Here is a 243,793-nt window from a genome sequence, read left to right as displayed (position 1 = left end):
GACCACCACTGAAAATGAAGCTGAAGAAGAAAAAAAGGAAGCCGATGATGATGAAGAAGAATTCTCGGCTAGTAATTTTGTTTTGGGAGTATCCTACCATTCAGCCAACAGAAGAAGATGAACTCTCAGGTAGTTGTGTTCCTTGTAGACTGTCTCCCAGAGAGCATTTCCCGACAGAAATGTGTTTGTTTTAAAGCAAACCACTTTCCCCCCTAACTTTAACCAAGTGGTTCCTTCCAGGTAGAAAGCCCTTGAAAGAAACCTCTCCAAACTGCTAGTTGTGTTAGTAGTGTTGCCGACACAAAAAGAAAGGTAAGACCAGGGTAAAACCTGCTGACTCACTTCTCAACTTCTCATCATAAACACATGCATTTACTCTGAAGTACACACTTACTCTAGCATGCATTTTATAATGTTTTTGTATTTCTAGATTACATTTCACACTGTGAATTAATGATTTGTCTTGCTGTGAAAATCCTCTGTCGGCCTACTACATGATGTATTTCCCTCCAGAATATGTGAATATTTATGGAGCATCAACTGTCTTGTAAACAAATTTATGTTTACATTTATTGTCACTCACCAAAATGTACTGTGTGCATCCCCAAGGCCTAACAAACATGAATGCATTTCCCTCCTCTTAAAACAGAGTCCATCCGAATCTAATGTTTACTATCTTGCAGTCGTCTTCCTCCCCGCCTTTTATTAGCACACTGCAGCATATCTTGGTGCTCATGAGATAAACAGAATGGGAACAATCTGACAAGTCACAGCAGGAAGAGCACAGATGTAAACAATTAAAAAATAATGTAGAGTTGTTGAGAAGCAGATGAGTGTGTGCCAGTTGGAAATGATAGAGGAAGAGACATAGCTCACAATACTAGCATCCCACCAAGGGGCAGCGACCAGGGCTGAAAAATGAAGCCAGAAACTGTAGTTTATCCAATGGCCACTTGAGTAAAGCTAATTTCTCCATTTATGACAACTGTGGGGGGGCACTGAAAGAATGAGGTTGTGGGTACAAACGGCCGGAATGAGTTTCCACTGTGGGGTGGCTGGGCTCAGCCTTAGAGATAGGGTGAGGAGCTCTGACATCTGGAGGGAGCTCGGAGTAGAGCCGCTGCTCCTTCACGTCGAAAGGGGTCAGTTGAGGTGGTTCGGGCATCTGATCAGGATGCCTCCTGGGTGCCTCCTGTTAGAGGTGTTCCAGGCACGTCCCACTGGTAGGAGGCCCCGGGGCAGATCCAGAACACGCTGGAAGGATTACATATCTCGTCTGGCCTGGGAACACCTTGGGGTCCCCCAGGAGGAGCTTGAAAGCGTTGCTGGGGAGAGGGACGTCTGGTGTGTTTTGCTTGGCCTGCTGCCTCCATGACCTGGCCCTGATTAAGTGGATGAAAATGGATAGATGGATGGACCCTGAAGTAAGTCCCTCAGCTTAAGAGAAATAAAGTCTTAAGTGTCACTTAAGGAGAAAACTTGCGTGTTTAGTGCAACTGGCTCCAGGCTTCAAAACGGGAGTCCACAAACCAATGGGTGACCTCATGGTGGCTGTATCCATAATTTCTATACAGTCTATGCACCCCACCCACACCAGGTAGTTCTAGACATCACCTTTAAAACATATTTTCTGGTGGAAGATGTCATATTGTAATACTGGATCTGGACATTAGAGACCACCACATGTAGAAATAGCATATTATTTGTGTCTGGCTATAGAGAAAAACAAACTGACAAAATATTGCTCACTGATGCAGAGTTTCGGCTGTGGCACAAAAAAGGCATTCATTCCTTCAAAGATCTTTTTATTGACAGTATATTCTCAGCAGTAGCAGTATATATAGCAGTATATTTCAGCAGTCACACACTAAATTTGCCATACCATGTGTTCTTTTTTTCAGATAGTTACAGGTATGTAACTTTGTCAAGCAAATCACTGCATCCTTCCTTAATTTACCCATCAGTTTGTCAATTGAATCAATATTTCTGTCAAATCCACTGTTCAAAGGAGGCACCTCTGTTATTTATGATTCATTTTCGTGTTCACATTGTACTGCTTCCCTTTATTATTTAAAAGTAGCCTGGGCAAATGATTCGGTGGTTGCTATTTCGAAAGAGTCATGGATAGAAGCCCAAAAACTGGTACATTCTTCCTCAGTTTGTGCTAGACATATATGCAAAATATTGCATAGATTTCACTTATCAAAAAATAAGCTCTGTAAAATGAATCCAAATATCAGTCCAGTGTGTGACCGTTGTGGACAATCATCAGCTTCACCAACCCATATGTTCTAGCACTGTCCAAGAATCACAACGTATTGGCTAAATATTTTTCAGTCACTATCAGACATCCTTGGTAGACCTGTGGATCCTGATCCACTGACTGCACTCTTTGGTATTAAAGGTTCTGATCTTGTGTCAACCAGCTCCCACCATAATATGATATTATTTGTCACCCTTCTAGTGTGTCGATTGATATTATGAAATTGGAAGCAAACACTGGCTCCCACCCATTCTGCCCTCGTGAAGGATGTGATGAGGGTGTGAAAACAAATTCTACCAGATCTGGCAACCCTTTATAGACCACTTTAAGAAAGATGCATTAAGTTCATCCCCTATCTAGCTGAGTGTAAATGACACAAAACATGATCAATCTGACATTCTTTGTGCAGCCACGTCTACCTGCAGCAGCATGTCTTGATCATTGGGTGGCGCTGTGGCATCACCACATGGCTGGTCACAGCAGTAAATCAAGTGTTGTGTGGCTGTGTTTTCACTCAGTGCTGGGAAGTGGCAGTGCTCTCACAACAGGCATGCCTTCCTCATGCTGCACACACAAGGAGAAAAAAGCAACAAAAATATATAATTAACAGGAACGCTCCAGTGTTGACACACACTTCTCCAGCAGCTTGGAACGATTCCTGATGACACTTCATGGATCCTGCTGATATTTGAGCAACCCACGGGGACTTAAGCCATCTTCTGTGACCTGAAACAATCCATAATAACCTCTGACCCGCTGACCTTCTCAGTTGTCATGTTGCTCCTGGAGTTCGGCTGGGGAGTGGACGCTCTGCTGAACTTGTCACTCTCTTGGAGGACAAAAGAAAAGGACGATTGTCTTTGTTAAGCCCTGAGGTGAACTGCCACAGTGCATCTCAGTTTAGCTATGCGTCATCACAAGATAATTGCAAGAAGCAGAAGCTAACTGTGACGCAAAACCACTGACATTTTATAATATAAAAGTTTGTGTGAATTAAAGAACCTGGAAAATTAGTAGACGGGTGTATGGGCTTAATTATACTTTGTGTGCTCTCTGTGGCATGCAGAGCATTTAAGGTGAATCTCACATCAGCTTCAGGTTTGCCCCCCTCTCTGGTTAAAGCACCACTGTGTGATCAGGCTTCTGTTTGACACGGTATTACAGTGATTTGGGCATTTGATAGACATCATGCTGTCTTCATTCCCCCATTTACCGCAACATAAGTGGTATTTAGTTATGCGCCAGGAGCTGATGGAAAAATGATATGATTTTGAAACTGTGTTCAACAACATGTCAAGATTAAAGGAACACTTGACCTACAAAGTGATCATTTGTACATCAGTTACTCACTCTGCGTTATGCTGAGTCCATAAATAAAACTTTGCTTTGCTGATGGACAAAGAATCTAAACACTGAGAAAATTTTTTGATGAATTGGAATAAAAGAGGGGCTGTGTTTAACAACAGCAAAACTATCGACCTCATCAGTCATTAACTAGGCGACTTTGCCACCCTTTACTTCGGTAGCAGAAACAATCTGACATTAAAGTGTTTTATGTGACTCATTTAGAGTGGTTTGATCATCTTACAACTAAATAGCAAAAAACACTCTATACTAATAAATTGCATACCAATGTCACATATAGCCTAGTGATACCTACACGTAATTTAAGTCTCAGCTGATGGTGTACTTTTGGATAGTATTTTCAATATTTCTGCACTTTACATTTTAGATCACAGAATGTCGTTTACATCATGTGTCATCACCATCCCAAGTACCGTTTTCATCTCGTGATATGAAGCAGCCTACTTCATTCATGGTTCTGATGTTGTCACTCGTAATTAACACCCCTTTTTCACATGAATGCGCTTATGGCTGGATAGGAAAACCCAGTTTTGACTGAAGTAATTGATGACCAGCTTTGTAGTACCAGTTATCCAAATGGACAATGTTAGGGTTAGTCAAACCAGATAACGACAAGATGTCCTGGGTAAGTTGAACTGGCTTCGTAGTACAGGCCTCTGGTCTCATCTATCCAGTCGTATGCTCAGCACTTCCCAAACACATGCATTTTTGCTAAAACCTTAATATTTAAAACATTTCTGCAAATGAGTAGCGCACCTGGGCGTGCATTTGAACTCTGCTCGTGCAGAATTCAGCAGTTTGAGCAAAGTACAAACTCACATTCTTGCCCAGGTGCACTACTCGTCCATTTGAGACTTTTGATTTTAGCAAAAATGCATGTTTGGAAAGCATTGAGCATACGACTGGATAAATGAGACAGGGATAAACTGCACAAGTTTTGTGAAAGTGTGTAAACACATTTTTGATTTAGTTTTGCTGTTGTGAAATGCAGCCACCCATTCTCAATTTTTGGATTCTTCGCTCAGTGACAACCATAGGGACTGAAAAATGAAGCCAACACAGAATTACCAAAAATTGCAGTTCTTTGAATGGCCACTTGAGGCTGGCTCCAGAAGTGAATCAGTCCCCATAGACCCCTGTGTTAAAATGCCCAACTTGAAAACAGAAATAACATGTTTACCGCCCATTTACCTTTTATGCAGGTTTAAAGTTGAGCATAATTAAGGATGGGCCCAATAGTGCCCTCTTCTTCTCAGTCAGATTCACCCCTCACTCCTTCACAGTTACCTACCTCTCGCCCAAATACGGTCATCCCTGGCTCCAAAAAACCAAGACTCTGATGGCCGAAATGCCAAGCTTGAGGCTTCAAAGTGGGAAACCACAGACCGATGGCTGACATCATGGTAGCTCCATACATTATTTTTTACAGTCTATTGAGAAAAACAACATTTCCTTCAAGAATTCAACATTACAACCACTTTATGTCACATGTTCTGGGCATGTCCGAAACTATTTAATTCCTGGGCTTTATTATTTCAAGCGTTTTCAGCAGTGTTTGGACGGCTGGGTGCCCCATCTATGTCCATGACAGTATTTGGAGTAACTCCTCTAGATGTTAACTTAAGTAGAGCCCAAGCGGACATTGTTTCTTCTTGCTCCCTTCTGGCCAGAAGGCTCATCCTGTGTACATGGAAGGACTCTTCACCTCCAACATATGGACATTGGATTAAGGATGTTATGTATACAATTATAAAAGGATCAACTGCATGTTTCTTTGGCACCTGGCAACATTTTTTTTTTAACTTTTGTGGCAAAGAAGCTGAAAAATTTTAATGAAACATGGTATACTCCCCCACTCATGTCACACAAATTAATTAATTTGTTTGCATTTTTATTTTTTTCTCTTCTTCTCTTTTGGATTTCCTTTGACTTGTCTGGCTTTCTCTATTTTTCTTGTGTTGATGGGTGGGTGAGGTTATCTTTTTGCTCTTATTGGTTCTGTGTTTGTTTATTAATGTCTGTATATCTGCACTGAATTGCCAGTAAAACTACCTTGTTTAAAAAAAAGAATTCAAAGTACCTACGTTTAATGATAATTGAGATTGATTTAAAGCAGAGCTTATTATGAGTCTCCAGCAGTGTTAACTATTTCATACTAAAGTTCATACCAATTGTATTTGGTATATCATATATCATATACTGTATACTGGGCAGCATGGTGGTGCAGTGGTTAGCATTGTCGCCTCATAGCAATCCAGGGTGGGGGAACACTTATGTGCAGAGTTTGCATGTTCTCCCTGTGTTAGCGCTGGTTTCCTCTGGGTACTCCAGCTTTCTCCTACAGTCCAAAGACATGCAGGTTAATTGGTGACTCTAAATTGTCCGTAGGTGTGAATGTGAGTGTGAATGGTTGTCTGTCTCTATGTGTCAGCCCTGTGATAGTCTGGTGACCTGTCCAGGGTGTACCCCACCTCTTGCCTAGTGTCAGCTGGGATAGGCTCCAGCACCCTCTGCGACCCCTAACAGGATAAGCGGTTACAAAATATGGATGGATGAATGAATGAATCTACTATATACGGTTATAGCTTACTGTTTTTACTGTATACAAGAAATCTGTACCACCATTTTCTACTAACAGGAAATGATTAAACAAGTGTGCTAATAGTCATCAGTCGACCTGTGAGTTGGGATGCCATTAGCAACCTCATGAAAAGAAACCAAAAGATTTCATACTTCTTCTTTATCCAAGGTATATCCTTGTGGCTGTATCACCAACAACCAAGATTTAGTTTGATTCTTTCCAGCTTTGAGCAGGGCTTCCATTTCCTCTGTGAAATGCATTGTGGTAGAACAAAATCAAGCTATTTTTGTATCAGTAGTGACATGTGGCATACAAGGTTTGGCTCTTTGCAGTGTGAACATATCTGCTTTGTATATTCGTATGTAGTGTGGAACTCTTTGACAACAGTTGAACTACATCTCCCAGCAGAGCGGTGAGACAGTGGGGATGTCCTCGGAAGAAGTGGAGGAAGTTTTGAGGTAAGGCTTGGAATGCTCTGCTTGCCACTGCAATCCTACAGTGGGAACAATGCATGAAACATGACATGGATAAGCCAGATTGATGCGGTTGTTATTTTGTAGTAATCCTAAAGGATGATGTTTTCATCAGGAGAGATCTGTATGGGATCTTTTATTGTATGTGGATTAAAAGGCATTCCGTAAAGAACATGTTCCCAGCGCTTTGTATTTCTCATACATTTCTTATTTCCAAAAAAACCCAAAAACGAGCACTTGATGAAGATGCTGTCACTGTGAACGATTTTAACTTTTTAGGAATGAGAGTACTGGGAGACTCTGACCCAATGGTCCTTTAAATCTGGTTTCTCATTCCACCTGTCTTGTGCCCCGGGTAAGCTCTGTCTTCACACCATCTACACACACGTACACACACACATATGCATATTCGACAGGTCATCCATCAAGCCCTCAATGAGCTGAGGATCTGGGGAGTGTGGTCTAAATGAGAAATCATTGACTGGGAAACTGTGTGGTAATGGGGTCTGCTTCTGATTGGATAAGGAGATTGAACCAAGAACGGAAAGATGACTGAGCCACCTGCACTTATGTGGTGGAGGTGCAGACTAAAAATGAGAGGGCAAAATGAGAGGCATAGTCAGACACGGGGAAAAGCGTAGAGAAGGAGTAATACAGTACAGTAAGAGAGATGGGATTGGAGCTCTTAATTGCTTTTCTCACTTGTGCTCATTTCTTCTAACCGCACAACACAAAACACTGATTAACAATTAGTGATGGTCAACAAGTCAATGCTGAGTGATAGCGTGTTTTGATGGTGTGCATTACGGTGGTAATTACCAATATGACACACATTCTGAGTGCAGAACAAGGTTTTGACATTTAGCATTTGACATGGGCTTTGTTGCATTGCTATTCGTGCATGGATGTGTGCGTGCCCTGTCATCGAGCCTGCAACAGGCCGATAATGCGCCGGGCATCACCTGGCAGTAATGTTTATTGATCCTATGATGCATGCTGGGAGGAAAGATAGCTTTCAAAGGTCAATGTTAATATCAGAAGGTCAATGTGCTAACTCGGCGCTATTGTTTGTTTGCGATGTGTGCGTGACTGCATATGTTGTGTAGATGCATGCCTGTGTTAAATGAGGTCATTATCTAAATAACACATGTCCAAGTGCATTGTTGTCCCACAGCCAAGTATCATTTTACACTGTTAGCCCTCCAAGCATAAAGCTTTGAGCACCACTGTTATGACATTTATCGACGGCTTGTGCATCTTTTTATGAATCCTTTTGTTCTTTGCTGTCAACAGAGACACCATCACACCCTGAAACAATGAGGCAATGTGTATGTAATGTGTAGCCAACCTGGTGGTGAATGCACTGTACACATAAAAGCATTTGCGTGTGTCAACATGTGCATTTGACATGTGAATGTTGTGTGATAGAAACCGATGTACATCTTTTTGATTAGAATTTAGTGAGCTTCTGGTGCAGGAGAAAATCACAAAATGGAAAACTAAATATGAAATACAAAATCACAACAGCAAATTCTAAAAACAAAAATGCAATCACAAACTCCAACACTTTGCTGGCAGAGCAATTAATAAGAAAGGACTATGCAAAAATTGCAAAGCAAAACAAACAGAACTTTAATTAAATTGAATCTGTCTCATACAGTGAATTAATGAATTAATTAGACTTAAGAAGAGGTTTTGAGTTGAGGGGCTCCGACTGCAGAACAACCTCTGCTGTTACTAATCTGTGTCCCTGTACTCACAACAGTTATGACGTATTTGGCATTCAGCGACTAATTAAAAATATGAGCATATAAAGTGGCGGTTCATCCAAATAATTTTTTAATGAAAACTGCTCACATGGAGGTCTGTGGATTGTTTTATTGAAATGCTTGTTGCTGTCTAAATTTTTAAGTATAATTTTTCGTTGCTGTGAGCACCACAAACAAAATTCCATTCCACCCATTTCACCATCAACCCAATCACCAGCGTGATGTTGGTACATTGTGTGTTTGTACATTACATTTCTACAATGATGTGGTTAATGTGTGGTTAGGTTTAGGCACATCAATCATTTGGCTATGGTTAGGAATAGAAAAGATCATGTTTTGGCATATAATACCCAGATTTGGTGGCACAATCACAGCTTGAAATGCTGCTGATCCATCCATCCATCCATCCATCCATCCATCTTCAACCTTTTATCTGAAGTCAGGTTGCAGGGGCAGCAGGCCAAGCAAAGCACCCCAGACATCCCTCTCCCCAGCAACACTTTCCAGCTCCTCCTGGGGTACCCAGAGGCGTTTCCAGGCCAGATGAGATATGTAATCCTTCTAGCGTGTTCTGGGTCTGCCCTGGGGCCTCCTACCAGTGGGACATGCCTGGAACTCCTCCAACAGGAGGCACCCAGGAGGCATCCTGATCAGATGCCCGAACCACCTCAACTGACCTATTTCGAGGCGAAGGAGCAGCGGCTCTACTCCGAGCTCCCTCCACATGTCCGAGCTCCTTACCCTATCTCTGAGGCTGAGCCCAGCCACCCTTCTGAAGAAACTAATTTCGGCCACTTGTATCCACAACCTCATTCTTTCGGTCACTACCCAGAGACAAGTAAATGGAAAGCCTTGCCTTCCGGCTCAGCTCTTTCTTCATCATGACGGCCTGGCGCAGACCCTGCGCCAAACTGCCGATCCATCTCACGCTCCATTCTTGTGAACAAAACCCCAAGATACTTAAACTCCCTCGCTTGGGGCAGTAACTCATTCCCAGAGTTATGCCCCAATGCTGCTGATGTCTTGCTAAAAAAAACGCCTGATTTTTGGGGCACAGTATCTGCTGGAAATGCGGTAGATGTCTTCCTAAACAACAACTGGTTTTGCTGCTGGTCTGGAACAGCGGTCTCCAGCTTGGCTATCTTGCCTAGGTCTTATGCCATCCACCATCCCCTCCACCTCCAGATGACAAAGTCAGCTCATATACATGGAATCAGAGCTATGTCACTTTAGAAGCGTTTATATAAATACCTAGGTCTGCAATGTAAAACATACGCAATAAACACAAAAGACAACTTCTATACACATTGTTTCCTGGGTAATAACCACTAAGCTGCATATTTCAATGTGTGTTGGTCATCTTCATTGTTAAACAGGGTCAGTGATTACATTTGTGATGACTCCTTTTTGATCTTTTTTAATAATGTTATAACTCGATTATGTAACCATTATGTTAAGAAAAATATGTTATTAGTTCACTAACAAAAGGTAAAATGCTTTACAACAAAGAGAATATGAATGTATTAAAACAGTCTTTCCCAAAGTTATGGTTGGTGGATGTAGTGTTGTCTGCGTTTCGTTGATATGAAGAGGCCCAGACCGTGGATATCTTAGGAGGCCATCTCTGTTTATTCCTAACAACTCTGACAGCAGGAGGTCAAAATAAAATCCTCCATCAAATATGACCATATAAACTGGAGCCCCTCTCCCACGAAGAACAACAGCAAAAGGACCATGTTACATTCAATTCAGTACAATAAAACAGATGTAACATACCTGACAGTGAAAGGTAAAAGCAAAATCCTCCATCAAATAAGACCGTAAAACTTGAGCCCCTACACAAATTAAGTGACAAGGATTATGTTAGCATAAAGTGAACTTAAAAACATAGCTTGACAGCGCTAAAACACAGAAATGACTACGAGAGCATGTTGCTTACCCCTCCCATGGAGTGCAACAGCAAAAGGGGAGAGGAAAGGTGGGGTACCTCCAAAGGTGGACGCAGGGGTGCAGAAACTGAGTATCAAATGTTCCACATACTAACTATGGAGGCCTAAGTGTCAGGTAATAACAACAAACAAATTTTGTGTCATTATAATTCTAAATATTACAAATGTACATTCGACTTTGTTACGAATATTACTGCTGTGTAACTGACCCTGTTACATGTGGACCCATTTTTTAATGAGTCACCAATTGGCAATAATGTATGCCATGATATGTGAATTCATTCAGCTCAGATACTGTGTGCACATTTTTAATGAGCACATAAAAACTTGAGTGGAAACATAAAAAAATGGAAGGAATATGAAAAATATTGCAAAAAAAGTTTGTATGCTAAGATGGAAACGTTGTAAAACAATTTTGTTTTTTTACTCATTTTTGGTCTTAATTTTGGACTGATATTGAATGTTAATATCTCATTGATACTGTGTGATTCTGAAGTGATGTATTTTTAATGTTGTTGTGTGAGTGGACGCTAGGAAGACTAGCGACCTCTTTGTGGAAGCTAATGGGGCTCTGAATAAGGAAGAGTGCAATGGGAATAGATTCAGCGAATAAGTCTACAGTCATGACATCATTGCATTGACCACTGCAAGCTCTCTTCATCATCTCTGGATGACTTTAGCACATAGCTGTAACGTTAGCTGTCCAGTGTGCTCTCTATTATTATCCATCCATTGTGCAATACATTTCTTAGAGCAATATGTTTCTGCACGTGTGCAATATTAAATTTTCATTCTCCTGTATTTATATACCAGTGCTATTTGCACTTTAATGTAGTTTACTGAGCTACTGAGGATGTCTGAATGTCATGTATGTTCCTTTGGCCTGGTGCTCTTCTTCTGCAGTGGTACACTATCACCTGACTGGCGAATTAGCGCCACCCACTGCGCCACTGGAAATGCACTGCAGAGGCCTATGAAGTGTTGTAACATTAGTGTTTAAAAATGGACAAATTGGACAACAACTCCAAACCACGCACTCTCAGCAATGGGGAAGGAGTAAAGATTTTTTCCTGTGTGAAGAGACTTTGAGGAGACAGTGTTTTGACGGCGGAAAAGTGAGTCAGTCATGTGTTTGTTTGTGTAGCTAGCTAAAGCTAACAGCTAACAGTAACGTTACCTGTCAGTGTTAGCTAGCTAGCTCACGAGCTTGTTCGTGATGTGATTTTGGCAGCAAACAGCATTTAGTAAACACTGTTTTGACGGTGGAAACGTTACTAATGTGTGTGTTAGGTTTGTGTTAATTAAGTGTGTAAGCTATTTGTGTCAGTATCCATGTTGGACAAGTTTGCGTGTCTGCGCATGCGTGTGTGACTAATGGTGACAGTAAAGAGTGGTGGTTTTAATGAGAATATCCTCTTTGTTATATACCAGGTGTTCAAAGAGAACTTTTCACACACATTTACATTATATTTCATATTGTAAATTAATTGTTTGTTCTGGTCTTAATCAGTAGTTTATCAATGTAGATGTTACAGCAATTCATGATGTATTTTTGTAAGTTTTGGCCCAGGGAGACACCAAATTACTCCTGTGAGTTTCAAGATAAAATAGTTTGTGAACCTCCCAGTTTAATCCTTTGAAACCTGAGTAAATTGGCATGGTTTCTTTTGGAAAATATGGGAAGAAGGCAATGAGCATTGAAACAAGAAATATCCCCCCAAAAATTGCAAGAAATTAGTAAAAAGAGAAAATTAAAAACAAGAAAATCAGTAAAAAATAAAATAAATATATAAAAAGAGTAAAATAAAATAAAAAAAAAACAAGCAAATGACCTGGAAAAATGCTTTAAAATATAATAAATATATGCCATAATTTAAAATATGTAATAATGAGTATACAGATATAATATTTCCCTCACTCTTTTTTTATTGCCTTCGTTTTTAAAATGATTTTCTAAATATATACTAATTTTTTCGCAGTTTGTGGGACATTTCTTATCAAGTTGCTCTTTGCCTTTGCTCAGAGTTCAAAGGTTTAAACACTTTTAAAAAATGTCTGAAAGCAACATAAGGCCAGTAATTTACTTGCTGCAAACAACACGAATGTGACCGCATCAGGGCTGCTGTGCGTGATCTAGGGCTGCCACGATTAGTCGACTAATCGATGACTAATCGACTATTAAAATAATTGGTGACTATTTTAGTAGTCGAATAATTGGTTTGAGTCATTTTTCATAGAAAAGTATTATAAAAGTACCCCACAATACTCTTCTTGCAGCTTTTTCCATTCAGATATTGGCAGCTTTACACACTCTCCCGTGACAGTGAACTAAAACCCTTTGGCGTGAGTACGAAACAAGACATTAGATGACGTAATTTTGGGGTTTGGGCGAGACGGACCGACATTTTTCAACATTTTAACACATTTTTCGATGAAATGATTAGTCGACTAATCGAAGCAATGATCGACAGATTAGTCGACAATGAAAATAATCGTTAGTGGCAGCCCTAGTGTGATCTGCGTTCGTTTGATGTGTTGGCCTCACATCTCAACGCGAGGTACCATGACCATGCGCAAGATGCTATATTGACATGACTGCTTGAGACACTCGTGTGAATTAACATGATGACTGTGAGATCAGACCAGACTGAGCTGCTGTCGGAGCAATGGCGGAAACTTTTGAAGAGAGGCTGACAGACCCGGTGTGGAACTACCTGTGTCTCTATGATGTTTCCATGCCAGTCATAGTAACATAGTTCTTCATCCGCATCAAGCATATCAAGGGCATCCATATTTGTTTACAACACCTGGCATGCACTACCCGATTTCCGGGTTATATTTCTGTTGTCTGTCCCAAGTGGAGACCGTCAGTATTGCGCATTTTGGCTGCGTAGTGCTGCAGCAAGTATATACACAGACACGGCGCATTGTGTAGGCGTACGTTCGATCGAGCGGCAAGTCTCTTCCAGCCCTAAGAAAAGGCATGTCGCTCCAGGTTTCAAAAGATGAATTAACTGTTTATGTCTACGTGTGGAGCGGGTCCTCGTCTATGGTGATTGCCATGTTGCACTGCTGTGTTTCTACAGTAGCCCAGAGTGGACAAACCAAACAGTGGCTCTAGATAGGGCCTTTTGTATTTTCACATTGGTATAGTTATCAGCCCTTCTGCGACAAGAGCATTGGAAAACTTTTATTTTTTTAAATGTGAAACTCCCCTTTTCAGTGTTTATACAGGTTTAAATCACGTGGACTGGTTGTTGTGGAGAGACAGAGACCTCTGCGGATAATTCGGCTCCTGATAAAAACGTCCTCGGAGAGAGAAGGTGAGCACACATTAGCAGGTGCTGGGCTGGCGGCCCATCTCTGACATGCTGAAGAGCGTCAGGGAGACACTGGTTTGTAATTTGTGATGTTATACGGCTTCGTTTAGTGTTTTTACCATTTCAGATCACCGGGTCTGTTTGTTTGGAGAGGAGGAGACCCCTGTGGATAATTTGCCTCATGGTAAAAACCTCCTGAACATTTGGATCGGAAATAAGGTAGCACACATTAGCAGGTGCTGGGCTAGCGACCCGTCTGTGATGATCCGAGCAGTGTCAGAAAAACACTGATTTGTAAGGTGAAAGTGTTTATTCAGTGTTTTTACTGGTTTAAATCACCGGGTCTATTTGTTTTGGAGATGAAGAGATGTTGTGGATAAAAACCTCCTGAACAATGAACACTGCCGGAATCCTAACTGAGAGTTCACTCTTGGCACAAGTTTAAGCTTTCTGCAATAAATCTAAATCTTACACGCCGCTCATTTAGCATAATAATAATAATAATAATAATAATAATAATGATGATGATAATTTTCTTTATTGTCACACCCATCCCAACATCCTCTGGTACCACTTAGTTAAATCAGTCATGTGAATAAACATTTAAGTCCACCAGTGGGTTCATCCGTCAGTGGGCACTCTCATCCGCTGTGTTCAAGTCAGACTGAAGTGCTGCTCTCTTTGTATTCAAATGCAGCACTGGAGTTTCATTTGCTGGGTTCTGCAGAGGTCAGCCTATGACAGGGGATCAGTGTATGGCAGACAGAGGGCAGATTGATTTGACCTCCGTTTCTCTCTCCCCCTCCACCGCCAGATGTTTATCCCATTTAGCGTGACGGTCTCGGGGATGTGGGCCGTTGTGTGTGCGTTCTGTCCATACGTGGCTCCACAAAGCGATGGCCCTGGCTGAGGCAGACTGAGGTTGATAGATTGTACTGAACTATCTGTCACAGGCCAGGGGAGGGGAGAAAAAGACAGGTCGGAGGAGACGGAGGGATGCATTTTGATGGTGTCCCCGCGAAACAAACAACTCATCGGGGAATGAGTGGGATCGGCTGTCACTGGGAGCTGACATAAAGTGATGAGCTGTCAGGCTAGTTTTGTTTTTCCTCATTAACAAGTCCACCTCCTAACTGTCGCTTTCTGTAGCCAGAAAACTACTTTATGAGCCTCTCCAGTCGGCTGGCCCATGATAACGTGTTCAGGGATACAAAAAACAATTTACCATGTGTCAAATGTTGTTGTTGTCAAGGCACCTCTTCTGAAGGAGGTGGAAAATGGTTGGCACTTAAATTGAAAGGTGCGCCTCACCGAAGGGGGCTGAGGCCACACGTTTAATAGGAAGCTTTCTTAAATGCTACAAGTGAATAAGTGAATGAATGACAACCCCATTAACCTCTTCTGTGATTAGAGATCCCTAATCACAAGAAAATGAATGCGTCCTAATCACCATGGCCATCAAGAGAAATAATCAGTGAATTATTATAGGCTCCGTGCATGATTTTGGATGATTTGCGTGATTTTGTGTTTTGTGTTTTTTTATCCCCACACTGTTTTTGAACTGGTGGCACCTTTTGGAGAGATGGATTGGGTGCTTGCTGCCAGAACATTGTCTGCAACAGAAAACCCTATGGCAGCTGACAGAGCCGAGTGACTGAGGAGGGGGATGCACCAATCTATTATCCATCATTCTGCGTCTGAGTCAGCCGCACATGCACATTTGAGTGTGAGCACATGCACGCACGCACACATGAGAGTAAATACAAGTAGGAACATAGCTTGAACTCACAGTCAATCTCTGTCTCGCACACACACACACACACACACACACGTGCACACACTTGACGAAGAGCAAGCTATAATGATGCTCTTACTCATTCAGTGCCGAGCAGAATCTCCTCATTGTGTTGTTGTGATTAATGGTAACTAAAGAGCTTGAATCTTGAATAGGATGAACATGAGCTAACGACTTATTAATCAAACTGCAATACTTAAAGCAAATAATGCTTCAGCTGCATCTCCGCTTGGAGAAATGAAGTGTAATCCCCCCTCTCTCTTTCTCGCCGTCGCACACAAATACATAAACATTTATTAAATCTATTCTGTGTGTTCGTGCTGAATGTTTGGAATCTGTGTTTTTCTGTCTGCTTTGCGTAGGTTTGTGTACCTGTGACTGTGTCAGAGAAGTGCAATGAATGCCTCAGAAGTGTCTGTGTGCTGATAGCAGGGGACAGATACCATCAGTCTTGGCATCATTGGCAGATTAATGAGAGTGCTGTATTTAGCTCCTGCCCTGTCTCCCTGCCTGACCTACTGTCAGAGAGTTGCTCTACTCTTGAAACACACCTTATTTCTTATATGAGTTTTCACCACAAGCAAAACACTAACCTTCAGACTTTCTACAGATGGCTGATTGAATGAGACTGGCTAGTAGGTAGTGAGGATTTGTCACAGCTGTATCTACATTTTTAGTTCACAGAGGAAAATTGTCTTTGGAGTTGTACTTTGCAGTGTAAACACAGCACAGGCAGAGACGCTGGCCTTTGCCTTCGCAGCCTCTAAAAAATACATTCCGAGGCAAAACTTAACCAACCTCACACATCCCCCACAACGAACCTATTTTCCATCGCCTCTCTTGAGCCGTGACCCAGAAAGTACGACTGTGGCTGGGACTCACTAGTGAGTCCTGACCCTCTATTTGGGGAACGCTGGTCCAGAGCACATCTGTATTCAGCCCTGGCTCTGTACTCATATTGTCAATGGCCAGCGCCCGGACTCCTGAAGATGGATGAAGCTAAAGCCCAGCCTAATAACCAGTCCATCCCCCCAGGGTGGGTGTAGCACTGCGCTCCTCTGTCACCTGGGTCCCTGCACTGTCTCCATATTGACTCAGGCATTTCATTTTCATGCATTCATATTCATCACCAGACAAATCTCCCCAGCTTCTGTGCTCTCTGGGAAACATCTTTCTTTTTCCTGTGTGTCTGGTTCTGCCTTTCTCATTCTGCACCATTATAATCACCCAGTTTTTTAAGGTGTGTATGCCCCTGTCACCAACTCTCTCCTGCACTCATGTATCACGTATCTAAATAATGAGTGTGCATCTGAGTTAATATTGCTGTCTCCATAAAAAGCACCACACCTCTTCGTCATAGAAGGTCTCGTGTACTCTCTGTTCTTAATGTTGTTTTGTATTTCCTGCCGGGCTCAACTGAAAAACTGAACAATTGTAATTTTTTTTCTGTTTTCCCCCAGCAGCCAAACAGGAATCAGGAAACAGGAGACAGAGAGGAGAAATGTAAAGGTCATGGCACATTGGTCATGGAGAGGTAGATAGCGGGTGGATGCTTACAGGTCAAAAGCGCAATAATTTAAGGGTCAGCTCGCAGAATGCAGAGGATGGAAAAACATTTAATCAAACACAAGTCAGAGAAAACCCCACCTGGAGTGGCTGCCTTTTTATTGTGTCTTGAATCTGGTCTTGAATGGAGAAACGGAGGAAAAGATAATAGAACTGGGATGCTGCACTTGCAGGCTTAACCACAGAGAAAAAATCAGGCCACAGAGAGAATGAGAGGCTCTTACAATGTTTTTGGGCTCAGTATTGGTATTGGGCTGAGGCTCTTGAGCTGAAGTAGGCAAGTGCTTGTGCGGCTTTGTGCGGATCATTATCTGAGTGCTGTGTGGGAAGCGACTGCACGCACATTTGTGTTATTGTATGCGTGCGTTTGTCTGTGTGTGCTTTGTATGGGAGGATGTGCTACAGCAGCAGCACCATTGTTCCTGCCTCCCCTTGTACTCTTCCTTCCTTCCTTCCTTCCCCCCCTCAGGGTGTGGACAGCAAACAGGGACAGATTGCTGTGTGCTGCTCCTGTATTTGGAGATGACCTGTGGAGTCATAGGTGATGATGACTGGCCGGGTGAAAAATAAGGCCAGGTGGCTATCGTAGGCCTGCGTGGCAGCCAGCACCGGGGGCCATGCTGTGCAGTGCCATGTCGCACTATAGCGCCACTCCTCGCCACACCATTAAAAATGACAAATGCTCTCATCAAGCTGCTTTTCCCAAGTTAGCAACCACTGCCTGATGCTCCTGAAGCACTGTGGCTGCCCCAGTTCATCTGCTGGCCTTTGCCACAGCTGGAACAGCCATTTATTAAGTGTGAGTCACTTTTCATTTACAGTGTGTTTGATTTTTGTCATTGGAAAGGTTAGGAGTTAAATTGCAAAGGGGCACAAAAGATGGATGCAGTGTAAACAGTTCGGGCGTGTTGGAGAATAAAAGATGCACATAGTTAAGACTAAAGTGTGGCCCTCTTTTAAAGGTCCAGTGTGTGAGGAGGATTTAGTGGCATCTAGCGACGAAGGAACAGATTGCAACCAGCTGAAACTTCTCCCAGTTAGATTTCCTTCAGAGTTTATTGTTCAGCAGGTTTTAAGCTGGAGCCGAATTATCTACAGAGGTCTCTTCCTCTCCAAAACAAACACACTCTGTGATTTAAAGCAGTTAAAACACTGAATAAAGCTGTTTCATGTTACAAATCTGTGTTTCTGTGACGCCGTGCGGCTCTCGCAGATGGGCTGCTAGCCTTGCACCTGTTAATGTGTGCTCACCCTGTTTTTTCGGATAATTTAAGATCCAGACATGCAGGAGTTTTTTTTTTTTTTTTACTGGAAGCTGAATTACCTTCAGAGGTCTATTCCTTTCCAAATCAAACAGACCCACTCAATAAATCAGTTTTACATCATGAAGAATGAGTTTTTCAGACATTATATCCCCCTAAATCACACACACTGGACCTTTAAGTTCCTCTAATTGTGCTATAAATACAGGCTTTCATTTTATAGGCTACATAATATTTGGAAAACCCTACTGTTCAACCGTCGGTTGAGTCCATAAAAAGTAAAGCAGGTAAAAAGTATCTGGGCCAGTATGCTGTGAAGGGACAGCACTGAAGTATTAGGCCATCCAGTGGCCCCGGGTAAAACCAGGCCTACTCAGGCTGTAGATTAAAGACTCCATCCCAATTTCTGAGCTCCAGGGACTTGGGGGATGTATCTAGCCCAAGACAGGTGTATGGTTCTGGGCTACAGGGTGGCAACTGCCCCCTTCCACGGCTGAGGCAGACCTCGGTCCTCCGCGTCCCTGCGGGGGAAAAGCACATTGTGTGTACCATCTGTTGCAGCACACGCGCACACAAAAAGGGGTGACGGGGGTGCAAGGGGAGGGAGCTGATGTGCAGTGCCTGGTTAATATCATTAGGAGGTGCAGTTGGATTTGCTTAAGCTGTTAAAGAACATTGCAAATGAGGTTTGCATAATGGGAGAATGAGGGTGCCAGACCACGTACGAGGCTATTTTAGATATTTTTAATAAAATTGTGTGGTGGTCACTTAGGTGGCAGGTTGGAGTGGTGGAGCTGGTAAACAAGCTACCAGTGTAGTAATGAAAATAGAGTAAAATAAGCTCTACTGGCTTTTGGAGACTTAATTTAGCAAGCGATCCTTGTGATTTTTATAAATTAAAATGCTGAAGTCCGAAGTCAGGGTGATATTAATTGCAACACACACTTTCAACTAGGGGAAAGTAAGCAGCAGGCCATATGGGAGCCTGATAAATTGTCCAGCTGCAGTATTATTCTGAACCAGAGGTTGACAGACTGGTGAACTAGTACACAGCCGTTTAGATCGCCTCCCATGGGGGTAGGCTTGGCTGTGTGTGTGTGTGTGTGTGTGTGTGTGTGTGTGTGTGTGTGTGTGGATGTTTGGGCTTGCAATGGCTGCAGTCACCCGACTGGTGGCGCTATTTCCCTTCAGTGAAGCGGACGCCGCTTCAAATAGGTCAAGGAAAAGTTTTGTGTTTTGACAATGCGAGGTGGGCGGAGCGGCGGGCCGGTGATTGGTTCGCGAGTTTCAGCTCCCAGCCGATGATTGGCCCCGGTGCTCTAATGGGGCTGTGTGAGCAGCAATGTCGGGTCTCCCCTACCTCCTCCTCCTCACCCCCCCTGCTCCTCGCACCCCTCAGCCCCTACACTCCGCTCTTCCCCGGCGCTGATTGTCACACATTGTTTACTACGGCTTGAAATGTGACTCACAACACAGGCTATCTGCTGGAGTACCGCTCTGACAACTGAGGGATTCTTTTTGACGCGCACCGTGCGTCTTGGTTTTTTTGGGGGGCGCACAGGCTGTGGAGACTACCCTTCTGCCATGACAGTGGATTTGTTTGCGCTTTTATGCGTGCTGGTCATCACATCCTCTGCGATGGAAGGTAAATAATGAGATCGGGATCATACTTGTTGTAGATGTGGAAATGCTTCTCTCCAAGGCGCACAGTGTTTGGGGATGCTCGCAACGCTTTGCTGTTGGGCAGCGCTGCGCCTCTGGCATACAGGGATGTCATACACGTGGATCGCAGCAGATTGCCGTGGTTATCCCTTTTATTTCGGAGCGGCGGTGCCTCCCGCTCCGCTGCTTGTCACTGGCGTTTCTTGTCCATGTGAGAAACGAGACTTTGAATGTGTTAAATGGCACACGGTAGTTTATCAGGCGCTGTCCATGCGCTCAAATCAGTTTCTCTCACTGTTTCTTGTTCAGTTCAGTACTGAAGGCAGCTCTTCTATAATTGCGTTATTTTAGATTCTCATTATCCCATGAGCAATTAGTTTCTCTCAGTGGGAGACAACGGCTATGTTGTAAGTGTCAAAGCTCCAAGGATTCCTGTCATGTTTTTTCATTAAATTGTACATATATGAAACACTATTACCACAAACCCTTGAGCATCACTCTGAGGCATTTCCAATTGCTGAGACAAACTCTGTTAGATTATTACGGATTGCACTGATTGGAAGTCTCCCTGTAACCTGGATTTTACGCACTTGTAAATTTCTGTGTTTTACTTTTGGAAATCAGCCACTCTATTAAAACAAGAGAGCACTCAGCAGCCTCTCCCCTTCTCTCACACGTCCCTGTATTTTCTCCCTTCATCCATCTCCATTCCCTTCTCCCTTTCTCTCTCTTTGTCTTTTTGCATCTCCTTCTATTTCCTCATTTCGCTCTCACGCACACTCATCTGGACAAGCGGCACTGCCACTAGTAGCTAATATCGCCTCAGTTAAACATGTTTTTCATTTCCGCTGTGGGACCCTGGGGACCCAACGCTGGGCCGTAGCCTCAAACGTTGGCTGATGGATGGATATCCCGGCAGCATCATGGATATATAGTTTCTTCCCTCATTTTGCCGTACAGTAGCTCACCCTCGCCAGTAAAACATACTCTGGAGCACAGCAGCTTCCCGTGGCTGTCTCTACCCCCCCTCCCAGTAGCATAAATAAGTAAATTAGAAGCACAAATAAAATGAGTTTTCCTACATGCAGCTTCTCTCTTTAATCATTTACAACTCTGCTCCTTGGACTGCTCCCAGCTCCCACCGTGCTCTGTAATTCGGCAGCGGCTTTCTTATTTGTTCTCATCAGATTTCAACACAGCAATGGATACGAAGCCCAGGCCCAAATTGCTACCTCTGCAAGGATGGATATTTCGAGGGTTCAAATGTTTACCCAGTGTGAAATGACAGCAGAAATGTCAATTCAGAGAGATGAACGGAGGAGCGAGAGGGGAGGAGGAGGAGTGATATTTCCCTGTGAGGAAAGGGGTGTGGGATTTCTCCTCTAAAAGATGGGATGAGAAAGAAACAGATGGGCAGGGAGATGGCCCCTGAGTTACCTCGGTAACAAGGATGAAAGTGATTTCCTTGTTTGGGTCGCTAATTGAAAGGAGGTTGTCCCGTGGGCAGGTTAAAATCTTCACTGATGTGAACTCCAATCTGTTGCTCTTTCATTTTGTGTGTGTTTGGGTGTGTGTGAGAGAGAGAGCGGAGCCATTGACCACATTATCCCTGCCTCTCCTGTCACCCTTAATCTGATTACGAGTAGGAATCAGACGATAATCACACAGTGTCAGAGATCTGTGTATGCATGTGTGTGTGTGTGTGTGTGTGTGTAACTTAAGAGTACAGAGCTGTCCTGGCCATATGGACGCACACTTGTGTTGAATTGAATGAATTATTTGACCTCCCGACACATGCATACACTCTCAGTAAACACCCCACGCATCATTGATGAATTGATGAACTGATGAACTGCGGGGTGAATGGATGGATAGATGGGAGGCAGCTGAGCATTATAGAGAAATAGATGGAGAGTCAAAGCTTGCAGCCATGAGTGTCCTACAGAGTAAAGGTGTGTGTTTGTGTCTCTGAAAGTTCAAGTGCAAAGTTGATGATAGAACTTTGAATTTATTGGATTTAAACTCTTAGCGCACACACACACACACACACTCACACACAAGTACTCAATCCCACACACATGAAGGCACGACATCTGCAAAGAGAAATGCATTCACCGACAAGTTATTGAAGGGGCAGTCAGAGCTAAAGCAAAGGGCTAACAGAGAGCAGAGGGAAGACAGGGATTTGCATGCCATTAGAAAAAGAAGCGTGTGCAGTGTTGTTTCACCCTCATTTGTCTTCTCTCTCCATTTCTCCCATCATCTTGTCTCTGCCTACTTTTTTCTACACCTCCCTTTCCCCCCTCATTTCTCTATCCCACTCTGTCTTCCATAATTCTCTTCGCTAATCTCCCCATCCCTCTCTTGTCTCCCCTCTCCCCCTCTTCTGCTCACTCTCTCTGTGGTGTGCGTACGCTTCTTGCCAACAGCAGCAGTAATTCTCCCCTACTTACAGAGCCATTGCTTATTTCTGTTTGCCCTTAAACCAATTAGACTTAGATAAGCCCGCTCATTTAACGGCCTGGAACTGGGTGGTGGAGGTAAGCGCGAACGGAGGCAAGGGGGATGAAACGGAAAGATAGACAGGGACCGTGGGAGATAAAGAAAAAGATGAGAGAGGCAGATGGAGGGAGGTCAGCGAGTTTCACGAAAGATACATTACGCATGTTTTACAAATGAGTCGCCTGCAATCGAACAAAGCTGTGGAAGTAAGGGAGCATCGCGCTGTCTCAGTTATCTGACAGAGATAAGTGCGCCATGCTACCCTGGGGTAAAACAGCAGCAGCATTCAGTATGATAAGAGAACATTAGTAATGTGCTGTTAACCAGTCCTTAAGGATGCTGCGTTAAGTACCTGTACTATGGTGATGTCTCATCCTCAGGGGCCAAGTGGATGGAACGGAGGATACTGTAGCTTCCTGCATAAACATTATTAATGATAGCTTAAGCATCAGATAACAGTTATGGAGGTCAGAACCACACACTGTTGATATACATTAATCAGGAGTGTTAGAGAGGCATATTGATCAGAAAGGTCAGAGGACAGAGTGTTTAAGAGCAAGCGACTGCCCTGCTGAAGTGTCCTTGAGCAAGACACTGACTCAGCTCCAAGGGCGCTGTCTTCCAGTTGACCTTCTGCTCTGACCCCACCGCGGTGAGAAGTGTGAGTCAGCCTGCCAGGATTCATAAAGGATCACATAACTGTTATTCTGTTGGTGACTTATTTTTCTAATCAGAGCAGCTGGAAGCTGGACTTTTATTAAAACTAACTTTGACTGTAGATGCCGCCTTGTAAAGCTAAGACACGGCTCTGCCAGTCCGCCGCCTTGCTGCGTATTTTGTGGTTTGGCGAGGCTCAAGAGGCATTTGCATGAGACAACTGTCAGTTCGTGTAGAGTGCACGGTGGATGATTGACAGTATCATGCTTTATTCAGACAAACCCATTTGTGCCCACAGCTGAAATTTTGAATTTCCCTTGGTGAACGTGTTCTCTGGGCTCGCCTTAGCACAAAGCCAGAGAAATTTTCAAAATCTTGCAGGCTGTTAAAGCTACAGTTGGCAACTTTTGTGAAGAAAACTTTGTGTCATATTTAGTGAAACTGTCACTGTATTCTGAAAGTAGTACATGAGACAGTCTGTCCAAAAAATCATGCCCCTCCTCCTCTTCCTGTTGCTTCTAATGGCATTCGCTTGAATCCACTACGGCGCACCAAAAACAACCAGTAAGAGTTGAGGATCATATCAACCACTGTTTGTGTTTGGGCAAACTGTCAAACCAGGCTGCGCTGATCAAATGTGAATCAAGAGTCTGTTACTACATTGCCTATCTCTCACTTTAAATGTTTTCAGCAACATATTTTAGTGTACTGTTTAGCTGTAAAATGAGAACCTTTGTGACCCAGCCATCGTGTTGTAAATAGTCTACCAAAGCAACAAGCACTGCCCACTTGCCTGACCAACTTTCCCACTTTACAACTAAACAGTACACTAAAACATGCTAATAAAAATTGGAGGAGAGAAATAGGCATGGCAGTAACAAAATCTTGATTCATATAAAATCAGCGCTGCCTAGTTTGACAGTTTAACCACAGTTGACAAGCAGCGATTGACATGAGTGACAGCTGCTTCAGAGACTTCTCGGCACTGACTACAGTAGGGCCATTAGAAGCACCACAAGGCAAAAACAGTGGTCCCATGTGCCTGAAGACTACACATAGTATAATAAGAAAATACCTGTATCTCTGAAACTACAAGAAGCATGATCAAGCATCTGGTATCTGTGAACTCATAAGTTGAATGTCAAAGATATGCACACATATGCAGTGTAAAATATGAAAGCTGTTTAAAGAGGATCTATTATGCTCATTTTCAGGTTCATATGTCTGTGTAAGGTTTCTACTAGAACATGTTTACGTGCTTTGATGCTCAAAAACACTTTATTTTCCACACACTGTCTGAGCTGGAACAACTGTATTCACCCTCTGTCTGAAACGCTGCGTTTTAGCGCCTGTGTCATTATGCCCCTGTCATGAAAAAGCCCAGTCTGCTCTGATTGGTCAGCATTTCTGGGTCTTCCAGGTCTTCTGGGTTTTCCATATCTAGGCGACTCTGTTCCGTCATTGCAGCCGAGGAATGACTGTTACAAGGAATAGTTACCAATAAAAGCTTTTAAACACGACAGGAATATGATCCAAAATCAGTACAGGCAACTAAGATTACATATTTACCTGATGTTGGCATGACACACTGTAGGCTACTCTTAACACTTGCCGTAGCCTATAAAGAAATCAGTACACTATGATGTCACACTGTTGCCAGAGTAGAAAAGATGGTTGAAAATGGAATGTTAAAAAGGTAGGTAATATAAGGTTTTTGCTAACGAGGATAACTTCTGCATATGTTTTCCTCGTTATTTGAAACTCTGGCCACATTTGATATCAACATTGTTTATTGTAAGACTCCTTATAACACACAAAATTCAGAAAAACATAATAGGTCCCCTTTTATTAAACACAGTGTTCACATTTTTCTTCACTTTTCAAAAATCCTGACCTTGACTGTTGATAAAAATGTGATTTTTCTTTTCATTGGAACTAAAAATTGCAATGTTGTATTGGTAGATTCTTGTCTAAAGTATGTGCGTACCAGATTTCAAGAATTTAGACAAATCTGAACAAATGTGGCATTTTCCTGATCATAGTAAATACAGTCTTTGGGCACAAATGGGTTAAGACGAAGCCTTCATGCACCTGATTGGATAAATGGGCCACTTGCTGGGCCGTTATTGGTCATCACTTTGCATTTTAGAAAAGCAAGCACATTTCCTCCAAAATATCCACCAAAAAAGCCAAAAAATAGACCAGCAGTTTCTAAATCCTTCTTCTGTTTCTATCCTTTACACCTGGTTAATGTTTGGCAGTTTTTCTGAGAGGTAATCACTCCCATCATCATCTAAACACACCGCAGGTTCTCAGGTTGGTTGGACATGTATCTGGTCAGGCTGAGGTGAGGTAACCCTAACCCAAGGTAATTCACAGGCTCAAATTTAGTAGTGAAAACTGAGCTCGTAGTGATATAGACCTGCTTTGTGAGGCTAGTGTAGTATTGAGTTAAAAATACTGAATGATGTGAGTTGTGCGTGCGTGTGAGCTCTCCAGCTGTGCAGAGGAGACAGCCTGTGAAAAGACTCCTGTTGAGTCTCTAATGGATGTGAATGCAAGATTGCTCCTTTCCCGGCTCTCTTATTTCAAATGGTTAGAAAGGAGAAGAATGAAAATATAAGCGCGACATAGGCCCACTGGTTGAGGTGGTCGGATTGAAAAGACGTGGAGGATTGGATTTTGTGTGTGTGTGTGTGTGTGTGTGTGTGTGTGCTCACATGAGTGTACAAGTGTATTTTGGCCACGGGCACTACTGCTGACCTGGGACCACCTGAAGTAGAATTCAATTTTCCACTCGTTTTGTACCGTGGTGTGTGTATTGTACGTTAAGGTGCCTGTGTCGTCAGTAGAGTGCTAAAGCCATTATGGCTGGCAGGGGCAGCAGACATGGCCTCATCCCATAATGGAGGCTTTATTTTGTCCACAGTGAAAAGACTACTCGGTGTTAAGGTGCGCTTATGCGGCCTAGTCAGCTATGACGACCCCCAGTGAAAACCTCTGCCTGCAGCTCATGTACCTGCAGTGCTGTAAATGTGTTGTACTGCCTTTTATGTGAAAGTATTGTGCTTGTATGCAGGCAATGTGCGAAGAATCTGTGGTCTGTGGAGATTCTTTTTTCCAATATGGTTTTTCACATATTGCAGTGCACTGTATTGTGTGTATTTTCTTGGATAATATGATCACTGGCTCCTCAATCTCTCTCTTCCGCACAAACACATACACACATAACAGAGTCCCCCTCACGGCTCACCTTACCCCAGAGACATCTGAGCCTTGGGAAGGCCAGATGGTGGATGCAGGTTGGGGGCTGGTATGCATGTGCGCATTTTTTGTGTACGTCTCAGTGTGAGAACGAGCGGTATCAAGGGAGAGCTGGGAGAGAGGGGAGGAGAACAGCATCCACTGCACGGTATCTGCGTATTTGCGTGTCCTGTTCCGTTCCAGCCTCGGGTCTTGTTTTCTTTCTCTCGCCGAGCGGATATTTCATGTTCTTCGCTGCGTTGCCCTCCTGTGTCTTCCGCGCATTCCTGTGTCCAGAGATTTGCCGAGGAGATGCTATCGGTGGTGTTAGGTTCCGCCTGTCTTGCTTGGTGCTCGGCCCTTATCAGAGCAGGTGGCTGACCGTGGGACGATGGCTGAGGCCTTATCAGTCCGATCTCGGGGATAAGCAGACCCACTGCATCAGCAACATACGAAACACATTAGAACACTAGGAGTGAAAGCAGTGACGCTCGTGACACAGTTCAACCTCAAACTGTGTGAGTCATCTGTTTCCTGGTGAAGCCAGTTCTCTCAAATGGCAAACGCGCAACATGGACACAGACGCACACACGCCCACGTACATACTCACCAAGGCTCGATGTGCACAAGATAGAGATAACCCTCCAAACCACACCTAGTGGAAAATGGCAATAGTTGCAATTGATTGGGCGCAGTGACCCGGCCTCCCCACCACTCAAGGATAGTGGTGTGAAAAATGTGCTTTTTCCTCATTCTTTTTTCCGTCTCTCAGGGTTTTTTTTCTCCCCCTCCATTATCACCTGTCCTAGAGATTGGGTGACAGTTGTTCAGTCAGCAGGAAAGGGGAGCCTCTTCGATATTTGTTGAGTTGAGAGGCGAGAAGAGGGAGCATTGATTATCGAGTCTTATTTCCCAGTGTTCACGCTGCCTGGCTCCTGGGGCCTCTATGCTTACAGCCCCGTATCTTAGCCCCTGTCCACCCCAGCCCTCCCTAAATGAGCTCCGGCCAGTCCACATCTACAAAGGCCTGTTGTTGACTTGACTTCCTGGCCATTTCTCCTTCTTCTTCTTGTTCTTTTTTTTCAATGAATTTTAATTAAATGTCAGAGTGGTTGCAAGCTACACCCCCCTCTCTCCCACCTCCTCTCTTGAACCCTCCTGCCTGAGAGTAATTGGTTGTTTCTCCCTCCTCCCTCCCCTCCCTCACCTGCCTCCTTCCCCCACTTTTTTTTTAGTTGAAAACACATTTATGAAGCATTATAGGGTTTACTACAAGGCAGGGAAAAAAAGTGAAATATGAGTCTGTCTGTCTGAAGACGTAATAGACGCAGCATTGGCAGGAACAGGAAGAGGGTTAAGAGACTGTTGGGGTTGCAGGCTCGTAGGAACAAAGAGCTTCATTTATGATTGTTCTAATGAGATCTGTTTTTGAGTCAGGCCCAGAATGATTTAATTTGACTTTTAAGCCCTACGGCTCAGGCTTAAGGGCTGCAAGCAGGAAGGCTGCGGGGCGAAGGCTGACTGCGGAGTGCGAGGAGGCGGAGGCAGGTAGAGAGGTGCAACGTTTTTGTGACTGACTTTCAATATGTGGGAAAGTTTCAAAGTCTACAATCTACTGACAAGATTATCAATTTAGCTCACTGCACAGCTCTCTGCATATCACTGTGTTTATACTACAAATCCCTTGCTTCTCAAGTCTAAATGTCCAATATATGAAGTTGCTACTGTACAGGGGGGAAAAACTTTGTGATACTTTATGCATTTTAAGTGAATCAGCAGCCCAGAGGATGCTGCGTCTCCAGCGCTCAGAGGAATTAAAGCCAGAACGTTAATAGGGCTGAAATTACGGATGGTGGTGGAAGCTGCTCCACTTCTGATTAAATAAAAGCCGACTCCTCCACAGGCTGTTTCTCATAGGGACTGACAGGCGCACACACACACACGCACACAAGCACAGACGTGAATGTGCGAGAGCCCCAACACACACACACACACACACACACACACACAGACAGACACACACACACACACACACACACACACAGCTTTGATGTGTGGAAAGGAAATGAGTAGAGACGGAGAGCTAAGGGCTTGGGCCTGGGGCCTGTCCCATTATTAATGAGTAAGTGCCAGTGCCTCTCCCAGGTTCAGGACATGTGGACATATTTCACCATTCGCCTGCCCTTCTCCTCACCATAAATGTAATCTCTTATTAAGCATTGGCTTCTTGGCAAGAGAGGGGCAGATAGAGAGAAATTGCGCATGAATATTTGTGTCTCGCTGCGTGTCTGGGTTAGCATGAGAAATGAAAATTGCGTGGTGGAGAGAAATGAAGTGCCGGGGCAGTGCAAACCGGAATGCCAGCTTCTGAGAGGGACACTGATGGGCCAATAAGTAGCAGTTGTGGGAGGGCAGTCTTCACCCTGCGTAACACTGAACGGCTCTGCCAGGCAAATTTCTGCCTGTCCTGGGCTGTCCACTTCTCTAGCTCGATAAGAAGAGAGCTTTTTGGAGGTAATTAACTATTGATTTGAAGCATAGAGGGTAATGGGAGATGAGTGGACGGCATCTCGATCCACCACCAGTCGCCTGGCTGGCGAGAGTACAACTAGAAAACTGACGGGGGTGAAAGAGGTATTTCCCTAAAAGAGCCGAGGTCAAAGGTGGTTTGTTTGGCTTTCAAGTTCTGTTCCGTGTATTTAAGCAAAGAGAGTATATCAGAGGAGAAGCAGTTGAGCCTGGGAATGTCTATGTAAGACTGAGTATCAGAGTTTGTTATCGCTGAATATATTTTCCGAGTTTGCATATATTCATGACAAACATATCCCAGCCCATGTTGCCCTGTTGACCTCGCCTACTCTTCATGAATAGTTATGACATTAAGGGTCAAGGAGAGGCATTTCAGTGTAATGCAACCTGAGGTCACATCACAACCAAACGTCCTTAGGTGATAAATCTCGTCCAGTATGATCATGCATTGAGGGGAGAGTTGCTTTTCACTTTTACTCTTTCATTCAGGTGTTTTTACCTGTGATATTTACAGGCAAACAACCCTCATGTGTGTGCCATCACAAATCGCTCAAAGTTTTTGGAATTAAACCAAAAGTGGATGCTGTCCAATGTTACGAATGAAGCACATGTAAGTCTTAGTTAGTTAGTATTTAAGCAAACAACTGCTTTTACGTAAATTGCATACCTAGGATATGATCAGAAAATGTATAAAACATAATGATACTGTTAAAACATAGCAGATGTGCCAGTTGGCATATTTGTGCCTTTCCTTACTGACAAATATACTGATAACACCTACACACAGTTACACAGAATTAATTGATGGAAGTTGTGAATATACTATACAGCTCTTCTTTGTGTTCAGTCAGATGTCATTTGTTATATTCTTGATCAGAGTGCATGCATTTTTGGAGGCCTATCTGTGTAGTTGATGATGTTAATTCAACTAAAGAAGAGACTTTATGATCAATAAAATTAGCTAGGGAAAAAAAATGGATATCGTTATCAGTCAAATGAATTGCTACATATCGGCATTTCGGGTATCGGCAAAAAATCCAATATTTTTATCCAATATTGTGCATCCCTAAAAACAACATACAATTTAGATTTAAACAATAACCCTGGATCCTAATTTTTACTTAGTTGGTACAAAACTGGATTTGAGGCTGCTGTTCCCTGCATAGTGGATGAATCCTGTTGATATTTCTCAGGGATGTTTACTACTGCCGTTGCCACATGCCGACATGATGCCATCATGATGACATTAACCTAGCAAGAGAAAACATGAGTGTTAACAACTGTAACATTCAAGACGACTCCCCCATACTTTTAGCAGATGCACAATTAAGTCTAAACTCCTACACGGAGGCTGTGTAGTGTTCCTTCCTCTGTGTCCTTCTGCAGCTATATGTGCTGCTCTTTTTGTTAGAGGCGAGCTAGAGGACAAGGATTAGGACTCATTTGTGCAGGAGAACAGAGGCAAAAGACGGACAAAGAGACAGAGGGGGAGAGAAGGATAGGCCCGTATCTGCCTAAGATCTTATTTGTGCTAATGAGGAGGCTGGTGGTTCTGGCTGCTAACCCTTAAGCGCATCCAGCCCTTTCGAGTGTGTATATCTGCGTGCATCTTTGTGAGGAGCATTGAATGTCTGTTGGAAGTGTGATTTGCCTTTTATATAAATATATATATAAAAAAATCTCAGCTATAATGAATGATGTGGAGAAGATTGTTTGGCGCAGCGAACGCAGCGAGTCAGGCTTGTGTGTGTGTTTGCTGTTAGTGTGAGCTTGTTTGTTGAGGTTGCTGCTAAATCTACAAAGGGTGTCTTGATTCAACTAGTTAGCATAGCCATCTCATTCATACACTCCAAACCCAAACCTGATCTGTAATGGGGCTCACTGAACAGTATAAAATTCATGCACCTCTTCAATTGTTCCCTCCCTCCTCATCCCTTATTCCTATGAAGTCTTCCCCCTCCCTGCTTTCTCCCAAGGCTGGGCGTTTAAAGCGGCATGCCTTTGATGTGAGCTTCACACACTGTTAGACACCCACTCATCAGATTGACACTGATGTCTGGGCGGAGTCAGCCCATTTCGGAGAGCCTGGGAAATGAACTGCTGGAATATACTGTACACACATATGGCATGCGCTCAGGTAGTTTTTTCAATAAAGTAAAGTGGAATGCGGACGTGAATGAACAGATGTGCTCATTCAGATGCACAAATTTTCCACCATGGCCATGCTGCTGCACTCAGCTGATGATATGCCAAGATGACAAACGTTCCCCCTAAGCCGTGCTGAACGTAATTGTACAGCGGTTTCTCCTGGCTGTGTTTTACAACTGTCTTGTATCAGTTTTGGGGGAAATTCAGACAATTTCAAAAGATGCACCCTGGACGTGTATGTGATGAGGGATTATTAATGCATTATGCTGGCTTCTTTTATCATAAATTCTCTATCTAAATGCACACAAGCACAGCCTTGGATTTCTTCTACAGGCTTAGCAAATGATAAATGATTTCTAAAGGCCTGTCTTGACAGGAAGTCAGCGATGTGTGCGCGTGTACTGTTTGTGATATTGTACTCAGTTATCAGTAATTATCACATAGATTATACGTGTGTCTGATTCTATTGTGTAAGAATCTCTTGCCTTAGACTGTCTTTTCTGAACTTGTGTCCCACTCTGTGAGTTTATGTGTAAAGTTCGAGAATTACTTGACGTAACAGCTGCTTTAACCGAGGGGTGGGCCGCTATGAAAATTTTCAGACCAGATCAGGCCTGTATACCGAATTTTACCACTCACTTGTAAACAAATCACATAGGCCTACCCCTCAGCCTAGTTTGCACTTTTAAACATACTTCTAAAAATACATATTTTACAATGTGATATATACTGGAAATTACATAGCCAGCTCCCTGATGATTTCATTGGTTTCAAAACATCTTGCCAAAGGACTGCCTCGTCCATCACTGCACTTTCAAAGCAAACTACAGGAATAAATAGAAACAGGGCGCTGACAAAAAGCTCAAAATGGACCACCACATCGCTGCAGCCCCATGACAATATTGTATCGTGGATCCCCTGGTGATTCCCACCCCTACCTTTTACTAATGTAATACAAGTTTGATTTAGCACCATGACACTGTTGGCAGGCATTACTGGTGTGCTTTTTAATTTGCCAGAACTTGTCATGATGACAAATGCTGGTTCAGCTGGTTTGCATGAAATCGAACCAGATGAAGCTCGAATACCAGACATAACTGGCAAAACCAGATATCGACCCAAATCTACATTAAAAAACATACTTTTGATAAAAGTGTTTGGCTGGCCACTCCCACATCAACGCCGTCTCCGACTATGATGTCAGTGATGAGCCCAAGCGAGGTGTGGCTGAAGTGTGTAATTTAATGACCATTTCCATTTCTGCTCACTCCAGCAAGTCATTACGTTTTCAGGTTTTCAGGTTGCTGCTGCCTCTCCAGTGCAGATTGTGAACACATTAAGAGGCACATGAGGCTGTTTCCTGGGTCTGCTTTCAGTCACTTCACTTTACAACAGATTATCTTGACCCCTTCAGTCTAACTCACAATGCTGTGCAAGACTTATTGATTTAATCATTAAATGATATTTATAATGGCATGGTAAATCCCAATATTTGTGGTTTTACATAAAAAAAGTTCGTTGAGGTCTAGGTTATCTGTTTTTTTGCCTGAAAGTACAATATGCTTCCAAATGCTCATTTCATTATTAATATACCTAAGTTTAAATGAGGCACATTGCTGAGTTCCTCCCAACCGTTTCAATTGGATATCATGTTCCAACCTGTGCTAATGTCAATACTGACTGTGTAATACCGATCACAAAGCGGTTATCCTGACAAAAGCAGCAGGGCCAAGCAGAGTCATGCAGGGATTTGTTGTTGTGTGACAGTCTCCCTGGCTTTTGTTCTCCATGCCAAGGCTTTAGTCTTTCCTTCCTCTGACAACACCTAACAGGTTAGGGCGATGAAGGAGCGATGTCTCTGTGTTTGTGTGTTTTTAAAGGCTGTGCGTGAGTGTGTTAGGCCGCTGTAATTTGCAAAGCTCACGCTTGTATTTATTTGAAGGTCTTACTTTTTTTTCTTTGTTTTTGAAAGCCGATGAAATGTTTTAGTCTCTGTGTGTTTTGAGCATGCGTGTACATGTGTGCGTGTATTGATACTTTCCACTTTCTTTCATAGTATGTGTGAAGCACTGTGTGAGTGTAATAGTTGATGATTCTCCTTTTTGTAAGAGAATAAAGGGTTTCCATTAAAATCTTAACAGCCCACCTGGTGCCAGCAGTGTTTATCCTACTTTCAAGGTTTGAAAAAGTAAGAGTTTAAAATGTCTAAACGTGTGCTATTACTCCTGGAACAATCCCAAATCCACCGTCCATTTTCGTATTAGTGAGGGCTATACGTGGACGTACCTAACTCCAAGGTGAAACAGAGAGAGACATATGTTTAATGCTTTCTTCATGTGATGGTTATAACTTCTGACAAGGTCACTGTGTGAGTCCGTTGAGTGTGTCTGTGTGTGCCTGTGTTCAAGCATGTATAAAAAAGAAAATCACTCAAGCTTGCTCTAAAAGGGCTTTCAGACACCTGGCAATGATTGGCTGAAAGAGGACACCTTCTATCTGCTATTATTGACAGTTGAAAATGTCGAGAAAGCGCAGAGAGTGACTTGCGTTTCCGCACATGTTTTCAATCAATTGAGGCACAGGTAATGCTTTGAAAATCTACTTCCTTTGATAAACATCATGCGGCGGCTTCTAAAAGAGAAAGCATGATGGATGGTCACAGTGCTTCTGAAAAAGCGGAAAAGACAAAAAAGCAAGCAAGCCTCATTCTCTCGTGCTCTGACTCTCTGTCTGTCTGTTGCCTTGGCTCTGAAGATTGATTGTGAATCGTCCAGGACGTATGAGCGTTGCGATCATATCATGGATCACAGCATGGGGAAGGAATGACAGATGTCGTAAGCGTCCTCTGTTTATTTTAGAGGCGAGTGTGTGTCTGATGGATTGGTTGCGTTTATTGGATACAAGGATGATTTGTCATCTCTTATGTGTCTCTTTGTGGTTTTGTAAACATTTAACAAAGCAAACAGAAGGTTTGTTCCATGTAGAGCAATGCCCCAAAGTTCCCACAAAAGGAACTGAAAGTGTATCACTGCAAGGACATTTATAGTTTGAGGGACAGAATAGAATCGGATTTTCAGATGTAAGATGTAAAATTTGTGTCTGCTTCCACCACCTCCCCGAGCACAGATCATTTTAATAGAGCAATTACCAAAATTTGGTTGTATTACATGAATATTCTTTCCAGAGTTAATATAAGTCAAAGAAATGGGGCACCTCACTGGGGTGATGGGTGGTAAGGGGGCGATTGAGGAGGGGTTAAGTGTGTTTCAGTCAAGGTCGTTTTGAGTGGCATATGTATCCTATTTGGGAGCCCCCGAAACTACTGAGCAGTGTAGACATGAAGCAGTGTTGACAGGCCTGCTATGCTGTGATTGCTACAGTCACACTAGAGATTAGTTACAGGACCATACACACATCCACACACACTGGGTCCTCTGTGCGTGCCGGACAGTTGATAGAGTCATTAATATGGACAACCATTTCTACACTAACAGCCCCTGATTGCTTTGCCTTTCACATCGTGGTGACATCAGCACATTGCTAATTGACAGATAATTGCCAATAATCACGAGATGGATCAGTGAGAGTGCAATTAAAGGGGTTTGCTGCAGCGTGCCAGTTCCTTTAAGAAATCTGGTCTGATCAGTTTGCCCCCGTTTAGTAGAGCAGTGTTAATCAAATAGGGTTTTGCGAGAGGAATTTCAGAGGCTGCCGCCAATGTTAATGTTGGAAGTACAATACAATTGTAGTCATGCATTTTTGTTCCAGAATTGCCGCTGCCTTATGGAAATGTTTAGGACATTCCCTTTGCGATGTGTAGTACAATGTTTGCTGCTGCCTTTGTGGGAGATAACAGCCAGGCGCTTGAAATGGGATCCTGTCTGTTGGGAGAAGATGGAGGAAATCACTGGGAGGTGGAATGCACTTGACTCGCTGGTTTGGGTCAGCGAAGGAAGTGCCGGTGTGCGTGTGTGTGTGTGTGTGTGTGTGGATGCAGGCATGTCTGTGTGTTGTCCAAAACTGTGTTTGCTCAGTGATAGAAAAACTGAAATGTGATATGAATATCCTCTCCATTCTTCCATGAAAGTACCTGAAAATACCCCTGAAAGGGCCCCATTTAGGCTCGCTCCCAGACAATACAGTACAATGCCCCTGATGACAGGCTAACTGGGGGAGGAAATAGCCCTGCTAGGGCCAACATAATAGCGGAATATTCTGGAAGTCACAGGAGGGATTTATGGAAGCAAATAGTCTTTTTCTAACATTCACTGGAGCGGTGTGTGTGGCGTGTTTTGTGTGTCTGTGTGGGTTGTGTGTGTGTCTGACACGCTGACCCTCTTTGCTGTATGTGCACCACATTCTGTGTTGTGCGAGATGTGTGAATTGGAGCCTTGCCTGGCCCGTCAATCAGATGAAGAGATCATTAGAGGTGTCACACTCAAATTTCTCATCTTTCTAATCGGCTGTCATACCAACAACACCAGCTTCTACATGTGCCTGCGCCCAGCTGCCAAATACGAGTTCATGAGCTGATACTGAATACAGAAAGGAATCGACACTTTATATATTTTGCCTTTGAATTGCACACAGGTGTCTTACCGATCATAGTGAGCACTACTTGATTGTCCTCTCCCCTCCCATGATCCTCCAGTGGGCAGGAGATGACTCCATCCTGGGGTCCATATGGACCCCATGTTGGAGGCACGCTGCTTCCTAACAGTGGGGGAATGTCAATTAGCACTACATTTGCTGACGATGGCATGGAACCAGAGACCTGTCACCTCTTCTTCACAGCTCTTTCTTTGAAGACATGCGTGTGTATGTGTGTGCATGTTCTCCTGCGTGTGCGGTCTGTGTGCATGCATGTGTGTTAGCATGCATGGAGGGAGAGAGAATCATATCACGGCACCTGCTTCACAGCAGGGGGTGGGACACTCCCTCCCCGAGACGAGGTGTGTGTGTGTAAGGGGGATGGGTGTAGTGATGGCATATTGTGTGTGATCAGCGGCAGAGCAGCATCTAAATGCATGCGGTTACTTGTAATCAATGTTACCGCAGTTCCCTTTGGGTATGCTAATGTATTCTAAAATGCTAATGTATTTCAGTGCCAAACCCCTAAGTTGTATCATATGAGTGAATGAGCGATCGTGCACACAGTGGCGATGAGATGGAAATCTGCTTGAGGAATGTCACACAGTATCTTGGGAAAACGAATTCTTGCACACAGCTACAGAGAAATTGTATCGCACGTCTGCTGGCATAAGGATTCCTTAGGTGGCAGCCAGTGCATCATGTTTGTTAGGACTATTTGATCAGTTTAAAGGTCTCTTTGATCTCTGTGGTGCAGGACTGATGTTACACAAAATGGTCGGCAGCCCATTGAGGCGGACCGGGAATCTGTGTCTCTGATAGGATGGCCTCCCCTGGTGACTGGCAATTGCAAGTCCTGGCTTTGAAATCCCTCTTGATCACAGAACACCTGGATGTGATCATTTGTAAGAACAGCAGAGAAAAATGCAGTCTCTCTGTCCCTAACTGGGATTTTATGTCTGAGTGTTTGTGCATTTGCTTGATTTCATGTACAGTGAAGGGATACAAATGGTGTGTGTGTGTGTGTGTGTGTGTGTGTGTGTGTGTGTCTGTGTGTGTGTGTGGCCCTGTGTTTATGTTTGGCCACAGGACTTGTTTCCTTTGAGTGACCTTGCTTAGAAAGACACACCATTGCTAAGATTTGAATGTTGGCAGTGTCCCTGACCAAAGGTCTCTGTACACTGTGTAATGAATGATATTTTATAATCATGACACAAACGTGGTGAGATTCAGAACACTCATTCCTACCTCAATGGCTGATTTAGGGTGCTTTCACACATGCCCTGCTCGGTGGGGTTCAGTCAAACTCAAGTTCATTTACCCCCAAAGTGTGGTTCGTTTGGGCAGGTGTGAACACAGCAATCTCATTTGTGTGTTCACCCAAACAACTGGACTGAGACCTTCTTGAAGAGGTGATCTCAGTCTGGTTAAAAACAAACTCTGGTGCGGTTTGTTTGTGGTGAGAACGTGTTCCGACCTCGATCTGAACCAACTACAGTTGCATTATGCATTGTTTGGGTTGAACATGAGCATGTTACAGTCCTGGAGGATTATTAATGTGCACCTCCTCCTGTACTGCCTTAATATGCACATTCAGCACATCTAATGCATCAAAACATTGTTTTCTAGTTGGAGCCGCGCCTCGTTTTCAAACTGTATGGTTTGACTAAAACGAACAATGACAGCAATATAGTCCACGATGAGCAGCGCTAAAATCAACCTGCGTAGTTGTCCCTCCACTGTGACATTAGAAAGTGTCACATTTATCTTGCAAGTGTACTCTTCTTCAACGTTTTGTTTACTTCCTGGATTTTTCCTCCATGGAAACTCTGACCAATCAAGAGCAGCTTTCTCGCACAAGGCGTTTGATCTGGTTCGCTTGTAAATGCTGCCGTGAGAACACGAACCAATTCTAGGCAATTATGAAATACTGGAACAAAATCAGTCCCTGATTCGGACTATAGCAAGCGAACTCTAGGTCTGAAAGCACCCTAAGAACGGGTGTCTGCAGGTCCTTAAAATGTCCTACAATGGCTTAAATTCAATTTCAAGCAAAATACTAGGCTATAAAAGTAATTATTTAGTCTTAAATTTTAATTTGTGAGATCTTAATTGCCGCAAACATTTCATCTAAATTAATTTATCCATCTTTTAATTTCTTTTTGTCAAAATGAGTCAAGCTTTTCTTCTTTTTACTTTGTGCTTGCACTTATCTGTCCGCAAGTGTAGATTAACCTAACATCAAACCTACCCATGCATGGGACTATTATACCTACCTGTAGTACTTGTAAAAAAAAGATGATCTGTCCAAAAGTCAGTCTTAAATTTGGTTTAAGAAGTGTCCTTAAAAGGCCTTTAATAGCATTTAATTTGTGTCTGATGTCTGTGGACACCCTGTTAGAGTGTTGAAGACTGGCAGCCAAAAAGCCAAAGTTCAGATAGTCTCATTACTGTAGGACCAAAATCTCACAATTTGACTGCTGCTGCCAAATGAAATTAAATGGCCACTTTTTTCTGTTCACATTGTGTGATGAATGCTTAATGATGAATGCTACAATCTGACATGCCTCAAAAATAATCGAAATTAATGTTGTGCTGTGACTTAGTGGCCAAAGGGGTTTAAAATGCTGACCGTGACCTGCGTAGTCCTTTTCCGGCCGGGGACCATGTGTTGTACATAGTTTCCTATCTCTCTCTCTCTCTCCCCTCATCTATTTACTGTGGACTCTCAAATCAAAGCTTAAAAATATGGATTTTCTTTTTTCTCACCACAGTAAAAAAGCAACATATCACTACAGTTTGGTGGTTAACCACCACTCCCTCTTCCTGTCCTTGCAGTTTTCGTATTCAAACAACTGGTAAAATCCAGTAACTGCTATTACTAACAGCAGAATGTTGGGTGTTCATCACACTGGGTGTATTTGCAACTTAAGTAGCTGGTGACATGAAGCTACAAATTGAGGCCTGACACCAGTCGCTGCAGATGGGCGTGACGTGCTACAAACCAAAGTTAAGCTGACCGCAACTCTTTTAAACGCTCCAATGACATGGCGAAGCGTCAACGACATGTTTTACTTTCTAGCTGTGTTACTGTGTTATGTAGCGAAGTCAGCCGAAGCTGTGTTAGCTGTCTTTGTACTGCGTTTCACACAGATGCAATGGGGCGGGGAATTGTGATGTTAAAATGGAGCTCAAGCTAGAAACACACCGGCGCCACTGCAGCGTGTCGTATCACGTGAAGCGCGTCAAGTGCTGCCCCTAGCATAGACTGGACGCATCTCACTGCAACTCATCAACAGGCAACCACACAAAATTATTACTGCTTTTACTGAAAGATCTGTACCCCTTCCACCTCTGTGTTCGCTTAAAATCATGTGCGGACAGCCGATAATTAGAGGCAGTCTCCAGAGCTGTGACTCGCCAGGCAATATCTTTTTGGCCTTTGTCTTTATAATGACAGTCGTTTAGCTCGGGGTATTTCTTGACGTCAACTACGAGTCTCGTCGTCCAGTCACACACTAGACAGCAAGAGCTTCAGAGTCCACTTTATACGTCCATGGTGAGGAGAGGAGTCAAGCTGCCACTGGAGCAGAGAAGACGAGCTGCTACAGGAGCTGGTATGAACAGTGCAAACAGAGAGTGAGTGGGGGGAAAATGCATTTAATTCTGGGGGTTGCAAGGCTGGAAATAGGACAGTGGTGTAAAGTGTTGGGGGGCTGCTTGACGTGTGTCTAGCCACTGCTGGTGTGAGGGTTTTACATTGAAAATAATGGAGGATTTTTTTGATGCGTGGCGTTCGCAGCCGGTGTATTCTGGCCTTCAGACATGGATCAAAAGCGTAGATATTTTTTTCACAAATAGGCTACAAACTTTAGATGACATTCGAGGTGCTTGGTTGCAAGTAGCAGACGCACACACAAGCCCATGACGATGTGACATTGTTAACCAAGTACTTGAGCAACGCTTCGATGCCAGTAATGTAGCTGGTCACTTCCTGTAAACACAGCATAAGAGATTGTGGTGTTTATGACATCTTAAGTAGTATCTGCTATCCTATGTTCAACACATAGTTCTGAGTCTGCTCACTTGACGGAGCAACTCAAGTCTCTGTGTTTGCTGATTGTGGCATGTGACTGTAGGAACTCTCTTGTCTTTTTTTTCCGATGATGCTTTCATTAAATGCCCAGGCACTCACTGATGTGATTAACACTCTGGATTGGTGGGGTTCCTGTTAAGCAGTTTTATGATGTGGAGTTGTTAAATAGCGGTAATCAATAATTCTTCCTCTCCGTCTGTCTCTGTCTCCCTGCCTCCGCTCGTTAGAGCGCCAGGTTGTGTAACATGTTGGTTGGCTTTGTACTCGCGGATGATGACTTCTGACAGTTTCCCACATTTCTGGAATTAGTTTTTGTGCTGCGAGTGTGCATGAGCACGCTTTGTGTGTTTTTGGATAAAATGTGCCCACTTGTGTGTTTGTGCGCGTCTGTGAGCACGCATGCTAATGGCAGCTGACAGGGCCCACGCTTCTTAAATTAGCCTTGCTGTCTGGCCCCTGGGGAACGCATGGATGTTCAGATACAGCAGACGCTTTAATGCTACAATCCCTACTTTCCTTCCCTATAGTATCCGACTGTCCTGGTCCCTGCTCCTATGCCTCCGAGTCAGAGCGAACGTATCCCACGAACGATAACGACAAAAGGGAATCTGGAACTGGGCCCGGCGCCAGTTTCAGTGTTTATCATGGAAATGCTTTTTCCCTTTCAGCCTTTGAAGACGGCTTGCAAATAGAAATGTGATGAAAAATGTTTTGCCTTTCTTTCATATTTGCAGATTTCCTCGAAGCGCGCGTGCTGTTGCTTTAAGATATTGAGTTTCTTTATGGTATTGAGTTGCGTTGATCCTACAAAATATTTACATTCGGCGGCGTCACTGTCAGCACTCCAGTAATTTATTCACAGTATAAAATAGTGGAGGGGTTATTGTTAGCGCTGTATGATCTGCAGAGTCACAAAGGGTTGTCAGGGACATCCCATCACTAATGAAGTTCTACAGGTTAGCGATTTTTAATATGAGTCAGATGATTTTGGAGATGTGGGTACGATCACTATCTGTGTGGTAATCTGAAGGTGATCAATGTGGCACTAGAGTGTATTGTGTGCCTCTGTGTGTGTGTGCGACTGGATAGATGAAGGAATGAAAGGGTTCCCATGTGACTTGGGCTTTATTAAAGAGAAGTTAATGAGTTCCCCTGTCTGCCTCTCTCATTTTTCCTCCCCTCCCCATTTATTCTGAGCTCCATCTTTTCTCCTTCCTCTCTGTCTAATATCCCTCGCGCTCAGGCTGCTGCTCAAACTATATTCATGTTCTCAAACACGGCTGCCTCGCCCTTGTAAGTAAATTACAAAACTGAGCCAGTGCAGCGTTGGGAGTGAAAATATCAAACTATTTGGTTACATCCCAATCTCGGTTGCCCTTTCTCTCCCATTCTTCCCCTGTCTGTCGGTCTCCCCTTTCCCTGTGTGCCAAAATAATCTCGCCTTTATCGCTGTCTGCTAGTTGGATTTTCATGCTAATTCAAGCAGATCCATCTGACTAATGCTGATCACAGATGTTCTGCACTGTCCCCAGTGCTGTCGTGTGTATGTGCATGTTAGTTCATTGCTGTTTCTCATATCACAGTGTTTGATTCTTTTGATGTTCAAAGATCCTCCAACAACAAAGTTGCTTTTGATAACGAGATCTCTCTAAATCAAATGGCTGGTTGCGGTGGCGATATCACTGATGCTAATCATTTTCTACAGTGACTCGGTCTCCGGTGTTTACCTTGAGGCTCGCTACAAAGCGCCCTCGCAGTCTCTCATGTTTCACCGAGCTGCGCTGTATCCTGTTGACTTCAGCTGCTCAGCCAACCTACGCTCTATCTTCAGGAGCAGGAGTTGGACAGTGGAGGAAGATGTGCGTCTGCAGGCGGTGAAACGTTGAAGATGACGGGTGGCACTTTGTAAAACTTGTTAACTTGGGGAGAAGGAAAACCCTGTGGTCAGAGGAAGAGATAAACAGAAAGAGGAAGCGAAAGAGAACAAGGCAGAACAGGACGTAGACAAAGGGGGAACCATGTTCTTCTTTCGCTCTCTCCTGAGGCACAGAGTGCAGCTAGTGACCTGACACGCTAGCGAAATAGTGCTCCAGTGGTGTAGCATCAATCTGCTTGTCCTACTGCAGAGGCAGGATGAGAACAGCGGCATGAACACACACCGCTTTGTCATTGCACACTTTGTGCAGTTGCTCCTCTGTCATGGTCACTGGAGAAATTACACACAGCAAGCAGACATGGCAGGCACATGCACAGACACGCAATCGCACAGAAAAGGGACCAGTGCTCTGCTTCCCTCTCAAAAACAACTGTGACATCCGAACAGCAGGTATGGTTTGGAGGGGAAAAAAGGGATTTTCTCTGTGTCTCACCCTGTTTCTCTTGTTTTCCTCCCCATATCCTGCTACATTTATTTGGGCTGCACATGAATGGACGCAGATCTATGCTCATGTTTTTGAACCACAATGAGATTTTTAACCCAGTATATTCCGTGTCATCTGATTCCATTCCAGTCTTTGTACTGAAGGCTTTCCCTCTCACTCCCGCTGACTGTAGCCATCTGGGCTTTTGATCCAGTGGAAATACTCTGACAGGCCTATTTGAGGGGCCGGAGGAAGAGAGATGACATTGTATTGCAGCAAATCCATAGGAGGGACGTGTGGGGGGCACTAGCAGAAGTCGGGGGGGAGCCTGTCTTAAAAAAGGCAGGGGGGATACTGAAGCCGTCTGGAAGATCTATGGCGTGTGATGTGAGTGACGTGGAATGCCATTTGTTGGATCCTCATTGGACAGGGTGAGCTGACACATCTGTGGCAGGGAGCCAAATCAACTCTGATTTACGCCAGCCCACCATCTAGAAAGGGGGCCGGCCCAGTCACCCAGCCGTTACAGAAGATGTATTGTGAGGGCAGACACAATATCAAAAAACAATCACTCACAGGGACACACACACACACAAACACATAATAAAAGATGTATGATGAGCAGGTTAAAGTATCTCTAGTCACAAGTTATGGCCGCTCGTGTTTGACATATATAAATTTCCCTCACACACAGACGCAGACATCAGCTGCCTCCGCCAGCAGATATTTTGTTAAGAGGAAGCCATTATTGCAAATAAAACAAGCTAGTTGGCCGGCCGCCCGTCTGGGCCGGTTCTGACTGCATGTTAAACATTTAGCAAACCCTGAACACGTTCTCCTGCTGTTAGCCATCGCACCGCTGTGGTTCCAGGCTCATACAGAAATGCAGCAGAGAATGAAATAGTGAGAGACGGGGGGGGGGGGGGGGGTTAAGTAATTGAGAAGAGAGATCCAGGACATTTTGATATAAAATAGAGGGGTACGAAATAAGTGGTGGCAGAAGTTAAGATTGATAGGAGAAACGAACTGGTCACCCATGGAGAAATTGAGGGCAGTGATTTAGCAGAGACGAGATGAGGCAATGTCATTCTCATTGAATAGCTATTATAAAGGTAGCAGGGTAGACGTGGGACTGGTAGTGTGAGGGAGTCTTTCAGCACATCGTGATAAACCTCTTCTTTCAGAGTGTATAAATAAAGGATTTTCTGAGACACAGTTGGGTTTGGTTATTTTCTAAAGCTGCATCAACCTGTTCATTATGTTCAAGCAGAGAAGTAGTGGTGAATCACAGCGCAAGATGAAACTTGAAGCAAAGAGTCTTTGAATGTAGCTCTGAAACGGATTGATTTATGTTACCATAGAAAGAAGTTAAAAAACCTCTTTAAAGTCGACTCGCAAGTTGAGAAAGTGACGCTCATTTGCCTGAAACATTCGGAATGTATTCATCTGTTTGCCAGATGATGCCGGTGTCACACTTTATACATTTACCATACTTGTGAGCGTTCAGCAAAAGCCGCAGCAGTGCACCTTCAACTAGCACCTCACTAATCTCCCTGCTCATTTAGGAAGCTCTTAAAACTTGCACACAGGCACATGCGGCCCAATGCAAACATCCTAATTAGCGATGAGGTTGACAGAAAGGAGGGCTGCTTGGCCAGGGCCATCTGGTTGGGCCTTGCTGTCTGATCTATAGGTCTCTGGTTTGCCAAGCCCACATGTTTTACATTGTGTCTCAGCAAAGTACACGGAGTGCAAGTCAAGTTAGGACCTGGCGCTTTCGACAAAATAAATGTTATCCATAAACCTATGTCGGAATATTTATGTTTGGGCAGTTTTTCATTCACGTATATTCACACCTAATTTTCTTTTTTTTTCTGTTTCATTCATTCCCTTTATATCTTTCGCTCCCTTTCACACACACAGGAAAATTAATTAGGGTTGGCACAGCAGCAGCAGCAGCAGCAGCAGCCTCGTTCTAATAAATCTCTCCATTATCTAAAGTGATTGGTGGACACAGCAGCTCATTTCCTGTCTCGGAGTTGAGACCCGAGGACAGGTGGACATTAACCCCATGTTTTTCTGTCTTGCCAAGACTTCAGCTGAGTTGGTGTGTGTGTGCTGAGAGAGGTCACAATAGGAGAATGAATTCCATAAAAATCTGATTTTTTTTCTCATATTTTTAACGTGATGTCTTTTTTAATTAAATTTCTCAGTGACTAGCCTGTTTCAATTAACTGAAGTCATTTGACACTTCTGATTCAATTCCTGTCCTCCTCTGCAACTCTGATCAGGGTTTAGCAATATACTGGATGCCAGAGTGACTCTTTTGTGCACACGACTGTGCATCAGCATCAGCATTCACCTGTCAGCTGCCATTTTGTCAAGAGAGTACCTGCCTGAGAAAAAGCTCCAGCTCTAGGTCTCATTATAGTGTCTGTCGCTGCATGCAGATGCTGCACCCTACCAGCTGGCCTGCGCCCCATAGTGAATGGACAATTGTTAAATGGAGTTGATAGCGTGATGTGTTGGTGGCCCAGAAATGAGCTCAAGTTTTGAGTCATAACAGTGCTGTCGCCAAAAGTTTCTGTGTGCACGGGAAATTTAGAGCAGAACTGTTTCCTCTTCCTGTTCCACGATGACATCACAAGTGTCTGGGGAGCCATTGGAGCACCTGTGTCCCATCTCCATGACAACTGTGCTCGAGGACTTCGGGTGATGGAACACATAGATGGGGCAAGCCTGTACAACTGGGCTTACACATGCACACACTTCATTAGAAAAAAAAAAGAGAGATTTTGAGGCCAAATAAATCACACAACATGGAGTCTGGGGTGAGAGCCCCTGATGAGATATAGAGCCTACAGAAATAGGCCATCACAGACCCCATTCCTCCTAGCCAGCACCAGAGTTAATGGCTTTCAGATCTCTGGGTGCCTCTCTGACTCTTTCTGTGTTAGCAGGTTTGTCTTTGTTATCTCACAGCTGTTATCTCTGCTCCACCAATTCCATCTTCTCCACCGGCCGGACATTGTAAACGGCTGCTGGGCGCTGTGTCCTAATGAATGCTTTGCTATGTTGTAGACTATTTGTTAACAATAAACCAAGGGACCATTTATAGCCCTCATTCGTTTCAGGATTACAGCATTTATTTTGAAATGGGAGGAAGAGCTGGAATCGAAGAGGGAAGGAGAGAAGGATGGAGCAAGGAAGGGAAAGTCAGGACAGGAGTGGAGACAGAAGTAGGGAAGGGAGGGGGGGTGAGTTTTACAGTTATACTGGCAGAGAGTCAAGTGAGCTCAGTGAGGCAGAATAATATGGGCCGAGTGTGGCAGGCTGAAATGTGCCTTTCCAAGTGTGTGTGTGTGTGTGTGTGTTTGCTTTTGACTGGTGCACAACCCATGATTCTCTATGCAGAAGGCTTTGCTTGAATTTGCTCCAAATGAGTGGCTCAACAACTTTGTGTCAGTTTTTATCTAACAGACAGTCCAGGCTAACACACGGAGCCACTAACTGGCCCGGGACTCACAATATGACTCAATCCACCGTGGCAGTCTGGTAGAAGTGGTGTTTTTGAATACAGACAGCACGACTCCAGAACATACTCGTGCTCTGAATACTCCGACTCCGAAGTGCTTTTGAGGTTGTGGACTGCAACTCTAAAAGGGAATCCTTGAAGGAAAGTAATAAGTAGCCCGCATTGAATAAACTGATTAAGTCAAGCATGGTTCACCACATAAAGCATGTGGCTTTGTCAAGGTCACAGACACAGGTTGTAATGTGAATAAACACACACTTAAACACAGCCCCTATTAATTCACATCTGAATATGGGGTTGCCAGGGGCAACACAGACCCTACAGCATCCTCGTGCTCACTGTTTGCCAAGCAGCCAAATATCCAGCACCATTAACCTCATCATTGCAACATAATCAGCCGCGGATGAAGCCGCCACTAAATCGAGGCAGCCTTCGAGGCACAATTAGAAATGTTAATTAAATGTTGCTTCGTCTTGCATTGGCTTGACACATAATGCAAAACCATCATTTGGGGCTGTGCAGTATGAGCCCTCACTCTACTCAGTCATTGAGGATCCGTAGCACATACTATAGATCACGGACAGGCAGCCATCTAAGACTGCACCAGATGATTTCACTGAGCTGTGTAATTAGCAGAAATAACCAAGTGCGGTCTGTGGTTGGAATGGAAACATGCATACTCTCGCTCTCTATGACATGGTAGCCTATTCCTGCTGTGGTTGCTCTTTCCACAAATGTGCTGGCGTTTGTTCTGCGCTGGTGACCGTATTGCTCTTTACACCTAAATATGTTGTGCTTTTATTAGATATTTTTATTCTGGCTGTTTTTAGGAGAGATGGAGCTTTGTTTATCCATTTTTATTGCTGTGTGGCTAACACACTGAAGACTGAATGGCCTTTGTGTGTGTGGACATGTGCTCTTGTGTTTGTTTGTGTCAGGGTCTGTCGATTTAAGTGCCTTAAGAGCACCCATCGTTCACTGGACCACTGAAAGCTTTGAGGTCTCAAAATGTTAGGTGGCTATTCCGGAGTGTTAATACGCCTACTAATGGCTGGTGGAAATAGCACCCACTCCAACCCCAGAATAAATGCGTGTTTGTGTGCATCTGCGGTTGATCAGGCATGTGATGGTGACCTGAGAGAGATGGGTTACCGTCCTCTTATGCAGTGCTTGCCTCCGCGAGTGGTCTGAAAATGAGTCCGTATCTCAAACCATCTGCAATGAGAAGGAATGCAGGGGCATCAGCCCTAAATGGATCGGACAGATTGGACCGTCTAATACCATTTTATTAGATGCTGCCAGTCTTTGCCCATCATCTGTGAAAGACTGCTTGCTTTGCTGTTTCAGTCCCACAAAGGCTCAGCTCGAGTTAGAGTGCAGCTTGAGTGTATCTGTGTGTGTGCGTGTGTCTGCGGTGCTGGTCTGGTTTAGCTATGCCCACAGAGGATGGAAGCCCAAGAATGACAGGGGAAAGTGAAAAGGATTAAAAGCTAACTCCATTTAGACTGTGCCTAAGACAGACAGGTCTGCTCTAAACAGGTGTGTTTATCCTTCTCCAAAGTTGCTAAAAAGACTCAGCTGTGGTGGAGTGTGTGTGCATGTGTATGTATGACAGAGAAAAGAGAGAAAGAAGGAGGAAAAGACAAAGGATATCTGTGTATACAGTGTGTGTGTGTGTGTGTGTGTGTTAAGCATCTCTCCAGAAGAAGCTAATTTAAACAGGATTAGAGAAAGTAGTGATGGACTGTTCACAGTAAATTATACTGTGTTGTAAAGCACTGTGCCACCCACGCGCATCCCACACCTACATGGAAGTCCCATAGCTTACACACGCATATACACACAGGCACATTCACGCAGACAACTGCTGAAGAGAGTGTGGGTTGGAGAGGGGGGATATATAGCTAGAGTGCGAGAGGTTTGTGTGCTGTACGAATAGTTTCCCAGCTCTAATCCGCCCATTCCTGTTGGCATGAAAGACGAGGATTAACAGACGAAAGGTGAACATGGAGAAAAGGCAGGGCCGGGGAAGAACACAGGGAAGGGGAGATAGTATTCCGGAACCTCGGCAGGATTCTTCCCCGGCTGCCGTGGTGAATGCAGATGAGCAGTCTTTTGTATGAAGTTAAATCCTCTTATTGATCAGCAGATTAGGTGCTGTCCTCTTACCTTCTTTAACTTCCAAAACTTTAAAGACAGTGTCTCTCAGCAGTCTGCTCTGAAGCCAGACGGCTCAAGAAATGGTCAAAATACTGCCATAAAATAGAATAGAAATTTCAATCAAGGTATTCAGTCGGAGTATTTAGAGACATATGCTATGTAAACAGGCTACCTAAACTCAAACCCTTTCGAGACAGACATCGCTACAGAGTCCCTTCTTTACGCTGCCTTTGCCTTTTTACACAGAACCAGACAACAGCAGCATCATGCTGCTCCAGTTTGTGATTTTAGACAGGATTCCGGCATCTCGGAAGCAAAAGAGATGATGGGCATGACGTGAAACAACAATAGCGTTGACCTCCAGTGTAACATAAAACATATGCGTCAGCAGCACTGTCTAAACAGTAGCAGTGGCATAACATAGCAATAACTATCATTTATCGTCCCTGTTTCATGGTGGTTGATCTCATCCTCTGATCGGAGGGTAATGCCCAGTTCAGTCCAAAGATTCACGATGAAATAACTTAAAACATAACCTGGAAATCCAGATGCCCCGCTCCTAGCAAATTCGAATTTGCACTGCACAGGAATGTGGCCCTGACGAGCAGAGCCCGCTGAATCGCAATCGGACCAATCAGATCAGTCTACTGACAGAGGCGGGCTCTGGGTGTGCGTAACATGATGACAACAGCACTGCGCCGTAGGAGTCGAAAGTAAACAGCCAAGATGGCAGCTGCCGAAGGACCGTGTCCATTCAATTTAGCTTTGGAAGAAACGCTATGCCAACTACACTTAGAGGAACAGAAGACTGCCCTAGAAGCCTTCGCTTCCAGGAAGGACGTTTTTGCCGTTTTGCCGAAGGGATACGGCAAAAGCATAATCTATCAGTTAGCCCTACTGTTTGGCAAACAAATGGGGTTTAGTGCAGTGAATACGTCACCTTGTTTTTTGCTCTGATTGGCCATCATGCTATCCAATTGCGTGCCGCGGCATTTAATATGCCTCAGTTAGTGCCGCCCCTTGGGTAGGAAGGGTGTATCGTGAGGGCCAGACTCAAAATCTTTCTAGATTTGAGTCTGGATTTCCAGGCTATTTAAAACAGGCAACTACTTGCAATGTGGCGTTCTGCAGCGTTCTAAAAACCTGCTGGTTCACACCAATGCAACTAGATGAGACGGTGTATCAACTCTCTGTACTTCTGTTCTGATTTGCAGCTTTTCAGGCTTATTTTGTGGCTGAATATAACTTGTAGCTTCTTGAAATCTGAATGAGGATAGTGATCGTGAGATACTGACTACAGCTGCATTTGCAGTAGTGATGAAACGGTGAAAAACAATCAAAACAAGCATCAGATGAACTGTTTTCATCTTCAATACGCCAATTAATCAGTCAATAAGTGTGTGTGTGTTGGGGGGGGGGGCATAAGCACATACCCACCGTTGTAACTTTTCTCTGCAACGTTCTGAAAAGGTTTCATCTTGTTGTGAATCTTTGGTCTGAACTGGGCTTAAGTAGTCCTGGACGCTGGACCTCATTGTCTCTCCAGTGTGCGGACATTTTTGTTCTCTGAGTAAGCTTCTGACTGTCGCTAGCTGCCTTTTAAATCTTATGGCAGTAAGTGCCAGCTTAAAGGTGAGACAACTCTGTTCCCTCCATTCTGCGATTGTACTTTTTATAGAGAACAGCAAGGCCAAATAGCAGCACGACATTCCTGCCTTGAACAGGCAGTGTAAAAGAGACTAATGTGTTTTGAAAGCTTAATTTTAACAGATAAGGGCCGGGGGCTTTATTTGCTGAGTTACCTGTACTGTACAACACAGTCTCCAGTTGCTACCTGTTCCTGATTTTCTTTCACTGAGCGTTACACAAACATAATGAGCCTCATAAGTAAAATTGCCCTCCTGTCTGTAATGTAGCACTACACAAGCTGCTCACATCTAGGGATGTATCCTGCAATGAGAATTTCTACTTAACGCCCACGGGAGAGGATCTCCCTCACTGCGAGATAAAAGCAAGGCTTTGCATCATTAGAGGATGATACTATCAAGGTAATTATAACATCAGCTGGTGTTGTTTGTAAGCTTATAGCATCTGTGTGTTGCTGCTCTATCTATCTGTCCATCTATCCATCTATCCATCTATCTCTGTCTGGTATTATTTTTGGACCTCCATTCATGCACTTAACAAGAATGCTAAGTAGGACAACAACTCTTCTGACAACCTAAAAATGGGGTGACAGACTAAAAAGATTTAGCAAGTCTATAAATGATAGATGCTTTAAACCAGGAATAAATGCCTGCTGTACAAAAGATATAATAATATTTGTAGTATATTACACTTCCTTCACTTTTCCCTCTTTTCTTTGCTGCTCGCTTTTGAAAAGACGACATCAAAATAGCGGCATAAAATGGTGCTGTCACTGCCAGCTATTTTTGGAACGCCAGCTACTCCTCCATGACAAACATATGCATAACTTAAGGCTTTTAAAGAACCACTTCCCTCAGTCACACTCGCATCCGGATTCATTCAAAACTGTCTGCCGTGGCATTGTTTTGATAGAAGGCCTTCCCATCTCAGCAGGTGTGTTGAAAAAGTCACCCTGAAGACTGGGCAGAGATTTGCATCACCGCATGAAAGACTGCGAGCTAGTTATCTGAGCAGCTATTGTGGGGGGAAATAGAGGGGCGGGTGCTTTTTTTTTTTTTTTGTTTTTTTTTGCCTGCTTTGTGTCCAAGGCCTCATCTGTCTGTTGGTAGACTGAGGTATAGCAGACACAAAAATAACACAAAAGAAAAATGTGTTAACAAAGGAGTGAGAGGGACCACCATCTGGTACACTGTGGAAACATAAGAGACAACACTGGTTTTTGGAACGCCTTTTAACAGCTTGTTAATTATTAATCGGAATATTAAGTGGCCTCTTGTAAGTGCCTATACATGCAGTGCTGATTTTAGCTTTATATATCAGACCTGTGCTTGAAGTTTAAAGGTCCACTGTGGAGGATTTAGTGGGATATATTGGCAGAGATGGACTATAATATAATGAGTATGTTTACTTTAGTGTATTATCACCTGAAATTAATAATTGGTGTGTTTTCATGAACTCAGAATGAATCATTTATGATGCTGATAGGTTTCCGGATAAGTCCCCGGGACCCACAGGTGGTCATTTTAGTGGGTTCCAGGGAAATGTAGTCAGTCTCCATAATGCCATATGGACTGTGAATGTATCTTTATACACAGTCTATACAAGAACTTTATACAAATTAGGGCTACAGTGATCAATTATTTTAGCAACCAAGTATTCTGCCGAGTAATCCATCAATTAATCAAGTAATCAGATATGAAATAATTTAGATAAATACATACAGGTCTCTTAGATGAACAACTAATTGGTTTCATTTTTATTGCTTTATTTGCATACAGTAATTAGGCTCCAACTGCTGCTTATACCACCTGATATTTAGATATTTTTTGGGTATTTTATGCATTGCTGTGAGAGGAGTACTGTAAATGTGTGTTCTTGTGTGTGTGTTTGATGATCACAATAAGCTCAGGCATTCATAAATGGCAGCATTTCATGTTCTGCGGTTATGTCACTAAGTTAGCAAAGTTTTACTGAGAAAAATAAACAGAAAAACCCCATCCTTGTGACAGCCCAGCCAGCCACTACACTGATATATGTTCTTAAGAGGGAAGTTTGGTTTTCAAACAGCTTTGTGTCACCGCAGCGTGGGCGGTTTGTGCAGATGAATGGTTTCCCTTCGTGCTGCCCGGAGCTCTCCGCTCACCCTCTTGTGGGGGTCCCCAGGTTTCCTGTCATCCGGCAAACTTTAGTTGGCAGATGAGTGGGGAGGTCCAGACACTGGCAGCCCAGCAATGCTAATGTTAATATCACCTTCTGTCGGGTCCGTCCATGGACTGGATGCTTTCTGTGGAGTTGCTGAAGTGTTAAGCTAGTTTGGTTTCACAGTAGACGCACTGTACAAAGTTCTCATTTTGTTTAAGGCTGAAATGATTTCAAACTTTAGACACAGTCTGTCATCTTCCCTGGCTTGCCTCCTCTCTTTACCCCTTGTTTTTTCTTTCTCTTCTTCATTTTGCAATCTGTGCTATCAAATCACCTCTTCTATTTTGAGCATTTCAAGGTGTCTTTCTCACATTATGTGTCCAAAGCATAATTGCTAACCACTAATAGGCCTAATTGTTTCTTTGAAACAGTACGCTGCATGTAATTATTTGGATTGAACCAAGCGTTGATTTAAATAATCTTGAGGAATTGTTTCAGCTGTAATACAAATGTCACATCTTCAGTTGAGTAGCCTATAGACAATACTAAAATCATCTACCCCAGTAGAGAGTCCGGGATGAGAGCAGACGGGTAGGCAGGTGTTAAATCTGTGTGGAGCAGCAGACTAGAAACACAGACACATCACCGCCAGTATGATAATACCATCCAAAACACAAGGTTCACTCTAAGTGGATTGTGAGACATGAGAAATACTTTTAAAATAAGTAAAGTCACACAACACCAATGCATGTCAGGGATGCAGGACTTGGCGACAACACAGCATTTATATCTACATAGGGAGTGGATCCTTGTCCACGGAATCCGTCATGTTGCATTGCCATATTTCTACAGTAGCCCAGAACAGACAAACCAAACACTAGCTTTAGATAGGGCCATTCACATTTTCGTGTTGGCCATCGTAGTTAACAGCCACTCTACGGTGAGTGGCATTGGGAAAAATGCTAATTTTCAACTTGAAACCGCTTTATTCAGTGTTCATTTGCTTTGTAGAGGAAAAGACCTCTGCAGATAATGTGGCTCCTGGAAATCTGAATCTTAAGTTATCAGATATAAAGGGAGAGCACACATTAGCAGGTGCTGGGCTAGCAGCTGCCTCCGATGTGCCGAATAGTGTGGGAGAAACACTGATTTGTAATGTGAAATTGCTTTATTTAGGGTTTGTACCGGTTTAAATCCCTGAGTCCATTTGCTTCAAAGAGGAAGAGACCTTTGTGGATAATTCGACTCTTGGTAAAAACCTCCTGAACAATGAACACTGACTGAATCCTAACCAGGAGAAGTTTCAGCTGTTTGCAATCTGCAAATTTCCTTGCGAGATGCCACTAGATCCCCCTAAATCTTATGCACTGCTCCTTTTAAAAAAATGCCACACTATAGCTGCACCCTCATCATCCCACATCCTTGTGAAGGTGCGCTTGTGTTTGAGAATGAGAGCGTGTTTGTGTGTGTGTGTTCTTACACGCATGAGTGTCTAAATGGTTTCCTTTCCACAACAAAACAAAGTTAATTGCTTCAATTACTGATATTATTTGCAAATTACCCGCCATTGGTTGTCTGTGACTCTTAATTTGGAGTCCTATGACTTCATATCTCAACTCTGCGCTCTATTTTGTTGTTGTTGTAAATGGTTATGTTAATAGGGTTTAATCTCACTGTCCTTAGGAATACTGATAGCGTTTGCTTTTGTCTCCTCCGTCCTCCCTTTGCCCTGAATGTATTTAATTGTACTGAATTTGACATTTGGATGTTTGGATATTTGCTACCCTCGCTTTGTCTTTCCCGTCCCTGTCACTTAACCAAACAAACCAAAAGATGGATGCTTCGCAGCTGCACCTTGTGGCTGAGCTGTTGTCCCTGCAGAGGCGGGGGGAAAAAAAAAACAGGAAAGAAAATACAGAAACTTGTGGATTTGAGTTGTCATTGTCTTGGCCAAGCTGTATATGCTGCATATATTCTGCTGTAACAGAGAAAAGGTATGGAGCTTAGCACATTTGGACTATATTGCTGGAACTGTTTTCTGGTATGCCATCTTCGTAGGTATGTGGGCTGATTATTGAGTCAGTCTTGCGTGTGTTTGTTTGCCTGTTGGGTCATCTTTGCTGTGATGTAGGTGTGATGTCTGACAGGTTATTTTTAAGCCCGCTCAGGAGTTCGGATAGCAGGGCCAGGAATAAAGGAAAAAGCAACTACAACAAGATGTGTTTGCTTTTTATTGTTCTAAAGCCTAACAGGACAGATGGGGGACATGATTTTTACACATATTTTGGCTTTAAACACCCCTCATTTCTAAATGGTATGTTTTAGGTAAGTACTGTTTATTATGTAGAGAGACACCAGGTACTTTTACTGCAGGCTAGCATTTAGAAGGTGGAGAATACACCATATCATCTCGCTAATCACCTGTAATGAGCAGATGCAAGGCAGATGTGCATTGCTGCTGGCACAGGTGCTTGCACAGTAAAGGTGTCCAAGGTTTGTGTTGGAATCCCTGATAGCCTCGGTGCGATCTACCATCCTTCTGCTTGCCAGTCTGCTCCGTCCTTTGGACTGAGGAGGGTAAGTATGTTGCTGTGTGGCTGCGAGGGGCAAAAAGAGAAGATAAACAGTTGGAGGAAAAAGAGAGCACAGTGCAGCCGGAAGAGCTTAATTACTAAGGCATAAGCATTCGTGAGCCTGTCCTCAGTGTCTTTTCTGAACCGAGCTTGACTCTCAGTACTGGCTTTAGGCCACCATGTGAGAGGTTTTCAGTGCAACAGCCGAGTTGCGTCGCTGGATTTGGAACCATCACAGGTGGACTCCCCAGAAGCTCTGCTGCTGGGCTGGGAGCGAGGCCGCGGGGGATCTACAGAAAGGAGACATATGGTAGCTTATGATTAAAAGTGGAAAGTTTCATGCAAGTCCGTGCATGAGTGTGTAACTGTGTGTGTGTGTGTGTGCTCATGCATATGCACTGACTACAGTTATGGGTGTATTACTTATAACTTATCCAGCCGTGGAAAAGCCAAAACCTGTGCAGAAATACAAACTTGTTTTAAGGGCTGGGGAAGAAATTACAATATCAGTTAAAGTGATACCAATACCAACAGAGTACTTGATTTGATATCTTTTTTTTCTTCAACATTCAATACCCGTCATGTGAATGGAAGCATTCAATTAACTACCATAAATTTGTCTAATACATTTTGATGGCATCTTGGCATGCTAAACTTTCAGCTCCTTCAGATACTTGGCACTCAGCTTCACTGCTTCAAAGACGGAATGTGTTGCAGACAATCCCAAGTTGCATTAAACCAAAAATTACTTGCGGTTATTGGCTGTGAGCAAACACATACACATAGTCTTCTTATTTTAGATCTATGCACAACAAAAATGGAATGCAGGTATCGTTTGGAGAAGTGTGGATACTTGGTGCTGGGTAATGTCAGTTCATACGTTGTAGGTATCAAGTACCAGCTTCCAGCCCGACAGTACTGGTCTGTCAGTTTCAGTGACAAAAGCAAATTCATTTACCTACAGCTGTGGAGTAGACTCAGAGCATCATTATATGGTATATAAATTTTAGAAAACATGCTGCTTATAGTGTTAGATGGAAGTCAAAGCATCATTGCAGTGCATGGGTTACAGTTTATACAGGTTTTTCATCACAATTAAGAGGTGTATTACTCAGTGGCGACCCGCTGGCACGCTCATTTTTTTGAGCTAGTGCAAAGGTAGTGGTGTCTTGTGAAACCAGACTACCTGAGGTGGTATCAACAGCTTAGCTTGTTGGAAAGGACGCAAAATTATGCTCCAAAGTTAGGCTGAATCAGTAACAACTGGCATGGCCATTGTCAAAAGGGTCCCTTAAACTCACCTCAGGATAAAGTATATCACTTAATGATTCTTGAATCTCCGTATTGCTGTAGTTGTCGATTTGAAGTATATAAGCAAATCGACAACTACAGCAATACGGAGATTCAAGAATCATCATCAAGATTTGAAGTGGCCCCATCTGGCTTCTCCTTTTTAAAATGTCCAGGGGCTCCACTTGTATTACTGCATGTGAACCTATCATGAAATATCTACAACTGTCCTCTTGTGTGCTCGCCAATATTTCTCATTTTCTTATAAGTAATTCAGCCAAGTGGCAAACTTGTTTTCCTTGCTAGCAGTCTCTAGTGGCTTCCCACTTGTTCGTAAAACATGTTACATAACAGATAAAAACATTCTCCGTGACTCTTAGTTTGCTGTTTCTCTTCTACTCCCTCATTTTTTTCTGTAAATTGTGCACATTGAAGCTTTGGCCTCTTCTTCATGCTTTAAGCCCTGGGAGCTACAGTGAGCTTTTTGAGCCAATTGCTGCAGAGATCAATTCATGCCACTTCTTTCTAGAGGGCTCCCTGGCTGCCTATATTGTGTACAGTGTGCCACTGACAGCCACTGGTTAATCTGCATGGTGCAAAGTTGATATCAAGGGGGCAGTGAGGCAGATGAGCGTAATTATGCCTTATAAGTGGCAGTACTATGATTGTTGACAGTGAAGTCGTTTCATCACACAAATGGGCAATAATGCAGAATGCCTGTCGACACAGCAGGGCAACAATCAAGTTGCTCAGTGTGACATTTTATTTAGGTGTAGAGTAATTCCAACAAAAACTGGATCAGTACCTCAATCCACTCTTCAGAAAACCCATTACACATAAGCGCAGAGAGGCAGTCTTTCTGTTTTATGTTGTACTTCATTGGCGTAGCTTTTTCAGCTGATGAGTTTACTGGTTTTACATGTCACCTTTGACAAGGCCACCAACCAGTGATGAATTAAATCCTTTCATCTATGTCTTGGCACTCACATTTACCACAGTTTCACACATCTTTCCTTCAGATATGCAGTGACAAAATGGGAAATCTTTCATTGTCAGAATCTCAAGAGCTTTTCCTCTACAGTTACATATTTACAGTCCACACAGCTGCTCACAGCAAAACTGGAAAATACATCATATGTGGCTGTGTAAGACTAAGAGCAATGTTGTGACGTTTTTATTGGAAAGACTATGAAAGATGCCGTAACTCAAGAAGCATAATAAACATAATGTGCTTTGACTTTCCCATATTCTCTGTAATGTGGAGCAAGCCTGAGGTCTTGCTTAGACGTGGTCCAGGATTTTATACGATCCTGTCCACTGGCTTTGACAGATCAATCTGAACATTTAATGTGCTTTTTGACTGCATGGCTGGGTTTTACATGCACATACAATACTCCCCCACACACGATTGCACATATCTGCTCATACCCACACGTTGGCCTGTCCGAAAAACTAAAAATATACTCTGAACTAAACCCTTTTGTGCTGCTTTACAAACCAGACTTTAGACAGTGTGTCTCATGTCTATCTAGTCCGTGGCTAAGAAGTGTGTGGGTACTGTGGCCCCGCCGTGAACCAGCAGTGTGCAGCTCTTAGCCCTGCCAGGCGTGTGTCTCCGCCTGGGCTTTGAGTTATAGCTGCCGGGGTCTGAGACCCATTCATCAGCGCTTCATTAAAACCCAAATCGCTTTTTCAGTCACAGCCTTCCCTCTGCCAGCCCGACAAGTCCCACATCCTGCCTGCTCAATTTCTGGGCCGGGCCTGTTGTTAAGAGCAGTTCGGTTCCATGACTTTGCAGCCCCTGCCTGCTCTCAGTTGAGAATAAGGTGCTGTAAAGAGTACATTACCCACCTGGGAACCTCATTGGCAGGAATGGCTTTTCACTTGGTAAGCAGCAGAGCAGGGGAAGACTCACCTGGGTGACATGGGGGGGGCGGAGAACAAGCGAGACACGGGGCTGTTGAAAGGAACTCTCCAATGGCCTTTTCCTGTTCCGCTTTTGTTTGGTGCTATCTTGCCGTTCTGTGTTATTCAAGCCACACAATGAGGTACAAAGCTGCCGGTGGCTGCTCCTGCTCCGTCCCTCCACCCCTTCATCCTCCTCCTCTTCCTCCTCCTCTCTCCAGCGTATTATAAGTCATTTAAACCGGGTTTTGGCAGAGTGGAGCAGAGGCAGGTGGAACTGGAATGTTCACAGGCCCCTGACTATTCTTCGCTTGCAGGAAATTTGTTGTCCATTGTGTCATTGCTGCGGCAGCTTGGTTAAAAGGCCAATATCTTATCAAAATTGCAGCAAAGCCGTTCGGCAGCTCTATCATGCTGTCTCTTTGTCACATATTTTCACCCTCTCATTGTCTATCACTTCCTCTCTCTACCCTGTGAAGTCTGTTCTAGTCTATTAGGTTGAAAGACGTGTTTGAAAGTCCAAGGCATTTATTTCTCCATTACTGCAACACAACACTTGACTTAAGTGAATGCTGTAAGTAAGAATGTAGACCAGTCAGTGAGTGTTGTAAGTGTATTCCATTGATAATGGTGAAAGGCATTTAGTATTGATTTTTTAAAGCAAAACAGATACTTCACAGCTGATTCATTTTTTATGGTTTTACTCACTGCATAGTTCTGCTGCTGCACATGTGGGTCAATCCATCAGCTGAACCACAGATTCTAACTAAAACCTGTGTGAAAACCAAGTGGCAACCTCCAGGGCTAAAGAACAAAGTCAATGTGGAAGTGCTAGAAACTGCTGCTCCTGGAATGGCCACTTGCTGGCTCAGGTCAATCCCCATTGACCCCGTGTTAAAATGCCTAACTTTATAGCAGAAATGAGCATGTTTACAGCCTGGAACGAAAATGGTTTTAGTTTCTGTAGCTAATTTTCCCCTTCATGACAACTGTACGGGGTTTATTTTTATATAACTCACCTATTAGATGTTATTAGGGCTTAAAGTTACACGTATTGAAGGGCATGACTGCTTTGAGTGACAGGTGGGAGCTGACCCTGCATAAATTGCTAACACGGTGTAACCCCAGATTCACAGTATAGACGTAGTATGGATGAGATGAAAGTTAATTGTAACATACTGGTCGCCAAAGACCCGTTTTTGGACTAGAAGAGCCTTTAAGGACTTGGATGTTCAGGTTTTCGGTACGTACGCCTCATGTTACATTTTGTTTTAATGGTTTTTAGCTTCTTTAAGCCAGTTACTAGCAAAAATTAGCATTAGCATAATCACAAAGCTGTAAATGGACCATGCTAACCAAGCTAGCAGCTAGCATTCCGGTTAGCACCACCCACATGTCCAAATATGTCACTTCTGGTTCCACAAATCCAAGATGGCGACAGGCAAAATGCCAAATTGGAGGCTTTAAAATGGCAGTCCACGAACCAATGGATGATGTCACAGTGGCTAAATCTGTTATTTTATACAGTCTATGGTTAAAATCTTTGGTTACACATGCATATCTGTTTGTGTGTAAAGAATAAAATGGGTCAATAGAAGCTAAACTCAGTGTTGATACTTGAGGTTTTAACAAGTTTGAAGCACTTGCTCCTGTTTTAACTGTGCAGCTCAACTGCCAGTGGCTGTATTTTCTCCAGAACATGCTCATTACGTTTACTATGACATGTGACCTTTTCCTAAATGTAACACAGACCACAGGGGGGATAGGGAAAACAGGATTGCGCAGTGTGCACCAGATAGAAATTGGAGAGAAATGGCAAGAAAGTGCCAGTGTTGTTTTCCTTTCTTTGGCTTTGGGATTTATCAGCAGCCAAAATACGCACTTGCTCAAGCCCAGAGAAAACACTTTAACCCCCACCACAACGCATGTATACACGTGTGCACAGCGACGCACACACCTGCACTCCTCCACCCTTTCCCCACATCCTGAGGGGAGAGGTCAGGTTAAGTGCTGTGTGGGGCAGTAGGCCTGCTTTTCCTCTCGGCTGGCACTCTGCCCATGTCAACAGTCCCTCTCTTCAAAAGCTACTAATGCCGGGCCCAGTGCTGACAGTGTTCTGACAATGAGTTACTATCTGCCAGCCATGGCCCCTGTCCCACTGCCGGTCCCACTGAAAAACAGATCTGTGGCGAGAGCAAAGGTTAATCTAGCAGTGAGGCTCCGCTGGCGACTGCCTTCACGGCCATGTGTGACTGAGAATAGGCTGAGAGGAATTAACACTGCTGCCTCAGGGAGTGTTGACAGAGGCATGTGTGTGTGTGTCTCCGTGTCTCGTCTGCGCTTCTGTGTATGCCCGTTGATGACGGGAAGTGAGGAAGGGGCAGATGACGAGGTTTGAGGAGGAGGTTTTGTGTTCACAATCCATTATCTTCAGGGAGGAATCACGCTGGATAAAGGTTGCTTCATGCCATTTCAAAGATGTAAGACAAATACCAGCAGACCGTGTAAACATTGCAGTGAGAGTATGCGTGCTGTCTCCCCTTTGTCCGCTGTATCAATCGCTCTGTCGTCCTGTCTCACTCTATTGTTTTTTTTAACCTACCTCCATTTTTTTTTTTAACATCCCTCTTGCCTGCCATTGCGGCATGAAGAAAAGCACAATGCATCCAAATGGCGCCTGTAGCCTGCCAGTTACTTAAGAATCCCCCTGTTATGTGTTTGTATATAGTTATGTCTACATTTGACTGAGTCTGCGAAGGTCAACTTGGTTCATGGCCTCCTGAGGTGAGAGCATTTAAACGGGTCTCTCTACCACCGTGCCAGCTGTCTGTTTCTAGTCCAAACAGCTCTGTTGCCTAAACCCCTATTGCCACATCATGGCCCCCTGCCTTTTGGCATCACTCTAACTGTTAAAAGCTTACCATTAACTCCCATGAGTATTACTCGTACCTTAACCGGCAGGGTTTTTCTTTTCCCTAAATGGTCTTGAAAGTGAGAGTTGACATTTTCTTTCACTTCCATCATCGCAGGTGTCAAACGGAGCATGTTGTTGTGAAGCGATAGTTATATTGAGGCAAATAATAAATCAAATTCCTCACCTCGGATTTTCCAGATTAGCATATTTGTAGTAGCAATAAGCCATGCATCAGCAGTTGGGGATCTTCTCAAGGATTTGTGGCTTATAAATCACACAGAAGAAATACCCATTTTTGTGGATTTGTCCAGATTATCTTTGTGCAGATAAAGTGGAAATTGAGGGATAAATAAGAAAAGAAAAAAAGAAAGAAAGCATCAAGGCGTGCTGGCTCTGGCTCATCACAGTCAATTAGCTATGTGAGGCATCTCCTGGAGATATTTCACTTCGGATAAAGCCTCTTCTGTCATTAACCTGTGTGTGTGTGCATAGAAGTGCATGTCTCTGTGTGGTATTTTTTTGTGTGTGCGGGTGTGTGTCTGTGGGTATGTGTGTGTGTGTGTGTGTGGGTTGCCTGTGTACACACTGACAAAATACCTTCATATAGCCCTCCTTATGAGACAGGGCGGACTGGAGTGCTTGTTTTCCCACTCGCAGTGGGTGTGCATTTCTTTATCTCCTTTGCCTGTCGTGTTGACTGATGGGTAATATGCTAAATGGGGCCTGTGTTTACCTCACCTGTGGCACCGGCGGGCCTCCGTGTGTGCTGGGCTGTGACAGGGAGCACTAATAATGCTTTAACTGCTCTGTCAAACTTCAATCACATTGACACAAGCTCTGGTGTTGTGCACTGTCCTGTTGGCAGAGGGGCTGTCACTGGACAGATGTAAGTGAATTCTGTCCTGGTAGTTACATGGCAAATGTTGACTACGCGCTAGAGGTCAGGTAAATGGGCTGTGCAGTAGCAGCACAAATGCAGACTGTGGCGGATCTTCCTATAGGTGAGACAGGAGGCCTCCCAGAGCCCCACCCAACCCTTTTTTGTGTTTTTCTTTGTTAAAAAAAAAAAAAAAAAAAAAAAAAGAACATAAGGGGAAAATGATCCAAAGATCGATGGAATTTGCAAATCCATTTTTCATTGTTTATTTATTTTGTTAGCTTAATCCTTGATACTTGGGAGTTCAAGTATCTTGGCGTCTTGTTCACGAGTGAGGGTAGAACGGAGCGTGAGATGGATCGGCGGTTTGGTGCAGCTTCTGCAGTGATGTGGGCGCAATGCCGGACTGTCGCGGTGAAGAGGGAGCTGAGCCAGAAGGTGAAGCTTTCAGTTTACTGGTCCCTTTGTATGTATTTAAGTATTCTTTATGGGGTTAAGTTCAAATTTGCTTTTGCAATGAGAATTCAAAAAAAGCTCTTTTATGTTGTTGACCATCATTTCGTGCTGAAATTAATATTGGTTCAGGCTCTGTTTATATCTATCATTTTGGCATTGGTATCAGAATAAACACAAATGATACCCAACTTTGATAATTACAATAAAATCTTTGAGGAAGGGAGGGCTTTTCCTGGGTACTTGGTGTGGCGCCGAATGCAAATGTGCATTTGAGTGCTGATGTTTATTTATATTCATGTGTCTTTGTATGCAAATACTCAATATGTGTTTGCATGTGTGCGTGTGTGTGTAGCTTTTCCCCCCAGTTTTTATGTGTGTATCTATTGCAGGGTTAGTGGAGCAGTGAGGCCTTGCAGTGAGTCTCTCTACAGGAGTTTGTGATTTACGAGCCGGGTGTGAGCACTTCTCCCATCCTCCTGCATAACGTCCCCATTAGAGACAGCAGACACTGTGGCTCTGTTCATCATTTAGCCCCAGCCACCAGCACACCTGGGGAGACCGAGAGAGAGGGAGAGGGACAAAGACCGAGAGAGGGAAAGGGGGGGAATAAAGAAAGAGGAGATAGTGCAGTGCATTATCTCGCTATCAATTATCGCCCTATGCCTTTACAGAGACCATGACCAACTGCATCTGTGTACAGCAGAGCAGAAAAATAAAAAAAAAGGAAGGATGGGGATGCAGAAGGCAGGGGAAGAGTGTTGTGACTCATAGACTCATACTCTACCACAGTCAGCCACAGCCACCACGGCAGTAGCCATAGGTCTTGCCAAAGATAGAGTTGCCCACCTCCTCCTACATCTCCTCTGGCTCCTCTCACTGTTTTTTTTTTTTTGTGTGTTTTTTTTCTTCGTCTACCTGTGTTCTGTACCTGTGTTTGTTTTGGTCTGTCAGCCTCATTATGCGGAGCGAGGCGTCAGGGGACACACAGGCTAATAACACCCCTGGGGAGGAGAAAAGAGAAGTAGTAGTGTGTGTGAAAACTCTCTGGGAGTCATTCCAACACCTATCTACATTAATAACCGCACGACCGCAGATAACAAACACTTCATGAAACGGTAGTCATATTTGCTCGGCATACACTTAAGGCTGAGCCGAATCATTTTATGAAATGTACTGTGTACTGGCAAACATTTGGAAAATTGCCTTTTATAATAGTGGGTGAAATCTTCTTGCCACCGTTGTACACAGTGTTTTGTGCTTTATCTTATTTATACAACTGCTGTATGTGCCGAGCTTATGACTAAAGGTACACTGTGTTTTGTTTTTCAATCGCTCACGAGTATTATGGCATACACGTACTGTAGATATGCGGAGTTAGTTCCCTCCCTAACAACATCTCTAAAACCAGTCTGATATCGCCTTGACGCATTAGGGCTGTTGCTTTTTATTTCAAACTCCAGATACCGTGGGAAAAGAAAATATGATTCGATCTGCAGTGATGTGTTCAAGTTCAGAATTCACTGTGTGAAAACAAAACATGCCATGCCCTAAACTTCAATAAGGGGAATTTAAAATGCACTGTCACTCTGATCTGTTGCATGCTTTGTTGCATAAAGTAGACTATTGTTGTTCTCTTTAGTCACTCAATATAGAGCAAACTAACAAGCAGTAATGAACAGATAGTTACGGCACAAAGCCATCGAATAAGTGATATGTCAGCATCATCACTCAGACTGATTTGGGTCTAAGGGTGCTTGTCTCTTTAAGTGTTTTCAAAAATAGATTGAAGGAGTTGGAGGAAGGTGAATCAAGTTGTAGATGCTTTTGACTGAGCGTTTTGCCTCCGTGATGCAGGATATGATGACTTGATTTTTGGTATACTTGTGCTGTGAATCTGAAATTTTATTGACTGTAACTGTTATAGGTTTTATGTCTGAAATTTAGTTTTAGATGCCCCTGCCTGTCTTGGCCTGGACACTCTTGTAAAGGGGATTTTAAGGGTGTTTTCACATATAGTCCTTTTTAAACAAACCAAACTCAGTCTTCTTAAAGTGCTCCAAAAAGTGGACCGACAGAAAAGTAATTAAATTCTTTTTGTGTTCACATTGTCAGTTCATTTGAAAGAGGACTCAGTTCTCTTTCTGATCAACTTCAGCTCTGATGGGGCCTCAGTCCTCTTTCTGTTCAGCCTATATAATATATAGACATGGTATTCTTTCCACATCTGGTGATGTGCAGTATCTTCCATGGAACAAACTACTCCTTGTCCTGCAAGCATCACAGGCTAACTTGGTGGTGTCTGTTTTTTCAAGTGTCATAGTGCAATAGCATGTGATCTAGAGGGCTAAATAAGTGCCAAGAGCAAAGTGAACCTGAAGCGCCTTTTGTTCACAGTGCACAGGTTAAGTGAACTGCACTGGGGACTGTGAACCCAAGAACTGTTACATATGCACAAAAAATGTCAGTTTAAAGGGCTGACAAGGACCAAGTGTGAAAACACCCTTAATCTAAATGAAGCTTTTCCTCATTAAATAAGTTTGATTTAAAAAAGTTAGGATTCGACACCATGGGACAATCCTGGAAAAATCGTCAAGACTACTGCCTTTTGTGGGGCAGTGAAGGCACCACTAATGAACGGAACAGCATTTAGTCTACAGCAGATTAAGCCAACACAACAACACAACACGCTACACAACTTTCAGAGTCATCAGATCATTGTACTGTTCATGCTACACAACTTGCTGTCTTGTAATCATGAGTCTGAAGTCATTTTGCTTTTCATGCTACATGACTGACCGGTGACAGAGGGTCACACACTATCTAAGATTTCTTTACAAGGAGGAATCCCAGATATTTATGTCGTGATGTGCAGGTTGCACAAAGGTGGAAGGGGTGTTTTCAAGAAAATGTCAAAGTCAGAAAGTGACAAAGTAGTGTTCTCAATATGTAATTAGTCTACTAATTACAAAAACATCACATGCAATAGTCCACCTTCCACCTTCTTTCATTTTCTGTATTCATCTCAGACACACACATACAAGCGCCACTTGTCTCTGTCCTCAACTTGTGTTTTATGCTGTCATTGGCTGTAGCTCATCAACAAAGTCCCTGACAGATCAAGATATTTAACATGCTAGATATCTGGAAAGTGCCTGTGATGCATCAATGAGTCCCTCGGCTTGCGTCTTTGAACAGTTCACACATAGCGTGTAAGCGCTGTTTTGCGGATGTCGAGTCAATGCCTGTTGTATGGTCAGCGAACTCCAAAACTGTCAGGAGGCGAAAAATCAAGGCTAAAGTCGTGTACTGTAGTGTGAACTGGGCATTAGCATTATAAGTTAGATCTCATTCTTTCACCCAAAAATGACAGCCCGGACGTATCATTTCTTAATTTAAATAACTTTCTTTGCAAAGTAGTGATCTTTGCCATCGAGTAAGAAGCTTAAGTCTGCTTGCTCAAAAGAATTATGAGCCACTCATTTGTATGGATATCAGTGGAAGGTTTTAGTGCCTACTGCTTCAAGGCATTTCCAACCTATTCAAGATCTGCTTAGGAAATAACTGAATCGTTGTCATTGTTGGCATAACAGTTGTCAGATTTATGTAAAATGTGTATGTGTGTGTGTGTGTGTAAGAGAGGAAATAATAGTCAAAGTTATTACTATTTGCAAAAGAATCAAGAACTATCTCTAATTCTTTGTATTCATACAAATATGAACCAAATCTGGTGGTGCGCTTAACACAGATCTTGTGCCAAAGAATTGTTGAACCCCCACGGGCTTAGTGTTAATTTTTTCGGGGATGAGACAGAGCCTTTCTGCTCTACTTAACATTTGTAATGAAACCTCCCGAGGCTCTTTTTCTATCTGTCTCTGGCTTGCCTCTTCCAACACAATGCAGGTCGATGGCAGAGATGACTGGAACACCTGCAGTCATCATGGCTCCTCTGGATCAGTATACTGCCACTTGTGTATCCAGCTTTATTCCACGTTTCACTGCCCGATTTACATGAGGACTCAGAGTGATGTCAGGGAGATGGAAATTCACAGGAAGGATGGAGTATATAGTACTAGTTCACTGCACCAGTTTGACAGCACTGCCTTTTTCTCAGCTAGAGGAAAGCTTTGCAAATATATAACCTCCATTGATCAAATATTATCCTTATCTGCAGATTGAGGTGTCCTGTCAACAGTTTTACAGATGTCTCTTTTATAATGGTGGTCTATAGCAGTGGTTCCCAACTGGTCCAGATTTCACCTTGGTCATTAATTCAAGGTCCACACAGTTTAGTATGTTCAGCGTCATACTTGTGTTTGGCCATGTTGTCGAGCTAGTTTGCTGTCTCTGTCGAGTTGCCATCCGTCATTCACTCCACAGCAGGAAACGGCACTTCAGAATAAAAGATCTGTGCCGGAAATTCACTGTACTTAAAAATTAAGTGCAGCATTCCTCGGAGCAATTAGCACAACAAGCTGGTTGGTTGGTTGGTGTGCAAGTTAGTCCCGCTGTGGCGAGAACAAATTTAACGTTAAAGCTGGAACTGAGGGTTCTTAGTCGAGAGTTGTGTTTAAGAGTTTTGTTAGCGTCTCTCCACTGTTTTAGAGTATGTGAATGAAAACACATATAACATGCTAACGTTCATTCCACGCCATCACCCAGCCATGCAGATCCACGTCCCTTCTAATGCATGTTTATGTTTTTTAATTCAATTTCATAACAGTAAAAGATGCTTTTCAGTTTTACAGGTATTTGTGAGCCTTTTGGGAAAGTGTTTTTCTGGTTTTCATGCAGTGTAATGCACAAGTGTTTAAAAGGTCCTTATTTCTATAATGAAAATAATTGACCAGAGTTGCCAGTGGGCAAAATGCTACCTCAGTCTTTGACACTTCTACTACCATATATTCAAAACAAACAAATATCAATCAACGTATCCTTGCATTTTTTCCCCCTGTTGTACCAAACTCACACCGACCATGGCTCCTAAACAGGAGTGTGAACTGTGACTGTGCCTTTACTTTCTACCACCCCAACTGTCTAAATGCTTTAGCACACAGATGTATAGTAAATTCCAACCTTGCCCTCCCAGCAGCTTGGAACAAATGCTAACTTTCTCCTACACACACAACACACCCAAAGGTGCACTTATTCCCTCCAACAACAACACAGTGTTGCCATTTCATCTAAAATACAGTAGGTCCTGATGGGGTGCTGTTCTCTCCAAACACCTGCAAACCACTTGTGTCTCCCATCAGAGCTATTTACAATACCAACACATACTCACACCCACACAGGACAGACACCTGCATCTATTCTAACCCAGTGACATACAACTGGAGAAATAATTTAACAGCTTGGAGCAGCTTTTACAGCTGCGTAAGCTGCTTCTATTTACACGTGCATATGTGGATGCGTGAATGTGTGTGTCTCCGAGTGTGCAAAGTGAGCAGCAAGCGAGTGTTTGCTGCCACCACTTCTTGCGCGTGAAGTAAAAGGAACAGCTTGAAGTGGGTCGGTGGCACTACATATTTAACGAGGCGTCTCGGCTCTTTAGCTGCACCGTTGTAGAGCAGCGAGCAGAGTGTCGCACTTTGACTCCTGGAGCACACCTCACATCGCACCAGCAAACAGCCTCATCTGGCGGGGCTGCCGAGTACAGCGATGGCTGGGAGCTCTCTGTTTTTTTTCTGGCTGGCAGAACTTTAACTGAGAGGGTAACCACAGGCTGTCTTACTGCATCCAGGAGCTCACCCTCTGATCCACTCATGTTGTCCCTGTTACGTCAGCGATCAACACAGGGATCGGGGGATCTGAAATGGCAGGTTTAAAAAAAAGAGAAACGTCGGTGGTGGTGGTGGATGGAGCCTAAAAGATGACAGCTAGTACTGGCACAGCTACTGTTGAGAGAGCAGAGAGGGCCGGAGGGATGGCTGATGTTTGCGCTCCCCACTAGTGTCACTGGACAGCTGTGACATTTGGGGCTGCGTTGTGGGCCAAAGCTCAAGCACCCGGGCATCCTGGATGCCAAATCAGATGAGGTCAGATACAGTGTGTGTATGTACTTGTGTTTGTGTGTGTGTGTGTGGGTGGGCGGCTCAAGATCAAAATTACCCACACCCTCCCTGTGGCAAAACAGACTGACTGTAATGTGTGTGAAATGACATTTGCTCTCCCACAAGAGTTCAGTGTTTCACTGAGCTATGGCTTTGCATTCAGAGTAGCTCCGAGGAAGAATAGTGAGGAGCGAGTGAAAGAGAGATAAAGAGAATCAACGACTGATTAGAAAAAGGAAACAAAGCAAACTGGTGGGCAGGTTGATGGTGGAAATAAAAACAGCAGCATCAAATGGAGGGACATCAAACACAGATTCCTCCCGGAAACTAAAAGAATCAGCCTTTTCCTCTTTTTACGGTCTCCATTCCCCGACTCTGAAGAAGCACTGAAAAGCATAGAGAGGCCATGTACTGTTTTCCACTGCAGGATGAGAGACCTGCAGACAAATATACTCAAAAAGGTCTGTCTCACTCTTACTCCCCAGAGGTAAAAATTATCTCTCTTTCCTTCCTTCTCTCTTGTTATAGATTCTCATTGGAGAGTCTCACCCGCCTCTGTCAGCCTCATGCTATAAGGTCAAGATCCTCTGCTGAAAGTTTTTCTTTTAGCCTCAGGACTATTTTCTATCTCTTATTCCCCCACTGCTGAATGCAGTCTCCAGCAAAGCCCCGGAGGAAAAGCAAAGCCCATCTCCAAAAATATATAGACTTCCCCAGGCATGTGAGCATATGCTGCAAGAAGGTGGATTTAGTGTTTGCTTTTAATGGAAAGCATTGTGTTTGCTCGGAGGCTTTGGAGAGGCCACTGGCATTTTTATGGAGATGGATAGCGAGGGATGAAGGGGGGAATGAGAGGTGATCTCAAACTGAGAATGTCTGCTGGTCGCCAGTAGTTTAGCCAGACTCCTGGGATGTATCTGCGTATGTATGTGTGTTGCTGGTGGAGCAGTGTGTGCGTGTGTGGTGGAGCTGCACTAACGAGATCCCAGAAGAACACCTCATTCGCGGTTAAAGGAGTGAGATCACACCGCGCGTTTCCTCTCATTCACACCGGCTTAGCCAGCACTGTCCCTGTGGTGAGGAGCACACGGCTGGGGAATACCAAACTGAGGCATCAATTACCTGGATCTCACTACATCGGTCAAGGGAGAACAGCAGCTAAATTGAATAACACTTTCCCAGTCGCATGTTGGCATATGTGCTTTCGCACACAAGTCCCGGCTCACACACACACACACACACAGGCGCGCTCACACTCACGCAAAACAATCAGCGATCCATCCCAGTGGCACCCTCTCTCGACAGGGTACACTAACCACCGCTCACCGCTGAGACTGCCTCTCAGTGAGAAATAGAAGTGCGTCATATGATTGACTCAGTCATACTTCCATATGACTGTTAAATCGTCTTATATGCACAGTCAATTCAGGCTTAGTGCCTTTCCCGAGCCCCATGGGCGCGGGTGATAATTTGACTTTTATTGAAATTCAGCTCCAGTGGGTTCAAGGTGGTTGAAGGTTGTTCTTTTACTGCCACAGATGAGATGGAGGGAGAGCACGGCGTCAAACCCTCAAGGCTCTGTCTCTCGCCGACTCTCCTGTGCTCGCTTGTCTTGTTCGCTCTCTGCCAATGGGGGAATTATTCAGGGCGCGCGAGTCAATTTTGTGGTGCATCCAAACATGGTTAACAACAGCATTTAATGAGATTGGATATAGCTAGCTGGTGTTTGCCTCCACCCCTTGAACACAGCCTTCTTTATTACTTTGCAGGGGTACATTGTCCTCATTCTCGGGGAGAAAAGTAGCAGTGACAGAGGTTAATAAGAGTGAAGTTATTCTTTTGGGTCCTAAAGGGCACGCTGTATTCATGTTTTATTTTTAGAGGAAGTTTGTAACTTTGCTCTGATAAATCCCACCCAAGGTTTTGAGACGGACTCTGAGAGTGTCCTACTGGAGGTGACGGGAGGTGCAGCTCGGCTCTGCTGTGTTTAAAGGGATAGATCAGATCTTTAGAAGCGGGGTTGTATGAGTTACTCATCCATAGTCAGTCTATTACATTGTGGAGCATAGAAATGTTACTGCTGTGGAGGACTCAGCAACAAACACACACTTTAGCCATGTAATAAAAGGCCCAACTAAGGAAATCAATATCAGTTCAGTGTATGCTATATTTAGAATATTTCCCTGCTTTACCTTGCTGCCAGACGGCCATTCCCAGTGGGGAAATTAAGCTGTTATATCACTCTCTTAAGAGCCAGACTCCATTGAAAAAAACAGTGATTTAACATCACTGAACACAGGAGCTGCCGGAGCTCAATCAGTTAGTTTGTTGGTGTTATTGTGGGACTTTGGTGTTTAATTAATATGGGTGGGTTCAGATCCACCAAAGTTGCTAAATAACTCCCATGTTCAGTGATATTAAATCACAGTTTTTCTCAATAGAGGCTGGTGGCTTTGATGAGAGCATACACAACCGGTCTGGCCTGACACTTCGGTTTGCTATAAACACTGTGTTGTGTTTATAGATGATAAGTAAAGACAAGAGGACGACTTCTGCCTTGCTGACCAGGGGGATTTATTCTCTCTCCTGTGCAAAACACATTAAAATCAGCACAGCAGCTTCTCATGACCAGCATTCGGCAAACACACTGCTCCTCACAGGGTCCAGAAAACGAGCGAGAGCTGTTATACCATATTCTCCTTCAGATTGTGTAGTTACAGTAACAACATGCAAGTTAAGAGATATCTTCCACCCCATCAATGGCAATTCTTGAAAAATATTTAATCAGAACAAACAAAAAAACAAAATACAGGGGGCTTACATACCTGTGCAACACATGGTAGAGTCAGTACACTTAACTTGAGATCAGTTACATAGCATGCTACATAAAAGTGCACTGATTTAAAAAAACCCCCACATAAATACACACTGAAATAAATGTGCCAGCTACAAGCAGCATGTGTGACCAGTACCATGTAAATTTTGCACCTCTGTTTAGTGGTTTTATTGCACTTTAACACTTTACAGGCAGGGACACGCGTAACCCTTACCTCTCCTCACAAGGTTCAGAAACGACTGAGGAGGATAGCACGAATCTACAGGAAATGATGTCACTGAAAGGTCGGAGGTCACACGACAAAAATTGAATTTACAAAAATAAAGGTATGAACACAAGTACGAAAGATGGATTTGGTGAAATATAAACCTATTATAATTAAACAGCAGTTACAAATAGATGGGGAACTGAAGGCATTAACAACCTCCCCATTGAAAGGGGTTGTCTGACGGAAAGGTAAAGAGGACTTCAACTTTTATAAATTATTTTAGGTGGGACTTTTATTATTCCTGCCTCCCATCCACAGCAGCTGCTTCTCCAGACTTAAGGTGTGCCAACAGACATCTACTGTATGTAATACACTTACTATTGATAACTATGGATACAACCCCACTTCAGATAATCCAAACTACCCCTTTAATAGGTGTTGGAAGTAGGGCTGCCACGATTAGTCGACTAATCGATGACTAATCGACTATCAAAATAATTGGTGACTATTTTAGTAGTCGACTAATCGGTTTGAGTCATTTTTCATAGAAAAGTACTATAAAAGTACCCAAAAATACTCCTATTACAGCTTCTTATGTTCAAATATTGGCAGCTTCACACACTCTCCCATGACGGTGAACTAAAACCCTTTGGCATGAGTACAAAACAAGACATTACATGACATAATTTTGGGGTTTGGGAGAGACAGACCGACATGTTTCAACATTTTAACACATTTTTCAATAAAACGATTAGTCGACTAATCGAAGAAATAATCGGCAGGTTAGTCGACAATGAAAATAATCGTTAGCTGCAGCCCTAGTTGGAAGCATGCATATATCGTGTCTATCTGTGCATGCACATGTCAGACTTTTATCCCTTTATGCATCTCCTTTTGCCGCTGTTAGCGTGATGTTCCTGTACGTGTTAAGGCGAGACAGCTTTCTGTGTGCCTGTGTTTTACTGTTCATAAATATTTCAAGTGCCACACAAGAACAGAGCATGTCTTTGTACATTCAGGCAGCAGGACAGAAATGAGGTCAGCTGGTTTCCAAGAAATGATGTGACTGTTGTGTTCAGCTAAGGTTAGATCCATTTCTGGATAAGATAACGCAGGGCGCTGCCACATGATGCCCTCGCCGTCACAGTGTTTCTCCGATTACTCCTTCCATATCTCCTTCGATATCTCCCTTCATAAGAACCGCAGCCTTCTTCCTTTCCCTCTATCTCACTCCCTTCTTTCTGCCCACTTTCTCTTTTTCTTTATCTCTGCATCTCTCTCTGTTTTTCCCTGCCCTCCATACTGGCTCCACATATTACTGGATGGTTATCTCAGTTCAAGTGTGTGACAGAAAAGGACAGCCAGTTCTATCTATTTCTTTGCCCTCCTAACCCCCAGTCGTTATAAAATGCAACCAGGCGAGTCACACTGAGATGCCATCAGAGACACTGTGCACATATTTGACATTGACTTTATTGATTCTTTTATTTCTCTCTATTTTTGTGCTTAGTTTTGTGATTCTTTCGCCCTCACACTCCCAACAACGTGCACACACACACACACACACACACACACGCACAGACGCTCTGTGCTAATGACAATCCTTACTGTCTTAATTAGAGTGAAGGACTGCAGCGGGAGGTAATTGAGTGACATGATTTCGTTCACTCAGCACTATTTCCTGGTCTGCTTGAAAAACAAAGATGCTTTAACTCACCCCTCGTAGCCTGTTAGCTATAGCTTATGCTGCTAAATGTCAGCCGCGCACAATCCCAGTGCGACCTGGACACGGTTCTTCTCCGTCAGTGCACTTGTGTCTCCAGCCAGCAGAAGTGATGATAGGCTAACTTCTAACTTTCATATGTGGAGTGTAGAAATGTCAAAGCTATAGTGGATAGACTTTCAATGTAGAGCTATTCTCCTTATGGGAAAAGGTTAAATTACATTGCCCCCTTTTTTTCCTCCACACTAGCTCTCCAACATAAACACAGAGTTTAGCACTCATTCTCTTATACTCCATTTTGGAGGCAGGGGAGGGTTTTTTTGGCGCAGTTGTGCTGTAAAGTGATACTCCTCGGGCCCTCATGGTTCACATCAGCCACTCTGCACTTTTAATTTGGGGCATTGATCGAGGAATTCTTTTAGTCGTGTCATTAAAGTGATCAAATTTCAGCTTTTAATGTTTTTATTGGAATGAAAGGGGAGCGGGGAGGAGCAGGGGTTGCAAAGAGAATAAATGACAGTGGGTGGGTGTGGCTGAGTGATTGGGAAGCCAGCCAAAGTCTTGTTCCACAGCCAGTGAACCATTGGGGAGTAGTCTCCCTCTCCCTGAATGCTGTTTTGTAAGGTGAGGAGCCTGATAAGAGTTGTAATTACCTCATTTTACTGCAGCAAATTGCCAGGTTTCTTAAAAGCAGACAGGCTGGCTGAGGTAATATCAGCAGTAATGAGTATTGTGATGGTAGTGGGAGGCTAGCGCTGCTTCCATCTGGATTATTGCTTGGTCACTGCTGCTGGTCTGCTGTTACAGCAAACTGCAGATCCCGGGCTCATTACTGTGAGGTATAAATGGTTTAATATTGAGTTTCTCAGCATTACGTGTTTTGCAGCCCAATAAGCATGTATGTAAGCATTAACCTTGCACAGTAATAGAATACATACGCATATGTGAAATATACTTTTTTTCCTGTTCACATTTTTCCATTTAAGAGGACATTTTATTGTATCTAAAAGAGATATGTGCTGTGCTCTGTCAAAATTAGTTGGTTGCTGTAACGGCTCATTTCTAGATAAACTGGATTTTTTTTTGGTCATTTTGGGGTTTAGTTTGATTTTAAATAAAGGTTGTTGCCAAACTTAAATGATAAATACAATTTTGAAGCTTGTAAAGGCAAGATGACGACCTAGCAGTAAACACAAGTGCACTCTGGTTCTACTCAGTGCTCTTCTCTCTGTGCCTCCCTAAAACTTCTGAGGTTAATTGTGTCAAGGCAGGGTCTGGGATGCGAGTTTGCATTTCCTAGGATAGCGAAGGTATCACCGGCCCTCCTCTGCCTTAAGGCCTTTGCACACTGAGTCCGACACTTTCGTTTGCCATTAAAATTTTTGGAACTGGTTTGATTTTATGCATTTTTCGCATCCATCAGAGCATTCAAAGATGTTTGACCAAGACCGTAAAAAAAATGTGGCGGTGGGACACGACAGAGGAACGGGGCACACATTATCATTCCATAACACAGGTAGCTAACGTTCAACCGGTCAGCCATATAGGTAACTCCAGTGAGGAGAGGCAATGGTAAGGTAATGTGTCTTTTAATTTTGTCATGTATTGCGAATTTTCACAACGAATAGACCAATAAAGGCATCGGAATTGGTGTGTAAGGTTTCTGTGCTTAACAATTTTGTTTTTTCAGGTAACGGATTAAAAAACGGACTCAGTGTGCAAAGGCCTTTACTCTGGTTCTGATTGGCTCACCCTGACGTTCTTACCCTCATCTTGACCAGTCTTTCTCGTCTTTCCTGAACCTGACCAATCCAATCAAAGAAGGCAACAGGTACTAGCCAGTCAGAAGGAGAGTAGGGTGCATCGTGCCTTCGCTATCCTAGGAAATGCAAATTTGCATCCAGGACAGTTGGTTTTCATCTGATTTCAAATAAACAAAGTCTTGGCTTTCAGAGTATTATTATGAAAACCTTTTGAAACCCACAGGGTCGCCACTGGCAACCCACTTGGGCTGGCTCTAGGTAGCTTGGCATCGCGCATCAAAATATGAAAATTTAAGATTAAACTTCTGTCACTATGGACATGCTACACATCGTTAGCTTGGTTAGGTTCTCTCCACTGTTCAGTTCATTGTAGGCAAATCATTAATACCAAAGTTGAGATTTACCGACATGATAAACAAGAGAGAAAGAGTGGTTAAATCCCTACCTTTAAAACGATCATAAGTACAAATACGTTTCCAGTTCTTGATTATTTATATTCCTTTATTCCCTATCAAAGGAAAGGTTTTTAATAAAGATTGAATCCTAGTTTGCTAACTTCGTTCGTCAAACGAGCCGCAGTTCTACTGAAATAAACAATTTTCTCATCTTCCTTTTTTTCGTTACTTTACTGTCTCCGAAAAGAAACTGACCCCAACTGCAACGCAATGTATTTTGCACTCTAGGACAGCCTCAGTACAACCCTCCCAGTTCAGAAAGCCAATGGGCTTTGTCATGTATCTTTGTGGCCACCATACTGCAAACTTTAAAGGCCTTTTTCTCAAAGTCATAGCTCAGTGCCAGTCATTATGTAATGTAATGTAATTTGCTTAATATTTTGAGTACAACGACAATACTGGTATCATTAGAAAGCTAAGAATCTCCACAACAGTGTATACAATTCAAAATGTTTCAGGGTCAATGTGGCTTAAAATCATAGAGCAGAACACACTAAGAGAAATTTAAGGTTAATATTTAAGGACTGTGATAAACGTTATCTCGGGGACGTGGGGGGACGGCAACAGAAAATGCTAGCTGTTGATTGGTCCCTGTGAGAATCTATTACATGACGGTCTACTAAAGTGACTGCAGAATTCCCAAAGTGGTGTCATCACTGCCAGACTCACTCCAAAAAACCCACATGAGATGGGGGGAGGATCATATTTCTGCTGTGTGCGTCAGGAGCAGAAAGAAAAAAAAAAAACCACCCGAGACATTTGAAATGGCATATCCTTTGTCAGAATGCTGAACACTGTGTTTCACCAGATTATGTTGATATAATTTAACCTTTTCATGGAAATGTTAATATCCACACTGTTTGGCCTGAAATTGATACAGATGTTATGAAATATTTTGGAGCTTTGCTCAGTTTACATTCATCTACGTCTAGCATAAACTCCATAGCCCCTCCATTATGTGGTTTAGCTATTACCCACGTTTGCTCTTTACTGCCTTCTTATGAGGTGTGGAAGAGGACGAGGATTCATTTGAAGTCTTTTGCGCTAGAAGAAATTAGGTTGTTTGTTTCAATTGACCCATAGAATGGGACTAATTCTTGGTTAGCCTCTTCCTATTTGTCTCTGGTAATGGTTTGAATATAAAAGAGCATTGGTCTCCTCTCTTTTACATCCAGTCAGCTAGAAAATTACTCGCCATTTGCAAGCATTAGAAGAACAGATAGGAAGTACATATTTCTGCAGCTGAGTGTGCTTGGTGTGTGTGCATGTTAAGGCCTTTAAGGTTTTTGGTAATAAGCACAGGTCAACAGGTCACAACAGAGAGCCCTGTATAAAGACTGGAGATCGTCAGCTCTGTCGTGCCTCCCAGACCGATGCTTTTAAGGTGTATATGGTGTGTGTGTGTGTGTGTGTGTGTGTGCTTTTTGGGTGTGTCCCTTCTTCTTCTTATCCTACACAGAGCTCACGCAGGAAGAGAAATCAAACCCCCCTGTAGTCTGTCATTAACAGGAGGCAGAGAGAAAGAAAAATAAGGTGAAGGAATGGAAGTGAGAAGGCAAAAAAAAAAGAGATGAGGAAGTGGAGAAGATGAAAGACAGTGGTAAATGGAGAGTGAAGAAATGCGGGGAGAAGAGGAGGAGAAAGGATGCACTGGGATTAAGGGGTAGAGGGGAGAGAGGATGAGGGAGAAGAGGGAGAAGAGGGACGAATGCGTGGGAGAGGAAAGAGGGAGGAGAAGAAGGTGGAGGTAAAGGGAGAGCAGAGAGGGGTGGGCGGTGGGGTTATGATGAATTAAAGATGACACTCTCCGGCAGCCTGGTTTCTAAAGATCACTCTGTCTGCTAATGTAATGTTAATGAATGCAAATGATGTGCCTAACCTCTCTCCCCCTGACCAGGAGAGGGAAAGGAAGAGAGAGAAGGAGGGCAAAAGAAAAAGGGAGAGGTGTGAAGTGCGGAGGGGGGGTTGGTATAAATGTGCTGTATCTGTCTCAGGCCTGTAGCTGGATGAGTGACTGACCACGAAGATATGATTAGATGTGTGAGTCTGTTGTCACCAGCCTCTGGCTGTGCATTGACTGCGTACCTGTCTGTGTTTGCCAACCCCGCTTCGGGCAGAGGGTTGTTGTGTTTTCCTGCTTCCCTTCCACAGCAACTCTATTACAAACCGGTAATAGTGAGGAAAGAGAGTGTGGCTGCCCACCGCACGCCGCAAGGTTGAATCTTAAGCTTTATGCGACGTGGCAGCCCAGATGTGTAAGGCCAAGAGAATGTCACCTTGCTGTGATGATGGGATAATTTCATCAGGTCCTGAAGATAGCGCATGTATATTCATTCTCCTATCTTGTGAGGCATTCTTCCTAACATCTGCTGCTGATCTCACTTTGGCTTCTGTAAGTCCCCACCTCTCATCTCTCTTGGCTCTCCCTCTTGTCCCCGACACTGACCTGGTCTTTTTCATGCCAGAAAATTTTATTTTCACTCCACCAGCGCGAGTGTCTGCGAGCCCAGAACGCTGTTAATACATTTGTGTCTGTGTGCGATATGTGATTTGTGAGCCTGTTCATTTATTCTGTCTGTGGCTCACCGATGCGGGACTTGTGTGTCCCATCACTCCCCGCTAATGTCTCAGAGGATGGCAGATTATTTTCTGTTCAATTTTCAAATCAGCCACATTGTCATTGCTGTCTTCGGGGAGACATAGAAGTAACATATTTCTTTTGATGTATTTCTGTTGACTGTTCTGTATCTTCTATTTAAAGCGAAAGCCCTTCAGAATGAGTGACACAGCTTTAGTGTGGCGCAGATTAGAAAAGTCTCACATCTGTGTTCGCAAGGATTGTCTTCCCTGTCGAACACGGTGACTCAATCAAAGATATCACCTCTTTCATATTTCTTGTAGCCCGGAGCGGTGCTGTGCCGTAAACCCAGTCACAGTTTTCAAATCAGCTCAGTGCTCTCGACCATGTTGGACTTGAGCTGGTCCTACCTTCCAGTCCAATAAACAGTCTTTTTTGTGTGTGATTTCCCAGGGCGCCGTCAGTGAATGGTGTCTGTTTGTGTGACAAACTTCCACACGATTTGTTCAGAAAACACTTCACTCCGTCAAAAATGTTCCCTTTTTATTCATAAATCCCCCGAGTGGACGGCTGATTAGTTTGGGAGACGCAGCAGCCTTTACTCTTGTTTGTTTGTCACTTTGTTTTCAGCCCCGTATTAAGATGCCAGGCTCAGCGGGCTGCCATGGGGCTTCATCATTGTTAAGTGCTCATTTCAATCCCGCTGATTTCTCCTCTTTGGTTTTTCATCTCTGTCTTTCCCTCTGTCTGTCTATTCCCTTCGATATCTCCCACTCTTTGTCCTCCCATCTTGATTCCATTTCAGAGAAAAGATAAACCCCTCTTAAATATTGTCGTTCAAGGCCCTCGGATCTTATTTCAGTTTGTTGCCACAATAACAAAGAGAAGGCCCTCTCAGCCCAGCATCCAGCATCTGGACATGATTGTCTCATTGAATTACAAAGTGTACCAGCATCCTTGAACAGGAGGACATAGTGAGGGGGGTGAGGTTAAAGGATAGATGAATGGAAAAGATGTGTGATGGGGTGGGAAGGGGAATCCATGGAGAATTGTCTGCCATATATTGACTAAGGAGCCGGGAGCTTCAGAGAGGCGCTGCAGCACATGTTCTATCGACCAGCAGCCATACAATCATACAGATGTGGCTGCAAAGGGGGGAATTACACAGACATGTTGCAAACTATAGAATTAAAGTCGTACATAAAGGCTCAAAGAGGGTGTAGAGATTGTCCGATCCATTCCTGCCGCTCTTTTTTCTCTGAATTCTCTTACTATAGATGCTCTTTTGCCCAAGTGCGAGCAATATGCAATCACGCGTGTCTATGTGATGTATCATGCGACTGCTTGCTGACGTGTAATTGTGTGAAGAGGGCTGCCTTATCGATCTGTAGCGCAAGGCCCCATCAATGTTTAATGCAGTCTCTCTCGCTCTTTCATTTCTCTCCCTCCCTCTCTCTATCCCTCTCGCTGTATCTGTGGAAACAGCCTACCATTTGGTATTGATCTACCACTTGCTGCTAATGAGAAGGAGCTGTGCTTTCTGGCATTGGAAGCTGTAGGCCCTCGGTTGAGCCTCGGTTTTGGCTCGGCTTGCAACTTCTGGGTTTTGACGAGTGCGCTGGCAGTGTATCAGCTTGAGTGAGCCTTACATAGTGAGCCAACCCGTATCCGTTGTATGTTTTAGAGTAACTAATATTCTGTGATGTACTCACAATACACTCCCCGGCCTCACAGCTCTTTGAATCCATTCACGGCAAGCTACCCTGACACCTACAAGCTATTGTTTTCCACTAGATTTATGACGTAGTCTACATTAAGCTCTCTATGTTAATAATTTTTCCCACAGATTGAACTGCTAGTGAACCTGGCTGTGTTTAATTTATTGGAGCTCGCAGGTGGAGCTGACATAGCAGAATATGAATGCAGGAGAAAACACTCTGGGCTACCCTCCAAACATGAGGGACTCCAGCGCTGTTGTCTTCCAAATGACTTGGTAAAAACTGAGAGAGAAAGAGAGCAAGGTGGTGTGCGGTCAGATGTAAATGTGATCAGATTCAGGGAGCCATGGAGAGGGAGGACTAATTGTTTTTACGAGGGTTTTATGGTGTAAGCTGAGGAGTAACCCAGCGTTAAACTACTGGAACCCACATACAGCAAGGAGGGATGAATCAGAGGAAATAAGTGTCTCAGCTGCATTAAATGCAAATTTACAGTTACAGCAATACTTGTATAAAAATAAATATTTGATCCCAAAATGTGGACGTATTAATTTATATCTTTACCTGAAACATGTTCCTATATAAAATGGACCAGCGGCCATTTTGACAAAGGGCTACTCCACCCACTAGACGACCATTTGTGAATCAGTAATTTTACCTTACTATTTGGGATCAATAGGACCAAATAAGTAAAAGCACTGTCAACGATAATAAAGTCCCAATGTTGTGAGGCGAGTACTTCTTAATTAACAGCTTGTTACTGTCGCTAAAATTGGTCGAATCTGTCTCCATATCAAACTACAAACATTCTTAATCATAAATAAACCGGTTTCAACCATAAAATCTGATCAGGTTTTGGACCTTGTCCATTTTTGTGTCAGGACTGGCTGCAGACTGACTTGGCAGAAATGGCTGCCATCTTGTTTTTACATTGATTAATGTAATTGGCTCTTACTACCACTAGATGGCACAAGAAATGTCCATGAACGAGGACAAGTGTAAGTTAAGAAGATTGAAGTTCAAGGTCAAGTAGACCCAAATTGTGATGCCCTAATGTGAGAACACAGGATCTCAGGAGGTTAAAACTGAGCTGGAAGTGAAACTTATCAATGCTCTCTTTAAAGCCAGACTCCAAAAATATGTTGGTTTTTTTTGTGTGAAAATGCAAGTATTTGAAAAGTACTGAGCTTATGACTGGATAAATGAGACTTTAATTGTACTGCAAGACCAAATATGGAGTTTGGACTGGTACCCAAAGGTGCCAGTTCACCTTCAGGGCACTGCCGAGGTGCCCCTGAGCAAGGCACCAAACCCCCAACTGCTCGGGGCACTTGTCCTAGGCAGCCCCCTCACTCTGACTTTAAATGGAGTCATGTCTGTGCATGTGTGTGTGTTTGGGCCTGTGTGTATATGACAACAGAGTGAAAGAAATGAATTTCCCTTCGGTGATTGATAAAGCATATCCTCCTCTTCGTAAGCGGATGTTTGATATAGATTTGCTGTTGTTTAATAAAGTTCCCAATCAATCAGTAAATCAACATGTTCGCTCCTTTCAGTGGAGGCATGTGAGAAATCCATGTTATCGAATTCACGGCATCACTAATGATTTACAAATGGTCATTTTTTGTATGAAGTATATCCTTTAAAAAATACATTTTATTTATATATATATATATATATATATGAATAAAATGTATTTTTACAATAGCAAAAGAAACCTTAGATCATAGGATGATTTATAATTTCAGCAATAAACCAAAATGTGCCTCTTGTAATTTTGAAAGAGCAGGCTTTTCTAATTAATGTGGGTTGCTCGTTTTAAAATGAAACTCTCGAAATCCACTTATGATTAAATGGATGAATGGTCCACATAACAGCTCATTTAAAACTCACATACACGTACACAAGGGACATTTTTCCAAATCCCCAGTGCCAGTGGACAGGTGTGTGAGCTATGGCATGACGGGCTGTGTGAGCCCCACCCCGTTGCTAATAACCAATTAGCATAGTCCATTTACTCATCTGCTACTCAGATATTCTGCTAATGGCAGACATTAGGTCACATGACACGGCTCATCCACCCCTCCCATGGGCCTTTGACCTTTTTTTTTTGTCTCTTACACTCGCCATCTTGCGCCTCCTTACCCCCCCTCCCTTCCTTTTAAAAGGAAATGGAAAATGGCCTACCAAGTGCCTGTGTGATTTGACTAAAGCTTCTGTGATTTCCCCTGAGAAAGCGTTGGCAGTCCCCACAACGCTGGCTGGCGCTGAGGGCTGTTTCATGCTCCTATCTCCCCAGCTGACAGCAAGTTGTACAGGCAGGCAAGCAGGCTGGAGCTGGCTGGCTGGCTGTGGAAACTAGACAAGACAAGGCTGATCTTAGGGAAATTGAAATACTCTGATGGAAGCCGGGTGTGAACAAGGCTGTCACTGTAGGTGTACACAGAAAATTGCTCTCTGAGTTGGCTGGTGAATGTAAGTGTGTGTGTGCGTGTGTGCAGCATGTGTGTTCATGTGTGTGGCTTAATGCGTATCTCTGTGAGTGCTTGTGTGTGCGGCTGAATTACCTAGGCTAATTGGTTTCATGTCTGAGGACAGTTTCTCCCAGTAAGGGGAGATTGAGAATGAAAGGCCTCTTTCCTTCCTACCGGGGGCTTGTCACTCATCCTCTGTGTACTTGTTTTTTTTTTTTTTTTTTAACCAAGACCACTTGAACTGCAGATGACGGGCTTCGAGTGCTCCATCATTTGGAATGATTTCTAAATCACTGCAAGTTCAGTGAGATTCCAAATAAGCAACAGCTGCGGGTGTGCGCTTCCTGTGGAGGAGTAGGTGAAGGGAGGGTGCTGAGGGCTGGAACCTGTTCCTGCACGAGGATGAGCGTCTGCTGGTTATGTCCCTGCATTTAGTCAGAGCAAGATTTCTCCCTTATCGACAACACGTGTGGGTGTCGCTAGCCAACCGTTTGCTGTGATAGTGGAAGATGTCCAAGCCAAAGACACAGCTACCGCAGTTCCTCTGAAAATCCCCACATGCCCGGCTTATCTACTACAGATCACCACCCAGACATACCATTCACTCCCTCTGCAGCCAATTTTTTATCTGTTTGGCCACAACAAACACAATGGAGGGCATGTTGTGGCAGGGGATATCAAAAAAAGTGAAATATGCCCTGGTTCACCCACAACAAGATGGAAGGTTTAGTCTGGAGAATAAACTGTCTGTTACTGGGGAAATTATGAATCTATCATTACACTGCTAAGGCCAACATGTCACCCAGCTCATCACTCTATAAATCTGTGTGTGTGTGTGTGTGTGTGTGTGTGTGTGTGTGTGTGTGTGTGTGTGAGAGAGAGAGAGATAGAGAAGCAGGAGAGACCAGTGGTTCCTGATAACTGCCATACACTCTTAGAAGTAAGGGTTTCAGTGTGTTCTTCCTGTTCCTCCTGAAGACCTGACATTCTACCCAGAACCACTTGCTTCTTAGGAGCGCATTTCTTGAAGAAAAGGTTAGGCCTTTACTAAGAAAAGGTTCTCAGTAAAGGCCAAAACACACTAGTGGCAACCGCAACACCAAAAAATACACCCCAGATATTTTCAATGTGCAACCCTACACCAGTGGTGGCTAAACGCGCGGCACTTAACACCACTCTCCTATTTCCAGCGTTGCCGCCCCCAAAATGAAGTGCTTGTACATACCAGCTCCTGTAGCAGTTTTTTCCCTCATCACCACTGATCTATAGACAACTCTGTAGCTGTTGCTGTGTCTCGTGTGTGACGAAGAATAAATGAGAGACTCATTGTCGAGGTCGAGAAATATCCCAAGCTAAACGGCCCACAATCCCATTATTATAAAGATACATTCAAATGTGGAAGAAGTACAGATATTTCAGTAAGAGTAGTATTAACTTTATGTTGTCATCTGTTGATGAGCTACAGCACTTTTTTAGCTTAAGACTAAATGTTCCATTGAGAACCATTTTCATCCAAAGAAGTCTTTTTGGAAGTCAGAGTTCCTCTTCTTAAATGTAGATGTATCTCAGATCCCCTTAATCAGTCAATTTTACTTGTGTTCTGCCATCACACAATATCACACAGGCTACCAAAATTATTATTATAATGATCTGACAGGTACTTAGTACTTGGCATTTTGTATTTGATTCTCATTTGGAACCAAATTTTGGTTCCTAACCCTACTGCACCAGTGAAATAGTAAATCTGCACCCCCAAAAACATATTTGTTAACCTTGAGTTTTGTGGGTTACGCTGGACCACATCAGCCCTTTTGGAGGCTCATGACACCCAAGGCTACTGGACATAGTCCCTCATCCCCTACGATAAGAACTAAAACCATGATTGGTTTGGAGAGAGATCTATGGTTAATGTAGTCAATTACTATTCTTAGGGCTGTCCTGGTGAATTTGCGTTTCCTAGGATAGCAACGACATGACCCACCTTATTCTCCCTAAGACTGGCTAGCACTCATTGCCTTCGTTAGTTGGATTGGTTAGGTCTAGGCAAGAGGTGCGCGATTGGCTAGGGTAAGGATGTCAGGGTAAGCCAGAGTAAGGCACAGTAGTGTGGGCTATGTGGAAATTTGCACCCCCTTTGGTGCATTGTAGACGGCCATAGAGCCGCCTGGACTGGTTTTTGTTAGCTCCCTACAAGGTGAAAAGTTCCTGAATAGAACACCAGACAAAGGTTCTGGGTAGGTATAACCCCTTATTTTTGGGCTCTAGATGAACCACTTGAAAGTGTTCTCGGTGGAATCTTTCTAAAAGTTTCTCAGAGGAACTAAAAGGGTTCTCCTCTGAGGACAAGCCAAAGAATGCTGTATCTTAGGTTAGCACCTTTATTTCTAAGAGTGCACTCTCTTCTTTCCCGGATTTATATCATGTTTCCAGATTTCCGTGCGCCAACAAGGAAGATATTAATCAAAACAGGTCTGACAAACTTCTTGGGTGAGCTGCCAGACTTATTTGTCTATGATGTGTCACTGAGGATTAGCAAGAGGTAATCGTTGTCTTATATTTCATAGATATGGGACCAGATAAGACACCTTGTGTAATACAAGTCCAAAGTGAGATAGATGAATTTAGATCTCCCTTGAACTGTTCCCATATGGCAGATTTTCCTTTCTGTGGTTCTAACTTTTTATTGTCTCATTTTTGTTTGCAACCAGTGCACCATAGTTGTCTAAGGTACAGCTTGAGATTTTGTGCAAATGCTCAGAAAATCACAGAGAAACACAAGACAATCTTTGCCCTTCTCATTAAAGCTTTCACAGAGACTGCATGCTTTGGGAATTTATGTATTTTCATAACCGTGGGGTTGAGAAGAACTGACAAAGAGTACTGCCAAACTAGTTTTCAGGGAATGTCACTCCCCGCTCGTGGTAAACAAACTGCAATGGCCTCGCCATGGAGGGCTCCCTCCGTATTTGTGAAGCGGCTTTCTTTGGGTAAACAATGTGACAAAGTTCAGCATTCGCATACGGCCACATGAAAACCCATGCAGTGTCTCTCGTGTACAAACAGACAAGTACAAAAATATCCACTCGTTTTTGCACAAATGACTGCATGCACGCGCCCGCTCACAAACAAAGGCAGGATGCACATACAGTGCTGTAGTTTCATGCTCGCACAGACAGAACACAATACAAAGCTCAGCATTTAACAGCGTGACGGAGGCTCTAAGACATTCCTTCCAGCAAAGTGCCAAAGCTTTGTTTCCGTGTCTCTTGTCTTAACAGAAGTCTAGCAGAGATGGATGAAACGCTGTGAAGGATTCATCTCCTCTCTGTTCATCGATGATAGTGTCAAGTGATCACTGGGGCTTGAATGCAGTTCAGCTCTGTGGAATGATACTCAAAATAGCTTTTCTGAGGCTAACCGCTCTCTTTCTCTCCCTCTACCTCTTTTTCTTTCCCTGCTGCAGAGACCGTAATGGACACTCGGGTGGCCACAGCTGAACTGGGCTGGACAGCGTATCCTAATTCCGGGGTGAGTCGGTCATTGCCAACACAGGCTGAGCAAAAAGTTTCAGAAGTTTATGTTCAAACTCTCTCTTTTGGGAGGAAGATATGTAACATAATGCACATACAAATCTACAGCCAGACAGACAAATAGGCAGGAAGGCAGGCAGGATGGGAGTATAGACTTAAGTAGTGCCCAATGTAGCTCCTATTATGGGTATTATTTTCTCTCTGTCCCAGCTCATAATGACTTAATGACATAATGGGTCCACGTAAGCCCCAGAACACAGTACCTAAGTCCCTGTAAATGGAGGCTGGGGGGATACCATAGACATAATGATACTGTAATGATACATTTATGCAGGGAAGTGGAGGTATTAGGATGAAACGGGGGAGGAGGAGCTAAGAGGATGGAAACGCTCAGGGCTTTCTCAGATTTTAAGGGGAACTATTTTCAACTTTCAGGTAGTTTCATGCACATGAAAGGAGTGAAAATGGAAAGAAAGTGCCAAGTCATCAGAATGGGAACAGTGCTCCTTTTTTTCTTTCTTTTTTTTTGTTGAAAGAATCACAGTATCAGAAGTATGATTGCCCTATTACGCTAATGGACTTAAAGAGAATTTTAAGGTCTTGTTCTCTGTGCTGTAATTTAATAATTCAATGAAAAGCTCCATAGACCAACACTGATAGCATGAATCTTGCAGGAGCCATCCAGGACAGACAATGACTGTTTCCCGCATTTTCTGGGTCTTTGGGTCTTTATGAGGCATTTTACACACGTGTAAAGGGAGCTTTTATTGCTCTTGAGCAGAGCTTTGGCTCTGTTTAAACACTGGAGAGTGTGGCAGTTCAGGTTTTTTTTTTATTTTTTAATCTCCCCGAAGGAGCACTAACTAAAACAACCTGGACCCTGCAATAACCTAGAGTATTCATTTGATGCTTCTACCTATACGCCTGTGTGTGCATGTGCACAATCATCTTAATAGGATCTCACAGCTAAGACCTTGATAATGTCTACTGCTGCATCACTCTTGTGAATAACTTTATTCCTTAATAAGTTGGACCAGTGTTTTGACCCAGTAAAATAATGTATCTGTCATGCCACTCTTTTACTTTAACAAATGAAGTTTTCTGGAATCAGTGAGAGAGCATTTGCTGAAACTGTCACTATGTCTGGAAAGTAGTACGTAAGACAGATACTTTGTGAAAACAATCATGTTCCTCAGCCGCCTCAGAGTGCTTCTAATGGCATGTGCAAGAATCCACAGCGCCTAAATGAAAATAACCAACCTGAGCCGAGGAGTTTCTAACGCAGCTGTCAATCACGTCAGTCACTGCTTGTGAACTGCAGTCAAACTAGGCAGCGCTGATCGAATATGAATCAAGATTCTGTTTCTGCATTCCCTCGTTCTCGCTTCAGATGTTTCAGAAACATATTTTAGTGTACTGTTTAGCTGTAAAATGAAAACAGATTGGTTGCTTTCCTTTAGCTGCAGTCTGATTCTAGTGAATGCCATTAGAAGCACTCTAAAGAGGAAGAGTAACATGATTTGTTTTCCAGACCATCTGTCTCATGTACTACTCTCAGTACTGTTACCAACTGTAGCTTTAAATGCTTTCTTTTAAACTGTATTCAATTCAGTTTTATTCAGAAAGCCCAATTATCACAAATCACAATTTGCCTCAGAGGTCTTCACAGCATTTTACATCCCCATGTCCTTGGACCCTCACAGTGGATAAGGAAAAACTCCCAAAAACAACCTTTACCGAGGAAAAAAATGGTAGAAACCTCAGGAAAAGCAACTGAGGAGGGATCCCTCTGCCAGGATGGACAGACGTGCAATAGCTATGATAACATTAATTTTCGTAGGTAGAAGTAGCTTGTGAGCGGATACTCTACTCACCAGAGGAAAACTTAAAATAAGCAGCTGATTACTTTGCAGATCAGTCAATGTGGGTAAAATAAATGGTTGGATATTTATACATTTTGATTTCAAATTTGTTGGTGAAGATGCAGAAGGTCAGTGGTCAGTTTGCCTCATTTCTTTACCCTGTTTTAGAGTAACACACTTTTCTGCACAGCTTCAGTCATTTCACCAAATGTGCAGAGTTTTTCTTTAGAGATGAGGCATGTTGGTCCTCCACCCGGTGCTGTTCACCCTCAACGCTGCGAAACACAAACAATGTCTTTTTCATTTTAAAGGATCAGATGTGTCAACACTTAACACACTTGCATAATATGCAGTGGAATAATCATGAATTTTCAGCCTCACACTGTCACATCTTCCTCTCTGTGAGGAGGAAATATCCAGTAAGACCCACTGAGTAGAGACATCTACAGTGCTATTTCCATCCAAGCCTGCTCAGTTCAGCAAGCCTCCAGGCACACAGAGCCTCCTGTCTGTGTTGAGCATAGTTTTTTAAGCTACTCCTGGTGTAAAGGTTCAGGCAGGAAGAGACCTGCTGTAGGGTGAATACACTCATACTGCTCACTGGAGAATCTCACCACGCTACACGGCTGCCTTGACCTCGCTGGTAGTGCGTGAGTGATGCGGCGTGATTGTGTGGAAATGCGCGCACACACACACACACACACACACACACACACACACACACACACACACACGCCTTCGCACGTGCACATAAATAAACACTAAATTCAGCAGGTTTTTGATGGATTTCTGCTGTGTGAGAGCGAAAAATATAAATGTCAAACCTGGTCAATATCGCATCATTTTCAAATGCACAGCACTCATCTCTCTGGTGCTCAAGTTTGTTTGTGTACCATGCAGTTGATTTGGAAAGCGAGTGTTTAATAAATAATCAGATATATTTGACTTGTGTATTCTACCTGAGTGTACCCGATCTCATATAATGGATGATAGTGTCAGCTACAGGTCATAGCTGAAGGTAAATCTGACAACCATGTCTGCCTGTAGGGGGTGTGACCTGTGGTGTCAGTGTAAAGATACAGAATGTACAGTGTACTTGTTTGACTACACACACTTAGTTTAACAGTAATGTATATTTGTTTGTATAGCCGGTGGCTAAGTGGTCAATTTGCTTCTCTCTGTGAACCTGATAACTGCCTCTCTAACACAACACAACAAGAGAGAACACACACACACACATACACACACACTGTGTCCCTGTGCTATTCGATACATCTCATTAATTTCCTTTAGTAACTTCTCCTTCAGGAGTTCATAAGAAGTGTGTACGTGTGTGTGAGTGTGTGTTTGTGTTGCGCTGACCTGAAGGGTTAATTTTGAAGGATTGCAGAAGCAGTGCCATTAGTTCCAGTGGTGTAAACACGAGGACATATCAGGGTTGGCCATGTGAATGTATAATAAAGTGCCAGTATGCGAATGCACACTCACGCTGTATGTTAGCATCTGCTCGAGAGGACGAGAGCTCAGAAGGAAATCAGATTTGTACACCAAACAACATTACAATATTCCTTCATAATGTGCATTCTCGTTGCAGCTTGTTTCATTTCAGTTGGATATATTCAATCTTTCCCTCTGTGGACTTTCCCCTCCACCGTCCTTTTTCTTTTTTCTGTTTCTGCCTCACCTCCATGCTTATGAGTCAGTCCTCTCTTTCTCTCGCACTCCCCGTCTTCCTCTCAGGCACACACTTACACTATGACAAATAAAATATGGAGTCTCAAAAAGGCAAATGCCCCGCGGCCTTGCCATATGAGGAGCAGACATGTAACACAATGACACACACACACACACACACACACACACACCAACCCAATCGCCAGAGTAAATATTGACATTGTACATGTCTGCAAAACATGGATATGTGATATTTGTACATTAATATATAGCAAATATGTTGAAACTTTATGTTTCTTTACATTTCAGCAACACTTTTATAAATGTACGATTATGTTAAGGCACAAAAACCACATGGTTAGGGTTAGGGTCGTACACATGTCGCATCTTTAACCTCCTGGAAAACAAGAGGTCGAGTGCTGAGTGACTCATATGCCTTCTCTGTGCCATCATTTAAGAGCATGGTGACAGGTTGCGTCTGAGGTTACTAAGCAACCTTAACAAGCGCCATATCATAGCCTGTTTACCTGAAATCCTGAGTGCAGAGCTGATCTTCTTCCAGGCACTGTTTGGAGGCCTACTGTCCATGGGACACATGTAAAGCTCTGGTAGTCCTGCACTTAATGATTATTTCTCCTCCATTTTTACCACAGACTGATATTTACGGAAGAAGGAAAAGATATCTGCTGGCTGTAATTGGTTGGTGCTTGTCACATGATATGTGGTGCATACTAGTACGTTCCAAAAGTTGAACTCTGCTTATCTCAGGGCGCGGCTGTCGAAAAACAGTCGCTCGGGAAAGGGTGTACACTGCTCTGGTGTTGCTCTGGCGTTTGAACGCGCCTGCCTTCCATCTACATTGAGAGCATTGAATGAATTTGAGGGCTCTGAGAATGCGACATGTGTACAGTCCCTTAGGAGAAGATCATGTTTTGGCTTAAAACACCCAGTTTTGGTGCCAAAATCTCCCAAAACCACCAGTGTTGTTGTTGTTGGTCTCGAACAGTGGTCTGCAGTTTGGCAGCTGTCTGTCGTGCCAAGGTGTCACGCCATCCACCGTCCCCTCCACCTCTAGATGACAAAGTCAGCTCATATACAGTACATGTAATCACAGCTGTGTCACTGAAGAAACGTTGATATGACACACATGAAATGTACAAATGTAACATATCTGGAGTGTGCAGAGATATTCAGTGCTTTTCGTCTGGTGACTGGGCTGCGCGCGCACACACACACACACACACACACACACACACACTGGCCTCACCAATGTAGATTTACATGTGATGTTTACATGTGGTATCCAAGCATGGTATCCAATCACAACCCTCCCCCATTCCACTAACCCCAAATAACAGCCTGAATGTTGTCAATAAGATGCTTCTCCGTCTCCTTAATAGTACATTAAAAGATGAGGCAGATGAGCTTTAAGTCAGGTTCAGTATTAAAAGAGAGGGGGAGAGATGCCTGTGTAAAAGGCCGGCTCAGAATGCCGAGATACTTCGTCAGATTATACACTGACAGAGAGCACCGAGAACAAGAAACAAACACAAAATCTTCAGTTTAAGTGGCAGCTCTGGAAGGGTTAGTACAAATTGAATAGCATATCTTTTCATTAGTAAGGCAGGACATGATGTCCCTCTGCAGGTTAAGTGATTTTTAAAGAAAATCCATCAGCACATGTGCATGAAAAGGACCCTCAAAAAAGAACAGTCCCACAGTGAGGGAAAAAGATCTGTACTGAACCAAAATGACGAAAACCAGGGTCGGGCTTTAAGTAAAACTGAAAGCACTTAGGATGTTCTACCGTTACGTAATTTATATTAGAGTAAGTTTCAGAGCTTTTGTTGTGGACATAAATGTGTTGATTTCCTGCTTGATGTCAGCACACACTGTGCAGAGAGCGAGATAAGGAAGGTGAGAAGTTGGGGTGTTTTATTGCAAACATTTAAGTAGGGAGTTTTACGAGTTAAGGAAAGTAAAGTGATGCAGAGAAAATGAAGAACAGCAGAAGAGCGAGAGCTGTGTGTCCGTTAGGTGTTTTTTAAAGAGCAGAATGGTGCAAGAGATGCTAAGAACAAGTCTCATAAGAAATGCTTAGGGATGCTGTGAGGCTCGTAACGTTAACTAGCCTGTAGCACTGTGCTGTACCACGGGGAAATGCATAGGTATAAAAACCATAAACACACAGTCTTCTCAGGAAGAGTCAGTGTTTGGCCCATATGCTACTATATATTCTTCTTTATGTGTTTGTTGCAGCGAGCCTCTCTCCAACCTTTGCTATTAAAAGTAGTGAGGATGATGTATGGTGGTGATCAAAACAGTAATATTTAAAAAATGATCTTCGAATTATTCAGATTAAAGCTGAGTGAGAGAAAATAGTTCATTCGGTAGGGGGCAGACGGGATAAGAGGAGTGCAGAGAGAGGAAGAGATGAAGGAGCTGAAAGTGAGGGATGAGGGGAGCTAGGAGGAGAAATATACAAGCGATGGTGGAGGAACCGAAAAGGGTTGCAGGATCAGGGAAGGGGGCAGGGATTAGGAGAAACTGGAGCGAGAGAAGGTAAGAGATCAACTGTGTGTGAACGCCCCCCTTTTCCAAAAAGCAGCCCTGTAGAACATTCAGCTGTGGCTGTGCGTGTGGAGGAGAGCTTGGGTCAACTCATGTGACTCTGGGAGGTCACAGACAGAGTTCAGACTTTAAGGTGAGAGCCTTGGAGGGGTGGGGTGTTGGGGGGGGTTACGGGGTCAGCGGGGTGGCGGTGGCTGCGCTGACAGAGGCTGTGGGTGCTGTCAAGCGTGCAGAAACAGAGCAGGTTGGTGCGGTTGCACGGAGCCCGGGGAGGAGAGGGATAAAGAGTGGGCCAAGTGAGCAGAAGGAGGGAGGGGTGTGGAGGATAAACGCCGGAGGACACAACGGACAGGAAAAGGCTTGGGGAGTGAGACGGAAGCGGAAAGATAAGGAAGAGATTTGGGAGAAATCCCCCTGTCCTTTGGTTGTAGCAGGTGCATAAGGACGGATGGAGACAGGAATGGATCTCACCCTGGCATATTTGTATTTACACTCCCTTGTTTTTCCACATGTGGGCTTGTGTGTGCGCAGGCATACTTTCAAGTGCCTGAGTGTGCTGTTGCATAGCTGCACCTGCGTGTGTGATTGTGCACAAGAGCAGGTGCAGCTGGAGAGGTGTTTTTTTGGGGAGGGCGTGCCTGGACTGGGCTTAAGCAAAGCTCCTGTGGGTCTTAACTGGACAGGTGTCAGCATACACTCAGCGATTCCTAAAGAGCACAGATAGATCCATAACAGCCATCTCACCATCTGCTGACCAGACTCAATACACCTCAATTATTCATAGCCTGACAGACAGACGGACAGGCAGTGGCTCGACGGGCATCAGGGAGCACAGGAGGGAAAAGTGAAGTGAGAAAAGTTAAAAATAAGAGCGTAAGATAGGCAGGAAGGAGAAAGAGCTTGATTGAATGTGGATAATAAGAGTCAGAGAGAGATGGCAAGGAAAAAAAGGATGAGTGAGAAGGAGTGGGGGGAGAGGGAGAGGGGTGGAGGTGAACTCTGAACCTGCAGAGCCCGAGCTGAAATGGAATGAGAGGAGAAAAACGACAGTGAGTCATGCTGGCCGAGCTTCAGCAGCCAGATGAGAAGAGTGCCTCCATTACATGCACAACACAGACACATACACAAACTGATGGAAAATGCGCACATTACCCAGACATGAGCACATGCACAAATGCACACCATAACACACATATAACTCCTTATAAACTCTTCAGGAATGAGTTACGCTTAAAACAAAATTGAATGCCCGTGCACACTCGTGCAAAGTCGCACACATTCGCAGGCAGCTGACATTGTCATATCAGTGGGATACCTGCTTCATTTTACCTCCATGGTTATTGAGTGTGATTTAGGCGTGTAGCCAGATAGCTGAATTCTGCTCCGAGCTCAGACGCAGACGTCTCTGCTCAGCATGAAGACCGGAATAGTAAGACAACGAATCGCTTAGATCACAATGCATCCGTGGCTTCCTGTCTGTGTGTGGTTCTGCGTTTCGGGCGAATGGTGTGTCTGTTTGTAATTGTGTTAGTTTCTTTCTGCTTTCTGTAGAGCCACTCCCATGTCACATTTTAGCTCTAAACATTTGCTTTTTGCAGGCAAGATTTCATTTGCATTCCAAATAATTTGCAAGGGAGACAAGGCCAAGACAGCAGCATTTACATGTTGCTACAGACAGAGCAGGACATTACAGTATGTCTGCAGCACAAACAGAATATAGTAACATGCCAAATCAGACTGGATTGAAATTGTCTGCCACTTTTTCCAGACTATTTCTTCATTTGTTTTTTTTACCTTTTTCTTTTCCATTTTTTATTTGCCTTTGAAATGAAATAACATACGACTACCTCAATTATTGATTTCCTTCCCGTGGATTTCCCCGCCACATTTCACATGTAAGAATTCTCTTGGATGTATTACGAGCCAAGGACATTTTTTTTTCGTCAAAGAATAAATAAAAGAACAAAGTGGAAGAACTAGGGCAAAAAAAAAGAAAGGAGAAATGAGTCTATCCTTAATTTGGTATGAATTTGGAGGAGTGCGAAGGAGTGGCTGGAGGCTGACTTATATGTGTGGGAGTGATTGTGTTTCCACCTGCAGTACCTGCTATTTCAGCAGTCCTGCAGAGCTGGCAGAAATAGCAGTAAATCCTCCCATTCTTCTCCTCCATCTTTTTACCCACACTGACTGTTTCAGTGTCTTTTCTTCCCCCCTGCTTTTCTTTACTCCAGCTTGTCTGTCTCAAAGACGCCTTTTTTGCTCTATCTTTACCTACCCCCCCCCCCACCCCCACCCTCGCTCCCCTCTCCATGTCTTTGTGTCAGGAGGATAGGGCTGTCAGGTGTCATGCTTTGCAGGATTTTTATACACACACATATATGCACACATCGACAGGCAGGGGCCCCTTTGCACCCAAAAGCCTTGATACCTTGCCATTCTCCTGTCCCCTGCTGACACGCTCTTTGTGGTTCGCCCCTAAATGGCCTCGCCTTGGGCCATAGGGGGTCATGGGTCCCGCAGAGCGACAGCTTTCACTCTTTCACTCCCCTTCTGCATTTCTCTCACTCCCCTTCACCCCTTGTTATAACGTTCCATTTTCTGTTCATCATTTTTATACCTCTCGTCCACTCTGAATTATTCAGACTCTCACTCTTTACATTCTGCCCGCTCCATCTGCGAGTTTCTCTCTCCCCTGCCCTTCTTCCACTTTTTAAAAATTTCATTTTCTTCTCTTTACATATCTGCTCGTGTGTCAGGGCACATCTCCAATTTCAATAAATACACACACAGTCATGGTGAATCATTTAGTCGTCTTCCTTATCGTCCTCCACAATGGATCCATAAGGTTGCAGAGGCTGTCAGATTTCAACACAACACACAGCTTTAGCCTTTTACGCAGGGTGACTCAAGGTAATGTTGCTACTGGAAACTGAGAGCCCTGCCGAGGCCCTGTCAGCCGCGTGCTTTCACTGAAGCTACCTGAGTGGGTGTTAACCAGGTGCATCGTGAGATAAAGTCTTCAGGAAATAGTTCTCTGTTTAAACACAATTACATTAACCTCATTTTGGTCCTATAAATACCTCGCTGAGTTAATGATGCTTTCAGAAACTTTCACTGATTTATTTTTAGACTTACTCATTCAGTACTTGTATAGAATAACATCATATCAGAAAAGACCTGAAATTCTTTAATCAGTTTTATACTTACTCCATACAGACCCATACAAATTACCACTGTCCCCTTTTCAGCAGTCAAAATGAATAATTGGAGACTACTGGCATTTATAATTACCGCTACATTTGAAAATGTCCGTGCTGATGCCACAATATATGTAATGAAATTTCAGTGCAAGTCTTGTTGCCAGTGTTGTACTTAGGACCACCAAAACTGAGACCAAGTCATGACCAAGACCAGACCAGTGCGAGTCCCACACTGCAGGACACACCATAGAAACTCCACACATTGATCTGAAAGACTCACATTCCCTTGAAAACAGCTACAGAAAACAAATAAAGAATCGTTGGTAACACTTTACTTGAAGGTATCTACGTAAGAGTGACATGACACTGTCATAACTATGACATGTCATGTCAAGGTCATGAACTTGTCATAAACATTTATGACTGCTGTCATTAAGTGTCATTTGGTTTTTGTAATGACAAGTTGACACCGTTTGGGTTGAGGTGCATTTCTTGTTAATGTCAAGCTGTTATGACAAAGACAACTTCTGGTAGTGTCATCCTGGTTAACGTCAAGTTGTCATAATAAGGACATCCCAAACAAATTTAATGTCAACTTGTCATGACAAAGACAACTTCTGGTAATGTCACTTTGATTAATGTCAACATGTCATAATCAAGACAACCCAAACAATGTCAACTTGTCATTACAAAAACTGAATGACACTTAATGACAGCAGTCATAAATGTTTATGACATGTTCATAATGTTTATGACAAGTTCATGACAGTGTCATGTCATAGTTATGACAGTGTCATGTCACCCTTATGTAGATATTTTCAAGTAAAGTGTTACTGAATCGTCTTTATTCATCTCTTTGACTGCCAGACTGCATATGTATAACTGTATCATGAGAAATGTTTGATGAACTAATCAAAAGGCATTGCAGAGGTGAATTCTCTGCATGGGAATTTCCTTTGTTTTCTATCAGCAAACAAATACAAACAGTAAGGAGTTGAAATCAACCTTCCCATCTTTATTCAGCTCTCTTTTTTTGCACAGCTAGTTTAGTTACATCCCCGCAGCTGGGGTCTTGACCAGTCTTGAAATAAAATCCTGTTTGTCTGAGACCGAGACATGACTGAGTAGAAATGCGGTCGAGACGAGACGGCGACCTTTTAAAAGTAGTCTTGAGTTTTACAACTCTATTTGTAGCCATAATTCAAGTGGTCGTTTTCATTGCCACAAGGTTTAATGGTTAGGTTTGTTCAAATGTTAAGGCTCTTCTCAAGTTTGTAAACAGTGATGACAGACGTAAGTCAAGCTATACGAGAGCATTTACCACCAAAGATTGTGCATGCTACCCAAAGAAACTGACAAATGGTGACCAACTTCCAGATTCATGTTCTATTAGTGAGTGGGTAGAGGACATTAGCAAGTGGCCCAATATTCAGTGACCAGACATATACACATATTTGGTGGAGAAACCTAGTCACCGTATTTGGGCGAGAGGCTGGAGCTGTGGGGGAGTGTGGCGTGGACCTGACTCAGTAGCCGAGTATACAACCAGAAGACATTCTGTCACTTAAAGGGGCCTGCTCTTAATTATGCGTAAATTGAATCCTTAATAAACTGTAAATGGGTGAGTTATATAAAAATTCACCCTCTTACAGTTGTCATGAAGGGAGAAATTAGCTATAGAGACCAAAACTGTTTTTTGCATCAGGCTGTAATATGTTCATTTCTGCTGTAAAGTTGGCCATTTAACATGACAGGCTTCTTGAGTGAGCCTCAAGTAGCCTGCTAGCAGACTTTTCCTCTACTCATATGAAGCCAGGGACAACAGCAAAAGGTAACGTTACAAAATTCATCTCCATTACAACTCACAAGGTTCACTGAAAAAAACAACTGTCTTCTACTGAACATGTTTCCTATACAAATACAGCATGCTAACGTTATTAGCACAAGCTTGTGGAATTTTACATTGTATAAATTAGCCTAGCGACGAGCGGAGATTTCCTCTGCTCATATGAAGCCAGGATAATTCACACAGAAGACTGAAAATTTTATTTTGTGGAGGCTTTATTGTCTTCACTATTTATTGTTTCTTATCTGTGACATTAAAGTAAATAAAGGTTTTGTTTCCACTGAGATAAATGGTGGACGGGAGGTCTGCGTCACCGCAATACGTAGTTATATTTCTGGGGAGGTCCACGTCAGGCTACGGGGTAGGGTATGGCGTAGGCTCTACATTGATACAGAAATATAAATCCTGCTGTGTCTGTGGTTGCTCATAGTAACTTAACATAAATGGTTGGCGTGGATATGTATGTTATTAAATAAAGTAAAACTGAAGGCTTTTACGAAGACACCTACGTGTTCTGTTCTTGTTTTGAACAGCTGCCATCACTACGAGCGACCATGACACGTTCCTCTCAGTCGCCAGTTAACAGGATCACTTGTCAAACTTAAACACCTCTTACTCTGAAACTGTTGTTGGAATTCTGAAGGATGTGATTTCACTGTTGGAATATCGATTCTGAGAACCGAGCAGGCAACAACCACACATTTAGAGGCCGATAATGGTTTTAAATTTAATGTTTACAGCTTGCTAACTCGTCTAGATCGCTGGGGCAAAACAGCACGGGGTCATCCCTATGTTTCCCTTGTTCTATGTTCCCCACTTAACCCTGCAAAAAAGCTTCTATGTTCCCTGCTTACACAAAAAGGGTTCTATGTTTCTCGCTTGGTTGAGCGGGAAACATAGAAGCCTGGAAACATAGATACACTCCCAACAGCACCTCTGTTGCCCACATGGGCATGCATATATGTGATGACTTTAACTGTAAATCGGCTATTGAACAGAAGTTATCCAATATGCATTTCTTTTTCTTTAAAGCATCAGCTACTGCTAATTCACTTGTTTGTTTTCCCACATACTGCATCCACCAACCTTATAAAAGCTCCGCTGCCCACCAGTCTCTGTGAATTATGTTTCTGTTAATAATCAGATCTTAATGTTTAAAATCTTCTGTAGGAATGATGAGGCTAAATTGCCTGCGGTTACCATTTAAATTTCACTATTCTTGGGTGAAGAAAAAGAACATTTGTGTTCATTTTCAAACCTGCTGTCTGCAGTGTAAACAATAACTCCTACAATATCTAGGAGGGTTGTGTTTACTAGCAGCTCAATCTAAAAACATCTTCAGCCCAGCAGATCGGCTGCCGCTTCAAAGCAACCAGCACGTAATTGAAAATGCGAGTGTTAATAATGATATTACAAAAGTTGGATGGAGGAGTGGGAGAGCGAGGCGCCTGGGTGGATTGTTCACTTGAATGGCGCAGCGTGATGCCACATTATGTGCATCTCTTTCAGGATCTAAGAAAAAAGGCATATCAAAGACATCTGGGAGCATGCAATGAGACCAAATTGCAAATAATGTGTCAACACAGCATATTTCTCACATGGTATAAACACGTATTCAGATAAAGTTCGGTATCTGTAGCAACAAAACAAAAAGCCTTGTATAGTTTTTGTTTATACAAAAACATGAAGTTACTTTCCTAACACCTCAGCTCAATAAACGTATTGATCGGGGCATGGGTGTGGCCGGGGAGCAGATCCTCAATGTGTCTTGTTCTGACGCAGACAGACAGAGTTCTATTTGGGCTCAGTCAAACTGTGTGACTGTAATTATAGAGTGGCTAGGATCTGGCAGGACTGGGAGTGTTTCAGACATCACCATTTCCTCCCCATCCATCACATTCAGCCAGGCGGAACTAGGCCACAGATGCCCCGCAAAATAATCATTCCCATGCAACTGGCCTGACAGCAGCCCTCATTCAATAACACAGCTGATCAGAAATGATAATAGCAATCATGCCACTGCATATTTTAGAAAGGCTGTAGTCTGATTGTGTGTGTGTGAGGTGGAGGATGAGGCGTAGCTTTCAGAATATGTGAATTTGCCACGAGCATATGTCTCAAAAGCTTGTCAGGGGATATGAGGAAATGTAGCTGCAGTTATTGTTACCAAAGCAAACCAACTGTTGCTTTATATGACATGTCCATTCTTTTGACTTCAAGGAGCAGACCCAAAAGGTTGAAATGCAAATATCCTCATTAAGTCTGAGGGATTCGAAACAGCCTTTGGAAAAAGAAAAAGCTATCTGGCTTGTGATTACCGTCGGCGGTGAGCTTTGCAAAAATGAGAAGAGCATCTTTCAGCAGGGGCATAAAGAGTTCAATCCCTATCTCAGCTTTTCATGTCCAGCTATAATCCACTGTCCTTCTGAGACCTTGGCCTTTACAAATATGTCAGTGTGGATTTCACCTGCATGTGGGCGCTTCTCTTTTTTTTTCTTCTCTCTTTTTATCAAAAGCCAGCTCTTTAAATGCTGATTTATTCATGCCTAATTACTAAAAAAATGGATTCTATGAAGGTATATTTTCCCTGCCTCAGTACAATGTTGTGTTGTCATGAATAACAAATAGGCTCATTATTGAAATGTCCATCCTCAGCCTGTAGTATGAAAAGCAATCTCCTGCTTGCCTCCACCCACATGTTTTAGTCCTGCAGTGATAGATGAACAGACAACTCTTGGGTAGAAAGTGCTCACAAATGTGCCAGCCATTTCTCTTGGGGTTACAGACGTAAAGCCAACACCCTGTATACTGTAACACTGTACAAACACAATCTATTCCCAGAATCCTTTGGGAATCACATCAAAAAAACCCAACGCAACCTCTTCTACTGACTCTCCCTTTGAAGGAGACGCTTTCAGTTGAGAGCTTTAACTGAAAAGGGCACAAAAAATTCAGTTGTAAACTGCACCAGAAGAGCGTAGTCGGGGACAATGTGGAGGGGAACGAGGTGGCGGTGGAGCGGTTACATTTGCTGTTGACTGTTTAATACACCTTTTGCCTTGGGTCCTGCTGTAAAAAGCCCATCGTCAGACTGAGTAATGGGAGTTTTGACGGCCGTTCAAGAAACAGTTGCCAGACGCTCATCTGCTATTTGCAGTGGCATTTTGTAGACCGTTCTAGGCGGAGGAGCTTTAAATGTGGAAATGCTCTGAGCTGCTCATCATCCATCTGTGTTCAGTATGTCTGAGTGTGTAGCTGTATTAACTGGTGCTGATGGATTTGAAAAGCAGTGAGTGAGTGGGACTCCGCCGAGAATCACACAGCAGACTGGAGGTTAAAGATCAGCCCAATAGATGCTTCTCTATTCACATCTCCGTCTCGTGTGAATTGACTGCTGTTGAATTATGAGCTTAAAGTAGTCAAGACCCCTCTTTATGGACGTGTAGTTAAGCCCGAGCCACAAGCGGACCTGTTGCTGCCAAGTGTTTTGGCAGGTTTGTATGATTGAGGGTAGAGTTACAGTACATCATGACACAAGTCCTATTGCTCATACTTTATTCCTGAATTTCATTTTGTGGCAACCATTGGCCTCCTTCCACCAAATAGTCCTGGGAGCCTCGGGACCTAAACTCAGGAAGTAAATCAGGACATAATGATCGTTTTTGTGCACTCTTGTTCACTTTTCCATACCATCTTAAAAACCCTGAAGATTAGGTCAAGCTACAGCTTCTCTGGAGACACTTTATTTTCACATGACAACACAACAACACAGACTCACTGTCGTTCTATGTTATTTACTGCTGTGCAACTCTTGAAATGGATACTGGAAAGGAGACCTGCAGAGGTGGAGGGAGAGACTGAAAATGTCATAAAGGCTTAACACTTGTCTTCCAAATAGGGATGATCTGCTCAGTGCTGTCTGGTTATTTTTTATTATTAGTGTGTAACAACATTAAAACATTGACATTACTAGCATGGTGGCATCCATTGTTGATTACTGTGTGAACGACTGCTGTAAAAAGGTTGTAGCAGCTTTGACTTTGAGGCTTATGTTTGACCAAATAGCAATAGTCAACTTTGTAAAATTTGCCTTGATAGGGCTTTCCCATTAGAAATACACCCCCAAAACCCAGTCGCCAGAATAAATGTTGGCATGGTACATTTCTGTGAACCACGGATATTTAACATTTAAACGTTAAGAAGTGGTTATGTTGAAACTTTACAACCACTTTAGCATGTGTTTATGTTTAGATACAAAAACCACTTGGTTCATGTTTCGGCTTAAAGTACCTGGTTTGGTGGCACAATTGCGAAACGCTGCAGTGTATCTCTAAAAACACCAGGTTTGATTTGTTGGTCTCGAAAGGTGGTCTGCTGCTTGGCAGCCATCTCAGCTAGTTGTCATCCCATCCACCATCCAATCCTCGTCCCAATGACAAAGCCCCATTTCCACCAAACACTTTCAGTATGGCACCTTTGGAACCAAAGTAACCCTTCAGACATGGTACCTAGACCCTAGCGCTTCCACTGCAAACAGTACTCTTAAATGTGGGTGGGGTTGTTGTTACTCACTGCTCTGTCCAGCACTCACTGTATTTCCTCATCACCATTGACACAGATGGAAGTCTGCACCTCGTTTATTACCCACAAAATTGAGTTACATGCGATGTTTTCAGGACAAAATGAAACAGGATGCAGCGACGGTATGGAACGATTCCATTGGTACCATCCACAACTTTTCACAGTGGAAACAGACAAAAAAACATACCGAACTGAACTGAACTGTCTTGTACTGCTCGGTGGAAACGGGGCTTAAGATCTAGGTTTCATAAGAGATAAGATAAGATAAGATACACCTTTATTGACCCCATAATTGAGAAATTCCAGTGTTACAGCAGTCAAGGAAAAAGAGTCAGATGAGCATGTAGGATTCCTAAACTCCTAAAAAGGTTCCTGTGGTCCTAAAAGGTTAGTATGGTGGAAACAGGCTTTTGTACTATTCTCAGACCAGACCTGTTCTTGTAGCGTTTGTTATATCAGAATCCAGCTTAAGTGGATTCTTGCAGCATGTGTGCAGTAGCTTCTGTCCTGTCCCCACCATACCTGCTTTAAATGAGTCCAGTCCGTCTCTCCTGTCATTGTCCACAGGTGTTATATCCATGTTCTGATACAGTGGGTTACCCTCAGCTCTGTGATTGGGGCTCAGCTTGTCCCCAGCTCACTGTTGGGTGCTGTGGTCCTCTAGAGCAAGACTGTGGCCATCTGAGTTGCTCAGTGTTATTTTAGCCTTTGAAGGTAATGGCAGGAGATCAATGTGATGAATGGCCTTTATGAGGGCAGAGTATTGATGGCTTGATGAGGCTGTAGGAAGGGGAACATCAGCCTGAATATATTACCCCCCCCCCTCCTTGATTCCTTTCCACTCTTGTATTTTTCTTTTATCCATCACTCTGTCTCTTTTTTTCCTCCGCCCTCTCTTCTCCAGCTCAGCTAGCTGTGACTGGTCATTAACACAAACATTAAGCGCTCTGTGAATCCATAGCTCCTCCATCTCCTCGCTACTGCCCATAAAACAGAGCAGCCATAATGACACACACAATGGCCACACTTGACAATCAGGGGTAGGGGAAGAGTGTCTCCTATATTACTGGCAAAAGCAAAGCTATTAGAGTGGAGCCAATGGGTACATTTGGTTGGTGTAAAAATGACTGTTGTGTGAAGAGGCTCTCAATATTTGTCTGGGGTTTCATCAGCAAGAAAGTTTGTGTTCAGTAAGATTGGTCATGATAAAACGTATATATGGTGATGCAGAAAAGTCTACAGTAAAACTAATTGGGAGAGAGCTAGCTTAATAGAGGCACGCAAAAGACTCTCCAAAGTGATGTTGGTTGGTCTAAAGTTTCTATCCACTGTATTTGTTTTGACTAGGGATATCAACTGTTAATGTTCAATCGGTTAACTGCCAAGAATGTATTCGACCCAGTCACACATGTCGGTGTATAGGTCAGGCTCTGTGTCGACGTAGAGCCTATGCCATAGCCTGACAAACACCTCCCCAGAAATGTGTGGTGACACAGACCTCCTGTATATTTTTGTAAGCTGGAAACATTTCCCTCAGTGGAAACAAAGCTTTTATTTATTTTAATTTCATAGATAAGAAACAATAAATTGTGAAGACAGAAAATAGCATTTCAAGTCTTGTGTGACATTTATCCTGGCTTCATATGAGTACAGGAAATATCTACTAGTTGCTAGGCTAATTTATACAATGTAAAATGCCATAGGCTTGTGCTAATAACGTTAGCATGTTGTATTGGTTTTGAAAACGTGTTTAGTAGAAGACAGTTGTTTTGTCATAGAACCTTGTGAGTTGTAATGGAGCCGAATTTTGTGAAGTTACCTTTGTTAAATGTTGCTGTTGTCCCTGGCTTCATATGAGTAGAGAAGAAGTTCGCTAGCTGCTAGGCTAATTTATACAATGTAAAATGCCATAGGCTTGTGCCAATAACATTAGCATGTTGTATTTGTGGGGAAAATGTGTCCAGATACAGACAAGTGTTTGTCTGTGAATGCTGTGAGTTATAGTGAAGCTGATTTGTGTACTTGTGTTTGAAATTGTCGCCATGTTGAATGTGTGTTCAATGTGTGTTTTGAATCAACCAAACTTTACAGCACTTCACAGAAACCCCACTGGTGACTTGTGTTTTGGAGGTGTAACTGCAAAGTGACAAAGACAGCACCGCGCAAGTATAAATGTTCACAACAGCGTAGGCCATGTGCGTAGTCTACAGCGTAGGCTCTGAACAGAGCTGACGCACAAGTATAAATCCTGCCTAAGTTAACTGCACTGCCCACCACCTGGAGTTAGTGGGAGTTACCTAGTGGCGCCAGTCGGTAAGTGGCTCAATTTTGAGACCCAAACCATCTTTAGCATTTTTAAGTATGTTAGCATGACTAGCAGTGTCAGTAGGGCTAGTGGTGCTAACATTGTTAACAATGCTAAAGGGGTTTGTGGCTCAAAATGAAGTCGCGTACTCACCGAGAAGACCAGAGGGTGGGCAGAATGTTTCCACAGCACGGTTGGCTTTACCAGTGAGATTGCCGAATTAGCAGCCTAGCTAGTTAGCGCCCACCTGACCTGCGTGGTGCACAGTGCTAAGCGGCCAATGCTATCTAACCACTGGAGACTAATGGGCATTGGCAATACGTTTCTGCATGTTAACACAGCCAGCCAGCTGTCTGTCAACAAAGCCAAAATAAAATAAAATAAAATAAAAGGCCAGACATTTACAACATTTTTACCACCTTTAAATGGGTAGTACTTTGAAATGTGGTGCTAAAGCTCACAGAGTCAGTGAAGCACCAGACTAAAGTAAAAAGCCTCTTGTTTTTCACTTCATTTTGTGTAGTTTCTTAAAAACAAACTGGTTAATTAGGGGTTAGTGGGTGTCTGGCTGTCAAAAGCAAAATTAACCAAAATTGGCATCGCTATTTTTGACACAACTTCAGTTTTCCCAAGACGTAATCCACATCCTCTACTGCTATGTACTTTCTTACCTTACTGCAACAAAGAGAGCATTATCTCTTATCACCTGAACCTATGGAAGAACTTCAGCACGGAAAACATGTGGTGGGAGTAGCACAAAGGAGGATTTAGGAACATGGAGATAATCACTCACTCTCCCACACCTTGTTCACCTTCAGTCAGTATGAATGATACATGCCTCGAACATACATCTGCGCTTATGTCCATTATTCATGGACTAAATATACACAGCACAGGACTAACAGTGTTATTTTACACACAAATCCTTGAAGAGGAAATGGATGCAAAGACCAGGGAATTCCATTATCAGTAAGGTGACAGGCGATGATGGCGCCTCTTCTCTCCCTTCTCTGGCAAGGTCAGAGCGATGTCATTGAGTAGTGCAGGAGATAGATTTGATTTAAATGATGTAAAAGGTCTGTGGGCGAGCAAAGGAATAGAAATAGGAAACCGAGGCAGAGTGCTAATATGACTGCAGGGATTGTTGCTACTCATGTTGGTAGTGCCCTTGCTTCTTAAATGCATGTTGTCGGAACAGGACAAACGACAAAGATGCTAAAGAAATGATACCAGTGTTAATACTCAGAGTAATCAAATGTCTTGGACCTACAGAAGCAGAAATGTGGCACATAGCCTCAAGCTCTTCAGCTGCAAAACAACAGCCAGCAAATCAATATGTGGTCGGTAAACCATCAAATTATAAACAGCAAGATGTCTGAGTGCACACACACAAACACGCAGTCGTAAACAGCAGATGAATACAAAGCGCTGAAAGGATGCGAGGAAAGTGTGCCGCAAAGTTTGATTTCTGCCAAACAACTGATGCACCTGTAATAGTTTTCTTTGTCTCTGACACAATGGTGACACCGAATATCTACCAGGGAGGAAATAAAAAAGATTGTAGTTCATTATTATATGAGCCAATGAATTTCTGGACAGATTTCAGACGGGCATTATCGGAGACGCCTCGGGCCTCTCTCTGGCGTGAAAGATGGTGGTCATTTGGCTAGACGAGGGGCGGTGAGGACCCCCTCCTAGACTGGAGCAGACGGGTGCAGAGGAGCCTAGGGCTGGCTGTATTAATGAACAGGCAGTGCTGAAAGGGACAGGTTCCTGTAATGCTGATGAATGGTCATTACAGAGCAGAGACGAGAGAGGAGAGCAGAAGGGGAGGAGAGGAGAGGGGGAGAAGAGTACAGAGAAGTGGGCACTGAGGGAGCAGCGGTGAAAAAAGGCTTTAATTTGCACCTCAGATTTCTGTAAACTCGTTTATCATGTCAGTAGTGTCACTAGTCTCCACGTGTCTTCTCCCCCCTTCCTCTCCTCGCCCCATCTGACCCAAACCCTCTTGTTTTTCTTCACATACTACCATGTATTCCTCAGGCCCAATAGTTTTATCATCTTCGGTGTTTTTGTATAGACGACCCAAATACTACGTCACTCTATGATCTCATCGAGCAAGATTTCCGAATCCATCATTTGACCGGTTGTTTGGGGCTATGTGTGGAGAGCGTATGTGTTCACCTCTCCATTAGGCCTGATTGAGCAGCTGGGGTTTTAAAGGTCAGAAGAAGGAGGAAGCACCAGGAGATATAAGCTCACAAGAAACATGAACTGACTGGAGGCCCACTTACTCCACTATAGACCTCATTAACTCATCCTTGCCTACAGCTGTTTGGATCATGTGGTGGTGGTGGAGGGGGGGATTTGGAGAAATAAATCTGTGAGCCAAGCTTTTTGCTTCAAATAGGAGTAAAAAGAATGGTTTTATTACAGACAGGGGAAGTGATCTGAGGAGAAAATTTTCAAAACTGTTTCAAATCACTCTCTCTGCTCCTTCAAGTCAGCGTGGCTTTTATGTGACTGTCGTAACGCATGCAGCCTTTGTGTTTTCTCTCTGTGCTCTACTGCCGCATGCCGTATACACATCATAAAAATAGCTTTGCAAATTAAAATATCACATCGAGAATATAAGTAGACTGTCTGTCTTCACCAGTTTGAGCTTGACCAGCTTTTGCACAGCTGGACAGTTACTCGAGAACGCTCGTCTGAAAGCTTCCAGGCAAGCGTCTTTTTATTTCGATAATTTCTCTTCCCGATTCGCAGTGATTCCAGCCAAATGTTAATGGCACATTTTCATCATGATTTTGTGCACTGAGTTAATACCCCAAGGGGCTTCTGATGCTCATCCAACACACTTTCTGGGTCACACCTGCAAGAAATGGCCCGCAGTGTGTTTCAGTTCAGTCCTCAGGCAAATGTCTTTCCATCAGAGTGGCTCTTGGCTGTTGTGTGCTGTAGTAGCCCCCGTCTGTCTAATTGCAATTCAATAGTGCATAATCTTGAATTTGTTACACACCATGTTTTATAATGCATCAACTCTGTGCCTAGCCACGCTCGGCATAGATGGCAAATAGCAGCGCATCCAAAGTAATTACGGGGGTTTGTGCTTATACAGTGGCAGTACACATACTACAGCAGTTGAGTGTATTTAGAGAACAAGACAGCAAAGTGGTGGTTTTGCTGCTGCTGCCACACTTAAAGAATTGTTTATAATTCAGAAAAAGAAGGACATTTGTGTACTCTCAATGGGTGAATAAGCCCCACAGCTCGACAGGCTGATTCCTTTTTGTTAATCCAGGAAGAAGACTCAAATGTCGTGCCTTAGGGAGATTACTGATATGTGTACAAACTCTCAGTGGCTCAGCCAATATTAGCATTCTCTGCCAAAAAACAGAAAGCACCACAGCCTTATCACCAATGATTACTAATCAACCATGTGTACTCTTCTCTCTTCTTCTCTTTCTCTAGTGGGAGGAGGTGAGTGGCTATGATGAGAACCTCAACACAATCAGGACCTACCAGGTGTGTAACGTCTTCGAGCCCAGTCAAAACAACTGGCTCCTCACCACCTTCATCGATCGGCGCGGAGCACAGCGCATCTACGTGGAGATCCGATTCACCGTGCGTGACTGCAGCTCCATCCCCAACGTCCCCGGCTCGTGCAAGGAGACGTTTAATCTCTATTACTATGAAACTGATGCTGTCATTGCCACCAAAGGCACTGCCTTCTGGATGGAGGCCCCTTACCTCAAAGTGGACACCATTGCTGCAGACGAAAGCTTCTCGCAGGTGGACTTTGGCGGACGCCTCATGAAGGTCAACACAGAAGTGCGGAGCTTCGGGCCGCTGTCTAAAAATGGCTTCTACCTGGCGTTCCAGGACTATGGTGCCTGCATGTCTCTGCTGTCAGTCAGGGTCTTTTATAAGAAGTGCCCGAGTGTGGTGCAGAACTTTGCGATCTTTCCAGAGACCATGACAGGGGCTGAGAGCACCTCCCTGGTCATCGCCAGAGGAATCTGCATTCCCAACTCAGAGGAAGTAGATGTCCCTATAAAGCTGTACTGCAACGGAGATGGAGAATGGATGGTTCCTATCGGTAGCTGCACGTGTAAGGCTGGCTTTGAACCTGACAATGGCAACGTATGCCGAGGTAAGTAATAAGGAGCCAGACACATTGTCATAAACATCCTAGATTTGACAGGGCTGTGTCTGCTAGTTGCAAGCGCCCTACTTAGAAAATTTATGCTTTTCATCATTCACTCTTTAAAAATGATGGGCTACTCATAATAGAACAAATCACTCCATTGAAGACAGGTGACATGAATTTGTGCTATTTTAGGCTTCCATATAACAAGGCGTCAGCGTACCTTGGATCACAGGGTTTCCCGCATCATTGGCACAGCTGAATTGATTGTGTTTCATGCGTTTTGCTGAGCATGATGTGCCGTACTTCATCCTTGATCACATCCACCTCCAGCGTACTAGAAAGGCACATTAGCATTGATTCTTAATCTGTAGCGAATGCCAGCCTTCTGTGCAGCCTTCTTTACAGATGGCGAGAGGTTTGATTCTGCCTCAGTATGATGTGCGGAAGGCTGAGTTCTGAGGAATAGATAATAGCGTGCACATAAAGACGAGGTTAATCTGGGTTTTTGGTTCAAGCTGTCACTTTCTCCCGCTTTCTGTCTGTCCTCTAATGCACCTTTACGCTCCGCACCCTGTTATACTCACACACACACACACACACACACACACACACACACACACATACAAAGAGAAAATTTGCTCAAGGTGTCTGATGATAATATGAGTGGCTTGGGGCTCTCAGTGTGGCGCAGTATTGGTTGGCCTGCCTCTGGAGGTTAGCTGGAGAGTGTGTGGAGCCCAGATAAGATTGATTGACGCACATCTGCTCTGATCAATAAACAGATATGAGAGTGCCACATATCTACAAAGCACACTGTGTGTGACTGTGTTAACTGTATCCTTCTCGCATTGCTCTGCGTCCTACGCAAAACACAACCACACACTAGCATACACACCCAAACACACACACACATGCACACACACAGTCCTTGGCTAGGGTGGAATGACTTTCAAATGAAAATGACAAGGTAGAAGTTGGTTTCTTTTAGTTAGCTCATTACTAGAAGTTCTCTTTTCATATCTAACTTCGCCGTCTCGTTTTATATCAACTGTGTTTTACATTTTTCACAGGTCATTTCATTTTACATGACTTTGTGTAATGACTATCAGCTTTTGTTTCAGTGCAAGGTACATTTGATTTACATTTTTAAAAGCAACTTCGTATTCTAGAAAGTATTTCATTACATTATGTGCAAACTAATAATTTAGAGAAAGCAGACTTCATTCTTGCCTGCTGTGAATCTTTATTTCAGTTTATTTCTCAAGCGAACATGAGTAGTGTGGTATTCTCCACAATCGCAGCATCATTATGTCTAAAAGAAAGTTCTAAATTGATGAAAAAGAAAATCAGATGAATATTTGAAGTAGTTTTGAGCTCAGTATGATCCTATAATGAGACAAATATGATGTCTGTTATGCTTTATATTCACAATTGAAAAGAGTTACTTCTGATGTTTTTTAATATGTAAGCAACCATCTGTCCAACATGGCTGCAGTTTACTCTATGTATTTAGGATTTCCATTTTTTCTGGCTTATTTTACCAAATTTATAATATAAGTCTGTGACTTGCTGTTGTTTATACATAAGGTAACTTATAGATATTTGACACAGCACATTTAAGCAGTGCTTTATGTCAGGTACAATCTGTTTCACTTTGAACAGGGCCGACCCTGGAATCTTAGGGGCCCAGAGGACGATTTGGTTTGGTGGTGACTCTTCATTGTAATGTGTTGCCCCAGATGTGGCACTGAACCAGCTTTTGTGTTGCAAATATTAATATAAGCACACATAATGTACAAATAAGCATTTAAAGACTAATGTGGGACCTATTAGCAGCAACACTATCTTTAAATAGACGACAGTAAATACAGTCTTTTTTTCTCTAACCCTGTGAAGGATCCTATTAAACCAACCCTCCAGATTTGTTTGCTGCAGGACTGGTTTTGGTTCTTGTCTTGTTCATTATCTTTGTTTAACTTATCATATCTAATACAACAGCTAAATGTGATTTATTTTTAACACAGAATCTGGGAATGCGTATTTTGTAGGTGACAGTAAATTACCTAATTAGCCTACCTAATTTATCCATGTCTTCCATCTCTGAGCTTAGTGTTTTGTCACTTTTTGGCAAAAAAAAAAAGCACAAAATGTTGTTGAGAAAGATTATTTTTTTTATTTTTTATTACTAAACCTTTTTAAGGGGGCTCCCATATCACTGAATGGATAGGGCTGGCTCTGACTTGGATGAATTTCTGTTTTCATCATAATTAAATGTACTTTTATGTAATGTAACAACTCTCAATTGTTCCTATGAACAATCTTTCATGATGATAGATTTTGTGGACTGACTATGTGTGGCTCCCTTTTGACTAGCTTTAATTTGTGGCTATATCTCACCTAGTCATTAGTGTATGTGAGATGTATTGTTTGAAGGTAAAATGTGTAAGGCAAAGTTCAGAACAAGAATTTTACAGCAAATTAGCCAAATAACCTTGCCTGTCCTCTAACGCAAACAAGCCTTGAGGCTTTAATGGATGAATATTTTTAGTCCCCGCAATCTTACTTGATGCTTATCCACGTCTTTTTTCGTCCATCTTTTCTCCACAGAATTTCCTTTTTCTCTCCATTATTTACCTCAACCCTACAAACACTCACAGCACAGTAATTGGAGCCTAAGGTATCCCCAAGTGTTGGTAGGAAGCTTGTTGTAGCTTGTGTTGGTGGGGGGCATTGGCACTGCTGTAAACACCGCAAACACACACGGGCACATACACATACACAGTCCCCCGGTAGGCACTGCACTACAAAGGCTCTTTGAACAGAGGAGGAGACGTATATTTCCACTAATTCCCACAATCCCCCTGACTTCCTTCTCTAAGCACCCACAGCAAGTAGACTTCCTGCTGCGTTAAGTTTGACATGCCTCTCTCTGATGGAAATGTAGCATTACAGGAGGTATGAAAAACAGCCTGTAGAGGGAGGGGGTTGTTTGGGTGTAGCAGAAGTAGTAGAGAGTAAAGTACCTGTAAATGTTGTGTAGGTTGACCTTAAGTCTCAGGACGCACACTCAAGGGAGAAAAAAGAGTTAGACAGACGAAGAGAAAGAGATGATGTTGCCGTTTCTATCTCTCATAACTAGCTTACTCTCTGGAGACTCATATGGAATCTGTTCCCCTCTCATCTCCTCCAAGAGGCCCCTCCAATAAGAGCAATCTCAACCTTTTATTTTCCACGTAGTCTCCTTTCATGGGCTTGTAATCCATTATTTAAACAGGGAAATCTAACCTTAAAGTGCTTGTGGAAGCTGAGTACTATGGGCAACCAATCAATTGGGGGTTGGTGCAATAACATGGCCTCAGCATTGGGCCTGAAGTAATTGCCCATTAGAGATGAAGTAACAGGAACAGGAACAAAAAGACTATGAGAGCATGCTGAAATAATTTCCCTCATTGAAAGCAACACGAGAAGGAAAGGTATTGGGGAGGGACTGTGTGGAGCTTTAAAGCACACAAAACATGAAAAGAGATTGTCTGTTCATAAAACATGCTCAACAATATGATATTGTTATACAGATATATAAAAAGGAAAATTAACTGTAGGCACAAATAATCGCCTACTCTACACCTGCTTTCTTGAATATGTGAAAACTGTTCATTCAGTGCATTTGATAATGGTTAGTGTGAGGCTGTAAACATTATACATTTACATTAATGTAAATGCTCAAATGCTCAGAAAAGCACACTATTTTCCTCACACTGTCTGTGCCGTAACGACTGTATTGACTCTTTGTCCGAGAATCCTCCACTGTAGTGCCTGTCTCTTAAGCCCCTCTTCCAAAAAAAGCCTATTCTACTCAGACTGGTCAGCATTTTTGCATCTTCCTTATCTTGGCATCTCTGCACTGTCTTTGCAGCTGGAGAGTGACTGTAACGGAGTATAGTGGCACTTTCTATGGTTAAAAAATACACAACTGGACAAATTTGGGGAGCTACTAACAACATCAGCATCCAAGATTACATGTTTCCCTGACATTAGCATTAAGCTACATGTAGCAGTGTGCTTTCAACTGTGGAATGACTGTGAAAGAGTAACATATAGCTGCACTTTCTACCATCAAAAATGACCAACAGACACTTCTAAACCAAAATCTTCACAACTGGACATGTTCCAGCAGGAATATGATCCGGTATTGGGGAAAATAAAGGCAACCAAGATTCCATGTTTCCTTGATGTTAGCATATAGCTACATGTAGCAGTGTACTTGCAGCCGGGGCATGACTGTAATGGACTATAGCAGCACTTTCTACTGTGGAAAATCACCAATAAAAGCTTCTAAACAAAAATCTTTAGGACCAGACATGTACACAGTGTCATCTGAAATCAGGAAGAACTTAATAACATTAGCATTTAGCTACATGTAGCAGTGTGCTTGCAATCAGGAAATTACTGTAATGGAGTATAGCAGCACTTTCTGCTGTGCAAAATCACCTATAAAAGCTACTAAACAGAAATCTCCACAACCAGACATGTTCCAGCAGGAATATAATCAGAAATTGGGATGAACTTTACAACATTGGCAGTCAAGATTACATATTTCCTTGGCATTAGCATGTAGCTACATGTAGCAGTGTGCTTGCAGCCAGAGAATGAACGTAACGGAGTATATCAGCACTTTCTACTTAGGGAAATCACCAATAAAAGCTTCTTAACCAAAATCTTTAAAACCACATAGGTACACAATATAATCTGAAATCAGGAAGGACAATGCTTTCAGTGTGTAGCTACACGAAGCATTGTACTTGCAGCCATGGAATGACTGTAACAGAGTATAGCGTCACTCTCTACCATGTAAAATCACCAATAAAAGTTCCTAAACCAAAGTTTTCACAAATGGACATGTTTCAGCAGGAGTATAATTTGAAATCAGGGAGAATTTAACAGTATCGGCAATCAAGAATACATGTGGCCCTGGCATTAGCATGTTGCTACATGTAGCAGAGTAGGCTACGTAATGTAAACACTTACAGTAGTGTGCCTGGAGCAGATGACCATAAAAAGAAATCCGTCACGAGCTGATGTCAGCTTGTATCAAAAAAACTATTCAGACCGATCTGAAGCCTGAAGTTTTTACATACGTGTACCTCTTATTTTAAACTTACCATGTTTAGAAAGAGCACTGTAACATCATATATATGACAGGAAATAAGGAAAAGCATAATAGGTCCCCTTTAAGAGATAAATTAACCTTTTTTACTTGTTTAAATATGTAAGTCATTTATTATGACAGAGAAAATTACCCTAAATTACCCTACCCTGTGTGTTCTTGTGTGTGCATATTCAAATGTGTTTGTTTGTGTGTTGTGTCAGTGTGTGTCAGTGTGTGTGCCTCCCCGTACCTGATTGCGCTTTCTCTAATCTATATGTTTTAATTAGTGACAGGTAGCGTGGTGTGTGTGTGTGCGGCCTGCTGTCAGTTGGGCAGAGAGACCATGTCGAGTTGTTGTGCTCTGTAACGATGATGCCAGCATGCCATCCTCATTACCAGCTCCCCAGCTCCCACACAAGCCATTTGGGTATCCCCCCCCCCCCCACACACACACACACTCTCTTCCTCTCCCACTTTCTCCCTTTTTCCCTCTCTCTCCCCCTTGGCTATGTAAGCAATCTGCTAAATATTTTATCACCTCCCTGTTAAATCGAGCGGAGACACTCCAAATAGCACCCCACTACCTCCACCAAGGCAAAGCTTGTCTTGTGTGTGTGTCCCGCTCAACTCGAGTGTCTAAGAAAGACTGATTTGATGGTTTTACTGAACCCTCTCATGGCTGTTGTCTTGGTCTCCTGCTGAGTGATTAATAGAATTACCTTGATTAAGTTTGCTTCACATCCATCTCTGTGTTATAAAAAAAAAACTGATATTATCATTGATCATTTTAATATTCCTTGTATTCCCATATATGAAGTGATTAAAACTCCCTGGTAAACTAATTATTCTGACGTTCCAACTCTTAAAAGTGAATGATGTGGCATGAATTGCTCCGCAGTAAACAGGGCTAAATGCCATACTATGAAGAGCAATTCAAAACTTTGGACTGCCTGTTCTTCATTTTGCTGTTAACACTTTTTCCCTTTGGGGAACCAAATTTTCTATGAGCTGATAAATGCCTGCCTGGAGTCTATAAAGCTGGCAGTCTTATTTTACGAGGCCCTCTACTATATTTTGTCTTCTTTTGTAATTGGTTAACCATGCTTACAGCTTATTGCTTTTCTTTTTTTAACCTCAGTGGGCCATTCCTATGTAAAACACATGGCTGCTCAGGGTCTCCTCAGCCGCATGGACTTGGAGACTGGGATGGGGAGAGGATAATAAAAGCATTTGATTGGAGAGAGCATTGTTTTAGTTATTGATTCTTTGCAAAGATATGAATTGATATGAAATAGGATTATGAGAAACATAACGACTAATATTATTATCCATAATATTCTCTGGTTACTTATTCATGGAATCTAATGCACTATCCATGATGATGTATTTATTTAGCCGGGTATTTACAGTACATAATTCCTCGCCAGAACGGCCCTATAGTCCTGATATGAATCTTCGCATATTTTCTCTCACCGTTAGGCTTCAGCAGGCTTTTGACACGCTGGCACATTAATATTACAAATATTCAAATAACTTTATTTAACATTCTGCAGGCTGACAGTGGCAGCGGGAGATTCACAGCCCATTGAGCAAGTGCGCTTCCCTGGGCTAAGTGCCGATTCATCATGGCTGCCTTACTCCTGTCTAATGGCTGCCATCATGGGGCGCGAGCACACACGCGCACTGACACACACACATACACACTTCTTGGGCATATACGCTCTGAAAAGTATTAGTTCTTCCATGTGTGCATTTTTAAAATGTAGTGTTCCAGGCACATTTTTCACATTATTAACCCCAGCCTCAAACCTTATAAACCCCAATATACTGCATACCCTCATGGAGTTCATTGTCATGGACACCTACCTCCTGGCTTATTGAAGCTTATTTATCGAGATAAAAGAATTTAAAGGTTCTGTATGTAACTTTTAGAAAATCCTTGTTATTAGTTACAGCTTAAGGGCCGTGAAGCGACCTACAGTCAGCATCCTCAGAAGCTGCGAGTGAGCACCAGCATCACCCACAACAGTGACCAACAAGAGACCGACTGTGATCGACCGGCATCATGTTGAAGGAATGATGGAAAATAAGTAACAATCATATTTTAAATAGCGTCACCATCTGTATGTTCCTATATCATTTGGACCATTGGTTTCAGGGTGCTAACTAGCTCGTCGTTTGCAAATGACATCATCAGCTGATGTTACAATGCAACCAGTGGCAGATCCATGCCTAGCTTTACGTTGGCTGCCCAGCTAGCCGTAACTTAGCTACGCTGCATGGAGCTGGTGTTGGTTGCTTCTTAGCTTTCCAAGCCAGCCCCGGGAAAGTATTATGCTAAGTCTTCTAGCTAGCAATTTGTCGCATTCGAAAGCAAGTAAGCGTGACCAAGCGTTAGCCAGCTGAAACCACACAGTTTATTTCACATGCCAGTTGTTTCCTCTGGGATTTTTTCAGCACCAGGGAACACCGAATTTATTTTACGGGGGACTGAATTTGAGGAATTTACCGGTTATCAGACCACAAATGAGACAAGAATTAGCTACTGCATCCCACTGTCAGCCAAGAGATTACTATTCCTGCAGGAACACAGATGGCAGCTCTGGAGACGGACTTCAGTTAGAAGCTGTAACAGCTCAAATTCAGCCAGCACAAACCTCAGCAGTAAATGAAGGTCTGTCTGTGGGCTGCTGCTGCAAAATGCATTCACCAGAAACGCAGCACATGTGCACTCTGTGTTTTGGGTGCCGGTCGTTCGTTGACATCAGCAGACTCTGTTATTTAGCTAATGCTAGATACTGTTGCACGCTGTTAGCGCTGTAGCAGAGCTGAAGAGAGATGCAACACTCTGTTGGGAGAAGTTTGCCTTGAGGACTTTCTGATAGAAATGGATTCATCACATGCTTTGGAGTTTTCCAGAAAATCCATCCTGAGTCCTTGACATAGAAGTCAGTCCACTGTTGTAGAAAACTGAGAAAGTCAGGGAAGGTCTTAAGAGACATTACAATGTGGTCATCCGCTGGCAATAAAAATTGATTACTACATGTAAAAAGTTGCCTGTAAGTGAAATAAAATAAAAGTTTCTTTAAATCGTACCAGAAACACACACAACTACTGACTTTATTCAAAGCTTTAAAGTTTGGCTTTGCAGGCTATTTACTGTAAATGCTTGGTTTTAAAGTTTTCCACCCCACTGAAGCTTTGATTACTTCTTTATATATCCTATCTGTGTGTAAAGGATCTGGCAGACATGACCCACAGAGGCCCGGTAAGCTATTAGAGCCAATTCCAGCCCATTTGGCCTTGTCCACTTCCGTTCCACAGAGTTTACTTCATTTGCAGAGAAGCATCCATGTGTACTACCAGGGCACACACACACACACACACACACACACACCCACACACACAACTGTCTACTAAGTCACCTTGAAGCACAATTAAGTAAGCGTCTGACTCTTCCTGTTCCTATTAGTTGTACGGCAGTGAGGACCACTGTGATGAAGACAAAAATGGAGTAGTGGGAGGAAGAGATGGAGAAAAGCTGTAAGAAAGGGCAGAGAGTGAAAGACTTCTTGTTTCCATGGCTCTCAATAGGCTGAATAGGGCGATGGCAGAGAGCAGTGGTGAAAGAGTGTGACCCGAACAAAGACTCTTTGAATTTAAGGCCCAAATAGAATGTTTGTAATGACCCCAAACACAGATGCGCTGCTCTCACTGCAACGGCAGAGTCAGTCTCTAATAATGCGAGGGGAATCCAGAGATTTTGTTCACACATAATGGAAATACCCACCGCACACAGAGTCTGTTCTTATCCCCCATGGAGGGACACATACTCCAACTCCTATTATTTTTCAGTCTCTCTGTCTGCCTTTCACTCGCTGCTTCTGTTTTTTTGTCTGGATCTCTAACCTTCAGTCCCTCGCAGACCATGTATGTGGTCACTGGGCAAGCATTTCATTGTCAGCTCTCACTTGGTCTTTCTCTTTGCTGCTGCACAGGAACTTTTTCAAGAGGGCTCCACTTCGACCCGACATCTCTTCCAATCTTCCTCGCCAAATCCTTTGCAGTTCTCTTCCGCTACTTCAGTCTCAGTCGTGTTTTCAGTCTCCATATGTCTACTCCTCTTCTCTCTCACTGATGGACACTGGCTGCTGAGGCCAGTAATGGACACAGGGACACAGGGAGACAAAGGACCCCTAACATTCAGCAGATGGCTGGGGCTCTGCTTAATTTGTGCCGTGTCACCCTCACTGGCAAAACACAAAAGCCCAGAGTTACATGGGGCTCCACTTCACCCCCTCACCCCAACCATGACCCCCATCAATCAAATCACCTTCTGCTTTTAAGTTATGATTGCACCTTTAAGAAAACAACAAAGACATCATCAATAACGCTTTAGAAAAGTGTCACTTTCTGTCGCTGTGTTGTCCTCACAGGGGACCAAAAGTTAAATGTCAAGAGAAACGTCAATTTGGACAGCACATAGAAAACTGTCTTCACTCTCCTTGTGCTTTTCTGCCCCCACAACTCACCTCCTCTTTTTTCTCTCTTCTCTGGAGTATGCTCCGGCAGGCAGTAATGAGGAGATGTGGTGAGCCTCTCCACAGAGTCGTCTCTCCCCCCCCCCCCCCCCCCCCCACCCACACACACACCCAGTCGAGAGAGTACAAACACCCATTGCCCCTCATTTGTTGATTCTCCCTCTGCCTCATCACCGTCCATCAATATTCACTGTTCGGCTAATAACGCAGCCAGGCCTGTTTGGTTTGACGGCAGAAGGACACATTTCACTTCTAGGAAATTGTCTCATCCCTTCCTGGGGGTTATCAGCAGCAGCATGATAGATGTGGATTAGTCAAGGTTATGTTGTGGAACTTGTGGACTGATGATCTAATTAGGACTGAGCTGCAATTACAGTATGACCAATATACTTCTGTTTGACCAAGAAAAAAGTGGTGGCCAAATATTCTATTACTGGCGTAGATTAAAGGGTCAGTTCACCCAACTTATGAAGACATATTTCCTAGCTTACCTCTAGTGGTATCTAGCCATGCAGAATTGGAAGGTTTTTTTTTTTGTTTTTTTTTGTTTTTTTTATTTAACCAGTTTTGAAATATGTGTTTGTGGAATTTTATGGCTCTTCCAGTGCTTCATGGAGTTGTTTTCTTGGGTAGAAAGTAGTTAACATAAAAACTATTGATAGCAAAGTTAAGAGCGATGGGCAAGATGGTTCCTGTCATTTTAGGTAGATCTTATCACACTTATTTTTCAAATTCATCAGTTAGGACTTGGTGTTACAATCCCTGGAGTTTCAGCACGCTTGGTGCCAGAGCATAGGTGTTTTTTGGCCGTGACCATCTGGCAGAGCCACGCGTCAACACATCATCAGTTGTGCACCTTAACACCATCGGGTGTTTTGGCTTTTATCACAAGACATCTTCTGTTGAGGGAGGCCCACCACCGGCTGGTCAGGCTTTGGTGTGTGTTAATTAGGTATTTGATGCTATAAAAAGGTCGTTTGACGTCATGATTGACAGTCTTGCGTGCCAATCGGTGTGTCAAGTGTATGGGCGAGAACTCAATGCTGCGGAGACTGCTACTGCACAGACTGGCTGCAATAGAGATCACCAGAGCAAGATGGCATTGGCTGTATCCGCAATATTTTGGCTTGATTTTTGTACAGAAGGAGTAAGTGGGGACGCGTTCTCCATCTTTAGGTACTGTCTATGTGTACGCCCCACAAACAAAACACAAACCAAAATTACATTTTGATCATGTTGATCTGTTCTGTGCGACATCTATTGCACGTCTGTCCGTCCTGGAAGAGGGATCCCTCCTCAGTTGCTCTTCCTGAGGTTCCTACTGTTCTTCCCCCGTTAAAGGTTCTTTTGGGGAGTTTTTCCTTATCTGCTGTGAGGGTCCTAAGGACAGAGGGATGTCGTATGCTGTAAAGCCCTGTGAGGCAAATTGTGATTTGTGATATTGGGCTTTATAAATAAAATTGATTGACTGATTGATTGATTGATTGACATTTGTCTCCATGTATTGTGGTGGCAGCACACACTTCAGACTGATTTCTTAAAACTAGAGATGTACCGATACCACTTTTTTCCTTCCCGATACCGATTCTGATCCCTGAACCTTAGGTATCTGCCGATACCGAGTACCGATCCCATACCAGCATGTGAAATAAAAATGGATGGGATGTGAATTGTTGTATGTCTCAACTCCTAAAACTCTATGTAAAATATTAGGAAATACATACATTATAGTAGAATGAATGCCATAAAACTTTTTTTTATTATTATTATCCAGTGTTGACACAGATCAAGACACAGGTCAAAGTTAAGGTTAAAAGACATTTTAAAGGCTACACTAGAATGCTTTTTAAACTCCGCTCCATTTCCATTTTGCTTGCCTGTAGCGTGCGTATGTGTACTGACGTGAGGCATTACGTGGTATCGGATTGGTCATAGGCTGTACTCGCCGATACCGATACGGATACCTCATTTTAGGCAGTATCGGAGGCATTTCTGATACTGGTATCGGTACAACTCTACTTAAAACCCAGTCAAATAAAATCAAAACTATTTGTTTGTAATGTTAGTAAAGGGACCTTTTAGTGTTAACAGTACAAAATTCAACTCCCAAAGAGTGTGATTTTGTTGTCTTATAGGCTGTTTCCTGGAGTCTCGCAAGTAACAAACATGTGCTTTTAATGGTAGGCTGCACAGTTCCTGTAGATGGGCTGATTGAACCTGCTCAACACAGAGTCAGAACGGTGAGACTGGGTTTTGCAACAAGCCAATCCTGTAAGCCAAAAGTGCATTTCCCACATGCTTTGTGTTGATTCTGTCAATCCGCATGAGAGCTTGAAATCAATTCGAAGCTCAAAATCTCTGGACTTTGGGTCAAAGCATGCTCTCTTTTGTGGGAGGCCTGCACGCAAATGCACAAATCCCCCCCCCTCCCCACACACACACACACACACACAAACACACTTTTCCATCACCCCAAGCTGAACTTTGCGTGTCCAATTTCACAACCTAATCATGTTTGCCATAATTGGCGCACACTTGAAGCAAACAGCATTACAGTTCCACTTTAAGTGCTCCCTAAGTATCCCTGATTAAACATACGTGAAGAATTATGTCTGTGTAATCTGTTATGACACCATGCATTATCCTAAACCAACTGGGCTCCCTATAACTGGGCAGGTCGTATCAAACATGACCTCAAAACCTTCACAATATGCAATTATACAGCAATTAGACAACTCCCATAATCCACATCTCACTATGTCATTGTGCACATTTAATTGAATGTTTTCGTTGACAGTAAACACAGCCTGTGCTTTCCGGGGTCAGGGCATGTGGTTCTGCAGAAACTAGAGGAAACGTCTCCTTTCAGACTGATAGACAGATAGAGCCTATGAAGCTCAATCTGGCAGACCCATCTCTGTGACAAATTATTGATCTTGGCTTTGTTGTCACTCCTCATGCCAGGGACCCCCTGCTATGGCTGTCTTCCGATAACGCCCACTGGAGAAGACATTGCGTGAATATTGAATTTTTGAAAGGGAGATAGGCAAGAGGAGGAGTGTGGGTCTTTCTATGTGTGTGTGTGTGTGTGTGTGTTGGGGTGGAAGTGTGAAAAAAAGGCAAAAGAAAAAAAAACGAGAAAGAGAGCGACTTGGTAATCCTCTCTTTGAGCACTTTGTGCTTTGTGCTCCATTTGTTTACTGAGTTCCCACACTGGCTGGGGGGCTGCAGCTTTTCTCCCAGACTGGAATTAGCATAGCCAGGCTTGTAGTCAGATCTGTGTGGCTCTTCATACGCATGTGCGTCACTGTTTGTTTCTACGTGTGTTCGTGCATGTGTGTGTGTGTGTGTGCAGTTTAGATGAGGTGAGAGCTTAGCACATCCTCCTCGGCTGGGGCACCCCGACTTTAATGAAATCTTCAAAGTGAGTGTGGTTTTATAGAGTCTAATCAAGCCTGCTAACCTCTCAGACTGTCTCTTTTTTGGCTGCGTTTTGCAATGAAAACCCATCATGCTTTCACTGTGTGCTGAGTGGGAACACAGTCTGTGTCAACAGGTTGACTGCTGCCTACGTGCTGCAGTGGACGGTATCTCTTGTTAGGAGGTTGGATTGATTGCATCTATTGTGCTTTCATTTTACAGAACTTCAGTAGGACATAATGTGATAGTGCTAAACCCCAAAAATGGACAATGAGGCTTATAACTATGATACATGTCAAAAAAAATGACACTGTTATTTTGTACATCTCTCTCAATCTGCATTTTGAGCAATCCTTGCATTCCAGTCCTCACTAATTAAATCAGCAGAGCAAAACAGACTCGTCTCAATTCATGTTTTGTGCTCAAAGAGGAAACCTTTGCATGTTGTATGCTCAAGCAACACATGAAATCTGATGACTGGTGGATTTTGCTACCTAAGTGTGTTAAAGCTGATTGCCTTTATCTTTGGTTTGCTATTTCTTCGTGTTCTCCACTGCATTAGAGAAGACGTACTGTGGCAGTTTCAGTATGAGATGCAAGTCCCACCAGGGAAGCTAAGCAATATACTGTTGTGGATGAGGGCAGAAGTAAAACATATTTTAGCCGTCTAACAAAAGTCCCACCTATGAAAACTGTATCAGTTTAAGTGTACTCTATATGTACTATAGAGTATTTCAACCACTGTCCCTTACCACAGATGGCCCTTTCCAATGGGGAAGTCATTAATGGCAACAGTTCCCAATCTATGCTCCTGTCAAAGCCGCCAGAGTCCACTCACAAAAACAGTAACACCCTGAACACAGACCGCCTGTGTCCAGCATTATAAAATTATTGTTTTGCCTCACTGGAGTCTGGCTTTGAAGAGAATGTTGTAATGGCTTCATTTCCCTGTTGTATCTCGCCATCTGACAGCAAGTAAAGCTCTGACAATATTCTAAATATAGCTTACACTTATGGTGCTTTCACACCTGCCCTGTTTGGTTCGGTTCAATGGAAGTCAAGTTGGTTTGCCCCCTAAGCGTGGTTTGTCTGGGCACCGCAGTCGCACTTGGGTGCACACCAAAACAACCGTACCGAGACCTTCTTGAAGAGGTGGTCCGGTTACAAACGAACTCTGGTGCGGTTTGTTTGTGGTGAGAATGTGTTCCGACCTGGATCTGAACCAACTGCAGTCACATGACACATTGTTTGGGTTGAACATGAGCATGTTACAGTCCTGGAGGATTATTAATGTGCACCTCCTCCTGTACTGCCTTAATATGCACATTCAGCACATCCAATGCATCAAAACATTGTTTTCTAGTTGGAGCCGCGCCTCATTTTCAAACTGTATGGTTTGACTAAAATGAACAATGACAGCAATATAGTCCACGATGAGCAGCGCTAAAATCAACCTGCGTAGTTGTCCCTCCATTGTGACATTAGAAAGTGTCACATTTATCTTGCAAGTGTACTCTTCTTCAACGTTTTGTTTACTTCCTGGATTTTTCCCACATGGAAATTCTGACCAATCAAGGGCAGCTTTCTCGCGCAAGGCATTTGATCTGGTCCGCTTGTAAATGCTGCCGTGAGAACATGAACCAACTCTAGGCAATTATTTTTTTAGGTGGCTAAAACATGTTTTGTTGCTGACCCCTCTGCAGCAGTATGTGGCATAGCTTCTGTGTTGGTACTAAGTGGGGGCATGCTGGCTGATATCTACTGTCTGTAGTACAATGTTTTAAAAATCTTTTAATTTAAAAAATCTGAACTATCCCTTTAGAATTTCAGTGTTCCCACACATGGACTAGAACTGACAATAGAAATGAGGCTACTCTGTGGCCATGCAATCAATACATATGGATTGGGTATATACTTGTGCCATCACTGGTGCAGTCTCTTCTGTATTCAGTCGTGTCTCTCTCGTTCTTTAAAAGCAATTGATTCTGTGCACAGTGGAGATATGTAATCTGCCTCGCTTTCAATCTGTGCTCAGCTCCTGGGCTTGGATTATATGGCTGCTTTTAAAAACAGGATGTTTTATTCCTTGTGGTCGTACATTTTAATAATCCTCAACTAATTCAAGGGCCAACAACTTAGTTACCCACCACAAGGCTCATGTTTAATTGCTGAATAATACAGAAGATATTTTCAAGAAATAATGACCTTATTGTTTGAGAGATAATTAATTGATGCCGTGAGAAATACCTTTATAACTTAACCCTCTAACATTGTTTTATGATGCCTGTGCACAGTGCTTACAAATACAAAAAGATGTTATCTAAGTGCTGGGCCAGCGTTACTGTAGTGCTAGGCCAGACTGCACAGTGGTATGCTTCTCAAAGAGAATGATATCTGATTAGTCCAAGTCCGAATAGAGGCAGAAGCTGACAAACAAATGGATTTGCTGTGTCTAGAATGTTCTCTGGGGGAACTGGATGGGCTGAGATACAGAGACGCTGCCTTTGTGTTGGAGCCAGCGCAAAGCATAATAAGACCCTTTGGGGAATGAACCAAACACAGAGTGATAGGGACACAAAGGCACACATGCTCGTACACTCAGTCAATTTCACAATCTCACTGCCTCCTCTCTTCCTCACCCCACCTATCTTTCTCACTTTCCTATAAACTGACCTTTATATTACTGGCTACCGGGGTTGGCCTATCATTATGTGTTTTGGCTTTGCAGGTCTGGTGAATTTCTTGACTCCAGCTAAGTTTATTGTGTAAGCCAAGTGTCATGTCAGACTCCCACGTACAGGCCTCACAGCAGCCTTTTTTATAAGGGTATTACTGTGTGTGTGCATGCATGTATGCGTGTGTGCGCGCAGGCATGACTTTGTGTGCTTCACGCGCATCACGGCATGAATGGGCCAGCAAATCCCATTCCCTCCCTCTCTTGTTTTCCCTCTCTATCTCATCTTTACTGCCTCTTTAATTCCCTCTCTACCACTGTCCTCCTTCTCTTGTGTTCTGCTAGCAGAGCAGTCTTAGAGGGAGTGCCACAATAGGGGTATTAACCAAATGTATATTAAGCTTGCCTGACTCGCGCAGTCAATGTGATGCTTTTACACCCGTAATGCCGTGTGAATAGGGCTGCTGCTCCCCAAGAAACGCCTCTGTGAGCCCTCGGAGTGAGGGGCCCTTTTACCAGCTCTCGTGACCCTGGTCCGCGTGGCCTGTGCCGGGCCCCATCTCAGAGCACACAGTTCTTCATTTTCATAAGCGCCTAATCTGGATTGGAAGCCTCTCCTTTGTGGAAATGATTTGAGAGGGGGACTTCGGCCAGACAAAAGGGCTCCTCTTTTCTGAGGCTGCTGGGGCCTCCTTAGCCCCGTTCCTCCCTTCCCATTCTTCCATAAAGGACCCCTAGCAGGAGCAGCTAATTGTTGTATGGCGAGGGAGAGTGATGGGGTGTGGAGCGGATGTCCTGCCTAACACTGCCCCCAGTGGAATACGAATGTGACGAAGAGGAAGATGAACGAGAGACAGATATAGGAGAAGAGGAGAAAAGCTACCTTGTAAATAAAAAAAGAAAGATTTATACACCCCTCGCAGGTTATTTATCATTTCATCCAGGTCAGAAGAGATCCTGTGATGCTGGCTGATAGTAAAGTAAGGTTTGATACCTTCAGGTTACAGCGCATAAGACTTTGGAGCTGAAATGTGTAACAAACTCAGAGTGAAGCTTTGAAGTGTAATGCTGTTGCCCTGGGCTACTTAGCTCCAGGGTCAAATGAGATTACACCCTTGATCTGTGTTAGTGCCTTCTGATCTGCAGGATTGCAGTGTTGAGGCATGCGTGTGTCTGCATGTGTGTGTGTGTGTGTGTGTGTGTGTGTGTGTGTGTGTGTGTTTGTGTTTGCAGGCATATAAGCATGTGCCTGCATATCTGTGTTCAAGAAAGACTTTGCACATATAGATTGATTTACATATCTGTGGCATGTGTGTCTTGTTCAAAAGTGCTGTGAGCCCTTACGATGTGTCTTGCGTGCTAGTGTGTGTGTGTGTGTGTGTGTGTGACACCCATATGTTGGCATGCTTCTCCTCGTAGAAAGGGGTTGTTAACTAATTAGTGTTGTTGGCCTGATCTTAGTGCTTTGTTGGTGTGTCTCTCCGTCTGCAAAGCCTATTCTCTCTCTGCCTCCGTTTCTCTCTCCCTGCTCACTGCTCCGGAACACCTTAATCCAGTGTGAAAGCAATTGGCTCTCTCAGATCTAATCAATAGAGGGCCAGGGCAGCGAGCCAGAGGGAACATCTCTGGCCCCTGCTCAGCTACAATCAATTTAGAACCATCGATTCAGTGATTGAAATACAAAGAGCAGACGCGCTGGACCGTACAGGTGCTTTAGTGTTTGGGTGTGCCAACATGTTATATATCTACCCAAGTGAGGGTTTCTCTGTATTAATGTGTGTTTGTGTGTACTGCTTGTGTGGGTGTGTGTGTGCGTGCGTGAGTGAGTGTGTGTGTGTGTGCAAATTTTTTCATGTGTGTGTATATGGATAGTATGATTTATTTTTGAGCCATCTGTAGTAAAGTGGGAGTGGCATTTAATCTAGCACCTCTGAGATGGAGCCAAGAAAAAAAAAATCACTCCTAATCCAATATGTCCTGCCCAGGGAAGGTGGGTTTTCAAAGGTGTGTGTGTGTGTGTGTGTGTGTGTTTTAAGTTGACTTGTACATTTGTGTGCACCCAAGGGTTTCCTCCTCACTCGTGTCAGGCCAGTGGTCTACACCCCATGTCTTAATGCATTTTTGGATGCTCATGCATGCAGAGTTTGGACGGGCCCCTGCATGACATTTGCATGCAAAATCTGACAAGAGTGCGTGCATGACTGTTGACATGTGAGAACACACATGACATCTACAGAGATGGATCTGAATTGTCTTTGCTGTGCTCTGCATGGGTATGGGTGTATTCATGCATATACGATGTCATTGCATATCATATTTGACCTTGTTTATGCAGTTATGCTCTGCCATGTGTATACATCTGTGAGTGTATTCGTTCGTGAAAATGATTGCTGTGGATTTACAGCGACGGGGTGTGGTGGGTGTTGTATGTCACTGTGCGTATTGAGTTTGATCAAAGTATCAGTTGTGCTGAATATGAATGCCCAAGACAATAAATGTTTCTTGGTCATCTCTGCATCAATGAATGAAGCACTTGACATTTGTCTTGAAACTGCTGTCTTTATAGGCAGTGTGATCTCATTCCTACACATCATATTGGGCAGAAGCCCTAACTTCATTATAATGATGCTCAGGGAACATAATCCATGTCAACAACTCATGTGACCATTGACTCATGTGACAAAATACCATAATGTTGAGTTTTAGTTTCACAAACAACCGGAACCCCGGTCTCCTGGGTCAAAGTCCTGTGCTTGTTGGACCTGTTCACTTCCCCTTCCACTGCCCTAAGCAGACTTTCTGGCTCTTTATACTACATCCATTACTCTGACCATCTTTTAGTGATGTTGAAACTTGGTGCATCTCATCCATCCATCCATCCATCCATCCATTTTCATCCGCTTATCTGGGGCTGGGTCGCAGGGGCAGCAGGCTAAGCGAAGCACCCCAGCAACACCTTCCAGCCCCTTCTGGAGGACCCCAAGGCGTTCCTAGGCCAGATTAGATATGTAGTCCCTCCAGCGTGTTCTGGGTCTGCCCTGGGGCCTCCTATCAGTGGGACGTGCCCAGAACACCTCTAATGAGAGGTGCCCAGGAGGCATCCTGATCAGATGCCCTAACCACCTCAACTGACCCCTTTTGATGCAAAGGAGCAGCGGCTCTACTCCAAGCTCCCTCCGGATGTCCGAGCTCCTCACCCTGGCTCTAATGCTGAGCCCAGCCATCCCATGGAGCAAACTCATTTTGCATGTATCCATGGCTTCATTCTTTCGGTCACTACCCAGAGCTCATGACCATAGGTCAGGATTTGGACATAGATGGACTAGTATATGGAAAGCTTCACCTTCCAACTCAGCTCTCTCTTCATCACGATTGTCTGGCGCAGCGCCCGCCTCACTGCAGAAGCCACACCAAACCGCTGATCCATCTCACACTCCATTCTACTCTCACTCATGAGCAAGACCTTGAGATACTTGAACTCCCTGACTTGAAGCAGTTACTCTTTCCCAACCCGGAGGGGGCAATCCACCGGTTTCCAGCATCTTGTACAGATGCTAAAGGGTGGATTATGTGTCCATATCTGATGCTGAGGGCCACTGACCAAGCAGAGTTTTTTGACAGCCTGGGGGTGAGACCAGGCGATTATAGCAGTTGCACAACATGTGTGTGTATTTGATGTGCAGTTCTACTTGTGTGGCAAGGAATGGCAGTGCCACCTGAGCATAAAAACACACTCACTCCCAGCTTGTCCTTGTTTTGTTTTCCTTAACGTGCGTGGCAATCGTAGAAGCATTCTGACTGTGGCCAGTAAAGCTATGAATTTGAAAAGGCATGTGTGTGGGCTGCTGAGATTGATTGAATGATTTATTGGGAACACTTGAAGTCAAACCACTCTCCTTTTATGCACACACCCACTTTCTTTCTGTCTTTTACACACACACATACACACAAACATATGCTTTGCTACTGTACCTTGTTAGACCCTACCTTCATGTTAATGGCTTTCTGCCATTTATACAGTTAATCCAGTTTCCCAGTTGGTCGTGTTGTGTTTTCCCCTTAATTCTCTGCTGGACAAGGTGTTGATGTCTTTCACAAAGTCCACAATGTCACAAAGACCTAATGAGCATGTGTCGCACACACTTTTAAGTAAGCCGCACGTATACCAGTCTTTACTATACACTTCACTACACACTATCTTTCTTTTGTCGCTTCTGTCAGTTCTGTTCATGCCCTCGGGGCAGAGCTGCAGTCCCTTCGCTGGCAGACCTGCCAGTTTTCTGGAAGTTTCAACTGGCCTTCATCTTGGCAAAATGAACCCCTGAAATGAATGCACAACAGCTAGACATTACAGCTTACCAGACTGTATTGACAGCAGCTCTGCCACTATTTAGATATGTGAAATTTACCTTGTAATATAATCAAATTTAAGGAGTACTTCACCCACAAAACAACTATTTGTATATTAATTACTCACCCTCTCTTGTGTTGAGTTCGGGAAGAAAACTTTTCTCGCATGCCTTGACGGTGAACGAAGAATCCAAAAACAGCAAACATGTTTGATGAAATAAAGGGGGACCATGATTTCAATTCCAATGAATTCAATGTAACATGGTGTGAATGACTCGCATACAAATGATAATTTTGTCGGTAAAGTTTTGCTTTAATACTCTACTACTGCTCTAATACTTTTCTTTTTAGTCTTCAATGATGGATAGTCTAGATGGATTTATATGATCATACATTTTTGTAAGTTATAGGGCTATAATGATCACAAAACCTCAAGAGCACCCCGTCCGCCCGCTGTCTATCATTCACTTTACAATCAAATGAATGACTTCTGGTCTCCATCAATCCAATAATACATGGCGATGTTTGTAAGGAGGTCCCACATGGCCACACCCCGTTAAAGCACACACACAAGAACACATATGTTTGCCAGTTACATAGCTCGGGGCGTATTGACTAAGGCTGCCTGTTAAAGGTCATTGCTGTCCAGATTGGGACAGGTGGGGTGGGGGCTGTAGTTCACCGTCACACACACAAACACAACGTTTGTGTATGATAGTGCGTGTGTGTGTTTGTCGGGAAGGGAATACAGCTTCTGATAAGGTTGTATAGAGGTCATGCAGATGTAAATATGACATGAATATAGATGTGCTGTGGGCCCGGTTACCTTTGGAGGATTTCAGGGCTGCAGGTGCGTTGCGTGCCTGTGAATTGGGTCAACCTCTGCTCATTCACGCCATGCAAGAGAATGTCTGATGAACACATCCGTTTGTCTTTGTAAAGTGTAAACAAAATACATTTCCATGCACGCCATTCGTCCATTGAGCTTCTCTGGTCATGCCCGGGCCTGATGTCAACAGAATCGTTGTTTTGTATGCATAAAAGCAAACCCATCCTGAACCATGAATGGAGCTGTCTACATTGGGCAGGACAAATGCATAGTTCCTCTAAACAGCATTTATTATCCAGCCTTTTTTATTCTCTGTTGCCTATTGTCAGCTTTAGAAATAATAGCCTGGCCGTCACTTAGTATGCAATGAGAAATGACTGCTTCGCACAACACGCATATTGTGGGACTCTGCCACCAACAATTTGACTGACAAGATGCACTCCTGAGTGCTTTCTCACTTTGTTTTGCTCTCACTTTCCCACTTCTCTGTATCTCCCTTTCTCACTCTCTATTTCCCTGATCCTGGTCACTTTCTCTCTCCCACGCTTCACACATAATTTGTGTCTTCTCTTTTGATGCACAGCTTTTTATCATTATTTCCCATTAGGCATAATAGCAGCAGGGGCGATAAGCAGCAGATATGCTAGTGCAGCTGCAGGAACATCTCGCCGCTGAATGCTTTAATTGTATAGATGTAGCTGTTTTTGTGATGGCTGATGTCATCATCATCCCACCGTGCACCGCTGCTCCCGATGACCTCTCCATCACTGTAATGCTCATGCCACCCGTCCTCTCTTCTGTTCTCCAACCTCACCTATCCACCTCTCGTCCTGCCATCAGTGACGCAGGCTACAGCCCGAGGGTAGACTCTGAGCTCACTATTGGATTTCAAAAAGCCAGACTCGTGTTTTCCCTCCCCTTTCCTTTCTTGTCAACCACCTCCAATTCCACTTTACCGCTAACCTCTGGCCTCCTTACTGTGTCTGACAGCCTCTTTGCCATGTGTGAAAATGTCAGCATCTGCATGACAGGGCGCAGACGCTTACAAGTGGGTTATAGGTCGAAGACGTGTCACCACACTTGTATGCAGTGATGGGGATGGAAGGGCTTCCTGTGGTTACACTCTCTGAGATCATCAGAGGGAAGAGTAGGCCGTGTTCAGCTGTGTGATTCCGCCATGGGTGCTTGTCTTTGCCAGAATATTTTGGTGTAAACATTGTGTTATGTACGCTCAATTAGGAATCAAATTAGGGAATGGTAAACAGTGAAGGGACCTTTGTTTTCCAGTTGTTTTATCATTCTACTCCTCTGCTACCTTCAAATGTGCATAATTACTCATCCCCATTCACAGGCCTCTACACTCATTAGCGGGGCCTCAACCCTGAGCCAAGGGGCCGGGTATTTTAGGATACACGGGTATTTGAAAGCCATTGTTAAGCCTGGCTAGAACAATTCTCAAAGCATTTTAACATTAAATGGGCTGGTAAGGAATGATGTGTTTTTTAGCCTCAGCTTTTCTTTTTTCACGTCTTTTTTTAATCTAAATGTAAATGTGCACATTTAGATCAAATGCAAAAAAAATCAGGTTGAAATTCTCCCTACATTGCTTCTAATTTTCCAAATGCTTGGTGTGTGACACTATCATGTCATCTAGTTTAAACCATTACAGTAGCACACAGATGTGTGTACAACTGTTTACAGCTTCATTTCAAACAAGCGGATTAGATAATGTTGTACCAAAGCTGGGCGGAGGATAAATTCTAAAACTGTCTCTCTAAGATCACACAACAGTTTCAAAGGGATAGTACGGATCTTTTAAAGTGGAGTCATATGAGGTACTTATCCACAGTCAGTGTGTTACATACAGTCGATATCAGTTGCCACACCAAACACCAGTTTGGAGAAGGAGGTTGGAGTCTGACATGGATGCTAAGCAATGTACTGCTGTAGAGGGGTCAGCAACAAAACACTTTTTTTATAGATCTATCCATCCATCCATCCATCCATCCATTTTCAAACACTTATCCGAAGCCAGGTCGCAGGGGCAGCAGGCAGAGCCAAGTATTCCAAACGGCTTTCTCCCCAGCAACACCTTCTAGCTGCTCCTGGGGGATCCAAAGTGTTCCCAGGACGAACAAGATATGTAATCCCAATCAGCCCAATGCAGCGTGTTCTGGGTCTGCCCTGGGACCTCCTACCAATGGGACATGCCCAGAACTCCTTCAACGGGAGCCACCCAGGAGGCATCCTGATAAGATGCCTGAGCCACCCCAACTGACCTCTTTCGACGCAAAGGAGCAGCGGCTCTACTTCGAGCTCCCTCCAGATGTCCGAGCTCCTTACCCTATCTCTAAGGCTGAGCCCAGCCACCCTTCTAAGGAAACTCATTTCGGCCACTTGTATCCATGACATCGTTCTTTCGGTCATTACCCAGAGCTCATGACCATAGGTGAGGGTTGGACCAGTACATCGAAATCTTTGCCTTCCGGCTCAGCTCTCTCTTTACCACAACGGTCCGGCACAGTGCCTACATCACTGCAGATGTCCGATCCATCTCACACTCCATTCTACCCTCACTTGTGAACAAGACCCTGAGATACTTGAACTCCCTCACCTGGGGCAGTAACTCACCCTCAACCCAGGGTTTGAACATTTTGTAGCCTCCTAAAAAACTCCCACCTAAAAAAAAAAAACAGTATTAGTTTCACTACTTTACGTCACTGCCACTGTATTGCTCTCTTCAAAGCCAGACTCTAATGAGAACAACAGTGATATGTGATTGTTCAACACAGGAGCTGCTGGTCTACAGCTGCCACAATCAGTAAGGTTGGTTGTGTTATGGTGTGACTTTGGTGTTTAAAAGGGTTAGTTTGGGTTCACTAAAGTCACACAATAACACAGACTAACTGATCAAGGCAGCGCTAGACCAGCAGCTCCCATGTTCAGTGAGCCAAAAAATTACTGTCAATGGAGTCTGGTGGCTTTGATGAGAACAGCTGGGGAACTGAAGCTGTCAACAGCTTCTCTATCGGAACATGCTGTCCGACGGAAAGGTAAGGTGGTGAAAATACTCCCAGTACAGCATACACTTAAACTCATATTGATTTTTTTAGGTAGCTAGAATATTTCTTGTTCTTACCCCCACCCACAGAAGTACAGCTTAGCTCAAATGTTGGCACTACTGTGATACACTGATTTTGGACAAGTACCTCATATAACCCAACTTTACCTCTAAGGCATTGCCTTTGCTCATGTTTTTATGAATAAATATATCATTTTGCTTGTGAAAATCGATTTTGAAAAAGCAAACTGCCATAAACAGTTTCTTGAAATACAAATATTGCTGTATTAAAGTGTGCAGTATTTTCCTATGAAAAAAATTCCACCATTTGTGTCCAAGGGATGTTAGGTCCTCCTGAGAGTCTTATCTTCTATCACAGTAACAGTCATAATCATGCAGGCCTCATACCAAGTCTGTGACTCACTGTTTAAAAGTCTGTTTGGGTGATATTTTGGCGACAGATCTGTAGGTACTAGCAGGTCGACTGTCTCCTTGAACGCAGCTGCTGTGACTGTGACTATCAAGAGTTCACTGCTTTTGGATTTCTAAGATAGAACAACAAGGACAAATGAATTTTTTTAGAATATTTTAGAAGCACAAGATGTGAGCATGAAATGTTTTTCTCTTAGTTATGGTTTATAGAAGTGAAACAAGCAGCCTGTAAAAGAAAATCAATCCATGGAAGAGATCTTGTTAGCTCAGGGAGCGGATCTGTCAAAATCCTTGTTACAGCAACTGACTCTTATTACATTGTTGCATGAAAAAAGTGTATTTTGTATTCAATCAATATTACAGGCACATTGCTTTAATGCCAAGCAACTTAGATGTGAGCCTGAACTCTATAAAGATATATGAACGAATGTGAAACAATCTAAAAATAGAATATTTCCCTCTCTGTTTCCTACCAAGATATATGGTTTGTTTTGTAGTTAGCTGCTACTCATAGCTATTTAATTATACTACTCACCAGCTCTTTGTTTATGTTATTAGTAGGACAAGGTCTTTTTAATTGAAAAAAACAATAAAGAAACTTAATTATAGACAACAACAACAAAGCCGATCAAAAAGCTGACGCTTCTCTTTGATCATAAATGGCAAAACATGAAGAGTTTTTCTTTTCACAACACTTACCTGCACCGTCTCTCCTTTCCCCTTGTTGATGTCTGTAATGACTGACTGCTGAGCGTGCTCATAATTGCATGTGCTGTGCATTTTGCAGCGCTATATCCCTACAAGGTACGTCCACAGCTCCAAATTCATAGCTTGAAGCTGCCGCCTGAATCTCTCTGTTCACTTTCATTTTCAATTACACACTTTGTGAAGAAATAACAAAAACAAAAAATCTAATTTGGCACCAGGGCGCATGCATAATGCATTAGGCAAAGCTACGCAGGTAAAGGGTCCAAATGACTGGATTGGCTGATAAAAGTCCAACTTGATTTGTTCACTTGTTTGTGTTTCTTTATTTTGCATTCCAGTTTCTAATTATATATAGAAGGCAAAGGTACATTTCTGCATGAGCAAGCCTTTTCGCTCCGTCCCTAATTCTTTCCCAGCACAGTGATTTATTATTTACAGTCTACACCTTCTCATCAGGTTAAGCTCTGCATGTGACAGAAGTATGAGCAGTTGAAAAAAAAGGCTCGAAGGCCATAAATGTAATAGACATTGTTGAGCAGAGCAACAGCAAAGGAGCAAAAAGAGCAAGAGTGGGCATCTTTGGCTAACTGCTATAGATTAATTGATCTAGCCATGAAGTTAATGAGCTAGATCCTTTTTAAAAGAGACAAGTGCTGAGACAGAGGAAGCTAATGGTCTCTCACAACTTGGAGTGGTAAGAAAGAGAGAGCTATTTATCTTGGAACATATACTTTATTCACCGTGTGACAGAATCGCAAGGTAATTGACGGGGCCTGTAACTGCTGATTTTATTACCTCATTCTGATCATCCTTCTTTGCAAGTCATGATCCACAGACAACTCAACACGGGATACAACAACCGCTTTCTGCTTATCAACTCCAGGTAGCTGAACAGCCCATTTTCTGCGAGCGAGCTGACAAACAGGATTTAATTTGACAATAAAGTTGAACATCCTCACACCATCGCATTAATGTTTCTAAATTGGTAATGTAGGAGGCTTTTGTGATTACAGTTTGCAAGCTGAGTGAAGTTAGATTGATCGAATCAGCAGTGCAATCATATCGCAATCAAACACCGGCAATAAAATACTCCTTGCTCACATAACTTCTCTTGACTGATTTCACCCCTCATCAAGTAACTCTTCATCTCTGTCTGTCTTACCCCTTCGCCTTTTCTCTCTGCGAGCTGGCAGCGGGCAGTGAGCCTGGTCAGGCCCCTGTTAGCTTCTGATTACAGTGTAGATTGTAGTGCAAGCACATGTTACTGCCTGCTGAGCGGCGATATGTTTCGGAGTGCGGTTTTCTTTTCTACCTTGCCAGCCAGGGATGGATTGGCACAGTGGTGTCTCCTGGAATACCAATGCCTCCTTGTCGTCGTCGTCATCGTCTCTATCTCCACCCCCCCTCCAGCTCCTCTTTGACCACTCCTCTATCTGAAAGATATGCTCAGTGCCTTGGCACATGGCTGCATCTTCCTGGAAATAAAATTGACCTGAGCCAATGTGGCATGCGCAGTACAGAACGGCCGACTGCCAACGCAACACTCGAATATGACGAGTCCGTTTGGAGCGAAGAGATTGTATATCTGTCTTGATCTGTATGATATTATGCACGTATATGTACACAGACATATATGCAGGGGCGTGCACATGCAGGCACACGACTCAAGCACGCTCTTTCAGTAAGCCAGATTTCCCAGTCGGCTGGTCTGTCATTGGCCGGCTGTTCAAAGGGAAAGTGTGGGCCAAAAAAATACTGGCTGTGAGGTTACCATGGTAACAGCCTGCCCAGGGGCGTGGGCTGTCTGCTAAATTGTGCGCTGGTTTGTTAAGGCTCACACATCACACACACACGGGCACACACACACACACCTTAATTTCAACAGACTACATTCATTGTCTAGCAGACACCTGCTCTGTTCATTAGCATTAGCAGTCAGACTGGTGGATTTCACGTCCTCATGTGAAGCAAACAGATTATTTTGGAGACATCACACACAGGCCTATTTATTCTCTTTATCTGGACACTCTCTCATCTTCTAGTTATTTCACTGCTGCACTGCCCTCTATTGAATCCACTCAGACATGCTTTTTTCCCTACATACATGCTCACATGGAGGAGCACGTTGCTGAGCTATTATTTACCGAATATAAGGACATTAATGGGTGTCAGAAATTTACCAGAGGAAGCGATTTGTTGTCTATTTCCTCTCATTTTTCTCCTCCGTATGTGTTCTTTAACACCTCTCCTCTGATACAAGGCTACACAGCACTGTGAGGAGTTTCAAAGGCAGCCTAATTGGAGGATATCTCAGCTTTCTCAGGGGGGTTTAAGTATTGTTCACTGGGGTTTCTGCAGAGTCAGACATCGCTGTATCCACTAGTTGAGAGGACAGGTATGTCAAGATGATCAGTGTTTGGTGAAGAGGACTAAGGCAGCAGAAAGTTTCAGAAGAGTTGTGCGGATTTATGTGTGTGTGGGTGAATTTGCGTGTACGTGGGTGGCTGTGGGTGTAGGTGCGTGTTTTATCTCGGAAGAGAGGCTCTGACAGGGCCAGAATGGACAGATGATTAATGATCAGGGGGAGTGTTCTGTGGGAGGACCTCTTCAGCACCGCAGCTCTTAACAAAAGCAGACGGGGTATGCTCCTAGCGCTGCACTCTTTCAACCATTCCTTTTATTCCTGAGAAAAACCTCTCCGGCCCTCTTTTATTCCTCCTCACATTCTCTCTTTCTGTGAGATTAGAAGGCGATGACAGGAGGTAGTGGAGACGTACACTGACCAGACTTGCCAAGTGATGTCACCGCTTTGAAACCTGGATGCCTTCAAGTAAAGAAGAAATGACCGCTCTTGTGAGAAGTCACACGCATTTTAGCCCCAGATCTTGGACTGGAATGTTTTTTGTTAGTCCCTGTTGACCCGTGTTGGCAGTTTATGAGAAATATGCAAAATTGTTCTTGAATCAGTTTCTATGAATTAATAAATCATAACCCTAAAAGGCATTCGACTCGGACTTTTAATATCCTGCGGGCGTTTTCTGATGATTCTGACATGCCTTTGTTTCGAGCCATGCCTCTGTCTCAAATTATTGTATTGTGTTTTTCAATGACCTTGTGGAGAAATGGAACACCTGGGTTGGAAAAGCAGCTCATTACGTGAATTGTGGCTGGAAAATGAACAATGACAGACGAGCGAGACTGAATACCAATAGGCTGTGGCACTGATTGCCTTTTTGTTTTAAGATGTTGGCTGTCCTGCCACGTTCTGTGTCCCCTCTGTCAGACAGTCATGTTCATTTCACCACTCGCTTGATATTGTCTGATTTGTCACATGAGCAAATCCGTACAGGCATGAGCTTGGCAGGTATGCAGCTTGTGCTTAGAGTGTGAGAGAGAGAGCTGTTTTTCTGAGTGACTGAGCAACGGAATAGTGAAATCGGGGTCAACTGGGGTCTTGACCCGATCATAAGCCTGTCTGTGTGAGTGTTTGTGAGTCGGGGGTGTATGCATGACTCCAAAGCCTGTAAAGACTGTGATCCATCCCATGTGATGGATGAGGGCCAGGGTTAAGGGTGTACTGGGGGGATAAGAGTTGTACTTAAGGGTCACTGACGCTAACTCACAGCTTGTGCCCTTCGGTCTGTCACGCACCCTCACTGCACAATCTTTTCAAACAACACATTTCAAGGAAAAAAACTGACATAGATATTTTACACAGAAATCGAAGGAGAGTAGAACAGACATTGAACTGCTTGTCATGATCATATGAGCAGTACAGTGGTAGGCAACCTTTACTGTCACGAGCCATTTTCAGCCCCAGAAAAATCTGTCCAGGGCTACAAACATATTTTAGCCTTACAATGAAGGTAATGCAGCCTATTAAATCTAAATTACCAATCACCAATAGGGTCTAAATGAGCACTCATTAAGTTTTGCTACGAGGTGGCTACTCTGCAGTGGGCTATGCATGATTATTTGGTAGTTTAACTTTGCAGCATTGGCGTTACAGGCAAACAAATACATCCAAGCATTATTAGATTCTCTATTTTCCTACAAGACTTTTCATCTTCTGGATTTGGAATTCACAGCAAGCCTTGCGAGAGAGAACTAAGACTAGCCTCTGCTATTGAGGTCAGAAAAAAAATTGAAAATGGAAAAGGCACCAGATGTTTGACACACGTTTTTGTTGCAGACATGTTAAAGCATTTTTTAATTCAGTGTATATGCAGCATATTTTTACAACTGGGGAATGTTAGAATAACTTTAGGCCTTCAGCGGTGATAAATGAAAATAACCGTTGTTCCTTTCAGCATTATTTTTTCAAAGACAGATGGAGCCTCTTGAGAGGGGCTAAAGAGCTACATAAATGCAGCTCCAGAGCCGCAGGTTGCCTACCCCTGGACTAGTACAAAGGAAAATGGTGATCGTTGTTAGTTGTTATGGTGGCAACAGACATCAGCGAGGCTCAAAGTGTTTCACACTTACTCACATTTTTACCTATTCTTACGCCTATATTCCTGATAGAACAGAAAAATGCAAACCATATACTGATCCGAGTTTGTTTTTCACCGAAACTATGACTAACGTTAGCTTAATTGCCTTGTTAACTCATCGTGAAACACACTTCAATCAAGTCAGACAAAATGAAACTCCCCAAAGTCGTCTTAGTTAGTCTTGTTAGTCATCTAGTTAGTTTGTCCACTATTCCAACAATCACAAAGCCTGAGCTGGATGTGAAAACATGATCACTGTTCATCCCCACGGCCTTTGCCTGTCAGCTGTCAACTGAGCAGCGTCTCTCACTCGTTCTTGAGATGTAACGTTAACCATTGCTGTTTACATGCTTCAGCAACCATGCAATCAGTGGCAACAAAAGAAGCAGGGAAATAACAGTTACCACGATAGTTTTAAAGTAACAGATTGCTTACTTGAAAACCTCCTTCTCCACTACGTGTTTGGTTGTTTCACCAAAAACTCACCTCAGTGAGTTCACAACTTGCCACAAGTTTGTTTGTTTATACACAAGTGTAGTATGGATTTTAAGATCCTTTCATTGGTTTATAAAGCTCTTAATGGTCTTAGTCCGACCTTTGTATCTGATTTGCTTTTATCGTATGAACCCTCAGCTCGTCTGGTAGTGGCCTTTTAATCATCCCCAAAGTTAGAACAAAAACCCACAATGAGGCATCATTCATAACTATGGTCCACATCTGTGAAACAGACAGTGATGATGGGGGGGAGCCCGTCTGTGTGGAGTTTGTATGTTCTACCTGTGTCAGCGTTGGTTTTCTCTGGGTACTCCGATTTCCTCCCACAGTCCAAAGACATGCAGGTTAATTGGTGACTCTAAATTGTTCGTAGGAGTGAATGTGAAGTGAATGGTTGTCTGTCTCTATGTGTCAGCCCTGTGATAGTCTGGCGACCTGTCCAGGGTGTACCCTGCCTCTCACCCAGTTTCAACTGGGATAGGCTCCAGCCCCCCTGTGACCCCCAACAGGAAAGGCAGTTATGGAAAATGAATGAATGAATGAATGACCATTATATATGTTATATTGTTTTTACTGTGTGAAGCATGTTGTGTTGAATTCTCTTTGTATGAAAAGTGCTATATATAAAGATTGATTGATTGATTGATTGATTGAAGTTGGTCCGCCACAACGGTCGCAATGGCAACAGAAAAATGGCTGCCACCATCCTACTACACTGATTAGAATGGGAATGCCCATTCTCCTCTCTCTACTCTGTTTCTATGCCAAGTTACATAAGTAAATGGCTTACCTTGAGTCATAACTTTAAAGTGCTTTACTTTGTCAATACTGGAGTGCTGTGGGTTTTTTCAGAGTGATAGATATCTGATAATACATTATAGGACTCTTTCCTTTAAAGCTCAGATTTATCACAGTACCTTTCCACATCAGCTGCTGCATATGTTTGATTGCATTTTCCCACAATTTGCTGCCAAGCCATTTCTGGTGGTTTAAAGCCTCACACACACTTCAGAGTGATGCCAAAGGAAAAGTCAGGGGAGGACTTAGTGTACTGTGACTTTGATTGGGTTTGAGTAGGAAAGCCATTTCCAAACCCATCTTGGTCATAATCCTTTGCCTTGGCTTACTGCAACTCCTAACTGTACATTTCCATTTTATCTCACACACACCTGGTGATGCTTGCGTGACAAGCTAATAAAAGTCTCGTTCCGCTACCCTCATAAATTCCACCTCTCCAATTACTTTGGATTCTGATGGGCTACATACATTCTGCGACCGCACATTCTAAACACATGCACCTTATGTGACACAGAGCCAGCGTGCTTCCATGCATGATGTATTGCCCGCAGTGTGCACTATATTATACGCTCAGCAACACGCTTAGTCTAACCCCCCGGCTCTGCATATCAGCCATTGTTAAAGCCTCTTCACAGGGACTAGCTCATATTGCAAATCTTCTCATGTAGCACTTGTTTTGGCCAGTCAATACATCACTGTTGTGTGGAAAGAAGATCAGAGTTTCCTCCAAATTAACTTGGGATTTGGAAATTTGTGGCACACAAAGTCAGTCCACATGCTTGTTTATGAGCCAGATTCAGACTGAAACTGTTGTCATTATCAGGAAATGCAAAGAGGAAGCGTACCTGCTGGGAAAATGACTGACAGTGAAGAGATCATCATCTCATCTCTCCCAGTCAGGCTTGCTGGGACATGAGGTCATCGCAGTTAGACTGTGATGAGTAGCAAGCAGCGATCCACAGCTGCCATACCTCCGTCAACTCGCCGCGGAGTGAGCCAGAGACGGAAGGAGAGAAAGAGAGAAAGACAGTGAACCTTAACAAGGATTCAAACCCGTCAATCAAGACAAGAAAGCAACAAGGGGAGGAAAAGGTGGGAGAAGAGAGAAAGAGAGGAGTTCATTACCAGTGGGACAGACCAAAAAGATGTGAGGGCAGAGAAGAAGTGAGAAGGAAGAGGAGGAGAGAACAATGCAGAGAGAATCCTGTAGAGACCACTTGAAAGGGAGGAATGTTTTGGTTTTTTTGCATGCAGCCAGTTCAGTTGTGGGTTATTCTCCCACTGGGGAGACTAATTGCTTGTTGATCTAATGTTCTATCCCCTCCTGTCCCCGAAAAACCAACACATTAAATGAGTGATGGGTCTATGTGCTTTTTCTTCAGCGGGACAGGAACTCCTGGCCTCCTCCAATCTAAATATTCACAAATCAGGAGAAAAGACTTTGGGCTCGGTTCCAAATTTGATGAAGCATAACGCTATGCAGCCCGCTGCTGCCCGCCCTTAGAGCGATCCCTCTGAGGGCTCGCTAACACTGTTCACATCACTTTCTCATTCTCCCTCTCTGTCTTTGCCCGTATCTGTTTCTTCCTCCCTCTCGCTCCGTGAGGCAGATCAGTGAGCGGCTAATTAATGAGTTTAATGCTAGGATTCATGCACATATTATGTGTCAATTAGAGAAAGAGCGTCAGCTCCAAGGTAGGAGTTATAATCTAGACGGACATTCACCCTGTGCTGGGTGTGAAGTGTTTGCATGTGCTTGTTTGTTTTTGCCTAGCTGTCACTTATCTCCCGTCCTGTAACGCTGATCGCAGCATCTTCACTTGTTCAAGGAGAGACATTAAATTATCTCAGGTTCTGTAGAACATATGCTAGTCAAGTGGCGGAAAATGTGGGTGCGCCTTTTCATTTAATGGGGTCAGCAGTGGTTACATGTGCCGCTGTGTAAATCAGTTCCGTAAATGTATTCTGGAGGTGAGGAAAGCATTGATGCCAATATGGGGGTGTTTTTCAGGGTGTGTGTTTATTTGAGTGAGTGTGTACACGAGTGTAAGAGCGCGCGTGTGTGTGCATTCTTCTGCTCACAAGTTTGCCTCGAGGCACTTTTGCAGCACTGCTATCTCAGACGGCTGATTCAGCACAGCCTTCTCTGCCTTTCTCTTCAGTTTTGCCCATTTATGAGTGTCCAGGCTCGCTACTGTCTGTCTGTAAACACACAACCCCAGGGCAGAACCCGATGCACATATTCTGCTCACGCCCCATTAAACACACACTGAACAACTTATTGTGATCCCTTTTCAGAGTCAGGGCAATAGATTTGAAGCTCGCCTGCGTGTGTGTGTGCGTGTATGTGTGTGATGGCCATGTGTGTGGTTCCTCGCTCACCCTGATGTATGAATTTTATATAGCAAAGATGATGACACATAAGTTCTCTCCCCCTCTCCTGCTGAAAATGAATTTTTGATCTGTGTTTTATCGTCTTGTAATCTCTGATATCTTTGGAAGTTATTGCTTTATAAAATGGCTCTGCAGCTGGTTTGTGCTTCCCCATATGGCCAGGCTAGGTTTTTTAAGAGTCTCAATGTTCTTGTATTAGATGGAGCTCGATCTTCTCACACATGAAACTGTGTATTACAAGTCAAGAGAGGTCGCAGACTTCCACTCCCACACACTAAAATACAGGCTCATGCTCCCCTATAGAAGTATTATTACCTTTACTCTTACAAACCCTGTAGAACTATATATTCCCCCATACGTGCATCTGTAATTTCAACACAACCCTGGAGTATCCGCAGCATAGCAATGTGTTTTGCTCAGGGGCATATAGTAGTTGTGCATTGCAGCTGTGAAATGCCATGCAGCTCCTAGGGTTGTTTTATAAGCTGTTTGCGGTTGTTGTGGTCCTGCCATGTATGTGTGTTTGTATATGACGGCCTGGCTGTGTGTGGACAGTGTTATGTGACTAGACATGAGGTCAGTCAGTTAGCCTCTGGTGTGTCTGCCAGCGCGACCAAAGGAGATTGGAGAGCAGCCGCCGTTGGGGGCAGCAGTTTGAGTTGTGTGTATGTGTGCATGATGCCTTGTCTTTCTCCTTCACCTGCTTTTCATCTGGCTCTTTTTTCATCTCTCCATCCTTCATTAACAGCCCATCAGAGAGGCCGGCTGAATAGTATGAATGGAGGAGTCGTAAAAAGCAGAAACCTGCCCTTTTTACAACGTAGTAAAGTAGAGTCGGGCTCCCAAAACCCAGCCTCTCAGAGCATTTTTAATGAAGCATAAAATTTTTTAATTAAATCTTAAAAGCCTGTTGATACAAAGGTCTAAAGGTTTTTCTCACATAGCTACTGTGCCACACTCTCCACTGTTTGATCCGACCGTGAGTGGGATTGGGACCAACTTCTTGGTCATTATTGCTTTAAATAACTCTTCATTTAGCACACTCTTCTTAAATATTGTAACAGAGGGCCCTTAATCAGATACAATGGACCCGTTTTGGGCTGCTTTCACCGATTTGTTTTGCTTTTAATATGTGAAACACCTGACCAGTGGCTCTCCGTGTTGTTTACCTGATTAAGGTTGTCATTGTCTGCAGAAGCCTTTTATTCTGGATATCTTTGCTGCGCATACTTTTCTCAGAGCATTTTTTCCATTCAACACATGTCCAGACACTGCTGTCACAGTGCAGTCTGTGAAAAAAAAAAAAAAAATCACTTTGGGTTTTACACAGGCATGAGTACCCTACATCCCATTTCTCAGCCGCAGTCAAGCTTTTACAATCTTTTACTCAGGCAAATAGACGCAGCTGGAGAAACTGTAAGATGCTTGTCCCATTAAATTTATAACCCCTCCCCCTCTGGAGTGCAGCAGCACCACAGCTTCCTCCCCCATCAGTAAGCCTGCTAAAATATTAGACATTTATCATAGTTATTATAGTCCGTAAATCCTTCCACACAGTGCAGAAACCCCTCAGCTTTGTATTCTTTTGGGATGTGAGGGTAAATGGATTAGGTTATTGCCTGGACTTAGGCGCAGTGATATCAGCTACAATAATCTTTGTCCTCCACCGCGGCCTTTAGAATTTAGGGCTCAAACACATGAAGCCATCCTCCAGTAACTAATGGCTTTGCCTCATGTTGTCTCATGTCTTCGGTTAAAATTTGTACTTGAACAAACTGCAAATGCCACAGCTGACCACTGACAGACATGTATGTTCTGTGCCTCCCAGATATAGTCAGTAGTAAAAAAACACAATGAAAAATAAATCTAGCCAAACATTTTCATGCCACTATCAGTCTGATTAAACAGCTGTGTTGATATGAATTGAAAATGTGTCTGATAAAATGTTGCAACTGGCACTGCTGAGGTTTTCTTTCTATGCCTTTACTCCCCATTGGTGTTGTTAGCCTGTGGTCTTTTGCTTGTGAAAGGAGAGAAGAAAAAGTCGGGGTGAAAAATAAGATGAAACCAGGTGAATTCACTGCTTTCTGGGCTGTAAGGCCAGACAGACAGTTCTCCCATACCGACCACCTTGGCTGTAGATGTATTATGCCATGCATATGCAAAAACAATGCAAAAACTATCAGTGTTGCCTCCCAATGCCACAGACGCTCAGCAGTTGTCCAACACCGCCTGATGGCCATCTTTCAACTGGGTGCATCAGGGTCGCTGGAGTAAGATAGATTGAGTCTACTGATTATGCACATTTGGAGAACATTCATGATTTTAGACTTAGAGTGAGATGAGAAGATTGATGCAGCTGTCATGTTATGTCAAATATAAAGCTACAGCCAGGGATTTGTATTTTGGGACTAGATGAGGGTGGAAAGCATGCTGTTAAGTATGAATATATGTTGAGAATCTGTTGATAGAGAGCAAGGTTATGTATTCTGCAAAGGTGGATTGCTGATGAATCTCTACATGTTTCACTCTGGTTTGAAAATCCCTGAATCTAATTTCACTCGAAAGGTTATCGCACATAAATAAGAAGAACATAATGGTCCAGTGACTTAATTAGTATAGAGGATGAAATACAAATTGGGCTTCAGAAGTACATGGATTTATCATTATTGAATTCTATCCATGTATGTATGTATGTCGTTGTCATCCTATGAGAACCATACACCTCCAGGATGTCAACTTCTCATGGCTTAGAAGGAACACCCAATTTAACAGCCTTGTGGTAATTTATTTTGTCAGATGGTTTAGTGTCTCAGCTTATAGGAAAACACTCCCATATTCGGTCATATTAAGGGGTTCAGGACCTCCATGTTCTGGAATTGGGTGGTCTCCATTGGACGATGACAGATTTATCTAGAAGAACTGTGACTGTTACTACTATTGAGATATGTATTATAATATGGTGAAAGTATGAGTGTGTTTGTGTGTATGTAGGCTCATTTGGACCTCTTAATACTTGTTGTTTGTTCTATGATCGCATAGATGAGGTGTCATAGTGTCCTGTGTCTGTTTCCCTCAGGTTAGGGGTGGGTGTTTAAAATCATCAATGAATTTCAGGAATAATGGTGTACATACATGTCTTTTTCTGTTTCTGTTTAGTTCTGTTTACAGTTGCTGACTTTTTGAATTTTTAAAATGTGCACTTACTATGCAACACAACAATAATAATGGAAATAGTGAATGAGATAAAGCTACAGCCAGCAGTGGGTTTGCTTAGCTTAGCATAAAGACTGAACACAGGGGGCAACAGCTAGCCTAGCTCCTCCTAAAGCTAACAAAATCCAACTACCAGCATCTGTAAAGCTCACTAATGAGTATATATCGTTTGTTTAATGTACATAGAAGTGTGGCAATGAGAATGTGTGGTGTTACGGGGGTTATATGTGGGAATATTTCAAGTCATTTTCAACCAATCACCAGCCTCCAGGGCAAAAAAAAAAATAAGCCAATGCAGAAGTGCCAAAAACTGCAGTTCCATGAATGGCCACTTGAGGCTGGCTCCAGAAGTGAATCGATCCCCATAGACCCCTATGTTAAAAGGTCCAACTTTACAGCAGAAATGAATATGTTTACAGCCTGGTGCAATAAGCAGTTTCGGTCACTATAGCTAATTCCCCCCCCATGACAATGGTGCAGGTGTTAATTTTTATATCTCAAAAAGTTTAGATTTGATCAAGGCTTAAAGTTATGCATAATCTCAGTCAGATCCACCCCTTGCTCCTCCAAAGCTCAACCACCTTGTCCCAGTATTGCCACTTATGGCTCCAAAAATCCAAGATGGCAGTGGTAAAAATGCCAAAGGAGTCCACAAACCAATGGGTGATGTCACAGTGGCTACATCTATCATCGTTGAGTTTGTGTTTTCAACTTCTGTCTCCATCTCTGCGCACCATTCTAGCTGATGTATTAGACCCAGATGTCTGGGTTTTGCGTGGTACTTGGCTTGTTATTTTTTTCCCCCATTCATTTTCTGACATTGTTTCTCTATTTTCACAGCATGCCCGCCGGGTACCTTCAAGTCAACCCAGGGTCCAGGTCTGTGCCTACAGTGCCCTCCTAACAGCCGCTCCACAGCCGAGGCCGCCACCATCTGTGTGTGCCGCAACGGTTACTACCGTGGTGACGCTGATCAGCCGGATGAGCCCTGCACCAGTGAGTCCATCGTACACGACATTACATGAACGCTGTCACGCGCTTACATTCTTGCATCTGTAAAAGGCACCCATGTGTGCATTGTCCGTTTTACTGTAAATGTAGATGTGACATCCATATTGAATAGACTGGCCATGCGTATACAAGCCACTATATTTTCACAAGGACAGGAGATAGATTTTTTTTCTATCTCACTTTGTCTCGTTCTCACTGTCATCAGACTAGTACATGTAGTAGCATTTAAATGAGCATGCATCCACAGCCCTAGTAGTCTTTTCAGTCTGGTCATAATAATCACATTTCAAGGTTTTCATCATTGACGTCTCCATCACTGTGCCATTGAGTTTCTTAGCTGTTTCCTCTCAGTTATCTCTGACTCTTTTGTCTTGCTGTTGTTCTTTCTTTCTGTCTGCTATCATCCCCTGAAGTCCTAATTACTCAGGCAGATGCTGCGAAGCTTCGACACTGTCCTGCCGCTATCCGCTGGAGATCCAATAAGGCCGCTCACAGCATCATAGTTATCTTAATATGATGTAAAAGCAATATGCTAAGCCTTCCTGTCGTCCCTGCTGACACACAGTTACACAGAAGGAGAGCGCTGTTAGACCCCAAAAAGTTTGTTTACCTCTCTTCCTTCACTGCCACTGGGGAGTTTCTTAATGGTATTTTCTCCTCACAACGGCAGACCTGGAAGCATTATTGGTGTGGTTATGTATTCATTTAGTCCTGATTTATTCGCATAGACCTGGCTAATTGGCCTCAGGAATATGGGCTCAGGACCACACTCCTTTCCTTATCGTTTAGCAGCTGTAACCTTCGCAGCTAAAACGTGTATTGAATGCACCTTTTTTTGCTGTGTTTCCTTTTTATAACTCCAAATAAGTGCTTTAAAGTTGCAGAGGGACCCCAATGCAGCATGGCTGTCTGTCTGGCTGCTTGAACGCTTCCCAAGCGTAGCCATCCACACCTTTAGGCTTTGGGTGTTCTCGACGGATGACACCCCACTTTCACCTTGAGTTTTCTCCGCCCTCCCGTGGCACACTCCATAGTTCTCTGGTGAATTAGTGAACGCTTCATCAAGTAAAGCATCTGCCTCTACCTTGAGGCCTTGAATTTTCCCCAAGCAATCTCCACAACAGCTCCCCAGTGGAGCTTCTTGAACAGATCCCTCTGGTCTGTGTTCAGTTTCCAAATGCAGCCCGTGTTACTTTTTTTCTGCTTTCAATCAAGCCACTTCTGTCTTATCTTCTCTGTCAGTTCTCTTCTCTTTCCCTCTGCTGCACACTCTGTTTTCCTTTCATGCTCAATACAACTTCAGTCCTCTCGATATCTTAACATTTAGGCGAGACTATTTTTGCTTTGTACTGGTAACACATCCTAGGTGCCCGGTAAAGTAATTCTCCGTATGTTAAAAAAATTGCCCACTGTTATAATCACAATTACACAGTGTCCCACAAAGTAAGATATTCATTAAAAGAGAAAAATGCTTTTATTTCCCACACATTTAAATGCATGTCCTACTGAGGATTTTAGTTTAAACCACCTCTTTTAACATTAACATCTTAAATCGACTTCAATTCCTATTGAATTTGTGTTGACTGAATTCTTTTGCAGCGGCACATTCAAAGCCTCCTCTGAAGGTTGAATCATACAGAGGCAGCTGAGCTTGATGCTCAGGATGCCCTAGATCTCAGCAGGGGGGACCAGTGAGATCATCCCAGTAAGAATCTCTTTAATACAGCGGGTCCCGATAAGAGCGCTGCTTGAGTAGCTTAAATCAGGCCAATCTGTGGCTGTAGACGCTGTAGCGTTGGCGCTTCTCGCTACCATCAGAGGCGCGGGTCCCTGTGTGCTCCAGATCAGTCTGATTAGCTTGCTGATGGATTGTCCAGTGCCTGGCTTTGTCAACGGGGGGGGCTTCATGCTTCCTACTTTTCCCTCAGGGATATGCCAAGTCTGTGATGCACTTCAGACTCCCCTCCACCTCCTGGCCCTCCTTCATTTCAATCCTCTGTCTTGCGCTGAGTCCAGCCATGCCTGAGGGGAGGAACACTGAGCGTTCTGTCTCACAGCATGATCCCACTCCTCTCAGCTTGGCTACCCAGCATAGTGGGCTTGGGGACAGAGGAAGTGGTTTGCATTGCACTGCATCCCCTCCTGGTCCCTTCCTCAGGCTCCAGACCCCAGTTTGATGTACTTGTACTTACCCATGGGCGTGCACATGAGAAAGAATCAAAGTTTATGCGTGAGAAGTGTGTGTTGCGGGGAAATCAGCCAGCTCCAGCATGCTGGGCCAGTAGGTTTCTCTCAATGTGTGAGTCAGAGAAGGAGAATGACAAGCTGAGTGGTAACTGAGGGGAGTCGGGCAGTGAAGCCAGTGCTGATTGTTCCATAGGGGAGAAGGGATGCAGTGATGGAGCGTTTTGGTGTGAGGGATGGGAAGGGAATGATGGGAGGAAAGGACTAATGACAAAGATAGACAGAAAAAAATCCATCAACACAGTGGAGATATGACAAACTGAGATTTGAATCTGTGCATTTGAAGGTTTTGTCTGGAGGTAGGAGAAATGATGGATTAAAAGAGCTGTCTGGGGAGGATCTGCACACAGCCCACAGTCACACAGGATATGAGAGTCCCAGTGAGGCACAATACGATAGAACATGCTGTATGTGCATGTTTACATCGTGGAAACCACCACTGCTAGCCACCAACCAATGCATGGGGAAAATGTTTGGAATGTAATTTAATCAACATAAATATAGGGAAAGAGATAGAAAATAGGATGGCTTTGACGGGTCTCAGCATTCCTGATCTGCACCACATTGGCTCTGAATCTTGCGGCTCTCACCCAATATCTGTGGCCCGTCCCCTGAAAGCCGCCTTGAGCCTTGTCAAACACTGTCTGCGCCTCATAAAAAACAAACAAAACCCATCAAAATTCCAGACTGGAAAGACAGAGTTATCTGGTTTTCCATTCTCCTCATCATTCCATTTAGATTTTTTTTCTCCATCTGCTCCCCTATTCACTGTCTCTCCTTGCTTCTTGTTCTGTTTTCAAAGGGAAAGAGGAGGGAGCCGTCAAAGAGCATAAATATTCTGTTCTTTTATCCGAGTGTTTTTTCTCCGCATGAACCGTGTTGTCAGGTCTAGAGTCAGTTCAAGGTGCTTCTTCCCACAGCAGTCAGCTGGCCAGTTTAATCTCTCAGTTAACCCTCCGAGACCCAACCAAGACCCTTTCTGTCTTTTTGGGGATGGGAGGCAGGGGATAAGAGCAGGCCAACAGGTTATGCGCCCCCCCCCTCCCATTTCGACTCTGAAAAGTTGTGGATGGTACCAATGGAACCGTTCTACTGTCCCCCCTCTGTTGGGGTACCTAGCACACAGATCTGGTACTAAAAGGTGGAGCTGTGAACACTGCAGTCTGATTGGTCAGTAGCGGATGGTCACTCTAGCTCAGAGATGTGGCTGGCTTTGAGGCTCATGTAACTACTATTCATACTGTTTTATTAGTAGACACTTACTATAAAATGAAAGGATGTTCTGCTACCTCTTGCAGCAGCTGGATTCTGAGAAAAAATGTAATTAGCTGGGCCGACTGGCGGTAACTTTTAAGGTGGAACGTCAACTTGTAATGTTATTTAATGTATGAGCTGATGAGGTGAATCCATCAACACACCTTACATTTCACTGTGACAACTTTGACCATCACTTTAGTTTTTATATGACGTACACTTTTAGTAATGAGTGGATCTGCAAGCCTTCATATATATATGTTGATTTCGACCAGGTTATGTGAACAGCATATATTCTAATCCTCACTCATAGTAAAAAAACGTCACAGGGGGCGTCAGTGGCTTGGTGGATAGAGTAGGTGCCCCATGTACAAGGCTGTTGCCGCAGCGGCCCGGGTTCGACTCCAGCCTGTGGCCCTCTGCTGCATGTCACTCCCTCTCTCTCCCCCTTTCACACTTGTCTGTCCTATTGATTAAAGGCTAAAATGCCCCAAAAAATATCTTAAGGAAAAAAAAAAAAAAGCGTCACTGATCGTCGTTCCTGTGGGCTCCGGCAACACTTAACCCCTGAGCTTACCTTAGAAAGACTAAATGCACAAACCCACTGTTTTTAAATATCCCATGGAGAGAGACTGACTGCAGCCTGTTTTATTTTGTTCTGAATATGTCGGCGTGCAGCCTCGTTCTGTGGACAACAAATGAGGTGCAGACTTCCATCTGTGTCACAGGTACAGTACTGTTTGGGGTGGAAAGACTAGGGTCTAGGTACCATGTCTGAAGGGTTACTTGTGGTTCCAAAGGTACCATACCGAAAGTATCTGGTGGAAACGCGGCTATAGAAGTGATATACATCATCTGAAATCTGGGAACTTGAAGATTAATTTGAGATACCTCTACTTCTTTACCTTCTGCTTAATAAACATTGTGTTTTAGTTTTTAGTTTTAACTATTTAAAGTTTGAGTGTACAAGGGCTTAGAACAATATGATGCAAGTATATGATGTGATATAAGTTGCAGGAAATTTGTGTTGATGCCATTTGTTACTCAGATTTGGTGCTACATTTAAGCATTTCTGACCAGCTTGGAATTTATAGTAGTGGTCAATAATCCCTGCAAAATACCACATTAAGACACCGAGACCTTCAGCAACACCACAGTAAATCAATACTGTGATTTTGTATCAAAAACCTTTGACATTTGGAGATTTCTGTAAGAACTGCATGTTTTGGCGATTTCATAGCGAGCACTTCTGCTCTGGAAACTGCTGAGGAACCCATTGTATTGTCAATATACAAATGAAAGCCAGAAATCCTCTGAATGCCCCAGGTCTCTCGTCTGTGGTTGTAAAGTTTCATGAGGCTGCGATTTTCCTAGAGGTTGCGCTAGGTGATTTTATATAGTAATGTCTGTAAAAAAATGGTCTCATTACATTGAAATGGCTACTATGGGGTCTAACATCACGCATAAATAAACTTAGGTTCATTGAATTCACAAGAGTCTCAGATTTACAGTCCTTAATTCAGAGCTTTATTAAACCCCCATCCTGACAAGCCAGCATGATGTGATTGGTACCACTGGATTCCTTAGGTCTTCTAGTTCATGTAACAGTATTATTGATCTAGTACCAAAACATGCCACAGCCTTCTAAAGACAGGAATGTCGACTGGTATCACTGATGGCCCCTCAGGCCTCAGAGGGTTCATAGTAAATGGAGCTTAGTCAAGATAATTGTCTGGCCTACTCTAATTCCAGTGCTGGCAAGGAAGACATAATGCTCTAGACATCATGCATGCACACATGTTCAAAAATGACTCCAGTCTCTCTGTCGCTTCTGAAGCTTTATGCATGCAGAAATTCAGTGTTTGAAGTTACTGCAGAGAATAATGTGGGTGGGTAGATTATCTTTTAGTCAGAAAAGCTTCCGCATATTCATATTGTTCCTCCTCAGACAAGTCATTGTGGATGCACCCACATCTCCCAAGCTCCATGCTCCCATACACACTAACACACACTGTCTATCTATGACTCCCTCAGTCTCTCAGCCAGACAGTATTAGTCCTTATAACATGTTTTATTTCATGTCTCACCAACCCACACAGCCCTTCTTTCTTTCTCCCAGCTCCTCTGGCTGTGATCAGTATCTCCACACAGGGACATTCTGTTGGTCCCTCAAGGCCTGTTTCACATCATAAAAACAAACAGTTTGAAAGAAGAGAAGCGCCGGTCTCAGACCATTCAAACGGAAGATGAGTAAACAATGTGCAGAAGTGTTTATTTTGGGCACTGGGACACTCTTTATATTAGCAGCTGAGGGAGAGAACTGGGCTGTGGTCTTTTACAGCCCTGGTGGCACCATAACAACTGCGCTCTAACAGGACAGCTAAACCTACCTATCAGTCTGCGAGTCCACCTCTAGCAGCAGCCACAACTCCAAAGTCCCTGAGTACTTCCTCATCTATGTGTGTGTGTTGCAGTTTATTCCTGGGCTGATTTAACATCTTTTAAAGGATGTTTCTATTTCAAAGCAATCTGCCTCTGTTTTTATTTCCCAAACTCCACCCAGCACACAAAGATATATTTACCCATACATGCAGATAGTTGAAGCCAAACTTTAAGCACATTTGTTCTTTTGCTGGTGCAAGCACTGCTACTACATATTAGCATTTTTCTGACCTTAAAATTATGTTTGGCCGTTTGCTTGGTATTTTTATGCCCATTCCAGCTTGCAAGGTACAGAAGTACAATGCCATCTCATCTCTACTCTTCATATTATGACATTTGGGGAGAGGCGTTGTATTATGGAGATGCTAGTGGCAGCCTTTTGCATTGCATCTTGATTCAGGGGGTTGGCGTTTAGGTTTGGGCAGCACAATTACTTTGTCAGGGTTAGAAAAGATCGTGGTTGACATTGGTCATGTCACTGACCAATGACTGATGTGACCAAAAACAATCCCTCAATGCTGACTTTTGGTTTTACACTGGTCTCCCGGGTCAAAGTCCTGTGCTTTTTGGGTCCATCCACCTCTGACCTGCCCTAAGCGTAATTTTGCGCTCTTTATACTTCATCCATGGCTCTGAACGTCTAAATATCAGGTGTCTACAAAACATCTTAAAATGTCTTTAAGTTTTCTTAATATAAGGCCTGAAAAGCCTTAAATTGTCTTGAATTTAGTTTTGATGGGTCTTAAATATTTTCAGTCACATTACCGCAAAAATTTCTCCAGCCTGACAGACCCAATGACTGTTTACAATCATTGAACAGACCGATGAACTGCAATAATAAATAGCACTGGTCTTAAATTTTATATAAGGTGGTATTAAAAAGTTAAAAATCTTAAATTTAAATTGGTTATATCTGTATCATACAGACGCTACTTGTGCATTTCGCATCTGCATCTGATGCCAGTGGCCATTGCCAGGTTGGAAGGTAGAAGTCTGTCTCCAGCTTAGTGACAATTAATATCACCAGGTTTAATATTTTGTTTTTTATTTTTAATTACAATATGATGTGAAACAGCAGAATTATTTGGGTGAAGTGACTCAATAAATGTATTAAGTTGTTTAAAAAAAAAAAACGCTGTAGATTGTCATGTCAGCAGGATAATTACAGGGTATTGTCAGTTTGTGTGACCATGTAAACAGCTTACACAGACGGTTCCTTGACTCACAGTTTTGGCAGCGGTGGCATTGTTGTTACATGTAAACACAAGCTAATCTAATTGAGTACAACCTGACAAATAACATAAGAAAAATAGACCAATAACATCCAGCAAAACATTTTTTTTCTCTTAGTAAATGCACAAAACAGTCACTATGTGATTTATTGTCTTCAATGTGCATTACACTTGGAAAACAAAGTGACCAGACTTCTACCATCTCCACAAATTCAACTTAAAAAGGCACATCATCTGGCTCCTTTTTTTTCTCTTTGCTGTAGTTTGTATTTGTGCTTTGTTGTTCTGAGCTTTCAGGACAACCATATTGATTTAATTTGGTTAGCTAGTATCAGTCATCTGGCCCTATGATTGCCACATCTGCTAAAAGGCTATAAAATGAATTATGTGACTGGCTAAGATGATATGGTTCATCACTGCACCAGTCCTTTCTACATCCCACTTCAACAGACCCTTTTGTGTATAATGCAGTTGCCCACACTGAACAGAAATCAAACGTGCACTGATAACGTCCTTATTGCCCTTGTGCCAATGACCTCACACTCCCCTCTGGTTGTTGTAATTGCACCATTTAAATAGAGCCCTTACTGTGTGATACAGTACAATGTCACAACCAGCATCAAAGCACCGCTTGGAGATGATGTTTTGCTCTTTCAAGTGAGAGCAACATGTATGCAAGCACAGCCAAGTCTGACTGGCATGGCTAAATGAACACCAGCTGAGAGCCTGTAAGTAACGTTCGCAACAAATTAAATCCTATGGCAATTTAAAACAGCCAAAGGCGCAGTAATAGTCTGCAAATCACTGGTTAAGTGGCCGTCGCATCTGATTTCTTGTGCCATCCCTGCGTATGTGGAGCTGGGTTTTAATTGGGACGAAGGGGTGTGACGCCTTGTTCACATCTCGACCATGCAAATTTTTTTTCTCACACCGTTGTTCGAATACATTGAAGCAGACAGTGTGGGCATAAATACACAGAAGCAAATAGTCCAGGTGTGTGTGTTTGTGTCACATGCATTTTCCACATGAGCAGGTGTGCATTGCTTTTCTCAGTGATGCAAGTTTGGGGGCGAGTGCACGTATGTGATGGATGATACAGAGGATGCAAGAGGTGTGAGTAACATATGAAGTGCCTATTGTGCAGTCCCCAAGGGAAAAGGCTAAAGTGCTGCCAATTCCCTCGTATGGGCCTGCTCCCACCAACACACACCCTTTTCACCTTATTTTCCCTTCACATACATCAGGAAGCATCCAAGGACCAAATTATGTGCCATTTGACCATGTATCTAGAGCATTAGCCGTCCTCTCAGCCAGACCGTAATAATCACACTATGGAGGTCACGCCCTTCCTGTCACTGACCTCTCTGTTGTTGAGGCGCTGAGCTGAGGTCGCAGCAGTAGCAGCGCTGTTCCCTCACCCTTGTGTGTTCTGCCGCTTTGTCCCAGCTCCCCAGGGTTATCCCACGTGGCTTTGCAGCAACAAAGATTAATTGTGTCTGTGTTGACTGAAGTAAGTATCTGCCCCAAGCCCACAGAAATGGGAAACTCAAGTGCTATATCATAATATGCTTAAAAATCCACATGTTTGCTTGTTGTCATATTTTTCTCATGGGTAAAAAGAGAAGGGGAAAGGAAGTAGAGTATGCTAGAGAGATGAGTAATTCCTCAAAGGGTTTCTAGAACTGAGCGTGTATTTAGTTTTACAGCAGCCATGGATCCAGAAGTGGGTCAGTTAAACTCCTGTTTTAATGATAAAGGTCAGGCTTTATGAAGGATAAATTGGTACCAGATCAGCTCTGAAGGGCAGCCTCACTTAACCTAAGCAGCACTGACTAAGGGCTTTGGCGAGCTTCTGCTTTATCGGCAGTGTCTGGTATCTGAGAAGAAAGGGCCGCCTCTGAGCAGCTGCAGGGACACAGAGTCTCAGCTAAGCAAAATTCTACACTGCCATTTGAGCAGATTTGAACTCTTAAAGAATTGTGTGCCGATCGCGGGAGGCTGAACAAGCCACTTTTCTGCACCCTAATATTAAGCCACCACTCAAGCAAAACAATTCTTTTATTATTTCTTGATTCCTTTCTGAATATCGTCTTTGAGGTTCTGCTCCAGCTGCGGGCTATGAGGGAGTGAATGGGAGCGTGAATCTCCAGAGCCACTTGGATAAGAATACTCCATGCAACACTGCATTTTGCTAAATAACCAATGTTTGATAGACACAAACGTTTCGTTGTATGATCTCTCCGGGTGTGAATGGAATAAATTAGCATTCCAATTGTGCTGAAGATGGAGAAAAAGACAAGTTGCTCTTGGACAACAACACTTTATTACAGGGTTGTAAATTGAGTAAATTGACCTAACAGCAGGCAGATTTACGAAAGTGTTTGTCTTGACAAGCAACACATAATGCTGCTTTAAAGGGACAGTTCACCCCAAAATCTGAAACACATATTTTTCCTCTTAACTGTAGAGCTATTTATCAGTCTAGATTGTTTTTGTGTGAGTTGCTGAGTGTTGGAGATATCAGCCGTAGAGATGTCTGCCTTCTCTCCAACACAATGGAACTAGATGGCACTCGGCTTGTTGTCCCCAAACCGCCAAAAAAAATACATTTGAAAAACTCAACAGCAGTGCCCCTTCTAGAAATCATGACTTGGTTACTCAAGACAAACCACAGACCTTGTTGTGAGCAGTTTCATGGAGGAACTATTTTATTTCCACTGAACTGCACCAGCCAAGGAAGAGTGCGTCTACTGCTAGCTCGCCCAGCACTACCGAGGTGATTCACGTTAAAGCTCAGCCGAGGCAGACGCAATTATGCCCCTTTTCGACAGTCATTGGCTGGCTTAGCGTGGTTAGGGCCGTCAGCCCAGCATTACCATTACAACAGGACTACCTTCTTGAAGGCGTGTCTTAAACTGAGGATGGCTCGTCTTGAGTGACTTTTTAAAGCAGCAGGCTGATCCACTGACCTGTTATTTTTGCTGCATGTTTTTCCACAGCAGGGCAGGTAAAAGAAGTTTACCTGTTGGAGGTGAGCTGTTTGCAAAGGTGCAGTAAGATCCTGTTGTCTGCAGCTCTTCATCAACTTCTCACTGTGGCTGTTTCTGCTTTCACTTTCCTCCCTGCCGTATTGTTAGACTTGCCTTTATTGAAAAGAAGCCGCCAACCAAGTTCCGCTAATTCAGTAATAACACTTTTAATTTCCTCTAAATTATTCACAATAAAAGTCCCCCATTATTTTGTTATGTATAAACTGTTATTGTGAAGCAGCAAAATGTTGAGTTTTCAAGCAGCAACTTCACACAACTTATAATACGGCTGATAGCGAACATGAAACAGTAAAATAAAGCAGATATCTAATTTAAAAACAGGATGCAGGAGAGAATCTAAACTCCGCACCACGGAGATTGAGTTAGAAGCTACAAAAGTACTGAGAGCTGAACACACAAAAACTCTGAAAAACGCCTTTTTCTGGTCTCCTGCAAACAGAGGTGATAAAAGCCTCACAACATACACGGCTTATTTGGAGGGGAGAAGGGAGGCCATCAGGGTTTGGCTGTGGTCGGCCCAGCTTTTGGAGCTACTTCCGAGAAGGTCCATCTCTGGCGTGAATGGAAACACAAATTGGTGTGGCATGGCTTTACTTGATGTGGCCAAGAGTTACAAAGGAAAAGAGGTATTAATGCTTACCTAACCCTGTCATGAGCACAAGTGTCTCGTCCATTAGTACATTCATGCTTCTGTCTGCGCTGTGATACGTTGCCAGGTGTAGTTAGGTAGAAAGAAAATAGTTCCTACATGAAACTGCTCACAACAAGGTCTGTGGATTATCTTGAGTAACCGGGTCATGGTTTCTGGAAAGAGATGTTGCTGTTGAGTTTTTCAAAAATATTTCTTTTGGCACTTTGAGCACCACAAGTCAAGTGCCATCTAGTTCCATTATATGCAATAGAAGGCACATGTCTCTATGGCTGATACCTTCAACACTTGGCAACTCACATCAAAACAAGATAAATAGCAACACAGTTAAGAGGAAAAATATGTATCCTTTATTTGGGGTGAACTGTCCCTTTAAGAATCATGAACGCTGTAAAGGTAACGATCCAAGCTACAATCGCATTTGTCTCACATGTCTTCCCCCTGTGTCTACAGGTGTCCCATCCAGCCCGAGGAATGTGATCTCCATTGTGAACGAAACATCTGTGATCCTGGAGTGGCATTCTCCCAGGGAGACAGGCGGCCGCAATGACGTGGTCTACAACATAGTGTGCAAGAAGTGCCGGGCCGACAGGCGCTCCTGCTCCCACTGTGACGACAACGTGGACTTCGTCCCTCGACAGCTGGGCCTGACTGACACCAGGGTGTTCATCAGCAACCTATGGGCGCACACCCTCTACAGCTTTGAGATACAGGCTGTTAATGGAGTCAGCAATAAGAGCCCGTACCCTGCCCAGCATGTCTCCATAGACATCACCACCAACCAGGCTGGTAAGTGGCTGCTGCGGCTAGGTGTGGTGATAATGTGGTGGTGGCATTGATGATGATGACAGCCAGCTTTCACTATCTGCGATATAATACTCGTCATGTAACCTTCATAGCAGTACTTTTGCTTTTTTTCAGTCTGTCTTCGCTGTAAGCGCAAACCTGCTTTTAATGCATTTATAAAATGGCAAATTCTACTATTATTGCATAAATGTGAATCATTTCACCTAAGAAGACCATCATTTCTGCACAATGTGCATTTCAGAGTCTCACTTCACGGCATAGCTCACTTCAGGGCTGCTAAGATTTCACGTCGCTCCTCCGTGAATAATGACTTTAAGGCTTGAAGCGAGAGGCCAGCTGGTTTAGTGAAAGTTATACATACATGCTCTCTTTCTAGGCCTTCCTTCCCCGAATCAAAGCAGTGGCTTTCCCTTTTGAAAACACGATGGAGGAGTTCAAACCCAGACCCAAGACACAGCATGTTACATTTTGTGGCAGGACAAGCATAATTCACTGCACCCATCCCTCTTTCCTTTGTAGTTTATTTACACATCAAATCCGGTGGTGAAAATAGTCCCAGTTTGCATTTCACTCAAGACATTCCAGAAATTCTTGCTTTTTAACATTGCTAAAGGTAATCATCCCTCCAAAAACAACACATGACTCATTTATAAAACCTCCTTTTTGAGGTTCACATCTGGAGGTTGCAGGCTGGTTGCTTCACAGACTGATGCATCTCTTTGTTGTTTTTCTTTGGTCTTTGTTTAATGAGACTTTGTTTTGAGAGCAATGCCGCACAGCGAGTCAGTACTTTTCTCTTCACGGAAGGCTACACCCCAGCTGAAACCTGTCTGTAAATCTGCAGATTTATACACCGACACTGCTCTCTGAATTAACAAAAATGGCAAGAGGATTAATCTCGCTGTTAAAATTCGGTCTCTTTTAGAAATTTGAGTAACGTTAGGTGTGATCTGCAAAGCTGTCATGTCTTTGTTGCAGTGTTTTTAGCTTAGCCGATGGTGGACGCAGACGCAGAAGTTTCACCTTTAGTGTTGTGTAACAGCTACCCAGGTTCAGCTCCGTTCACTGTTCAATACTTTAATGTCAGACTGAAGGAGACCGACCCAAGATAGATGCATGGACAGCTGCTGTTTTCAGGCTACGCTGAAATATTCTCTCTGTCCTCCCTCTCCTTGTCCGTCTCCCTGTATGTTTGTGTGCATGTGTGCGCCTTCTCTGACTTTCCCTGTGATGGATATGAGCCCAGCCAATGAAAATGACCTTCATCCTGCTATCCTTCTCTCTCTTCCTCCCTGTCTGTCTCTCCATGTGTTTGTGCTCATCCTCTAACTGTGCCTGTGATGGGACCTGAGCCCAGCCAATGGAAATGACAGGTCGAGCGGGGATATTGTCTTTTTTTTTTTTTTTTGCTACAGCTTTTTTCATGCTCTTGTAGATCTTTGACTCGCACGCAGAAGCACCTATCAGGGGACAAGTATTGACCAAGTGAAACATTTAAATGAGGCTCTTCTCATTTTTCTGTGTTTCTGCGGACGAGGCGGACCGTGAAAATCACAGCGTGAGCTTGTGGGACCTAATAGCAGACATGAAGTGGAGTTACAGTGTGGTGAAAGACAAGAGATTGTTGGTTGAGTTCATACTGGCAAGGTTCCCATAAGGAAAGAGTTACAAGTTTGTCAGCTTGGGGCCCCTGGAACCTCTTGCTGGCCACGCACTATGATTTTCTGTGTTATGTTTTCTACATAGTCTGATGATGAAATACTGAATGTTAGATGAATTCAGAATTACTGATGCACATTTCTGCTTATTAATAGTGGAATGAACTTATTTCACATTTATCTCAAAGACCAGTAAAATAGAAATTGCTTTATCCGGGTTCCCTTTTGTATAGAAGTACATTTTGAAATTTTTTGAAATTAAATTTGGCGCAGTTGATGGGGGGCATACCGTATTTGATTACTATGACTCTCAGAAGAATGTAATGACCAACTGAACTTGTCTTTGTCTGAGAGTGAGTCAGGGGAGGAGTGGAAGAGAAGATGGGGCGGGATGGAGAAAGGGAGCGCTTTTTTTTTTTCTCGTCTTTTGACCAGACTACAAGACTGTGACAGTGAAGGAGAGGAAAATGAGGGAGTAAATAGGTCTGATTATCGGGGTGGTCTAATGGTGCTGACTGTCCCCATTTGACAGGCTAATAGCACACTTGACAGATAGATGTAGAAGAAGCAATACCCAGGCCTATTGTTGAAGTCTGCTGCAGTAATGAGGTGTCTGCCAGTAATCTGCCAGGCCTATGTCCAGCCCTGTGTGGCCCTTTGTAGCCAGGTAATTGCACTGTTCCTAGTTTCGACAGGGGGTTTCATTCGCAGGCCACTTAAGAGGCAGAAGTATCCAGGAGGGATTAATGTTGATAATAAACTCCAAAAACTAAAAGAGAAGACACTCTTTAAAGTGTAGGGCTCTGTTTTGGGGGGTTCATGAGGACTGCGTTAAGAAATAGAGCATGCTTCATTTTCAGGAACCTTGAAATCCTCTTGTCCGTTCATTTGGTATTTTTGTGCACTGCGAACTCGCATGATGCAAGGTTGGGTGAGGTGGCGTAACAAAATGCAAGTTCCATGTAAATGAGGTAGCAATAGAAGGTGTTTGTATTCTGAGCCTGGAAGACTATGGAAATTCCCAATGCGATACCAGTCATCATACATACAATGGGGTCATCGCACCAGTCCTACCCAAGATATTGTAATTGTTGCGAATGGGAGGTAAGGTGCAAGAAAAACAAGTGTAATCCAAGAGAATATATGAGCACCCCGCTGGTATCAGGGTGTCAGTGCCTGTACTGTACATGAAGGCGAACTTCTCCTTCGTCTCACCCAATAAAGCAGCAAAATGAAAACATCAAACTCGAAACTCTGTCGAAACTTACTTGATTGCTTCAGCATCAGAACGACAACTTGAGCTCTTAACTGTGAGACAAAAGCAAAGGATGGCACTGTTTGAACTAAACAGACGAACAACGCACAACCCTAATTTCACATGATGTCCTCTGTATGCCGGAGCCAGGGCTGGCAGTCGAATAGACAGATTTCTTTGTTTTTGTGACATTGCCATGTTTACGCACATCGGGGAATGCACAGGTGCACAGATATCGAGGATATGAAAGTTGAAATTTTGTCCATTGAGTGTCATTGTAATTCTGTTTTAAATTATCAGAAACGGGTGATTCTGGGAAAGCCCCTGACTTTGACTCTGTTTTATTAAAGAAGTCATGCCATGGAAGTGTGCATAGAAGCTCACACATTTATAAATCGTGAAAAGTATTTTCATGATCATTTTTTATTTGTCTGTAGGTTCAAAAGAAGGTTCTGAAAAATGTGGCACAGGTAAATGCACTATAAAGGGTGCACTGCTCACAGTGTCCTCTAAACGCCTCCTGGCTCTGCCTGTCAAGGTGAGCCATTTTTGTGCTGTTGCGCTCAGCACAGCTGTGAAAAAGGTTTGAGATGAGTAAAATGATTGCTTAGCACATAATAATTAATCAACATACCTTCTTGTTTATTTTGCATTCCAGCCATCCTTTTTGCAACAGCAACATGCATCTATGTGCCTCCGCTTAATAAGAAAGTAAACTGCAAGCGCATTTATAACTGCACTCATTTCCTCAACCTTATCTTAAGTTAAAACCCTTATACTGACCTCCCTATATACAGCATTTCCCAATAGCACTCCCAGACCTACAGCTGATGATAAAGGTTTAAGCTCAAGCAAAAGCAAAAGCAAGAAAAAATATTTTGCCACAAGCTGCTTTTCTGGAAATCAAACCAGCACGGACCATTGAAAGCTGAAAGCTGGGAAGGATCAAGACCTTTGACAGTTTCCGTCATCTACATTTTTTTATTTATAGTTTTAATTGACATATGACAGAGGACAGCACACTGACATACCACATAAAGCGTGCATACTGTTAAACAATAACACAACAGTGACACTATACAAAACATAACAGATGTCAGAATAAACACAATAAAGTTCATTCATGAACATTTTCCCTCGATAAGATCTCATACAAATCCAGGGTCCATCATCTCCATGGTCATATTCACAAAGAACGGAAGCTGCCCGTTCCACTGATAATAAATCCATGAAGTCTTTTAACCAATTATCTATATTTAACAATTTAATGTGTGATTTCCAATTATCATAATGATACGTTTAACTGACATAAAAGCTAGAGCAATAATTCGGTGTAAAAGCTTTGACTGTATATTTTCTATTCTTGTGCCTAAAAGGCAGACTGATGGACACTGAGGTATTTTCACATTCAGGATAGAAGACAAACTGAATATCACCTTGTCCCAAAAACATCTCACTGGGGGGCAGTGCCACAACAGATGCATCAGTGATCCTGCCCCACCACAGCTGTGCCAACATAAATGTAAAAGGGATCAATTCGTTGTAATCTGCATGGTGTAATATACGTCCTATGCACCACTTCTATTCGTAAAATTTTGTATCGAGCACTTTTGGATACCATGGTTGTGTTTCTTTGGACGGACTCCCACGGGGCTAAGGTCAGGGATACAGTCCTTCTCCCACTGATGTTTGATGGAAGCTAGGCTGTCTGAAGAGGCGAGGCACAATAACTCAAACACTGCCGAAACGCCGACTCAATTTATTATCAAGTTCTCTATTGAGCTCTGTGGACAAATTCTTTGAGATGAGTGACCTTAAGATTGATCTTAACTGTAGGTATGACAAAAATTCAGCATCTGTTAAATTGTACAACTTTTTCAACTTATTAAAGGGTACCATATCCCCATCTTTCACAATCTGCCCCAATTCATTTATACCACGGCACTACCATATATTGTTTGACAATGGTCTGTCTCTGGCAATCAGAAGGTTGTTGTTTCATATAGGGTATAATGGTAGAGGTGCCCCATTAAAGGCTAAATGTTTTGTACAATTTTATTAAAGGTTTATCCATTTTAGTTTGATTTTAGGGTGAAACCGTAACGCTGATTAAGAGACAGACTTATCATATTCAGATAAAATCTTCTCTTCAATCCATTTCCAACTGCCAACATCACTCTTGTATGTATCACTCCCATCTGCATTCCGTCATCTACATTAAAAATGACTAACAAGTGTTAAAACGATCAGACAGATGCTCATTCATCAACAATTCATCTGTGCTGGACCACGCCCTTCCATGGCAAGATTGTCCCCCCACACAGGTCAATTGCGAAAACATACTGGGGACACTTTTCAACAGCTTAATTCAAATTATCCACTGAATCTGGTGATGTTTGAACAAACTGTCTTTGATTTATAGCCAAATTTTGTGCCAGTTCAGTGCAGTTGTTTAGGCCTTAGGTAAACCACCACCGTCTGACCAATTCAGAAACTATTTCTTGGGCAGCATTTGCACATAACTTCCAATCATTGGTGAAAATTTCACAAGTCTGTGATATACCACCTCGAAGGAATTTGCAAATTCAACAATTCCCTGTTGTCAAAGCTCAACTTTAAATTTAAAAAAACAACTAAAAGACTGATAAAAGGCCTTCATGCTAAAATAAGTTTTCTTGCTGCTTCTACTCAGCTCAGAAACATCACCAGGTATGGGATCTGGGGGATAAGTAGAGCCTTCCCATGAGATATAGGCTGTTGACAAGGGTAATAGTATATTATTACCCCTCTAGTACTATAAGAATGTCAGCCTATGAGAGAACAGATAGGTGAAGTGGCCCTTAAAGTCAGATTACCCAGGAAAGAAAGTTTGTGCTTGTCTCAAAGGAGTCTTCACCTTTTCAACTTGACAGGGCTTTAGTGTTGACTGTTGTGAGATTAAGGAAAACCAAGAGACCCCCTAGAAGCAGTAAGGCTGCAGTAGTTAGAGGGGTTATGGTGTAAACTGGCCATGAGGAGAGAAAGTGGACAAGGAGGAGGAGGAGGTGAGGGAATAATGGAGGTGAGGAGGGAGTTGAAGGGATTTAGTGTGAATCACCGAAGAGGCCATTTAACTGCCCTCGATCCCAGCGTGTGTCTGGGAGGAAGGACTGATCAATAGTGTGATTTAGGAGTTCATTCACAGCCTGTGCTCTCCAGGAGATACACGCACACACACATATAGATACAGACATACAAAGGTTATATACTGCCCCCCCTTAGGCTATCATTCACCCCTAGACCGAATTTAGTCATATTTATCTATGTTTGCTATTGAAAAATAGCCATTTGATGTCTTTTTGTGAAATAGAGTGGTTTAATTTAAGGCGTTGGAGACACTCTGCCAGTGAATTTATTAAAACTAAATGACCATGAAGATAAATATATGGTAGTCATGCTGTGGGCGATAAAAGTACTTGTGGTGAAAACTACAGACATGGCAGCCACGTTTCTTATGTAATCCATCCAAGGCTGCCCACAGCTTTCTGGGGCCCAGCCACTGTGATGGTGGTGGGGAGGGGCTTAATAAGACCTCAGAAACAAACATTGCACAGTATTTATTGATGCTTAAAGTTATGCTATGCAGAATTGTCAGTTAGTGTTTGCGAACAGGCTTGAGAGTGAAAGTAAAAACTGAACCCAGGTTCAATCTCGTGTGGTGTTTCGCCTCAGTGTATCTGCGTCTTTTTAGGTGCTGTTCCCTTTTGGATGCCTGCTGTTTACATTCTGACACCTGGTCCTGACCTTTTTATAAAGCCATCACCTGAGCACTGTTGGGGTACATGCCTAGAAACATCCTGAGCACAGAAAACAAGAAAATTCCAGGCAAAATCCCTGCAGAAATGTACACCATCGCACACTTCTAGTGGGTCATAACTGATGATTGAGCATGATTTCTTCTGTATGAGTCTGTTCTTCAGGGAAAATCCTGCATAGAATACTGTTTTTTTTTGGTACGCAACCATTGTACAAAAACCAAACAAACAAAAAACAACTAGTTAGCAGTTAGCAGCTATAGACTAAGAAAAAATAATGTAATTCACTGAGCCATTCAGAGGCTACTGCTGGCAGATCAATCAATCAATCAATTTTATTTATAAAGCCCAATATCACAAATCAAAATTTGCCTCACAGGGCTTTGCAGCATACGACATCCCTCTGTCCTTATGACCCTCGCAGCGGATAAGGAAAAACTCCCTTTAATGGGGGAAAAAATGGTAGAAACCCCAAGAGGAGCAACTGAGGAGGGATCCCTCTTCCAGGACAGACAGACGATGCAATAGATGTCGTACAGAACAGATGAACATAATAAATTAACAGTAATCCGTATGACACAATGAGACAGAAGGAGAGACAGAGAGAGAGAGAGAAAGAGAGATGCAGGACAGACGGTAATGACAGTAGCTTACAACAACATTAATGAAAGTAATAATATTATAGTTCTGGCTATTGTGGTACAATATGTTGAAAGTTATTATTAATATCTCATAGTGTACATATGTGACAATAATCATATGTGTATAATAACAGTAGAAGTATGACTAATGATAACAGCAGCAGCAGCAGGAGGCAGTTGGCAGGACCACGGCAGCAGCACAACCACACACGTCACGCTATCCAGGCACCGCTGCGATATGAGTTAACCTGAGAGACAGTGGAGGACAAAGGCTCCGGAGAAGAAGCCGAGTTAGTGACATGCGCCCGGTGTATTATAGGGGGGTCCTCCGGCAGACTAGGCCTAAGTCAGCCTAACTAGGGCCTGGTACAAGGCAAGCCTGAGCCAGCCCTAACTATAAGCTTTATCAAAGAGGAAAGTCTTAAGTCTAGTCTTAGGTGTCTGCCTCCCGGACCGTAACAGGAAGATGATTCCACAGGAGAGGAGCCTGATAGCTGAAGGCTCTGGCTCCTGATCTACTTTTGGAGACTTTAGGGACCACGAGAAACCCTGCGTTCTCAGAGCACAGTGTTCTGGTGGGATAATATGGCACTATGAGCTCTCTAAGATATGACGGAGCTTGACTGTTTAGAGCTTTATAAGTCCATAAGATACAGGCAACTTCGAAGGTGGAATGTTTTCTTGCATGCTACTCAGTGCACGAGTTGACGACATGAATCTATCAACTCACCATAAATGTCAAAATGACAACTTTGACCATTACATTTGTTTTTCTTGTCTGTCTCGGATGACGTATACTTACCACATAAACCAAGTGATGATTGGATCTTCAAGCATTTAAAAAAAGTGTTGAGGAATTTCAGCGGGGTTATGTGAACTTCCTCAACTGGAGGAACAAATGTAGTGAAGCATCGTTCCAGTGTACTCCGGTGAGGTGCTGATGTTTCTCAGCATCGCCTTTAAAGAGGAAATACAGCAAGGGTTGGACGAAGCAGTGAGTAACAGTGATTACTTTCTGTGGTGGAAATGCTAAACAGATCTAGGGTGTAGGCACATGTCCGTACAAGTTATAAAAGGTGCTATACCTAAAGTTTTTGGTGGAAACCTGGCTTAACGTTACTAGCCAAGAGGCCCACCACCACCTGTGAGAAAAAGGATGCTAGTGCGTATGTAGCCCCCGTCTCTCTTAGTCAGTTTACATTTATCTGTTTATGTGAGTAAAGCAAATCTTGGGAGGGCCCATTCTCTTGACCTTTCGAGGGGCCCAGCCATTTCTGTGGGCGGGCCTGAATCCACCCTCCACACTTTACCTACTCCCGCCACTTCCTCAAATGAGGAGGTTGTTTTTCATCTTTTACACATTTTACAACTCCTCTCTACTCTGAGTGATTATGTGGGGGTGGTTTGATGAACAATGCATGAGAGAAAAAAGAAATTCCATAGATCTTATGACTGGTGCTATCTTTTTCAACTAATGCCTGATGCTCAACAGTTCTCTGATCTTACTGGCACAGCCTTCTTGACCTAGATTATGTGCCAACAGTCCCTCAGACCACAGAATGCCAAGTATATCTACAAACAATCCTCCTCCACTTAGCTGCTCTGTTTGGAGAGCTATTCCCACAGAAATGCAAACATTACTATCCTCGGCCTTCTATGGGCAAGTCCTACCGGGTGGGTTGCATTCAAGATACTAAGATGCAATGCGGTGGACTGAAATCCAAACAACCAGATGAATTAAAGAGATCTGCGCTCTGTGGGGTTCTAAAATCAGATGAGATGTTAGGCAAACATGTCCGCGGAGGGTATTCAAGACACTACTCATTATGCCTTTACAGTTTACAGCATACAGAGTCCCTCCATTTGTTTTGTAGCGCTTGCCTTTTTCCTTGTTTCTTCCCTGTCAGTGCTGCTTCTGTGTATCAGAGCTCGGGTGTCCAAGAGTTTCATCATCTTAGACGGTTCTTGGGGCTCTCTCTGGGTGCCATTTTTATTTCATTTGATGCCTGTTCTCATAAATGTTGGATCCTGTCCCTGGACCCAGAAAGGGAGGTATTAGCTGCAGGCAAAAATAAAAATGTGGGCTTGAATGCTACTGAGTTTTCTCGTCAATTCTGATGTCTTTATATAGTGTATTAAGTGACGCTAGGAAGTGTGTGCTTGTGTCGATGTGAAAGTACGCTCATGCGGTGTACAGGTTCGTTTTTTTTCCCACAGAGAGCTCTGTTCAGAATCCTTCACGTATAATATGATTTTGAAAATAATTCCAACCATGGTTCCTTGACAGAAATACACGGTGCTGAACTGATCCCTCTTTATGATGTTTGAGAGAGACCCATTACCATGTAGTCATGGCTGGCTTGGCCGTCTGAGCCTCTACTAATAGGGAGGGTAGTAGTTAAACCTATGCCTTTGACAGATGCACAGCACATGACTATAGGCTGCTCTCCTCATCTGAGACACTGAGCCCCTATTAGGAGGCTGCATGGTTCAATGGTATGCCAGCATCTTAAAGCAGAAACCTCAAGTGCACTACAGAGAAAGAACAACTCCTCTTGTATATGTGGTTGTGAATGTGGCCGTACGTATTTATCTGCACTTGTGCCTTGGCTTTTTTTCTATACACAGACTTGAATGGGAATTTGGTACAAGATCAGCTGACCAATTATAGTGCAACTCTCTGTCCAATCATTTCACTGAGAGTAGCTGAGGCAGAGCAGAAACTACCAGCTGGGAATTCAGATATGAAAGCTGTGCTGCATGAGGAACACGGACGACAATCTTTCCCGAGACTCTCACAATGAGAGAGAGAACACAGTGAATGGAGAGAAAGAGAGTGTGGAGACATTAAAAATGTATGCTCATTTTGAGGTGGAACTAGTAAAACTTAACACTAGCTACTTTGCAGGGAGTACAGAAGACTCTTTAGTTTCTACTCAAAAGGGAACTTCATCGATTTGTTTTGTTAGTCATACTTCTTTAGCTTGTAAAAACAGTTGTGTAATGTCTTCAGCGGCTCTGGAGGGACTTTTCTAAAGTCACTGTAGTTAATTTAGCTTGGAGACTATCAGTTTTAACAGAAAGCCTGGGGGCAAGGAGTGTCCAGCAAAAGACACACTATTGAGTTCCATTATGGGAAACGTAGGAAGAGTTTTGGAGCTCTACCCATGTAAAGAACTACAAGTAGAGATAACTAGCATCAGTTTTGATGGTTCTTTATACTTTGTCTCTTGTGAGTCTCCTAACTGTAAGGAAGTGCAATATTAAATCACTGGAGGGATCTTTTAAGATGTAGAACCCTTCACACAATGTTGTACTCAAAATTGGTCTCAAGACCACTTTTTTTGAGGGTCTTGTCTTAGACTCAACCACATTTTTACTCTGTTTTATCTTGGTATAAGACAGAGTAAACTCTGGATTTTATTTTAAGACCATTAAGCCCACATTTGCTGGGATATCACTAAATTGCCTGTGCAAAAGAAGAGTGTTAAATTAAGGTGGTTAGGTTCATTTCAGCTTCTTAGTGTTTCTATTTGGGCGCTAATAAAAAAAAAAAACAGTGGTAAATTTCCCACATATTAGGGTGCTTTCAGACCTAGAGTTGTCTTGCTTCGGTCCGAATCAGGGACTGATTTTATTACAAAGGTGCATAATTGCTTAGAGTTTGTTTGTGTTCTCACTGCAGCATTTACAAGCGGACCAGATCAGATGCTCTTGACTGGTCAGAATTTCAGTGCGGGAAAAATCCAGAAAATAAACAAAACGTTGAAGAAGAGTAGACTTGCAAGATTGCAAGGTGCTTGTTTAACCCAAACGATGTGTAATGCGACTGCAGTTGGTTCAGATCCAGGTCGGAACACATTCTCACCAAAACGAACTGCACCAGAAATCGTTTGTAACCGGACCGAGACCACCTCTTCAAGAAGGTCTCGGTCCAGTTGTTTTCGTGTAATTGCTGTGTTCACACCTGCCCAAACAAACCGCATTTAGGGGGCAAATGAACTTGAGTTCAATTGAACCGAACCAAACAGGGCAGGTGTGAAAACACCCTAAAATTCACTCTAATTCAATGCCTTATGTTTATTTTATCAAGACATTTCTCATGGTGCATTATACACAAACACACACACACACAGTATGGCAATAAAAGAGGTGAATAAAGAAGACTCTTAATTTGGGTGTTTTTATTTAAATGTGGATTGAGTTCTTATGGTTTCCATGTTCCACATTTTGTCCTAAGTGTGTCATGCAGTGTGGGACTCGCACTGGTCTGGTCGTGTCTTGGTCTCAGCCCCTCAAAGTCTTGTCTTGGTCTCAATACAGTTGGGTCTTGGTCATGACTTTGCCTCGGTGTAGTCAGTCTTGACTACAACACTCCCCTCGCCATACCACATAAATTATGGTGACTGCACACTGAGGTAACAATAATAGAAACAGAGGCTCGGGTCTGTGCCAGACATGTAAAATGATGCTCCAACTCATCTGTATTCCAAACTAGATTAATCGTGCGAAGGTGAAGAAGCTTTTCATTCTTCCATCACTTTCTTTCAAACCCTTTCTCACCTTTTCTCTCTCCCTCTCTGTCTCTCCTTTCCCTTTCTCTCACTTTCTCTCTGTCTCAGCCAGACACTGGGAGGCTTTGACTTTGATTAATGGTGAGCCAAGCTCTGCATTAAAAGCCAGGGGCAGCAAGTGGGGCCAGATAAAAGTGGAGCACAGGAGCAAGGGATGGGAGGGATGGAGGGAGGAGAGAGGAGTGCAGGACACAGTCACCAATCACTGTCAGCATCATCGTCCCAGGGTGACAGTGGGGGACGCAGTTGGAGGGGACAACGGTGCTTCATTGGGCTGAACCTCACCCTCAAACAGGCACAACACATTGTCTCTGACAGGCTCTTCACACATAGGCTACTAGGACACACAAACACACATGCATGTGCACACGCTCGCCCCCTCCTTTTCTTTTGGAAACATGGTCACTGGCTGTCCAGAGGGACACACCAGTGAGAAAAGTATTTTTCTTTAGGGAGTGTAGTGAGAATTTGTGTCGGAAAGATATTCAGAACATACACTTGCTTACCTAATAATCAGGCCTAGTCCACACGTACACAGGAATTTTTGAAAACATAGCTTCTTCTAGGCGTTTTAGTCTTTCGTCACACTGAGCTTTAGGTCACTGAAAATGGACCTTTCACGGTTAGGATTTTTCAGAGTTTATGTCTTGACAGTGAAAATTGAATTTTTGCCTTGTGATGTCAAAGTGTGCACCGTTAACTCCTTCGTGGGGCGTCACAAATGATGCATCAGTCCATGCAATGGCGGCTGTGGCCGAAATAGTGCTGGTTCTAACCTTGCTAACAGGACTTCTTACATGTTTACACATAAGTGTACCGTTATTTTTCCACTGTATTGAGGAACAGATGAATCAGAATGCACTATAGGGATCAATGCTTCTGGGAGCCTTTCAGTAATAGTGTAGATATTAGTATCCACCAAACCATGAAAGTGTTTTGCCTAGTCTTGCCTTACTGTGCTGTGATTGGCTAGTACTCATCATGACGATGAGTTGAGGTCTGAGGCGGTAAAGGTTTGGGCCAAAAGGTCATGGTTAGGGTTAGTACTAGCCAATCACAGCAATGTAGGGTTGAGCTAGGTAAAACAAAATCTTTCAGTGGTTATATTCTAGCATCTACCATACAGTAGCTTTTTTTTCAGGCTTCTAACTGGCAAATGTCTTCTTCTTTGCGTGGCTTAAGGGTTACTTTATCACTGCCTGTTGGTTTGGTATGCACTTGACAGCACTTCAGTTGTGTTTTTCTATTTTTATTTGAACAGAGTTTTTTTTTTAAAACTCTATATGTAGACATGTTTTTTTTTTTAGAACAAAGACAAAAAAGTGTACATGTGGACTTGGCCTCACACTAAATTGCCATTTTGTTCAAGTTAATTAAGGGTGCTTCCAGACCTAGAGTTTACTTGCTTTGTTCTGAATCAGGGACTAATTTTGTTACAAAGTTGTATTAATTGCCTAGAGCTGGTTTGTGTTCTCACGGCAGCATTTACAAGAGGAGCAGATAAAATGCCTTGGGCGAGAAAGCAAGTAAAAAAAAAAACGTTGAAGAAGAGTACACTTGCCAGATAAATGTGACACTTTCTAATGTCACAATGGAGGGACAACTACATGGGTTGATTTTAGCGCTAGTCATTGTGGACTATATTGCTGTCATTGCTCATTTAAGGTAAACCATACTGTAAACAGTGGTTTGAAGCACTGGATGTGCTGAATGTGCATATTAAGGCAGTACAGGAGGAGGTGCACATTAATAATCCTCCAGGACTGTAACATGCTCATGTTTAACCCAAACAATGTGTCATGTGACTGCAGTTGGTTCAGATCGAGGTCGGAGCACGTTCTCACCACAAACGAACCACACCAGAGTTTGGTTGTATTTCGGAGACCACCTCTTCAAGAGGGCCTCGGTCCGGTTGTCTTGGTGCACACCCAAATGCGATTGCTGTGTTCACACCTTCCCAAACGAACTTGAGTTCAATTGAGCAAAACCAAAGAGGACAGGTGTGAAAGCACCATTAGTTTGATTTTGTGTTAATATTAGCTAGGGTTACTTTTGCCTCAACCCATCAGTAGTTACTGACGTGTCATTCCTGTTGTCGTTTTCAGTTGACTTTGCCAGCACTCACAAGGAGAAGTTAACATGTTGGTCAAATACTGTATAGTAAATATGCAAAACAATATTATTGGTATGAAAAAGAGAACATTGCATTGGATGTAGGAGTTGCACTGGCACATGATGATAATGTCTCAGTCCATAATCCCATCTACAAATCTCTGAACGACTCAGTTGTTTCTCCAGACGGGATTGAAATCCACCAATAAGCACACCACCACCACCTATCTGACTTATTGAAAAAAACCTGAGATGTGGGTAGTGATTCAAAGGTCTCAACCCAGACTATATATACACTTGAACACATTTAGACACTAGACACTTAGCACTTGAAAACATGCATAAAAAATTATCCATAGCAGAAGTGGATGTTTTTCTGTCCGTGCGCCTGAACGCATGAATTGAGTTGGGACCAGGACTTGGGGCTGGGGCTGTGGAAATACCTCTCCTCCTCAACCCCTTTTTCCACTGCAGGAATTTCTGTGTGGAGTGCCCCTCCCCTGGGTCTGTCAGGAACAGTGTGTGCCTGTGGCCGGTAATTGATAATGCGGCCCAGGCAGCCCTAGCCCTGGTCAGTGGAGCGTGAACCAGCCTGAGAGGCAGAGAGGCTGAAGTGCACCGAGGTGAAGCTTAGCCCTCACACTCTCTGTCTAGGGTATGAGAGAGAGTAAAGGAGGGAGGGAGGGAGGGAGGGAGGGAAGGCAGGAGGTGAGAGCCAAGGGAGGCAGACGTAACAGAATCCCCTCCCTTTGCCAGGATAAGCAGAGCCCATTCATTTGTTTACAGTTGCATTTGAGGTTAATTATCTGACACTCAAATCAAGAAATACTTCCCCTAATCAAAACTGTAGATTCATCCGTCTCCCCTACAGAACACAATTTTAAGGAGCAACCATGCTGAGTGAAGAGGTCAGGGGCTTTTCTCCTTATAGGACTCCGGTGACGAAAGAGTGGTTATGCACAGGTGATGTATGAAGAGAAGTAAAAGTAATAGAAGAACCATTAGGGAGTCTGATAAAAAGGGAACATTTAGTTTAGAGAGGGTGCTATTTGCTGCTTTTTGAATAGAGGAGTTATTCAGAAAAATGGTGAGTGGAGACCAGGTGGAGCGATGACTAGGCCTCAGCAGCAAGCAGGCCGTGAGCCAAGAGGCTGATAGGCACAAAATGTAGAGCATGGGCTTGTGTGGGGCTGTATTTATGCCTGCAGACACGGGGGTGGAGATTCCTTCCCAGTGCTGTACACAAACACCAGTGCTTTGAACTTAATGTGAGCAGCCACAGAATGGCTTTTTAATCAAACTTACTTGTATGTTCATAAATTGGTTTGATGAGTAAGTCTGGTTAGATTCATCTTTGAACTTTAAGAACTGAATAAGAGTTTATCTTAGCACCTTGGAGGAGTTTGTGATCACACAGCAGATAGGGGGGCAGATTCACATGGCATTAAAGAGATTGATTTGTACATAAAAGCTGAGCAATTTGTATTTTTATTAAATATTATGCGACAGTTATATAAACAAATTGCTGTCTCTATCCAGGATTGATTTATTCATACTTAGGATTCCATTTAAAGCCCCTGAAAACGGCAGGCAACAATCAAATTTAAATCAGGAAAAACATCCTAGTTGAACACTCAAAATCTGATTTAAATGTTGCTCTGTGCTGATTGGTGCCTAAAAGTATGAGACATCGCATTTTTTTGTGACCGAGCCCCACCCACTTCAAATCATTAAGAAGAGCGCAGAGAAAAACACAAATCTCTGAAGTGCAGTAACTAATACTGTTCTGAACGGGCTGATTGCCTGACCTGTGGCGTTGCTGCTTGCGCCTTTCTGAACTGCTCATCGAAACTGCCACTGCCAAAACCATCATTCCCAGTTAGATAAAGGGTTAAAAGTAAAGCAAGACTGTGTTTGCCTGGGGCCCCCACGTCACTAAATCCACCCCTGAAAAACACACTAAAGATCGCAGCTATAACAGCAGTAAAATACCCTTGGCAGAGTTTTATTTTCCAAATAGGTGTAGCAGTCACTTGCTTTGACAAAACCACTACAGCTATGAAGAAGAGCATGGATTTGGTTAGTGACGGTATTTTGCTGGTGGTTACAGTATTACTGTTAGAAGCTAGCATGGCAAGCTTACGTTATCCAAGATATATCCTTGTAGCTGTCTCACCAACATCCATCCATCCATTTTCATCCGCTTATCCGGGGCTGGGTCGTGGGGGCAGCAGACCAAGTAAAGCACCCCAGACCTCCCTCTCCCCAGCAACACTTTCCAGCTTCTTCTGGGGGACCCCAAGGTGTTCCCAGGCCAGATTATATGCATTCCTTCCACCGTTTTCTGGGTCTGCCCCGGGGCCTCCTAGGAAGTCACATTGAGATTGAAACGTCTTTTGCAAGTGAATTCTAGCCAGGACAGAGTCATATAGCAGCACAAATACAAACAGAACAACAACATCAAATCACAACAAGGACAACAGATATGTCAAAAAATATTACATAATAGAGTACATGAAAAGGCAGCAATATGTAATCAGAATTTATTCTTTGATTGATCGGGCTGCAGCTAGCTGTGACCATTCCAAGTTTAAAATCATTTAAAGAAATAAGGGTTTTGAGTTTGAGCTTGGCCTGCAGGTCATTTCAGGACCAAACTGAAGCCATTTGCGTGACCAAAGATTAGACTGTTGGAAATTTACCTAAGATGATCGATAGACTAGAACAGTGGTTCACTGGTGGATTGCGGGTCCATTCTGAATGGACCGCAAGTGATTCGCAAACGTGTCAAGTTTGTAAATAAAATGCACACTTTATTTTTTAAGAGGTTTTATTTTGAAGTGCCATTTCCTGCTGTAGAGTGAGTGACTAACAGACAGCTACTTAACAGAGACAGCGAACTAGCTCAACGACATGGCTAAAAGCAAGTATGACGCTGAATGTATTCCACTGTGGGACCTCTAATGACTAAGGAGAATTCTGGACCTTGTGGCTGGACCAGTGGGGAACCACTGGACTAGAATGTAGCAGTGTTGTAGTCTACGCAAAGTGAAGGATTTTTAGGGGCACTGTTCCTGTGAGCTATCTGCTGAGGCTCCAGGGAGGTGAAGAAGAGTTGGGTTACAACGTTAGTTTATCAGGCATCCAGCAGCAATAGTGAACCCTGTCTGCAGAGTCCTGAAGCCCCGTTATCGTTGCTGCATGGAGCGCTGTTTGCGTCTTTATTCAAAGATTATTAATGTTTAATATGTCTCGTGTCCAGGTTGCACCAAATTCGACACAGCACATTCTTGGGTCTGCAGCAATATGCCCCGCTAAGTGTGAAGTAGATCGGATAAACAGCTCTTGAGATATGCAAAAGACAAACAGACAGATAGAGATTCCTTGTCTTATAGTTGGACCTACGGCAGCTACATTGGTTTGTTTAGCATAAATATAGGAATAAAAAACAAAAACAAAATACCTCCAGCCCCTTTACAGTATCTTGATTAACAGGCATCCAAAGGATTCCTGGGAAGTCTATAATGATTTGAACCATGCAGATTTAAGAAACTCACTCGCCTGCTGCTGTCCAAGCCAGCACTGTCTGTGACATTTAAGAACTTGTCAGTTTGCCTGAGATTACACCCATTATCATAACAAATATATGCAGAAAAAGTGAATATCAGCACCCAGGAAATGTACTTTTTTTCTCACCAAGGAGAACGTCCAGGGTATTGAACTACCTTGACGCGACTGTCAGCAGTGACAAGATATCTGCTGATTTGTTAAATGTCAACAGTGAGGAAATCTGCCAAGGTATCACAGCAAAAAGACACAGGGATGGACTCTGCAGTGGCACATGACACCTGTTTTGATGGAAAATTAGGCTTAATTTCAGCTCAGTTTATTCGATTTCAGACCTGTAGTCCATGTAGATAACAGATGAATAGAAAAAAACACTGGTAGAGATACAGGTCGTGTTGGACCAGGCAATCTTTTTAAATAAAGTAAGCCAAAGAAACAATTTTTAATGCTATACATGAAAAAAACAGAACAATACAATAACAGTACATGTCACATGTCAGAATCTCCCGTTCCACCACATCCCAAAGGTGCTCTATTGGATTGAGATCTGGTGACTGTGGAGGCCATTGGAGTACAGTGAACTCATTGTCATGTTCAAGAAACCAGTTTGAGATGATGTGAGCTTTGTGACATGGTGCGTTATCCTGCTGGAAGTAGCCATCAGAAGATGGGTACACTGTGGTCATAAAGGGATGGACAGGGTCAGCAACAATACTCAGGTAGGCTGTGGTGTTTAAATCATGCTCAGTTGGTACTAAGGGGCCCAAAGTGTGCCAAGAAAATCTCCCCCACACCATTACACCACCACCAGGGGAGGGTGTACAGAGGCGCACAGCTGACAGTTTCTTAGCGAGTTCTGCATTGATGCTGATGACAGCAAGACCACTTAAGTGTCCCTGGTCCATTGTTGAACATAGGTATGTTTTAATGAGCTTTAGTTTTAAAAAGTGTCACTCGGCAGAGGTAACTGACTGCATTACTAGCTGTAATAACAACCTAAAAACGCAAGCGCATTGCTCGTGCTGCCACAGCGTTGTGCTCACTGAACCTAGTGAAAGACCTTAACTCGGAGAGTTAATGCAATGCGTACGATTATTTCTTGACGATTAATATATAAGGCTGTTTTGTTGCCCCCTCCAGCACTGCCTGGGAAACATTGTGTTCCAGTAGGTCGTGGCAATACTGTACAGTGTTTGCAACTTAGGCTTTTCTAATGCCTGTAGCAAAAACAGGTAGTTGTTCTTGGACTACTGCCGAACTGAACTTAAGAAGATGTGAAACCACACACAGAAACAAACACAGATACAAGTCTGCTCATGCACACACACACACACACACACACACACACTTATATATATATATATATATATATAGAGAGAGAGAGAGAGAGAGAGAGAGAGAGAGAGAGAGAGAGAGAGAGAGAGAGAGTTTTATTATGGATGATGTCTTTTTCATGTCCAATAACTCAGTGTCTGAACAGCATGTAAATAGCAACAAGGGACAGGGACGATGTAGGGATGACAGTGCAGAGGACAAAAATGATGGAATGGGCAGGAAATTGCCGAGTGTCTGGTTTAATTGACAGCCTATGTGTGTGCATTCAGGTGTACTGGGGCTGAAGAAGGGAATAGACTTTGCAGCTGGGCCAAAACGATCATAATGCTAGACCACTTTGATTCCAAAGGGCTTTGTTTACTGAATAACATGGTTCATACACTGATTTTTTATTTCTTTATTTTGTGTGTGTGTGTGTGTATGTCGTGTATGGGCCGGAGAATGTATCATTTTGTATAGAGAATATAGACACGTAGGGGCCGTGTTTTGCTGAAGATCCAGTGCAAGTGTTTTCCTGCAACTGTTTAGCAATTTGGTGCCTCACCGTGACATCATTTCCACTGAACTCAGCAATTACTGTCTACTTTTAAGACCGCAAATTATAACACTATCAATTTCGTGTGATTTTTGTCAAGTTACTTCTTGATAGGCAGATCAGATAAACCTCTTCCCTTCATGTCAGATTTCTTCATTTCATTTCATTATAACATACATCCCTGAACTAATGTCTTTCTCAACAGCTCCCGAATGAGAGCGATTAAATATGACTTTCTACATGCTGTTCTGATTAATACATTTCTGATGTTCTGTGCATTATAGCGTAAAGTTGCATATGGATGTGCTTTCTAGCTGCATTTACTTGTGTACAGTCATAGTATTACTGAAACACAAAAGCCCAGTTAAGCTTTTTATATGGCTGCATGATTTACTTTAATCATGCATTTACAGTACATTAGTGAATTACTAACATTCAGACAAGATTTCATAGACATAACAAATGAAATTGTTTTCTTTCCTGCCATAATCAAATTTAATAAAAACAGTGGTGGTCAATATTAAACAGCATTACATCATGTTGTTTAGTGCAGCCATATGTAGACCTTTGTTTAAAAGCAAAATGTAGCTCAACTGCCTCCTTTGAGAATTTAAAATGCTTGGGAACTTAATTACTGCATCCGATGCATCCTGTGGATGCCACATTTAGTGCCCCTATATCATGCCCAAGTAGCCAACAGCGGACTAAATCCAACACGATTGGTAGCTGGACTCAGGCCAGACTCGTGATGACTGACAATCCTGGCGCAAAGGTAGCCGGAGTCCTGCTAACTGGAGCTGACACTCAGCCCAAGTCAACACCCTTAATTCTTTGCCAGATCTGGCAGCCTTATTTTGGCCAAAGTCGGCACATATTTTGTCCTGCAGTGCCAGAATATGGCTGAGTGAAGCTCTAATCGGCCTGACTCAGCTGGCTACCTGGGTGCTGATGAGAGTGGCAGTTGTTTAAACTTGGATTCTGTGCTGAGCACTGATAACTGATGGTGCTTTGTTCAAGGTACACACATTGGATGATATGTCTTGCAACTGTGCACTTTTGTTAAAATGTGCACCATCATTCTTGAAATTAGTAGTGTGGATGATGTACCAACTGTAATTAGCTGTCACAGAAGTTGTCGGATTATTAGGGAGATAATGAAGATGTCGTGCAATAGCTGACTATTTTGAATCTAGAGTAGAGAGCCAACATGGCTTCATTAGGCCACAGTTCCACATGTTTATGTTTTAGGTTAACATTAACTGGCTGTGTGTTGTGCGCTCACCTGGTGGCTTAGAGAATATGACTGAGCTTTCACCGTTTGGATTGAGATATATTTGTCTTAATCAGTATTATTCTAGAAATGTATTGACTTTATGTTACTCTTTCTGTGTCCTACAGCTCCCTCCATTGTTCCCATCATGCACCAGATCAGCTCCACCATGAACAGCTTCACACTGTCATGGCCACAACCAGAACAGCCCAATGGCATCATCCTGGACTATGAGCTGCGCTACTATGAGAAGGTAAATAGCCTAGTGTGTGTGTGTGTGTGTGTGTGTGTGTGTGTTTACTTGTACATGCTATGTAATGACGACCAAAAAACATCTTTTAGCAACAGAATGAGGACATTTTAACCGATCCTCACTTTTCAAAGGCCTGTTTTAGGGTTAAGACTTGGTTTTAGGGTTCAGGTTAGAAATAGGTTTAGGTTAGGGTCAGGGTAAGTGTTGGGGTTAGGCATTTAGTTGTGATGGTTAAGGGTAGGGTAAGGGGCTAGGGAATGCATTATGTCAATGAGGCTCCTAAAAAAGATAGAAGTACAAGACAGCAAATAGAGTATACTGTTAGAGATGCGCTGATTGTGAAATTCTGGGCCAGTACCGATGTTTAAAATAACAATGTGGCTGATCAGATATCAATATCTTTTTGTCTTGTAGTTTATTTTGTTTATGTTGTTATTTATTTCCCCTTTTGTGTCAGGGAAACAAGGAAAGCTTCATAATCAAATAATAACTAAACACTTTTCCAAAGTCATTCAGCCGTTCATTACTCTACCTTTTAATGAGCACAAAATCAATCATGCGCATTTATGAAACAACCTTTAAATAACCTCCTTTCACATGAAAAACATCTTTTTAAAAAACTGCTTCAAAAGCCTTTTTACTGTATATAATACATTATAATTCCTCTTTTAATATCTGTTATACATTGCCGTGTAAACATCAACAGATTTCTCCTTCAAACTACTGTATGTGTTCTAGTTTATTGCCAAAACTAAATTTCACAAGGTGACATTTGAACACATCATGGTAACACTTTATTTTTACCCAATATTCATTTTTACTGAATAGAGCTTGAACACATCATTAAGTAAGTCAAAGCAATCTCCGTTAGCTGTTAATGGCTAATGCTAACTAGCCCTCCTTCTGCTAATTTCAACACAGATTCTTTGTTCATCATATAGGATTACCAGGGAAACAATAGGGTGCGTCCCCTGATTTGTTTGATAGTGAGTTCTCGGCATCCTTTCGCCCTGAGGGCATCCAAATGAAGATCTCGACACTGTTAGTCTTAAGCCCTAGCGGCACCCTCAGAAATTTTTACATGAGCTAGCCAAATTGGGCCACTAAATCTGAATCGCAGTGGCACACCAAAACCAAAAGCCATACAGAATTTCAGGGATTCCATTATGCTGTCGTTCTTAGGCTATTTGGAAATATGGCTTTATGGAGAGTTCAGGAATCATTTACTGATAAACTTAGGTTTCCTATTTCGCAGTTAAAATTACTAATTCTCTGTTGTACGTAGACTAATACTAGTACAGTTGACGTTTGGAGTCCCACAACAGTCATGTGATATTTATATGTTAACGTGTTAGATGATTCTTTGTTCTTAAAAATAGGCTAGTTGTCATTTCTATTAAAAAGACAAATATACAGCTTTAATTTGAAGGAGTACATTGATTGTAAGGAACCAAACATTTACCGTGAACAAGCCTTCCTAACTTTAGGGGAGACTCTTGGAACCCATGAGGTAAGAGTTCAAGGGACCCATTTGGAAATGGCTAAAATTTAGCCAAATGTTGGTGCATTATTTACCACCCTTCCTGACAAGCTAAGCTGTCATGGTTGGTACCAAATGATGCCTTAGGTTGTCTAGTTCGACAAGATACCACTACCTTTGTGCTAGCTTAAAAAATGGCCACGCCACAGCCTCTTAACAAGAGTGATGTTGGCTCCAATTATTTTGCCTGGGTGAGGCAGCAGTTGTATCAGGGTGACCATGCCCCCTGACACAGAATTGGTGTGACACAACAGAAGAACAGTAGCTATGCTGTCAGCAAATGTCATGTTATTTGAGAATAAGCCGATGCCAGTCAACAAGGCAAATATCGTCTGATGATGTTCGGCTGATATATCAGTGCATCCCTTAGGTGTATATTTAGATGTGTGAAGTGCCAGCTCTTGTAGATACAAGGTGTAGTCTCCTGCTCCACAGATGCGTAGCAAACTGCATGTAAAGCCCCTCCAAAAATCTGAGCGCTCCCAGATATCCGTGAGCAGAGTCCCCTGGGTTGATAATATGTTCTTTCACTGTGTTCACTCCATCTCTCCCACTGTTCTTTGGTTTCTGCTGCTGATGAAGTGAATAGGTTGACCTCTGCTCCAGGCCCACTCTGCACAGTGCAGCAACCTGTCCCGCTGTGAAAATGCATTGCGTCTGGGGGGAGTCACATCGACCCGTCTGCTCACACACAATACGTCTGCTTTATTAAGTCGCCAGCCCTACCCCACAGCGCCTATGCTGCTACCAGTATTGACCTGTAGGCTTTTCCCAAGGCCCTTGGACATAATGATACCCAGAGATCGGAGACTCTAGCTTTTTGTTTGGGCCCTTGTTTGTCCTCCTAAAGCTGATCGATAGTTATGGCAAGGTTGGTCATGCAAGTTTTTTCCCCCCAGTCTTTGTCATCTTAAGCTGAGACTTTTGCAAGACTTGGTGCACCTTCACCCATGTTCTGCTTTTCAAATAAAAGACAAAAATCAATAGGGTTTTATAAATGCTTTTCTTTTTCTGTTGAGTTATTTATTTCAGACAAACTCATTCTGGCTAAGGTTCATGGATCAATATTCACAGCTCCACCTTAGAATAGTGTTTGTCACATTTAGCATTTTCTATCGGCGAGAACAACAATCATGTTTTTAAATGATGTTTGCAGTTGGAAACTCAGTTATCCAATAATAACTGCACTGCTTGCTGTTTCCCCCTCTGGCATTGCACAGGTCATGAAATTGAATCCGATTGCCATAGCCCTGAGAAACCTTATCTGCCAGACAGCTTAGTGTCGTGTAAATAACACTAATACAGCCTCCCATTAGCTCATGAATATCAATGAAACCTAATCCTATTGATGTTTATGTAGCATGTCTTCACACAAATAGATGAGCACGGTGCAATCACAAATTAGTGAATTAACGAGGACAAGATTGCTAATTGCACCGGGATGATTCAGGTGACAGAGAGGTTCCGCTCTATGATGTCAACCTCTGTCTCAGTGTACCTTCATATCCCCCTGTACCTGTGTCTATCTAGTAAATGCACCCACATGCGAGTGTGAGTAAGACATAGAAGGTGAGTCAGAGTGATTGCTTTGCGGGCACACTCGGCTGTGGAGATGAGATTGCCACATTGGTGGTCCTCCCTTGACACTCTGTATTTTGGATCTGACGAGGCTTTTTATAGGCTCTAAACAGACTTTCCCTCAGCCAGCCACTGCTGTCCAAAGTGTCACTGCTGATGTGTTTTTGTGCCTGATTAAGCACCAACCCCTCAGAAGAAAAAAAAAAAAACAGATGGTGGCGAATCAAATGCCATGTGTGTAATTTCCATACCAGTTAAGATTTATTATACACATGCATGATGAAAAATCGGCATAAATTCTCAGTGACACACACTTTGGCTTGAGTTACTTACATGCATGTTTAGCCTGCTTGTTGCATATGAAGTGGGGAATTAAATTGCATTCCATGGAGGTCAGTCCTGCCAGCTCCCCATTGATTGTCTGAATGCTTGAGAGGTCCAGAAAATCTGGAAGTTTCACGCAGCCGTAAAGTGATGATGTGGCCTTTTAGTCATAAAAGGCAATTATGGAGGATGTCTCTCACCATGTCTATCACACGCTCCCAGCTTTACCCAGCACTATGGGTAACTTATAGGCTGGATAATACAGTCATAAAAATGGGCTGTTTTATATAAAAATGGCCTTGCTATGCTCACCGTCTTTTTTATGCATCTCACCGATGCCTGTATTAATCTTAGAGTCGTCACACTGTTATGGTTCTGGAGTTGATTGTCTCAGCGTGCCTGGCACAGTCAGCTAGTTCTTAGCACAGCAGAGAGCTGTCTCTCTGTACACTCCATCTCACAGGAAGCCCCCTATTCCCATTTACAAAAGTGACTTCTCCAGCAGCATGGCATTGTCACGCTCTGTGTTGAGTAATACCTCAGGGTAATCATAACATAATATTCAACTTTTTTTTACAACTTTTGCTTAATGTTGTAGTAACAGACCGTATTTCTCACAACTAATGGTTGTTCTGCCTCCATGCCGGCGACAGCCATCGCCAGAGGCATTATGTTTTCTGGTTGCCCGTCCAACTGTCTATCTGTCCAACCATCTATCCCATTCTCATGAACGTAATATCTCAAGAACAGCTTGCAGGAATGTCCTCAAATTTAGCTAAACCTCCACCTGGACTCCACAAAGTCCTCTTGGAGTTCCAGAGTGTGGGACAACACCTCCTTAGCTTTGGTCGGGCATTGTATGCACAGACTCTGTCAGTCATTTCTTTTTAATCAGCGACGATAGCATTTAGCTTCTGGCTAACTTCTTCTCTGAAGTCAGCAAGTTCCATCTTTTGTGGTCCCATAGTTTTGGTAAACTCTTTTTCATGTCCAAACGGACTGCTTTTATATCAGCGATGATGCTAGCTTGAATAGCTTCCATAGCCTCATGCTCAGCTTGGTTGCTAGTGGTGTAGCCAACAACTTTTCAACCTGTCCACCCAGTACTTTTTTTGTGGGGGGTAAGACTGTCTGAGAGCCCCTGGCTTATGCTGCTACTCAACATTTCACAACAAACTTTTAATAGGATAAAATGATGAATTTATGACAATTTATATCCAAAATATCAAAGGTCAGCTTCACTGTGGCATAATGATGTTAGGCAAAAACATCATAACTCAGGAACAGAAGGAGAGACATTTGTTCAGATATGGAATTGGTGACTCTAATTTTGGATGTCCACCTTGAAACTTTGTGTAGGTCTTCCATCAGGCTGGGTTTCAGATGTGTGTAAAGCATCCACATTTTATAATGAGAAGCTTCTTTGCAGCGGGAACTGCCCATTGGTCCGACATCCCATTGTTCCAACCATATTAAACTCATTGTTCCGAAGTCCCGTTGTTCCAAAATCATCATGATGCCCTGTGGTTAAGGTCTGGTTAGGTTTGGGCACAAAAACCACTTGGTTAGGGTCAGGAAAAGATCATGGTGTGGGTTAAAATGAAAAAGAAAGTGACAAACACATAAGCTGTGAGCCTGCTTCGCCTCAAGCCTTTCCCAGCTGACCCAGAGCCGGTCGCAGCGCACCATCAAGGTAGAAATACGCCTGCCGGGAGCCGTTCAGCACTGCGGGCTGTCAGACAAATGGGATGTCGGACCAATGGGCTGTCGGACCAATGACATGGACCCCTTTGCAGCAACATTCATATTTGAAGTATTGTCTGTCATGGCTGCATATGAGTCTGGACAGACATGGATGTAAACCATAACTTGACTGGTTGGCAGAGGCATACAACCAAGTAATGTAGTGTTTTTCTTGAGATTATTTTTAAGGCTTGTTTGTCTTGACTTGACAGTTCACAGAAGATAATGAGTGGTGAAATACTGAGTAGTCAAAGAACAATGGTCCACAGATAGTTCTGAACTATTGAATGCCCTATGGGGACAAAACATGGCTGTATTATGAAGAATTGGATGCCACATTCCAAGATGCAACCATTCAAATGAGGGTTGGTCCTTGAGGTTCACATGAATGGCACAAAATATTTCACTGATTCGACTTTCTTTTAAGGACCATTGTGTATCACATGACCTACAATTCCATCAGTGATACTATGCCATTACTGAAATAACACTGAAAAGAAATTAGACCAGACATTGAAACTATCATGGCAGATCAGCGTTTGGCTTGCTGGGAAGCTGACAGAGCAGCTGCGGAGCTCTGCTGCTCTGCCAGCTTCCTGGTTTCGGGGTGCTTCCGCATTCTGTCTTGAGTCAAACCCGACGGCTCCATGGAGCTTTGAGGCCGGCAACAGAGCTCCACAGCTGGCTTTCAGGCTTTGGGGCACTTTGTGGCATTTCTGCCTCTTGCCAAATCCAGCGTTCCCACCCAGATGCACTCTCAGTCGCACCAACTCTATATAGTCGGTACCGTTGAAAGTACTGAGCTCAGTAGCCAACCCTACCTGTGAGACAACACAAGACAATCCAGGAAGTCCAGTTTGAGAAAGAGTTTAATGTGATTAAAGGCTAATCAGGCAGCAAAACACAGCCGAATGGTTGGTAATACTCAAAGACAGGATGGTACAACCTTGGAAAGTAACCACGGCAGCAACTATCTTTCGTTGCGACAATTGCAATGTAAACAGTAGAAATGTGCTGCAGTGCAGTAGCAGTATGGGCTGTAGTCATATGAAGGACAGGGATGGTAATGATTTAAAAAGACTGCATTTTGACGTTTTCTCCTGAAAGCTGTAAAGAGTGCTGAAGGCTGTTTTCTCTCCAGGCTTCACTCCCTTCTTCAACCCACCTCCTCATTACAGAGTAAGTGGTCCTGGGACCCTGTAAATTGGGAAGCAAGATGAAATGAATTAAAGGTTTTCAGAGGGAAAAAGTAGAATCCTATGCTCCCAGTCTCTCCATTTTTCTCATACCCTTTTTTCCTCTGGTTGCCTGAAAATTTGGGGAGGGTGGAAATAACTCAGCATGGCGGAGGTCAGGCCTTCCATTAAGGCTGGAGCATAGCAGCCACTGGCTCTGGTTACTGATGGCTTTCTGTGTGTTGGTGTCAGAGAGAGGTTGTGTGTGTGTGTGTGTGTGTGTGTGTGTGTGTGTGTGTGTGTGTGTTCAGGTGTATCTATTCTGGCCGACAGCAGTGCAGTCATGCTACAATGTGAGAAATTCAAGAGCAAATCCAAGTTTGCAGCATGACACCAGGATCTGCAGCGCACTGACCATAGCACCATCTGCATTTTTGGCACTCTGAAATCCCCCTTGTACTTTACATACAATTAGCGATTCCTCAGATGAGAAGCCAGGAGAACGTATTTATTATTCTTTTCTTCTCTCCCTGCCAGCCTTCAGAGCCGACCACAACACTTTTGTAGACACACACAGATGTTGTACAGACAAGTTTAGATTTTTAATGGAACCTGTGAAAAGCAGGGCTTGTGCAGCACTCCCTCGGTCCCCTAGCAAGGGTATTCACATTTCCTCCTTCAGACTCCCTTTTTCTCTCCCTCTTTGTTTGCCTCCCACCCTGCTCACTCAGGCCTCCTTGTTAGTCTCCAGGTGAACTGAATGCATACAAAGAGTCATCTCAAAAGATGGTGGCTGCAAAGAACAAGAACAACTAACTGAAAGCGCTGGAGCAAATACATTTCCATTCAAATTATACTGTAGATAAGATCAACCTTCTCACCTCTCTCTAACCATGCCCACCAGTGTTTAGCGGATAGCTTTGCAGAATCTGAATGAGAGGAAAATCTTTGTTTATTTGTTGTCGTATGGTGATATAATTTGTTTTTGCATTATTCTAGTTTATTTATTTCCGAAAACGATTAAGAGGCTTAAATGGTCTTTATTATCAGATGGTATTGCAATTGTATTTCCATACAAAATAATTACCATTTTCATTTAAGATTAGAATTCATGAGCTAATAGTAATCATTTGCATGTGGTTATAAAACCCATCTAGTCTCTAAGATTTAAATTGTTAGCCCATATTTCCCCTCCTTCCTTTTCTTTTTTCATTACCTTAGGCAATACATTTTAATTTTAACATTAATTGGAGGGAGTTTTTTTCTTTCATTTCCAATTTACAAACATAATATTAGAATGTTCTCCCTCAACCCCCCCCCCCCCTCCTTGTGTGTGTGTGTGTGTGTGTGTGTGTGTGTGTGTGTGTGTGTGTGTGTGTGTACATGTGTCAGTGCACTTGCATGTGTGCATGTGTGTGAGCCTGTGAAGAGGACACATGGTATCCACCATGCCTGTCTTTGTGCCAGGTGGCCATGCTGTCCATTTTGGGTGGTTGGCATTTTTTGAAAAACCGACCCACGCACACATACACACACACACATCATACAGTAATGGTTTTTGACTGGAAAACACCCCCCTCCCCCCCAAAAAAACCCCTCAGAAAATAAGTGGGAAATGGCTGAAAGTGGCAGAAAGGAAATTCAAAGAGAGATCTCCCCTCTGCAGTCTGCTGGCAGTGCAATGGCAATTGGTAGGAAATTGGCAATTACAAAAAAAATGAACTGAAAGTTTAACAAGAAAAAAAAAATACAAGTGTTGGACTTCCAGCAATCTAGCAATATGATTATAATAGATCCAGTGCTAATGTGGTACAGATAGCAAATTTAGTCAATCATTTAAAATTGGTCCAATTAAAATGTCCAAATTAGCCTAGTATCACTTCTCAATGTGGTTCCAAGTCTAAGTAGGTGTTGTTTGAGTAGGTTATTGCACATATTGAGACTGCAACCAATATTTATTAGGAAGAGCATTCTTGCTAAGTTAGTCTCAGTGATTTAACTGAATGTTGCAGAGTCCAAACTCCCCGCGGCGCTTCCTGTCTGTCACCCCTGGCAATGCTTTTGATTGGCTGCTCTGCCATCTGTCTCCCCACCTGCAGCTCCATCTTTATTTAGCAAGTTAGGGTGTGGTCCTCATAATCCCCATTTGACTGGCAGCAGGAGAGGACCTCTCGTGGCTGGAAGTCCCTCCTGGCATGGCCTTTTATTGGCTATCCCCTAACCTGCTGGAGTGCCAAATGCCAGCTCATTTTTAAGTGGCAGATGTGGGTGTGTATGTGTGTGTACGTGTGTGTGTGTCACATAATCCCTATTTGACTGGCAGCATGAAAGGGCCATTCCTAGCTGGTGCTCCCTCAAGGGATTCTCCCCCATTGGAGGTTTGCCATCTGTCTGCTCACCTGTCCTCCATTCAGGCTCAACAGATGGGGGTGTGGTTCTGAGAAATGCAGGAAGACTGATAGTAGGAGTCGGCAGCTCCTGACCCCAAGTGGTCCGTGTGCGCTCAACCGTGTCTTATACCAGATGAATAAGTGACCATGGCTCTAATCTCTCATGGGGCTCCATGTCTTCTGCAGCTCTTTCAAAATTCACAGTTCCCCATTTTAAAGTCAAGTTTCAGAGTTCTCGGGTATTTGTATGCAGCACATTGGAGAGATGACAGATTGTGTGATCTCTTGGACAAAAGGTCTGCGAGGTGATTAAACTCTCTAAACCCACTTATATCCAGCATTCCATTTATAAACATCTCTTTCCTCTCAGAAATAGAACGAAAGCCTGCTGCTGCGAAGCTCTTCCATCCCAAGCCCAAACATTTGTCTTCATCAAGCCCAGAGTGTCCAATAAGAGCTAATGTGATTGCACAAATCATTATGTGGGGTTGCTCCGTCTGCTCAATGACGGAGCAACCGGAATGATTCAATTACACCAATCAGATTGGATAATGATTTCGATGTGGGTTGCTTCTGCCTTGAGTTTCTTATCGCTTCCTGCCATCATCTTCCTCCACCCTCCCTTGCTTCCTCCTTGCCTATCTACCTTTTCCACTCCACACTGTTGTCAACTCTGGTCTGTTATTCATATTTCCTCAGAGCAGTCATACATGTATTATAAGATGCAGTCCCAACATTAAACAATGCTGTGTTTACCAAGCTTTAAAAAAAACAGCCTGCCTCTATTTACACAGTTTTACTGACACAGGGAATTTTGCCCCTTCACTTTCAACTGCCCCCCCCCCTACAGTATGTCTGCATCTAGCTATCAGCAGCCTGCAGTGGTGGGTGTAGTGTAGGTGCAGTCTTATTTTCTGGCTGTCATATTCACTCTGGGTTATGGGAAGGTGACAGGCCTAAGTAATTACTGATCCCCCGTATCAGATACCTCCAGCAAGCCCCAAACTACACTGCAGCAGACTGCCTGACTGGCTCTCTTGAGCCTGAAGAGAAAGACAGAGATACAGGATCTGGAGGGCAGGACCCACGGTCATTTACATAACGGATGGCTATCTGTATGCATAAATACATGCATGTGAAAACACAACTATTGGGATGATCTACACAGATATTCAAATGCAAAAAAAAAACAGGCATAAGAAAGAGGGCACGTGCGTAGACAGAATGCTACGACAAACAGCCGCTGCACAGTGGATTTTTATAGCATTGCCTTTAATGAAAAAATAAAATGTTTCCTGTGGGTGGAACTGGCCTGCCATCATATTTAAAAAGCAACCTACTTCAGACAACAAAACAAGAGGATGTTATGTTCAAACTTCTTGCAGTAATTAAACTGCCTCATAAGGCACATCTGAGCAGACAAATATGCAATGCTATTCTATTACCGTTCAGATGTAGCTATTGCTCTTTATAATTAGCAAGAAATGATTGCCTTTAATTACCATATTATACGTGTGTTACCGTATGAGTGGGAATTATTGTGTTTGTGTGAGCGGTGTGCTCGTGTGTATGGTTTTAATGTTGCTGCAGTGTCGTGTATTTGAAGTTCAAACTGACCAAAGCCTTATTAAAAACGGGCAGAAAAACATATTATCTCTCGCTGTTTAAATGGGCCCTTAAGACATCATTTTTAGGAGAGCTTCACTGCCCTTAACCGTTCCGTTCTGTCTCTTCCATTTATCTATTCCTTGCTGCTATCTACTGTTTTCATCCTTCCTCCGTCAATGTTGTTTACCAAAAGCAGACTACGTTTCTTGTATCTCTGGTTTACAAGCACTACAATATACAACCTAAATGGATTTCCTTTCAGTTTTGGTCCACTTTCTCTGTACTTTTTCCCGATTAAACCACGCCTGATTCATCTGTGTGTTCTCTCACTGTCAAACTCCTGCTCCTGCCACTGCATCTCGTTCCACCCGAGTTTTCTTAACTGTGTGGTTAACACTTTCCCGCTGACATCCTCTCTGTAAGTCATCTCTAACCTGCTCTCCGTGCATCTGTTGCTCCTTACAGGACCATGCAGAGATTAACTCCACCATCCTGCGAAGCCAAACGAACACTGCACGCGTGGAGGGCCTCAGGCCGGGGACAGTGTACGTGGTACAGGTGCGGGCAAGGACTGTGGCTGGCTTTGGCAAATACAGCAGCAAGATGTGCTTCCAAACCCTCACAGATGGTAAGGATCGCCGAGCCAGGAGAAACAGCTCTCTCCGTCTCCCTCTATTCCTCTGTGTCTCTCCCTCTGTCTCACACACACACATACGCCCTAACTCTTTCTAACACTCTTGTCGCTCTTTGTATTTGTTGTCGCATTATTATTAGTAGGTGAGATAGAGGGGAACCGTAATGTTTGATTGCACTTCTATTTCTACAGCTAAATTAATTTCCTTCACGGTCAGGTTTGAGTGTGTGTGTGTGTACATGTGTGTGGGTGCTTTGAATATGTAGAACGCTGAGTGTCTTTTGTTTGTGCAACTAACTGTGCTTGATCCAAAATGCTTAGCTAATTGGTTTTTCACCCAGCCCTTCTGTTGCTGGAGAGCCGTCCCAGAATGCATAGCTGTGATTAGTAGTTGATGAGATTAATTTTTTTGCCATGGGGGGGCTGGATTGTTGGAGAGGGAAAGGGGCTGAAGAGGAGCTGCAACACCTGCTACACTGGCAAGGTTATGGAACTAAGTTTATTAGCGGAAGTGCAAGGAGGTGTGTGTGTACAGGGTTGGCGGCGGTGGCGTTGCGTATCGCTTCTTCATGTAGTACTTTTTCATAGATTTGCCAGGCAGTGAAATGGGTGCTAAAATTAACACAGCATGATTCAGTCTGGATGGATTAAACATTTGACTGGATAACATTCACAAGCCAAAGCACTGCCTCATTGTGATTTGCTGGACTACTTGGCTACTGTGCACGTGTGCGGTGGCAGATCTTCCTTTAGATGACATAGGCCGCCTCCTTGGGTGCCACCCAAAGAAGGGGGGGCCTAAAATCAGGCTGCAGTCTTGACTTGTATTTGCTTTTCTGGTAGGTGAGGGAGGAAACTCCACTTTCACAAGGATAAGTTGTTGCAGAGCACACCTCTCCGTCCTTCCACAGGCTTACATGGAAGCCGAAGGCAGGGAGAGCACACCTCTCTGCCCTTCCACGTGCAAACAAGGAAAGCCTGAGGCAGAGAGAGTAAACCTCTCTGTCCTTCCATGCGCCTACATGGAAAGCCTAAGGCAGGGAGAGCAGCAGCAAAGACCCCCCGGGAACAGAACAGAGCAGCATCAATGACAAACAGAAATGACATTGATAAGTCAGACGCAACATAAAAAGGAGGAGCTGGGGTGGAGGCGGGTTGCAAAGCGGCTTGCAGAGGAAGCAGCAACAGTAGGCAGGCCAGCGCAGTTTAAATAGGGCACCCTGAATGAGATTCTCCATTGGTTGCATAGAAAGGAATCATGTGATCTATCAGCTGACTCCCTTCCATCAATCAGCTGCTCCATCAGTTGATTGGGCTGTTTGAGATCAGCTGATGTAGCTGGGATGTGAGCTGAACTTGACGTTGTGTCCTGCCTGAACTAATGCCATGCTCAATTTGTGTCAATTTTTCATTAGTTGTTTTTATTGTTTACAAAAGATTAATTTTTTGGTGGGCTTGCAAAGAGTGCAGAGTCTCCTTTGTCCGTCACTGCACATGTGGCCGTAGCTCATCATGTATCAAAGACATGAGTGACATTTCCACATTGTATTCCGTTAATGAAGATGATAACGATGAATAAGATGATGATGATCTTGAGGGAGGGGAAGACGGGAGGGATAATAATGATGATGAAGGTGATCATTGTGGCTATTTACCTGCACAGAGCAGATGTAGTGCCACAGTCACGGCCCCTTTGCATCACCCTCACGGTCACAAATTATCTTTCCCCTCTAACACATGCACACGCCTCACGCTCGCCCACACCAACGCTGTTTACAGTTCATCTGTTGGCTCGCTGCCATAGCACGACATTCGTCAGGGCAATTAGCGGCAGCAGCAGACGCTAGAGAACTGCTGACAATCACACCCACGGCTCCACCTCCTGCCCCTCTGCAGGTTTCCCTTTCTCCCTGTCAAGCTGCTCCACTGTCTCATTTAGGCACCGCCTCGCCATCCAACCGCCGCTTTCCCTCCACGTCTTTTCTCAAAACCTATAATCCCTTTTGTCTTCCTGTCGCCACGTTTTCATACACCTCCGCAAGGTGTCCTTTTGCCACCTCTACACACACACAAACACACACACACTTGCAAGCGGTGCGGACTTGATTGACGGGTGTGATAAAAAAGAGTTGATTGGTCCATCAGTAGGGTTACTGATGTCACAGTTCTCCAGTTCTCTAATAGGCTGAGGCCCCGCTAACTAACTGATTGTAATAGGAGCCTATTTACCACAGGAACAGGTAGCTGCATGATTTCTGGCTGTCAGGGAAAATCACCATTCTCATATGGGTGAAGGGGAGATTTATCTGGACCTCTCCTGCCTAATACGCATCAAAAGAGAACAGGAAGACTGCCTGGAAGCTTGAGAAGCCAGAACATCATTCACACTGTTTGCTTGAAACGTACTTGATAAATGTGCAAGTTAAAAGAGTGAGCAATTCCTGTCACATTGAGTTTCCTCATATATCCCAGCTCTCACGCTGCTTCGAAGATGCATTAGTTCTCCCTTTATCACTTTAATCCAATAGGCCCATTCTACACGGGGGATTGGATTTAGAAGCTGCTGATTTGCCTGCAGCATGCTAAATCGTGCATTGCTTTAACTACAGTGTTTGCTGGTGCCAGAGTCGCGGGAAGACAGGCGCACAAAAAGATAACTGAGGATTCTGCTGTGTAGAGTTTTTAGGCAGGCATTTAAGCCGTCCTCTGAACTACCACCAGCCTGCCCGGCTACGTACATAAAACATGTTTGGGCTGCATGTGTGATTGGCAGTAGATGACTTCCTTTTCAACACCTGAGAAACAACATTCCAAGGTGCATTTTCTTGTCCGCTCGTCTCTGACAGGTATTGCAGCAAAGGAGGCTGAGAGGCGCCCCTCGCTCTGTCTCACCATCAGTTTTATGCTTTTCTGTCACTCTCTGTCTCTCCGTCTCTCTCCTGGTTTATCAAACACAACCTGTCAGTCAGTCTTGCTAAAGCTCACCGGATTTCAGTCAGCACTTCTCAGCAGAGAGATCTATATGTTTTCTTTATCCATCAGTACACCCAGTCCAACCATTCTGCTCTGCCTCTTCTTCTCCCTTTACCTCCCAAACACACACTCACATACACACCTCTGAATAAACACAGTCATGCTCCTTAAGCTCTACCTAAGCTATTCTTAATGTCTGTCCATCTGCGTTTTTCTTTGTGTAACACAGATGACTTCAAGTCTGAGCTGAGGGAACAGCTTCCTCTGATTGCGGGGTCAGCGGCAGCAGGAGTGGTCTTCATTGTTTCCCTGGTCGCTATCTCCATCGTGTGCAGCAGGTAACCACATTTTCCTTTTTGTGTCCCCCTGCAATACAGGACTTCCTAAGAAAACACCGGATGGGTGTGGTTCTGCTGGACGCAGACATGCACACTTCAGCGAGCTCCATGAGTGTCTCAGTCCATGCTCTGAGTGCGTGCTCATACCTGATATGATACTCTGTGTGCTTCTTTATGCAAATGCAGAACAAAAATCCTGAATTATTTTGGTTTGATGAAAATTAGAGGTTGCACTGAGTGGCAAAGTACGGGCTGGTTTTACATCTGAAGCTTGGAAATTAGGAGAACTAGACTGAATAATACACGCTCACAATAAGAGATCAGTTTATGTGATGCATGTCAAGTGTGAAGGCATATGGAAATATATCATTTGTGCATTTGATCTCACACCTATGTCACCTATATCAGTATTAGGGCTGCCCCTGACTAAGAAATGTCCTAGTTGACCAGTAGTCATCATTTAGGGCCATTAGTCGACTAGTCACCCACATGATTACGATATTAATTAAATATTAAATGATATATTTTGGGCGGGGCAACACAATGGTTTGAATTGAAGGTGTGAGAAAGAATAGTATCAGTAACATTGTTAACACTGTGCTACATTACAGAGAAATACAAAACCGTACTAATGAACCTTCATTAATATAGACCTATATTTTATCTACAAGTGCACGTCACACACTGAGCGAGCCGCCTGTTAATGACGCTGTGGGCTAATGGGCATGTAGCTACTTCCATGTTTCAGATGATACGTCATGTTTGTTGTCGACCAATGAAGATGAGTTTACATATCACCTTGGGTTCGTCCTTCACCTTCTCAAAATGATCCCACACTTTGGATTTCCTGCCCGACATGTTATTAACTAGCCTGTGGAATAACCGCAGGTACCAGCCCTGGAAATTAACGTGAGTGTGGCCACTTCCTGTGTCTGTCCTTTCAAATTAAATTCACCAATGGATCAGTCATATAGGTTTTAAGCAATCAATGAAATCTTGCCAACTAATGACCTTTCTGGTTGACTAATATTTGGTCGACTATCAGGGGCAGCCCTATCAGAATACAGACCCCCCACCTGAGTAGATTTTGTCATTGGACATAAATTAGTCCTTCTAAACATCAATATAGTTTAGCTTTATTTAGCTGTATATTTTTCCAGTATAATGTTATGATGGTTAATTTGAGAATTTATCAGCAGTCAGGTAAAAGTCATAAAATCTGCAGAAAGTCTAGTCACAGTCGCAGCTGTGTCAGAAGTACAAGGAGCAAAAATTTAAGTGTGTCCTCATAAATGCATGATCACAAAAAATCCTCTCTGTTTAAAGCTGTAGTTTGGCGTAAGGTCTCCTGTTGGTTTAATTGTGGGGTAAAGGCAAAGATTAGGTTAATAAACAACTTTTCAGGTCACAGTTTTGCTAGTTTCTCCAAAAAGTAACCCAAACGACCCAACAAGAACGCCCATCAGGCACGCAGCACTCTTTGTAACACAGGATGTAAGGCACCGCCCCCAGGCGATATCCCACATTTCTAGGCAGGCTTCTTTAGAGGATTGAATCTTGCTTCTTTCCATGTGTCAGTTTTTCTCCTCAAGAATAAAATAGTAACAAATCCATTCCACTTTTGCCTTCATAATGAGAGCATGTAGCTTCCCGGGGAACTGTAGCAAATATAGGGGTTGGATTTAATAACATTAACCCCATGACATCCTACACACAAGCCCTCAGCGCTCCTCCATTTGCTAATAACTATTGATAGACAGATGGCAACACTGCATGAAGATGGATTTCTGTCACATTGTGATGGATTGCACAGTATTTTAATCAGAATTTAACCATTTGCAACTACTTTGCATATAACACAGTATATCAAAATGAAATTCGACTGTGATGTATCTTGAAAATGTATCTTAAAACTACTGACACTGTTTGATACTGAAGTTCATTTAGTACAGTGTGTTTTAAAGATATACCGTATTAGCAACAGAGCCACACCCCCAGGTCATACTTTGGAACACACCGTGTGTGAGCACCTACACTCGTTGAGCATTTAGTAGTAGCAATCACTTTGACGGAAAGGAAAGCTAAGTTGACATATTTTAAATTGAATATTCAATTCCACAGAGAACCTAACAACTCCTACTTTGCCCTGTTAACTTACTTAAGTCAAGCCAATTTAATTTTGCAGCAGTTAGTCACATTGTCGCATTCCTATCTTGCTCTGCTTTCAATATATGAAAGTCGAATTTTCTGCAGTGCTGTGTGCAACTTTGAACAAGTAAAGTGTTCATCAAACGGGCCAGGCTCTTTTGATGCTGAGGCAGAGGAGACAGATGAAAAGCAGAGAGATCCTATCAAGGTCTAATTAAAAATCAGCTCATTTTCATAAACTTCATTTGCCATTGCTAACCCTCTGCAACTGATTCAATTTCAGCCACGTCATTTTCAGGCCATACAGAGAAACATGAAGAGTAATAAGGCCTCGTTTACACTTCCTTTCATCCTGTCATCTCTCTCCTCTCTCTCAATTTGCTCCCTCAGGAAAAGGGCATACACCAAGGAGGCGGTGTACAGTGACAAGTTGCAGCATTACAGCACAGGAAGAGGTGAGTCCACCCTAATAGTTCCAGCTAACATAAGCTCAAGTAGTAAGTTTTTGGTCCCATATGTTTTGTTTGTCTGTTAATTTGCTGGATATTTTAAGAAGTACTTGGCAGATTTTGGCGGCCATATGGCTATTTATGAAGCACTTAACATTTTGGCCCATAACTCCTGAACTGAGAGACTTTTCCTGGATGCCATGGTTCAAGATGATTGCATCAGTGTAGCCCACGCAAGCCTGAGCCGAGCAATATTTTTTTACCACTCCTACTACAGATTTCATCCAGTCTTTCACACATTTAGTCAATAAAACACTTAGAAGAACTAAAATAATAAGAATAAAAAAAATATATGTCTTAATTTGTGTTTAGATACACCAGTTTGGTTGACAGATTATTGTAGGCATAGTCCATATGACACTCATTCTTGTACAAATCCTTTGTATTCCCAGTCAGGATTTAATCATGGCAGCTATCACGCAATTTGTATGTATTTTGATGCAAATCAGTTTAAAGGGATAGTTCACCCAAATACATATATAGTTTTCCCCTTACCTGTAGTGCTATTTATCAGTCTTGATTGTTTTGGTGTGAGTTGCTGAGTGTTAAAGATATTGGCCATAGAGATGTCTGCCTTCTCTTGAATATAATGGAACTAGATTTCACTCAGCTTGAGGTGCTTTAAATTAAAAAAAAAAAACAAAACAAAACATTTAAACAACTCAACAGCTATGTCTCTTTCCAGAAATCATGACCCGATTGCTCAAGATAATTCACAGATCTTGCTGTGAGAAGTTTAAGGAGGAACTATTTTCTTTCTACCAAACTACACCCACCAACAGTATGACCGCGCAAAAGAGGGAGTGCATCTACTCATGGGCAAGAGGCTCATGCTCGTGACAGTGCGAGATTTAAACATTAATGGCGTCCTCCTCGGCTGAGCTGTAACATTAGCTAGCTCAGTGATGCTAGGTGAGGTAGCAGTAGTTTGTGCTTCCTTCTGCGCGGTGATATGACTGGTGGGTGTAGTTAGATAGAAAGAAAATAGTTCCTATGTAAATCAACTCGCAACAAGGTAGGGGTGGGAATCACCAGAGGATCTACTATTCAATATTATGGCGATTTTAAATATGCTGTGATATGCTGAGTATTGCAATAAAATATATTGCGATACATTACCTTTTTCCAACTGTAAATTATGTCTCCAAAGGAAAACTTTGTCAACGTCTATTTTATTTAATAAGATAAATTTTTCAGTGTGTTATCTCACTTCAGCCATTTGTATCTATTGGATAAGCAATTGATTTTATTATTCTAGTAGACTATGTAAAGTTTAATTTGTATTTGTAATATTAATTATTTCTATCCTCTGTAGACCTTGTGTCCTGGTAGGAGGACATCACATTTAATTCTACATAACTTAGACCTTTTTTTTGCCATCTAGTGGTCATAAGAGCACAATACACCAATCTATGTAAAAACAAGATGGCGGCCATCTCTGCCAAGTCAGTCTGCAGCCGATCCCGACACAAAAGTGGACAAAACCTGATCACATTTTATGGTTGAAACTTATTTATTTATGATTAATAATGTTTGTAGTTTGATATGGCAACAAATTTGATCAATGTTAGCAACAGTAACAAGCTAAGACACTGTTAATTAAGAAGTACTTGTTTGAAGACATTGGGACTTTATTGTTGTTGACAGTGTTTAGTTTTTTATACCTATCAGGCCCTACTGATCCCAAATAGCTAGGAGAAATCAAAAATGCATTCCAAACAAAAGTCTGGGTCTCAGTAGGATATTATCAAAAAAACTGATACTAAAATTGGCACTGTGTGACGATAAGATATTGTCACACAAAAATGTTGTGATACTTTGCTGTATGGATTTTTCCCCCACCCCTACAACAAGGTCTGTGGATTATTGTGAGTAACCAGCTCATGATTTCTGGAAAGAGACATTGCTGTTAAGTTTTTCATATGTACTTGTGATAAATAAATAAGTAGCACTACATGTAAAAACTTTTCCTTTAAAACGTACTAAACACATTCTGTGGTTAAAAAAAATAAAACATTTCGAGGATAATGCTGCCCACGTTGACAGTAAGTCTTTTGAGTGTTGCCCTATTTATTGATAATTCCTGTACCTCCATTTTCACCTTTGTTCAGTCCTCTACTGCTGTCATACCATGTGTGATATAGGACATGTACATAAAGCATGTACACAATGCATTAATGAGAAGGAGGTGAGGTAAAAGACAAATGACCTGAGGCGCCAGGCGTCTGTGGATGTAAAAGACATTTTCCTTCCTTTACACAATGACACTGACTGACGTGTCATCTCTCAGGGCTGTACGATAGCCGTGATTGAGTCATGTTTCAAGCACTCCCCTGGCACCGACTGATGAGGGGAAGGAGCCTGGAGGGACACACGTATAACCTCCCACACACACACATACACACAAAAGGGTGTGTATGAGATTTGTACCTCAAATGAAAGCCCTGTGTACTGCCGACCTAGCAGCCTGAAAGGGGGCTCACTCGAGGGGATAGAGTTTTGTTGAGCCTGACACAGCAAAGCGTTTCAACACAGTTACTTTGTGTCAAAGCTCCAGCAGTGGCAGCCAGGGGCTCATTAAACCTGCTGCGGGCAGAAGAGTCAGTTTTGTCACCGGCTATCTTTTGGAAAACCAAATGCAATTAACATGAGTGGTGAAAATAAACAAAAGATCAGAGACGCTCGCGGCCCTAATCATCAAATAAGCAATTTGAAGTGGAGTGGAAATAAAACGCTGATAAGGGATCCTATTCATAGGTTTATTTCTTCAACCCTCGCACTGCCAACACTCATGAAGTAATCCCCCCACCCCATGATGCATTGTTGTCTTCTATTCTCTCAAGATTTGACTGGCAGTTTTCTAATTACAGTATTCAACGCAACAATTAAATACCGCCGCTCAGCCAATTGTTTTGGGTGAATCTCCAAAAAATGTGTCGCCAGCTTTCACCCAGCTGCCTACTGTTCCAGCTGTTGCCACCACACGTCAGGTGATGTCTCCTCATTCCCAGCCCACCTAATGTGACAGGCGTCAAGCGGGATGCTGCTCACACTGTAAATTCACCAGTGCAGCGCGGGTGTGGTGGTGGTTATGAAAATGAGACCTCTAACATTACATCAAACACTGGGTGGGATGTCATGACGAGCAGATTGGGACACACGCATGAACACACACATCATTTCCGCAGATGACTCAAGTGCTGCTTGTGTGGCTTGGATACATTATTTTTTTGTTTTAATTGCACACATCAGCGCATCATCAGTACCACCAGCGTTCATCCCAACATATTATACACACCTCACTGCATCTGAGCATTTACAGATTTTTTTCTCAATTCATCTATTCCCTTTTACTCTTTTCAACACATCAACAGCCCATCAACACCGGCTAATTAACAGACAGACAGACATTTCCAAGCGCTGCATGTTTACTGCGTGCCCTAATGCTTTTCTGCATATGACTACCAACACATCTTTAAATCGCTAATGTTCGAACACTGTTTGGCGCTTTGTAGCTTCAGCTGTTGTTTGTTGTTTCAGCATCTGGTGCTCACACTGAATGAGAATGGGATTCGGAAGCCCATTCAACAGATCTAGTTATTGTTAGATGCCAAATATGTTTATACTTGAGTTGTGTCTCTTTTTCTTGCCACTGCACACTGCATTCATGTATGTGAATTCAGTGAGTAAGCTGTTGCATGGACAGAATCAGTAAGCATCTGGAGACTGTTGTGACATTTGTCATTGCCCTTCATCATCCCATCTCAGAGGTCAAAGCCATTTTTGCCGATCAGACTTGTATCTTTCACAAGGCGACTTGCAGAAGGCACCACATGCCTGATAAAAACCAAACTAACATCTGTACAAATGTGACAGTTAATCCCATACAATTTTTAGATCCCCTCTGTGATTTCCATGCTAATAAGCTGCAGTGTGTGTCTGACAAATGATTTTCTGACATCAAACGACGGATAATTAGTTTGTGTTTAGGAAATAAACTCAACTCATTATATTCACAGAGCCACAGAATAGATTAGTGTGCATCTCGGGCGGACATGAAATGGGACTACAGGCGTTGAGTGTCCTGCAATTGTGTATGTTTATTTTTCAAAGTGGATAATCACATAAAACATATAATTACAATATACTGCAATTGCTAAATTACAAATATTGTGAGGCAAAAAAAGTATGTTTCTTTGATTAAACACTAACATATGAAATAATGCCTTTAAATTTAAAAGATGAGCATTCATGCTGCTACAGTTTCACTTCCCATCATTGCTGTTTGTCTTTAGGCAGTAAGTAAATTCTGTGTCCTAGGACCAGTAATTTGATTCTGCCCAAACCCAGTAATAGATTAATGTAAGCATTACTGCCGTGCGGTTGATTTGTGGATACATTAAGGCCATTCTGTAAACGAGCAGGGCAGGCTAATAACAGCCTAAATGCTGGACATTGGTGAAAATAACATGGTTAAGTGCAGTGCAGTAAACTGTCATTTATAATTCAGGCCAACTAAATACACTTAACCGCATAAGCAATTGTGTGATAGCCTCGGGAATTTGTTGAGATTTATAATCCAAACTCATTAAATTTATGAGTTTGTCCATTTTTCCCATTTATGTTATATATGGCCATTTAATTGAGAAAGGTATCAAGTAATAGCATGTGCTATGTGCCCATGAGTCATCGCAGCAGCCGTGCAATCTCTCCCGAAAGGCTTTTTGTTTTATATGTTAGGTAGAAATAGAACTGACGTTTGGATACATTTGCTTCAAACACTCAAATGAAGGACCTATGAAATATTAAAGCAGAAATCTATTTTTTATCTAATGGCCATAAAAAGATGAGTCCAGTTAACCAGGGCTGCACCACAGGGAGGGAGCGAGATAAACTGTTTGCATTTTAAATTATATATGAATGTGGGCTCTAGACTCTGAATCGGAAAGTAATGGGTGTACGTATGTGTAGGCGGCGTGCGTGTGTGGTTGAGATTTTTAGTGCGTGTGTTCTCATATGTTTGTTGGTGTATACGCTCCCTGCTGAGATTCTGAGTCCCACCCAGTGGTGCTGTGTGTTAGCAGCTTGGCGACACTTGTAAATAGAACGATATGGAATGCAAAGCTGTAAACCCTCTGATGGATTAACTTGAATCCAATCTGTATGGAATCTCTAATGAGCAATTACATCCACACAGGCAGGGTTCAAGGCAATTAGTGCGGTAACTAGAATCAGCTTCTAGTCAAGAGCGAGGTGAGGCACCTTGATCCCTCCAAGACCAGACCTTATCCTCCTCAGATCTCTCGAGACCCCTCCCTCGCTCTATGTGGCTTATGCAAATAAGCAGGCACAAATTGACTTGATGGAGATGGGTTTATTCCAATCATGGCTGCCAAGATTTTGACTAAACAGCTCTGAGAAAGAGGGCTGCCCTTGGGTGTCACTGTAGAAATGATGATTTGACGTCTGCTCGCTCGCCGTAATGTCCGTCATGCGGCAGCCTGTATTGAATTTGTTTACAAGTGTGTTTCGGCACTCCTCCCCACCCAGCCTGTCGGCACTAAAAATCTGTCCTCCGTTTGCAGGCATCTCCAGTCTGTGAACTGAGTCACCTATTGCAGAACAGCATAAAGAGCTAGTTGATAGCGAGGTGGTTTTATCTCTTTATGAGCTCCTATAGGGAAAGGCTGTGGGGAAATTGGTTCTACCACTATCAAAGAGCAGAGACTGCTAGGGTAAGGGATAAAAGGGTAAAAAAAAAATCTGTCTACATTTACTCTTTCTATATACCTTCACCTTCATCTTTCCCTTCATCTTTCTCACTGTCATTTTTTCTGGTCTGTTTCCCCATTCCAAGCACTGAATCATCAAACCACCATTTTGTTGTCTGCTCCTCTTGTAACCGTGGCGGCGTCTGTAATATCCCACCTATACTATTTAATGTGTGCAATGTGTGCTAATATTCATTTGCATATTGTAGTGCTCTCGCCTGTCTCTGAGGAGGACCATAGAGCAAATGGAGTTATCATCATTTACAACTGTTAAGAGCTTGCAGTGATTGCAAGTAATGCTGTGTCACACTGTGATTTAGGCTACGACTTGGAGGGCTATTGCCTTCATCAATCGTTAACACTAGACATTAGGCAAAGGAGGAAAAAAAAAACAAAGAAACATAAAAACAGTGGCTTCTTCTGGAAAGCTCATTGAGCACTTTGGTTGTTCTAGAACTCTCTTTGCGAGCCGACATGTCTAACTGCCCCTCCCCACTGGGCTGCCCGACCCACTTCTCAGGCTCCCCGGGGATGAAGATCTACATAGATCCCTTTACCTACGAAGACCCCAACGAAGCTGTGAGAGAATTCGCCAAGGAGATTGACGTCTCCACTGTCAAGATCGAGGAGGTCATCGGTGCAGGTATGGAGAATTCTGAATGTGTGTGCATTCACGCGTAAGGCAAGGTGAATGTCGGTTGCTGTGTTTTCATGTATCTCTGTATGTTACATGTGTGTGTCTGTGTGCTTGTGTGCAAACAAGTTTAGCCTGCATCTGTTCAAGGTCGGGAAGCCCAGCCCTTGTGGCAGCCACATCAGATGGGAACATGTCAAGGGCCCATGTCAAGAGCACTAGCAGCATATAGGCCAGCTACCCTGGGACCTAATGGCATTAGAAATAACTCAAGCCTTGCGGCCTATTCCCAGTGCTCCTCTGTTTTTGGACCCTATTAGAGTTGCTCTCTAACATGTTCTACCTTACCCTTTTAATTTACCTTACATGTAAATTTGGTAGAAGCATTTGTTTTCTGTCCTGAGTAGGGATGTCAGTTTTGCTTCCGATAGGTCAACACCCATTAACTGGCAACTAATCAGTAACTTTTAAGGAATAAAACGCAAAATGAGGTGAAATACACCTTTTAGTCCAATGACTCAGTGAGCTTTAGTGCCACATTTTGAAGCGCCATCCATTTAGAGGGGGTAGAATTTTACTGTTTTGTAAAGTAAATGTCTTCTGTTGGCTTTGCTGACATTTGGCTTTGTTGGCAATCAGCTAGCTGTGTTAATGTGGTGAAACATAATGCCCACTGCCCACCCTCCGTTCCCTTCTGGTTAGCTAACAGAACTGTGCACCACCCAGGTCAGGTGGGAGCTAGCTAGCAGTGCTGCTCATTCGATGATTACCAAAAAGGTAACACTATCCTGACCCAACAGTGTTGCTGTGGAAACATTTTGCCCATCCTCTAATCTCCCCCAGGGCGCCCCAGTGATTTAACAGCTTCATTTTGAGCCGCAAACCCCCTTAGCATTTTATCTACTGTTAGCTCTGTTAGCGCCGTTAGCAGTGTCTGCGTGGCTAGATAACAATGCTAAAGGTGTTTTGTGGTTTAAAATGGAGGGGAATGCTTGTGTCCTGGTGGCGGGATAGCGTCACTGTGGACACATGGAGGGTGTCCCCCATCCCCCTGATAGCCCCAGTGAGCAAGTGGCTTCATTTTGAGCCACAAAATTCCTTACACTTTGGTAATTATATTAGCATAACTAGCCATGCTGAAACTGCTAACAGCACCAACAAAACTATAAGTAGTTGCAACAATGCAGAAGAGGGTCTGCAGCTCAAAATGAAGCTGCTTAATCAGTGGGTTGACTCACAGCAGACACTTTGACTTGTAATAGTTGGACAAACACAGGTGAAAGTGATAACATTAATGTTGGCTGGGTTCCATTAGTGTCTCAGTAAACAGTGAACTAGCATGGACAAATCCAGGGCCTCCCCTAAATGGAATGCAGCTAATATTGCTGTTACTGAACACACCTATACGTTTCCTACTATGACATGTCAAAATGCTTACTGTGTAAAAGGTCTATGTTTCCACAGCAGAGGTGTTGGGTTGGGACAGCCTTACAAGCACTAACTGCCAAATGATCGACTCTGCTAGCTGATGTTAGCTCCCACCAGCCCTGGTTGATGCGGTAAAATTAACCTACAGACGTACTTGTGTAATGCTAACTGGTCAAAAATATTCTCAGCAGTTAATGTTAACTGTTGACATCCCCGGTCCTTAATGATCTCTTATGTATTGTTAGAATGTCTGCTATAATTGATGAACTGGTGGTTAGCGGCTCATTGCTTTGAAGTAAACTCTGAACATCTGGAGGGAAAAATAACTTGAGCTTCGTATGTCCACATGTCTCCAGCATGCCTTTTCCTTGGAACAGGACACACCTTGTTTTACAGCAGTAAGGGCATACTGATACCATGTGTTGGTTCATAGGGAGGCTAAAATACCCCTGGTAATGAGACGGGGCCTGGAATAGCGCTTAAAGACTGACCCACTCAGCACGCTAGGTGTGAGGAAGTGACAGGGATAGGAAAAGGGGTAAGGATGCAAGGGGACTATCTAATTAAAGATTTCCGTTTTTGTTGATTTCACTGTGTGGCGTCTCTGCAGGACACCAAGGTGGTGATAATTAATCAAACAGGTTCCAGATATTTACCAGAAAGTGCCTGCCTGCTATTCTTTGATTGGGGAATAAGACGACACTTGGCTGGCTTTTAGGATAGATGAGCACTGTGAGTCAGAGGAGCCACACTGTTAAGAATATCATGAAGGAGCAACACTAGAGGAGTATTGGACAACACTCAGCATGCTTGATGAAGACTAAATGAAGATCTATAATTTCTGCCAAGGGACATGAGATGTAAATAAGCTTGATAGATGAATAGATTTAGATCTCATCAACTCTACTAATCTTTTGTGTGATCACTTTTTGATCACACAAAAGGAGATCTGTGTTTGACAGAGAAACCAGTGTACACTTCTCTCCTTCTTTCTCGCCTCTAGGTGAATTTGGGGAGGTGTACAAGGGTCGCTTGAAGCTGCCTGGTAAGAGGGAGATCTATGTAGCCATCAAGACCTTGAAGGCGGGTTATGTGGAGAAGCAGAGGCGGGACTTCCTGTCTGAGGCGTCAATCATGGGCCAGTTTGACCACCCTAATATTATCCGTCTGGAGGGTGTCGTTACAAAGAGTCGTCCGGTCATGATCGTCACAGAGTTTATGGAGAATGGTGCCCTGGACTCATTCCTCAGGGTAAGTAATTTTTATGGACACATACATGTAGTATGTCATACAAAGTTAGAAACAGTTATAATCAAAAATCATATTCAGGAGCTGAATAGAAACCGTGCATAATGGAACTTAGGAGCTAATTGGAAATTAATTGTTAAACAGTCCCCGAAAAGGAGTCCATGCTAAGAATTACTCCTAATACAAATTAGAATGGGCCTTCTAAACCTATCTTGTGCCAACAGAGAATATGTTTCACGACAATGAACACGATTTCAATCATTCTTAATTTGAAAATTTCCACCAGCAAGCTCTATCAGCCTTTAATTTCTCTATTAATGCCTGGAGCTTTTAATGGACTCTTCACTCTTTCTTTTATAGTCAGGATTGAACGGACATACAGCTTAATCAATATTCAACTCGCTTTTTTCCTCCTTCAATCTCATGGATTGGTGTTCTATTCCACTTTGATCTAGGGTGGGTTTAAAGGGGCTCTTTGAAGTTGGCTTTGCTAACCGCCACATCCGACTTGTGTTTCCATCGATCTCCCTTACCCTCTTATTTGTTACTGTGTTTCGGGGGTTCAAAGCTTGCTCTTCAGAGCATTTGCACAGGGGTAGGGGCACCATGTGTGGATGCTGAAGAGATGGATGCCCTCATGCCCGAACTGAACAATGCTCTAACACCTGCAATGAGCAAGACTGGCTTCAGGAATCCATTTTGCTTATCTACTACAAGTGTACTTTTCCTTGGGATATTACAAACTCTTACACAACTTGTATGCTCAGTACTTCCTTAACAGCCCTTTCCGATGGGGAGCTGAACTAAAAGTGGAACTTGTTATGTTCTTTTCAAAGCCAGACTTCATTGACAAAAGCAGTAATTTTACATCGCTGACCACTAGAGCTGCTGGTCTACCACTGCCTCGATCAGTTAGTTAGTTTGTGTTATTGTGTGACTTTTGTGTTGTAAAGGATTGTTTTGGATTCGCCAAAGTAACACAATAACACAAACTACTAGTAGAGGCAGCGGTGGAACGGCAGCTCCTGCGTTCAGCAAGGTAAAATTACTGCTTTTGTCAATGGAGTCTGGCGAACAGAGAACATTGATAAGTTTTGCTGTTAGTTCAGTTCCTCTTCGGAAAGGGCTGTCTTTCTGGGACGGTACTGATCACATGACTGGACAGGTGAGAGCTGTTGTTAAACACAGATGCCTATGACTTCAACTCATCAAGAATCTTCTACGTTTTTGGATTCTTCGTTCACCATGGAGACATTCAAGAAAAACAATGTTTTCTTTGCAAATTCAGTGCTATACAGGGTGTGTAATTGATATACAAATGGTCATTTGGGTATTGAAGTGTTTTTTCAAGAGGATTAGAAAGGCCAAAAAGAGCTCAGGATATTAGTTTGTAATAGCACAGTGTAAACAACAAATTATTAAAAGCGAAGGGCAGGGGAAAAAAAACCTGCTCTGAAATTAGGGAACATAATTACTTGCTTTGAAAATAGGCTGCTCCAATCTCAAATAGATAAGAAAGGCAGGTAGACAAGCCTGCTAGTTTCTTATGTACATGCCAGGCCTGACAACACATCTTGTCCCATTGCCACTTTATGTGGATATACTCTCTGGCTGTGGTAATAATGATATGCTACAAGGTCTTTATAATTTTGGAGTCCCATTGGGCAGTCTTCCTGAGGACATCAAGACTACATTTTGTCTGTATAAAACATTAAATAAATAGCACAAACATGTCATTTATTTTTGTACTGATAAATCCTTGAAGAGATTCTGATTCAGACTGTCTGTATTTAAAATATCAACATTCAAGGGTGGAATTTTTTGCCAACACAGCAGCTATGATTCAGAGGAGAACCAACATAATTAGCTCATTATCATTAAAAAGCTGTAATATTCGCATTTTCTGACACCTCTCGATCCTCCAGCTATCCTCATCTGTGTTAATTGTGCCAAAGATAATATCTAAATAACCGTTTATATTTGTTTTCTCTCCATCCTCTAGCAAAACGATGGACAGTTCACGGTGATCCAGTTGGTAGGGATGATGCGTGGGATCTCAGCTGGGATGAAATATCTCTCAGAGATGAACTACGTCCACCGTGACCTGGCTGCACGAAACATTCTGGTCAACAGCAACCTGGTGTGTAAAGTGTCTGACTTTGGCCTGTCACGCTACCTACAGGATGACACCTCTGATCCCAGCTACACCAGCTCTCTAGTGAGTACTTGGAAGGTTTTATTTTTGCTTGAGTGCCTAACATTATCTATTTTACTCATCTATGATTTATCTGCATGTAATGTATCCTTAAAATGTCAAGTCAATGTTTTATTGACATATGCAGCAATCGAATCACCCTAAAAAACCATCACCTATGAGTTTTGCCTCTATACGACACTGTCTCATTCTTTTTGAAGGACTTAGCAACCTTTCACCTTTTCAGTGCCTCTCATTTTATATGAGCTGTCTCTCTTCCTCATCCTCCTTCCTCCTCTTTCCTATACTCTGCAAGTCACGGACCGGAGGTCTGTCACATCTTCATTAGTGTGGAGACAAGCCTCCTCTGGGAAGGCTCCTCTCTCGTTGACATGCCCAGAGTGCAGAGAAACCAAAGGGCATTGCAGCCTCTCAAACTGACAGCTACCACCCCCTCTCCCTCCCTCCCTCCTCTCCCTCACTCCTCATTCATTATTACTGGGGCATCATGGGAGGCTTTGGCTCCTCATTAACTCCTCCACACTACAGATCTGTAATTATTAGCAGCCATCGTTAGTTCATCTTCTGCCTCTCCTCTTCCTAATTCAAAACACACTCTTACACCCTCGCAAACACACGGCGCAGGTCATTAGGACTCCAGGCATGCCTGAGTTTGTGCGTGTGTTTTTATTTGAGTGTCAGTGTGTGTATGTCTGTAGCGATGATGTGTACATGCACAGGCATGCATGTGTGCGTCTGTGTGGGTGGATGTGTGTGAGCCCATGTGCATGTGTCTGGTATCACCTCATTGACTCTGCTCTGAGACTTTAGTGCAAATTAGCTTGTTTTGCAGCCAGTGTTTTATGTGTGGTGCTGTATGCATTTTGTATATCGTAAGGTCCTCTGCAAGCAAAGCTGGTCAATAGCAGATAAAGAGCATGGTTGTACATTATTTAACCTAAAGGTAGAGTTTTTTGGAGTAGAGGTTTTAACTTGTTTCATAAAACCACCTTGTGCAATAGCATTCTGCTGCAGAGCTCCAGACTCAGGCCCATCTCAAACACTGGGACTCATCTCCATCACTAGGACCCATGGTGGAAAATCACGTGTTTATTGCGCTTCCTTATCAATTAATAATGTTTACATACTACTGTATTATATTGTGCAGTGTATTGTTTTCTCACGCTCAGCATTAATAAATAAAGCAGCCTACTGTGCTTCTATTTAATACATTGCACACAACACTTATAAAGTAAGTTAAAGTGATGCTAAGCAGCAAATAACTTGCATAGCTACTAACCTCGTAGTTTGTTAACATCGTCCTTCACCTTCTCAAAATGATCCCACACTTTGGATTTCCTGCCCAAAATGTTATTAACTAGCCTGTGGAATAACCGCAGGTACCAGCCCTGGAAATTAACCTGACTCCTGTCTGACTGCTGAGCGTGGACACTTCCTGTGTCCTTTCAAATTAAATTCACACATGGTCCAGTCATATAGGTTTGGATTTATTATGACAAGGTGCGGCTCCAAATAGAGGTTCGTGGGTTTTTTTATACCAAGATATTAAGGATGTTTTGTTTACCTTTGTGTTATTGGTGGAGGTCGTGTGGCAAACTAATAAACACATCCTATCTTATCCTAATGATCATCTCTGGCTTACATAATTCACTTCCTTTACCAAGATGGTGGCCGGAAAGAGTCAGACTAAGGCGGTGGGCCCCAGCCTGGAGCTCTGCAGCTAAACCCTTCCACCTCATCAGCTCTCTCTGATTGTAAACACTGTAGCACTGTATATAGCTTGAATAAATATGGTTATATTATGCTTTAAAAGGATTAGAGGTTTTTGAGCACGTAAGATCAAAAGCACACAGTCAAATAGCCTGTGAGTCAGTGCTACCCAGGTATAAAAAATACAGTTGTCAAAATAATTAGTTTTTATCTAGGTGAAGAAATAAAACACACAATGTACTTTACTTCTGTGTTATTTTCTCCTTTGTGGCTGATCTCAGGTATATTGCTTTCTTTTAGAATTATTACTTTAGCTTTATGCAAAAACACACATGCAGAGCGTATAGTGTAAACGATTGGCAGGAGATGGTAACCCAGGTGTGAACAGACAGTGTCAAAAGGGCCAGAGGAGGCATGACCTTACATTGGTGTGGCTGAGAGCTAATTGCTCCCCAGGAATAGCTTGCTTTGTATGCTTGACCCCTCTGGGTAAACCTTGCTGAATGGGTCTTATTTAGCAACAAAGAGGAGCAGCATCTCTGTTGTCTGCGCCGCTGAGCTTGCTAATAAAACGGGGTGTAAAAGGTGGGGATTGGTTTATAGATTGCAGTCGGCATTTTGATGTTGTTTAATGCAAACAAAGTCTCCTTGAGGGCATTATCTGGAGAGTCAGTAGAGCAGGTGAGGTTTGAAGTTTGAACCTGGGGAGCTGTTTTGATGGTAACACGCTCGGGTTTTTTTGATGGTGTGTTGTTTACTGATAGAGATTTTAAAACAAGCACATCAAAGCTTTGGCTGTGCTTCACTTTCATACTGAGTGCTTCCTTATTATCATAAGCAGATGAAATCTTCAGTGCCATAACTATTTTTGTTCCTTCCAAATCAAGAGAGCAGTTTTATTCATAACGCATAATGAGAGTCCGTCAATATGCCTGCTAAAGTCTTCAACAGAACTGAATGTGATCAGCTGGCTCATAAAGACTTAGCTGATGTTGCCACAGACTTTCATGTCACTTGTCCTCCTAATCCCTCATCCCCTGTTTTCAGGGGAACATGCAAACAAGCATGGGGGGAAGTGGGGGTCCACACAGGGTCCTGTGCTGTAATTAAGCTATGCACTGTGCCCTTCACTCCTTGACTTCTTCAGCTATGACCTGACGCTAACCAATCAGCGAGCAAGGCTGGCATGGCAGACAAGGCCGAGGGAATCCAGGAAATTAAATTGCGCTGACATGCAGTGATTTACATCGCCATCGACCTCCTCCTCCTGCAAATTAATCACCCCTTTCCCTCTACTGCTTTTCTAATTTTTCCCTGCAATTCGAGGCACACCAATTACAGTGCCTGTGGTGTGATGCTGGATGTATGGTTAGGGGGACATGCTGGTAATTGTGTTAACCCTGGATGTGGGTTCACTCCGGAGCAATGTTGTGGAGGTTTCAGACAGAAGGGGGCTGTCCTGCCGCTCTGTTGGCTGCTAACCAAAGTCGTGATTAATTAGGCTCACAGGACAATACTTGGACTGCACTGGTCTTGCTAAGGTGATGTGTGCTAATTAATTTAAAGACTTTAAAGACTGTGTGTTTCATTGCGGCTGCGGCTTTCTTGCATTTTTATTTGCATCAGCGTCTGACTACATATACATGGCTGCATGGTTTAAGAAGTAGCCCATACGAGCATGATCACAAGTCCAGGTGAGATGTGAGAGACCCTGCTTACCTGACAAAGAAGAAGACTGATTATCGAACACCCGGCGAACCGGGAAGACTTCGACAATACTGTCATTATTCACCAATCCATCTGTCTAAGGAGCCATCCATCCATGGATGCATGCAACCATCTATCTATCTTTCTTTTTTCTCCAGCTGTCCACTTCTTTCTCGTTTCAAGGGTTTTTTTTTTCCCGGAGCAACACAACGCCGCATCAGAACGGCATACTCAGTGCAGCTGTGACGAATGATGCGTCAGACTGTTTACGGCGGTGATGGGTCATATGTTTTATTGTGTTTTGTGTTCATGGGTGAGTGAGAGTCAGAGATTTCGGCATGGTCACTGAGGTTTGAGGCAAAGATAAGCGAGTGATAGGAGTCGATAGGGAGTGTGTGTGTGGATATGTTCCCAAAATCCAGTGTGTGAGAATAGCATGTCAAGTCCATAACAGCTTAGACAAGCGGTGTTACCCTTTCTATCGAGGTTTCATGCCCACAGAGCCATGGGCAGGTATGGGTCAGGAATTTCTGCTTGAGCCTCAGCTGACGATGTGGAAAGGCTGTCATTGCCTTGCATGTCACGCGATGTGTTCTGTACGTTGTGACTGAGTGGGCATGTATGTGTGGTTAGAAGCCTGTGTTTGTGTTCCTAGGCATACACATATATGTCCCCAAGGTAACGCTCTCAGTGTATGTGTACGTAGGTGTGTGTTTGTTTGTTTGTGTCATTGAGGCCGAGAGGGGTTGAAAGGCGAGGTCATACAGAGCCAGTAACAAAGCTCATCCGTCAAATCTCTGTGACCTGAGTGACATTCTCTCAGCTCCGCTCCACTGCTCACACTATGTGGACCGCGCTGTTGTTTCTGTCATTTGTCTGTTTTCTATTTGCATCCTTTCTCCCCCTCTCTCTCTGGCTTCAGGCCCATGCACTTTTTTGGCTTGTCTATTCAACTTGTAGTGAAATATTTATGCACTGCAAGTTAAGGGGACAGAGTCTCTGAGTAAACAAGAACTGAAATGGGAACAAGTCTATATGGACTTGGCCAAGAGCAAACAAAGGGACTTTCTGACACATCACATTTGTATGCAAACACATGATTTAAAATACACATTTAGACATGTAGACATAGGGCTGCCCTGAATACCATTTTTTAACATTCGGACCTTTTGTCTTCTGATTAAATCGGAACTGTTGAAACAAGTTGTAGGAAGCCTCTGCAAGTAACTGGTTGCTGGCAGACACTCTGTGCTGCAATAAAATGGTTAATCAGCAGTGCCGTGCACTGTAGAGCCGATGCGCTGCTGGTTCTGCCGGCCTGAATAGCATATAATGTCTATAGCCTTACTGTTGTGTACAGCCTTATAGACTGAGCTGAGTAGTGATGCGCAGGTCGACCTGTAACCCGCGGGACCCGCAAATGGACCTGCGGGTCGGACAGCAGTGATCGTCTGTTAAATCGGTCTGTAAATGATATTTTGACATTATTGGCATTACTGTCATGGCATCCGAAGATACTGATGCGTTGAGCAGGTGACAGTCCGTGGTCGTTTTCAAAACACACTTGTGTAACGCGCTCCAAAAGAAAATTGATGAAACTTTAAACAATAATTTATTGTACAAAACGGGGGAAACAAACGTTGACAAAAACGGTTCCATAGTTCATATTAAATTCAAAAGATAACGAAAAAACAGCTACAAGTTAGAGGGAATAGTGATAAAGTGGTAAAACTTGGCATTGATCCACAGCCTCAGACGGATGCGCTCAAGCATGCCATGTGCACAAGCTCAGTAGGCTATACTATATTTTCACATTTTTAACTATGCAGTTTAAAAGTTTTGATTTTTATTGATAACCTACATTTACCAACAACAAAAAGCACCAAAAAAATATGTTTAAAAAAAAAAGTAAATTAAAAAACGAATATCGAATACCAAATTTTCATAACGACACCTACCCATAGAAACAAATATTCGAATATCCGAATATTTGGGTACAGCCCTATGTAGACATTGAATGTCAAACTCCAGAATGTTAGTCCCATGGCCTAGGGAACGCTCAATCAGTATTTGTGAACATGAGCTAGTGCCTCTCAAAGGCAGAAACCAGAAAAGAAAGGCCCAGTCTCATCTCACATTTTTATCCCCACCCCTCATTTTCAAGTGTCACTTTGCCCTCAGAACAGAGTTACAGTGGGTAGTGGTCGAAAACTTCCACTTTGAAATGGGACAACCCTTCGGACATTGTTGTCGGACATTGCAAATATGCAGTTTTCTGCTCAGGGATTTCTCTTGCGTAGGCTACAGGTATCCTTTTGTGGTTTTCAGCACACTCAATCGTTTAAACAAGTCATCAAATAAAAAAGAACAAATGCATTTTAGCCACCAAAAATATCATCAGTAACCATGTATGCTGTATTTGGAGTACTTTCTCTGCTTTGCCTTACACACTAACCCAGTGGTTCCCAACTGGTCCAGCCATGGGGTCCAGATTTCTCCTTTGCCATTAGTTCAAGGTCCACACAGTTTAATACATGTCATGGAGCTAGTCAAGTGGCAAGCCGTTACTCATTCACTCTACAGCAGGAAATTGCACTTCAGAATAAAAGCTCTGAGTTAGAAATTCAATGTATTTCAAAATAAAGTGTGTTTTCTACAAACTTTAGACATTTGCAAGTCACTTTTAGTCCATGCAGAGTGGCCCTGTGACAAACTTTTGGACCATGACCCACCACTTGGGAACCACTGCACTAACCAACTGAGGCAGCGGTAGACCAGCAACTCTAATGTTCTGCCAACTAAAATTACTGCTTTTGTCAAAGGAGTCCGGTGAATTTGAGATAACAGCTTCAGTTCCCAAGGCAAAGTGCTGAAAATATTCTAAATATAGTGTAGGCTTAAACTGATGGGAATTTTTTAAAGGTGGGACTTTACGTGGCTAAAAACAACCTAATTAAGGCAGTGTTTGCGTGGCACCATTTGATTTCTTTTTTATATGTGACACGGGGTTTTCTACCCAGAGGTTATTGTAAACAGACATTGTGATTCAGTAAATAGGCAGGAAAATGTGGGGCACCCAGTAGTTCACCTGGTAGAGCAGGTGCTCCATGTACAAAGGCTGTGTCCTTGCCGCAGCAGCTGTGGATTTCATTCTGACCTGCAGCTCTTTGCTGTATGTTGTCCTCTCTCATGTTTTTTCCATGACTTCCTTGAGGCACTGTCGCTGCAGCATGATGCCCACAGCTCATCTCACTGTTGGCCATGTCCATACATCAAACATAACAGGACACACCCACATCATCTCCCCATTATCACCGTCAATATCAGTCAAACAGTAAGTTAATTCACAAAGGATTATATGCACAAAGACTCAGTAAGTCATCAGTTGTCTCCACAGAGCCGCTCGTAGTGCTTGCATTATAAAATGACCAGCTGTAAATACAGATCTCACATTTGTTGTCCAGTTCGCACCACACCACATGGCAATTTCACACCACAGTATTGTCAGAAACGGACATGTGCTTCACTCTTTGTTATATTGAAAACATTTTAGGATCAGGAGCTTTTTATCTTGATTTCTTTATTTAGGTAAAGGGAAGACATAATCTCTGTGATAACGCACAGCAGTCAGTCATTCTCCCTTTATATTTCTAGGTTCGTTGTAGGCTATTATTTAAATGCAAATACAACCTGTGCGTACACATAGATTGCTGTTGTTCCAAATCAAATGCTCTTGTATCTCAGGCCTTGTATTGGAACAACACAAATTCACATTTATGCTTTCTTCCACTCTCACTAGCTATGGTTTGCAGCTGTAATCAGCTGTGTTGGAAAACAGTCTAGGGCAGACATGTCCAAAGGTATTCATTGACAACTGGTTTGGTCTAGATCATCATCAAGTCTCTCGCATACATGATATGTAATTGTAATTGTTGGCACTTACCCTGTCGTTTCCAACTCCCCTTGCTTTTTGCTGCGGTAGTATATACACATACAGGTACATACACATGCCAGGTACTTACTTTGACTTGGACAGGAAGTAGATAGTTTAATGTTGTGCTGCACAGATCCTCCACTTCCCCATTCCCCAAAAATATGAGTCACCACTGCAGTGACCAAGTATGATCCCCATCTGGCTTCCCATCTGAGAGTTCTGCCAAGCTGGCGGCACTGCTAGTGGGCACTGAACCCCAGTCACGCTCATTCATTAATTGCAGCGAAATCCCAAACATGCTACCCTACCCTGATTTTTTTTTTTTTTTTTTTTTTTTTTTTTTATCTCTTGGTGTTGTATTTGAAACTAATTAAGATGTTTCTGGGCTAATTTTATTCAGATTGTAGAGTTTAATTTGCTCAGGCTTGGGGTAAATGTAGCAGCAGAAAAATATCCAGGAATGAAAATGGATATGAATATGGAGGAGGTATAGGTTCTGAAAAACAAGAAAGAAAGTAACATGATCCATACCTGGTCCCTGCATCAAAGAGGGAGCAACCATCCAAAGCACTCCACCTTGATTTATACCTTCTGTCGTGTTTGCCAGAGTCAGTATAAGGTGGGCATTGATTCGCCATCTGTGGCTGTTGGACTGCATTTGCATCTGAACAGGATTCACAGTGAAGTGGTTTGTGTACAACTAAATCAGTGAAAGAGATACCTTCTTTGTTGGGGAGCCTGTGTCCTCATATGAATACTATACTGCAGACTGCAGTGTCACCAAAGGGAGATTTAATTTGTTGTTAAACCAAAGCAGTAACTTCCAAAAAAGCTTCTTAAGATTTTTAGAACAAAAGCGCTGACATGGCTATTGCTTTTTTCATATTGTTCTCATTAAAGGTGCCTTCACAGCTACCTTCGCAGTGGCTTCAAGAACACGGGGAACAGTATTAGCCTCATCATTACAGGAAAAACAACGCCTACTCAGGTTGTGCTCCACTTTGATAAGACCGTCAAAAATGTAATTGCCTATTGCCCGCATCCTGTGAAGGAATCATGGGGCCAAGGTCACTGTCTAATATTAGCATGGTTCTTGGTACTTGCTTTGTTTAATTTGATGGTGCTAGCAGATGCCAGAGATGTTGAGGAGTATTGGTGAGGTTTCCCCGAAACAGCCGAAATATCTGTTTAATTGTTTAACACAGTGAGGTGCTAATGATGTTGGGAAAGAGGGTAGTTAATGGGGTAAATAAGGAAAAGACAGAGAATACTGAAAGTTTGGTACAAAGTTTACCCAATTGTGCACTGCATGAAACATCTCACAAAAAAGCACCATAAAAACCACTACAGTTGAGACGTCTAGATGGAACATATGGTCATTTCTATTATATGCAAATCAAATAAAGACAGACAGAAATATTGCAAACGATCTCAAGATGTCACCCAAAAACAAATTCACATGGTTAGTCTGAAGGAGCTCCACCAGACTGACTCAAAATAAGTCAATGAACGGCATAACAAGGCCTGTGTGTGTTCAATGAGTGTGTCTTTTAGGCATGGAGATGGAGATTAACGAATTCAGTTAGTAATGTCAACAAGCTGTTCATCGTTAATGTTTGCCCAAAGCTGTAGCTTTAGCAGTAAAATATGTTTGGTGTACTAGTTTGTGCTGAAGCCTTGAGAGGCAAGTAAGAAAAAAATCTGGTGATACATTTTGTAAATCTGATTTACATTGTTTTCTCTCCTTTTTATAGCTTAAGAACAGGTGAAAAAAAAGTTTTGCCAGTATAATCTTTCTGTCCTGGAAGAGGGATCCTTTCTCACTTGCTCTTCCTGAGGTTTCTACCATTTTTATTTAACATTAAAGTTATTTTTTTTTGGGGGGGGGGAGTTTTTCCCATATCTGCTGTGAGGGTCCAAGGACAGAGGGATGTCGTATGCTGTAAAGCCCTCTGAGGCAAACTGTGATTTGTGATATTGGGCTTTATAAATAAAATTGAATCAAACTGGATTAAATAAAGTTCCTGAAAGGTAAATATGCAGGAGTTGTCGGCAACTGTTTGTAAAAGTCAACCCCAGATTCGCTCTTGGTTTGGATCAAGCTTTGTCTGCTTGGTGTTCTTCCTTGCTATATTTGCGTTGTTTTTATTTATTTATTTTTTGTTTGTTTGTTTGTTTGTTTGTTTGTTTTTGCAGCACCGTGCCAGAGATTTTTATAGCCTCCTCTTGAACGCGTGCTGCTTATGGTCTGGTACCTGGTGGCAATTATACTGCGCCAAGAAATGTCCTGAGCACAGCAAAATAAGAAGAAAATGGAAGAATATAGAGAGGCAGAGGGCAGAGTCACTGCAGATAAACACTCCTCCACCGACTTCTAGTGGGTCATGAGTAATGATGGAAAATCCTATAACGTAAAACAAAACCAAAAAAAATCCCCTGTAAAACACATGGGGAAAAAAAGTTTTCTAGGTGAAGAAAGTTTTGCCAGGATCATTTTTGGAAGTTTTTGGCAGGTGAAAGTTTTATAACATGCTAGTACCTAATATATGTACTTTGTGTTTTGAGTGTAAATCTGACCTGGAGGAAAACATGAATGCTTTTAGTCTTATGTGAAACATGAGGTGGTGGGCTTCAGCCTCTTGTGGTCGAAATGATTATTAAAAATGATCCTCACAAAAAATATTTTTTCTCCTGCCAAATCTTTATTTTCCCACCTGTTTCCACAGATGAAAAACAAGTCATTTAGAAAAATGATTCTGGCGAAACCTTTTCATTAATCTAGGTGAGAAAACAATTGAGATCAGACTTTTTTTTTTCCTCACTTGCCTGTCAGCGCTTCTGTAGCTCTAGTTCATTTCATGAAAGAAAAATACTGTCTGCATATAATATGGTTTACATAATGACGTATTTTTTTTTAAAATTATTTTTTATTTAAATTCCAGCAACTTTTCCAAATTTCCATGCTGTTTTTTTTTCTATTTTTTACAGCTGTGCCAAGTGACTTACAGACAAACAACAATAAATTAAAATAAACCAAACATATCCAGCTTAAAGAATTCATTTTGAAATAAATAATACAAAAGGTGTAAATTAGGAAAAAGGAATGTTAGACAAAAAAAATTCAAAGAAAAAATGAAAAGCTGTGAGAGGGGAGTTGGGGGGGTGTGTATACAGTGGCATGAATTTATGTGTATGCATCAAGAGGTGAGACAAGTAGGGGAGATAAAGATACATAAATACTGTAAAATATGTTGGCGAATTGCGATCATTTCACTGTGTTAGTATGCCGACAGCAGGGCCCCATCTTTTAAGAAATATTTCTTAAGAAAAGTCTTAAGAAATGTGCATTTTTTAAAGTGAAATCTAGAGTTTGCACATAATTATAATATATAATTGTGGCAGATTTACCATGCAGAATTCTTAGCAACAGTTGAAGCAGACAATAAAGAGTCCTTAAATGGTAAGGAGGTATTGAACAGTTTATTAGTGCCATAGGAGACATGTAAAACTATTAAATTACAAATTAACTTCATTGAGTTCCCAGTAGCTTTACTACCGTATAGATAAAAGGATTATTGGGATGCAGTGCACTGGTGGCACGCTCTCTGAATAATTAAGGATAAATGAAACATCATTATAAAAATAGTACACTGTGTGTTTCCTTCTTGCTGTATTGTTCTGTCACTTCTACTGTAACCTGACTGGATTTCAGTTCCTCACGGCAATTATTTTTGAAATGGGATCAGAGTGCTACAGACAGAAGGATCTCGGCGATATGAAGCACACGTTTTTTAATCTTGATCACAGTTTCAGTTTTTCAGAAGTAGAGCAATTATGCAGGCTTATTCTGGGTGTATGGTATTTTTTCATTCCCTTCTGTTATCTTCCCACGCTGTATAGACAGTTTTCAGAATTTGTTTGTTAATCAAATCTAAAAACAAAGAGCCTCAAAGAGTTCCCACCCTAATGCGAGACTGTTTGGCATCTCTGGAACACAAAAACAAAACTTTGACGAATGCTTCCCTCAAGTTTTTGCATGACTCCATTGTATATGTGGTGAAAGACCTGTGTCTTTCTCTCCACCAGACATTCCCATGGGTGTCTGAGAAACCAACATCACTGTCACCAACCCCCACCCCCCTTTTTTTTCTAGTGCTATTTTTTCTCCCCATCTCGACATATCACTCTTCCTCTCCCGGCCTTTCTCTCCATCTCTCTCCATCTCTCTCAGTCTCTTTCCCATTCTGTTTGGGCAGACATCCAGGGCAGATCGTTGCTCTCAGGATTTCATTAAAAGGATGTTGATGGAGCACTCTCCCCAGCCTAAGTAAATGTGCTCAAGTCCATTTGAGTGTGCATTGTTTGGAAATGGATAACTGAAGTTGGGGGAGTAAAGGAAAGGAGAAGAGGGAACGGGGAAGAGAAAGAGGACAGGGAGAGGAAGATCTACATATTTGTCTTCCAGATGGAGGAGAAAGTTTATTTGGAATCTCTAAATAGCTTCTGTGAAGTGAAAACTTTGAGTAAAAAACAAGACCAAACACTGGACTCTTATTTTTTCAATTACAGGAAGTTTATCAGGGACATTGCTGCATGTTAGTGATGCCTATTCACTGTACTCTGACAGGTATATTTGCTCCAGATTTTACTTCATTCTGCAGCGGTATGCCAGTGACAGTCTACATGACGGCATCTGGCACATTGGTAGATGGATAGCTCAAGCCACTGCAAAGACATGACAGGTGTTTCACATCCTTGCTACGTGGAACAGTGTCTACACACACATGCACACACACACACATTATTGGGCCAAGAGACCATAACAGACACCAGTAAGTACACACATTACCTGGCCAGCACATGTTTATCCTTCATCTTTTCAGACCTGGCTGTCACAGGAACACACTCGTCTCACTATGATACCTCTTAACCTGACAGTCCCTGCACGTCTCTGTTACAGTCACACTCCAGAAGTGTCGCTGGCTGTCACAAGTGGTCGCCACCTGTCACAGGCGGTCACAACCAGGTGAAACCAGTTCTGTTATCTCATTCTGGTGACATTAGGGTGACAGCACACTCCGGTGTCTGCTCTTATAGATGGGAATTCTGTGTGAAAACAAGGCTGGATGTGTGTCCATAAGCATGACATGGATATTTAGACAACGAAAAAAATTGCCAATGTCATCAAGTGTGGAAAATGGAGAATATTTTTGACACCATATGGTCAGTGGTGCCCACAGTCATTTTTCACAGAGGTGGCAAGATAGGGACACTGAAAACCATGGGTTTGACACCAAGCGGTAACCTTCAAGGCTGAAAATTGATGCCACCCTTAAAGTGCCAAAAATTGCAGTTCTTTGAAAGGCCACTTGAGGCTCGTTCCAGAAGTGAGTCAATCCCTGGAGAACTCTTTACATTTTATAAAGGCTTCAATGCCACTTTGACTGACAGGCTGTCTGTGAGTCAGATCCCTACTTTACAGCTCCAACCTCTCATTCAAATATGGTCACTTCTGGTTCCAAAAAACCCAAAATGTCGATGGCTGAAATGCCGAACTCAGGGCTTCAAAGCAGGAATCTCTTGGGTACCCAAAGAATGCATTTTCATTCAGATATCTTGAGGTTAGACTTCAAGGGACCCCTTTAAAAATGGCTGTGCCGATTGCTCCTTTGTGAAAATTTAGGCTAGATTTAGCCCCCTTCGTGACAAGCTATGCCGACATGGTTGGTACCAATAGATGCCTTAGGTTGTAGAGTTTCACAAGATACCATTACCTTTGCCGGCTTAAAAAAAATGAGCGCATCACAGCCTTTTAAAGATAGTAATGTAAGCCTGCAGTTATTTTCTGTGTGAGGGGGACTAGCAGTTGTATCAGAGTGGCCATGGCCCCCCAGTTGCACCACTGCAGATGGTAAGGTATCTTGGTGACACATTTATTTCGGAATTTCACGCCCTCATGGCCACTCGCTTGTTCTTCACAGCGCCAGCATTTATCAACCAGAAAATAGACCCATCCAGTATCTCTGGAGAATCAGGCCCTGTACGTCACCCACTTTATTTATTATCAAGGGAGTTCTGCGAAGTATCACTTGATATCATTACAGATTACTCCTCTCAAGGCCGAGAAGTTCTGCAGCTGCAGCGGCCGTGCAGCATTCTGGCTCATCTACACAAGTTCTGTGTTAACTGTCCGAGATGATAGGAGTGTGTGGATTCTGTTTCAGGGGCGATATTTCACTTCAAGGCAAACAGAAAACAGCTTGTTCCTTTTTCAGTAGCCAGCACAATATAGCATATCCAAAGAGCTCTCCCCATGCTTCGAGGCTTCACAAAGCACTCCTGCTTTTGTGTTGACATTAGGTCTGTTTTAATTCCCATCATCACTTCTGCTACCCCCCAACTCATTCCCCGTGGTATTAACACTCTTTTTACTGGGGGGAAAAAAGCACCAATGCTTTTTATTATGTTTTGCCGTCTTCCCTGTATGCATGAGCTGTTCAGCACTTCATGTTATTAAAGCAGGATTTTGGCAGAGCTATCACTGGCCCAAAGCAGTAATTACTAAGGGTTTGCATAGCTGCCTCTGACTCACCCGCCTTGGAAATGTTATTACTAAAGTCTGTCTCATTGGAGGCGCACGGGGAGCTTCTTGTGAAGCCCGTGTCTTTGCTCAGGCCATTCCAGCGACACTCAGCTCATATTCCCAACAGGGTCCCGGGGCATGAGACCAGATGTACAGAGCGAGGGAGGGAGCAAGCAAGTAATGATAAAGAGAGGCTGTAATAGACGGCGTTTTGCTCGGAGCAGCTGTTTTTCACGTTATTCTGCATTTATTTCTTCGTTTTTCATCTTATGTATGTTCGTCCAAACAAAATAATTGACTTGAAGCATTGCCCCTGACAGAGAGACAGATGAAGAGAAGGGGATTGGCCCTTTTATTTTTTCCTAGGGAAGATATTTGGCTTGTATCTGCGTAGCTCCATTTGCCCTCAGACAAAAGAAAGGGCAAGAGAAAGTGTCCTGGGGTCTTAGTTTAGATGAAACGATTCAGATATGAACTAGTCTGAGATATGAGAAAAGCATTGAAGTCACTGGGGCTTAGATAGCCTTTATTCGACTATTGATCTCTTCCTCTCATTTCTTTTTTGTTCTCTCATTTTCTCTGTCTGTCACACAACCGCACACCGCACCATTGCCTAATTCCTTCAACCCTTCGTGTCTTTTTCTCCGCCGGCTAGTGAGAGCTGAGAGTTGCCTCTGCGTCTTGCAGCGCGTCCTGACAGCAGGCTCCGTTCAGGGTCAGATGTTAAATCTCTTTTCAGGGTCAGGAACCTCTCAAAGGTAAAACCCTAAAGAGGTGCTCATTAATGAGCTCAGCCTCTCCACCTCTGCAGTGCCATGCAGCACTGACCTGTAACACCTACACAAATGTGTACAAATGCCCGCATGAAGGAATTCATGCAAGTAAACCTGTATATGATTATTCCTGTCCAGCGTTTCAAACATCCGCCGCAGTATGGAAACATCCAGGAAGAACCATTTTCTGTCTCTCATTCTCCTCACTAATCTCTCGTTTCCCTCTTTGTCTCCTTCTCCACTCCCCCTCTCCCTCTGAATCCTCTCACTCTCTCCTGCGCTCACAGAGCGAGCAGGAAACAGGGTGGTCTGTGTAGGTTGCTCTCTGGGTTTGGGTTTGTTTCCAACAGAGGCTTATCTGCAAATGCTCAGGTTCAGCTAATTGGCATTATTAAACTGGTGGCGAGCTCAACTCGGATATAAGGGGAGGTGCTGTGGGGGTGTGTGTTTGTGTGCGTGCGTCGTCTATGCCTGTGCCTGTGCATATGTTCCCAACTGTGTCTATGTATGTGTGTGTGGAATTTTAAGCAAGCAGCTGTCAATTTCAGTCAACAGGGCGCGTGGCATGCCTGAGGCCCAGGTAGTCCAATTACAGGCAGACACGCTCGATGTGCGAGCAGAAGCCTAGGCCTATCTTCCTTTATTCAAACACGGCTGTGGGAGAGGAGCCGCTAAATGTAATGTTGGTCGATGTGTGAAGGGCGAACGCTGTTGAGAGCCGCTGCTGAGACAGAGGCAGATCTTGTATATATTTGGCTGCTGGTGGATTGATACCAGGTGGATTGAGGGATAAAGAGTTAGAGTAGGGCAGTGGAGACAAGTGCGGTGGTGTTCAGGTCCATTGTTTGCTTTAAAGGCACAGTTCACCAAAATCAAAAATACATATTTTTCCTCTTACCTGTAGTGCTATTCATCAGTCTATATTGTTCTGGTGTGTGTTTGTGGGTGTCTGAGATATTGACCAATAATCCACAGGCCATGATACCTCTTAGTTTCATGTAAGAACTATTTTTTTCCTACCGAATTTAGTCTTGCCACCAGACAATCAGAGATCTCCGTCTTCTGATAGTTTGGGGACACTCCTTTCTAAAGTGTGTTTAACACACCGGCGAAAACGGCCGGCAACAAAGCAATGCCTCTTGCATTTTTGAAAAGAACACAATTTCTCGGAAAGGTGCGCTCCCCCTTTTCTCGTCTGCAAGGAAACAAACACACAGAGAGCTTGAAAATGGATGCCGAGAGATTAAACTCCGTTTTATCAAACGTGTGCTCATCCGTGAAGAAAATATTTTTTCCAGCGGATGTCTTAGTTACAACATGATTGAGCTAACTGGAGTAGTTTCATGACATATCCGACAACGGGAGGCTTTTAACAGATGACGTCCTAATGTTAGCTTTGCTGCTAGTGTTAGCTGTCCCTGTCAGCTGCAGCCTGATGCTTTGTAGACATGGTGATTTCCCAAAACTGAATAAATACCACACATAGCAACACAAAACTGCTTTGCTAGCTCAATCATGTTGTAACTAAGATATCCGCTGGAAAAAATATTTTTTTCACGGACTGTTTAATGAGTTATTACCTATTACAGACACCGCTAACAGCTAAGAAATAGTATTGTTTGTTCAATCATTGTGTTTATAGACTTTACAAACATCGGATTAGTCCAAACGGTGATACAGTGATGTGAAAAATGTGATATATAGGCTATATATATATAGCTAAAAGCTCTGCTGGTTTTCTACCGGGAAGTATTTGTAAACAACAAGACGATTCCCTCTATAGTCCGGCCGGACGGATGAATCATGGCCTTGTAAAAGATTATGTTTGTTTCTTTAAATTGGCGAGAATGCGTCATCGCAAACCCAACAAACATCCACTAACTTTGACGGCGTTTTGTGCGAGCACGGCTGAGCCATTTTGTACCGCTACACGTGTTTCTAGTGGGACTCTGTTTACAAGCACAAGAGTTCAGCGACCCACCGAATGACCGCCCTGCAGATTTACTATTGGTTCTGCAACATAGGGAGTTTTTTTAAACTTTGAAATTGTATCCGTCCATCTAAACACAAAATCAGGGAGAAAGTCATCAGTCTTTAGTTAAGAAAGCGTCTAAAGACTGACTTGTGAGTCTATACCGAATTACACTCACCAACAGTATCACCTTGCAGAAGGAAGCATACACCTACTCATGGATGAAAGGCTTGTGCTCATGACAGTGCTAGATGTGAACATTATTGGTGTCCTCCTTAGCTGAGCTGTAATGCTCAGTGGTGCTATGTTAGCTAGCAGTCATTCTCGGAACCCCTCGGCTGTACTCGGCTGATACAGCCTCTGGGGGCAGACCCCCGATTTTTGGCATTCCGGTTTGATTTGGTCGAGGAGGTGAATTTCTGTTTCCGACTTATGTTTATATATAAGTAAATATGCTGAACCATTGCGATGGATTCAGAGTTTGCAGTGACGCCAATTATGTTCCGCCTCATTAGTTCACCGCACGGAGCATTTAACCTGGCAACAACTGCAGCTGGCTCAAACGTGATTGGTCAATATCACACGGACTACAAACAGCCTACAGCCGGAAACCAGGGCTCTGCCACTCTTCTTCCGGAGGCAAGATCTCCGGGGTTTGCCCACAGACTCTACATTCAGTATATAGAGACTAGCTAGAAGTAGATGCACACTTCCTTCTGCGCAGTGATACAGTTGCCAGGTGTAGTTCTGTAGAAAGAAAGTAGTTCCTACATAAAACTGCTCACAACAAGCTCTGTGGATCATCTTGAGTAAGCGGACATGATTTCTGGAAAGAGACATTGCTGTTGAGTTTTTCAAATGTTTTTTTTGGTGCTTGGAGCACCACAAGCCGAGTGCCATCTAGTTCCATTATGTTCAAGAGAAGGCAGACATCTCTACGGCTGATATCTCCAACACAGCAACTCGCACCGAAACAATCTAAACTGATAAATAGCAATAAACAGTTCTGGGACTCGGACATTTCTTTCATTTCACCTTCTGCCCCTTTTGTTCCTTTCTCCTTTCCTCAGGGTGGGAAGATCCCAGTGAGGTGGACAGCACCAGAGGCTATCGCTTACAGGAAGTTCACCTCGGCCAGTGATGTGTGGAGCTACGGCATCGTCATGTGGGAAGTGATGTCATTTGGAGAGAGGCCTTACTGGGACATGTCCAACCAGGATGTAAGTGTTTATTTAGAAACATCAAAGACCCATGAAATTGTATCATTATCTTCTTAATGCGATGTACTTCCTTTTGAAACAGGACGTTGGGGCTGAAAATTAGACAGTGAGCAGTTTTATTTGATGGGACAGGCTGAAAGGTTTAATTGTCAAATAATGTGTGACTCTGTCGTTACACCCACTAGTACAGCATTACGTCAACACTGAAGATGAACCTTTTTCTGTGAAGTCGCAGTTTTCCAGGGAGTTAAAGTGTCCGTTTCATAAGATCTTTAAGAAAGATAATAAAAAGGAACATTTAAGTTGAGTGTTATCACTTTTCTAAACTTCCATGCAGTAAAAACAAGTTTGAATCTGAATAAAGTGCCTCATTAATAGGACGGCCATTTCCGTACAGATGTGGTTATAGTCTCTTCACCCCATAGATACACAATCAAGGATAACTCATAAGAGAGGAAGCTGTAATAAATCACACATTTTTATCAGCCCCCATCTCGTAGCATCATCACTGAAGATGTCCTTGACTCTGACTTTGAAAGCAGACTTATTATGGACACAGTCTCACACTATCCTCTTTCCTTCCTGGCCAGCTTTTGAGAGCAATGAATGATTGCTGAGAGCTCTGCTTTGTTCCCCATGTCCGTTTGGATAAGGTCCACACGCACACTCCCACAAACACACAGGCACCAACACAAACACGCACAACCATTGGACGTAGTCCCATAGTATGAGGTCTCTCTCCCTAAGCTCCCTAAGTGAGACAACTAGCCAACCATCAGGCCTCTATGGACCCCGCTCCACAAGGACCGTCCAACCCAGCAGATGTTGCCACAGTGGGCCAGCAGCAAACACTGCCTGGTGGGACTAATGCAGAGAAGAGGACTGGCACTGCTCAGCATGTCCGGCTGCTCGGTCCACGCTCACATACACACTTAAAAAACACACACATACACACAACCGCTTCTCCATATGCACCATTTGTCAAGATTGTGCTGAGTTGCACTCAGCTCCGGGGTGAAGTTGGCAACCTACAGAGCAGCCTCTAATTTTTAATGATAGTATCTTTTACACTTGATTTCACACCAGACCCTTATCTCGCAACTATGCATTTTTAAGAAAAGATTACATCTACAGACAGTATGGATATATGGATATGGGTGAGGGCTAGGTCTGTCAATGTGCAGTGCAGCAATCTGGATGATCTTTACTCTTTGTGGTGTCTAAGAAGTAGCTCCACAGCTGCAGATTAAGTATTTTTGCTATATTTAATTTGACTTTATTGTTTGTATATTTATGAGAAAGCAGTGTGTGGAGTGCAAGGGATGGTCATTGAATTATAGGTACTCCACTTCAAAGTCTCCAATTTCGCCTGAAGTTCCAGCCGAACTTCATTGAACTCTTACGAAACACTTCACTCCAACTCTGACTACCCTGGAACTAGTCGTTGCTTCTCTCTAACAAGGCCAGAATAGCCTGTGCAGCCTTTAAGAGACATGTGTCAAGTGGCTGTGCTTCACAGTGTTAATTATATGCAATCTGCCCATTCCCCAGCGACTTCTTTCCACTGTGACACTGCCTCTGCTCTCCTCTCTGTCTCTTTCCTTGCTCCGTCCTCCAGGAGTGACATGTGATTGGCTGGAGTCAAGAGGAAGGGCACATCAGCCTGAATGCTAACTTTCTCTTGAGTGACCAGAGGGAGTGTGTCTCTGCATGTATGGGGGTGGAGGTGGTGGTGCACTGGTGGGGGTGTTGTTGAGGCAGGGATGAGCGTGTCAGGATTACAGAGTCGATTTACTTAATGTCATTAGTCCCTGCAAACTCAAATTAGTATTTCATCTATAATGAAGTATATTATTGACAACCAGCCAGCTGGTAGAAAAACACTGTAACTGACAGCAATTAGTTGTAATTACTGTGTAGAGTACTGTAAATAATATAACCTGAGCTTCCCCTTCTCACCCCTCCTCCCCCAGGTGATTAACGCCATTGAACAGGACTACCGTCTGCCCCCGCCTATGGACTGCCCCAGTGCCCTGCACCAGCTGATGCTGGACTGTTGGCAGAAGGACCGAAACGTACGACCCCGCTTCACTGACATCGTCAGCACCCTGGACAAGATGATCCGTAACCCCACCAGCCTCAAAGCTGTAGCCAACATCCCTGCAGTGTGAGTAAAAGCGCTTTCTCATCAGCATGACACATGCATTCACCCTGAAGTGGACATTAAGTATACACAAATATGCTTTGCACATTTGTTTACACAGTATTTACACATGCTTTCTGCACAAACTATCCAGCACGCACATGCTTACTTTTTATCCTCTCATAAAATAAACATGAATATATTACCACTGATTGCATCAAACCTGAACTTTTCCTCTCCAGGATCTTTTTTTCCTGCTACTTATAACTCTCCCACCCGTCCACACCCCCACATTGGCTTTGGAAAGTTCACTTTTTCCGCATTCTGTAGTGTTAAATAAATGTTTTTTACTCACAATGATAAAGCAAAAACATGTTTTTAGAAAAAATAGAAATATTGCCTTGCAGTTGTATGACACTGTCAACCAGTAAAGGTGCAGCTCGTAGCCATGTCTGTCCAAATTATCACTATATTGACATGTATGATTCCAGTCATAAATTTCCAATAAGCTTGTGGTGGACTGCCAGAGGAAAATGACAGGATACAAAGTCGTAGACACAATGCCTCAAATAGGGATGTTGCTGCAAAGAAGCTACACAATCTAAAACGTGGGGATACTTCTCTCACACATGTTCAACTCAGCAGCACAGAGGATTCATATAGTCAGCATAGTTTCAAGATTAGTGTCACCAATTCTGATAATTCAACCAGCTGTGTGTCATCGCATTGTGCGCAGACGAATGTTGTTTGACTTCCCCTGGAGCTCCCCGCCTGTCCGATGGCGAAAGTCCACATGCTGGCAGCGGCACGGGGGCGAAGCCAAACTCTGCACACACTGTGATGCCACACAGCTGGTTCAATATCAGCAAAGTTTCCCTTTATATTCATTGTCTTGTGTGGCGATCAGCAGTGATGTGGTGGTTCACTTTTACACTGTGATCTGTAGCCTATAGTTCGGCTTTAGCTTCTAACTATCTTTGTCTTTTGAACCTGTTGTTGCTGCTGAGTCAGTTTGACATCCTGGATATATCCTTCAAACACAGACTGTAGACCCCTCTGTCTGCTGCTCTCTGGAATCACTCTTTCATTTTTCAAAAAAAAAGGGAGTGCAATTAGTTACAGTATGGGCTCCATGCTTACTCTGACATGTCAAACTAGCGAAAGGTTAATTAGCGTATGAATTCTTGAGTTACAGCCAAAAACATATTTTGTGAGGTCACAGTGACCTTGACCTCCGACCATCAAATTTATTAAGTACTCCCTTGAGTCCAGGTGGATGTCTGTGCCAAATCTGAAAAAAATCTATCAAGGCGTTCACTTTTACAGGAATGGAACAGACAAAAGGTCACAGTGACTTTGACCTTTGGCCTCCAAAATCGAATTAGTTCATCCTTTAGTCCAAGTGAGAATTTGTGTCAAATTCACACATTTGTGAGATACCGTGTTCTCTAGAACGGGACAGACAGATTGATGGACACAGTCCAGAAACGTAATGTCTCCAGAGGTAAAATAAAAACACAAGAAATATCTCATTTACATTCAGAATGTTTATTTGTTATTTTGTAGAGGCACCACTGGTCTTTGTTTTGAATCCTATTGGGCACGATTTTGCCAGTTCTGAACACCGTGTTTTGGACAATTTCTTCCACCCTTCCTCGAACATCCTATCAAGTTCAGCCAGATTGGATGTGGACTCTCTGTGAACTGCGAGCTTCAGGTTTCTCCACAGATTTTCCGTTCCAAGTTCCAGGCTTTGGCTGGGCCACTGAGGGTCATTCAGAGACTTGTCCCGAAGCCACTTGTTTTGGCTGTGTGCTTTGTGCTGCTGCCATGTTGAAAGGTGAACTTTTGGCCCCCTGTGAGTTTGAGTTTGTGCAGCGGAGTTTGTTTTTCTTCAAGGTCCCTCCTGTGTTTAGCTCAGTTTGCTGTTTCTTTAATTGTGACCAGTTTCCTAATATCTGACAGTGAAAAGCGTCGCCATAGCATCCTTCACTGTAGGGATAGCATCGGCCAGTGAGTGGTGTGTTTGTTTTTGCTCGTTGCAGCATTTGCATTCACACCAAGGAGTGGAAGTTTTCTTTATGTATGTTGCTCTTTGAAGACATTTTAATATATAGAGAGATTGGTAGGTAGCCAAATAGAGAGATAACACTAAAATGTAGTGAAAAATGAAGGGGTTAGAACACTTAGCAAAGCCAATATTCACACAGTACACACACACAAACACACACACACACACATGCACACAGTCTCCTCCATCTTGCATCCTCTCACACACACCCACGCAAACGCCATAACCACAGTTTCTCTCCTTCTCTTAAAATCTGTCTTGCTTAATATTGCATCAAAGCCCTGCTCCATACTTACCTCCTCTTACCCCTCCTCCTTCTCCCTCCCTCCTCCAGGCCTTCTCAGCCACTGTTGGACAGATCCATACCTGACTTCAACACCTTCAGCTCAGTCGAGGACTGGCTCGCTGCCATTAAGATGAGCCAGTACAGAGACAACTTCCTCAACTCAGGCTTTACCTCCCTGCAGCTGGTGGCTCAAATGACCTCAGAGTGAGTTCACCTGCTCGTGTGCAAACCCATATGGCACTTGATGGGCACACTTGTGTAAAATGACTCGACATCAAGTGCGTGTATTTTTAGCATGAATGTGCCCAGTGACTCAAGTCTTTGATTGCATCGAATTACAGCCTGTATGGGCATTTCATAAAAATGCAACTCATTATAGCAGAAAATAACATAGTCATTGTGGTTAAAAATAATTTCCATCTGGGCTCCTCAAGTATTATGGCTACTATCTAATAATTAAGGATTTTCTATGAGCAACTTACCAAAATGGATAAGGATGTAAATCCTTTAAATACACAGCTTTAAGAGGCGCATTTATTCGCTGCTGTTGATATGGAGGATTTCAAAGCATAGTTCACGACAGCATTTCTCGTTCATGTGGTTCCAAAAGACACAAATATTGCACTCCAATTATTTTAATTAACAATGTTGCTTGGTCTACAAATTTATGTGAAAATGTAAAATCATTCTAACATTTTTTTGTTATTAAAAATGTATGCCCAAGGCTTGGTGGCATTTATGCAGTCTCTTTGCAATGCAAAGCAACATGCATTACTAAGTCTTCTCTCAAGTGATAGAATTAATTTTGTAAATTTGTGTTTGCTGTTCATTGCCACCAGCCTCCCAGCCTGAAATTGCCCTTTCATATATAGTGATGTGAGGACTTTAAATGCAGCAGAAAATGGTAGCCATTTTTTGCTGGTATAATCGCTTCATACTCAAATGATCCATTCCATCTTCAATGTGATGGAAAGCCTTTCATCTATTGCTTCAAAATATGTTCTTGCTTTTCAATTTCCTTCCTCTCTGCCTCTGTCTCTCCAGGGACTTGCTGAGAATAGGAGTGACCCTGGCAGGCCACCAGAAGAAGATCCTCAGTAATATCCAGTCCATGAGGGTGCAGATGAGCCAGTCACCCACGACTATGGCATGACTACAGGGGGCGCTGTGCCACGGAACGGGCAGCATTCGCAGGACCAACAACAATGGCAGCCCTCGAATGACCCCCGATCCATCGGAACGCGCCAGAGTCGAGACTATTGTCTTAATCTAATCCACTACCATGACAACAGGAGACCAGGGTCTACACTACCACATGGTTAATAGCTATCACACTTCATGCAATCTACACCAGGAGTTCAGGGTCCAGACTTGATACTGTTTCTCCATTTGTTCACGAAAGGAAGACAGATATCGGTTGCTGCGGTTATATGGACTGCCACTCACGTCATTGTAAACCAAAATAACGCCAACAATCCGACATCGTCACAGGGAACCTCTCACAATCTCCAGACTGTATGGTAAAACGATTGATATTGTGCTTCTATATTATCTGGACTAGAAGATGTTAAAATTGTAAACAGAAGTGTGAGCCATTTAGAAACAACATGTGACCTGTGATTTTACCGTCGTCAGTGTGTGCAATGAAGATGCCTTGACCTGGCCAGAAATAAGTCCCAGAAGAAAAAGCAATTACCAGTAGGAATAATTAGAGAGAGAGAAGAATACAGGGATGTACAGTGGAGCACCATTTTCAACTTTCACATCATCTTTTGCTCGTTTGACGAATTTGAGAAATGTATCGTAAATGGACTGGTTGAAATTCAGAGCCAGTCGTATTTTTTGTCTTTTACCATCTGTTTGTTTGTTTGTTTTTATCACTATAGCAAGATGCCGCCCACTCGTATTTTAATGTTAACACTACCTGTGGAGTCCTGGGTGGAAGGCCTTGCCAAAGGACTTCTTAACCAGCCCCACCCAGATTCAGAGAATATAAATATGTTTATCTCTTGCTAAATATGATTATATCTTTCATAATAAACCTTCATATTGAAGGTGATATGTATGAATATCTATGTACAGAACTCTCTGCTTGCATTTTTGGCAAAGACATGTTTGTTGACTAGATTGTGATAGACACATGCAATGTGTAGATTCCCTACGGTGCCCCGGTTCCCTTCGGACGACCAAAACAACAGACACTGGGTTGTGCGTCTCCCTGCTCCAGGGGCACAAGGACAATCCTGACTGAATCTTAACCTGAGGAAAACGTTAAAGGAATTGTGGGCGAAGAATTGGTATTGTAGAGCTATATGAAAATTGCTGTAGGAGTTAAAATAATTGACAAAATATCCATTTATTGGAGATCATGTTTAATGTGGGTGTACACATGCTGTCTCTTGCTGGTGAGCACTTACTTGTACAGATATGTTTTATGTTTTTATTTCTTTTTTTGTTCTGTTGTTGTTTGTGTTGGGAGTGCTCAGCACCATCCAGAGGGGAAGGAAACTCCACGCTTCAGCCAGCCCGAACCCATGGTGAGTACTCGCTGATCACACAGACAAAACGGCACGTAAAGGGACAGTTCGCCCCAAACTCAAAAGTAATTTTTCACCCAGTTACCTGTAGCACAATTTAAAGTTTAATCGTTTTTTGGTGTAAGTTGCCGAGTGTTGGAGATAGGGATGACAAGTTCGGTTAATTTTGCATTCCATAGCCTGACACCCATTTAACTGTAACTAACTAATTTTTATGGAAAAGAAAAAAGCAAGAGGAGGTGAAATACACAAGGCCTTTTCTATTAGTCTTACACTCCACTGACTCAGTGAGCTTTAGTGCCGCATTTCTTCTTTCCTTTTATTTTATTTTGGCTCTGCTGACAGGCAGCCGGGTAGTCTCCCACCCTCCAGTTCCCACTTCTGAGCAAACGTTAGGCTTGGCCACTCTGCACTGCGCACTACTTAGGTCAGGTAGGAGCCAGTTTGCGATGTCATTCATTCAATGATTACTGCTGGTTGCTGTGGAGACATGCTAGCCACCTTCTGGTCTCCTCTGAGGTAGCCCAGGTAAGTATGCTGCCTCATTTTGAGCCACAAACCCCTGGTAGCATTGTTAACTATGTGAGCACCATTTGCTATGGTAACACTGCTAATGGTGCTAACAGAACAAAAAGTCATAACATAGTCATCAATGCTAAAGGGGGTTTCGAGCTACTTACTCGCCAGGGCTACCTAGGGGAACATTTCAAGAGCAATGCCATTGGGTCATGACAGCATAATTAGTGGTAATCTCCGAATGAGCAATTTACCTATTTTCCTAAAGACCGAAACTAGTCAAAAAATGTTCTTGGCAGTGAGCCGATTAACTTTTGATCTGTCTAGTTGGAGATATCAGCCGTAGAGATGTCTGCCTTCTCTTGAATATAATGGAACTAGATGGTTCTTGGCCTGTGGTGCTCATAGTGCTTAAAAAACACATTTGAAAAATCAACAGCAATGTCTCTTTCCGAAAATCAGCTTACTCAAGATGATCCACAGATGTTTTGTTGTGAGCAGTTTCATGTAGGAACTATTTTCTTTCTACTTAACTACACCCACCAACCATTTCACTGCACAGAAGGAAGCATGCATCTACTCGTGGACGAGAGGCTCAAGCTGAACTGTAACGTTAGCTAGCTCAGTGGTGCTAGGTGAGCTAGCAGATGTAGGCATATTTCTTTTTTGGCGCTTTGAGCACCACAAGCTGAGTGCCATCTAGTTCCATTACATTCAAGAGAAGGCAGACATCTCTATGGCCGATATCTCCATGACACTGGAACTCACACCCAGTCTAGATTGATAAATAGCTCTACAGGTAAGAGGAAAAGCATGTATTTTTGATTTTGGGGTTTGAACTGTCCCTTTAACATCAAATTGTTCTGCATGTGGTAGAGTTTTATTTCAGGCAAACCCACTTAGTTTTTCTCACGGGTGCCGCAAATATCTTGGACAAGGGTAGATACCCTGTAAGTCTGAAATGCACGGGAGAGTAGCTAATCAAGGCTCTGGAAATCGGAGTGAATCAGCATCACTTCTCTACACAGTGAAAATGAGCATCTGAGGTTTGCCAACAGATGCCTGATGCCATTCCGATGAACACACAGGCTTAAACAGCCCACACGGGTGCACTGCTCACGGTGTAGCACAGCCTTCCATAGACTGCTGTAGCTAAGCTGCTGAGTAAATCTATGCACTCTCACTATATGCTGCTGCCATATGGGTAGGCAGGTTGAGCGCAAACGCTGTTGTGCCACAGAGAGTTTCACGCATATATGAATCTCTCCGTAACTCTTAGCTGCAGGAGTTGGTGTTTGGAAAGGCACTTTTTGGTGGTATTTGATTGCAAGATGTCTACATTGTTCCCAAGGGACGGCATGGATGGCTGTCTATGAAATTACACTGCAGTAGTTTGGAATATATTTTGGGGATAGTTCTAGATAGTGCACAAGGGTGACTTCTCTTTTTGTAGTCTGGGGATGGTCTTTTATGATTGCCCTGTGATTGGTCTGTGCAGCGTGGTGGTGTCAGGACAGCTTGGTGATGAGTAGTGGTGGCTTTGCTTACTTTTTTCCTTCTTGTGGGTCGCTCGCTCCAGGCTCGAGGAAAGCTAGGAGGAATTGTTATATTTCATAAATCAAGTTTTGTCAAGTGTTGATGAAATAGTAATAACAACACTGGCCTTTAAAAGTGAAAGCAAACTGACCTTCATGTTCCTGTGGTAATATTCCTCTGACATGCAGCTATGGCAGCAGAGTCTCTCAGCTCACAGACAATTATCATGAGCTATTGTAGTAGCAATTCTTTGCAGTGGCTATGACCCTGCTGAAATCCCTTTTGGCCCTGTTTGAAGAGACATGAGTGAAGACGGTTTTAACCACCTTGCCTCCAAAATTAGAAATTGATGGCAGGCCCATTAGCAGATTATTAAGTATACTCACCCCCCTCAAGTCATCATCCTCCCCCTCCTCCTCTGTCTGTCCTGCCCTCTCTCCCTGCATACACCGGCTAGCTGGCACATCTCCAGCTCGTTCATCCTGGGTGTAACCAAGCTGTCCTGGGTCGGGGCTGGGCTGGGCCGGGCAAGGGCTGCCCAGGCCTGAGAAATGGTTGGCTCCATGCTCCAGTGGGCCCAGTCAGGGGTGCAGACACCTGCTGGGACCCCCATCTGACAGGCATCTGATCAGCCACGGGGAGGGAGAGTGATGGGACTGTCAAAAAACAAACACACACACACACACTAAGGAACGCTCAATTATGCTGTGCCCACGTCTGTTTTCCAGCCTGATGCTTAATGAAGAGAAAGTGGGCAGAGGCCCGACAGAGTGTGTGCATATGTGATAGGAAGAGGAGGGTGTGGTCGCAGGGCAGACGTTAGATGAAAGTCAGAAAGTTGGTTTATTCAAGTGAATCAGCCCCTTTGGTCTTGCAGCATGGCTCATGTGGCAACATCTTTGTTATTGTACAACGTTAATTTACTTGGCAAAATCTATCGCCTTTGCTTTTCAATTCTCCAAGTCATTGATTTACCAAGTATTCCTAAATAGAATCACATGCTTCTTGAGATTGGCATAAATCCCCCTCACCAAAGCCAATGATTCAATTTGAATGCATTAGTCCTCTATTCAGCTCAGTCTCGTGTATTTGCCTTTCCAACCCAAGAGCCTGTGAATGAGATGATAGAATGTATTCATTATGCAACAGTGTAATTCTCCATTTGCTCTGTTTGTCTTTCTAAATATCTGACTGTAATGACACTCCAGTGTGATGAATGGAGAGGCGGGTCGCCATCCCTCTCTGTAAGCCGTTTCATATGGAAGCCATTCATCACGCGCGGATACAAAACACAAGAACAGAGCTTGTTAAATGTTTCATGGTGGCTGTAACTGTCGGAGAAGTGACCAACGATCCCTTTAGCAGCTGATTTCATGCCTGTCATTTATAGGTCAGAACAGTAGAAGGCGTGTTCACCTGAAAATGACCTGACACGACACCCTACAAAACTAAACTTATTAAACTAGTCCCTTCTCTCTTTTTTTCTCCTCTCCTCTGTTTCAGACTATGGACTCAAAGATTTACACACGTATAAAACAGCATACACACAACACACTTTCACACACACACTATGAACACTTGCTGTGGGCGGGCAGTGAGCAGGAAGAACAAGTGAAATGGGACCCTTCCTGGATACCAGTCACAACTTCCCCCCTACGGTACACAATGGATGGTGGAGCTGAATATGCACATGTCATAGTCTGTTTATTTGTTTGTGTGTGTGTGAGAGAGAGAGATAGAGTGAATGTGTTTGTTTGTGTGTGTGTGTGTGTGTGTGTGTGTGTGTGTGTGTGTGTATAGCGGGCACATTTGTGTGTACAGACATTTATGTGTGCACAGGTACATTAAGAGCGTGAACGGTTTCCTTTTTTTTTTCTGTATAGCTACCACTTGTAAATTGTGACAAGTACGTGTCAAGAGTTTGTAAGCTGTAACTTTCTGAGAACTATTGTACTAAAAATGCACTCAATAAACGCCTTGGAAAACAAGTCAATCACTTTATGGTCTGTGACTCAATGGGATATAATTCTGTTTTCATTAATGGTGAGTCAAGAAAGCAGAGAGGAAGGGTTATTATCCAGTAACACTACTGTCAGCGCTGTGCGTGAGCGTGACGTCTAATGCTTGGTTTCATAATGGCTAAGGAAATAAACAGCATTTTGTCACTGCCGGTCTGCCTGGCAGCACGTGTTAAAAGCCATCAGCCACTAATAAACGAGCCGTCACTTGGAGAACATGCAAACCTTAGAAATGACTCTCGGAGAAAAGTGACAATATTTTGACAAACTAGTAGAAATTATCCTCCCATCTAAACTCTTATCTGCATCTGCAACACACACTCACGTACAAACACAGAAGCAGTCACAGCGGTAAATTCGAGTTGCCAGAGACTGAGACTTTTAGAGCACCTCACACACTGGAAAGCGTGTTGCACAGTAATGATATGGTTAATGAGGTGAGTCAAAAGATGTGGGGATGCATCCAACTCTCAGTGTTCCTCCACAACTGTTTATTGACTCTAATTGATTGATAATATCCAGCTTCATAGTAGCGGAGACACCGCTGTGCAGGGGCTGCGCCAAACTGAGAGGAAGACAACAACATGAAACAGTTAATTTTTTGTCTTTTTAAGCTCAGTTATTAAATAAAGTGCGTCACTCGTCACTTTGTCCTTTTGTGAGGGCGGATGCAATGATGTCAGTGGAGACGTGGTGAAAGAAAAAAGCCGTTTTCCCACAAATCTTTGGACGAATGTTGATGCAAATGCGGAGGTCTGTGAATTTAAGACTAACTAAACACCAGGCTGAAAAGGAGCAGTTCACTGCCCTCTCTGGTTGACGTTTCAAGTCTGGCTTTTCTTTGACCTCTATCAAAAGTGAAGCCAAAATATCTCAATTGCCCCCTGGTGGCTGGCTGCAGTACATGCATGTCATAAACCCCGCCCCGTCGATGTTATTGGACGGGACATGGGCCAAACTACAAACCAAAGTAAACTTCAACTAAACCTTTGCCCCAAGATGTAAGTCATTTTAGGAAGTTGGTATCACATTGATTGAAGTGTTTTAATTAGATATTTGATGCTATAAAATGGAGTTTGGCAGCATGATTGACAGCTACATGATCCAATCGCTGTGCTCACAATCAATGGTGCTGCTTGTAACTGGTCGTACAGGTGTATGGGCAGGAACTCAGTACTCCAGAGATCACTACTGCACAGATAGTGGCCCCAAATGATGTCACCAGAGCAAGATGGTAGCGCCTGTGTCCTGGTTATTTTGGCTTCCTCTTTATACAGTGGGAGGAAGTGGAGATGCATCGTCCATCTTTTTATAGTCTATGGTTAGGTGCCGTACTTAATGTGTAAATCAAGAGCTGCCAGTCCGGCCAGTCGGGTGAAGAAAAAAAAGTCACGCATCAAAACCTAGGTGCTGCTGTGCTGTAACAAAACAATAATTACATAATCAACAACGCTATGTGCAGCGCATCAAGATAAAATATTGTTCCACCCTCTGACATGACAACGGTACCTCATACTTTTCCCCAGAGTGACTGGAATAATAATCGACCATACTCATCTCACCACACAGCACAAGCACCCACTAGCGCTGGGGCTCACAGTTATAGGCTATGCCACAGTATTACATGCTCATATCAGGCTCACAACGATGGGTCTTAGGAGTTTTAATTAGCCATTTCACAGCACAAACGCCCACGTGCTTAGCTGTGGGTCTCACAGTGACTTAACGCTAATAATATGTTGCATCCCCTATTCATTGGCCTGATGCATTAATTAATCATCATCATACTCATCATCACCCTGCTAATCAATCATCAACACTACACAGCAGAGAGCAGTAATACAAGCCCACAAAGCAGCCACAGAGCCCACTGTGCTAACACTGCTGCTGCTAGCACTGTTTGTGCTACCTGTGCTGTTGTTATGTCACCATGTTGATCCCCTGAGATTATGTCTGGGTTACTCTGGGTCTGACTGACCCACTGGTTGGAATAATTCAACACATATATGTTTCTCATGTGTCACATGTTGCCAGTTTCCTCCTTGTTGCTGAGGGTATCCTAATTCAATCTGCAGGATGTGCACAAAACTCACTTCAGGCATCGATGCATCGCCTGAGTCTGTTTTTAAAATCAGATTTTAAAAGCATCAAAAATCAGGCAAACAAGTGATTTACGAGTAACTTTAGTGGGAAATAGAGTGACATCTAAAAAAAACAAAACATTAAATATTACACAAACTGTATTCAGAAGTTTTTGATAGTGGCGTATGGTAGATATGATGGGCCCCAGTGCATGCTATGAGGACGGGCTGTAGTGCGCCTTGGTCACAAGTTATGAAGCGCACACACACACCCACACACACACACACACACTGAGTTTCTTGTGTATATATATATTGCACCAACAGTGTGTCTTACTGCCACATCTATGTAATATTCACTTGCAGATGTGCCCAGCTTGTCAGTCTTGAGAGATTTTGCAACGAAACTGCCTGCTATAAATCGTCTCATTACATGATTAAACAAAGACCATACATATTACCCAGCAATCATCATTTCATATCTGTATGTGACAAAAACTACAAAATAAAATAGGAAATTATTAGTTTAACTAAATAGTGTTTTATAGTTAAATCACAGCCTTTGATCCTCCTGAGACCCTGTGTCCTCATATGAGGACATCACATGTTGGGTTTACTTGACCTTATACTTCATTCTACTTGACTTAGACCCGTTGTCCTGGTCCGTGGACGCTTTTTTGTGCCATCTAGTGGTAGTAAGAGTACATTACACTGATCCATGTAAAAACAAGATGGCAGCCATCTCTGCCAAGTCAGTCTGCAGCTGATCCTGACACAAAAGTGGACAAAACCTGATCACATTTTATGGTAGAAGTTGTTTATTTTTGATTAATAATATTTGTGGTTTGATATGGCAACAAATCTGACCAATTTTAGCGACAGTAACAAGCTAATACACTGTTAATTAGTGAGTACTCGTTTGAAGACACTGGGACTTTATTATCATTGACAATATTTAAAATAATTGGGTCTTACTGATCCCAAATAGCTGTGAGAAAATAAAAATGCATACCAAACACAATCCAGGTCTCAGGAGGATAAAGTTTATGTAGAATAAACAAATCATTTTGTTATAGATTGATATTATTTTACAAAAACAGAAAACCATGATGGGGATTGGCTTGTCTTTTTGAGGGCATATAGAAAAAATTGTACCATTTTTGATTCAACGCGAGTTCTTCTTTGAACACAGGTGTATTTCCAGGTGACAATCAGGCCTGTCCACCCCACGGGCCCCTGTGCAACTGCACTGCCTGCACTGTCTGTATTTACGCCCCTGCAGAGGAGGTAACGGATCCGAGGATCCCTGTGATGTTGATCACATGATGATGTTCACCTGCACATTACTACGGCAAGCTGAGAAGTCAAACTGCTGGAGGTCAGCAAAGCAAGATTTTCAGAGGGTGTGAAGTTAACTCTTTATGTTAACGTATAGTTTTATTTTTGTAATTTTGGCCATCAAGCAGTAATAATAATGAGATTTGGGAGCTGGCAAGAAACACAAGCAGTCAGTCTCACAGGTTTGAACAAAAATCCCAGATTAGCCTTATCGTCCCATTGCTTTTTTCTGGTCATGTCAGATTTTTTTTTTCATTAATTAATGGTTAATTGATACTTAATAGTTATTTTACTGTTACCAATGTGATCCGATAATAATGTGAAGTCATGTTTGTAATGCTACAGTCAGGGCATCGTTACACTTTACCTGCTTGTAAAACTAACCGGTATTAAAAATCTTTTATTCCCTCTGCTTTTTTACATTGTCTGTACATTTTTGTTTTTATGCTATTTTTTTTTTATCTCTTTTATGATTATCTGTCCATTAACTTTTATCATGTACAGATTTCTTTATTCCACTAAACTCCTTGGCATATTTTTTTATCTGTGTTTTATTTTATTACTCATCTATTTATATGTCTGCATGTTGCTGTATGTTAGGTTATAGTATATGTGCAAGATAAGCTGTTCAAAAAACTGCCTCTGGTGGAATAATAAAGTTGTCTGAATCTGAATGACCTTTTTAAATGCTGTGTAGTGCTTCTATAAACACTATTTGAGAGGCCATTATTAAGTTGCAGTGTTTACAGGGGCACTACACAGTATTTACCGAGCATTTAACAAGGTATTACAATCACTTGCAATTTTAGAATAGCCTTTAATTAAACAATAATAAACACTTAGCGTCGTATGTAAAATGTTAGAGTGTGTGCAACAATAAACTGTTAAATCACCATGAATTATAGCACTACTTATATTTAATATTATAAATGATCATTTCATTGTTAACTAATTAACTACCATTTTACCATTTATTAATTAATAATTATTGGTTATTGAAGTGAAACCCTTTTCATTTATTTGCAATGATGCCGTGTTACCAGATTTCACTTATTATTCTGGTGAGTAAAATGTTTTCATACCATAATTTAGGATTGACAACCACATTTAAAATACAAGGCCAATATTACGTTATAGTGGAATTTTTCTTTAACAGATTTGATCTTGCTTTAACACGAAACTGCACAATTACTGTGACATGTTTCACGGGAGAAGCTGTATCGCTCAGGAGACATTTCAAGGTCATGTGGAAGCATTAATTGCACTTGTAGAGCTCCACTAATAGTTAAACAGATGTAATGACCATTGATATGGTGATGTTCTTTAAAGTATCCTTCCCCCACGCATTTAGCTTAATTGGACCTGTTTGTCACTTTAATCAGAGCAATTAGAGCGATAGTGGTGAGATATGTGCCCTTGTGACGAGGAGTACTGCATTACATTAGGTGTAAAAGCTGACTTGTGTGTGTGTGTGTGTGTGTGTGTGTGTGTGTGTAAGAGAAATGGGATGAGACAGAGCGACGGAGGCTGACAGAAAGCCAAAGAGATGAAGACAGAGATGAGTGTGGAGAGCGTTCTCTTAAAAGTATGCTTCATCTGTAACAGGGTGTTTATCACTGACGAGGGAGTCAGCTCACTTTATTTCACATTAAAGTCACAGGAAGTTTGAAAAGTGACTTCTCAGCAGCAAATCTTTGCCTTAATCAATATTCCCTGAGCAATCACCTGCGAGAAAGGGATTGGTGCACAGCAGGGAACTCCTGCAGAGAGAAGGGGAGAGAGTTGGGGAAAAAGCAATCCATCCAGCGGTGCAGATCAGAGTGTGGGGGTAGAAAACTTGGAGTGAATACTGAGTGAAGGACAGCCGAAGAACATAGTGAACTTAAAACCATGGGACAAAGCTGATGGCACAGAGGTGGAGGGAGGCAGGGAGAGAAAGGAGTGATAGCACTGAAACCAGGCATTTCTCAAATCCTTGTCCTTGTGTGTGCATTTTTTAAAGACATATTTATTTAGCAAAACACAGAGAACATAACAGGACTAGAGTTGTGTTGATTCCCAGTGACTGCTTGTTCGCCTTGTGAGATTGTCCGAGGCCTAAATCTAATCTCAGCGCAGCCTCGGTAAGCTGTTTGCATATTTACAGTGATCTTGGAGGTCTTGGAAAAGCCCGCAGCACAAACTGCTCTGGGAGACCTGAGTCCAAATACAGTTCACATGCTCTGTGGGGGACTGTGTTGTTTTATGATGTGCATAATTTTACAAATAATTAAATATAGCAGTGGGTGACAAATTAAAGGAAAAACCCTGAACAGCTTTGCAGAAAACTGGAACTCTGCTGGCTGAATGAAAAACAATTCCGTCATCTCTCAGAGAGGACTGTTAGCTCCTATTCATTTTTGAAAGAGCAGCAGTTAATGGGGAAAGTCCAACACTTAGCCGACCACTGGTGTAACGTCATCACTCACTCAACCAGTCTGGGACAGACTTTCACATTTGTAGAGCTGGTCCTGCTTTACTGCTCCAGATGAAGAAGAAGAGGAGCAAATTTTACTTCACCATGGATGGACATGCAAAGATGTATCAGTCAGATATGGGATGTCTTTAAAAAACTCAGGATATAGTATGTCAGAAATAATCAATCATACCATAGACTATTATTGAATATGATAAAAGCATGTATTGAAATGTATTTCATAAAACATGACTTTAGAAAACCCATAGTATACTATACAATAAAAAGTCAAAGGAAGTATGTCAGGAAACATGAAATAAAAATCATACAATACTATGCCATAAAAAAAGATCATAGTATAGCATGTCATGAATCATGACTTCAAAAAAGCATAGCATGCCTGATATGGCAGTGAAAAGGCCAGGGTATACACTCATAAAACATGACTTGAAAAATGTCAGAGTACAATAAAACAGAAAAAAATCTAAGTATGGAAAGCCAATGAAAGGTCATAGTATAGTATGTCAATAATCATGAAAGAAAATCACAGTATATTAAGGCAAATACAAAAGTAATAATTTAGTATGCTAAAAATAGTATATTAAAAAAACCACAGTGCTGTAAGGCAGAAAAAAGTCATAGTATAGCATGTCGTCCCAAATCATGAAAAAAGTCATAGTATAGTATGTCGTCCCAAATCATGAAAAAAGTCATAGTATAGTATGTCGTCCCAAATCATGAAAAAAGTCATAGTATAGTATGTCGTCCCAAATCATGAAAAAAGTCATAGTATAGTATGTGGTCCCAAATCATGAAAAAAGTCATAGTATAGTATGTGGTCCCAAATCATGAAAAAAGTCATAGTATAGTATGTCATCCAAAATCATGAAAAAAAGTCATAGTATAGTATGTGGTCCCAAATCATGAAAAAAAGTCATAGTATAGTATGTCATCAAAAATCATGAAAAAAAGTCATAGTATAGTATGTCATCCCAAATCATGAAAAAAGTCATAGTATAGTATGTCATCCCAAATCATGAAAAAAGTCATAGTATAGTATGTGGTCCCAAATCATGAAAAAAAGTCATAGTATAGTATGTCATCCCAAATCATGAAAAAAGTCATAGTATAGTATGTGGTCCCAAATCATGAAAAAAAGTCATAGTATAGTATGTCATCCCAAATCATGAAAAAAGTCATAGTATAGCATGTCTTCCATAATCATGAAAAAAAGTCATAGTATAGCATGTCATCCCAAAACATAAAAAAGTCATAGTATATTATGTCATTCAAAAAAATGAAAAAAGGTCATAGTATAGTATGTCGTCCAAAATCATGAAAAAAAGTCATAGTATAGTATGTCGTTCTAAAACATGAAAAAAAGTCATAGTATAATATGTCGTCCCAAATCATGAAAAAAGTCATAGTATAGCATGTCATCCCAAATCATGAAAAAAGTCATAGTATAGCATGTCGTCCCAAATCATGAAAAAAGTCATAGTATAGTATGTCATCAAAAATCATGAAAAAAAGTCATAGTATAGTATGTGGTCCCAAATCATGAAAAAAGTCATAGTATAGTATGTGGTCCCAAATTATGAAAAAAGTCATAGTATAGTATGTGGTCCCAAATCATGAAAAAAGTCATAGTATAGTATGTGGTCCCAAATCATGAAAAAAAGTCATAGTATGTCATCAAAAATCATGAAAAAAAGTCATAGTATAGTATGTCATCAAAAATCATGAAAAAAAGTCATAGTATAGTATGTCATAAATCATGAAAAAAAATCATAGTATAATATGTCAGAGAACATGAAGAAACATCACAATATAGAAAAGCAAAAAAGAGGTGACGATATAGAAGGGCAAAAAAAGGTCATAGTGAATTTTGTCATAGATCATGAAAAAAAAAATCAAAGTACAGGACGGCAAAAAAAGGTCACAGTAGAGTATGCCATAAAATAAAAAAATATAGTAAGGCAAGGAAGAAAAAAAGGTCATGTATGGTACTGCAGAAAAAAGTCATAGTATAGAATGTCATAAAACTTGACTTAAAAAATCATAGTAAAGCATGTCTTCAAAAAAACATGAAACATAGTATGGCAGAAAAAAGGTCATAGTATAGTATGCCATAAAACATGAAAGAAAAATCATTGTATTGTTAGGCAGAAAAAAAGGCACATAGTTTAGGTAATAGTACAGTATACTTACAGCCCCCCAAAACAAAAGACATAAAAAAATCATACTATACTAAGGCAAAACAAAAGGTCATAGTATAGTATGTCATAAAACATGACTTAAAAAAGTCATAGTATGGTATCACAGAAAAAAAAAAGTCATAGTATAGTATGTTATAAAACATAACTTAAAAATACCACATTATAGTAAAGCAGAAACAAATCATAGTTAAGTGTGGCAGAAAAAAGTATGTCATAAATAAAAAAAGAAAAAAATCAGTAAAAAAGTCATAGTATTGTATGCTAAAAACATAAAAATGTCATTATGTTATATCATTATGATTATAGTATAGTATATAGTATTATGTCATATGTTGTAAAAATCATAGCCCAGAATACCATAAAACATCATAAAAAAAGTCTTCATATGGTCATAATATATATATAGGACTTGTGTTTCAAAACGCTTAAGAATGGTCCGTTCAGCTATCAAGTGTCTAAGAATTTCTCCTATAGGTAATTCCCCACAGACTACTCCTGAGGGTTTGACCCTGGTGTGTACACAGCAGACAGAAATTAGAATATCAACATTGCTTTAATAGGTTGCAAATATGTATGAGGTATATGGATTTTGGAAGATGTCAAGCAAATACCACGTGCTGCCAAACCTGGAGGGACCTGGGCCATAATGAAGATAGTGGAGACCTGGACAGAGGTCAGACTACATGTACACACAGGAGACAAAACTCAAGAATACCACTGATACAAAGGGAGAAGAGATAAGAGGTGACAGTGAGTCTCCAGGAGGACAGAGATCAGAATACAAGATGTCTGGAACCGTTTATAGCGTATAGCACTGCCTGGTCACGTGAATTTCATAGCTGATGCGTCTGCAGCTTTCAGGAAGGAGACAGATTCACGACTATGAAATAAAAACAGTAAATGAGTAGAAGAATACACTGTGTCTGCTTCTATAAACAGCATTGGGGCACATGTGGAGCTCTCTGACTCATGCAGCCACATGTGGTCTGGCTGAACAGGTACTGACCTTCAGCTTCTTTTTCTTGCTTTAGAAGCCAATTTTTTT

General features: G+C 42.9%; 1 protein-coding gene across 4 annotated transcripts; it reads left to right on the top strand.

The window, feature by feature from the left end:
• Positions 1-11,351: 11,351 nt before the first annotated feature.
• LOC125901967 (ephrin type-B receptor 1-B) lies at positions 11,352-234,620 on the top strand. Of its 4 annotated transcripts, XM_049598024.1 has the most exons (19): positions 11,352-11,515; positions 13,624-13,723; positions 13,848-13,939; positions 84,898-84,962; positions 106,475-107,156; positions 144,551-144,706; positions 156,046-156,381; positions 177,269-177,393; positions 188,217-188,379; positions 191,588-191,696; positions 194,235-194,299; positions 200,579-200,767; positions 203,190-203,437; positions 205,437-205,652; positions 223,399-223,548; positions 225,522-225,715; positions 228,097-228,252; positions 229,093-230,585; positions 234,141-234,620. In XM_049598024.1, exons 4-18 carry the CDS (start codon positions 84,906-84,908, stop codon positions 229,199-229,201), a joined length of 2,955 nt encoding a protein of 984 aa, XP_049453981.1. In that variant the 5' UTR covers positions 11,352-11,515; positions 13,624-13,723; positions 13,848-13,939; positions 84,898-84,905; the 3' UTR covers positions 229,202-230,585; positions 234,141-234,620. The 4 variants fall into 4 exon arrangements, with proteins under 4 accessions (XP_049453981.1, XP_049453980.1, XP_049453979.1 ...); XM_049598023.1 differs by lacking the exons at positions 13,624-13,723; positions 13,848-13,939; XM_049598022.1 differs by lacking the exons at positions 11,352-11,515; positions 13,624-13,723; positions 13,848-13,939 and adding an exon at positions 19,735-19,988 and having other exon boundaries at positions 200,645-200,767.
• The last annotated feature ends 9,173 nt before the right edge of the window (positions 234,621-243,793 follow it).

This window comes from Epinephelus fuscoguttatus, linkage group LG15 (genome assembly GCF_011397635.1).
Source record: "Epinephelus fuscoguttatus linkage group LG15, E.fuscoguttatus.final_Chr_v1".
NCBI classification, from domain to species: Eukaryota; Metazoa; Chordata; class Actinopteri; order Perciformes; family Serranidae; genus Epinephelus; species Epinephelus fuscoguttatus.
Note: the sequence above shows the minus strand (reverse complement) of the source record. Positions and strands in the feature narration are given on the sequence as shown.

What these genes read in the sequence shown, in the direction of transcription:
- LOC125901967 (XM_049598021.1), top strand. Translation starts at nt 19,928, where the DNA reads ATGACAGTGGATTTGTTTGCGCTTTTATGCGTGCTGGTCATCACATCC. An exon ending in CTTCCAAACCCTCACAGATG is followed by an intron (nt 188,380 to 191,587) that starts GTAAGGATCGCC and finishes TGTGTAACACAG; the next exon opens with ATGACTTCAAGTCTGAGCTG. An exon ending in GCATTACAGCACAGGAAGAG is followed by an intron (nt 194,300 to 200,578) that starts GTGAGTCCACCC and finishes TGGTTGTTCTAG; the next exon opens with AACTCTCTTTGCGAGCCGAC.